The following is a 232962-nucleotide window of genomic DNA, read 5'->3' on the forward strand; positions in this document are numbered from 1 at the left end:
AGGAAACGAATAATCTCCTGATGGTCTGGGGAAAGATGCATAGTCACTTGTGTCCAATATTGTGGTTTATTGCTAGCCAAAGGTGTAGAATCAATACCCTTTAAGGGAATAGAAACCTCCAGAGGCTCTAAATCAAACCCACAACGCTTGGCAAAGGACCAATCCATGAGACTCAGAGCGGCGCCAGAATCCACATAAGCATCCACAGTAACAGATGATAAAGTACAAATCAATGTCACGGACAAAAGAAATTTAGACTGCAAGGTACCCATAGAAAAAGATTTATCAACCTTTTTATCAACCTTCTTTATGCGTTTAGAGCATGCTGATATAACATGAGCTGGATCTCCACAATAGAAGCACAACCCATTTTTGCGCCTGTAATTCTGTCGTTCGCCTCTAGACAATACACTATCGCATTGCATATGCTCAGGTGCCTTTTCAGAGGTCACCGCCAAATGATGCACAGGTTTCTGCTCAGAAGATACCGCCATATGGTGCACAGGTTTTTGCTCAAAAGATACCGCCATATGGTGCACAGATTTTTGCTCAGAAGATACCGCCATATGGTGCACAGATTTGCGCTCCCGTAAACGCCGATCAATCTGGATAGCCAATTTCATGGCATCATTCAGACCTGTAGGCACAGGGAACCCCACCATGACATCCTTCACGGCATCAGAGAGACCTTCTCTGAAATTAGCTGCTAGAGCGCACTCATTCCATTTAGTAAGCACCGACCATTTACGAAATTTCTGGCAGTATATCTCAGCTTCCTCTTGCCCTTGGGAAAGAGCTATCAAGGCTTTCTCAGCCAAAATCTCTAAATTAGGTTCTTCATAAAGCAACCCCAAAGCCAGAAAAAACGCATCTACATTTAATAACGCAGGATCCCCTGGCGACAATGCAAATGCCCAACTTTGTGGGTCACCCCGCAATAGAGAAATAACAATTTTAACCTGTTGCGCAGGATCACCAGCAGAGTGAGATTTCAGAGACAAAAACAATTTACAATTCTCTCTGAAGTTCAAAAAACGGGATCTGTCTCCGGTAAAAAATTCAGGCATAGGGATCTTAGGTTCAGACATTGGAGCACGTATAACAAAATCTTGTAAGTTCTGGACCTTTGTAGCCAGGTTATTCAGACCTGCAACCAAACTCTGTGGATCCATGATTCAAACAGGTGTAACCAAAGCCATTCAGAGATTAAGAGGAGAGGAAGCAAAAAAAAAAAAAGGCTGAAGACTGCAGTTTAAGCAAGGAGTACAAATAAGCACTAAGGTGCACTTTCCAAACACAGAAGGAAAAAAAACAAAAACCTTTTCATATCCTTTCCTGCTTTAGTGCATAGTTTTAACACATGCTGGCCGGCCAAACTGTTATGATTTTCCCAATGGCAGGGAAATCAAAAATAACAACGGACTAGCTCTCGGGTGATGGGAACTAAAGTGACCGTGACCTGAACCTGACACGACACTGGAAGTAGCCGGGGAGTGTTTCCTACGATGCCCTAGACACCACGCGCCAGCCGGAGATCTAACTACCCCTATCAGAGGAATATACAGGCCTGCCTTACCTCCAGAGATGAACCCCAAAAGGAGATAGCAGTCCCCCACAGATATTGACGGTGAGTCAAGAGGAAAAGACATACGTAGGATGAACAGCAGATTTAGCACAGTGAGGTCCGCTTACTAGATAGCAGAAGTACAGGAAAGAGTCACTTCACGGTCAACTTCAAAACACTACTCAAAAACACCATCCTGAAATTACTTTAAAAGTCCAGTGACAACTCATGCCACTGGAGTGGCAATTTCAGTCCACGAGAACTTCCAGCTACAGAGAGTCACATTGCAAATAGCTGGACAAAAATAGCATAACTAGAAACAAAATTCAACTTAGCTGAACAGGATCTTGAGGCAGGAGAATGCAACAGAATGCTACTGATACATTGTTGGCCGGCATCGGACCAGCAGCCAAGCAGCCTTAAATAGGAAACTCCCCTAATGGGTGTCAACAGGTGATCAAGGATAGAAGAAGGCAAATAAGTGGCACTACCATAAAACACCACCGGGGGAGCCCACAAACAGAATTCACAACAGTGATCACAGGCGGCACTGCTGTATGGGAGGGAGAGACACTGATCAAAGGCTGCATTGTATGAGAGGCAGAGACACAGTGATGACAGGTTGCACTGCTGTATAGGAGGCACTGGCAGAGACACTAACAGTGATCACAGGCTGCTCTGCTGTATGGCAGGCAGGGACACTAACAGTGACTACAGACTGCACTGGTGTATAGGAGGCAGAAACACAGTAATCACAGGCTGCATTGCTGTATAGGAGGCAGAGACACTAACAGTGATCACAGGCTGCAATGCTGTATGGGAGGCAGAGATACTAACCGTGATCACAGGCTGCACTACTGTATGGGAGGCAGAGACACTAACAGTGATCACAGGCTGCACTGCTGTATGGGAGGCAGAGACACTAACAGTGATCGCAGGCTGCACTGCTGTATGGGAGGCAGATACACTAACAGTGATCGCAGGCTGCACTGCTGTATGGGAGGCAGAGACACTAACAGTGATCACAAGCTGCGCTGCTGTATGGGAGGCAGAGACACTAACAGTGTTCACAGGCTGTACTTCTGTATGGGAGGCACAGACACTAACAGTGATCACAGGCTGCACTTCTGTATGGGAGGCAGAGACACTAACAGTGATCACAGGCTGCACTGCTGAATGGGAGGCAGATACACTAACAGTGATCACAGGCTGTATTGCTGTATAGGAGGCAGAGACACTAACAGTGATCACAGGCTGCACTTCTGTATGGGAGGCAGAGACACTAACAGTGATCACAGGCTGCACTTCTGTATTGGAGGCAGAGACACTAACAGTGATCACAGGCTGCACTGCTGTATGGGAGGCAGAGACACTAACAGTGATCACAGGCTGCACTGCTGTATGGGAGGCAGAGACACTAACAGTGATCACAGGCTGCACTGCTGTATGGGAGGCAGATACACTAACAGTGATCACTGGCTGTACTGCTGTATAGGAGGCAGAGACACTAACAGTGATCACAGGCTGCACTTCTGTATGGGAGGCAGAGACACTAACAGTGATCACAGGCTGCACTGCTGTATGGGAGGCGGATACACTAACAGTGATCACAGGCTGTACTGCTGTATAGGAGGCAGAGACACTAACAGTGATCACAGGCTGCACTTCTGTATGGGAGGCAGAGACACTAACAGTGATCACAGGCTGCACTGCTGTATGGGAGGCAGAGACACTAACAGTGATCACAGGCTGCACTGCTGTATGGGAGGCAGAGACACTAACAGTGATCACAGGCTGCACTGCTGTATGGGAGGCAGAGACACTAACAGTGATCACAGGCTGCACTTCTGTATGGGAGGCAGAGACACTAACAGTGATCACAGGCTGCACTTCTGTATGGGAGGCAGAGACACTAACAGTGATCACAGGCTGCACTTCTGTATGGGAGGCAGAGACACTAACAGTGATCACAGGCTGCACTGCTGTATGGGAGGCAGAGACACTAACAGTGATCACAGGCTGCACTGCTGTATGGGAGGCAGAGACACTAACAGTGATCACAGGCTGCACTTCTGTATGGGAGGCAGAGACACTAACAGTGATCACAGGCTGCACTGCTGTATGGGAGGCAGAGACACTAACAGTGACCACAGGCTCCACTGCTGTACGGGAGGCAGAGACACTAACAGTGATCACAGGCTGCACTGCTGTATGGGAGGCAGAGACACTAATAGTGAACACAGGCTGCATTGCTATGAGAGGTGCTTCTCCATACAATGATCACCACGCCCTCCCCCCCCCCCCCCCCCCCGAGGAAGCACTATCAGCGAAACGCGCGTCGGGGCCTCTGTCTGCATCTGTTTAATAGGTTGGTATCACTTCACACTTATTATGTGTCCCCCATTTCTGATCTCCTTTACTATATGCGTTGTCATACGTTCATGGGCTTAATCTGTGGCTGTGTTCTTTTCACTTGATTTATTATGGTTATTTGTGGCTCTCTGTTTTATACGTATGGATTTGATCTATTTACCCTGTATTGCACTTGCATATGAATACGAGCCTCCATGTAATGCCCAGTTTACTTGCTATAGCCCTAGTATGTGCTTTTGTATAGGAATTATTTGAACAAACATCTTTGGTACATCATTGTAGTAATTATGTTCTAACCATTGCCAGGCGTGGTTTCTAGGTGCCACTATCCCTGCTACTGTTTTTTATATATATAGGATGACTTTTGCTATGAATTATCTATTATTAAAATAATTTCATTTTATGAGATTTTGCTCTGAGATTCATTTCTTTCTTGCTTTGGGTAAATGGTCCCAGGAGGATTCTTTTTCTCTGCTATATTCAGATACAGTACATCCTTATTTGTCAGAACATTATAGGTGCTAAAAAAAATCTAAAGTAAAAGTTGCTTTGTTATAAGTTATTTTATAACAAGTTTAGTGACTAAAATAACAATAAAATCAATGAGAATAAACACATTTTTAAATGATTTATTAAAAAAGAAACCATAAAACCACAGACTATAACATTGACACATCTGGTTCCCCTGTAAAGGGGCTGTACTAAGAAGGTAAGCAATGCCCTTAACCGATGACTGACTGATCCCTGGTGGTGTAACCTGTTATGATCCTCAGTAGCTTAGGATCACAAATCTAACCAGCTAAGTAGAAGATAATAGGACGAGCTCTGGGGATGTGGTAACTGGACTGACCGCAAACCTGATCCTAACCGCACACACTATAGGTAGCCGTGGAACGTTTCCTGAAATCCTAGACGTCTCTTCACGGCCTGAGAAACTGACTACCCCTAAAGAGAAAGTAAAGACCTCACTTGCCTCAGAGAAATCCCCCAGAGATATAGAAGCCCCCCACAAATAATAACGGTGAGTTAAGAGGAAAAGACAAACGCAGAGATGAAACAGGTTAAGCAAATGAGACCCGCTAACGCTAGATAGCAGAAAATAGCAAGGGATCTGTGCGGTCAGTAAAAAACCCTATGCAAAAATATCCACGCAGAGAAAGCGAGAACCCCCACACCAACTAACGATGTGGGGGGAGCAACTCAGCACCCCAGAGCACCAGCAAGCATGGAAATCACATATTAGCAAGCTGGACAAAACTCATCATATACTAGGAAACATCTTGAACACAGATGAGCAAAAATAAGCAAACAGAACTTAGCTTCTCTTGGAGAGACTGATAATGGATGTAGACAGAAGCAATCAGAATAGCACTGAATACAACGACAACAGGCAAGGAATGAAGGACCAGGTGGATTAAATAGGAAACCTGACTAGCAGATGACGAGACAGCTGATCCTGCCAGAAACCTGCAAAATAACAAAAAGAGCCACCAGGAGGAGCCCAAAGAGAGAACTCACACAGTACCACTCACGACCACAGGAGGGAGCCCGGAAACAGAGTTCAAAACAGTAACCGATCCTGAGAACGGGATCTACAGAGCAGTGCGGCGCTCAGCTGTCTTTGGCGGTCCTATAGATGATGAATGGAGCAGAGCCCACTCTTGGGATCAGTGGTGGTCCCAGCGGTCAGACCACCAGAGATCAGTAGTGTATCACCTGCCCGTACATATGTACCAGTTTAATACAAGCCCTTTAACCATATCATCCATATAACACCATATAAAATGGCACAAATAAAAATGTCACAACTACGTTTTTTTTGCATGCTACCCATAAAATATGGCAATGAGGTGCCTGAAAAACTTTGAAAAAATTAATAATAAATCATGCCTGTTATTATTGTGGAAAACTGTACAGCTGCCCTCATCCTTCCTCGAGTCTATTCACACTTTGAACTTTTTTTAGATTCTTTGGTAAAAATGTAATTTTTAATAAAAAACATACAAAACGCAAAAAAAAAAAAAAAATGAAGCAAAAACTGAAAACATAATTGCATCATTATTGAAAGAAGTTCAGGCACACGGTTGGCACATTATAACACTGCGGCCCACCGAGTGGGTGACCTTATGCCCCAGTACTAATTTTATGACATGGCGCCACTCATGGTGGCATTACATAGGGCTGCAGCCAAACGTACCGCTACATGGCTCCTGAGAGTTACATGACACATTCAGCTCTGCTGCGTCTCTGTGTTATCCATTCTACAAGGTCATCACAAACCAGCGATCTCTATCAGGTCCACATCACATAATGACAAAGAATTATGTAAATCATCACCCGGCGCCATTTCCATATTAATTTGCGCTTTAGTCGTGGCACAGCCATTATCTTGTGTATTATATACTGGACCAGGCATTTATGGAGCAAGATTAACTCATCAAAGTCAATCGCATCGACAGAAGGTGATCCTGAGCGGCAGGTGGTGTAATGTGCATTGTAGGGGGTGTAAGGCAATTAATATGGGGGACGGCAGCGGGCGACCTCGTATTCATGAACCTGTAATTCCAGCATTGAAGATACAATCTTTCCATCCTTTATTGTATGTTACTGATCAGAGGCTTCCATGACCGGCACCATGAATGCAAATTCCCATTTCAAGGGTTTGTTCCATCATTCGGAATGTTGAATAGTTTCTATGTGAGGAAACATCTCCAAATGCTGGATGGTAAAACTTAGCAGAAATCTGTCGCCCGACGTTCCTGCTTAGAACCAATGGTGCCACCTGTTACACTGGAGGGTCAGCACCGCTCCCCAGCTCTGAGGTTCAATACATGTGTATTCTGACATCTTCTGTCATTGTCTTTTTATTCCATAGACGAGAGGAGGTTCCCCTGCTCCACGACTGTAATCTGCGGAATTTCCAGCCCCAACAAAGAATGAGAACAAGAATGTTCACTGGGTTCATAATGTTATCCAGGGGGGAATGTTCCACCTCAATGTGCCGAAAAGTATCTATAAATGTGTCATCATCCTGCACCCCAAGTGTTAGTGTCATCATCCTGCACCCCGAGTGTCAGCGTCATTATCCTGCACCCCAAGTGTCAGTGTCATCATCCTGCACCCCGAGTGTCAGTGTCATTATCCTGTACCCCGAGTGTCAGCGTCATTATCCTGTACCCCGAGTGTCAGTGTCATTATCCTGTACCCCCAGTGTCAGTGTCATTATCCTGTACCCCCAGTGTCAGTGTCATTATCCTGTACCCCGAGTGTCAGTGTCATTATCCTGTACCCCGAGTGTCAGCGTCATTATCCTGTACCCCGAGTGTCAGCGTCATTATCCTGTACCCCGAGTGTCAGTGTCATTATCCTGTACCCCCAGTGTCAGTGTCATTATCCTGTACCCCGAGTGTCAGTGTCATTATCCTGTACCCCCAGTGTCAGTGTCATTATCCTGTACCCCGAGTGTCAGTGTCATTATCCTGTACCCCCAGTGTCAGTGTCATTATCCTGTACCCCCAGTGTCAGTGTCATTATCCTGTACCCCGAGTGTCAGTGTCATTATCCTGTACCCCCAGTGTCAGTGTCATTATCCTGTACCCCGAGTGTCAGTGTCATTATCCTGTACCCCCAGTGTCAGTGTCATTATCCTGTACCCCGAGTGTCAGTGTCATTATCCTGTACCCCCAGTGTCAGTGTCATTATCCTGTACCCCGAGTGTCAGTGTCATTATCCTGTACCCCCAGTGTCAGTGTCATTATCCTGTACCCCGAGTGTCAGTGTCATTATCCTGTACCACAAGTGTCAGTGTCATCATCCTGCACCCCGAGTATCAGTGTCATTATCCTGTACCCCAAGTGTCAGCATCATTATCCTGCACCCCGAGTGTCAGTGTCATCATCCTGCACCCCGAGTGTCAGTGTCATTATCCTGTACCCCGAGTGTCAGTGTCATTATCCTGTACCCCAAGTGTCAGTGTCATCATCCTGCACCCTGAGTATCAGTGTCATTATCCTGTACCCCAAGTGTCAGCGTCATTATCCTGCACCCCGAGTGTCAGTGTCATCATCCTGCACCCCAAGTGTCAGTGTCATCATCCTGCACCCCGAGTATCAGTGTCATTATCCTGCACCCCAAGTGTCAGAGTCATTATCCTGCACCCCGAGTGTCAGTGTCATCATCCTGCACCCCAAGTGTCAGTGTCATCATCCTGCACCCCAAGTGTCAGTGTTATTATCCTGTACCCCAAGTGTCAGTGTCATCATCCTGCACCCCGAGTGTCAGCGTCATCATCCTGCACCCCAATTGTCAGTGTTATTATCCGGTACCCCGAGTGTCAGTGTCATCATCCTGCACCCCAAGTGTCAGTGTCATCATCCTGCACCCCAAGTGTCAGTGTCATCATCCTACACCCCAAGTGTCAGTGTCATCATCCTGTACCCCCAAGTGTCAGCGTCATCATCCTGCACCCCAAGTGTCAGTGTCATCATCCTGCACCCCAAGTGTCAGTGTCATCATCCTGCACCCCAATTATCAGTGTAATTATCCTGCACCCCATGTGTCAGTGTCATCATCCTGCACCCCATGTGTCAGTGTCATCATCCTGCACCCCATGTGTCAGTGTCATCATCCTGCACCCCAAGTGTCAGTGTCATCATCCTGCACCCCAATTATCAGGGTAATTATCCTGTACCCCGAGTGTCAGTGTCCTTATCCTGTACCCCAATTGTCAGTGTCATCATCCTGCACCCCGAGTGTCAGCGTCATCATCCTGCACCCCAAGTGTCAGTGTTATTATCCTGTACCCCAAGTGTCAGTGTCATCATCCTGCACCCCGAGTGTCAGCGTCATCATCCTGCACCCCAAGTGTCAGTGTTATTATCCTGTACCCCAAGTGTCAGTGTCATCATCCTGCACCCCGAGTGTCAGCGTCATCATCCTGCACCCCAATTGTCAGTGTTATTATCCTGTACCCGAGTGTCAGCGTCATTATCCTGTACCCCGAGTGTCAGCGTCATCATCCTGCACCCCAAGTGTCAGTGTTATTATCCGGTACCCCGAGTGTCAGTGTCATCATCCTGCACCCCAATTGTCAGTGTCATTATCCTGTACCCATATTATCAGTGTCATTATCCTGTACCCCGAGTGTCAGTGTAATTATCCTGCACCCCAATTATCAGTGTCGTTATCCTGTACCCGAGTGTCAGTGTCATTATCCTGTACCCCGAATATCAGTGTCATTATCCTGTACCCCGAGTGTCAGTGTCATTATCCTGTACCTGAGTGTCAGTGTCATTATCCTGTACCCCAATTGTCAGTGTCATCATCCTGCACCCCAATTGTCAGTGTTATCCTGCACCCCAATTATCAGTGTCATTATCCTGTACCCGAGTGTCAGTGTCATTATCCTGTACCCCCAGTGTCAGTGTCATTATCCTGTACCCCGAGTGTCAGTGTCATTATCCTGTACCCCGAGTGTCAGTGTCATTATCCTGTACCCCCAGTGTCAGTGTCATTATCCTGTACCCCCAGTGTCAGTGTCATTATCCTGTACCCCGAGTATCAGTGTCATTATCCTGTACCCCCAGTGTCAGTGTCATTATCCTGTACCCCCAGTGTCAGTGTCATTATCCTGTACCCCCAGTGTCAGTGTCATTATCCTGTACCCCCAGTGTCAGAGTCATTATCCTGTACCCCGAGTATCCACATGTAACTGTTAACAAGGATATATGTATATTTAGTGATGTTTTATCTGGAATCCGTTGTTACACTCGTCTTGGACAGTAGGTGGAGCACTGGGACAACAACCATTGAATATTCTCACTTTACACAACTTGGTACAGTTTTTGCCCTTTTTCTTCTGTCATTAGTAGATTACTAGATGTAATTTTGGGGGCAGGTATAAAGGGGGCCATAGTTTCCATATTTGCTCTATGGGATTTCTCTTGCAGGTTATCAGCCACGTCTCTCCTTACTCTTCTTTTCCTGATGTCCTGGACAAAATTAACAATACGTCTGATGAAGCAATTTGTCTTAATGTTGCCCTAATACACAGCCCTGATAGGACTGAAAAATAATATGACAGATTAAAGTGTATGGGGCCGATAACGTATTTCCATAGGTCCGTGTCTCCCCCAGAGAGCTGTAATTCTATAGATCCGTGTCTCCCCCAGAGAGCTGTATTCCGTGGTCCCCCTCGGTTGCACACATTAAGGCAGACATTATCATTTCCCTGTATTTGGTTACGTCCTCCGCCATCATGTCCTGCAGCAGAGTGACTGATTGTTCTGGGAGAAGCCTGTGCGATTCATTTAGAGCTTGTTTGCCCCATTGCTCATGCACCCAGTACCCATCATGGTGCCACATTCCGCATGTTTTCCTTACTTTTCTCATACATACCTACATATTTATTATCAGTGTCCACATAGCAGGGTATGGGCGCTGTATTTTGGATCCAGTGTGCACCGGTCCTTGCACTGGCCCATGGCATTGATGGGTAGATGTAACTGTAAGGACCCAGATTCAAGGTCATCATTTTTGGACGATTTTCGCCCTATATAACTGCACAGCCGCTAATCACCAACCTAGAAAGTTTGCATTGAGACGAGTTGATTCTTTCGTCTCTCCGTGACCTCGCTTATTATTCTCCACGATCCGCTCTCACAGATTTTCCGACTTTCTCCCCTCATTAGGATTGGAAAAGGAAAAATTAATGAAACACGGGGACCGCGGTGCATGGGGAGGCCCGGCTACCCTCCAGCTTTGATGTGCCTGCTCGCAGAACTCTGCATTAACAGGCCATGTTTGAAGATTCCCTCTCGAGATGCTAATTGCCCGAATCTTGCCCATTCATTGATTGGGCATCTAATTAGGGTTAGGAAAGACATTCATGAATCATGGCCCCGGATGTGCTGAATCCCCAGAGAGTAACAAACAGATCATTCAAGGCCCATAATAAATTAACAAGTTTTCTATTTTTGGTCACAATGGAATTAAAGAGAATCTGTCAATTGCCATAAATATATATATTTTTTCTCCAACATAATTGCTGCTGTTCTCCTGACGCCATCCATATTTTTCTTTTTCTTCTACTCCTTTCCATTTATGAGATATGGCCCCCTCTTCCATGTATAGAAAGCTTGTCTTTTAAGCCAAGGGGGTGCGGTCATTGATTCTTCTACGCCCAGTTGGCTAACAAGACTAGATTTACATGCAGGGAAGGGAGGGCCATATCTCAAGAATGGAGAGGAGCAGAAACTAAAGAAAAACATTGCCGGATTCAGGAGAACAGCGACATTTACACCAGGTAAAGCACATTACATGTTTATGGCAAGTGACAGGTGCACTTTTAAAAAAGGTTTGTAGCCTTACAGGGGAAATCCACTTTGGTCCTAGTGATTACATGTGCATGGCTCATCATAGAGCCATGAAAGTGTAAATGCCTTAAAAAGGAGCCAATCAGGTCCCCAAAAGCTGCCACCATTAACCTTTATATCCCTCTTCCTGTAATCGAATAATGTATATGATGTCTCAGACCAACGTGTATATATGCAAACAAGTTACAGTCAAATCGCCATACGCACTTTACATAGGACTAGTCCATCCTCATTTGATTTAAGCACACCCCCCTGGGCGCAATCAACATTGTCCCCCACGGTCCGCATCATTTCTGCCTTGCTGCAAACCTTGCGCATGTGTGCAATGCCCTCTTGAGCATTCGCAGTGATGCCGTGTTTACTCGTCCCCTTTGGTATGTTCATGAAGAAATGCTTAGGTAGGACAGTATGAGTTGTAATGTCCTGTGAAAAGTAACCCTTAAAATGTCTTCCACAAAAGTCTCGTCACCTGATGTCACCTAGTTTGTTTTTTTTTCAGCTGCTCCCTTGGTATTGTTTTTTTACAATACGCCATACGGTTCCAGTGATGTGGGCTTTTTTTTTTTACTTAGTGCTAATTTTTATAATTTTTTTGCAAAGGGGCAGTGCTCACGGCGTAATTATACAGAACAGTGTAAAGACACGCCCCCGAGGATCATGTGAGTCACACACCCTTGGTAAAAAAGACCATAAACCTTAACATTAAATATAAAGGTATTCATTTCTGGTTTTGGTCTTAGAGGATGGAGTGTTTTGAGGAGACGTCAATCTTTCGATGCAACCTTTATTGTATCGTATACAGACTGTAAAAGGACCATGCGTCTCGTATGTACAAGATCTCAATATCAATAATAAAATAGTTCTGTACAGAATACACAGATATTTACTGACAACACACACAAAAAAAAATGTTTTGGCTATAAAAATAATTTTTCACATTCATTTAATTATTTTTTTTTTAATTTCCAGGACTTGGGTAACTAACTGTGAGCACAAATATATGATTCTGTCCCCAGTATAATACAGTCCGTGAGCCGTGCTCCCCTGTGCTGCTCTTACGGGGGATTTTCTGTCAGATTTGCATGTAATACGAGGGAAGCAAACCTCTGTATGGAGACCCCATGTACCTCTTCGAGACCCGGAATAAAATCTGGCAATGATAGAGCCATGTTATTTTGGTGTAGTTCATCCCCAGCACCCGTCCTGCCAGGCTTGGACCGGGTCACAGGAGAATCCTCCGGTGGGCCAACACCCTGTTATATGAGCAGTACTTGGCACTATATACTCGAACCACTATGGCCAGACAAAGGCAGCATCTTCATTTCAATCTACCCAGTTCCTTGTTATATAAATTTGTGATTGAGGAAACGTGCAGCATCTGAAACAACGGATACTGGAAGCCTGTGCTAGCATTTCTTCTGCGGTGTTCCTATCAGTGTGTCAAGAGTGGGAGAAGAGGGCTGCATTGACAATCCAACACAATGGGCAGCACTTTGAACACATTTTATAAGTGGTCATAAACTTGTAAATGACTGATGAAAGAATAAAGTGACGTTAAAACCAAGCACACAGTTGTTTTTCTTGTGAAATTCTCAATAAGTTTGATGTGTCACATGACCCTCTTCCCATTGGAAAAAATAAAGTTGGATCCAAAATGGCCACCTTCAAAATGGCCGCCATGGTCACCACCCATCTTGAAACGTTTTCCCCTCCCGTATACTAAAGTGCCACAAACAGGGAGTTGATATCACCAACCATTCCTACTTTATTTAGGTGTATCCATATACATAGCCCACCCTGTAGTATTGCAGTGTATTGTGGAAGCTATCAAGTGATCACAGTTTTGAAGTGCCTTAGCTGGACCGATAAAAAAAGCATAAAAAATAAAATTATATATATATATATATATATATATATATATATATATATAAATCTGGGGGGAAAAAACATATTTGGTATTGCTGTGCATAAAACTTTATATATTTATCCCATTTCCTGAAGCAAAAAAAAGAATTGTAAAACTAGAGCTCGTACTACAAAATGCAGGCCCTGATAGATTTCAATCAGCTAAAAATAAAATATTTCTAGATCTTGGACAATGAAGAGGAAAAATCGAAAGTGAAGAGGAGCCAGCGAGACTCTGGTGCAGAAACCTGGAGCGGGCCCTGCGTGTACCGGGCCCTGCGTGTACCGGGCCCTGCGTGTACCGGGCCCTGCGTGTACCGGGCCCTGCGTGTATCGGGCCCTGCGTGTACCGGGCCCTGCGTGTACCGGGCCCTGCGTGTATCGGGCCCTGCGTGTATCGGGCCCTGCGTGTATAGGGCCCTGCGTGTACCGGGCCCTGCGTGTATCGGGCCCTGCGTGTATCGGGCCCTGCGTGTACCGGGCCCTGCGCGTATCGGGCCCTGCGCGTACCGGGCCCTGCGTGTATCGGGCCCTGCGTGTATCGGGCCCTGCGTGTACCGGGCCCTGCGTGTATCGGGCCCTGCGTGTACCGGGCCCTGCGTGTATAGGGCCCTGCGTGTATCGGGCCCTGCGTGTACCGGGCCCTGCGTGTATCGGGCCCTGCGTGTATCGGGCCCTGCGTGTACTGGGCCCTGCGTGTACCGGGCCCTGCGTGTTCCGGGCCCTGCGTGTATCGGGCCCTGCGTGTACTGGGCCCTGCGTGTATAGGGCCCTGCGTGTATAGGGCCCTGCGTGTATAGGGCCCTGCGTGTATAGGGCCCTGCGTGTACCGGGCCCTGCGTGTATAGGGCCCTGCGAGTACCGGGCCCTGCGTGTATCGGGCCCTGCGTGTACCGGGCCCTGCGTGTACCGGGCCCTGCGTGTACCGGGGAACGCTGAGCTCAGCACAAACCCAGTCAGGGCTATAACAGCAGCCATGTTGGTTGTCACCCCTCAGCTTTCTTAGAAGAAGATAGAATAGCATGAGTGAAAAGTATTTGCCACAACATGGCAGAAGAGAACGGCTCAGGGAGTTATATTTACTGAGGATTGTTAGATGGATATTTTTATTCCTTTCATTAGTTATTTGCTCTTTAGGGAAGGGAAATTGTGCCGCTATTAAAGACCACCCATGTAGTATTAGGGAATATGAATCAAGAAGTACTAAAAGCCTCATGTAGGCCTCATGTCTACACGCAAAGGTAAACAAGCAGCAGAGGTGTTGCCTATAGCAACCAATCAGATTTCAGCTTTCAGTTTTCCAGAGCAGGTTTAGAAATGAAAGCTAGATTCTGATTGGTTGCTATAGGCAACACTTGGTTTATACATGAGGCCTAGTCAGCTTCAGGCATCCAAAATAGAGTTAAGACAATTTTGTTATTTTTTTGTCCAGGGATTATAACACTATTGCAAATAAAACGGAAAAGATGAACTTAAACTTTAATGCTAATAAATGATTTAATAAATATTATTTTTTTAGCACTTTCACACATCTAAGAGGTGGATTTTGCATCATAGTTGAGTGCTGTACGACCTTCGCTATTTTATTCATAAAGGTGACATTTTATCAAATAAGGCTAGTTTCACATTTGTGTTTAAAAACGCAGCGTTTTTAACACAAACACATGTGAAAAAACGCATGTAAACGCGTGCAAACGCTGCGTTTTTTAGACGCATGCGTTTTTGCATGCAGAAAAAAAAATGCGGCATTTTGCTGCGTTTACATGCGTTTTTTCCTGCGTTTGCGTTTTTGAAACGCATGCTGAGAAGTGTGTGACAGCTGCCAATCATCAAAATCAACAAGAAAACCCACTATAAATAGACATAGCTAGGGTAAGGGTTAGGGGTAGGGTTAGGATCCCTAGGGTTGGGGTAGGGTTAGGGGTAGGGTTAGGATACCTAGGGTTAGGGGTAGGGTAAGGGGTAGGGTTAGGATACCTAGGGGTAGGGTTAGGGGTAGGGTTAGGGTTTGGATCCCTTTATCACCTTGATGGTGGGGGGTGGCTTATAAGTGTGTATTCTTGTTTTTTTTCTATAAAAACGCATGCGTTTTTAACGGAAACAAACGCATGCGTTTACATAGACAGCAATACTTTTTTTGCTGCAAAAAAACGCATGCTTTTTTTGCGGCAAAAAAACGCCTCTAGAAATTACTACATGTTGCATTTCTGCAACCAAACGCAAGCATGAAAAAACCGCATGCGTTGTCAAATGCAGCAAAACGCAGCGGCAAAAAACGCAAATGTGAAACCAGCCTAAAAAATATGTATTACTATCAAAAAACATGCGGCATTGGGGGAATCATGGTGATGCTTTCTTTTTATATATCACAGCTTGTCGGAAATCCAAACTTTCAAGCCATGTTCCTCCTCCATGCTTTACACTACAGCTCTGCTTGTTTTACATTGGCTGTGTGGCGGATGAGCCTTAATAATGGAGGATTTCTACAAGATGGTAAATAACAGCGATCTACCAGTGATGTTCCCTCCTCCTTTGTGTTAGGAGAGTTTGGGCAAGGGACAGACATCTGTATGCTGTACCCCATATTCTCCTGAGTACCCCCATGATGTTTACATCTGCTGTGGGTGATGGGTCTTATATTAATCTCAAATGGAGTAGGAAGGAATTCACCAAATCTGTATGTCCCTCTCCTATTGGTGCTAATTTATTGGGGTGATGTATGGGGCATACTTATCTGGATATAGGGCAAGTCTGGGTGGGTATGACGCCATTTTACACCCTGACGCTCATCACCTGCTTTTATACTAACACACAACACAAGGAAGATCCATCAAAGCCCAATGTGTATTACTACAGCATGAAAAGTAAGAATATTATATAGGGGGCTGAATGATGGAATGATATTAACACCGACATGTCACCTCTGACTGGGTGGGTTGGTTTGGGGGTAGAGAGTGGAGGTAAGTTTGACTATTTTACACCAAAAATTGTGTTGAGACGGAACGTATGCCGGTTCCTTGTAGACACAGTATCAGTTATAATTAGAGGGTCTTAGAGGGGGTTCACTTGGATTCATGGTTGAAGGTAGAGTTGACGTGGTCTCCACAATTGAAGGGGTGAATTCAGGTGCTACTTGAACTGGTCAGAAAAAAACTTGGAACCATTACTCTTGGATAACAGGAACTTCTGCCTCCCAAGTTGACCTCCTCCCGGGGTGTTGTCTCTTCTCTTCCATCCGTCCCTTGTTCACGTTATCTAGAAGCTCCAGCAGAAGGTTGCCCTTGCTACAGTTGAAAGGGTCAGGTCCTTCACATGGCGGCACATAGTCAAAATTCTCCGACTCTAGATACCTCTTACCCGGATGTTGGCGTTTTTCTACATCTTGGAAGTCACCCATCTCAGTATATTCATCATCATCCCAGCTTCTCTTACCGGGATGTTGGCGCTTGGTGTAGGCCAGGTTCCTCTTGCCTGGGTGTTGCCTCTTCGAGACATCATTGTTGTGAGCGAAAGAAGGAATAGAGTTATCTAGAAACTGATCACCTAATGTTGACCTCCTGCCTGGGTGCTGCCTCTTGGAAAGCTCCATATACCAGTCGCCCTCCTCTCTTTTGCCTGGGTGCTGTCTCTTCTCCACTTCTTCAAGAAGTCTTTTACCTGGATGTTGCCTCTTGGAGATCCATTCCAGCCCTGGAGAATCTGAGTCTGCAAAATTCAAAGCCAAACAGTATACATTAACGGCCAGATCCATTATTACAGTTGGGCTTTTTTTTGTCTTGTTTGTGGTATTTTTTGACTGTTTTTCACTTTTTAAAGTTTGTTTTATGCATTTACCTGGTTTTTATGTTTGCCAAAAATGTTATGTGCAAAGTTTGTAACATTTTAGTGATGTGATTTGTTGCACTAAATAAATTAAAGACAAAGAATATTTTTATTTTGTGCAAAATTAACCATCCTGCGTGCTCCATTTTGAAACAATTGGTGCAAAAAATGTCAACGAATACAGGACAAAAGAAGAAAAGTTTAAAAAAAAAAATGAAACCCACAAATGATGAATTGGATGCTTAGAGTTGTAATAAGTTGTGGCTAACACTATAGTAGTGAAGCTAATAATCATATGACATGGATAACGTTGAAGTAGCGCAACTGATAAGACTCCACCTTCTTGTGGATCCAGAAAAAGGAGGTTTGTCTATGGGAACTCCTTTAGTATCTCTATATACATTAATTTTCTTGAAGTCGACCTTATTGTGGTGGCAAGAGACATGGAAGAACATTGGCTGTCATAGTCTGTAGCCATGTGAGATAATTCTACAGAACATCTACTAAAGCCTGATCTCCTACCACTAGGTAATAAAAAGTCATTGTAAAAGCCACCACAATAGTAAGGTCTAAAATACCCTTAAATTAGACCCCTCCACCATAGTCATGGACAGACATGATAGGAAGGTCCATACCTGGAAAGGTCTACTGTGATTCATATACTATATGAAAAGGCCACCATTAGAATAGCCATGATGATCACATAGATAAGTCGTTCCCATGGACAATGCCACCAAAGTACCCAGCATACATAGTCCTACCCCAGGACAAGTAATGTCCCATGTGAAACCATTACCTCTGTCACTCTGCTCCTCTTCAATTCGACGGATAAGACTGCGGATTAGATTTCCCTGGGCTTTCTTTAGTGCGTTACTGATTTCAATATTGTCCTCAGATGCATCGTCTTCCTCATCGGGCAGAGGTTGTTCTTGAGCCACCACCAGATGGGACAAAGCTGCCCCTAAAAGCAGCAACCACCAAGTAAAGGACGACATCACTGCAATGCAGAAGAAAGATGAGTAAATTACATTTTGTTTTGTTCCCAAGAAGGTCTAAAATCATCCTTAGTGCTGCACATTAGTGCAAATAATTGTCACCGCTATATAGTGCTGGAATCTGCAGGTAGCGCCACAATCTACTAAAAAACAACGCCTTGTGTATAAAACAGAAAACAACAGGATAATTATTACGTATCAACACAATAATTTACTGCACAGCCCCGAACCTGTCTCCGCGGAGCAGCACGCTCTGTAATTTACGCTGTAAAGAGATCCCCCCCAAAAAAGCAGATTACAATAACTTTAGGAGAATGTTGTTAACCCTTTGGCGGAAAAAGAATTTTATAATCTTTCTTAGATTTGTATTTAATATACAGAGAATATTTAGTGGCCCAAGACACTTCCATGGACCCATAGTTTGACCGGTTATTCCAGTGTTGGAAGGGTGGGCAGCACCGTGTTTGGGTTTAGGAGGATGAAGGAGACAGGGGTCCGACTGTGCCCAAGAGCCCCTCTAAACCTGGAGATGCTCCTGCACATTAGTATATATCATTCCTAGCCATCAATACAAAACCAACACTCTAAATTAACGAGGGCTTCGGTCCTATGGTGTGATGTTGTCATGCACATTATTTATCTTGTACTGTTTGTACTCCAGAGCTGCATTCACAATTCTACAGGCTTCAGAGCTGAAATCTGTCAGTAATACCTTATAGTTGCACAGATATTATTCTGGTGATATGCAAACTACACTGTGTTCCAAATTATTATGCAAATAATATTTCCTCAAATTTTCTCTAAATTACCTATCTGAATTGCAGTCATTGTTATTTTCCAGTCATCTACTATTCTAGTATAATTGCAATGTTTTGGAACAAACTGCCTATGAAAACAGAATCTTTTTTTTTTTAAATAAACACTCAAAATGCATGTTCCAAATTATTATGCACAGCAGAGTTTTCAACCTTTTTTTTTATTTTGAACAAAAAAATGGTCAATTGTGAAGTTATAAGCATTATCAGTTTATTACAAAATGAAATCAAACAGTTTTCAAGTGAAAACTTTATTCTAGGTGATGTTACATTTGCACATAGGACCCCTTGTTCGAAAGAAGCTTCTGAACTCTCTCGTCCATTGAATTTGTCAGTTTTTGGATGGTTTCTGCTTCAATTGTTTTGCATGTGGACAGAATACCCTCCCAGAGCTGTTGCTTAGATGTGAACTGCCTCCCGCCATCATAGACACTCCTTTTGATGATGCTCCAGAGGTTCTCAATGGGGTTGAGGTCAGGGGAAGACCATAACTTTGTCCTCTTTTATGCCCATAGCAGCCAGAGATGCAGATGTGTTTTTTGCAGCAGGAGACGGTGCATTATCATGCATGAAAATGATCTTGCTGCGGAAAGCACGGTTCTTCCTCTTGAACCATGGCAGGAAGGGTTGTTTTAGAAACTCCACATAGATTATGGAGTTCATCTTTACCCCTTCAGGGATCATAAAGGGGCCGACAATCTCTCTCCCCTGGATTCCAGCCCAAAAAATTACTCCACCTCCTCCTTGTTGGCGCCTTAGCCGTGTTTTCATGGGGTGTCCATCAACCAGCCATCCTCCACTCCATCCATCTGGACCATCGAGCGTTGCACGGCACTCATCGGTGAACAAAACAGTTTGGAAGTCAGTCTTCATGTATCGTTTGGCCCACTGGAGCCGTTTCTGCTTGTGTGCAGTGGATAGAGGTGGTCGACAGGATGGCTTACGCACAGCTGCAAACCTCTGAAGGACCCTGCATCTTGTTGTTCTGGGGACTTTGGAGGCACCAGCAGCTTCAAAAACTTGTCTGCTGCTATGACAAGGCATTTTTGCAGCTGCTCTTTTAACCTTACGCAATTGCCTGTTGGAAAGGGTCCTCAATTTTTCCTTATCAGCACGTACACGAGTGTGCTGGGAATCAGCTACATACTTCTTGATTGTGCAATGATCACGATGAAGTGTCTTGGCAATGTTGATTGTAGTCATGCCTTGACCTAAATACTCCACAATTTGTTGCTTCTCAGCAGCCGACACATCCTTTTTCTTTCCCATTTTGGCAAAAAATATAGGCTGCTTAATAATGTGGAACAGCCTTCTTAAGTAGTCTTGCCTTTATTTGGACACACCTGCCAAACTAATTTGCACAGGTATCTGCAATTGCTTTCAGTGATATAAAGAGCCCTGACACACATTACCATCAATGAGTTTAAATGACAAACAAAAAAATTCTAACCTTATCACTCCTAAACTCTTTGTGCATAATAATTTGGAACACAGTGTATTAATGATCAGCTTTACACCAGTCTCTACAGTCTTCTGATTTACAAAAAGAACTACTCCCTTTATTATTAACACATCGGTATTTGTACGGCAAAACCAGGAGAGTCTCCAAAACACAGAGCAGGTGTCAATCTTTCAATTATAGTTTTTCTCTGTAAGTTTCATTTCTGATTTTAACATACAAACACTGATGCAAAAATACTGACCAAATACTGAGGTGTGAATAAGCCCTGAGGGAATGGTCTGCCCACAAACTTTGCTGCCTCCATTAAGTATCAGCAGGGTTGTGACTGCAGCCCCTCTAGTGTAGCACAATGAGCACGGCTGAGCGCTCGCCGGCCACGGAAACGTGTAGAAAAGGGAGAAGTGAGAGACTGCTATCGATTTCTTGTTAACCACTTCTTAGATCAATAGGTGTAGATAATATGTGGAATCATTCATCAGGTGTATCTCAGCATGTATCACCACGGATTATCTACTAATTGGACAATGTGCTTTAACGAGCGCAACGCAGAAGGCTCATAAGTCATCACTGCTTAGACAATGCAGCCGGTAACTGGCAGGGAAACATGGATCTCCCCAAGGCCTATCTAGACAGATAGATAGATAGATAGATAGATAGATAGATAGATAGATAGATAGATAGATAGATAGATAGATAGATAGATAATAGATAGATGATAGATAATACATAGATTGATACAGTAATAGATAGATAATAGATGATAGATAGATAGATGATTGATGATAGATTGATGATAGATGATAGATAGATAGATAGATAGATAGATAGATAGATAGATAGACAGATAGATAATAGATGATAGATGATAGATAGATAATAGATAGATGATAGATAATACATAGATTGATACAGTAATAGATAGATAATAGATGATAGATAGATAATAGACAGATAGATTGATGATAGATAGATAGGTAGATAATAGATGATAGATAGATGATAGACAGATAGATTGATGATAGATAGATAGATAGATAGATAGATGATAGATAGATAGATAATAGATAGATAGATAGATAGATAGATAATAGATAATAGATGATAGATAATAGATAGATGATAGATAATACATAGATTGATACAGTAATAAATAGATAATAGATGATAGATAGATAATAGACAGATAGATTGATGATAGATAGATAGGTAGATAATAGATGATAGATAATAGATGATAGATAATAGTTAGATAACAGACAGATAGATAGATATCGCTGGCTCCCTGAGCCCCTTCCATCAGTCCAGTATTTATCTTTCCAGCTCATGCATTTTACTGATGTAATTATAGTTTGGCCTTCTACCTTATTTTTTCCTGCTTTTTTCCTAAAATCTGACATTAAAAAAATGCAAAAATAAAAAGTTACACATTGTTCTATTATTTTTTGCACTTTTTTTATTTTATTACACTATTTTATAACATTGTAAGTGTAATTTAATAACTTTAGCCCTCACCCTAATTCTAGCCCTTACACTACAAGATTCTTCATTTCCTGATGAAGTCTACCCAGGCTGCTGATCACTGGATTAACAGATGAAAAGCTCATTCGTTGGGTGAAATAATCATTTGGTCTGCACAAAAGATCATCATTCTCGGCAGCACATTGTCCTGTGTAAGTAGGATTTCCGCTGCCGAGGACAATGGCAGCCTATGCGCACTGAACGATCTAGTAGTGAAACCGGTGTAAAGAAAATATTACATGACGGAGTCGACAAGCAAAGAGGTAGCTGATCAGCGGTCATGGCTGCCGGTCATTGGATGTACACGTACCTTTAGAAAAAGTGTAAAAACATTAAAGCAGCTGTTAGTAATGAATTACACAAGATTAAACTCTGCCTTCATTTGTTAGCTACTCAGATTGTCATTTCAGCTATATGTAGCAGATGTTACTATATTACATGTAGCAGAGCTGAGCTTGCCATGTAGCAGATGTTACTATATTACATGTAGCAGAGCTGAGCTTGTCATGTAGCAGATGTTACTATATTACATGTAGCAGAGCTGAGCTTGCCATGTAGCAGATGTTACTATATTACATGTAGCAGATCTGAGCTTGTCATGTAGCAGGTTACTATATTACATATAGCAGAGCTGAGCTTGTCATGTAGCAGATGTTACTATATTACATATAGCAGAGCTGAGCTTGTCATGTAGCAGATGTTAGTATATTACATGTAGCAGAGCTGAGCTTGTCATGTAGCAGGTTACTATATTACATATAGCAGAGCTGAGCTTGTCATATAGCAGATGTTACTATATTACATTTAGCAGAGCTGAGCTTGTCATGTAGCAGATGTTACTATATTACATGTAGCAGAGCTGAGCTTGTCATGTAGCAGATGTTACTATATTACATATAGCAGAGCTGAGCTTGTCATGTAGCAGATGTTACTATATTACATGTAGCAGAGCTGAGCTTGCCATGTAGCAGATGTTACTATATTACATGTAGCAGAGCTGAGCTTGCCATGTAGCAGATGTTACTATATTACATATAGCAGAGCTGAGCTTGTCATGTAGCAGATATTACTATATTACATGTAGCAGAGCTGAGCTTGCCATGTAGCAGATGTTACTATATTACATGTAGCAGAGCTGAGCTTGTCATGTAGCAGATGTTACTATATTACATGTAGCAGAGCTGAGCTTGCCATGTAGCAGATGTTACTATATTACATGTAGCAGAGCTGAGCTTGCCATGTAGCAGATGTTACTATATTACATGTAGCAGGGCTGAGCTTGTCATGTAGCAGATGTTACTATATTACATGTAGCAGGGCTGAGCTTGTCATGTAGCAGATGTTACTATATTACATTTAGCAGAGCTGAGCTTGTCATGTAGCAGATGTTACTATATTACATGTAGCAGAGCTGAGCTTGTCATGTAGCAGATGTTACTATATTACATATAGCAGAGCTGAGCTTGTCATGTAGCAGATGTTACTATATTACATGTAGCAGAGCTGAGCTTGCCATGTAGCAGATGTTACTATATTACATGTAGCAGAGCTGAGCTTGCCATGTAGCAGATGTTACTATATTACATATAGCAGAGCTGAGCTTGTCATGTAGCAGATATTACTATATTACATGTAGCAGAGCTGAGCTTGCCATGTAGCAGATGTTACTATATTACATGTAGCAGAGCTGAGCTTGTCATGTAGCAGATGTTACTATATTACATGTAGCAGAGCTGAGCTTGCCATGTAGCAGATGTTACTATATTACATGTAGCAGAGCTGAGCTTGCCATGTAGCAGATGTTACTATATTACATGTAGCAGGGCTGAGCTTGTCATGTAGCAGATGTTACTATATTACATGTAGCAGAGCTGAGCTTGCCATGTAGCAGATGTTACTATATTACATGTAGCAGAGCTGAGCTTGTCATGTAGCAGATGTTACTTGTTGTGAATTCTGTTCTTGGGCTCCCTCCGGTGGTTATAAGTGGTAGCGCTGCTGTCTTTGGATCGCAGCATTCATCAGGTGTGTCCACTTATTGCAATTCTGACTGGGCTATTTAGTCTTGCTTGACCCTTTAGTCTGTGCCAGTTGTCCATTGTTCCCTGGAGGATTCACTTCCCTGCCTGGTCTCTCTTGCTTTGCTGTTCATTTCAACAAAGATAAGTTCTGGCTTTGTTTATTGCAGTCCACATGCTGTGAGCCTGATTGTTCAAGTTCTTTTCCATGTTTTGTCTTGTCCAGCTTGGTCTGTATAAGGATTTGCTCAGCCAAGCTGGTATCTCTGGAGATGCAGATATACCCTCCATGTCTTTAGTTAGATGTGGAGATTTTGTATTTTCTGTGGTGGATATTTTCTAGTGTTTTTATACTGACCGCATAGTACTCTGTCCTATCCTTCCTATTTAGCTAGAAGTGGCCTCCTTTGCTAAATTCTGATTTCAGTCTGTGTATGTTATTTCCCTCTCCTCTCACAGTCAATATTTGTGGGGGGCTGTCTATCCTTTGGGGATTTTCTCTGAGGCAAGATAGTTTTCCCTTTTCTATCTCTAGGGGTATTTAGTCCTCCGGCTGTGTCGAGATGTCTAGGAAGTGTTAGGTACATTCCACGGCTACTTCTAGTTGCGGTGTTAAGTTCAGGGTCTGCGGTCAGTACAGGTACCACCTTCTCCAGAGTACGTCTCATGCTGCTCTTAGGCCACCCGATCATAACAGTTACTATATTACATGTAGCAGAGCTGAACTTGTCATGTAGCAGATGTTACTATATTACATGTAGCAGAGCTGAGCTTGTCATGTAGCAGATGTTACTACATTACATGTAGCAGATCTGAGCTTGTCATGTAGCAGGTTACTATATTACATATAGCAGGGCTGAGCTTGTCATATAGCAGATGTTACTATATTACATTTAGCAGAGCTGAGCTTGTCATGTAGCAGATGTTACTATATTACATGTAGCAGAGCTGAGCTTGTCATGTAGCAGATGTTACTATATTACATGTAGCAGAGCTGAGCTTGTCATGTAGCAGGTTACTATATTACATATAGCAGAGCTGAGCTTGTCATATAGCAGATGTTACTATATTACATTTAGCAGAGCTGAGCTTGTCATGTAGCAGATGTTACTATATTACATGTAGCAGGACTGAGCTTGTCATGTAGCAGATGTTACTATATTACATATAGCAGAGCTGAGCTTGTCATATAGCAGATGTTACTATATTACATATAGCAGAGCTGAGCTTGTCATGTAGCAGATGTTACTATATTACATATAGCAGAGCTGAGCTTGTCGTGTAGCAGATGTTACTATATTACGTGTAGCAGAGCTGAGCGTGTCGTGTAGCAGATGTTACTATATTACATGTAGCAGAGCTGAGCTTGTCATGTAGCAGGTTACTATATTACATGTAGCAGAGCTGAGCTTGTCATATAGCAGATGTTACTATATTACATGTAGCAGAGCTGAGCTTGTCATGTAGCAGAGCTGAGCTTGTCATTTAGCAGATGTTACTATATTACATATAGCAGAGCTGAGCTTGTCATGGAGCAGATGTTACTATATTACATGTAGCAGAGCTGAGCTTGTCATATAGCAGATGTTACTATATTACATGTAGCAGAGCTGAGCTTGTCATTTAGCAGATGTTACTATATTACATATAGCAGAGCTGAGCTTGTCATGTAGCAGACGTTACTATATTACATGTAGCAGAGCTGAGCTTGTCATGTAGCAGATGTTACTATATTACATATAGCAGAGCTGAGCTTGTCATATAGATGTTACTATATTACATGTAGCAGAGCTGAGCTGGTCATGTAGCAGATGTTACTATATTACATATAGCAGAGCTGAGCTTGCCATGTAGCAGATGTTACTATATTACATGTAGCAGAGCTGAGCTTGCCATGTAGCAGATGTTACTATATTACATGTAGCAGAGCTGAGCTTGTCATATAGCAGATGTTACTATATTACATGTAGCAGAGCTGAGCTTGTCATGTAGCAGATGTTACTATATTACATGTAGCAGAGCTGAGCTTGTCATGTAGCAGATGTTACTATATTACATGTAGCAGAGCTGAGCTTGTCATGGAGCAGATGTTACTATATTACATATAGCAGAGCTGAGCTTGTCATGTAGCAGATGTTACTATATTACATGTAGCAGAGCTGAGCTTGTCATGTAGCAGAGCTGAGCTTGTCATGTAGCAGAGCTGAGCTTGTCATTTAGCCGATGTTACTATATTACATATAGCAGGGCTGAGCTTGTCATGTAGCAGAGCTGAGCTTGTCATGGAGCAGATGTTACTATATTACATGTAGCAGAGCTGAGCTTGTCATGTAGCAGAGCTGAGCTTGTCATGTAGCAGAGCTGAGCTTGTCATTTAGCAGATGTTACTATATTACATATAGCAGAGCTGAGCTTGTCATGTAGCAGATGTTACTATATTACATATAGCAGAGCTGAGCTTGTCATGTAGCAGATGTTACTATATTACATGTAGCAGAGCTGAGCTTGTCATGTAGCAGATGTTACTATATTACATGTAGCAGAGCTGAGCTTGTCATGTAGCAGATGTTACTATATTACATGTAGCAGAGCTGAGCTTGCCATGTAGCAGATGTTACTATATTACATGTAGCAGAGCTGAGCTTGTCATGTAGCAGATGTTACTATATTACATGTAGCAGAGCTGAGCTTGCCATGTAGCAGATGTTACTATATTACGTGTAGCAGAGCTGAGCTTGTCATGTAGCAGATGTTACTATATTACATGTAGCAGAGCTGAGCTTGTCATGTAGCAGATGTTACTATATTACACGTAGCAGAGCTGAGCTTGTCATGTAGCAGATGTTACTATATTACATGTAGCAGAGCTGAGCTTGTCATGTAGCAGATGTTACTATATTACATGTAGCAGAGCTGAGCTTGTCATGTAGCAGATGTTACTATATTACATGTAGCAGAGCTGAGCTTGTCATGTAGCAGATGTTACTATATTACATGTAGCAGAGCTGAGCTGTCATGTAGCAGATGTTACTATATTACATGTAGCAGAGCTGAGCTTGTCATGTAGCAGAGCTGAGCTTGTCATGTAGCAGAGCTGAGCTTGTCATTTAGCCGATGTTACTATATTACATATAGCAGGGCTGAGCTTGTCATGTAGCAGAGCTGAGCTTGTCATGGAGCAGATGTTACTATATTACATGTAGCAGAGCTGAGCTTGTCATGTAGCAGAGCTGAGCTTGTCATGTAGCAGAGCTGAGCTTGTCATTTAGCAGATGTTACTATATTACATATAGCAGAGCTGAGCTTGTCATGTAGCAGATGTTACTATATTACATATAGCAGAGCTGAGCTTGTCATGTAGCAGATGTTACTATATTACATGTAGCAGAGCTGAGCTTGTCATGTAGCAGATGTTACTATATTACATGTAGCAGAGCTGAGCTTGTCATGTAGCAGATGTTACTATATTACATGTAGCAGAGCTGAGCTTGCCATGTAGCAGATGTTACTATATTACATGTAGCAGAGCTGAGCTTGTCATGTAGCAGATGTTACTATATTACATGTAGCAGAGCTGAGCTTGCCATGTAGCAGATGTTACTATATTACGTGTAGCAGAGCTGAGCTTGTCATGTAGCAGATGTTACTATATTACATGTAGCAGAGCTGAGCTTGTCATGTAGCAGATGTTACTATATTACACGTAGCAGAGCTGAGCTTGTCATGTAGCAGATGTTACTATATTACATGTAGCAGAGCTGAGCTTGTCATGTAGCAGATGTTACTATATTACATGTAGCAGAGCTGAGCTTGTCATGTAGCAGATGTTACTATATTACATGTAGCAGAGCTGAGCTTGTCATGTAGCAGATGTTACTATATTACATGTAGCAGAGCTGAGCTGTCATGTAGCAGATGTTACTATATTACATGTAGCAGAGCTGAGCTTGTCATGTAGCAGATGTTACTATATTACACATAGCAGAGCTGAGCTTGTCATGTAGCAGATGTTACTATATTACATGTAGCAGAGCTGAGCTTGTCATGTAGCAGATGTTAGTATATTACATGTAGCAGAGCTGAGCTTGTCATGTAGCAGATGTTACTATATTACATGTAGCAGAGCTGAGCTTGTCATGTAGCAGATGTTACTATATTACATGTAGCAGAGCTAAGCTGTCATGTAGCAGATGTTACTATATTACATGTAGCAGAGCTGAGCTTGTCATGTAGCAGATGTTACTATATTACGTGTAGCAGAGCTGAGCTTGTCATGTAGCAGATGTTACTATATTACACGTAGCAGAGCTGAGCTGTCATGTAGCAGATGTTACTATATTACATGTAGCAGAGCTGAGCTTGTCATGTAGCAGAGCTGAGCTTGTCATGTAGCAGAGCTGAGCTTGTCATTTAGCAGATGTTACTATATTACATATAGCAGAGCTGAGCTTGTCATTTAGCAGATGTTACTATATTACATATAGCAGAGCTGAGCTTGTCATGGAGCAGATGTTACTATATTACATGTAGCAGAGCTGAGCTTGTCATATAGCAGATGTTACTATATTACATGTAGCAGAGCTGAGCTTGTCATTTAGCAGATGTTACTATATTACATATAGCAGAGCTGAGCTTGTCATGTAGCAGATGTTACTATATTACATGTAGCAGAGCTGAGCTTGTCATTTAGCAGATGTTACTATATTACATATAGCAGAGCTGAGCTTGTCATGTAGCAGATGTTACTATATTACATATAGCAGAGCTGAGCTTGTCATATAGATGTTACTATATTACATGTAGCAGAGCTGAGCTGGTCATGTAGCAGATGTTACTATATTACATATAGCAGAGCTGAGCTTGCCATGTAGCAGATGTTACTATATTACATGTAGCAGAGCTGAGCTTGCCATGTAGCAGATGTTACTATATTACATGTAGCAGAGCTGAGCTTGTCATATAGCAGATGTTACTATATTACATGTAGCAGAGCTGAGCTTGTCATGTAGCAGATGTTACTATATTACATGTAGCAGAGCTGAGCTTGTCATGTAGCAGATGTTACTATATTACATGTAGCAGAGCTGAGCTGTCATGGAGCAGATGTTACTATATTACATATAGCAGAGCTGAGCTTGTCATGTAGCAGATGTTACTATATTACATGTAGCAGAGCTGAGCTTGTCATGTAGCAGAGCTGAGCTTGTCATGTAGCAGAGCTGAGCTTGTCATTTAGCCGATGTTACTATATTACATATAGCAGGGCTGAGCTTGTCATGTAGCAGAGCTGAGCTTGTCATGGAGCAGATGTTACTATATTACATGTAGCAGAGCTGAGCTTGTCATGTAGCAGAGCTGAGCTTGTCATGTAGCAGAGCTGAGCTTGTCATTTAGCAGATGTTACTATATTACATATAGCAGAGCTGAGCTTGTCATGTAGCAGATGTTACTATATTACATATAGCAGAGCTGAGCTTGTCATGTAGCAGATGTTACTATATTACATGTAGCAGAGCTGAGCTTGTCATGTAGCAGATGTTACTATATTACATGTAGCAGAGCTGAGCTTGTCATGTAGCAGATGTTACTATATTACATGTAGCAGAGCTGAGCTTGCCATGTAGCAGATGTTACTATATTACATGTAGCAGAGCTGAGCTTGTCATGTAGCAGATGTTACTATATTACATGTAGCAGAGCTGAGCTTGCCATGTAGCAGATGTTACTATATTACGTGTAGCAGAGCTGAGCTTGTCATGTAGCAGATGTTACTATATTACATGTAGCAGAGCTGAGCTTGTCATGTAGCAGATGTTACTATATTACACGTAGCAGAGCTGAGCTTGTCATGTAGCAGATGTTACTATATTACATGTAGCAGAGCTGAGCTTGTCATGTAGCAGATGTTACTATATTACATGTAGCAGAGCTGAGCTTGTCATGTAGCAGATGTTACTATATTACATGTAGCAGAGCTGAGCTTGTCATGTAGCAGATGTTACTATATTACATGTAGCAGAGCTGAGCTGTCATGTAGCAGATGTTACTATATTACATGTAGCAGAGCTGAGCTTGTCATGTAGCAGATGTTACTATATTACACATAGCAGAGCTGAGCTTGTCATGTAGCAGATGTTACTATATTACATGTAGCAGAGCTGAGCTTGTCATGTAGCAGATGTTAGTATATTACATGTAGCAGAGCTGAGCTTGTCATGTAGCAGATGTTACTATATTACATGTAGCAGAGCTGAGCTTGTCATGTAGCAGATGTTACTATATTACATGTAGCAGAGCTGAGCTGTCATGTAGCAGATGTTACTATATTACATGTAGCAGAGCTGAGCTTGTCATGTAGCAGATGTTACTATATTACGTGTAGCAGAGCTGAGCTTGTCATGTAGCAGATGTTACTATATTACACGTAGCAGAGCTGAGCTGTCATGTAGCAGATGTTACTATATTACATGTAGCAGAGCTGAGCTTGTCATGTAGCAGAGCTGAGCTTGTCATGTAGCAGAGCTGAGCTTGTCATTTAGCAGATGTTACTATATTACATATAGCAGAGCTGAGCTTGTCATTTAGCAGATGTTACTATATTACATATAGCAAAGCTGAGCTTGTCATGTAGCACATGTTACTATATTACATGTAGCAGAGCTGAGCTGTCATGTAGCAGATGTTACTATATTACATGTAGCAGAGCTGAGCTTGCCATGTAGCAGATGTTACTATATTACATGTAGCAGAGCTGAGCTTGTCATGTAGCAGATGTTACTATATTACATGTAGCAGAGCTGAGCTTGCCATGTAGCAGATGTTACTATATTACGTGTAGCAGAGCTGAGCTTGTCATGTAGCAGATGTTACTATATTACATGTAGCAGAGCTGAGCTTGTCATGTAGCAGATGTTACTATATTACACATAGCAGAGCTGAGCTTGTCATGTAGCAGATGTTACTATATTACATGTAGCAGAGCTGAGCTTGTCATGAAGCAGATGTTACTATATTACATGTAGCAGAGCTGAGCTTGTCATGTAGCAGATGTTACTATATTACATGTAGCAGAGCTGAGCTTGTCATGTAGCAGATGTTACTATATTACATGTAGCAGAGCTGAGCTTGTCATGTAGATGTTACTATATTACATGTAGCAGAGCTGAGCTTGTCATGTAGCAGATGTTACTATATTACACATAGCAGAGCTGAGCTTGTCATGTAGCAGATGTTACTATATTACATGTAGCAGAGCTGAGCTTGTCATGAAGCAGATGTTACTATATTACATGTAGCAGAGCTGAGCTTGTCATGTAGCAGATGTTACTATATTACATGTAGCAGAGCTGAGCTTGTCATGTAGCAGATGTTACTATATTACATGTAGCAGAGCTGAGCTTGTCATGTAGATGTTACTATATTACATGTAGCAGAGCTGAGCTTGTCATGTAGCAGATGTTACTATATTACACATAGCAGAGCTGAGCTTGTCATGTAGCAGATGTTACTATATTACATGTAGCAGAGCTGAGCTTGTCATGTAGCAGATGTTACTATATTACATGTAGCAGAGCTGAGCTTGCCATGTAGCAGATGTTACTATATTACGTGTAGCAGAGCTGAGCTTGTCATGTAGCAGATGTTACTATATTACATGTAGCAGAGCTGAGCTTGTCATGTAGCAGATGTTACTATATTACACATAGCAGAGCTGAGCTTGTCATGTAGCAGATGTTACTATATTACATGTAGCAGAGCTGAGCTTGTCATGAAGCAGATGTTACTATATTACATGTAGCAGAGCTGAGCTTGTCATGTAGCAGATGTTACTATATTACATGTAGCAGAGCTGAGCTTGTCATGTAGCAGATGTTACTATATTACATGTAGCAGAGCTGAGCTTGTCATGTAGATGTTACTATATTACATGTAGCAGAGCTGAGCTTGTCATGTAGCAGATGTTACTATATTACACATAGCAGAGCTGAGCTTGTCATGTAGCAGATGTTACTATATTACATGTAGCAGAGCTGAGCTTGTCATGAAGCAGATGTTACTATATTACATGTAGCAGAGCTGAGCTTGTCATGTAGCAGATGTTACTATATTACATGTAGCAGAGCTGAGCTTGTCATGTAGCAGATGTTACTATATTACATGTAGCAGAGCTGAGCTTGTCATGTAGATGTTACTATATTACATGTAGCAGAGCTGAGCTTGTCATGTAGCAGATGTTACTATATTACACATAGCAGAGCTGAGCTTGTCATGTAGCAGATGTTACTATATTACATGTAGCAGAGCTGAGCTTGCCATGTAGCAGATGTTACTATATTACATGTAGCAGAGCTGAGCTTGTCATGTAGCAGATGTTACTATATTACATGTAGCAGAGCTGAGCTTGTCATGTAGATGTTACTATATTACATGTAGGAGAGCTGAGCTTGTCATGTAGCAGATGTTACTATATTACACGTAGCAGAGCTGAGCTTGTCATGTAGCAGATGTTACTATATTACATGTAGCAGAGCTGAGCTTGTCATGTAGCAGATGTTACTATATTACATGTAGCAGAGCTGAGCTTGTCATATAGCAGATGTTACTATATTACATGTAGCAGAGCTGAGCTTGTCATGTAGCAGATGTTACTATATTACATGTAGCAGAGCTGAGCTTGTCATGTAGCAGATGTTACTATATTACATGTAGCAGAGCTGAGCTGTCATGTAGCAGAGCTGAGCTTGTTATGTAGCAGATGTTACTATATTACATGTAGCAGAGCTGAGCTTGTCATGTAGCAGATGTTACTATATTACACGTAGCAGAGCTGAGCTGTCATGTAGCAGATGTTACTATATTACATGTAGCAGAGCTGAGCTTGTTATGTAGCAGATGTCACTATATTACATGTAGCAGAGCTGAGCTTGTCATGTAGCAGATGTTACTATATTACATGTTATCCTCTTCTGTCACTTGTGCTGTTTTATAAGACTGCAGCTACAGGTGACCTCAGATAATAAGAAAATCTTCACACAAATCCCTGGATCTGCCAAGAAACATGCACTTGGCACCTTAATAGTCTGAGTTAACTCTGCTACATCAGATATTATCCACAGATCAAGGAATAAACAGTCTATCAATCCGTTACCATTTACTGAAGCCCTGCACAAAGTTTTTGCCAGTGCGCACACAGTGATTTTGGTGTGGAACTACAACCCCCAGCATATTCTGTTTATGACCTTGATCACCGAGGTGTTAGGAGATCTGCTCTCATGCCCAACCTCATAACACTAGACAGCAAGAGAAGGTGACGCTGCCCACTCCTCCTCTCCGAGGGAAGGCCTGCACCTCCGATCTGATATAGCAGAGCTGAATGTGTCATTTTGCAATATTAATTTGTGAATGTTATTTGTACTTTTCCTTAGGACTGAAAATAAAACTATTGCATTACTGAAAAGTGTACAATGATACACTCAGCTCTGCTACATCCCTGCAGAAAACATGTGACTGATCCCAAAATCTGCACCTCTGCCCCGGGGGCAATAACCATCTCCCCAGAGGTTGGTAGTATTCCTGGCTGAGCAGTGAAATGTGCCAGTACTGTGACTGACAGAGATGATGAGGAGTCCTAGGAGAGGAGGGGAGATGAGATCCAGCACCAGATTCCTACAGAAAATGCCCAGGTGAGTCCTGCCTGTCTGCACGGACCCCAAAATATAGGAGGACCCCAATAAGTGACCCCAGGATTTATACAGTGTACATGGGGGAGAAGAGCAAGAATGTCCTGCACCAGTGTGTGCAAAGTCATCACCATCTACTCTGCAAGGTTCTAGAGATCTATCTATCTATTATCTATCTATTATCTATCATCTATCTATTATCTACTATCTATGTCTATTATCTATCTATTATCTATCTATCTATTATCCATCATCTATCTATCATCTATCTATTATCTATCTAATATCTATTATCTATCATCTATCTATCATCTATCTACTATTATCTACTATCTATGTCTATTATCTATCTATCTATTATCTATCTAATATCTATTATCTATCTATTATCTATCATCTATTATCTATCTTTCTATTATCTATCATCTATCTATTATGTATCTATCTATCTATCTAATATCTATCATCTATCTATCTATCTATCTATCTATCTATCTATCTATCTATCTATCTATCATTTATCTATTATCTGTCATCTATTATCTATTATCTATCTATCATCTATCTATCTATCATCTATCTATTATCTATTATCCATCATCTCTCTATCATCTATCTATCATCTATTATCTATCTATTAATTATCTATTTATCTATCTATAAATATCTATGTATCCATTGTCTATAAATCTATCTAGCTACATTCCATGCTTTTATACTTGTATCTTTTTACTATCATTCTTACTATTTATCTGTCTGCCTGTTTCTTATCTATTTTTTTAAATATCTATTATCCATCAATCTATTCATGTCTGTATCTGCCTGCTATCTGCATATCTATCTATAACGATTTACTATTTACCTAATATCTATGTAATGAATAAATATCTATCTATACACTTCTTACTGAAGGAGAACTCTTCAAAAACGTTCCTACACTTGGGGAACCAAAATATCATTCCTACCTCAAAAAAGTAATACTTTTTATGTAATATTTTATATATTATGTAATTTTTGTCAAGTGAGAAAATTTGGATAATTGAACTACATTTCAGCAGATCTATCTATCTATCTATCTATGATCTATCTATTATCTATCTATCTATCTATCTATGATCTATCTATTATCTATCTATCTATCTATCTATCTATCTATCTATCTATCTATCCCTCTCTTTATCTTGCCCCTTTGCTCTTTGGCCATTTCTGAGCCTCAGTTATTCAGACTTTTTCTCCTCCAGGGCTATAGATCCCTATAGATCCCAGGCAGGCAGCAGGAGGGCAGGCAGCGGTGAGGCAGTTACCTGGCTGTGTGGCTCTGTCTTCTGGCTGGATGTCTCCTCCTGGCGGAGCAGCTTCTGGCTGGATCTGCTGTGAGCTCTGCAGCCTCCTGCAGCCTCTGCTCATTTATACCCCTCCTGGCCCAATTATGTTGATGGCTGTGATGTCATTGGGGTACGTCTTCGTCTTCTTGTTTTTTTTTCTCTTGTATTATACATATATGTTTGATGTCAGAAAAGATTTTAAAATAACTTTAACCTTTTCTGCTCCAGATGGGAAAACCGTGCGCACCATGAGAATGCAGACTGGACTGTGTAATGTGGAGATTATAGCTGTCCCGTCACCTACAAGCCTCCTCCATGTGTCCACTACACCTGCACTTTCCACAACCCCCCACTAATGTCAGGCTGTAACCCACCCGGCATCTGCTTTATATGTTTTTTGAAAACTCTTGGGCCTGTGCACACCTTGCGTTTTTGTCTCATTTTTTTCTGTGCAGATTTGTCACAAACACTGAAGGATTTCCGAGTATCAGCAAAGTGAATGACATTCCTGAAGTCTCGTGCTCGTTGCTTATTTTTTACTTGCGGATTTAAATGACAATTCATTCAGCTTTTTGCTGCAGGTTTCACAGATACTAATGAATGGGGGAAAGCTGCAACAACAAAAAACATACAAAAAAACATAAAAAAACGTGTATTTTACACTTTGTTTTTCTTGCCAAGAGATGCAAAAATGGTGCAGAAATTTGTACAGCAAATATTTATCATGTGCACAGACCCTTAGGAGATTCCCAGCTAATAGAGGGGGCTCCTCCATGGTTTTGTTTGTACAGAGCCCCTGATTTTCCATTTGTTAATCACAGTGTGAACGCTGCTGACTGGCATTATCAACTCCTTGGATATCTTTTTGTATCCCTTTCCTGTTTTATACAGTTGAACTACCTTTTCCCGTAGATCCATCCACAATTCTTTTGCTTTCCATATGACTCACAATCCAGAAACGTCAGTGGCTGGATGAAAGATGCAAGAGTCTGTCTGGATCCCAGAAACTCACTCAGCTGTTATGCACACACAGATAACATGCAAACAGGTCACAGGTGAGGATGTTACCTTCAGTAGCCATTCAGACCCATTTGTGTCAACAACGTCTGTGCATGTTATCAGGCCAAAATCACCAGGGGATGGGAACTTTTAATCAGGGTCATCTGGATGTTTCAGGTTGTCATTATGATTTAAAAAGAGAAAACACAATAGTCTGACAATAAATGGCTTCACCCAACCACTAACCATGAGTGGAGAAAAAGTTTTGGTGTTATCATTCATTGTTGTGAAATTGGATTTTGGGCTCCCCCGGTGGCCACTGGTGGAATTGAACTGGTGTGCATCATCCCCTCTGTTCACCTGTTTCCATCAGGATGTGGGAGTCGCTATTTAACCTTGCTCCTCTGTCACTTCCATGCCGGTCAACATTGTAATCAGAAGCCTTTCTGTGCATGTTCCTGCTGCTAGACAACTCCCAGCTAAGTTGGACTTCAGTCCTCGTTTGTTTTTGCATTTTGTTCCAGTTCACAGCTGTAGTTTCGTTTCTGTGTCTGGAAAGCTCTTGTGATCTGAAATTGCCACTCTGATGTTATGAGTTAATACTAGAGTCTTAAAGTAATTTCAGGATGGTATTTTGATAGGGTTTTCAGCTGACCATGAAAGTGCCCTTTCTGTCTTCCTGCTATCTAGTAAGCGGACCTCAATTTTGCTAAACCTATTTTCATACTACGTTTGTCATTTCATCTAAAATCACCGCCAATATATGTGGGGGCCTCTGTCTGCCTATCGGGGAAATTTCTCTAGAGGTGAGCCAGGACTATATTTTCCTCTGCCAGGATTAGTTAGTCCTCCGGCCGGCGCTGGGCGTCTAGGGATAAAAACGTAGGCAACGCTACCCGGCTACTGTTAGTTGTGCGGCAGGTTTAGTTCATGGTCAGTTTAGTTTCCATCCTTCCAAGAGCTAGTACTTATGTTTGCTGGGCTATGTTCTCTTGCCATTGAGAACCATAACAGTTTGACCAGCCAAAAAGGGTTAAATTAATTGACAGAGAAAGGAGAGAAAAGAGAAGTCTGCTGAAGATTTTTTTTTTTTTCCCTTCCCTTCAGTTCTGAGTGTGCTTGTAATTGAATCTCTTGCAAGTCTGCCTATATTGCAGCCTTTCTCTCTCTCTCTCTCCTTCTAATCCTGGAATGGCTCTGTGTTCACCTGTTTAAAATGGATATTCAGAGTTTAGCTGCAGGTTTGAATAATCTCACCACGAAAGTTCAAAATTTACAAGATTTTGTTGTTCATGTTCCTATATCTGAACCTAGAATTCCTTTGCCTGAATTTTTCTCGGGGAATAGATCTTGCTTTCAAAATTTCAAAAATAATTGCAAGTTGTTTTTGTCCCTGAAATCTCGCTCTGCTGGAGATCCTGCTCAGCAGGTCAGGATTGTGATTTCCTTGCTCCGGGGCGACCCTCAGGATTGGGCTTTTGCATTGGCTCCAGGGGATCCTGCGTTGTTCAATGTGGATGCGTTTTTTCTGGCCTTGGGGTTGCTTTATGAGGAACCTCAGTTAGAGCTTCAGGCGGAAAAGGCCTTGATGTCCCTATCTCAGAGGCAAGACGAAGCTGAAATATACTGCCAGAAATTCCATAAATGGGCTGTGCTTACTCAGTGGAATGAGTGCGCCCTGGCGGCGAATTTCAGAGAGGGTCTCTCTGATGCCATTAAGGATGTTATGGTGGGGTTCCCTGTGCCTGCGGGTCTGAATGAGTCCATGACAATGGCTATCCAGATCGATAGGCGTCTGCGGGAGCGCAAACCTGTGCACCATTTGGCGGTGTCTACTGAGAAGACGCCAGAGAATATGCAATGTGATAGAATTCTGTCCAGAAGTGAACGGCAGAATTTAAGACGAAAAAATGGGTTGTGCTTCTATTGTGGTGATTCAACTCATGTTATATCAGCATGCTCTAAGCGTACTAAGAAGCTTGATAAGTCTGTTTCAATTGGCACTTTACAGTCTAAGTTTATTCTATCTGTGACCCTGATTTGTTCTTTATCATCTATTACCGCGGATGCCTATGTCGACTCTGGCGCCGCTTTGAGTCTTATGGATTGGTCCTTTGCCAAACGCTGTGGGTATGATTTGGAGCCTCTTGAAACTCCTATACCCCTGAAGGGGATTGACTCCACCCCATTGGCTAGTAATAAACCACAATACTGGACACAAGTAACTATGCGGATTAATCCGGATCATCAGGAGATTATTCGCTTTCTTGTGCTGTATAACCTACATGATGTGTTGGTGCTTGGATTGCCATGGCTGCAATCTCATAACCCAGTCCTTGACTGGAAAGCTATGTCTGTGTTAAGCTGGGGATGTAAGGGGACGCATGGGGACGTACCTGTGGTTTCCATTTCATCATCTATTCCCTCTGAGATTCCTGAATTCTTGACTGAATATCGTGACGTTTTTGAAGAACCTAAGCTTGGTTCATTACCTCCGCACCGGGAGTGTGATTGTGCCATAGATTTGATTCCGGGTAGTAAATACCCTAAGGGTCGTTTATTTAATCTGTCTGTGCCTGAACATGCTGCTATGCGAGAATATATAAAGGAGTCCCTGGAAAAGGGACATATTCGTCCTTCGTCATCTCCCTTAGGAGCCGGTTTTTTCTTTGTGGCTAAGAAAGATGGCTCTTTGAGACCGTGTATTGATTATCGGCTTTTGAATAAAATCACGGTTAAATATCAATATCCGTTGCCACTGCTGACTGATTTGTTTGCTCGCATAAAGGGGGCCAAGTGGTTCTCTAAGATTGATCTCCGTGGGGCGTATAATTTGGTGCGAATTAAGCAGGGGGATGAGTGGAAGACCGCATTTAATACGCCCGAGGGCCACTTTGAGTATTTGGTGATGCCTTTTGGTCTTTCAAATGCCCCTTCAGTCTTTCAGTCCTTTATGCATGACATTTTCCGTGATTATTTGGATAAATTTATGATCGTGTATCTGGATGATATTCTGATTTTTTCGGATGACTGGGACTCTCATGTCCAGCAGGTCAGGAGGGTTTTTCAGGTTTTGCGGTCTAATTCTTTGTGTGTGAAGGGTTCTAAGTGCGTTTTTGGGGTTCAAAAGATTTCCTTTTTGGGATATATTTTTTCCCCCTCTTCCATCGAGATGGATCCTGTCAAGGTTCAGGCTATTTGTGATTGGACGCAACCCTCTTCTCTTAAGAGTCTTCAGAAATTGTTGGGCTTTGCTAACTTTTATCGTCGATTTATTGCTGGTTTTTCTGATGTTGTTAAACCATTGACTGATTTGACTAAGAAGGGTGCTGATGTTGCTGATTGGTCCCCTGCTGCTGTGGAGGCCTTTCGGGAGCTTAAGCGCCGCTTTTCTTCCGCCCCAGTGTTGCGTCAGCCTGATGTTGCTCTTCCTTTTCAGGTTGAGGTCGACGCTTCTGAAATTGGAGCTGGGGCAGTTTTGTCGCAGAGAAGTTCCGATTGCTCCGTGATGAGACCTTGTGCCTTTTTCTCGCGTAAATTTTCGCCCGCCGAGCGGAATTATGATGTTGGGAATCGGGAGCTTTTGGCCATGAAGTGGGCTTTTGAGGAGTGGCGTCATTGGCTTGAGGGGGCCAGACATCAGGTGGTGGTATTGACTGACCACAAAAATCTAATTTATCTTGAGTCCGCCAGACGCCTGAATCCTAGACAGGCGCGCTGGTCGTTGTTTTTCTCTCGGTTTAATTTTGTGGTGTCCTACCTGCCGGGTTCTAAGAATGTTAAGGCGGATGCCCTTTCTAGGAGTTTTGAGCCTGACTCCCCTGGTAACTCTGAACCTACAGGTATCCTTAAGGATGGAGTGATATTGTCTGCCGTTTCTCCAGACCTGCGGCGGGCCTTGCAGGAGTTTCAGGCGGATAGACCTGATCGTTGCCCACCTGGTAGACTGTTTGTTCCTGATGATTAGACCAGTAAAGTCATTTCTGAGGTTCATTCTTCTGCGTTGACAGGTCATCCTGGAATCTTTGGTACCAGGGATTTGGTGGCAAGGTCCTTCTGGTGGCCTTCCCTGTCTCGAGATGTGCGAGGCTTTGTGCAGTCTTGTGACGTTTGTGCTCGGGCCAAGCCTTGTTGTTCTCGGGCTAGTGGATTGTTGTTGTCCTTGCCTATCCCGAAGAGGCCCTGGACGCACATCTCGATGGATTTTATTTCGGATCTTCCTGTTTCTCAGAAGATGTCTGTCATCTGGGTGGTGTGTGACCGTTTCTCTAAGATGGTCCATTTGGTTCCCCTGCCTAAGTTGCCTTCCGTTGAGCCTCCTGCTCCGGTGTTGGTTGAGGGCGAGTTGGAGTACGTTGTGGAAAAAATCTTGGACTCCCGTGTTTCCAGACGGAAACTCCAGTATCTGGTCAAATGGAAGGGATACGGTCAGGAGGATAATTCTTGGGTGACTGCCTCTGATGTTCATGCCTCCGATCTGGTCCGTGCCTTTCATAGGGCTCATCCTGATCGCCCTGGTGGTTCTGGTGAGGGTTCGGTGCCCCCTCCTTGAGGGGGGGGTACTGTTGTGAAATTGGATTTTGGGCTCCCCCGGTGGCCACTGGTGGAATTGAACTGGTGTGCATCATCCCCTCTGTTCACCTGTTTCCATCAGGATGTGGGAGTCGCTATTTAACCTTGCTCCTCTGTCACTTCCATGCCGGTCAACATTGTAATCAGAAGCCTTTCTGTGCATGTTCCTGCTGCTAGACAACTCCCAGCTAAGTTGGACTTCAGTCCTCGTTTGTTTTTGCATTTTGTTCCAGTTCACAGCTGTAGTTTCGTTTCTGTGTCTGGAAAGCTCTTGTGATCTGAAATTGCCACTCTGATGTTATGAGTTAATACTAGAGTCTTAAAGTAATTTCAGGATGGTATTTTGATAGGGTTTTCAGCTGACCATGAAAGTGCCCTTTCTGTCTTCCTGCTATCTAGTAAGCGGACCTCAATTTTGCTAAACCTATTTTCATACTACGTTTGTCATTTCATCTAAAATCACCGCCAATATATGTGGGGGCCTCTGTCTGCCTTTCGGGGAAATTTCTCTAGAGGTGAGCCAGGACTATATTTTCCTCTGCCAGGATTAGTTAGTCCTCCAGCCGGCGCTGGGCGTCTAGGGATAAAAAACGTAGGCAACGCTACCCGGCTACTGTTAGTTGTGCAGCAGGTTTAGTTCATGGTCAGTTTAGTTTCCATCCTTCCAAGAGCTAGTACTTATGTTTGCTGGGCTATGTTCTCTTGCCATTGAGAACCATAACAATTCATATTCTCTGAAAAAAGGCCAAGAAAGCAAAAATTCTGCCGGGGTGTGTAAACTTTTGAGCAAAACTGTAAATCCCAATTCTTCTCTTTTCCAACACGTTTCATCAGGGGAGTAAAGAAGCAAAAGGAGACACATTAATAGGATGCAATTAGCACAGCAATGCGGCATGCAGGGGGCTGCAGTGCCGGTGTATCGGGGGGCTGCGGTGTCGGTGCATCAGGGGGCTGCAGTGCCGGTGTATCGGGGGGCTGCGGTGTCGGTGCATCAGGGGGCTGTCACTCAGGAGCGGAGCCCATGGGTTGTGGAGCTTCAGGACACACAGGAATAAAACTTCCTATTCACATTGATAATGATAAAACCCTACAAAAAGGCAAATATATTCCCCGCTCCAGACTGCTGACTGACTCCGTATAAACATTTGTTTGAGGCTCTTTAAGTTTCTTTTTGCTTTTGCACTTTCCACCTCCAGAGAAATTGAGTTACTGTTTATTATTTTATTACTGTATCATAAGAAAGATCCAGAAGAAAGTCATCATAGGTCGACGGTTTTATGCTGCAGTGAAGCCGATGATAATCCTGTACACTCTCATGTACTGATTTAAAGGGGTTTTCCATGAATAACTGTATTTACTCCAATGTCCTGTGCTGGGTTAAAATAATTTAAAAAATTCTATCACTCACCCTCCCCAGGTCCATCGCTGCCTCCAGTCTCTGTTTACTAGACAGGACGCTAACCTGATTTTTTTCAGACATCTACAAGTTTAAAGGGCACATAAGATCCAGATTAAAAACAACCTTAAACTGACGTGGCTGATGGGCACCCAGGAATCGGCCACTATGTGTGCTTAACACCTCACTTTTCTAAGTTTAGTGTACTTGGCATTAATGTTGTGCAAATTAATTGATATACTCCACATGTGCATATATATAAGCTCCCATATTAGCTGCTGAACTCTGGTTTGTACAGTATCTTGAAAAAGTTTTCACCCCCTTGGCTTTTTACCTATTTTGTTACATTACAATCTGCGTTTAAATATTTTTGTAATCTGATTTGTGTGTGATGCATCAGCACTGAAAAGTCTAAGCTGGTGAAGTGAGAAAAATGAGGCAAAAATTACATTTATGGGATCAAATAACTAAAAATTGGCATATGTAGTCAACCGTTTTACGATGAATCCCTGCAAAATTTCTGGTGCAAGCAATTCCCTCCATAAGTCCCATGCTTAGTGACAGGACGTCCCCCTGTGTGCAATCTAAGTGTCACCCGTCTGTCAGTATATACACTTTACCTTCTGTGAAAGGGCACAGAGGCTGCAGCATCATTCAACAAGAGGCTTCACTAATCAAACACCATGAAGACCAAGGAAATCTCCAAACAACACCACGAAGACCAAGGAGATCTGCAAACACCACCACGAAGGCCAAGGAAATCTGCAGACACCATGAAGACCAATGAGATCTCCAAACACCACCATGAGACCAATTAAATCTGCAGACACCATGAAGACCAAGGAGATCTCCAAACACCACCATGAAGACCAAGGAGATCTCCAAACACCACCACGAAGACCAAGGAGATCTGCAAACACCACCACGAAGACCAAGGAGATCTGCAAACACCACCACGAAGACCAAGGAGATCTCCAAACACCACCATGAAGACCAATGAGATCTCCAAACACCACCATGAAGACCAAGGAGATCTCCCAACACCACCATGAAGACCAAGGAGATCTCCCAACACCACCATGAAGACGAAGGAGATCTCCAAACACCACCACAAAGACCTAGGAGATCTTCAAACACCATGAAGACCAAGGAGATCTACAAACACCACCATGAAGACCAATGAGATCTCCCCACACAACCACGAAGACCAAGGAGATCTCCAAACACCATGAAGACCAAGGAAATCTGCAGACACCATGAAGACCAAGGAGATCTCCAAACACCACCGTGAAGACCAAGGAGATTTCCAAACACCACCATGAAGACTAAGGAGATCTCTAAACACCACCATGAAGATTAATGAGATCTCCAAACACCATGAAGACCAAGGAGATCTCCAAACACCATGAAGACAAAGAAGATCTCAAGACAAGTCAAGGATAAAGTTGTTGAGAAGTACAAGTCAGGGTTGGGTTATAAAAAATCTCCCAATCTCTGATGATCCCCCGGAGAACCTTCAAATTCATTATCATCACATGGAAAGAACATGGAACCACAACAAACCTGCCACGAGAGGGCAAGGAGGGCATTAATAAAAGAGACAGCACAGAGACCAAAGGTGACCCTGAAGGAGCTGCAGAGTTCCCAAGCAGAGACTGGAGCATCCATTCATATGTCCACAATAAGTCGTACACTCCATATAGAGGTGGCTTTTATGGAACAGTGGCCAGAAAAAAATGCCTTTACTTACAAAAATGGTAAGGCTTGTTTTGAGTTTGCCAGAAGACATGTGGGAGACTCCCAAATGTATGGCGGAAGGTGCTGTGGTCAGATGAGACCAAAATTTAGCTTTTTGGCCACCAAAGTAAATGCTATGTCTAGCACCAAACCAACGGCTCATCACCTCAAGAACACAATCCCTACAGTGACACATGGTGGTGGCAGCATCATGCTGTGAGGATGTTTTTTTGTCAGCAGGGACAGGAAAATGGTCCAAGTTGAGGGGAAGATGCAAGGTGCAAAATACAGGGATACAGAAAAAATGCTAAGGGGGTAAATACTTTTGCAATCCACTGTATATATTGCAGTCAAAATCACTTTTACCTGTTCACACTTCATTCTGTCAGGATGTTGTGGTCAGTCCTTGTTGTTTGCATTATATATATGGAGGTGGTGACGGCCTCTGTGTTTTACTGAGCCCCTCATGTCAGTCTAAGGTTGCTTTACATTAGTCCTGGATTCTACCTACCCTTTAAGTTTGTAGTTTTTTTTTACTTGGCCTAAAAATAGATAAAAATTAGGTTTGGTCCCATCAAAGCAAGTTATGCCTTGTCGTGGCTGGTGGGCGTACATGAATTGGCACTTAAAGGCATTATTGTCTTTTACATTACTTCAAATATTCAATGTTTGCCTAAATCTTGGCACTCCCAGTGTGCTGCTGTATTCTTTGCTTTATTTGCACATCACTGCTGTAGCAGAGCCGATCTCACTGACACAGGACAGTTGAAATGGTCAATATGCTTAATTTCCAGAGAGACACTTTTTTGCCTCCTGGACTCTCCATTCATTCAGAAAAATAGCTCAATTCCATCTTTCTCAGCACAGACTAGCAGCTCACTAAGGCTACGTTCACATTTGCGTTGTGCGACGCAAAGCACAACGCAAATGTGAACGCATGCACAACGCAGCGTTTTTTGACACATGCGTCCACTTTTGCATGGTTTTGGGCGCAGAAAAAACTGCAACTTGCTGCGTTCTCTGCTCCCTGACGCATGCGTCACAAAACGCAAATGCAACGCATGTCCATGCGCCCCCATGTTAAATATAGGGGTGCATGACGCATGCGGCGACGCTGCAGCGCCCGACGCTGCGGCGCCGAACGCAAATGTGAACGTAGCCTAAGAAACCACATTACAGCTATCAATTAAAGTCTATGGGGAAAGGAGAAAGCAGGATAGAGATGCAGAGAATTACATAAAGACTATGTTGCTGCTTTCTAGTAAGTTTGAACCAGAGCTGGATGCACAGCTACACTGCTCAGTATTGCTAAATAATGTCCTCCATGCCGCAGCTGCTTCTGAACATGTGCTACATAGAGTCATATCGGTGTGTGCAGTGTATCAGAGACATCACAGTATCTGGTCTCCAGCCACCAGCTCAGAGACAACTGAAAATCAGAGGAAGTCATATAATGACCAGGGATAGTGATGATTTCTGTCCTTTTTTTCCTGAGTTATCACAATCCACATCACAGCACGATCCTGTGGTCATTGTCAACATTCTATAAAAAAAATTTTTTTCTCATAAGACAATCTGACTCCGTTATTATTAAGTCTGTGATGACAAATCTATATCTCGATATTCCACTGAGTGTTTGGAATTGTTACATTGTTTAATAACTAAAATCACGACTAATGTTCCTTAGTGTAAAGTGTAGCTTGTTACAATGTGATTTCTTCCATAGTCATGTAGCAGTGCTTACTTTATTACATGCAGCAGAGCTGAGCTTGCCATGTAGCAGGGCTTACTTTAGTACATGCAGCAGAGCTGAGCTTGCCATGTAGCAGGGCTTACTTTAGTACATGCAGCAGAGCTGAGCTTGTCATGTAGCAGGGCTTACTTTATCACATGTAGCAGGGCTGAGCTTGTCATGTAGCAGGGCTTACTTTATTACATGTAGCAGAGCTGAGCTTGTCATGTAGCAGGGCTTACTTTAGTACATGCAGCAGAGCTTGTCATGTAGCAGGGCTTACTTTATTACATATAGCAGTGCTGAGCTTGTCATGTAGCAGGGCTTACTTTATTACATGTAGCAGAGCTGAGCTTGTCATGTAGCAGTGCTTACTTTATTACATGCAGCAGAGCTGAGCTTGTCATGTAGCAGGGCTTACTTTATTACATGTAGCAGAGCTGAGCTTGTCATGTAGCAGTGCTTACTTTATTACATGCAGCAGAGCTGAGCTTGTCATGTAGCAGAGCTTACTTTATTACATGTAGCAGAGCTGAGCTTGTCATGTAGCAGGGCTTACTTTAGTACATGCAGCAGAGCTAAGCTTGTCATGTAGCAGTGCTTACTTTATTACATGTAGCAGAGCTGAGCTTGTCATGTAGCAGTGCTTACTTTATTACATGCAGCAGAGCTGAGCTAGTCATGTAGCAGTGCTTACTTTATTACATGTAGCAGAGCTGAGCTTGTCATGTAGCAGTGCTTACTTTAGTACATGCAGCAGAGCTGAGCTTGTCATGTAGCAGTGCTTACTTTAGTACATGCAGCAGAGCTGAGCTTGTCATGTAGCAGTGCTTACTTTATTACATGCAGCAGAGCTGAGCTAGTCATGTAGCAGTGCTTACTTTAGTGCATGCAGCAGAGCTAAGCTTGTCATGTAGCAGGACTTACTTTATTACATGCAGCAGAGCTCAGCTTGTCATGTAGCAGGGCTTACTTTATTACATGTAGCAGAGCTGAGCTTGTCATGTAGCAGGGCTTACTTTATTACATGTAGCAGAGCTGAGCTTGTCATGTAGCAGGGCTTACTTTATTACATGCAGCAGAGCTGAGCTTGTCATGTAGCAGAGCTTACTTTATTACATGTAGCAGAGCTGAGCTTGTCATGTAGCAGAGCTTACTTTATTACATGCCGCAGAGCTCAGCTTGTCATGTAGCAGGGCTTACTTTATTACATGCAGCAGAGCTGAGCTAGTCATGTAGCAGTGCTTACTTTAGTGCATGCAGCAGAGCTAAGCTTGTCATGTAGCAGGACACTTCATTACATGCAGCAGAGCTCAGCTTGTCATGTAGCAGGGCTTACTTTATTACATGCAGCAGAGCTGAGCTTGTCATGTAGCAGGGCTTACTTTATTACATGTAGCAGAGCTGAGCTTGTCATGTAGCAGGGCTTACTTTATTACATGTAGCAGAGCTGAGCTTGTCATGTAGCAGGGCTTACTTTATTACATGCAGCAGAGCTGAGCTTGTCATGTAGCAGAGCTTACTTTATTACATGTAGCAGAGCTGAGCTTGTCATGTAGCAGAGCTTACTTTATTACATGCCGCAGAGCTCAGCTTGTCATGTAGCAGGGCTTACTTTATTACATGCAGCAGAGCTGAGCTAGTCATGTAGCAGTGCTTACTTTAGTGCATGCAGCAGAGCTAAGCTTGTCATGTAGCAGGACACTTCATTACATGCAGCAGAGCTCAGCTTGTCATGTAGCAGGGCTTACTTTATTACATGCAGCAGAGCTCAGCTTGTCATGTAGCAGGGCTTACTTTATTACATGTAGCAGAGCTGAGCTTGTCATGTAGCAGGGCTTACTTTATTACATGTAGCAGAGCTGAGCTTGTCATGTAGCAGGGCTTACTTTATTACATGCAGCAGAGCTGAGCTTGTCATGTAGCAGAGCTTACTTTATTACATGTAGCAGAGCTGAGCTTGTCATGTAGCAGAGCTTACTTTATTACATGCCGCAGAGCTCAGCTTGTCATGTAGCAGGGCTTACTTTATTACATGCAGCAGAGCTGAGCTAGTCATGTAGCAGTGCTTACTTTAGTGCATGCAGCAGAGCTAAGCTTGTCATGTAGCAGGACACTTCATTACATGCAGCAGAGCTCAGCTTGTCATGTAGCAGGGCTTACTTTATTACATGCAGCAGAGCTGAGCTTGTCATGTAGCAGGGCTTACTTTATTACATGCAGCAGAGCTGAGCTTGTCATGTAGCAGGGCTTACTTTATTACATGCAGCAAAGCTGAGTTTGTCATGTAGCAGACCTTTATTACATGCAGCAGAGCTGAGCTTGTCATGTAGCAGTGCTTACTTTAGTACATGCAGCAGAGCTGAGCTTGTCATGTAGCAGTGCTTACTTTAGTACATGCAGCAGAGCTGAGCTTGTCATGTAGCAGAGCTTACTTTATTACATGCAGCAGGGCTGAGCTTGCCATATGGTTGTACTTAGTTTATAAAGTGCAGCAGAGCTGAGCTTGTCATGTAGCAGTGCTTACTTTATTACATGTAGCAGAGCTGAGCTTGTCATGTAGCAGGGCTTACTTTATTACATGTAGCAGAGCTGAGCTTGTCATGTAGCAGGGCTTACTTTATTACATGCAGCAGAGCTGAGCTTGTCATGTAGCAGAGCTTACTTTATTACATGCCGCAGAGCTCAGCTTGTCATGTAGCAGGGCTTACTTTATTACTTGCAGCAGAGCTGAGCTTGCCATATGGTTGTACTTAGTTTATAAAGTGCAGCAGAGCTGAGGTTGCCATGTAGAAGCAGCAGAGCAGTGCCTAATTATTGTCATGTAGAAATCCAGCACTGCTCTACAGCTGGGCTCTGCTGCATACATTATGTACTACTCCACGTTGCTCTAGGTGCCATGCAGCGCGGTTGGTCGGTGCTGCTCATCCAAACCTGTGGGTATGAGAATCGAAGTAGCTGTCAGATAGTAGCCGGCCATACTAACTCCGCTCTGTCCCTAAGATTCTCCTTCTATTCCCTCTGTAAGTTCCAGCCAACTTTAAAACCCCTTTTTCCTCCCATCCCTCTGTTTACGCCTGCGGTCCATAACCTGGCATCGTTGAGCACATTTTTTCGGAAACTTTATTTTTCCAGCCTAGAGGTGCAACAGATCCTTTTTAGTTTTTGTTGAAATGTCTGCAAGTGACATTTCATCCAACTTTAAACTATTTGGCGCTGCAAGGGTTACATGAAAGCACGAAGCGACGCATCTGATTTTAGAAGATTTTAGGATAGGATGCTACAAGATTTATAGGCGACCCCATAATTCCCAAAGTATCAAGAGTTAATAAACCTGGTAAACAAAACCCTTCTGACCCCACGGGATTATGGAGCCTTTGTAAGATGTCGTACAATGAGCGAGACCCCGGCTGACATGTAGAATATGAACCATGGATATTAATATTCATATATTTGTCAACACACTCACAATGTATCAAGATACATTCCGTGTAAAGTGGCAGCGTGCCCAGGAGCGGAGGGCGCTGATGGCATCACGTGTGCCAATGATGTACGCATATTACCGAGGGTGGGACATGGCGGGTTATGTGTGGGTATTAAAGGGGAGCTCCACTTTATGTTTATCTGCTGCTTTGCCCATTAAATGTTGACAGTGGCTCATGAGATTGTACATGTCTGGGCCTATTCACACTGGCACATAATGGGTCCGCACCAATCTTACATGTATAACCTCTATACACAATAGTGGAAAGGTACAAAACCGTGCAAATAAATAAAACTGCAGTACGGCTGATAGCGACCATTGGAATACAGCTGCCATATACAGGTCCTTCTCAAAAAATTAGCATATAGTGTTAAATTTCATTATTTACCATAATGTAATGATTACAATTAAACTTTCATATATTATAGATTCATTATCCACCAACTGAAATTTGTCAGGTCTTTTATTGTTTTAATACTGATGATTTTGGCCTACAACTCCTGATAACCCAAAAAATCTGTCTCAATAAATTAGCATATCAAGAAAAGGTTCTCTAAATGACCTATTACCCTAATCTTCTGAATCAACTAATTAACTCTAAACACATGCAAAAGATACCTGAGGCTTTTAAAAACTCCCTGCCTGGTTCATTACTCAAAACCCCCATCATGGGTAAGACTAGCGACCTGACAGATGTCAAGAAGGCCATCATTGACACCCTCAAGCAAGAGGGTAAGACCCAGAAAGAAATTTCTCAACAAATAGGCTGTTCCCAGAGTGCTGTATCAAGGCACCTCAATGGTAAGTCTGTTGGAAGGAAACAATGTGGCAGAAAACGCTGTACAACGAGAAGAGGTGACCGGACCCTGAGGAAGATTGTGGAGAAGGACCGATTCCAGACCTTGGGGAACCTGAGGAAGCAGTGGACTGAGTCTGGTGTGGAAACATCCAGAGCCACCGTGCACAGGCGTGTGCAGGAAATGGGCTACAGGTGCCGCATTCCCCAGGTAAACAGCGGCAGAAGCGCCTGACCTGGGCTACAGAGAAGCAGCACTGGACTGTTGCTAAGTGGTCCCAAGTACTTTTTTCTGATGAAAGCAAATTTTGCATGTCATTCGGAAATCAAGGTGCCAGAGTCTGGAGGAAGACTGGGGAGAAGGAAATGCCAAAATGCCTGAAGTCCAGTGTCAAGTACCCACAGTCAGTGATGGTGTGGGGTGCCATGTCAGCTGCTGGTGTTGGTCCACTGTGTTTCATCAAGGGCAGGGTCAATGCAGCTAGCTATCAGGAGATTTTGGAGCACTTCATGCTTCCCTCGGCTGAAATGCTTTATGGAGATGAAGATTTCATTTTTCAGCACGACCTGGCACCTGCTCACAGTGCCAAAACCACTGGTAAATGGTTTACTGACCATGGTATTACTGTGCTCAATTGGCCTGCCAACTCTCCTGACATGAACCCCATAGAGAATCTGTGGGATATTGTGAAGAGAAAGTTGAGAGACGCAAGACCCAACACTCTGGATGAGCTTAAGGCCGCTATTGAAGCATCCTGGGCCTCCATAACATCTCAGCAGTGTCACAGGCTGATTGCCTCCATGCCACGCCGCATTGAAGCAGTCATTTCTGCCAAAGGATTCCCGACCAAGTATTGAGTGCATAACTGAACATTATTATTTGATGGTTTTTTTGTTTGTTATTAAAAAACACTTTTATTTGATAGGACGGGTGAAATATGCTAATTTATTGAGACAGGTTTTTTTGGTTTTCAGGAGTTGTAGGCCAAAATCATCAGTATTAAAACAATAAAAGACCTGACAAATTTCAGTTGGTGGATAATGAATCTATAATATATGAAAGTTTAATTGTAATCATTACATTATGGTAAATAATGAAATTTAACACTATATGCTAATTTTTTGAGAAGGACCTGTATAATGGAGAGATGAAATAATGGAGTAATGGAATGTGAGGACTGAACGTGTTCTACACACAGGTCAGCCATCAGCATCATCATCCTCTGGGTGCAGCAGCCTCATTAATCTCAATAGGGCTGTGCCGCTGTCCACGGTGCTGAACCGTCCGCTACAGTGACAGGCACATGATGATTATACTGTGGCCTCTGATTTCTAAGTTTATAGATGGTAAAAAAGTCTGTAGCTAAATGCGCACTGTCCTTCTAATAAACTTTGCCGAAATCAATACTACAAGTGAATATGAGAAACTTTGTAACATATCTTATGAGAGGAATCTGCTTCTTTCTCCAATTATAAGCCACTTCTCCTTCCTCTGCTCCTGAACGCACCATTTTCTCTGAATAACTGTTAAAATCTTTTTGTCAAAACAAAACTGAGTGCCAGAACAGTGAGGGATCTGATTACAGCTGTTTATGGAAGTCTATGGAGGGGAAGGGACAGCTGAGACACAATCAGACAGGTGATTCTTCTTTCTACTGTGTTCTATCTCACCCCTGCTCGGTACTTCTGTATAATGTCCTCTATGCTGCTGATTCTAGTAAGTGTTTTTATCATATTTACTAGATGGATTCACAGTTAAACTTCTCAGTACTCCTGTATAATATCCTCCATGCAGCTGATTCTAATGTGTTTATATCACCCCAGTGCTGGACTCACAGCCACATTGCTCAGTACTCCTGTATAATGTCCTCCATGCTGCTGATTATAGTAAGTGTTTTTATCATACCCAGTGCTGAGTTCACAGTTAAGATGCTCAGTGCTCTTGTATAATGCTCTCAATGCTGCTGATTCTAATTTGTTTATATCACCCCATTGCTGGCTTCACAGCTACACTGCTCAGTACTCCTGTATAATTACCTCAATGCTGCTTATTCTAATGTGTTTTTATCACCCCAGTGCTGGATTCACAGCCATACTGCTCAGTACTCCTGTGTAATGTCTTTCATATTACTGATTCTAGTAAGTATTTATATCTTCCCAGTGCTAGATTCACAGCTACACTGCTCAGTACTCCTGTATAATGTCCTCCATGCTTCTGCTTTCTAGTACTTGTTTTAGCACAACTCAGTGCTGAATTCACAGCCTCACTGCTTAGTTCCCCTTTATAATGTCCTTTGTTTCACTGCTGCTTCTAAACATGTGCTAGAGACAAGAGAGGAGGAATCCCTCATGTTTGTGTGTGCGGTGTATCACAACTGTATCACCACAGTAGATGGAGTCATTCGTGTGGCAGAAAAAGGGGCCTGATAATGAGAAGGGGGTACGACTTGCGACTGGGAGGTAGAAGGGGAAGAGTTAGGAAACACCTTGGACACTGCTACACACAGGCTTATGGGATGACAATGGAGATGACCAGTCCAGGGCTGCAACAACATGAGATATTAAAGGGTTTGCACCAAAATAATAAAATGTTCTCAAACGATGGGTAGGGGATAACCTATTGATTACTGGGGATCAGCAATCATGAGAATGGGTGCTGGAGCATGGGCACGATTGGGGCAGAAGTGCTGATGCTTGACCTCCACTGTATTCAGACAAGACCCTTTAGAGCCCCATTTTCAGGGTTCACCGGTGTTGGACCCTCAATGAGCAATACGTTGTTGCAAGTCTTCTAAGTTTTGGAATGTTGGGCTATAGCCCCACGGGAAGCCGATACAGAGGTCATATTGGTTGTCACTTAACTTTCCCTGGAAGTGATGTAAGAAGTGAGGTCTGTGCACATAATACATACAGTAATGGGGGTATATACTTGGATGGGAGCGCGGTCGCTCACAGGAGGCAGCAGTGGGAGTCTGCAGCGGGGTCTGGTGTGCGCCGTTCTCTCTCAGACAGGGAAATATTAGGATTTAATAACCTGCAGCGACACCGGAGGGACTCGACGGCAGAAGTTTCTGAAGTCAATTTGAGAATGAACATCGCTGGCATCTGATCTGTAATTCAAAGTGGCGGCCATCACTAATCATATTCAGCGCAGAGAGGAGTATTCCACCCCAGGTTTTGTATTCTGTAACTTTCCTCCGTGTAGTAATGAGGCTGCGGCTCCTCCTGGGTGAAGAGAATGCGAATCGCCGGCAATTTGTACGATTGTACATTGCAATATTGTCTGCGGTTCTGGAGGGCGGAGGAGATTGCACCGAAGATTTATATTGCCCAGAGGGATCCTCCGAGAATTTCTCATGCTGTGAATTATTATTCTCGCCTTTTTTATTTTTTTTTTAGAGTTTGTTATGTTGGGAAATTAACTGCACAGAGAATTGAGTCACTGAAGGGTTATAGAGAAATCCAGAAGAATAAGATCCACAAGACGGAAAACAATTATCTCTGCAGCCTGGAAGACAGTCTGCAGTTCAATATCTATATACCCATCCAACCATCCATCCATCTATTTATCTATCTGTAGGTCCATTTATCCATCCAACCATCTATCCATCCATTATCTATCTATCGATCTATCTAGCTATCATTGTGTGAAAAAGAGTTTGCCCCTTCCCGATTTCCTATTCATTTGCATGTTTGTCACACTTATATGTTTCAGATCACCAAACAAATGTAAATATTAGACAAAGAGAACACAGGGAATTAGAAAATGCTGTTTTTAAATGAAGGCTTTTATTATTAAGGGAAAAAGAAATCCAAACCTTCAGGGCCCTGTGTGAAAAAGTGATTGCCCCCTACCTTAAAACATAAATTAACTGTGGTTTATCACATCTTTGGGAAGCTGAGTTCACTTTCTATATCAACACCCAGGCCTGATTACTGCCACACCTGTTCTCAATCAAGAAATCACTTAAATAGGACCTGCCTGAAAAAAAGTGAAGTAGACTAAAAGGTCCTCAAAAGCTAGTCATCATAATACAATCCAAAAAAATTCTGTAACAAATGAGAAACAAAGTAATTGAGATCTATCAGTTTGGAAAAGGTTACAAAGCCATTTCTAAAGCTTTGGGACTCCAGCGAACCACAGTGAAAACCATTATCCACAAATGGCAAAAATATTGACCAGTGGTGATCCTTTCCAGGAGTGTCTGGATGACCAAAATTACTCCAAGAGCGCAGCGACAACTCATCCAAGAGGTCACAAAAGACCCCACAACAACATCCAAAGAACTGCACTGGTTCATGACTCCACCATAAGAGACTGTGCAATAATGGCCTGCATGGCAGAGTTCCAAGTAGAAAACCACTGCTGAGCAATAAGAACATAAAGGCTCGTTTTAGTTTATCCAGAAAACATCTTGATGATCCACAAGACTTTTGGTAGAACACTCTGTGGACTGACAAGACAAAAGTTGAACTTTTTGCCTCTGTGAGGCTTCAAGTTCTCATTCACGTGCATGCTCTGGACATATGGGGCTGCAGTTTCTCTTCCACGTGCATGCTCTGGACATATGGGGCTGCAGTTTCTCTTCCACGTGCATGCTCTGGACATATGAGGCTGCAGTTTCTCTTCCACGTGCATGCTCTGGACATATGAGGCTGCAGTTTCTCCTCCACGTGCATGCTCTGGACATATGAGGCTGCAGTTTCTCTTCCACGTGCATGCTCTGGACATATGAGGCTGCAGTTTCTCTTCCACGTGCATGCTCTGGACATATGGGGCTGCAGTTTCTCTTCCACATGCATGCTCTGGACATATGAGGCTGCAGTTTCTCCTCCACGTGCATGCTCTGGACATATGAGGCTGCAGTTTCTCTTCCACGTGCATGCTCTGGACATATGAGGCTGCAGTTTCTCTTCCACGTGCATGCTCTGGACATATGGGGCTGCAGTTTCTCTTCCATGTGCATGCTCTGGACATATAAGGCTGCAGTTTCTCATTCACGTGCATGCTCTGGACATATGTGGCTGCAGTTTCTCTTCCACGTGCATGCTCTGGACATATAAGGCTGCAGTTTCTCATTCACGTGCATGCTCTGGACATATGAGGCTGCAGTTTCTCTTCCACATGCATGCTCTGGACATATAAGGCTGCAGTTTCTCATTCACGTGCATGCTCTGGACATATGAGGCTGCAGTTTCTCATTCACGTGCATGCTCTGGACATATGAGGCTGCAGTTTCTCTTCCACGTGCATGCTCTGGACATATAAGGCTGCAGTTTCTCATTCACGTGCATGCTCTGGACATATGGGGCTGCAGTTTCTCTTCCACGTGCATGCTCTGGACATATGAGGCTGCAGTTTCTCTTCCACGTGCATGCTCTGGACATATGGGGCTGCAGTTTCTCTTCCATGTGCATGCTCTGGACATATAAGGCTGCAGTTTCTCATTCACGTGCATGCTCTGGACATATGAGGCTGCAGTTTCTCTTCCACGTGCATGCTCTGGACATATAAGGCTGCAGTTTCTCATTCACGTGCATGCTCTGGACATATAAGGCTGCAGTTTCTCTTCCACATGCATGCTCTGGACATATAAGGCTGCAGTTTCTCATTCACGTGCATGCTCTGGACATATGAGGCTGCAGTTTCTCTTCCACATGCATGCTCTGGACATATGAGGCTGCAGTTTCACATTCATGTGCATGCTCTCGACACATGAAGCTGCAGTTTCTCATTCACATGCATGTTCTGGACATACAGGGCTGCAGTTTCTCTTCCACGTGCATGCTCTCGTCATATGAGGCTGCAGTTTCTCATTCACGTGCATGTTCTGGACATACAGGGCTGAAGTTTCTCATTCATGTGCATGCCCTGGACATATGAGGCTGCAGTTTCTCATTCGCGTGCATGTTCTGGACATACAGGGCTGCAGTTTCTCATTCATGTGCATGCCCTGGACATACGAGGCTGCAGTTTCTCATTCACGTGCATGCCCTGGACATATCAGGCTGCAGTTTCTCAGTCACGTGCATCTTCTGGACATATGAGGCTGTAGAACCTCATTCACATTCTTGCTTGCTCCTTCCCAAGGGCAGATCTTCACTTGCACATAGGGAATTTGCTCCACAAAATAAATGCAGGTGTCACTTACACTTCGCTATCTCTGCTGGTTACCAGACAAGTGATCCTAATGGAAAAAGGCTCAGGCCCTAATTCGTTGCCGGCTGAAACCTTGTGGTGGAGATATTGGGAGAATTACCAGCAAGATTGAGACTAAACACATTTATAGATGAGGCCTGAGATGTGAGCGGAGACCGACGTGCTGGCACTAGTAATCAGCGGGTGCTGCAGAGCGGGACCTCCTCTGATGGAAAGGGCCTGTCCTCACTGACATTACAGGAGTGGTCACTGACCCCCACAAGAGCAGCACTCCTCTCCTGAAATACTCTGTGCTGCTGGGTCCTCCTGCTCCTTCCTACATGCAAGGATCATTTGTCTCCTGAAATACTCTGTGCTGCTGGGTCCTCCTGCTCCTTCCTACATGCAAGGATCATTTGTCTCCTGAAATACTCTGTGCTGCTGACAGACCCTGCTCCTTCCGCTATGTTACTATCAAGTCTGTTCTTACATATGATTGGCACACTCCTCTCCTGAAATCCTCTGTGCTGCTGACAGACCCCGCTCCTTCCACTATGTTACTATCAAGTCTGTTCTTACATATGATCGGCACACTCCTCTCCTGAAATCCTCTGTGCTGCTGACACACCCCACTCCTTCTACTATGTTACAATCAAGTCTGTTCTTACATATGATCGGCACACTACTCTCCTGAAATACTCGGTGCTGCTGGGTCCTCCTGCTCCTTCCACTATGTTACTATCAAGTCTGTTCTTACATATGATCGGCCCCCTCCTCTCCTGAAATACTCTGTGCTGCTGGGTCCTCCTGCTCCTTCCTACATGCAAGGATCATTTGTCTCCTGAATTACTCTGTGCTGCTGACAGACCCTGCTCCTTCCGCTATGTTACTATCAAGTCTGTTCTTACATATGATTGGCACACTCCTCTCCTGAAATCTTCTGTGCTGCTGACAGACCCCGCTCCTTCCACTATGTTACTATCAAGTCTGTTCTTACTTATGATCGGCACACTCCTCTCCTGAAATACTCGGTGCTGCTGGGTCCTCCTGCTCCTTCCACTATGTTACTATCAAGTCTGTTCTTACATATGATCGGCACCCTCCTCTCCTGAAATACTCGGTGCTGCTGAGTCCTCCTGCTCCTTCCTACATACAAGGATCACTGCTTTCCTGAAATACTCTGTGCTGCTGGATCCTTCTGATCCCTCTCTGCCCTACCCTCATTTCTTGGGGTTGCACATAGCCACACAAAGAAAAACAAATGCAAACAATAAGTTGTCAGATGCATCGTAGGTGTCAGTGTGTTAATTAGGAAATAATGAAGCCATATTTCTCAGTGATTAAGGACTTTAAGCTCCGACTTGTAATAACTGTATTTACATTTTCCTGCAGTTTCTGCCAATTATAAAAAGCCTCATGAATCTTTATTATCGTGAAACCCTAATCAGTTCATAGATTTCCTCAGATTAGGGACTAGTGCAAATCATTTATTTGTAGCGGCTCTTGCTGGAAACCAGTCTAAACAAGGCAGCATCAAATCCAAGGGTTACAAAGAACAATTCAGGAAAAACTCATCCAAAACTTTTAAAAGCTCTTCAAAACGGAAAGAAAAACTGTTCTAAAAAATTCATCCAAAAAAGAAGAGTATCCTGAAATGAAAACCTCCTAATTTTTTAACATCTCAGAAGCGGACGTCTGTTTTTGAGCAGAAGACTCTTCAATAATCGCTCCTTACTCTGGAGTTTTGTAAAACTGAACCTTTATTAGTGCTTTCAGTCATTTCCAGAGAGTTTTTATACATTTATATATTTTTTGCTTTATTCAAAGACCTATTATTTTATCACATTGTTTACAAAAAATTATATATATATATATATATATATATATATATATATATATATATATATATATATATATATATTCTCTCACTGGCAATTGGAGCTTTTTTTTTGTCTCTAACGTCCTGTAGTTTCAGGAAACAACACATGTACATAGCCACAATTAACAAACTCTCTGGTATTGATGCCATTGTGAAGGGAGAGACCTGTTGTTACTTCGTTTATTGTGAATGTTGGATTCTTTGTTATCAGCTGTATATAGAGATGTTTATTAGTCATTGTAATCCTGCCTCTGATGATAATGAGACTGCTGAAAACTCTTTGTGAAAGGACAGGAAGTATTAGTCTAAAAAAAAGCCCTGGTGCCCACTGTGAAATATGCATGGATACTAATTTGTTAAATTAAAAATAAAATACATTTAGCACAAAACCAGTAGGTCATTTGCTTCCCTTTAATGCCCAGTAGTGTGAGCCATGAAGCTTATTATTTGCAGACATTGTGTCCATCCATCATGTAACTTATACAGTTGGGGATATAAAGCAGTTTCAGAAAATCAATATTTACTTAGGAAGATACAATTTGATATTATTTACAAGTGGAGGAAGAGGAGAACTCAGGGGCTGGACATGGAGAAAATCTGCTGCATTGGAAGAAGGAAATCTGTCCTAATTCTTCATCCGAACTGTAGCCATTACCGGTTCACACAGTTTTTATGCAGAGTTTTTGGAGCAGAAACTGAGTGGAAACGCCAAGTGTTTGAGGAGGATTTGAAGAGTTTCCGCACAGTTTCTGTTCCCCAAAGAATATGAGATGAGGATATCAGAGGTTCAGCGCGGTGCAGAGTGATGGCGGAAAGAGCAGCTCTTGCCCTGGCAAACGGAGCGAGATGATGTATATTACTCCCAGTCATTTAAATTGGCAGTGGCACCATGTAATGCTGCCGAAGGCCGCCGGGGTCACACGGTTTCATCTGAGAGAATCGAGCCGCTTCTGCTAATCACACTCTGATCAGTGTCAGAAACAAAAATATCTCCATCTTCTTCATTGTGTCAGTCCGTGGATATCGGACTGCACTCAGATGTCATCCGAGTGCAGTCCGATGTTTTTCACTGATTGATTGACTTGCCTGTCTGTGAAGAGGAATTCCCAAGATAGTAAATTATTCCCTGCCCATAGTATAGGGGATAACTTACTGATCGTTGGGGGTCCGACCACTGGGACAACCAGCAATTAGGGCTGGGCAGTCATATCTTCCATGCTCAGTCACAGATACATTTATTGTCTATGGGACAATAAGGGTTTTTAGGATTTAAGGGGGTGTTCAAGATTTTAAAAAACATGGCGGCTATTTCCAAAAACAACACTATCACTATTCATTTTGCAGATCACAGCTGTAATACCAATCACAACCTGTAATCCGGGGTGGCGCTAGACGGTCATGTTTTCCTGATACTGGCATTATCATTAAGCATTAGGACCAGCAAGGTCTGAGTGTTGACCCTGAAGCAGACCCTATGCACCCACCCGTCACCTCACAGAGCTTCTTTCTCCCTGGACCCTTTGCTTCCTCTTTCTGCTCATGTACTATAGAGATTCTGCTAATTCCTCTGCTGCCCCCAACCCCACAAATAACAGCGGCTTCTCCCTCCAACCACCGCAGCCTGCACAGGAATAATGACATTAGCACTGGCAGCCAAAACCGGGGGTCACTCTGCCCCTCAACCCTTCACGCTTCCAGCTGTTTCTACAACACAATGTTCTTCCAATGTTCCTTCTTTAAAAATGCACATATATTAATCCGCGAGCGGAGTGTGAGGGACCAGGATCATCGGCGCAGAGCGGCAACTTGTAGCAAACATCAAATTCCACCATAATTATAGTAATCGCCCTGCGGTGCCAGCAGCGGGAAAGCCGAGGACAAGGGACGATTCCTCCATTAGGGCCAGATCCTAAAAAACGCATTTACTAAACGACGCGGCTCTGTACTGTCCGACCCACAGGCAACAACTGCGAGCAGCACATCGTCTCATGCACATCGTCAGAAAAACTCTGCTACAGTCACTGTTTTATGGTATTTTTATTCTATATTGTTTTACTTAAGAATAACTTAATGTTCTTCATCAATTCACAAGATTTATGTAAGGATTTATACAGTTATTCAGATTGTCGTTCTGCTATAATACATCCACTATCTTGTACATAGGGGCAGTATTATAGTAGTTATATTCTTGTACATAGGGGCAGTATTATAGTAGTTATATTCTTGTACATAGGGGGCAGTATTATAGTAGTTATATTCTTGTACATAGGGGCAGTATTATAGTAGTTATATTCTTGTACATAGGAGCAGTATTATAGTAGTTATATTCTTGTACATAGGGGCAGTATTATAGTAGTTATATTCTTGTACGTAGGTGCAGTATTATAGTAGTTATATTCTTGTATATAGGGAGCAGTATTATAGTAGTTATATTCTTGTACATAGGGGACAGTATTATAGTAGTTATATTCTTGTACGTAGGGGCAGTATTATAGTAGTTATATTCTTGTACATAGGGGCAGTATTATAGTAGTTATATTCTTGTACGTAGGTGCAGTATTATAGTAGTTATATTCTTGTACATAGGAGCAGTATTATAGTAGTTATATTCTTGTACATAGGGGCAGTATTATAGTATATTCTTGTACATAGGAGCAGTATTGTAGTAATATTCTTGTACATAGGAGCAGTATTATAGTAGTTATATTCTTGTACATAGGGGCAGTATTATAGTAGTTATATTCTTGTACATAGGAGCAGTATTATAGTAGTAATATTCTTGTACATAGGAGCAGTATTATAGTAGTTATATTCTTGTACATAGGGGCAGTATTATAGTAGTTATATTCTTGTACATAGGGGCAGTATTATAGTAGTAATATTCTTGTACATAGGAGCAGTATTATAGTAGTTATATTCTTGTACATAGGAGCAGTATTATAGTAGTTATATTCTTGTACATAGGAGCAGTATTATAGTAGTTATATTCTTGTACATAGGGGCAGTATTATAGTATATTCTTGTACATAGGAGCAGTATTGTAGTAATATTCTTGTACATAGGAGCAGTATTATAGTAGTTATATTCTTGTACATAGGGGCAGTATTATAGTAGTAATATTCTTGTACATAGGAGCAGTATTATAGTAGTAATATTCTTGTACATAGGAGCAGTATTATAGTAGTTATATTCTTGTACATAGGGGCAGTATTATAGTAGTTATATTCTTGTACATAGGGGCAGTATTATAGTAGTTATATTCTTGTACATAGGGGCAGTAATATAGTAGTTATATTCTTGTACATAGGAGCAGTATTATAGTAGTTATATTCTTGTACATTAGGGGCAGTATTATAGTAGTTATATTCTTGTACATTAGGGGCAGTATATAACTTCTTTTGCTGATATTCGGGATGCAACTACCTCTATTAGTTCATCATTGATAGGACATCCACATTTAGGGTATGTGCACACGTACTCCTGGCCACTGCGGATTTTTCCGCAGCAGTTTTGATAAATCTGCAGGGCAAAAACGCTGCGTTTTTTATGCAGATTTATCGCGGATTTACTGCGATTTTTCTGAGGTTTTCACTGCGGTTTTACAACTGTGGTTTTCCATAGGGGCAGCTGTAAAACCGCTGCGGAATCTGCAGAAAGAGGTGACATGCTGCGGAATGTAAACCACTGCGTTTCCGCAAGTTTTTTTCCGCAGCATGTGCACAGCGTTTTTGGTTTCCCATAGGTTTACATTGAACCGTAAAGGCATGGGAAACTGCAGCAAAATCCGCATCGTCTGCACATACCCTTAGAAGTGACTTTATTTGTTTATATGAATTTGGAAGATTAGATGGTAACCTCCTGTGAGAAGAAACCCTGATGAGTGACCTAAGATGAGTATTGTCCAGGCAGTCAATGAATGACTGAAAGAATCCCAAGGTTTTCGTCAAACTGAGTAAATGTCCACTGCGATCACTGGAGAGACGCGTCTTATATAAGGAGCCTCATTATCTTCACTTTAATGTCATTATCCAATAGTTTAATGGTGAAATCATAAGAACATTCGTCTCATCTCCCGAGAACAGCAACGCGAGGTGACACAGGAATTAATAGAGACAAGCTATGACCAAGAGCAAGAAACAAAGATGAAATGTTCTCACATACTGGAGATTACACATCTGATGAAACAATTCATCCTGCTCATTCCAGTATTCATTCATTAATCATTCATTTCATTCTATTGTGTATTTAATGGAGAATCTTCACCTCAATGTGTTTCATTCATTATTCCATAGTTGTAATAGCTCATTTATTAATTCAATGTACAAGAATATAACTACTATAATACTGCCCCTATGTACAAGAATATAACTACTATAATACTGCCCCCTATGTACAAGAATATAACTACTATAATACTGCCTCTATGTACAAGAATATAATTACTATAATACTGCCCCCTATGTACAAGAATATAACTACTATAATACTGCTCCTATGTACAAGAATATAACTACTATAATACTGCTCCTATGTACAAGAATATATCTACTATAATACTGTCCCCTATGTACAAGAATATAACTACTATAATACTGCTCCTATGTACAAGAATATAACTACTATAATACTGCTCCTATGTACAAGAATATAACTACTATAATACTGCTCCTATGTACAAGAATATAACTACTATAATACTGCCCCTATGTACAAGAATATAACTACTATAATACTGCCCCTATGTACAAGAATATAACTACTATAATACTGCTCCTATGTACAAGAATATAACTACTATAATACTGCCCCTATGTACAAGAATATAACTACTATAATACTGCTCCTATGTACAAGAATATAACTACTATAATACTGCTCCTATGTACAAGAATATAACTACTATAATACTGCCCCTATGTACAAGAATATAACTACTATAATACTGCCCCTATGTACAAGAATATAACTACTATAATACTGCTCCTATGTACAGGAATATAACTACTATAATACTGCCCCCTATGTACAAAAATATAACTTCTATAATACTGCTCCTCTGTACAAGAATATAACTACTATAATACTGCTCCTATGTACAAGAATATAACTACTATAATACTGCTCCTATGTACAAGAATATAACTACTATAATACTGCTCCTATGTACAAGAATATAACTACTATAATACTGCCCCCTATGTACAAGAATATAACTGCTATAATACTGCCCCTATGTACAAGAATATAACAACTATAATACTGCCCCTATGTACAAGAATATAACTACTATAATACTGCCCCTATGTACAAGAATATAACAACTATAATACTGCCCCTATGTACAAGAATATAACAACTATAATACTGCCCCTATGTACAAGAATATAACTACTATAATACTGCTCCTATGTACAAGAATATAACTACTATAATACTGCCCTCTATGTACAAGAATATAGCTACTATAATACTGCCCTCTATGTACAAGAATATAACTACTATAATACTGCCCCCTATATACAAGAATATAACTACTATAATACTGCTGTGAATTAATTCTAGCTCTGTGTCACAGACGAATGATTTTGCTCCATCACGTTGCTTTGTTCTGGGGACTCCAGGGTTAATACAATTTGGGTATGGCTTTTTATTTCTTGGCTTTTATTACAGAACACACATCGTCCAGATTCATCCAATTTATACCAAATAACAGTCTTATTATCATGGAGCCTCATGTTTCGTGTTGTGCCTTAACCAGCGCCGTGCCAGGAAGAGAGACTTCACATTAATATAAATTAGCGCGGGCCGCGGTTTGGGCGCTGGGTCCTTGATAGGGATTTGCTCAATTATAAATAGAATGTTTCTTTCTGTTTTTCTTCGTTCTTCCTAATAAAGGATATGTTCTTGTAAATTCCTGCGCAGGAGAAGAATATTAATGCTGCAATGAAGCAGAGTGCGGCGCAGGGAACTTATTATCTGGATGTATAGATCATCTCTGATCTGGGGACTGACACCTGACTGTACGATTATAATGCCCGGGATATGTATGGTGGATGGGAGCGGACACTGTCACACATACATCTCCGGGATTAGGCATCATGTGACATCTCACATACGTGACCCGTGTAATTGCCGATTGCTGCGGTGTCGATAATTGGTAATCAACCCAGACCTTGATGTTTATGTAGATACAAAGTTTCTAAGATGTAAGAAGTTCAAAATGTTGTATTTAAAGGGGAAGTGTCAGGAGCATGGCCTTCAGGGGAACACTGCAGGTGATCCTGTGACTTGTACTGTATATAGAGGTGTTATCAGTCATTGTACAGGAGGAGGAGGAGGAGAGCTGTGACATCACCTCCTGTGAATGGTGGATCCTGTGTTATCTACTGTATATAGAGGAGTTATCAGTCATTGTACAGGAGGAGGAGGTGAGCTGTGACATCACCTATTGTGAATGGTGGATTCTCTGTCATCTACTGTATATAGAGGTGTTATCAGTCATTGTACAGGAGGAGGAGGTGAGCTGTGACATCACCTATTGTGAATGGTGGATTCTGTGTTATCTACTGTATATAGAGGAGTTATCAGTCATTGTACAGGAGGAGGAGGTGAGCTGTGACATCACCTATTGTGAATGGTGGATTCTCTGTCATCTACTGTATATAGAGGTGTTATCAGTCATTGTACAGGAGGAGGAGGTGAGCTGTGATATCACCTATTGTGAATGGTGGATCCTGTGTTATCTACTGTATATAGAGGTGTTATCAGTCATTATACAGGAGGATGAGGTGAGCTGTGACATCACCTATTTTGAATGGTGGATCCTGTGTTATCTACTGTATATAGAGGTGTTATCAGTCATTGTACAGGAGGAGGAGGAGGTGAGCTGTGACATCATCTATTGTGAATGATGGATCCTGTGTTATCTACTGTATATAGAGGTGTTATCAGTCATTGTACAGGAGGAGGTGAGCTGTGACATCACCTATTGTGAATGGTGGATCCTGTGTTATCTACTGTATATAAAGGTGTTATCAGTCATTGTACAGGAGGAGGAGGTGAGCTGTGACATCACCTATTGTGAATGGTGGATCCTGTGTTATCTGCTGTATATAGAGGAGTTATCATTAATTGTACAGGAGGAGGTGAGCTGTGACATCACCTATTGTGAATGGTAGATCCTGTGTTATCTACTGTATATAGAGATGTTATCAGTCATTGTACAGGAGGAGGTGAGCTGTGACATCATCTATTGTGAATGGTGGATCCTGTGTTATCTACTGTATATAGAGGAGTTATCAGTCATTGTACAGGAGGAGGAGGTGAGCTGTGACATCACCTATTGTGAATGGTGGATTCTCTGTCATCTACTGTATATAGAGGTGTTATCAGTCATTGTACAGGAGGAGGAGGTGAGCTGTGATATCACCTATTGTGAATGGTGGATCCTGTGTTATCTACTGTATATAGAGGTGTTATCAGTCATTGTACAGGAGGATGAGGAGGTGAGCTGTGACATTATCTATTGTGAATGGTGGATCCTGTGTTATCTACTGTATATAGAGGAGTTATCAGTCATTGTACAGGAGGAGGAGGTGAGCTGTGACATCACCTATTGTGAATGGTGGATTCTCTGTCATCTACTGTATATAGAGGTGTTATCAGTCATTGTACAGGAGGAGGAGGTGAGCTGTGATATCACCTATTGTGAATGGTGGATCCTGTGTTATCTACTGTATATAGAGGTGTTATCAGTCATTATACAGGAGGATGAGGTGAGCTGTGACATCACCTATTTTGAATGGTGGATCCTGTGTTATCTACTGTATATAGAGGTGTTATCAGTCATTGTACAGGAGGAGGAGGAGGTGAGCTGTGACATCATCTATTGTGAATGATGGATCCTGTGTTATCTACTGTATATAGAGGTGTTATCAGTCATTGTACAGGAGGAGGTGAGCTGTGACATCACCTATTGTGAATGGTGGATCCTGTGTTATCTACTGTATATAAAGGTGTTATCAGTCATTGTACAGGAGGAGGAGGTGAGCTGTGACATCACCTATTGTGAATGGTGGATCCTGTGTTATCTACTGTATATAGAGGTATTTTCAGTCATTGTACAGGAGGAGGAGGAGGTGAGCTGTAACATCACACTTTGACTTTTTATGGGAGAGTGTTGAGGACATGCTCTGTGAGCTGATACATTTTCAAACTTTTTAACGTGATTTCCATTGGTCTGAAACAACTTTATCATCATGAGAAACTATTCTGTTTTTTTTTTACTCCAAAAAATGTATTTTGCAATTTTGGGAAATGCTTTGCAGGGTTCTATAATTGGTCCTCAGTGAAGTCTTTGCTGCTACAAAATGTAATTACAAACAAATCAATTCACACGTGAGAACTTATAATATTTGCAAAAGAGATGCAGAAGGCGCCGCTCCCCGTGTTTACCAAACTTACAGGTCGTTCTCCGTCGAGAAATCAGAAGGCTGAATTAGTGGCATTTACATGTTTGATCTCGTAGCCACGGGGGGTCTCTTCAAAATATTCACAAACTCCGGTTTCCAAAATAGGAGCCAAAAACCTTAATATTTATCTGGAAATGTGACTGGTAACATTGTGTGCTGTGATGAGGGGACACAGGCTACCTTGGAATGAAGTCGCCGCATTTCAAAGGTCCCTCTAATGCCCTAAATGACAGCGAGTCTAACTGTGCAGCAAAATATTAAGTTTCATCCTAAGACCACCGGATGTATCAGGCTCATAGCCCATCCAGGACTGTGATGTTCCACTCACTGATCACCCTCTCTGACAAAAAGTGTTGTCTAATATCTAATCTGTATCTTCTCCCTTTCAGTTTCATTCCATTGATTCTCGTGTTTCCATGTGTAAATGAGAATGATGATCCCTTTACAATGTGACGGCCCCTCAGATATTTGTAAACAGCTTTTAAGTCTCCTCTTATCCTTTCTTGCAGTGAAACATTCCCAGATCCTTTAACGGTTCTTCGTAGGACATACTTTGCAGTCTGCTCACCATCCTGGTCGCTCTTCTCTGAAATGGTCCAGTTTTTCAATGCCTTTTTTTGCAATGTGATGCCCAGAACTGGACCCAGTATACAGATGAGGCCTGACCAAGGAGGAGTAGAGGGGGAGAATTACTTCACATGATCTAGGCCGTATGCTTGCGGATTTGCAGACCCACTGTGCCACAGGACCGGACCTGCCCAGGAAGAAGTGTAGCTAAGCGGCTACCTGGTGTTCACTGGAGCTCCTGATGGTGGAGACAGACTGGGCTGCAGGCAGCCACCAGGTACAAGTCCTGGGCAGAGGTCCGTACTGCAGCTGCTGACCCCTGGGGTCAGGTTCGCTGACACCGATTAGGTTAGGGCTATGCTCAGACACACCGGTCTAGCACACTGGATCAGGGACTGGCCGTACACAGACTGGGAGACAATGTTCAGGCACTGGTGGTATTGGGACAAGGGGTCTTCGGGAACAGGACTGGCCACACTGGTAAGGGACACTGGCCGCAGCGGGACCAAGGATTCATGTTCAGGACACTGGCCGCAGCGGGACCAGGGATTCAGGTTCAGGACCCTGGCTGCATTGGGCCAAGGAGACCTTGGATTCAGGACTGGTCACTCCAGGACCAGGGGACAATATTCAGTCACTGGCCGCACTGGGATCAGGGCACAAGGTTCAAGACTCTGGTCACACCTGGACAAAGGAATCAGGTATAGGACACTGGCTGCACCAGAACCAGAGATTTAGGTTCAGGACACTGGCTGCACCAGGACCAGGGGACTTTGGGAACAAGACTGGCCACAAAAGGACCAGGGAATTCGGATTCCGGACTGGCCACTCCAGGACCAAGGGACAATGTTCATGCCCTGGCCGCACTGGAACCAGGGAACAAAATTCAGGACACTGGCTGCACCGAGACTAAGGATTCATGCACAGGACAATGGCCCCACTGGGACCAAGGATGTGGTTTCAGGACACTGGCTGCACCGGGAGCAAAATACCTCACAACTGCACTGGTAGAACACCAACTGCCTAATGACTCAAGTCGTTGCTTGGTGACTGCCTAAGGGAGAGGGAGTCTTTTATACAGGATGACTCCCAGCAATTGGCTGGAAATCATCTTGCAAGAGAACACACATTATATTAAAGCCTCTCAGCTAAAAGCGGAGGGCATATACTACATGTGCGCTGCCCCTTTAAATTGCACAGGAGCAACTGGAACAGAGCAGGAAGAGTATCAAGAACCACGCCATGGGGCCGGTGCGTTGAGTAAGCCGGCGTCCCTGCATGGAAGGAGAAGGGGACATCATGCAGGGACACCAGCCATTGCGCTACTGTATTCTTATCCAAGTACTTACATACATGCTGTTTAATAATTTGTTCAAAGATCTTTCCTGGTACAGAAGTAAGACTCACTGGCCTGTAGTTTCCTGGCTCCATCTAGGCATTAGCTCACCTATAGGTAAAAGTTGAGTTTTGATTTGGAGAAAGAAGATTGGGCATGCTGAATATCCTCATGTCCAATCCTTTTGTTCTTAGGCAGGTAACCCATCATCAGAGGAGCCTAACACTTTCATAGTCCCATTTCCCCATAGAAAACCCAATGGACTTACAAGTGTATGGGGGTCTAAAGAGGCAAAAAGGGGACTGGCAGAAGAAAATCAGAAGTAAGGACACAAAATGCTCAACCAGTACCCAAAAACATAAGGTACCAACAGGGGCCCCAAAATATTGTCTAGACCAGAACACTTTTTGATCAGGCCCATTATTTTTATTTTTTTTCTCCTAAACATACCATTTAATCCCGAAAAATCCCGGCACCCGCAGTTCGCAGCTCTTCAGGATAATTCACACAGTTTTGATTTGCTTTAATTAACTTTAAACCTCCAGATGCAAAACACCTTCCTGATTCTCGGGAGCGGTTCTCCCTCTCCACCAGACATTAGAGATTCAGAAGTGCATGAATAATTGGCATTTCCATACCTCCGCGTCACTGATAATTACAGACGGTTTTTTGCTTTTTCCCCACTGCACACACTCAAGATTTCTAATTTTCAACAGGCAAGATGAAAAAGAGGAAAAAAATCGACCTCCCTTACATCATTCCAGGGTAAACTGGAGGAGAAATGACAAGTCTTCTCCGAGCCCGACAGTGAGGAACGAGCCACTTGTAGCGAACGGAGAAATTACGGTTCTCATTAATCTGAGCAGCCTGTTCACAAGCGTCACTCGCTAAGTGGATATTTCATGGTCAGCGACGGAAATTGGTTATTCAGCCTCCAGTTAATTTGAGAGTCGGTCCCTGCAGCCATTTTAATTAGGAACAGTAACATTATATAAATAACTTGTTTTAGAATCAGCAAAAATCTCCAAAGAGGGCGAGGAAAATAATTACCAGCAGCACAATGTATACATAATGGTATCTAAGTAAGAACAACTTAAGCAGATTAATTACAGGTTATATACAAAATAATCATACATCCAGTATTATACCCCAGAGCTGCACTCACTATTCTGCTGGTGCAGTCACTGAGTACATACATTACATTACTGATCCTGAGTTACATCCTGTATTATACCCCAGAGCTGCACTCACTATTCTGCTGGTGCAGTCACTGTGTACATACATTACCTCCTGTATTATACTCCAAAGCTGCACTCACTATTCTGCTGGTGCAGTCACTGAGTACATACATTACATTACTGACCCTGAGTTACATCCTGTATTATACCCCAGAGCTGCACTCGCTATTCTGCTGGTGCAGTCACTGTGTACATACATTACATTACTGATCCTGAGTTACATCCTGTATTATACTCCAGAGCTGCACTCACTATTCTGCTGGTGCAGTCACTGTGTACATACATTACATTACTGATCCTGAGTTACATCCTGTATTATACCCCAGAGCTGCACTCACTATTCTGCTGGTGCAGTCACTGTGTGCATACATTACATTACTGATCCTGAGTTACCTCCTGTATTATACTCCAGAGCTGCACTCACTATTCTGCTGGTGTAGTCACTGTGTACATACATTACATTACTGATCCTGAGTTACATCCTGTATTATACTCCAGAGCTGCACTCACTATTCTGCTGGTGCAGTCACTGTGTGCATACATTACATTACTGACCCTGAGTTACATCCTGTATTATACCCCAGAGCTGCACTCGCTATTCTGCTGGTGCAGTCACTGTGTACATACATTACATTACTGATCCTGAGTTACCTCCTGTATTATACCCCAGAGCTGCACTCACTATTCTGCTGGTGCAGTCACTGTGTACATACATTACATTACTGATCCTGAGTTACCTCCTGTATTATACCCCAGAGCTGCACTCACTATTCTGCTGGTGCAGTCACTGTGTACATACATTACATTACTGATCCTGAGTTACATCCTGTATTATACTCCAGAGCTGCACTCACTATTCTGCTGGTGCAGTCACTGTGTACATACATTACATTACTGATCCTGAGTTACATCCTGTATTATACCCCAGAGCTGCACTCACTATTCTGCTGGTGCAGTCACTGTGTACATACATTACATTACTGATCCTGAGTTACATTCTGTATTATACCCCAGAGCTGCACTCACTATTCTGCTGGTGCAGTCACTGTGTACATACATTACATTACTGATCCTCAGTTACATCCTGTATTATACTCCAGAGCTGCACTCACTATTCTGCTGGTGCAGTCACTGTGTACATACATTACATTACTGATCCTGAGTTACATCCTGTATTATACTCCAGAGCAGCATTCTTCATTCACTTTCTTAGTGATTCTTCTATATTAGGGATCTCTATGGTTTTCTCCTCCTCTCTGTTTTCATGATCTTTGATCACTTTCTCATCCCCTGTTACTTCTGGAGATGGGAGCACCATTTATATTCACTTTCAGACAGATTATGTCCATGTGTCAGTGATGTCTGCAATAGGCGACACTGCTACTCATGAATTCTGGAGACCCATCTGGACCCCGGTGCTCCGGCCACCTGCCCCGACCAGCTCTCGGAATTCTGTGAACTTATTATGGTCACAAATTCATCAACTCCTGTGACAGAAATAGATTCAATATGTGACATTATCTCTGAGGAGTTTAGATTTTGAGTTCGCACTGTGATCTCTTCTTGCTTCGCACTTATGAAAAACATTGATCAAAAGATAAATGCGCGAACGTTCCGTGGAGCTGGAGGGAATACTCATTCACCCTTTCAGAGATTAAACTTAGGAAGAGTAAAAGGTAATTCTGCTGTACTCACATGTCCAGTTACAACCTGTATAATACTCTACCCCATCACAGCCAGAGCTGCGTTTATGAACCCATTTTACACAAGGATCTAAACAGAAAAATCATTGCTGCTGGACTGGCTGAAAAAACTTGTGAAGTAATACTGGATCAGAAGAGTAAAGAACAGGTAAATGAAGGTGCTTTTATTATTTACAGATCTTAATATTGGGAAAATTAAAAAATCCTGTCTGCAGTCACCACTAGGGGGAGCTCCCTGTATACAGAGATACATGATAAGATCCTGTCTGCAGTCACCACTAGGGGGAGCTCCCTGTATACAGAGATACATGATAAGATTCTGTCTGCAGCCACCACTAGGAGGAGCTCTCTGTATACAGAGATACATGATAAGATCCTGTCTGCAGCCACCACTAGGGGGAGCTCCCTGTATATAGAGATACATAAGATTCTGTCTGCAGCCATCACTAGGGGGAGCTCCCTATATACAGAGATATATGATAAGATCATGTCTGCAGCCACCACTAGGGGGAGCTCCCTGTATACAGAGATACATGATAAGAATCTGTCTGCAGCCACCACTAGGGGGAGCTCCCTGTATACAGAGATACATGATAAGATCCTGTCTGCAGCCACCACTAGGGGGAGCTCCCTGTATACAGAGATACATGATAAGATCCGGTCTGCAGCCACCACTAGGGGGAGCTCCCTGTATACAGAGATACATGATAAGATCCTGTCTGTAGCCACCAGTAGGGGAGCTCCCTGTATACAGAGATACATGATAAGATCCTGTCTGTAGTCACCACTAGGGGGAGCTCCCTGTATACAGAGATACATGATAAGATCCTGTCTGTAGCCACCACTAGGGGGAGCTCCCTGTATACAGAGATACATGATAAGATCCTGTCTGCAACCACCACTAGGGGGAGCTCCCTGTATACAGAGATACATGCTAAAGGTACCTTCACATTAAGCGACGCTGCAGCAACAGCGACAACGATGCCGATCGCTGCAGCGTCGCTGTTTGGTCGCTGGGGAGCTGTCACACAGACCGCTCTCCAGCGACCAACGATGCCAAGGTCCCCGGGTAACCAGGGTAAACATCGGGTTGCTAAGCTCAGGGCCGCGCTTAGTAACCCGATGTTTACCCTGGTTACCATCGTAAAAGTAAAAAAAACAAACAGTACATACTCACCTGCGCGTCCCCCGGCGTCCGCTTCCCTGCACTGTGTGAGCGCCGGCCCTAACAGCAGAGCGGTGACGTCACCGCTGTGCTTTTACTTTCACTTTAGGGCCGGCGCTCAGTCAGAGCAGGAAGCGGACGGCAGGGGACGCGCAGGTGAGTATGTACTGTTTGTTTTTTTTACTTTTACGCTGGTAACCAGGGTAAACATCGGGTTACTAAGCGCGGCCCTGCGCTTATAGTAACCCGATATTTACCCTGGTTACCAGCGTAAAACATCGCTGGTACCGTTGCTTTTGGTGTCAAACCTGACGATAAACGCCGGTCTGAAGACCAAATAAAGTTCTGAACTTTATTCAGCGACCAGCGATATCACAGCAGGATCCTGATCGCTGCTGCGTGTCAAACTAAACGATATCGCTAGCCAGGACGCTGCAACGTCACGGATCGCTAGCGATATCGTTTAGTGTGAAGGTACCTTTAGATCCAGTCTGCAGCCACCACTAGGGGGAGCTCCCTGTATACACAAATACATGACACGATCCTGTCTGCAGCCACCACTAGGGGGAGCTCCCTGTATACAGAGATACATGATAAGATCCTGTCTGCAGCCACCACTAGGGGGAGCTCCCTGTATACAGAGATACATGATAAGATCCTGTCTGCAGCCACCACTAGGGGGAGCTCCCTGTATACAGAGATACATGATAAGATCCTGTCTGCAGTCACCACTAGGGGGAGCTCCCTGTATACAGAGATACATGATAAGAATCTGTCTGCAGTCACCACTAGGGGGAGCTCCCTGTATACAGGGATACATGATAAGATCCTGTCTGCAGTCACCACTAGGGGGATCTCCCTGTATACAGAGATACATGATAAGATCCTGTCTGCAGCCACCACTAGGGGGAGCTCCCTGTATACAGAGATACATGATAAGATCCTGTCTGCGGTCACCACTAGGGGGAGCTCCCTGTATACAGATACATAATAAAATCCTGTCTGCAGCCACCACTAGGGGGAGCTCCCTGTACACAGAGATACATGATAAGATTCTGTCTGCAGTCACCACTAGGGGGAGCTCCCTGTATACAGAGATACATGATAATATCCAGTCTGCAGTCACCACTAGGGGGAGCTCCCTGTATACAGAGATACATGATAATATCCAGTCTGCAGCCACCACTAGGGGGAGATCCCTGTATACAGAGATACATGATAAGATCCTGTCTGCAGCCACCACTAGGGGGAGCTCCCTGTCTAGAGATACATGATAAGATCCTGTCTGCAGCCACCACTAGGGGGAGCTCCCTGTATACAGAGATATATGATAAGATCCTGTCTGCAGCCACCACTAGGGGGAGCTCCCTGTATACAGAGATACATGATAAGATCCTGTCTGCAGCCACCACTAGGGGGAGCTCCCTGTATACAGAGATACATGATAAGATCCTGTCTGCAGTCACCACTAGGGGGAGCTCCTTGTATCATTTATTATTACTAAAGTTCAAAGTATTATCATTATGCAGCAAAATTGTAGACTCCTCTATGAAAGGAAAATAAGCACAGTGCAGCATACAGTATCAATGCTATCATAGATACGATCTCTTTAAAAAGAGTTAAGTGTCCTGCTCTTGATTGAAGTGCTCTCTTTTTAATTCCCCAGTCTGGGTAGTTTTTGGAGACTCATCTCAGAGGAGCACCAAAACTTTATACCTTTTCATACTGAATATTGAACTGAATATGCTGAGCAGAAGTAATGATTTCACTGATTCCTTTGTGTCCTCCAACAATTTAATTGAAGATATATTTACATTGTACAATAAACATTGGAATACAAGTTCATGGAATGGAGAACTTCATTTCTACAGAGGTTTCCTTTAGTCTCCCACTTTGACTGCATTCACAGTTGTGGACCATTGCGAAGAAGCTACAAAGCATTATTAAATGTGACATGGGGATTTCCTTTAATAGACTACTGCTACATATTAGTACAGAAAGTACATTTGGAAGTTAAAAGTACATAAAATGTTAATATAATTCCATGTTTCTAGGTGAATATCGTTGAAAGGGTAGTAACTGCAGTCACCTATTCTGTTTTATACATGTTTCACAAATATCCTTCTGCAGCCACCACTAGGGGGAATCTCCCTGTATACAGAAATACATTATAAGATCCTGTCTGCAGTCACCACTAGGGGGAGCTCCCTGTATACAGAGATACATGATAAGATCCTGTCTGTAGCCACCACTAGGGGGAGCTCCCTGTATACAGAAATACATTATAAGATCCTGTCTGCAGTCACCACTAGGGGGAGCTCCCTATATACAGAGATACATGATAAGATCCTGTCTGCAGCCACCACTAGGGGGAGCTCCCTATATACAGAGATACATTATAAGATCCTGTCTGCAGTCACCACTAGGGGGAGCTCCCTGTATACAGAGATACATGATAAGATCCTGTCTGCAGCCACCACTAGGGGGAGCTCCCTGTATACAGAGATACATGATAAGATCCTGTCTGTAGCCACCACTAGGGGGAGCTCCCTGTATACAGAAATACATTATAAGATCCTGTCTGCAGTCACCACTAGGGGGAGCTCCCTATATACAGAGATACATGATAAGATCCTGTCTGCAGTCACCACTAGGGGGAGCTCCCTGTATACAGAGATACATGATAAGATCCTGTCTGCAGCCACCACTAGGGGGAGCTCCCTGTATACAGAGATACATGATAAGATTCTGTCTGCAGCCACCACTAGGGGGAGCTCCCTGTATACAGAGATACATGATAAGATCCTGTCTGCAGCCACAACTAGGGGGAGCTCCCTGTATACAGAGATACATGATAAGATCCTGTCTGCAGTCACCACTAGGGGGAGCTCCCTGTATACAGAGATACATGATAAGATCCTGTCTGTAGTCACCACTAGGGGGAGCTCCCTGTATACAGAGATACATGATAAGATCCTGTCTGCAGCCACCACTAGGGGGAGCTCCCTGTATACAGAGATACATGATAAGATCCTGTCTGCAGCCACCACTAGGGGGAGCTCCCTGTATACAGAGATACATGATAAGATCCCGTCTGCAGCCACCACTAGGGGGAGCTCCCTGTATACAGAGATACATGATAAGATCCCGTCTGCAGCCACCACTAGGGGGAGTTCCCTGTATACAGAGATACATGATAAGATCCTGTCTGCAGCCACCACTAGGGGGAGCTCCCTGTATACAGAGATACATGATAATATTCTGTCTGCAGCCACCACTAGGGGGAGCTCCCTATATACAGAGATACATGATAAGATCCTGTGTGCAGCCACCACTAGGGGGAGCTCCCTATACACAGAGATACATGATAAGATCCTATTTGCAGCCACCACTAGGGGGAGCTCCCTGTATACAGAGATACATAATAAGATCCTGTCTGCAGCCACCACTAGTGGGAGCTCCCTGTATACAGAGATACATAAGATCCTGTCTGCAGACACCACTAGGGGGCGCTCCCTGTATACAGAGATACATAAGATCCTGTCTGCAGTCACTACTAGGGGGAGCTCCCTGTATACAGAGATACATGATAATATTCTGTCTGTAGTCACCACTAGGGGGAGCTCCCTGTATACAGAGATACATGATAAGATCCTGTCTGCAGCCACCACTAGGGGGAGCTCCCTGTATACAGAGATACATGATAAGATCCTATCTGTAGCCACCACTAGGGGGAGCTCCCTGTATACAGAGATACATGATAAGATCCTGTCTGCAGTCACCACTAGGGGGAGCTCCATGTATACAGATATACATGATAAGATCCTGTCTGCAGTCACCACTAGGGGGAGCTCCCTGTAGACAGATACATGATAAGATCCTGTCTGTAGCCGCCACTAGGGGGAGCTCCCTGTATACAGAGATACATGATAAGATCCTGTCTGCAGTCACCACAAGGGGGAGCTCCCTGTATACAGAGATACATGATAAGATCCTGTCTGCAGCCACCACTAGGGGGAGCTCCCTGTATACAGAGATACATGATAAGATCCTGTCTGCAGACACCACTAGGGGGAGCTCCCTGTATATAGAGATACATGATAAGATCCTGTCTGCAGTCACCACTAGGGTGAGCTCCCTGTATACAGAGACACATGATAAGATTCTGTCTGCAGTCACCACTAGGGGGAGCTCCCTGTATACAGAGATACATGATAAGATCCTGTCTGCAGTCACCACTAGGGGGAGCTCCCTGTATACAGAGATACATGATAAGATCCTGTCTGCAGCCACCACTAGGGGGAGCTCCCTGTATACAGAGATACATGATGAGATTTTATCTGTTTGCAGCCTACTGATCAGTGAAATATTCTCCTTACATTTTCTATCCCTTTTTCCCACTCTCCAATACTTGTCTGACATGTGTGTTTGCTTTCCAGTTCTTGGATACATGATGCTGGTGTTACAGCTGGGGAGGTGTATCCATCGCTCCCTGTGGAGAGTATAGATCGGGTTGATGTGTGTCTTACCCTCCTCCTCTTCGCTCGGCCTGACAACAGACGTCACTATTAGTTCTTCCTCTAGTTTATCACACTTATGGTGGCAGCAGAGCTGACCCTGTGTTGTCTAAAAGTACCTTCACACTAAGCGACTTTACAGCGATAACGATAGCGATCCGTGACGTTGCAGCGTCCTGGATAGCGATCTCGTTGTGTGTGACACGCAGCAGCGATCTGGATCCTGCTGTGATATCGCTGGTCGGAGCTAGAAGTCCAGAACTTTATTTGGTCGTCAGATCGGCGTGTATCGTCGTGTTTGACAGCAAAAGCAACGATGCCAGCAATGTTTTACAATGGTAACCAGGGTAAATATCGGGTTACTAAGCGCAGGGCCGCGCTTAGTAACCCAATATTTACCCTGGTTACCATTGTAAAAGTAAAAAAAAAAACAGTACATACTCACCCTCTGATGTCGGTCACGTCCCCCAGCGTTCGCGCTGCTGCTCAGAGCTTCCTGCACTGAGTGTGTCAGTGCCGGCCGGAAAGCAGAGCACAGCGGTGACGTCACCGCTCTGCTGTTAGGGCCGGCGCTCACACAGTGCAGGAAGCGGACGCCGGGGGACGCGAAGGTGAGTATGTACTGTTGGTTTTTTTACATTTAACACTGGTAACCAGGGTAAACATCGGGTTACTAAGCGCGGCCCTGCGCTTAGCAACCCGATGTCTACCCTGGTTACCCGGGGACCTCGGCATCGTTGGTCGCTGGAGAGCGGTCTGTGTGACAGCTCTCCAGCGACCAAACAGCGACGCTGCAGCGATCGGCATTGTTGTCGATATCGCTGCAGCGTTGCTTAGTGTGAAGGTACCTTAAGAGATGTTAAGACAGACATGGATGTAAACAACAACACCCTGCCGACAAGTACAGGGGTTATAGACAGGATACAACTTCTGGTCATTAGTGCAGGAGACACATTGTGGCCATGTCATCCCTGATACATTTGGAGATAAAGTCATTAGTTGCAGTTTTTCATTTGCTTTCTCCTCTAAGATATAATGTAACAATGTTTCTCTGTTTATATTTGTATTGTTTCTTCTTAAAGGTTTGATACATTTCATATACAATGTAATGTCAGCTTTGCTCAGATTCTTTTCATTTCTTTTACCTGCAAACTTAAAGAGTAACTGAATTTTTTCTTAATTATTGATCAGCTTTTCTAAAGTCATAAAACTTTGTAATCTACTTCTTTACCTAATTTTGCAGAAATGACATCCTGAGAGTGCGGGATTATCTGCATTGTTTATTCCGTGCTAAGAGCTGAATTGATTTGCAGGTGTAGCTAAAATCCGTACTTAGAGCGACTTTCTCTCCATGCAGATAAAGTCCCTCTCTGAGTACGGATTTTAGCTACATCTGCAAATCAATGCAGCTTTTATGACGGAATGAACTAGGCAGACGAGGCCGCACTCTCAGGAGGTCATTTCTGCAAAATAAAGTGATGGAGTATATTGGAGTAATGGAGTATATTACAAAGTTTTATAACTTTACAAAAACTGATCAATAATTATTATTACTTAAATATAATTAAAGAAAAAAGTTGAGGTTCTGTTTAGTTAATCTTACCAAGTCAGGTACGGGTGAGATTACTGGTTATGATAGAACCAGAGGTGATCGTTGAGGAGGGTCCCAGCAGTGGATCCCAGACTGATCCTCTCCTATCCGCTTCCTAAATTGTTGAATCTTTTACACTAGGAGGTCTCATTGCAAAATCTACAGCCCAGACCCACATCGACCATTTGCCTTAATACGGGTTTAACCCCTTACAGCTACACCGCTGCTCTCAAGTATGTCCAGGGACATAAAAGATCACTTAAAACAATTGTAATTAAAAATACAAAACATAAAAAAAGAAATATAAACGTGACGTTACATCCCAGAGCATTGGCCGACGTCGTGCAATGGAAGGGTTAACCACGCGGTGCCCACATATCGCCCAGAGCAATATTCCGTCTCCTCATTACGGAGCTGCCTGCTCGCAATGGATTAATTTATTAGCAGTCGCAGGAGGGATATTAAGCAGCGGGGCGAGTGTTGGCATTTTATGATTTATTGAAATTAAGCAGAGAGTTTTCCCTCCTCTGCCTCCATTTACAGGGTAATGTGCCACAGCCCGATACTCATTTTTTTTCCCTTTTTTTTTCCGTATTGATACTTAATTATAAACTAGGAAATTGCTGAATTTGCCGCTGCGGTGTCATATTCCTTATGGTGTGAAGCCATTTTTTTCTTGTTAACCATTAGGAGAATTTTTGTAGTTCTATGAAGCCCAGAACGGGCAGGCGACTCCGCTGCAAAGTGCGCTGCAGAATATGGTGGGAGCCATTGAATGCTTATGGGGTGCTGTCCATTATGGCACTTCACCATGGGTAATTGAGTCTTTCTTTGAGGAGCTGCTTTGGTGGTCAATACAGACCAAGGGTGCGGCGAAATATCGCCGCATGCATCCATTGCAGAAAATCCGAAGCGTTCCATGGCACCTGTCTAAAAGTAAATATTCCAGCAACATGTTCTCCAAGGGACAAGAGTCTATCTTTGCAGTCTCCGACCTCTTAGGCTGATAGATGGGATCCTTGTGTGGCAACCATTGCCCCCATAAGACATCCATGTACCCTTATAGGACATATCGAAAAAATGGCCGGATGGTTTGACCCCTTTAAGTGCCAGGTAGTGACAGCAGAACAGAGGAAGATGACCTTATATATACCCTTTATTGCCACGGAACAGGACACTTACTGCCAGGAAAACACACGAAAGCGTCTGTGCCCCCCCAGACTGCTGGTTCATTAAGACATATGCTGCTCGACCTGCAGGCAGTAGGGGGGTCCGTGCTCCCAGCCGGTCCTGACTAATATTCTTCATGGAGCTCAGGACTCCTGGGATCAATAGACCAACGATATCTGATGTCAATGGCGGCCAGAAAAACAATGACGCAGAACGTGTTTTTTAAAACCACCAGAAACACAAATATGGAGGCCAGATCCAACCACAGCAAATAGGAGAAGGTGAGAAAGTATTCACGCCCATGATCATAGGAGCCTCATATTTTGCTGCTTTCTTAAAGATTATGTGAACACTTACAATTAATTTTACTCTTGTTCCAATTAATCTAATTAGTCTCAATTAAATTATTTCCTACTGTTTTGAGTATACAGCTCCTGTACAGAACAATGTGTTTCTATGATGGCAAAACACAAGCAAACAGTGTTTGCATTAAAGCTGTATACCTAAAACAGAGGCAGATCTGTAATCATGGCTACTTGTAGAGCTGCCTTTCATTTTAGATGCATTGGAGCAATAAAACCAATTAGTTGCTAAAGTATTCATACCCTTTAAAGCAGGGGCGGGAAAGTTCCGGCCCTTGGGCCATTTACGGCCCATGATGTCCTTTTCTCCAGCCTTTGGGCAGATTCTGCAGTGTTCGGGCCGGGGATGGCAGAGGATTGATGTGTTCAGGACAGGGATTGCAGAGCTCGGGACAGGGATCGCAGTGCTCGGGACAGGGATGGCAGAGCTCGGGACAGGGATCGCAGTGCTCGGGACAGGGATCGCAGTGCTCGGGACAGGGATCGCAGTGCTCGGGACAGGGATCGCAGTGCTAGGGACAGGGATCGCAGTGCTCGAGACAGGGATCGCAGTGCTCGGGACAGGGATCGCAGTGCTCGGGACAGGGATCGCAGTGCTCGGGACAGGGATCGCAGTGCTAGGGACAGGGATCGCAGAGCTCGGGACAGGGATCGCAGTGCTCGGGACAGGGATCGCAGTGCTAGGGACAGGGATCGCAGTGCTCGGGACAGGGATCGCAGTGCTCGGGACAGGGATAGCAGTGCTCGGGACAGGGATCGCAGTGCTCGGGACAGGGATCGCAGAGATCGGGACAGGGATCGCAGTGCTCGGGACAGGGATCGCACTGCTCGGGACAGGGATCGCAGTGCTAGGGACAGGGATCGCAGTGCTCGGGACAGGGATCGCAGTGCTCGGGACAGGGATAGCAGTGCTCGGGACAGGGATCGCAGTGCTCGGGACAGGGATCGCAGAGCTCGGGACAGGGATCGCACTGCTCGGGACAGGGATCGCACTGCTCGGGACAGGGATCGCACTGCTCGGGACAGGGATCGCACTGCTCGGGTCAGGGATCGCAGAGCTCAGGACAGGGATCGCAGAGCTCGGGACAGGGATCGCAGAGCTCGGGACAGAGATCGCAGAGCTCGGGACAGGGATCACAGAGCTCGGACAGGGATCGCACTGCTCGGGACAGGGATCGCACTGCTCGGGACAGGGATCGCAGAGCTCGGGACAGGGATTGCAGAGCTCGGGACAGGGATCGCACTGCTCGAGACAGGGATCGCAGTGCTCGGGACAGGGATCGCAGAGCTCGGGACAGGGATCGCACTGCTCAGAGACAGTGTTTTCCCTTCTTCGCACTCGCAGCGTTAACTACTGAACAATGTGATAGGTGCAATGTAGGAATACGTCCTGGTGCTGACCAGTGCCAGCATCAGGACTTAGTTTGTGAGAGTAGTGTCAGCGTGCGCTCCAGTCCCATCGATGATGATGACAACAGCAGCAGCCCCTCCTGTGATATACGAACCATTGCCCCCATAAGACATCCATGTACCCTTATAGGACATATCGAAAAAATGGCTAGATGGTTTGACCCCTTTAAGTGCCAGGTAGCGACAGCGGAACAGAGGAAGATGACCTTATATATACCCTTTATTGCCACGGAACAGGACACTTACTGCCAGGAAAACACATGAAAGCATCTGTGCCTCGTATATGCCCCCAGCCGCTCCTCTGATGTATATATGCCCTCGGCCTCTCTTTTGATGTATATTTGCCCCAGCGTCTCATGTAATGTATATGTCCTAGTCCATCACATCATGTATGCCCCCAGCCCCTCCAGTGATCTATATGCCACCAGCCCCTGTATATCCTGTATGATGTATACAGTAGTCCCAGTGTCTCCTATGTGATGTATACAGCAGTCTCAGTGTCTCCTAAGTGATGTATACGGCAGTCTCAATGTCTCCTATGTGATGTATACAGCAGTCTCAGTGTCTATTATGTGATGAACAAGGCAGTCTCAGTGTCTCTGATGTGATGTATACAGCAGTCTCAGTGTCTAGTATGTGATGTATATACCAGTCTCAGTGTCTCCTATGTGATGTATATGGCAGTCTTATTGTATCCTATGTGATGTATACACCAGTCTCAGTATCTCCTATGTGATGTACATGGCAGTCTTAGTGTCTCCTATGTGATGTATACAGCAGTCTCAGTGTCTCCTATGTGGTGTATATAGCAGATCTCCCACTGCTTGAGTTCTATAAATGTTACATCATCACTGATTAATTTCCCCCCTCTTTTGTAATGTATACGGCAGTCTCAGTGTCTCCTATGTGATGTATACGGCACGCTCAGTGTCTCCTATGTGATGTATACAGCAGTCTCAGTGTCTAGTATATGATGCAAAAGGCAGTCTCAGTGTCTGCTATGTGATGTATACAGCAGTCTCAGTGTCTCCTATGTGATGTATACAGCAGTCTCAGTGTCTCCTATGTGATGTATACGGCAGTCTCAGTGTCTCCTATGTGATTTATACAGCAGTCTCAGTGTCTCCTGTTGTGAATTCCGCTCTTGGGCTCCCTCCGGTGGTTGTAAGTGGCACTTTTGTGAGTTCTGCTCTTGGGCTCCCTCCGGTGGTTTTAAGTGGAACGGCTGCTCCTTGGATTTAGCAGTCAGCAGCTGCTTCCACTGATGGTCTATTCTGGCTCGGCTATTTAAGCCTGGCTCTATCCTTCAGCCAGTGATAGTTTTCAATGGTTCCTGGTTGGATTCACATCTCTACTTGGATTTCCCTGATGTTCTGACCAGTTCAGCAAAGATAAGTATTTGCTTTGTTCTTTTGCAGTCCACATTTTGTGGACTTTATTGTTCAGCACTTTCTATGTTTTTTCTAGTCCAGCTTGTCAGTATGGATTTATTCAGTTAAGCTGGAAGCTCTGGGAAGCAGATTTACCCTCCACACCTTTAGTCAGGTGTGGAGATTTTTGTAAACCCTGTGGTGGATTTTTCTAGTTTTTTAATACTGACCGCACAGTATTCTGTCCTATTCTATCTATCTAGCTAGAGTGGCCTCCTTTGCTTCATCCTGGTTTCATTCTGCGTATGTCATTTCCCTCTCCACTCACAGTCAATATTTGTGGGGGGCTGTCCTATCCTTTGGGGATTTTCTCTGAGGCAAGATAGCTTTCCTGTTTCTATCTTTAGGGGTAGTTAGTCCTCCGGCTGTGACGAGGTGTCTAGGGAGTGACAGGAACATCCCACGGCTACTTCTAGTGTTGTGATAAGCTCAGGAACTGCGGTCAGTGCAGGTACCACCTCCTCCAGAGCTCGACCTATGTTGCTCCTAAACCACCAGTTCATAACAGTACAACTGGCCAAAAATGAATTAAATGCATCTCAAAAGAAGGAAAAAAGTTCTGAGCCATTTTTTTTTCTGCAGTCTGTTTTGTCTTTTTTTTCCTCTTAATCTCTGGGTGGTTCAGGATTTTGGCGCTGGCATGGATGTTCAGGGTTTGTTTTCTCGTGTGGATCAACTTGCTGCAAAAGTACAGAGTATCCAAGATTATGTTGTCTAGACTCCGGCTTTAGAGCCTAGAATTCCTACTCCTGATTTGTTTTTTGGGGACAGATCTAAGTTTTTGAACTTTAAAAATAACTGCAAATTGATTTTTGCTTTGAAACCCCGTTCCTCTGGTGATCCCATTCAGCAGGTTAAAATTGTCATCTCTCTGCTGCGTGGTGACCCTCAGGACTGGGCATTCTCCCTTGAATCAGGGGATCCGGCATTGCTTAATGTAGACGCATTTTTTCAAGCGCTCGGATTATTGTATGACGAACCTAATTCTGTGGATCATGCAGAAAAAACTTTGTTGGCCCTGTGTCAGGGTCAGGAAGCGGCAGAATTATACTGCCAGAAATTTAGAAAATGGTCTGTGCTCACTAAATGGAATGAGGATGCCTTGGCTGCAATTTTCAGAAAGGGTCTTTCTGAAGCCCTTAAAGATGTTATGGTGGGGTTCCCCACGCCTGCTGGTTTGAGCGAATCTATGTCTCTAGCCATTCAGATTGATCGGCGCCTGCGCGAGCGCAAAGTTGTGCACCATATGGCGGTATCCTCTGAGCAGAGTCCTGAGCGTATGCAATGTGATAGGATTTTGACTAGAGCAGAACGGCAGGGATTCAGACGTCAGAATGGGCTGTGTTTTTACTGTGGTGATTCTGCTCATGTTATTTCTGATTGCCCTAAGCGTACTAAGAGGGTCGCTAGGTCTGTTACCATCAGTACTGTACAGCCTAAATTTCCCTTATCTGTGACCCTGATTTGCTCATTATCGTCCTTTTCTGTCATGATATTTGTGGATTCAGGCGCTGCCCTGAACTTAATGGACTTGGAATTCGCCAGGCACTGTGGTTTTTCCTTGCAGCCTTTGCAGAGCCCTATTCCTTTGAGGGGCATTGATGCTACACCGTTGGCCAAGAATAAACCTCAGTATTGGACTCAGCTGACCATGTGCATGGCTCCAGCACATCAGGAAGATTGCCGTTTTCTGGTGTTGCATAATTTGCATGATGTTGTTGTACTGGGTTTTCCATGGTTACAGGTACATAATCCGGTGCTGGATTGGAAATCTATGTCTGTGACTAGTTGGGGTTGTCAAGGGGTACATAGTGACGTTCCTTTGATGTCAATTTCCTCTTCCCCCTCTTCTGAAGTCCCTGAGTTTTTGTTGGATTTCCAGGATGTATTTGATGAGCCCAAGTCCAGTTCCCTTCCTCCACATAGGGACTGTGATTGTGCTATTAACTTGATTCCTGGCTGTAAGTTCCCTAAGGGCCGACTTTTCAATCTGTCTGTGCCAGAGCATGCCGCCATGCGGAATTATGTTAAGGAGTCTTTGGAGAAGGGGCATATTCGGCCGTCTTCGTCACCTTTGGGAGCGGGATTCATTTTTGTTGCCAAGAAGGATGGCTCCTTGAGACCCTGTATTGATTATCGCCTTCTTAATAAGATCACGGTCAAATTCCAATACCCTTTGCCTTTGCTTTCTGATTTGTTTGCTCGGATTAAGGGGGCTAGTTGGTTTACTAAGATTGACCTTCGAGGGGCATATAATCTTGTTCGTATTAAACAGGGTGACGAATGGAAAACTGCATTTAATACGCCCGAAGGCCATTTTGAATACCTTGTGATGCCATTCGGGCTCTCTAATGCCCCATCTGTGTTTCAGTCCTTCATGCATGATATTTTCCGCAATTACCTTGATAAATTCATGATTGTGTATTTGGATGATATTTTGATTTTTTCCGATGTTTGGGAGTCTCATGTGAAGCAGGTCAGGATGGTATTCCAGATCCTTCGTGATAATGCTCTATTTGTGAAGGGGTCTAAGTGCCTATTTGGAGTTCAGAAGGTCTCTTTTTTAGGATTTATTTTTTCTCCCTCGTCTATAGAAATGGATCCTGTTAAGGTCCAAGCCATTCATGACTGGATTCAACCCACATCTGTGAAGAGCCTTCAGAAATTTTTGGGCTTTGCTAATTTTTATCGCCGTTTCATTGCCAACTTCTCCAGTGTGGTTAAACCCCTGACTGATTTGACGAGGAAGGGCGCTGATGTAACGAATTGGTCCTCTGCGGCTGTTGAGGCCTTTCAGGAGCTTAAACGCCGATTCACTTCTGCCCCTGTGTTGCGTCAGCCGGATGTTTCTCTTCCTTTTCAGGTTGAGGTTGACGCTTCTGAGATTGGGGCAGGGGCCGTTTTGTCTCAAAGGAATTCTGATGGTTCTTTGATGAAACCATGTGCTTTTTTTTCCAGAAAGTTTTCACCTGCTGAGCGCAATTATGACGTCGGCAATCGGGAGTTGTTGGCTATGAAGTGGGCATTTGAGGAATGGCGACATTGGCTTGAGGGAGCTAAGCACCACGTTGTGGTCTTGACCGATCATAAGAATCTGATTTACCTCGAGTCGGCCAAGCGGCTGAACCCTAGACAGGCTCGATGGTCCTTGTTTTTCTCCCGTTTTGATTTTGTGGTCTCGTATCTTCCGGGATCTAAGAATGTTAAGGCTGATGCCCTTTCTAGGAGTTTTTTGCCTGATTCTCCTGGAGTCCTTGAGCCGGTTGGCATTCTTAAGGAAGGGGTGATTCTTTCTGCCATCTCCCCTGATTTACGGCGGGTGCTTCAGGAATTTCAGGCTGATAAACCTGACCGCTGTCCAGTGGGGAAGCTGTTTGTTCCTGATAGATGGACAAGTAAGGTAATTTCTGAGTTTCATTGTTCGGTGTTGGCTGGTCATCCTGGAATTTTTGGTACCAGAGATTTGGTTGGTAGGTCCTTTTGGTGGCCTTCCTTGTCGCGGGATGTGCGTTCTTTTGTGCAGTCCTGTGGGACCTGTGCTCGGGCCAAGCCTTGCTGTTCCCGCGCTAGTGGGTTGCTTTTACCTTTGCCGGTCCCTGAGAGGCCCTGGACGCATATTTCCATGGAATTTATTTCGGATCTTCCTGTTTTCCAGAAGATGTCTGTTATCTGGGTGGTTTGTGACCGGTTCTCTAAAATGGTCCATTTGGTACCTTTGCCTAAATTGCCTTCCTCTTCTGATTTGGTTCCGTTGTTTTTTCAGCATGTGGTTCGTTTGCATGGCATTCCGGAGAATATTGTATCCGACAGAGGTTCCCAGTTTGTTTCTAGGTATTGGCGGGCCTTTTGTGCTAGGATGGGCATTGATTTGTCTTTTTCTTCGGCGTTTCATCCTCAGACAAATGGCCAAACTGAGTGAACTAATCAGACCTTGGAAACCTATTTGAGATGCTTTGTGTCTGCTGATCAGGATGATTGGGTGGCTTTCTTGCCATTGGCCGAGTTTGCCCTTAATAATCGGGCTAGTTCGGCTACTTTGGTTTCGCCTTTCTTTTGTAATTTTGGTTTTCATCCTCGTTTTTCTTCAGGGCAGGTTGAGCCGTCTGATTGTCCTGGTGTGGATTCTGTGATGGACAGGTTGCAGCAGATTTGGACTCATGTGGTAGACAATTTGACGTTGTCTCAGGAAAAGGCTCAATGTTTTGCTATCCGCCGTCGGTGTGTTGGTCCCCGACTTCGGGTGGAGGATTTAGTCTGGTTATCTTCTCGTCATGTTCCTATGAAGGTTTCTTCCCCTAAGTTCAAGCCTCGGTTTATTGGTCCTTATAAGATTTCTGAGATTATCAATCCGGTATCTTTTCGTTTGGCCCTTCCAGCCTCTTTTGCCATCCATAATGTCTTCCATAGATCTTTATTGCGGAAATATGTGGTGCCCGTTGTTCCCTCTGTTGATCCTCCTGCCCCGGTGTTGGTTGAGGGGGAGTTGGAATATGAGGTTGAGAAAATTTTGGATTCTCTTTTTTCGAGGCGGAGGCTTCAGTATCTTGTCAAATGGAAGGGTTATGGCCAGGAGGATAATTATTGGGTTGATGCCTCCGATGTTCATGCCGCCGATTTGGTTCGTGCTTTTCACTTGGCTCGTCCTGATCGGCCTGGGGGCTCTGGTGAGGGTTCGGTGACCCCTCCTCAAGGGGGGGTACTGTTGTGAATTCCGCTCTTGGGCTCCCTCCGGTGGTTGTAAGTGGCACTTTTGTGAGTTCTGCTCTTGGGCTCCCTCCGGTGGTTTTAAGTGGAACGGCTGCTCCTTGGATTTAGCAGTCAGCAGCTGCTTCCACTGATCGTCTATTCTGGCTCGGCTATTTAAGCCTGGCTCTATCCTCCAGCTAGTGCCAGTTTTCAATGGTTCCTGGTTGGATTCACATCTCTGCTTGGATTTCCCTGATGTTCTGACCAGTTCAGCAAAGATAAGTCCTTGCTTTGTTCTTTTGCAGTCCACATTTTGTGGACTTTATCGTTCAGCACTTTCTGTGTTTTTTTCTAGTCCAGCTTGTCAGTATGGATTTATTCAGTTAAGCTGGAAGCTCTGGGAAGCAGATTTACCCTCCACACCTTTAGTCAGGTGTGGAGATTTTTGTAAACTCTGTGGTGGATTTTTCTAGTTTTTTAATACTGACCGCACAGTATTCTGTCCTATTCTATCTATCTAGTTAGACTGGCCTCCTTTGCTTCATCCTGGTTTCATTCTGCATTTGTCATTTCCCTCTCCACTCACAGTCAATATTTGTGGGGGGCTGTCTATCCTTTGGGAATTTTATCTGAGGCAAGATAGCTTTCCTGTTTCTATCTTTAGGGGTAGTTAGTCCTCCGGCTGTGACGAGGTGTCTAGGGAGTGACAGGAACATCCCACGGCTACTTCTAGTGTTGTGATAAGCTCAGGAACTGCGGTCAGTGCAGGTACCACCTCCTCCAGAGCTCGTCCCATGTTGCTCCTAAACCACCAGTTCATAACAGTCTCCTATGTGATTTATACAGCAGTCTCAGTGTCTCCTATGTGATTTATACAGCAGTCTCAGTGTCTCCTATGTGATTTATACAGCAGTCTCAGTGTCTCCTATGTGGTGTATACGGCAGATCTCCCACTGCTTGAGTTCTATAAATGTTACATCATCACTGATGAATTTCCCCCTGTGAGACCTGCAGTGTAATATACATCTGTGTTCAGAACTTACAGCTGTGAGTTCTTTTCAAAATTAATCGCAAAGAGTCTCCTGAGCTCCAGACTGACACAAATCTAGAAAAGCAGCTGCGAGTAGCAACATAATCTATACCACCTAACATCATTCACCAGACCTAACATCATCCATACCACCTTACATCATCCACACGACCTATCATCATCCATACCACCTAACATCACACGACCTAACATCATCATCAACACCATCTAACATCATTCACACCACCTAACATCATCCATACCGACTAACATTCACATGACCTAACATCATCACCATCCATATCACCTAGCATCATCTAGACGAACCAACATCACACCTCACCAAAGAGAAGCAGCTCCAGCCGTCACATTTGGGGGAAGTTCATTAAATATTTCAACAAATACAGCAGGATAAATTTAAGTTGATGATTTTGCCCCTGAAGGATGGAATAAATATCCAAATGGCCCCCAGCAGATAAAATCTTCTCCACTCCAGCTGTAAGGCTTCATTAAATCACAGAGGCGATGTCCACTACTGAAGTGATGGACTGTGCAGCAGAAAGTTATAAATCTTCCTACTTTCCTCCCTGACTGGCACAATTCCTCTGATCTTGGCATCTTGTGACATAATGTCTGGAGAACTGGCGCAGGGGGTAAGGGTACCTTCACACGAAGCGACGCTGCAGCGATAGCGACAACGATGTCGATCGCTGCAGCGTCGCTGTTTGGTCGCTGGAGAGCTGTCACACAGACCGCTCTCCAGCGATCAACTATGCCGAGGTCCCCTGGTAACCAGGGTAAACATCGGGTAACTAAGCGCAGGGCCGCGCTTAGTAACCCGATGTTTACCCTGGTTACCAGCGTAAAATCTAAAAAAAACAAACAGCACATACTTACATTCACGTCCCCCTGCGTCCACTTCCTGACTGACTGAGCGCCGTACAGTGAGAGCAGAGCGGTGACGTCACCGCTGTGCTGCTTTCACTTTCACTTTGCGGCGCTGAGTCAGAGGAGGAAGCAGACTGCAGGGGACGCAATGTGAGTATGTGCTGTTTGTTTTTTTTACATTTTACGCTAGTAACCAGGGTAAACATCCTGCGGCCCTGCGCTTAGTAACCCGATGTTTACCCTGGTTACCAGTGTAAAATATCGCTGGTATCGTTGCTTTTGCTTTCAAACACAACGATACACAGCGATCGGACGACCAAATAAAGTTCTGGACTTTATTCAGCGACCAGCGACATCACAGCAGGATCCAGATCGCTGCTGCGTGTCAAACGAAACGATATCGCTAGCGAGGACGCTGCAACGTCACGGATTGCTAGCGATATCGTTATAATGTCGTTTCGTGTGAAGGTACCTTAAGTGTGGAGCATCACTTTTATTTTAGGCTGTAAAGTCAATCTGTCCATAAGTGCTTGTCTACTATTGGACGACTCCTTTAACCCCTTCGCGACATGCGCCGTACTAGTACTGCGCTGCCGGCACTGCATTTGTGCCAGCAGCAGTACTAGTACGGCGCATCGATCACCGCGATCGCGCTGCTCCGGTGACCTGGAAGGAGTCCCCGGATCCAAGATGGCCGCGGGACTCCTTCCGGGTCATGAGATGACCTAGCTTGCGGCGCCTGCTGAGAGTTCCTAATAGCAGGCGCCGGCAAGCCTCTGGAACTCGCCTGTGCATGTGCTGTGCACACTGTCAGATCACCGATCTGTGATGTCCCCCCCTGGGACAAAGTAAAAAAGTAAAAAAAAAAATGTCCACATGTGTAAAAAAAAATAAAAAAAAAAATTCCTAAATAAAGAAAAAAAAAAAAAATATTCCCATAAATACATTTCTTTATCTAAATAAAAAAAAAATCACACAATAAAAGTACACATATTTAGTATCGCCGCGTCCGTAACGACCCCACCTATGAAACTATATCACTAGTTAACCCCTTCAGTGAACCCCGTAAAAAAAAAAAAAAAAAACCGAGGCAAAAAACAACGCTTTATTCTCATACCGCCAAACAAAAAGTGGAATAACACGCGATCAAAAAGACGGATATAAATAACCATGGTACCGCTGAAAACATCATCTTGTCCCGCAAAAAAAAAGCCACGATACAGCATCATCAGCAGAAAAATAAAAAAGTTATAGCTCTCAGAATAAAGCGATGCAAAAACAATTATTTTTTTATATAAAATTGTTTTTATTGTGTAAAAGCACCAAAACATAAAAAAATTACATAAATGAGATATCGCTGTAATCGTACTGACCTGAAGAATAAAACTGCTTTATCAATTTTACCACACGTGGAATGGTATAAACGCCCCCCTAAAAGAATTTCAGGAATTGCTGGTTTTTGTTCATTCCGCCTCCCAAAAATCGGATTAAAAAGCGATCAAAAAATGTCATGTGCCCGAAAATGGTACCAATAAAAACGTCAACTCGTCCTGCAAAAAACAAGATCTCACATGACTCTGTGGGACAAAATATGGATAAATTATAGCTCTCAAAATGTGGTAACGCAAAAACTATTTTTTGCAATAAAAAGCGTCTTTTAGTGTGTGATGGCTGCCAACCATAAAAATCCGCCAAAAAAACGCTATAAAAGTGAATCAAATCCCCCTTCATCACCCCCTTAGTTAGGGAAAAATAATAACATTTTAAAAAATATATTTCCATTTTCCCGTTAGGCTACTTTCACACTAGCGTCGGTACGGGGCCGTCGCGCTGCATTGGCCCGACATACCGACGCATACTGTGCAAGCGCCGCACAACGGGGGCAGCGGATGCTGTTTTTCCACGCATCCGCTGCCCCATTGTGAGGTGCGGGGAGGTGGGGGTGGAGTTCCAGCCGCGCATGCGCGGTCGGAAATGGTGGACCGTCGGCACAAAAAAAGTTACATGTAACGTTTTTTGCTGCCGGCGGTCCGCCACAACACGACGCAACCGTCGCACGACGGTTGCGACGTGTGTCAATACGTCGCTAATGTTAGTCTATGGGGAAAAAACGCATCCTGCAGATGACTTTGCAGGATGCGTTTTTTCGCCAAAATGACGCATTGCGACGTATGCAAAAAAACGCTAATGTGAAAGTAGTGCTAGGGTTAGGACTAGGGTTAGGGCTAGGGTTAGGGTTGGGGTTAGGGCTAGGGTTAGGCCTGGGGTTAGGGTTGGGGTTAGGGTTTCAGTTAGAATTGGGGAGTTTTCACTGTTTAGGCACATCAGGGGCTCTCCAAATGCGACATGGCGTCCGATCTCAATTCCAGCCAATTCTGCTTTGAAAAACTAAAACAGTGCTCCTTCCCTTCCGAGTTCTCCTGTGCGCCCAAACAGTGGTTCACCCCAACATATGGGGTATCAGCGTTCTCAGGACAAGTTGGACAACAACTTTTGGGGTCCAATTTGTCCTGTTACCCTTGGGAAAATAAAAACGTGGGGGCTAAAATATCAGTTTCGTGGAAAAAAAATGTTTTTTATTTTCACGGCTCTGCGTGATAAACTGTAGTGAAACACTTGTTGGTTCAAAGTTCTCACAACACATCTAGATAAGTTCCGTGGGGGGTCTAGTTTCCAATATGGTGTCACTTGTGGGGGGTTTCTACTGTTTAGGTACATCAGGGGCTCTGCAAATGCAACATGACACCTGCAGACCAATCCATCTAAGTCTGCAATTCAAACGGCGCTCCTTCCCTTCCGAGCTCTGCCGTGCGCCCAAACAGTGGTTCCCCCCCATATATGGGGTATCAGCGTACTCAGGACAAATTGGACAACAACTTTTGTTGTCCAATTTCTCCTGTTACCCTTGGGAAAATAAAAACGTGGGGGCTAAAATATCATTCGTGGAATAAAATATATTTTTTATTTTCACGGCTCTGCGTGATAAACTGTAGTGAAACACTTGTTGGTTCAAAGTTCTCACAACACATCTAGATAAGTTCCGTGGGGGGTCTAGTTTCCAATATGGGGTCACTTGTGGGGGGTTCCTACTGTTTAGGTACATCAGGGGCTCTGCAAATGCAACATGACACCTGCAGACCAATCCATCTAAGTCTGCATTTCAAACGGCGCTCCTTCCCTTCCGAGCACTGCCGTGCGCCCAAACAGTGGTTCCCCCCAATGTATGGGGTATCAGCGTACTCAGGACAAATTGGACAATAACTTTTGTTGTCCAATTTCTCCTGTCACCCTTGGGAAAAAAAAATTGCGGGCTAAAACATCATTTTGTGGAAAGAAAAAATGATTTTTTAATTTTCACAGCGCTACATTCTAAACTTTAGTGAAACAATTGGGGGTTAAAAGTGCTCACCACACATCTAGATAAGTTCCTTAGGGGGTCTTCTTTCCAAAATGGTGTCGCTTGTGGGGGTTTCCACTGTTTAGGCACGTCAGGGGCTCTCCAAACATGACATGGCTTCCGATCTCAATTCCAGCCAATTTTGCATTGAAAAGTCAAATGGCGCTCCTTCCCTTCCGAGCTCTCCCATGCGCCCAAACAGTGGTTTATCCCCATATATGAAGTATCAGCGTACTCAGGACAAATTGCACAACAACTTTTGGGGTCCAATTTATCCTGTTACCCTTGGGAAAATAAAAAATTTGGGGCAAAAAGATCATTTTTTGTGAAAATTAATATGAATTTTTTTTTACGGCTCTACATTAGAAACTTCTGTGAAGCACTTGGAGGTTCAAAGTGCTCACCACACATCTAGATAAGTTCCTTAGGGGGTCTACTTTCCAAAATGGTGTCACTTGTGGGGGTTTCCACTGTTTAGGCACGTCAGGGGCTCTCCAAACACGACATGGGTTCCGATCTCAATTCCAGCCAATTTTGCATTGAAAAGTCAAATGGCGCTCCTTCCCTTCCGAGCTCTGCCACGTGCCCAATCAATGGTTTACCCCAACATGTGGGGTATCGGCGTACTCAGGACAAATTGTACAACGACTTTTTTGGTCCAATTTCTCCTGTTACCCTTGGTAAAATAAAACAAATTGGATCTGAAGTAAAAATTTTGTGAAAAAAAAAGTTAAATGTTACATTTTTTTTAAACATTCCAAAAATTCCTGTGAAGCACCTGAAGGGTTAATAAACTTTTTAAATGTGGTTTTGAGCACCTTGAGGGGTGCAGTTTTTAGAGTGGTGTCACTTTTGGGCATTTTCTGTCATATAGACCCCTCAAAGTCACTTCAAGTGTGAGGTGGTCCGTAAAAAAAATGGTTTTGCAAATTTTGTTGCAAAAATGATAAATCGCTGGTCAACTTTTAACCCTTATAACTCCCTAACAAAAAAAAAATTATGTTTCCAAAATTGTGCTGATGTAAAGCAGACATGTGGGAAATGTTGTTTATTAACTATATTATGAGATATAACTCTCTAATTTAAGGGCATAAAAACTAAAAGTTTGAAAATTCCTAAATTTTCATAATTTTCGACAAATTTTTGTTTTTTCACAAATAAATGCAAGTCATATCGAAGAAGTTTTACCACTATCATGAAGTACAATATGTCACGAGAAAACAATGTCAGAATCACCAGGATCCGTTGAAGCTTTTTAGAGTTATGACCTCATAAAGTGACAGTGGTCAGAATTCTAAAAATTGGCCCTGTCACTTAGGTGAAAACAGACTTCGGGGTGAAGGGGTTAAAAAGTTTGTCCACTTTTGCAACTAATGAAAATATAGCAAATAAAAAAAAGAGGATTTTTTGCAGAAAATCCTTTCCTCTGGAAAAAAGAACAGATCGGTCAGCAACGGCAAAGTTTTTATTTTTTTTATTAATAATGAGATGTCAAAAGAAAAAATAATCTTTTTGCACCAGTTACAGTCGAGTGTCATCTGATCTTGTACTGACATGATGGAGCATCTGTGAGATTCTGCAAAAATCCATCCTGCGGTTGGGAGAAGTGTGAGCGCAGCGCGAGGAGACGTGACAGCCGCTGAAGGGCTCTCATGGAGGTGAAGTGGAATAAAGGGCTCTCAGGAGCGGCCGCCAACACCGAGACGCTGGTTTTGTTTCATTATGTGTGAGATGAAGAGGAGAAGAGAGACGTGGATACAAGGCGAAACATGACGTCCTACATCTCATCTTCTCTAAGAAGCTCCTTGTCTGAAACATTTGTGTCTCTCCGAGGAAGAAACAGGTTAAACCGCGAAGGAGAAGAAATGATTGACATGTCTGCAGCCGTCACTGAGAACTCCACATTCACACATAATTTACATCATGATTTATCCCATTTCATATTGTAAAAGTATAAATATATAATAGGAAAGAAACCAATAAAACAAGGTATAGGAGTTTACCTTAGACTATATGGATATGTGTAAAAATTTTCAGCTTCCAGTAAGATCCTGTCTGCAGCCACGACTAGGGGGAGCTCCCTGCATACAGAGATACATGATAAGATCCTGTCTGCAGCCACCACTAGGGGGAGCTCCCTGCATACAGAGATACATGATGAGACCCTGTCTGCAGCCACCACTAGGGGGAGCTCCCTGCATACAGAGATACATGATGAGACCCTGTCTGCAGTCACCACTAGGGGGAGCTCCCTGTATACAGAGATACATGATAAGGACCTGTCTGCAGCCACCACTAGGGGGAGCTCCCTGTATACAGAGATACATGATAAGGACCTGTCTGCAGCCACCACTAGGGGGAGCTCCCTGTATACAGAGATACATGATAAGGACCTGTCTGCAGCCACCACTAGGGGGAGCTCCCTGTATACAGAGATACATGATAAGGACCTGTCTGCAGCCACCACTAGGGGGAGCTCCCTGCATACAGAGATACATGATGAGATCCTGTCTGCAGCCACCACTAGGGGGAGCTCCCTGTATAGAGATACATGATGAGATCCTGTCTGCAGCCACCACTAGGGGGAGCTCCCTGTATACAGAGATACATGATAAGATCCTGTCTGCAGCCACCACTAGGGGGAGCTCCCTGCATACAGAGATACATGATGAGATCCTGTCTGCAGCCACCACTAGGGGGAGCTCCCTGTATACAGAGATACATGATGAGATCCTGTCTGCAGCCACCACAAGGGGGAGCTCCCTGTATACAGAGATACATGATAAGATCCTGTCTGCAGCCACCACTAGGGGGAGCTCCCTGCATACAGAGATACATGATGAGATCCTGTCTGCAGCCACCACTAGGGGGAGCTCCCTGTATACAGAGATACATGATGAGATCCTGTCTGCAGTCACCACTAGGGGGAGCTCCCTGTATACAGAGATACATGATAAGATCCTGTCTGCAGCCACCACTAGGGGGAGCTCCCTGCATACAGAGATACATGATGAGATCCTGTCTGCAGCCACCACTAGGGGGAGCTCCCTGTATACAGAGATACATGATGAGATCCTGTCTGCAGCCACCACTAGGGGGAGCTCCCTGCATACAGAGATACATGATGAGATCCTGCCTGCAGCCACCACTAGGGGGAGCTCACTGTATACAGAGATACATGATAAGATCCTGTCTGCAGCCACCACTAGGAGGAGCTCCTTGTATAGAGATACATGATAAGATCCTGTCTGCAGTCACCACTAGGGGGAGCTCACTGTATACAGAGATACATGATAAGATCCTGTCTGCAGTCACCACTAGGGGGAGCTCCCTGTATACAGAGATACATGATAAGATTGTCTGCAGCCACCACTAGGGGGAGCTCCCTGTATACAGAGATGCATGATAAGATCCTGTCTGCAGTCACCACTAGGGGGAGCTCACTGTATACAGAGATACATGATAAGATCCTGTCTGCAGCCACCACTAGGGGGAGCTCCCTGTATACAGAGATACATGATAAGATCCTGTCTGCAGTCACCACTAGGGGGATCTCCCTGTATACAGAGATACATGATAAGATCCTGTCTGCAGCCACCACTAGGGGGAGCTCCCTGTAAACAGAGATACATGATAAGATCCTGTCTGCAGCCACCACTAGGGGGAGCTCCCTGTATACAGAGATACATGATAAGATCCTGTCTGCAGCCACCACTAGGGGGAGCTCCCTGTATACAAAGATACATGATAATATCCTGTCTGCAGCCTCCACTAGGGGGAGCTCCCTGTATACAGAGATACATGGTAAGATCCTGTCTGCAGCCACCACTAGGGGGAGCTCCCTGTATACAGAGATACATGATAAGATCCTGTCTGCAGCCACCACTAGGGGGAGCTCCCTGTATACAGCGATACATAAGATCCTGTCTGCAGCCACCACTAGGGGGAGCTCCCTGTATATAGAAATACATAAGATCCTGTCTGCTGCCACCACTAGGGGGAGCTCCCTGTATGCAGAGATACATGATAAGATCCTGTCTGCAGCCACCACTAGGGGGAGCTCCCTGTATACAGAGATACATGATAAGATCCTGTCTGCAGCCACCACTAGGGGGAGCTCCCTGTATACAGAGATACATGATAAGATCCTGTCTGCAGCCACCACTAGGGGGAGCTCCCTGTATACAGAGATACATGATAAGATCTTGTCTGCAGCCACCACTAGGGGGAGCTCCCTGTATACAGAGATACATGATAAGATCCTGTCTGCAGCCACCACTAGGGGGAGCTCCCTGTATACAGAGATACATGATAAGATCCTGTCTGCAGTCACCACTAGGGGGAGCTCCCTGTATACAGAGATACATGATAAGATCCTGTCTGCAGCCACCACTAGGGGGAGCTCCCTGTATACAGAGATACATGATAAGATCCTGTCTGCAGTCACCACTAGGGGGAGCTCCCTGTATACAGAGATACATGATAAGATCCTGTCTGCAGCCACCACTAGGGGGAGCTCCCTGTATACAGAGATACATGATAAGATCATGTGTGCAGCCACCACTAGGGGGAGCTCCCTGTATACAGAGATACATGATAAGATCATGTGTGCAGCCACCACTAGGGGGAGCTCCCTGTATACAGATACATGACGATTCTGGCTGTACCCACCCCCCATAGTGCATTCACTTCTATACTATTTCCTTTTCCCACTGTCATTAGATGTGAGCAGGGAATCGCCATCAGTTGTGTCACCTCCATTTTCTGTGCCCTTGTGCTGCCCCCTGCAGTCGCAGAGGTGCGATGCAGTGATGATACAATATACAGATGCACTACGCAGGATTTCATGTTCGGTATCGGGGGCTCATTGTCTCTCGGTGTAAGAGGAAACTTTTGCTGCAGACTGAAGTTAATTGCAAAGATTTCTAGTCAGGAGACATCATGATGAATCTGACTGATCAATAAGACAAGCCAGACGATCAATGCCAGAGACAGAATATGAGGGGACGCCCGGCAGATATCACACGTTTCATCAACCCCTTGTATGCTGGAAACATCGGAAACCAATATGTGGGATATAACCCCAGATGTAGCATCTCCACAACAGGCTCATCCTGAGCTTCCAGGTCCATGAACAGAACTCCAGAAATAAGAAACACGAAAAATAGAGCAGAAGACAGAAGAGGACGAGGATCACTAATAATACAAGATGCAGCGGAGATAAAACCTCTTAGCAAATTTTGTTGGAGACATTTATTGTTGTCAGGAAATAGACAAACAACAAATAACACAAAGTATTTACAAATAGTGAGTCCATAGTGCAAAAAGCTGCATAATATAATACAGGATGTAACTCAGGATCAGTAATGTATGTACACAGTGACTGCACCAGCAGAATAGTGAGTGCAGCTCTGGAGTATAATACAGGATGTAACTCAGGATCAGTAACGTAATGTATGTACACAGTGACTGCACCAGCAGAATAGTGAGTGCAGCTCTGGGGTATAATACAGGATGTAACTCAGGATCAGTAATGTAATGTATGTACACAGTGACTGCACCAGCAGAATAGTGAGTGCAGCTCTGGAGTATAATACAGGATGTAACTCAGGATCAGTAATGTATGTATGTACACAGTGACTGCACCAGCAGAATAGTGAGTGCAGCTCTGGGGTATAATACAGGATGTAACTCAGGATCAGTAATGTAATGTATGTACACAGTGAGTGCACCAGCAGAATAGTGAGTGCAGCTCTGGGGTATAATACAGGATGTAACTCAGGATCAGTAGTATAATGTATGTACACAGTGACTGCACCAGCAGAATAGTGAGTACAGCTCTGGGGTATAATACAGGATGTAACTCAGGATCAGTAGTATAATGTATGTACACAGTGACTGCACCAGCAGAGTAGTGAGTGCAGCTCTGGGGTACAATACAGGATGTAACTCAGGATCAGTAATGTAATGTATGTACACAGTGATTGCACCAGCAGAATAGTGAGTGCAGCTCTGGGGTATAATACAGGATGTAACTCAGGATCAGTAATGTAATGTATGTACACAGTGACTGCACCAGCAGAATAGTGAGTGCAGCTCTGGGGTATAATACAGGATGTAACTCAGGATCAGTAATGTAATGTATGTACACAGTGACTGCACCAGCAGAATAGTGAGTGCAGCTCTGGAGTACAATACAGGATGTAACTCAGGATCAGTAATGTAATGTATGTACACAGTGATTGCACCAGCAGAATAGTGAGTGCAGCTCTGGGGTATAATACAGGATGTAACTCAGGATCAGTAATGTATGTACACAGTGACTGCATCAGCAGAATAGTGAGTGCATCTCTGGGGTATAATACAGGATGTAACTCACGATCAGTAATGTAATGTATGTACACAGCGACTGCACCAGCAAAATAGTGAGTGCAGCTCTGGAGTATAATACAGGATGTAACTCAGGATCAGTAATGTATGTACACAGTGACTGCACCAGCAGAATAGTGAGTGCAGCTCTGGGGTATAATACAGGATGTAACTCAGGATCAGTAATGTATGTATACAGTGACTGCACCAGCAGAATAGTGAGTGCAGCTCTGGGGTATAATACAGGATGTAACTCAGGATCAGTAATGTAATGTATGTACAAAGTGACTGCACCAGCAGAATAGTGAGTGCAGCTCTGGAGTATAATACAGGATGTAACTCAGGATCTGTAATGTAATGCATGTACACAGTGACTGCACCAGCAGAATAGTGAACGCATCTCTGGAGTATAATACAGGATGTAACTCAGGATCAGTAATGTATGTACTGTCATGAATCCCAATGGCTAGGGATAGCACAGGACAAGCAAAGTACAAATATATTACGGACGAGCTCTAGGGTGATGGAACCTGGGCTGACCGCTGCCCTACGCCTGACAAACGCAACTAGAGATAGCCAGGGAGCGTGCCTACGTTGGTTCTAGACGCCACGCACCAGCCTAAGAGCTAACTAGCACTGCAGAGAAAATAAAGACCTCACTTGCCTCCAGCGAAATGAACCCCAAAAGATATAGTTGCCCCCCCACATGTATTGACGGTGAAATGAGAGGAAGGCACACACATAGAGATGATATATATAGTTTTAGCAAATTGAGGCCCGCTGTAAACTAGAAAGCAGAACGATACAAAAGGGGTCTGAGCGGTCAGCAAAAAACCCTAATCAAAAAAACCATCCTGAGATTACAAGAACCCATGTGCCAACTCATGGCACATGGGGAGAACCTCAGTCCACTAGAGCTACCAGCTAGCATAGAGACATAATAAGCAAGCTGGACAAAAAACCAAACAACTGAAAATCAGCACTTAGCTTATCCTGAAAGATCTGGGAGCAGGTAGGCAGGAACCAAACAGAGCACATCTGAATACATTGATAGCCGGCAAGGGAAATGACAGAAAGGCCAGGTAAAATAGGAAACACCCAGCCACTGATGGACAGGTGGAAACCAAAGGCCGCAACCCACCAAAGTCACCCAGTACCAGCAGTAACCACCAGAGGGAGCCCACAAACAGAATCCACAACAATGTACAAAGTGACTGCACCAGCAGAATAGTGAGTGCAGCTCTGGGGTATAATACAGGAAGTAACTCAGGATCAGTAATGTAATGTATGTACACAGTGACTGCACCAGCAGAATAGTGAGTGAAGCTCTGGAGTATAATACAGGATTTAATCAGGATCAGTAATGTAATGTATGTACACAGTGACTGCAACAGCAGAATAGTGAGTGCAGCTCTGGGGTATAATACAGGAAGTTATTCAGGATCAGTAATGTAATGTATGTACACAGTGACTGCACCAGCAGAATAGTGAGTGCAGCTCTGTGGTATTATACAGGAAGTAACTCAGGATCGGTGATGTAATGTATGTACACAGTGACAGCACCAGCAGAATAGTGAGAGCAGCTCTGGAGTATAATACAGGATGTAACTCAGGATCAGTAATGTAATGTATGTACACAGTGGCTTCACTAGCAGAAAAGTGAGTGCAGCTCTGGGGTATAATACAGGATGTAACTCAGGATCAGTAATGTATGTACACAGTGACTTCACTTGCAGAATAGTGAGTGCAGCTCTGAGGTATACTAGAGGATGTAACTCAGGATCAGTAATGTAATGTATGTACACAGTGACTGCACCAGCAGAATAGAGAGTGCAGCTCTGGGGTATAATACAGGAAGTAACTCAGGATCAGTAATGTAATGTATGTACACAGTGACTGCACCAGCAGAATAGTGAGTGAAGCTCTGGAGTATAATACAGGATTTAATCAGGATCAGTAATGTAATGTATGTACACAGTGACTGCACCAGCAGAATAGTGAGTGCAGCTCTGGAGTATAATACAGGAAGTAATTCAGGATCAGTAATGTAATGTATGTACACAGTGACTGCACCAGCAGAATAGTGAGTGCAGCTCTGGAGTATAATACAGAAAGTAACTCAGGATCAGTGATGGTAATGTATGTACACAGTGACTGCACCAGCAGAATAGTGAGTGCAGCTCTGTGGTATTATACAGGAAGTAACTCAGGATCAGTAATGTAATGTATGTACACTGTGACTGCACCAGCAGAATAGTGAGTGCAGCTCTGGGGTATAATACAGGATGTAACTCAGGATCAGTAATGTATGTACACAGTGACTTCACTTGCAGAATAGTGAGTGCAGCTCTGGGGTATACTACAGGATGTAACTCAGGATCAGTAATGTATGTATACAGTGACTGCACCAGCAGAATAGTGAGTGCAGCTCTGGAGTATAATACAGGATGTAACTCAGGATCTGTAATGTAATGTATGTACACAGTGACTGCACCAGCAGAATAGTGAACGCATCTCTGGAGTATAATACAGGATGTAACTCAGGATCAGTAATGTATGTACACAGTGACTTCACTTGCAGAATAGTGAGTGCAGCTCTGGGGTATACTACAGGATGTAACTCAGGATCAGTAATGTATGTACACAGTGACTTCACTTGCAGAATAGTGAGTGCAGCTCTGGGGTATACTACAGGATGTAACTCAGGATCAGTAATGTAATGTATGTACACTGTGACTGCACCAGCAGAATAGTGAGTGCAGCTCTGGGGTATAATACAGGATGTAACTCAGGATCAGTAATGTATGTACACAGTGACTTCACTTGCAGAATAGTGAGTGCAGCTCTGGGGTATACTACAGGATGTAACTCAGGATCAGTAATGTAATGTATGTACACAGTGACTGCACCAGCAGAATAGTGAGTGCAGCTCTCGGGTATGATACAGGATCTAATCCAAGTTTAGTAGTTTAGTACCAGATCAGTATGTGGGTTATATGTTCAGTAAAGTATTGTTGAGAAATCCAAGCAGATACTGATCCATCATGTAATAGCATTAGATGTCTGTTTGGCTCCAATTTTTTTCTGCAGCTGGACAACGACCCCCAAGATCCAGTCATTAAGGAGGTGGAGTTTTGGAAGTGATGATCCGGCTCCACAGATCCCTGATCTCACATCATCCTATCTCTCTGGGATCATATGAAGAGACAGAAGGATCTGCTCAAGCCTCATACACAGAAGATCTGAGGTCAGCTCGCCAAGATGTTTGGAACAACCTCCTGCAGAAGAAGTGATGGAGGTGAGGAGTGGTCACCAAATACTGATGATCAAGGCAACTGTCAGTCATCAGATACTGGTGATGGAGGGGACGGGCGGTCACCAGATACTGATAATGGAGGCAACGAGCGATCACCAGATACTGATGATGGAGGAGACGGGCAGTCATCAGATACTGAAGATGGAGGAGACGGGCAGTCATCATTTACTGATGATGGAAGAGACGGGCAGTCATCAGATACTGATGATGGAGGGGATGGGTGGTCACCAGATACTGATGATGAAGGCGACGCTTGATCTCCAGATACTGATGGAGGAGATGAGCAGTCACCAGATACTGATGATGGAGGAGACGAGCGATCACCAGATACTGATGATGGAGGAGATGAGCGGTCACCAGATACTGATGATGGAGGTGACGGGCGGTCACCAGATACTGATGATGGATGTGACGGGCGGTCACCAGATACTGATGATGGAGGTGACGGGCGGTCACCAGATACTGATGATGGAGGTGACGGACAGTCACCAGATACTGATGATGGAGGTGATGGGCGATCACCAGATACTGATGATGGAGGAGACGAGCGGTCACCAGATACTGATGATGTAGGGGATGGGCGGTCACCAGATACTGATGATGGAGGAGATGAGCAGTCACGAGATACTGATGATGGATGCGACAGGCGGTCACCAGATACTGATGATGGAGGTGACGGGCGGTCACCAGATACTGATGATGGAGGTGACGTGTGGTCACCAGATACTGATAATGGAGGCGACGGGTGGTCACCAGAAACTGATGATGGAGACGATGGGCGGTCACCAGATACTGATAACGGAGGCGACGGGTGGTCACCAGATACTGATAATGGAGGCGATGGGTGGTCACCAGATACTGATGATGGAAGAGACGGGTGGTCACCAGATACTGATGATGGAGGCGATGGGCGGTCACCAGATACTGATGGGCTTCAAATTTCTCTTTTCTTCATTCACTTTGCATTTTGTTAATTGATACAAGTAAACAATTATCTCTTTGTATGAAGCTTCTTCCCTGCAGCTTTCCCCACACTTGTATGTTTCCTTTGCACAGCTCGGCACGTATTGGCGGTATATATTATGGTACAATGTGCAGCTTGATACTTGGCGCAGATACTGCTGAACACATAACTGCGGTGACTCCGTGGATTTCGGCACAGGCCCCCGGCACATTCTGGGATTCTCCTGCCTGCGACGTCCATCTACGCGGTAATTAGGTGCAGGATCGGGGAGAGGTGCGTGGTTTCCCGCTCATTAGACTGAGGCCACATCCTCATTACATGTCCCAGCGACAGACAGAGATGAAGTCGCAGATGATTGTTTTAAAGGGAACCTGTCACCACGTTTTTGGAAGATGGGATAAAAATAGCGTTAAATAGGGGCAGAGGTGGGCGTTACATTAGTGTGTGTGTTATGCGTTTATTACCCACCTAAGTTGCCGAAATAACTTTGCAAAGTCTCCGTTTTCGCCTGTCAATCAGGCTGGTCAGGTCACATGGGCGTGGTGTCTTCACCCAGATTTGGCGTAGTTTTCCGTTGGTGGCGTAGTGGTGTGCGCATGCCCAAAGTCCGGAATCCTCTTCCAGGGGATTTAAAATAGCGCGGTGTTCGTTATTGCATTGGTGATCGGTGGGCGCGGCCATCTTCCTTTGGCCGCGCGTGCGCAGAAGCGGCGCTCTGCTGGCCGCGGCTTCAGGAAAATGGCCGCGGGATGCCGCGCGTGCGCAGATGGATATCGCGGCGGCCATTTTCCTGAAGCCGCGGCCAGCAGAGCGCCGCTTCTGCGCACGCGCGGCCAAAGAAAGATGGCCGCGCCCACCGATCACCAATGCAATAACGAACACCGCGCTATTTTAAATCCCCTGGAAGAGGATTCCGGACTTTGGGCATGCGCACACCACTACGCCACCAACGGAAAACTACGCCAAATCTGGGGGAAGACAACGCCCATGCGACCTGACCAGCCTGATTGACAGGCGAAAACGGAGACTTTGCAAAGTTATTTCGGCAACTTAGGTGGGTAATAAACGCATAACACACACACTAATGTAACGCCCACCTCTGCCCCTATTTAACGCTATTTTTATCCCATCTTCCAAAAACGTGGTGACAGGTTCCCTTTAATAAGGACGTCACTCGGTTGCGCTCTTGGATCAGGGGCGGCTGACCCCACGGCGGAGGCCTGGGGCAGATCAAACCTTATTAAGTTCCCGCATGGATCCTGAAATCTTTCGTCCGCGACGTAACGATCGTCAGGATACAGGAATTAATTCTAATTCTGAAATCATTGAGGAAAATGTCCACAGCTGTTCTGTCGTCAGAGGAGCCGGCGCTGAGATACTGAGCTGAGATGTACAGCGACATCTTACCCGCAGACACTGTGAGAACGTATCCTTTTAGCAGAAACATTGCAACAATGTATCGAAGCTTATAATCTGTCATTTTATTGGCTGAGCTGTGTAGCAATTTCTGTGTGTGATACTTTCTGTTTAGCTGTTGCATCTAATCATTTGAGGGGTGATATTCTCTGCTGCGTCATGTATCTAATCCTAAGATGTGTGATACTGTCTCCTGAACTGGTGTAACTAATCCCATCACATGTGACACTAAGGAGCTGCTGTATCTCAGCCCATCCTGTTTGATACATCCACATGGTGAGTATTTCCAGTAATCCACATGCTGGATACTCAGAAACATTTGAGAACTTATTTCGAGTCTGATCTCTTCCGGTCTCTCAGTTTTCTGCACGCGTTTCGGAGAGGTCATGCAGATACGTTCGTGCTGTGTAGACCCCGGAGTCCCCCGTGGCCTCTCCTGTCTGAAGCCATCGCTCCGGCTGCAGTCAGACATTACGAAAACGTTGGTTTCGCATCTTTTGGGAAGTGCGAGGATAAAGTGAGACATTAATGTAACGCTGAGTCATTGTGACATGCGGTGACAGGGACTGGGGGAAATCGCTGGGAGAGAGGTGGTAAATGGAGGAATGACAGGAGGCCCCGGACTTAAGTGTCAGATGCATGAAGACGGCAGTGCCTGAGATGGAGATATTCTCTGCTGTAATATATCGTTTAGAGGAGTCACATCTGAGCCCCCAGCGCCATGTTCAACAGATCTCCCGAGAGGGAAGAACAAGGAGATCCCGGGGTCCAAACTAAACGAGGACGCAGCGGAGGCGGCTGCACGTGGGGTTATAAGACGTAAGCAGAACGATGGACACGAAGGAAGGAGGAAAGTTACAATACAGCTCCGGAGGCGCAAAGGCAGAAGGGGGCACCGACAAACCAGGAGGCTTAGATACCGCAAATCTGTGCCCCAGATAAAGAACGCTGCGCTGTGCCTGAGCTCATGGGAGCCATCTGTGGTCGAAGCAAATCTTCTGCTTTGTGTGAACCGAGTCGAAACGCAATTTGTTTGAATCCAATGAATTTACTAAAATTTGACACAAATTTGAATTACATTGACCAGATTCACTCATCTCCACAGCTGTACTGACAGCCGCTCCGCAACTCCTGCTCTACTGACAGCCGCTCCACCACTCCTGCCCCGATGACAGCCGCTCCACCACTCCTGCCCCGATGACAGCCGTTCCACCACTCCTGCCCCGACGACAGCCGCTCCACCACTCCTGCCCCGACGACAGCCGCTCCACCACTCCTGCCCCGACGACAGCCGCTCCACCACTCCTGCCCCGACGACAGCCGCTCCACCACTCCTGCCCCGACGACAGCCGCTCCACCACTCCTGCCCCGACGACAGCCGCTCCACCACTCCTGCCCCGACGACAGCCGCTCCACCACTCCTGCCCCGACGACAGCCGCTCCACCACTCCTGCCCCGACGACAGCCGCTCCACCACTCCTGCCCCGACGACAGCCGCTCCACCACTCCTGCCCCGACGACAGCCGCTCCACCACTCCTGCCCCGACGACAGCCGCTCCACCACTCCTGCCCCGACGACAGCCGCTCCACCACTCCTGCCCCGACGACAGCCGCTCCACCACTCCTGCCCCGACGACAGCCGCTCCACCACTCCTGCCCGACGACAGCCGCTCCACCACTCCTGCTCCGACGACAGCCGCTCCACCACTCCTGCTCCGACGACAGCCGCTCCACCACTCCTGCTCCGACGACAGCCGTTCCACCACTCCTGCCCCGACGACAGCCGCTCCACCACTCCTGCCCCGACGACAGCCGTTCCACGACTCCTGCTCCGATGACAGTCATTCCACGACTCCTGCCCCGATGAGAGCCGTTCCACCACTCCTGCTCCGATGACAGCCGTTCCACCACACCTGCCCCGATGACAGCCGCTCCACCACACCTGCCCCGATGACAGCCGCTCCACCACTTCTGCTATTGGATGACAACCTCCCCACTTATTGTGCTATTAGATGGCAGTCATTCCAGTTCTTCTCCATCAGATATCAGCCTCTCTGCTCATTTTGATAGATACATAGGTAGAAAAGAGACATACAGCAGTTTAATCAAGTTCTCCCATTCTTTTTTTTTTTTTATAATTCTTTATTTAAAGACTCACAACGAAATCCAGGTTAACATAATAATTGGAATCAGACAAGTAGACGAATACAAACATTACAATTTAACTCCCAACCAAGGAAATCGTCCACGAGTCCTTAACATCCGGGGACCCAGAAGTAAAGGTCAATGGTCCGATCCGAAGGGTCTTCCATTTTTTTACTTTTAACAGACAGTATAACAAAGAAAAGAGGAAGAAGAAAAATAAAAAATAATAAAAAAAATGGGAAAATGGAAGAAAGGGAGGGGAAAAAAAAGTGAGGGGGTAAGGGGAAGGAGTGCCCACCCGGCCAAGCCCACCACTCTGCCTGTAGTTTTCAGTTAACTACAGAGGGGGGTTCGCCTCCAACATTAGATCACAATACTCACTAGAACTTCGAAAATCCATCCATCCAAGCCAAGTAGCCCAAAACTTTGCATACGAGTCATATATGGATGAGGTGAGGTCCTCCATATACATAATTTCATTGACTTTTACAATCCACTGAGATACGGTGGGAGGAGCGGGACTCTTCCATCTCTCCGGGATGCAAGCCCTCGCTGCCATGATCAAAAATTTCAACAAAGAAGATTTATAGATCTGGAGGGGGATTTCATTATGCTGGAGTAGTATCAGAGCCGCAGTCAACTTTTCGGAACAGCTCGTAACCCAAAAAAATAATTTCCCACATCCTTGTCCATAAAGATTGCAATACATCACATTGTCAGAAAATATGAAAATTCCAGCAACTGGGGTCAGTCTCCAGAAATATGGTGTGTAGTCTCGAGGGCACTCTGGACCACCTGGACAGAATCTTACAGCCAGCCTCCTGGAACCTAGAGCTAATTGAGGCACAGTGTTTAAGGGAAAAAATTTGAGTTCTTGGATCTTCCATAAAAGAAATATTTAAACCTCTCTCCCACTGCGCTAGTAAAGAAGGGGGCGACCGGCTTCGGGGGGTCCATCAACATAGAGTAGGTTTTAGCTAAGGTGTGTTTGATTGGGCCCGGGCTCTTACATAAAAGCTCAAATTGGGTTTTGGGTTGTCTAAATGAACTTTTAGGGGGAAGGCTGCTGAAAAAAAGTGGGCGAGTTGCAAACACCTCCAATTGCCTAGGGGTATTGGATCTTTTTTAGCGGTAAGGTCACTAAGAAAAGATCCAAGAGGCTCCCTCACCCCAGTTTTCTACTCTATCCATCCCGGAGTCCATCCACAGATGAAAAATGGGGTCCAAGCGGCTAGGGACAAATTTAGGATGACAACACCGGAGTAAGAGGAGAAGCATCTGGGATTAAGTGTAAATGGACCAGTGCTGTATTGCAGTATTTATAGTCGGATGGGATTTAATTTGCTCTGGGGCCGAAAGTAAAACCCATGGAAGGGTCTTCAATGGGGTCGAGCAAAAACTTTGTTCTATTTGAACCCAGGCCTTATTGTATCAGTTTCTGCACCAGTCTATCATTCTAGCTAGGTGGCCTGCCAAATGATACATTTTTAGGTCTGCAAGCCCCACTCTCCCCAACCTCTTGGGTCTGCAGAGAACCTCCTTCTTTAGTCTAGCAGGCTTTCTTCCCCATATAGACGAGACCAAAAAAAAAAAAAAGTGAGCAGGGATATTGATGGGAAGAGTCTGTAGAATATATAGGACCCTTGGTAATATGTTCATCTTAAAAATTTGGCATCTGCCAACCCAGGTGAATTATATCTAGGACCACCTATCACAGTCTGCTTGAATGGATGTTAAAAAGGCCAGGGAAGTTCCATCGATATAAAGAATTGATGTCACTTGTAAAGCGCCATGGAATAAATGGCGCTATAACAATAAATAATAATAAATAATAATAATGTCTGCATGAAAATGAGGGGGGACAGAGGGAATCCCTGTCGTGTACCATTATAAATATAGAATGAAAGTGCATTGTTCACCCGGACCTTGGCGGAAGGGACTGAATATAGAGACAGGATCCACTGGAGCATCCTTGTTCCCATACCCAGGTGAATGAGGGTCTCTTCCACGAAAACCCAATTGACCCCACCAAATGCCTTCTCGGCGTCGTTAAGTCCTGCCATTCCTGATCGCTACATAGTTAATGACCCACAATGCCATTAGATGTGAGACAAGCGTCTTTTATAAAAGCCGATTTAGCTTCTGCCATCACTACCTCTTGTGATCGGGTATTCCACAGTCTGACGGCTCTAACTGTAAAGAATCCTTTCTTATGTACCAGAATCGCCTTTCCTCCACACATGAGTGACCCCTGGCCCTTTTTTAGGTCTTTGGAAGGGATAAGTCATGTGCCGTCCTCTGTATTGACCACACATTTATACATGAGATCTCCTCTATTTCTAAGCTGAACAAGCCCAACTTTTCCAACCTCACGATCTCTTTTTGGGCAGAAATAATAAAAGTCGAGTCAAATCTAAACTTTGCAGAACTACAAGTCCACAATGATAACATGAAGCTACAATCAGACAGATCCATCACGTTCCCGCGCAGCTGCCATAATTCAGGATCTGGGTAAATATTATATTTCCACCCACAAACACTTGGGCGCTGCTGTGAGACGTCTGGATTCTCTCCGGAGATCTCTGGGTTTGGCGGCATTACTTTATTACTTCTAGCAGACATGACAGGATGATTAATACAATGCGAACCTATGTGCGGACATCACGGCTTCCCTCTCCGGCACGTGGTGCACATACGTAATAATATATAATGTGCAAATAGCAACAAAAACATCCAACATAGCTTCACAATTCTGCACTGATTCTTTACAGATCTGGAAACCATCAGCAAGCTGCTGCTGATGAGAATATTTCTGCCTACTGTTTTTATAATGATTATTTCTCCATTTTGTACTTTAAGTCACTTTTAAGGCATAGATACAAAGTTTATGTGTCACTTTTTTAATGATGAGCTGGGATATTGTAAGTCCCGGGAACATCACCGAACATGTTTGTTGATGGTTTCCATAAGTGTAATGAGAACTAATTATACAGTTAATAAAGATACAAATTTGGTTGTAAATTTTTTAACCCTATTCCAATATGTATTAATCTGCGGAAACCATTAGCAAGCAGGATTAAAACTTTTCTACACCGAGAACATCCTGGATTACTGACATATACGTAACACATATACAAACTATATATATATATATCTCAATCTGAAAAAAAATCTGCGTGTGGCAGAAATGGTGGCTGCTGACACTTATGTATATTGGAGCATGCAGAAAAAAAAACAAAAAACGCAGAATTAAGTAGCGAGACTAATTCCGGGCTGCGCTCTTCGCGGTTTCGCCTTCGTATCCAGCGACAGGAGCTAATTACAGCCCCGGGAGGTGATGAGACGAGTAATAAATAGATTTCATTACGGCTTCATGGAAATAAATGGCATTTTATACGGATTAGGATTCCAGACAGCGGCGTCCTATTAACCCGTTAACCTCTGCTGGACACTTTCTGTCTTAGTGGTCACTTGTTTTTTGGCGAAACTCTATAGCACACATCAAGGCGGATTGTCACTAACTCATCAGGACCAAAAGTAACAGAAGGAACAAAGAAAGAAAAGAAGTGGACACACAATATTCCAGACCAGGAGGAGCCACGAGGTCTGCAGCTATATGTTATACAGGACGTGTGCAAAATCAGAATATCCAAATGCATCTGCAACTGGCGGCACAGCTCTCAGATATAGTGCTATACAGTGCTCCATTCCCAGCCTGACTAATAAAAGCGCTGCCGGCTGCAAACACACAGACTGAGTGGGCGCTGTCTGCACATTACTGAAATTCTATCATTCTCAGAAATGATTTTTTCCCTGTACAGCATTATCTGCACAGACCAAACCCTGCAAGTATAAAGATTACTATAATACTGCCACAAGGAGAAGAATATAACTACCATAAGGCCGGGGACACACTTAACGTATAAAAAAACGGTCCGTTTTTCACGGCCGAGAATCGCACAAATGTTTCCAAAACAGTGATCCGTATGGCATCCGTATGCCGAGATTTTCTCGCAGGCTTGCAAAACCGACATCTAATGGATTTATGTGCTCAAATGTTCGGTAAAAAATATATACAGTATATATATATATATATATATATATATATATATATATATATATATATATATATATATATATATATATCATTGAGACACATATATATATTCTGTATTTAGATTTCATTCAGCGCGATATCTGTGAAAAGCCGGTAATTCAATTGCCGGCTTCTCATTTCTCCTGCACAAACCCGACAGGATATGACACATGATTACATACAGTAAACCATCTCATATCCCCCTTTTTTTTTTGCATATTCCACACTACTAATGTTAGTAGTGTGTATGTGCAAAATTTCAGTGCTGTAGCTGCTAAAATAAAGGGTTAAATGGCAAAAAAATTGGCGTGGGCTCCCGCGCAATTTTCTCCGCCAGAGTGGTAAAGCCAGTGACTGAGGGCAGATATTAATAGCCAGGAGAGGGTCCATGGTTATTGGCCCCCCCTGGCTACAAACATGTGCCCCCAGCCACCCCAGAAAAGGCACATCTGGAAGATGCGCCTATTCTGGCACTTGGCCACTCTCTTCCCACTCCCTGTAGCGGTGGGATATGGGGTAATGAAGGGTTAATGCCACCTTGCTATTGTAAGGTGACATTAAGCCAGATTAATAATGGAGAGGCGTCAATTATGTCACCTATCCATTATTAATCCAATTGTTTGAAAGGGTTAAAAAACACACACACGATTAAAAAGTATTTTAATGAAATAAACACAGCGGTTGTTTTAATATTTTATTGCTCTCTCAATCCATTTGCAGACCCTCGCTTGGCAAAACAATAAACGCACAAGATACATACCTTCTGCTGACCAGTCACGTCCCACGAGGTAATCCATCTGAAGGGGTTAAAATAATTTATAAGCAGGAGCCCTCATATGACCTGGAGCGTGGGAAAAAGTTCCCAGGCTGCAGTTCATGAGAACATCCAGCAGGGGCGCATCACCGCGACTGAAGGAAATGTAGGTCAATGACCTACATTTCCTTCATTCGCCGGGGAATTACCAGCACGAGCACAGCTGCATTTGCAGGGCTCCTGCTTGTAAATAATTTTAACCCCTTCAGATGGATTACCTCGTGGGACGTGACGGGTCAGCAGAAGGTATGTATCTTGTGCGTTTATTATTTTGCCAAGCGAGGGTCTGCAAATGGATTGAGAGAGCAATAAAATATTAAAACAACCGCTGTGTTTATTTCACTAAAATAATTTTTAATAATGTGTGTGTTTTTTAACCCTTTCAGACAATGGATAGGTGTCATCATTGACGCCTTTCCATTATTAATCTGGCTTAATGTCACCTTACAATAGCAAGGTGGCATTAACCCTTCATTACCCCATATCCCACTGCTACACGGGAGTGGGAAGAGAGTGGCCAAGTGCCAGAATAGGCGCATCTTCCAGATGTGCCTTTTCTGGGGTGGCTGGGGGCAGATGTTTTTAGCCACCGGGGGGGCCAATAACCATGGACCCTCTCCTGGCTATTAATATCTGCCCTCAGTCACTGGCTTTACCATTCTGGCGGAGAAAATTGCGCGGGAGCCCACGCCAATTTTTTCCGCCATTTAACCCTTTATTTGCGCAGCTACAGTGCTGAAATTTTGCACATACACACTACTAACATTAGTAGTGTGGAATATGCAAAAAAAGGGGGATATGAGATGGTTTACTGTTGTGAATTTGGATTCTGGGCTCCCCCGGTGGCTACTGGTGGAATTGAACTGGTGTTTTCATCTTCTCTGTTCACCTGTTCCCATCAAGATTGGGAGTCGCTATATAACCCTGCTTCTCTGTTAGTTGCTTGCCGGTCAACAATGTTATCAGAAGCCTCTCTGTGCTTGTTCCTGCTCCTAGACAACTACTAGATAAGTTGGACTCTTGTCCATGTTTGTTTTTGCATTTTTGTTCCAGTTCACAGCTGTAGTTTTGTTACTGTGTCTGGAAAGCTCTTGTGAACAGGAATTGCCACTCTGGTGTTATGAGTTAAGGCCAGAGTCTTAAAGTAATTTCTGGATGGTGTTTTGATAGGGTTTTCAGCTGACCATGAAAGTGTCCTTTCTGTCTTCTGCTATTTAGTAAGTGGACCTCAAATTTGCTAAACCTATTTTCATACTACGTTTGTTATTTCATCTTAATTCACCGCCAATACTTGTGGGGGGCCTCTGTCTCCTTTCGGGGTATTTCTCTAGAGGTGAGCTAGGACTAATATTTTCCTCTGCTAGCATTATTTAGTCCTCCGGCTGGTGCTGGGCATCTAGAATCAACGTAGGCATGCTACCCGGCCACTGCTAGTTGTGCGGTAGGTTTAGTTCATGGTCAGCTCAGTTCCCATCTTCCAAGAGCTAGTTCCTATATATGCTGATGCTATGTTCTCTTGCCATTGAGATCATGACAGTTTGACCGGCCAACTAAAGGGTTAAAATCCTTGGCTGAGAAAGGAGAGAAATAAGAAGTCTGCTGAGAGTTTTTTTTTTTTTTTTTTTTTCTCTTGAGTGTGCTCTTAATTGACCTCTTACCAGTCTGTCTATGCTGCAGCCTTTTTTTTTCCTTTCTCTTCTTCTAATCTTTGAATGGCTCTGTGTCCACCTGTTTGTAATGGATCTTCAGAGCGTAACTGCAGGTTTGAATAATCTCGCTACGAAGGTACAAAATTTGCAAGATTTTGTTTTTCATGCACCTGTATCTGAGCCGAGAATTCCTTTGCCGGAATTTTTCTCGGGGAATAGATCTGGGTTTCAGAATTTTCGAAATAATTGCAAATTATTTTTGTCCCTGAAATCTCGCTCTGCCGGAGACCCTGCACAGCAGGTCAGGATTGTGATTTCCTTGCTCCGGGGCGACCCTCAAGACTGGGCTTTTGCATTGACACCAGGGGATCCTGCGTTGCTCAATGTGGATGCGTTTTTTCTGGCCTTGGGGTTGCTTTATGACGAACCTCATTTAGAGCTTCAGGCAGAAAAAACTTTGATGTCCCTTTCTCAGGGGCAAGATGAAGCTGAAATTTACTGCCAAAGATTCCGTAAATGGTCTGTGCTTACTCAGTGGAATGAGTGCGCCCTGGCGGCGACTTTCAGAGAGGGTCTCTCTGATGCCATTAAGGATGTTATGGTGGGGTTCCCTGTGCCTGCGGGTCTGAATGAGTCCATGACAATGGCTATTCAGATCGATAGGCGTTTGCGGGAGCGCAAACCAGTGCACCATCTGGCGGTGTCCACTGAGAAGACGCCAGAGAGTATGCAGTGTGATAGAATTCTGTCCAGAAGCGAGCGGCAGAATTTTAGACGGAAAAACGGGTTGTGTTTCTATTGTGGTGATTCTACTCATGTTATATCAGCGTGCTCTAAGCGCACTAAAAAGCTAGATAAGGCTACTTTCAGACATAGCGCATTTTTGAGCGCTATTTTGCGGGCGCTTTTCAAAAATGCGCAATGTCATTTTCGTCTGCCGGCAAAGTGAATGAGAAATTCACTTTGCCGTTCAGACACACCGCAAAAAAACGCGGCGCTTTTGTCTGCAAACACGCCGGCGTAAAAAGAATTGACATGTCAATTCTTTACGCAGCGGCGTGTCTGCGTATCCCCCTAGGGCCCCATATTACCGTGCACACACAGCGCCTTTGTCCTGGGTGTCGGCGTCTTTGTACGGAGGGGTTGACACCCAGGACCGGACGTGACGTCGGACAGGAAGAGGGAAGCCCCCGCCCCCCAGTGAAGCAGCATGGAGTGTGTGTGTGTGTGTGTGTGTGTGTGTGTGTGTGTGTGTGTGTGTGTGTGTGTGTGTGTGTGTGTGTGTGTGTGTGTGTGTGTGTGTAGCGACGCTGCAGCGATAGCGACAACGATGCCGATCGCTGCAGCGTCGCTGTTTGATCGCTGGAGAGCTGTCACACAGACCGCTCTCCAGCGACCAAGGATGCCGAGGCCCCCGGGTAACCAGGGTAAACATCGGGTTGCTAAGCGCAGGGCCGCGCTTAGTAACCCGATGTTTACCCTGGTTACCAGCGTAAAAGTAAAAAAAACAAACAGTACATGCTCACCTGCGCGTCCCCCAGCGTCTGCTTCCTGACACTGACTGAGCTCCGGCCCTAACAGCACAGCGGTGACGTCACCGCTCTGCTTTCACTTTCACTTTAGGGCCGGCGCTCAGTCACTTTGATACGTGGCACTTTGATACGTGGCACGTGGCACTGAAATATGTGGCACTGAAATATGTGGCACGTGGCACTTTGATACGTGGCACGTGTCACTTAAATACGTGGCACGTGGCACTTTGATACGTGGCACTTTGATACGTGGCACGTGTCACTTAAATACGTGGCACGTGGCACTTTGATACGTGGCACTTTGATACGTGGCACTTTGATACGTGGCACGTGTCACTTAAATACGTGGCACGTGGCACTTTGATACGTGGCACGTGGCACTTTGATACGTGGCACGTGGCACTTTGATACGTGGCACTTTGATACGTGGCACGTGGCACTTTGATACGTGGCACGTGGCACTTTGATACGTGGCACGTGGCACTTTGATACGTGGCACTTTGATACGTGGCACTTTGATACGTGGCACGTGTCACTTAAATACGTGGCACGTGGCACTTTGATACGTGGCACTTTGATACGTGGCACGTGTCACTTAAATACGTGGCACGTGGCACTTTGATACGTGGCACGTGGCACTTTGATACGTGGCACGTGTCACTTAAATACGTGGCACGTGGCACTTTGATACGTGGCACTTTGATACGTGGCACGTGTCACTTAAATACGTGGCACGTGGCACTTTGATACGTGGCACGTGGCACTTTGATACGTGGCACTTTGATACGTGGCACTTTGATACGTGGCACGTGTCACTTAAATACGTGGCACGTGGCACTTTGATACGTGGCACTTTGATACGTGGCACGTGTCACTTAAATACGTGGCATGTGGCACTTTGATACGTGGCACGTGGCACTTTGATACGTGGCACTGAAATATGTGGCACGTGGCACTTTGATACGTGGCACGTGGCACTTTGATACGTGGCACGTGGCACTTTGATACGTGGCACTGAAATACGTGGCACTGAAATACGTGATACGTGGCACTTAAATACGTGGCATGTGGCACTTAAATACGTGGCACGTGGCACTTAAATACGTGGCACGTGGCACTGAAATACGTGGCACTTAAATACGTGGCACTTAAATACGTGGCACTTAGGCTATGTTCACATTTGCGTTGTGCGCCGCATGCGTCCTTTTTTTGATTGATTTTGGACGCAGCAAAAATGCAACTTGCTGCGTCCTCTGCGGCCGGATGCGTGCGCTGCAGTGACGCATGCGGCCGGCGCAAAACGCAAGTGCGACGCATGTCCATGCGCCCCCATGTTAAATATAGGGGCGCATGACGCATGCGGCGCCCGACGCTGCGGCGCAGACCGCAAATGTGAACGTAGACTTAAATAGCTGGATAGAGCTGGATCCGCGGGCTGTGATCTGGCCTACGCTCAGCACTCTGCGGAGCGCTGTCATTCAAAACACGTCCACTCATTTTGGTGTTTAGTCCCAAAATGGAGGATGGAAGAAGAAAAGGGTTGGACAAGGAAATGACATCATTTCTTTTTTTTTTCCCCCACTGCAGTTAAAGCTTTATTTGTGTCAAACACAGACAATCTGCAGAGAAAACTGCATAAAAAACCGCACTAAAAACCGCATCAAAAACGCACCAAAAACGCACCTGCGTTTTCTGCCAAGAGCTGCGGTTTTTGTCCTGAAAAAAAAGGATTGAAATCAGGATCGTGTGAACATATCCTTACCGTACAGGGTTACGAGGGGGGGCGTCTGACTGACGCCTGCCCTAGTAACCTGGGGTTAGTGACAGTGGGGTTAGTAAACCCCAGCTGATGTCTGTTCCGCTTGCTGAGGCGTCTTTGGCTCAAGGCCATTGCAGCTGGCAGAATCGACATGATGTTAACTCCAGTGTGTATTGTATTCTGAGTCATAAAGACAGGAAATGACCTCAATTACTTTTTTTTTTTCCCCTTTTTTTTTTTTTTCAAACAAACTTTATTTTCAGTACACAATGCTGAAAAAAACGCAGCTGCAAAAAACGCAGCAAAAAACGCTGTGTGTGAAAGCAGCTGCGTTTTTTGCCTGCGTAAAAAAACGCAGGTAAAGCAGCAGCAAAATACGCGCGCGTAAAAATACGCAGCAAATATGCTGTGTGTGAAAGTAGCCTTAATCTGTTTCCGTTTGCACTTTACAGTCTAAGTTTATTCTATCTGTGACCCTGATTTGCTCTTTGTCATCTATTACCACGGACGCCTATGTCGACTCTGGCGCCGCTTTGAGTCTTATGGATTGGTCCTTTGCCAAACGCTGTGGGTATGATTTAGAGCCTTTGGAGACTCCTATTCCTCTGAAGGGGATTGACTCCACCCCATTGGCTAATAATAAACCACAATACTGGACACAAGTAACTATGCGTATTAATCCAGATCACCAGGAGATTATTCGCTTTCTGGTGCTGTATAATCTACATGATGTGTTGGTGCTTGGATTGCCATGGCTGCAATCTCACAACCCAGTCCTCGACTGGAGAGCTATGTCTGTGTTGAGCTGGGGATGTAAGGGGGTTCATGGGGATGTACCTGTGGTTTCCATTTCATCATCTATTCCCTCTGAAATTCCTGAGTTCCTGTCTGACTATCGTGACGTCTTTGAAGAACCCAAGCTTGGTTCATTACCTCCGCACCGAGAGTGCGATTGTGCCATAGATTTAATCCCAGGTAGTAAATACCCTAAGGGTCGTTTATTTAATCTGTCTGTGCCTGAACATGCTGCTATGCGAGAATATATAAAGGAGTCCTTGGAAAAGGGACATATTCGTCCATCGTCATCTCCCTTAGGAGCCGGTTTTTTCTTCGTGTCAAAAAAAGACGGCTCTTTGAGACCATGTATTGATTATCGGCTTTTGAATAAAATCACTGTTAAATATCAATACCCATTGCCGTTGCTGACTGATTTGTTTGCTCGCATAAAGGGGGCCAAGTGGTTCTCTAAGATTGACCTTCGTGGGGCGTATAATTTGGTGCGAATCAGGCAGGGGGATGAGTGGAAAACCGCATTTAATACGTCCGAGGGCCACTTTGAGTATTTGGTGATGCCTTTTGGTCTTTCAAATGCTCCGTCGGTTTTCCAGTCCTTTATGCATGATATTTTTCGCGATTATTTGGATAAATTTATGATTGTGTATCTGGATGATATTCTGATTTTTTCGGATGACTGGGACTCTCATGTCCAGCAAGTTAGGAGGGTTTTTCAGGTTTTGCGGTCTAATTCTTTGTGTGTGAAGGGTTCTAAGTGTGTTTTTGGGGTACAGAGGATTTCCTTTTTGGGATATATTTTTTCTCCCTCTTCCATTGAAATGGATCCTGTCAAGGTTCAGGCTATTGGTGATTGGACGCAACCCTCTTCTCTTAAGAGTCTTCAGAAATTTTTGGGCTTTGCTAACTTTTATCGTCGATTTATTGCTGGTTTTTCGGATATTGTTAAGCCATTGACCGATTTGACTAAGAAGGGTGCTGATGTTGCTGATTGGTCCCCTGATGCTGTGGAGGCCTTTCGGGAGCTTAAGCGCCGTTTTTCCTCTGCCCCTGTGTTGCGTCAGCCTGATGTTGCTCTTCCTTTTCAGGTTGAGGTCGACGCTTCTGAGATCGGAGCTGGGGCAGTGTTGTCGCAGAAAAGTCCCGACTGCTCCGTGATGAGGCCTTGTGCCTTCTTTTCCCGTAAATTTTCGCCCGCTGAGCGGAATTATGATGTTGGGAATCGGGAGCTTTTGGCCATGAAGTGGGCTTTTGAGGAGTGGCGCCATTGGCTTGAGGGGGCCAGACATCAGGTGGTGGTATTGACTGACCACAAAAATTTGATTTATCTTGAGACCGCCAGGCGCCTGAATCCTAGACAGGCGCGCTGGTCATTATTTTTCTCTCGGTTTAATTTTGTGGTGTCATACCTACCGGGTTCTAAGAATGTTAAGGCGGATGCCCTTTCTAGGAGTTTTGAACCTGACTCGCCTGGTAACTCTGAGCCCACAGGTATCCTTAAGGATGGAGTGGTATTGTCAGCCGTTTCTCCAGACCTGCGGCGGGCCTTGCAGGAGTTTCAGGCGGATAGACCGGATCGTTGCCCACCTGATAAACTGTTTGTTCCTGATGATTGGACCAGTAGAGTCATCTCTGAGGTTCATTCTTCTGCGTTGGCAGGTCATCCTGGAATTTTTGGTACCAGGGATTTGGTGGCAAGGTCCTTCTGGTGGCCTTCCCTGTCACGAGATGTGCGAGGCTTTGTGCAGTCTTGTGACGTTTGTGCTCGGGCCAAGCCTTGTTGTTCTCGGGCTAGTGGATTATTGTTGCCCTTGCCTATTCCTAAGAAGCCTTGGACACACATCTCGATGGATTTTATTTCAGATCTGCCTGTTTCTCAGAAGATGTCTGTCATCTGGGTGGTGTGTGACCGTTTCTCTAAGATGGTCCATTTGGTTCCCCTGCCCAAGTTGCCTTCTTCTTCCGAGTTGGTTCCTCTGTTTTTTCAAAATGTTGTTCGTTTGCATGGTATTCCTGAGAATATCATTTCTGACAGAGGAACCCAATTTGTGTCTAGATTTTGGCGGGCATTCTGTGCTAGGATGGGCATAGATTTGTCTTTTTCGTCCGCTTTCCATCCTCAGACTAATGGCCAGACCGAGCGGACTAATCAGACCCTGGAGACATATCTGAGGTGTTTTGTGTCTGCTGACCAGGATGATTGGGTTGCTTTTTTGCCATTGGCGGAGTTCGCTCTCAATAATCGGGCCAGCTCTGCCACTTTGGTGTCCCCGTTTTTCTGTAATTCGGGGTTTCATCCTCGATTTTCCTCTGGTCAGGTGGAATCTTCGGATTGTCCTGGAGTGGATGCTGTGGTGGAGAGATTGCATCAGATCTGGGGGCAGGTGGTGGACAATCTGAGGTTGTCCCAGGAGAAGACTCAGCTTTTTGCCAACCGCCACCGTCGTGTTGGTCCTCGGCTTTGTGTTGGGGATTTGGTGTGGTTGTCTTCTCGTTTTGTCCCTATGAGGGTCTCTTCTCCTAAGTTTAAGCCTCGGTTCATCGGCCCGTATAAGATATTGGAGATTCTTAATCCTGTTTCCTTCCGTTTGGACCTCCCTGCATCCTTTTCTATTCATAATGTTTTTCATCGGTCATTATTGCGCAGGTATGAGGTACCGGTTGTGCCTTCCGTTGAGCCTCCTGCTCCGGTGTTGGTTGAGGGTGAGTTGGAGTACGTTGTGGAGAAAATCTTAGACTCCCGTGTTTCCAGACGGAGACTCCAGTATCTGGTCAAGTGGAAGGGATACGGCCAGGAGGATAATTCTTGGGTGAATGCATCTGATGTTCATGCCTCTGATCTGGTTCGTGCCTTTCATAGGGCCCATCCTGATCGCCCTGGTGGTTCTGGTGAGGGTTCGGTGCCCCCTCCTTGAGGGGGGGGTACTGTTGTGAATTTGGATTCTGGGCTCCCCCGGTGGCTACTGGTGGAATTGAACTGGTGTTTTCATCTTCTCTGTTCACCTGTTCCCATCAAGATGTGGGAGTCGCTATATAGCCTTGCTTCTCTGTTAGTTGCTTGCCGGTCAACAATGTTATCAGAAGCCTCTCTGTGCTTGTTCCTGCTCCTAGACAACTACTAGATAAGTTGGACTCTTGTCCATGTTTGTTTTTGCATTTTTGTTCCAGTTCACAGCTGTAGTTTTGTTACTGTGTCTGGAAAGCTCTTGTGAACAGGAATTGCCACTCTGGTGTTATGAGTTAAGGCCAGAGTCTTAAAGTAATTTCTGGATGGTGTTTTGATAGGGTTTTCAGCTGACCATGAAAGTGTCCTTTCTGTCTTCTGCTATTTAGTAAGTGGACCTCAAATTTGCTAAACCTATTTTCATACTACGTTTGTTATTTCATCTTAATTCACCGCCAATACTTGTGGGGGGCCTCTGTCTCCTTTCGGGGTATTTCTCTAGAGGTGAGCTAGGACTAATATTTTCCTCTGCTAGCATTATTTAGTCCTCCGGCTGGTGCTGGGCATCTAGAATCAACGTAGGCATGCTACCCGGCCACTGCTAGTTGTGCGGTAGGTTTAGTTCATGGTCAGCTCAGTTCCCATCTTCCAAGAGCTAGTTCCTATATATGCTGATGCTATGTTCTCTTGCCATTGAGATCATGACAGTTTACTGTATGTAATCATGTCTCGTATCCTGTCGGGTTTGTGAAGGAGAAATGCAAAGCCGGCAATTGAATTACTGGCTTTTCTATAGAACACCGCTGCGTATTTCTCGCAATGCACACGCATGGTCCGTGTGTAATCCGATTTTTTCTCGCACCCATAGACTTGCATTGGCGAGTCTCGGCCGAGATACGCTGACAATCGCAGCATGCTGCGAGTTCCCTCGGATCCGAAATACGGTGGAGAAAATATCGGATGATGGGAGCTGCACCATAGATTAACATTGGGCCGAGTGCTATGCGATTTTTTATCGCATAGCACTCGTCCGTATTACGGTCTAGTGTGACCCCGGCCTAATACTGCCCCTATGTACAAGAATATAACTACTATAATACTGCCCCTGTGTACAAGAATATAACTACTATAATACTGCCCCTATGTACAGGAATATAACTACTATAATACTGCTCCCTATGTACAAGAATATAACTATTATAATACTGCCCCTATCTACAAGAATATAACTACTATAATACTGCCCCCTATGTACAAGAATATAACTACTATAATACTGCTCCTATGTACAAGAATATAACTACTATATTACTGCTCCCTATGTACAGGAATATAACTATTATAATACTGCTCCTATGTACAAGATTATCACTACTATAATACTGCTCCTATGTACAAGAATATAACTACTATAATACTGCCCCTATATACAAGAATATAACTACTATAATACTGTTCCTATGTACAAGAATATAACTACTATAATACTGCTCCTATGTACAAGAATATAACTACTATAATACTGCCCCTATGTACAAGAGTATAACTACTATAATACTGCTCTTATGTACAAGAATATAACTACTATAATACTGCTCCTATGTACAAGATTATCACTACTATAATACTGCCCCTATATACAAGAATATAACTACTATAATACTGCCCCTATATACAAGAATATAACTACTATAATACTGCTCCTATGTACAAGAATATAACTACCATAATACTGCCCCCTATGTACAAGAATATAACTACTATAATACTGCCCCTATGTACAAGAATATAACTACTATAATACTGCTCCTATGTACAACAATATAACTACTATAATACTGCCCCTATGTACAAGAATATAACTACTATAATAGTGCCCCCTATGTACAAGAATATAACTACTATAATACTGCTCCTATGTACAAGAATATAACTACTATAATACTGCTCCCTATGTACAAGAATATAACTATTATAATACTGCCCCTATGTACAAGAATATAACTACTATAATACTGCTCCTATGTACAAGAATATAACTACTATAATACTGCTATGTACAAGAATATAACTACTATAATACTGTCCCTATGTACAAGAATATAACTACTATAATACTGCTCCTATATACAAGAATATAAATACTATAATACTGCCCCTATGGACAAGAATATAGCTACTATAATACTGCTCCTATATACAAGAATATAAATACTATAATACTGCCCCTATGGACAAGAATATAGCTACTATAATACTGCCCCCTATGTACAAGAATATAACTACTATAATACTGCTCCTATGTACAAGAATATAACTACTATAATACTGCCCCTATGTACAAGAATATAATTACTATAATACTGCTCCTATGTACAAGAATATAACTACTATAATACTGCTCCTATATACAAGAATATAACTACTATAATACTGCCCCCTATGTACAAGAATATAACTACTATAATACTGCTATGTACAAGAATATAACTTCTATAATACTGCCCTATGTACAAGTACGGTATATTACTTCTATGATGAGATGTAGCAGTAGCTCTGGGGTCCTGCCCCGGGATGTGCATCTATAATGCGAGTCCTCAGAATGACTATTATTATGGCCCCCATTGCTGTTATTAATAATGGGGTCAGTCATTCAGTAGAAGTCGCTTTTATTCCAGTAGCTTCTTCTTTTGAAGTTTTCGTCTTTCGTCCAGTCTGTGCGTTTCCTTCGCTCATCATTTCTGTGTTGTGGTGGAGGTCACCAGAGGCGGCATCTTCTCAGCTGCTAATGGTCCCTTTTATTGGCCACTCATCCCATTGTCCAGCCTGGGACGAAGCTTCCAGATTGATTTTCTGCATTGAATAAGTGCAAAGTCTTTGTTTCCTTGTGCGCTGATGATCCGCCCCGCACATCTGAGTCCCCGTCATCTGCTAATGTCTTGCTTTACGTACAAAGGTAATTAATGGAAACATAATGCTCATACAGAAGAAAGTTATGACTCCTTCCTCTTTCTCGTCATGTCCTCTGGATCACAACTCAGCAGGTTATTAATGTAGTAGTCACTTTTTAAAGGTTAAAGCTACATATAATGTTCGGAGAATGTGTAAATCTCCTGCTATTCTTATACATTGCTCCCGTCACATCCAAAACTGAGCTCTAAATCCCTTGTATCTGCCAGCAGCTGCCACTAGGGGGAGTGTTGTGAACTCTGTTTTTGGGCTCCCTCTTGTGGTCACAAGTGGTACTGTGTGAGTGTTGTCTTTGGGCTCCCTCTGGTGGCTCTTTTGTCATTCTGCAGGTCTGAGGTTGGATCAGCTGTCTCGTTATCTGTTAGCTGGTTCCTATTTAGTTCACCTGGACTCTCAGTGGTTGCCTGCTGTCGTTGTATTCAGTGCTATTCTGTTTGCTCCTGTCTACATCCGTTATCAGTCTCTCCAAGAGAAGCTAAGTTTTGTTTGCTTATTTTTGCTCATCTGTGTTCAAGATGTGTCCTAGTATATGATGTGTTTGGTCCAGCTTGCTAATATGTGATTTCCCTGCTTGCTGGTGCTCTGGGGTGCTGAGTTGCTCCCCCCACATCGTTAGTTGGTGTGGGGGTTCTCGCATTCTCTGCGTGGATATTTTTGCATAGGGTTTTTTACTGACCGCACAGATCCCTTGCTATTTTCTGCTATCTAGCGTTAGCGGGCCTCATTTGCTTAACCTGTTTCATCTCTGCGTTTGTCTTTTCCTCTTAACTCACCGTTATTATTTGTGGGGGGCTTCTATATCTTTGGGGTATTTCTCTGAGGCAAGTGAGGTCTTTACTTTCTCTTTAGGGGTAGTCAGTTTCTCAGGCCGTGAAGAGACGTCTAGGATTTCAGGAAACGCCTGGAGCCTTTGGAATTCCCTATTCCACTGAGGGGAATTGATGCTACACCATTGGCTGAGAATAAGCCTCAGTATTGGACTCAAGTGACCATGTGCATGACTCCTGTACACCAGGAGGTGATTCGCTTTCTTGTGCTGCATAATCTGCATGATGTGGTCGTTTTGGGTCTGCCATGGCTGCAGGCCCATAATCCAGTTCTGGATTGGAAAGCTATGTCTGTTTCAAGTTGGGGTTGCCAGGGAATTCATGGCGATACTCCTTTGGTGTCAATTGCTTCTTCCACTCCTTCTGAGGTCCGAGTTTTTTTCGGACTACCAGGATGTATTTGATGAGCCCAGATCCGGTGCCCTGCCTCCTCACAGGGATTGTGATTGTGCTATAAATTTGATTCCTGGTAGTAAGTTCCCTAAGGGACGACTTTTTAATTTGTCTGTACCAGAACATGCCACAATGCGGAGTTATATAAAGGAGTCTTTAGAGAAGGGACATATATTAGCCCGTCCTCCTCCCCTCTTGGTGCAGGATTCTTTTTTGTGGCTAAGAAAGATGGTTCTCGGAGACCTTGTATAGATTATCGTCTTCTAAATAAAATCATGGTCAAATTTCAGTATCCTTTGCCATTATTTTCTGATCTGTTTGCTCGGATTAAGGGGTCCAGTTGGTTCACCAAGATAGATCTTCGTGGTGCGTATAACCTTGTGCGTATTAAGCAGGGGGATGAATGGAAAACAGCATTTAATACGCCCGAAGGCCATTTTGAGTACTTGGTGATGCCTTTTGGACTCTCTAATGCTCCTTCTGTGTTTCAGTCCTTTATGCATGACATCTTCCGCGAATATCTGGATAAGTTTATGATTGTGTATCTGGATGATATTCTGGTTTTTTCGGATGATTGGGAGTCTCATGTTAAGCAGGTCAGGATGGTCTTTCAGGTCCTGCGTGCTAATGCCTTATTTGTGAAGGGCTCAAAATGTCTCTTCGGAGTACAGAAGGTTTCCTTTTTGGGTTTTATTTTTTCTCCTTCTACTATTGAGATGGACCCAGTCAAGGTCCAGGCTATTCATGACTGGACTCAGCCTACATCTGTTAAGAGTCTTCAGAAGTTCTTGGGTTTTGCTAATTTTTACCGTCGCTTCATTGCTAATTTTTCTGGCGTGGTTAAACCCTTGACGGATTTGACCAAGAAGGGTTCTGATGTGACTAATTAGTCTCCTGCGGCCGTGGAAGCCTTTCGGGAGCTGAAGCACCGGTTTTCTTCGGCTCCAGTTTTGTGTCAGCCTGACGTCTCTCTTCCTTTTTAGGTCGAGGTTGATGCTTCTGAGATTGGAGCAGGGGCTGTTTTGTCGCAGAGAAGCTCTGATTGCTCTGTGATGAAGCCTTGTGCTTTCTTTTCAAGAAAGTTTTCGCCTGCCGAGCGGAATTATGATGTTGGTAATCGGGAGTTGTTGGCTATGAAGTGGGCATTTGAGGAGTGGCGGCATTGGCTCGAGGGAGCTAAGCATCGTGTGGTGGTCTTGACTGATCACAAAAATCTGATTTATCTCGAGTCTGCCAAGCGGCTGAATCCTAGACAGGCTCGTTGGTCGTTGTTTTTCTCCCGTTTCGATTTCGTGGTCTCGTACCTGCCTGGTTCGAAGAACGTGAAGGCTGATGCTCTTTCTAGGAGTTTTGTGCCTGACTCTCCGGGAGTTTCAGAGCCGGCTGGTATCCTCAGAGAGGGAGTGATATTGTCTGCCATTTCCCCAGATTTACGACGAGTGCTGCAGAAATTTCAGGCGGATAGACCTGACCGTTGCCCACCAGAGAGACTGTTTGTCCCAGATAGATGGACCAGCAGAGTTATTTCCGAGGTTCATTCTTCAGTGTTGGCGGGGCATCCTGGGATTTTTGGTACCAGGGATTTGGTGGCTAGGTCCTTCTGGTGGCCTTCCTTGTCGCGGGATGTGGGTTCCTTTGTGCAGTCCTGTGGGATTTGTGCTCGGGCTAAGCCTTGCTGTTCTCGTGCCAGCGGTTTGCTTTTGCCTTTGCCTGTCCCAAAGAGGCCTTGGACGCATATTTCCATGGACTTTATTTCGGATCTTCCAGTCTCTCAGAAGATGTCTGTCATCTGGGTGGTGTGTGATCGTTTTTCCAAAATGGTCCATTTGGTGCCCTTGCCTAAGTTTCCTTCCTCCTCCGATTTGGTTCCTCTATTTTTTCAGAATGTGGTTCGCTTGCACGGCATCCCTGAAAATATTGTGTCTGACAGAGGATCCCAGTTTGTGTCCAGATTTTGGCGGATCTTTTGTGCTAAGATGGGCATTGATTTGTCTTTTTCGTCGGCCTTCCATCCTCAGACGAATGGCCAAACCGAGCGAACTAATCAGACCATGGAAACTTATTTAAGATGTTTTGTTTCTGCTGATCAGGATGATTGGGTGACTTTTTTGCCATTGGCCGAGTTTGCCCTTAATAATCGGGCTAGTTCTGCTACTTTGGTTTCGCCTTTTTTCTGCAATTCTGGTTTTCATCCTCGTTTTTCCTCGGGTCAGTTTGAGCCTTCTGACTGTCCTGGAGTGGATCTTGTGGTGGATAGGTTGCAGCAGATTTGGGATCATGTGGTGGACAATTTGAACTTGTCACAGGAGAAGGCTCAGCGCTTTGCCAACCGCCGTCGCGGTGTGGGTCCCCGACTTCGTGTTGGGGATTTGGTATGGCTGTCTTCTCGGTATGTTCCTATGAAGGTTTCCTCTCCTAAATTCAAGCCTCGCTTCATCGGTCCTTATAAGGTTTTGGAAATCCTTAACCCGGTGTCATTTCGTTTGGACCTCCCGGCGTCGTTTGCCATTCATAACGTGTTCCATAGGTCTTTGTTGCGGAGGTATGTGGTACCTGTGGTGCCTTCTGTTGAGCCCCCTGCCCCGGTGCTGGTTGAGGGCGAATTGGAGTACGTGGTGGAGAAGATCTTGGACTCTCGTATTTCGAGATGGAGGCTTCAGTATTTGGTTAAGTGGAAGGGCTATGGTCAGGAGGATAATTCCTGGGTTGTCGCCTCTGATGTCCATGCGGCCGATTTGGTTCATTGTTGTGAACTATACTTCTTGGCTCCCTCTTGTGGTCATTAGTGATTTGGCACTTGGATTGTCTTTTACCAGGTTGGTACTCACCTGCTTCGTTAGGCCTGGGGTGTTGCTATTTAAACTTCCTGGATTCTCAGTCCAGTGCCTGGCACCGTTGTAATCAGTTCATTTCTGTTTGCTCCTGTCTTCAGGTCCTGGTTCTTTGCAAGATAAGCTAAGTCCTGCTTTCTTATTTTTTGATCATTTGTATTGTTTATATTTTTGTCCAGCTTGTACAAAATGCGATTCCTGTTTTCGCTGGAAGCTCTAGGGTGCTGATATTCTCCCCCCACACCGTTAGTCGGTTTGGGGGTTCTTGGATATTCAGCGTGGATATTTTGCAGGGTTTTTGCTGACCATATAAGTCATCTTACTATATTCTGCTATTAGTCAGTGGGCCTCTCTTTGCTAAAATCTAGTTCATTCTTACGTTTGTCTTTTCTTCTTACCTCACCGTTATTATTTGTTGGGGGCTTGTATTACTTTGGGGTCTTTTCTCTGGAGGCAAGAAAGGTCTTATTTTCCCTTATAGGGTTAGTTAGTTCTCCGGCTGGCGTGAGACGTCTAGGATCAACGTAGGCACGTTCCCCGGCTACTGTTAGTGTTTGTGCTAGGATCAGGTATATGGTCAGCCTAGTTACCACGTCCCTATGAGCTGGTATTTATGTTTGCAGACTTTGCTGTAATCTCTGAGATCCTTTGCCATTGGGATCATAACAGTATGCCAGGCCTATGAATAGTTAATGCATTGCAGAAGTGGGATTAAAAGAAAAGGAGTTCTGAGTTTTGTTTTTTTTTCCTCCTTTTTCTTCCTTCCCCTTTTTCTCAGAGTGGCTGTAAGCTTTGCTGCAGACATGAATGTTCAGACCTTGATTACTAGTGTGGATCAGCTTGCTGCACGAGTGCAGAGCATTCAGGATTTTGTTGTTAGCAGTCCTATGTCTGAGCCTAAGATTCCTATTCCTGAGCTGTTCTCTGGAGATCGATTTAAATTTAGGAATTTTAGGAATAATTGTAAATTGTTTCTATCTTTGAAACCTCGTTCGTCTGGAGATTCAGCTCAGCAAGTTAAAATTGTTATCTCCTTTTTGCGTGGCGACCCTCAGGATTGGGCTTTTTCGTTAGTGCCAGGAGATCCGGCATTGGCGGATGTTGATGCGTTTTTTCTGGCGCTCGGATTGCTTTATGAGGAGCCTAATCTTGAAATTCAGGCAGAAAAAGCTCTACTTGCTATCTCTCAGGGCCAGGATGAAGCCGAAGTGTATTGCCAAAAATTTCGGAAATGGTCCGTGCTTACTCAATGGAATGAATGTGCTCTGGCCGCAAATTTCAGAAATGGTCTTTCTGAAGCCATTAAGAATGTGATGGTGGGTTTCACAATTCCTACAAGTCTGAATGATTCTATGGCGCTGGCTATTCAGATTGATCGGCGTTTGCGGGAGCGCACATCCGCTAATCCTCTGGCGGTGTTGTCTGAACAGACACCTGTTTCAATGCAATGTGATAGAATCCTGACTAGAACCGAATGACAAAATCATAGACGACAGAATGGGTTGTGTTTTTACTGTGGTGATTCTACACATGTTATATCAGCATGCTCTAAACGCCTAACCAAGGTTGTCAGTCCTGTCTCCATTGGTAATTTGCAACCTAAATTTATTTTGTCTGTGACTTTGAGTTGTTCATTGTCTTCCTACCTGTTATGGCGTTTGTGGATTCAGGTGCTGCCCTGAGTCTTATGGACTTGTCGTTTGCCAAGCGCTGTGGTTTTGTCCTGGAGCCTTTAAAAGTTCCTATTCCTCTCACAGGAATTGATGCTACGCCACTGGCGGAAAATAAACCGCAGTATTGGACACAAGTGACCATGTGCATGACTCCTGAACATCGGGAGGTGATTCGTTTTCTTGTTCTGCATAAAATGAATGATTTGGTCGTTTTAGGTCTGCCATGGTTACAGACCCATAATCCTGTTTTGGATTGGAAGGCTATGTCGGTGTCGAGTTGGGGTTGTCAGGGAATTCATTGCGATTCTCCGCCGGTGTCTATTGCTACTTCTACTCCTTCAGAGGTTCCTGAGTATTTGTGTGACTATCAGGATGTATTCAGTGAGTCCAGGTCCAGTGCTCTTCCTCCTCATAGGGACTGTGACTGCGCAATAGATTTGATTCCTGGCAGTAAATTTCCTAAGGGACGATTATTTAATTTGTCTGTACCCGAGCATGCCGCAATGCGCTCTTATGTCAAGGAGTCTTTGGAGAAGGGGCATATTCGTCCATCCTCTTCCCCTCTTGGTGCGGGATTCTTTTTTGTGGCCAAGAAGGACGGGTCTTTGAGACCTTGTATAGACTATCGGCTTCTGAATAAAATCACTGTTAAGTTTCAGTATCCTTTGCCACTATTGTCAGACTTGTTTGCTCGGATTAAGGGTGCCAAGTGGTTCACCAAGATAGATCTTCGTGGTGCGTACAACCTTGTGCGCATTAGGCAGGGAGATGAATGGAAAACTGCATTCAATACGCCCGAAGGTCATTTTGAATACTTGGTGATGCCCTTTGGGCTCTCTAATGCTCCTTCAGTGTTTCAGTCCTTTATGCATGATATCTTCCGGAAGTATCTGGATAAATTTGTGATTGTTTATCTGGATGATATTCTGGTTTTCTCTGATGATTGGGATTCTCATGTAAAGCATGTCAGGATGGTGTTTCAGGTTTTGCGTGATAATGCTTTGTTTGTGAAGGGCTCAAAGTGTCTCATTGGAGTGCAGAAGGTTTCCTTTTTGGGTTTTATTTTCTCCCCTTCTGCTGTGGAGATGGACCCAGTCAAGGTCCGAGCTATTCATGATTGGACTCAGCCCACGTCTGTTAAGAGTCTTCAGAAGTTCTTGGGGTTTGCTAATTTCTACCGTCGCTTTATCGCTAACTTTTCTAGCGTTGTTAAGCCTTTGACGGATATGACCAAGAAAGGTTCTGATGTGACTAGTTGGGCCCCTGCAGCCGTGGAGGCCTTCCAGGAGCTAAAGCGCCGGTTTATTCGGCGCCTGTTTTGTGCCAGCCTGATGTCTCACTTCCCTTTCAGGTTGAAGTGGATGCTTCTGAGATCGGTGCTGGGGCTGTTTTGTCGCAGAGAGGCTCTGGTTGCTCTGTGATGAGACCATGTGCTTTTTTCTCTAGGAAGTTTTCGCCTGCTGAGCGGAACTATGATGTTGGTAATCGGGAGTTGTTGGCCATGAAGTGGGCATTTGAGGAGTGGCGTCATTGGCTCGAGGGTGCTAAGCATCGTGTGGTGGTCTTGACTGATCACAAAAATCTGATGTATCTCGAGTCTGCTAAGCGCCTGAATCCTAGACAGGCTCGTTGGTCATTGTTTTTCTCTCGTTTTGACTTTGTGGTCTCGTACCTGCCTGGTTCGAAGAATGTTAAGGCTGATGCTCTTTCTAGGAGCTTTGTGCCTGACTCTCCTGGAGTCTCGGAGCCAGCTGGTATTCTTAAAGAGGGAGTAATCGTGTCGGCCATTTCTCCTGATTTGCGACGTGTGTTGCAGAGATTTCAGGCTGGTAGACCTGACTCTTGTCCACCCGACAGACTGTTTGTTCCTGATAAATGGACCAGCAAAGTCATTTTCGAGGTTCATTCCTCGGTGTTGGCAGGGCATCCGGGAATTTTTGGTACCCGAGATTTGGTGGCTAGGTCCTTTTGGTGGCCTTCCTTGTCACGGGATGTGCGGTCATTTGTGCAGTCCTGTGGGACTTGTACTCGGGCTAAGCCTTGTTGTTCTCGTGCTAGCGGGTTGCTTCTGCCCTTGCCCGTCCCGAAGAGGCCTTGGACACACATTTCCATGGATTTCATTTCTGATCTTCCGGTGTCTCAAGGAATGTCTGTCATCTGGGTGGTGTGTGATCGTTTTTCCAAGATGGTCCATTTGGTACCCTTGCCTAAGTTGCCTTCCTCTTCTGATCTGGTTCCTTTGTTTTTTCAGAATGTGGTTCGTTTGCACGGCATTCCGGAGAATATCGTGTCCGACAGAGGATCCCAGTTTGTGTCCAGATTCTGGCGATCTTTTTGTGCTAAAATGGGCATTGATTTGTCGTTTTCATCTGCCTTCCATCCTCAGACTAATGGTCAAACGGAGCGAACTAATCAGACATTGGAGGCTTATTTGAGATGTTTTGTTTCTGCGGACCAGGATGATTGGGTGACCTTCTTGCCATTGGCGGAGTTTGCCCTTAATAATCGGGCTAGTTCCGCTACTTTGGTTTCGCCATTCTTCTGCAACTCTGGTTTTCATCCTCGTTTCTCCTCGGGTCATGTTGAGTCTTCTGACTGTCCTGGGGTGGATTCCGTGGTGAATAGGTTGCAGCGGATTTGGAATCTTGTGGTGGACAACTTGAAGTTGTCACAGGAGAAGGCTCAGCGTTTTGCCAACCGCCGCCGCGGTGTGGGCCCCCGACTTCGTGTTGGGGATTTGGTTTGGTTGTCTTCTCGGTATGTCCCTCTGAAGGTTTCCTCTCCTAAGTTTAAGCCTCGCTTTATTGGTCCTTATAAAATTTTGGAAGTTCTTAACCCGGTTTCTTTTCGTTTGGATCTTCCGGTGTCGTTTGCATCCACAACGTGTTCCATAGGTCTTTGTTGCGGCGGTACGTTGTGCCTGTGGTTCCTGCTGTTGAGCCTCCTGCTCCGGTGTTGGTTGAGGGCGAGTTGGAGTACGTGGTAGAGAAGATCTTGGATTCTCGTCTCTCTAGACGGAGGCTTCAGTATTTGGTCAAATGGAAGGGCTATGGTCAGGAGGATAATTCCTGGGTGGCCGCCTCTGATGTTCATGCGGCCGATTTGGTTCGTGCCTTCCACGCTGCTCATCCTGGTCGCCCTGGTGGTCTTGGTGAGGGGTTCGGTGACCCCTCCTTAAAGGGGGGGTACTGTTGTGAACTATACTTCTTGGCTCCCTCTTGTGGTCACTAGTGATTTGGCACTTGGATTGTCTTTTACCAGGTTGGTACTCACCTGCTTCGTTAGGCCTGGGGTGTTGCTATTTAAACTTCCTGGATTCTCAGTCCAGTGCCTGGCATCGTTGTAATCAGTTCATTTCTGTTTGCTCCTGTCTTCAGGTCCTGGTTCTTTGCAAGATAAGCTAAGTCCTGCTTTCTTATTTTTTGATCATTTGTATTGTTTATATTTTTGTCCAGCTTGTACAAAATGTGATTCCTGTTTTCGCTGGAAGCTCTAGGGGGCTGATATTCTCCCCCCACACCGTTAGTCGGTTTGGGGGTTCTTGGATATTCAGCGTGGATATTTTGCAGGGTTTTTGCTGACCATATAAGTCATCTTACTATATTCTGCTATTAGTCAGTGGGCCTCTCTTTGTTAAAATCTAGTTCATTCTTACGTTTGTCTTTTCTTCTTACCTCACTGTTATTATTTGTTGGGGGCTTGTATTACTTTGGGGTCTTTTCTCTGGAGGCAAGAAAGGTCTTATTTTCCCTTATAGGGTTAGTTAGTTCTCCGGCTGGCGCGAGACGTCTAGGATCAACGTAGGCACGTTCCCCGGCTACTGTTAGTGTTTGTGCTAGGATCAGGTATATGGTCAGCCTAGTTACCACGTCCCTATGAGCTGGTATTTATGTTTGCAGACTTTGCTGTAATCTGAGATCCTTTGCCATTGGGATCATAACAGTTCATGCCTTCCATGTGGCTCATCCTGATCGCCCTGGGGGTTTTGATGAGGGTTCGGTGACCCCTCCTCAAGGGGGGGGGGGTACTGTTGTGAACTCTGTTTTTGGGCTCCCTCTTGTGGTCACAAGTGGTACTGTGTGAGTGTTGTCTTTGGGCTCCCTCTGGTGGCTCTTTTGTCATTCTGCAGGTCTGAGGTTGGATCAGCTGTCTCGTTATCTGTTAGCTGGTTCCTATTTAGTTCACCTGGACTCTCAGTGGTTGCCTGCTGTCGTTGTATTCAGTGCTATTCTGTTTGCTCCTGTCTACATCCGTTATCAGTCTCTCCAAGAGAAGCTAAGTTTTGTTTGCTTATTTTTGCTCATCTGTGTTCAAGATGTGTCCTAGTATATGATGTGTTTGGTCCAGCTTGCTAATATGTGATTTCCCTGCTTGCTGGTGCTCTGGGGTGCTGAGTTGCTCCCCCCACATCGTTAGTTGGTGTGGGGGTTCTCGCATTCTCTGCGTGGATATTTTTGCATAGGGTTTTTTACTGACCGCACAGATCCCTTGCTATTTTCTGCTATCTAGCGTTAGCGGGCCTCATTTGCTTAACCTGTTTCATCTCTGCGTTTGTCTTTTCCTCTTAACTCACCGTTATTATTTGTGGGGGGCTTCTATATCTTTGGGGTATTTCTCTGAGGCAAGTGAGGTCTTTACTTTCTCTTTAGGGGTAGTCAGTTTCTCAGGCCGTGAAGAGACGTCTAGGATTTCAGGAAACGTTCCACGGCTACCTTTAGTGTGTTTGGTTAGAATCAGGTTTGCGGTTAGTCCAGTTACCACATCCCCAGAGCTTGTCCTATTATCTCTGACTTAGCTGGTTAGATTTGTGATCCTAAGCCACTGGGATCATAACAGGGGAGCTCAGGAGACTAGATCTTCAATGTATGCACAGGTAACTCCATAGCTCCCTCTAGTGGTAGCTGCAGGCAGACAGAATTCTTTCATTTACCTCCGGAATTTGCAACTGTCTATGAGGGCTATAGAGAGCTATTAAAGGGAATGTCCACATTATATGTTATCAGTACAGGAGTGTTTGCAGTGTGGATAAAGGCCATCTGGGTTTTCTCTGCAGAAAACCACTAGTCTGCAAATGCTGTTGAAGGGGGCACATGAATTCTGCTCTGATGGATTTGATAAGGCTGCATTTGATCAGTGGAGGCTGATTGGCTGCAGTGGTCAAGAGCCCCGACAGAGGACACAGAGCTCAAAGCGAAGGATCAGTTTAGGTACAGGAGGCAAGTATACTTGAGTTTTATTTCATGCAGCACTTTGCAGCCACTCATAGGGAGATGTTCAATAGTGGGGAATCACTTTAAAGTATGTCCTTTCCTTTAAAATAATAGAAGATGATGATGCACATACCGCAAAGGTCACCCATGTGGCTACTTGTTATGATCCGGTGACCTTGGAGCCGCATGAAACTTTCTCTGGAGTAGGTGGAAACTATACTGACCGCAGATCCTGAACTAACACCGCAACTAGAAGTAGCCGTGGGGTGTGCCTAACAAACCCTAGACACCTCGACACAGCCGGAGGATTAAATACCCCTATAGATGGAAATAGGAATACTACCTTGCCTCAGAGCAGAACCCCAAAGGATAGGCAGCCCCCCACGAATATTGACTGTGAGTAGGAGAAGAATAGACACACGCAGGCAGAAAACAAGATTTAGCAAAAGAGGCCACTCTAGCTAAATAGGAAAGGATAGGACAGAATACTAGGCGGTCAGTATTAAAACCCTTAAAAAAAATATCCACAGCAGATAATACAAAAAAATCCACAATCTAACTAAAGATGTGGAATGAATATCTGCAACCCCAGAGAATCCAACAAGACTGAGAAAATACTGACACAATCTAAGCTGGACAAGAAAACACAAAAGAATAGCACTGAATCATGAAGCACACAGCATGTATGCCACAGAAACAAAACCAGACACTTATCTTTGCTGATTTGGCAGAAAGGCAGGAGGAACCAGGAAGAGGTCCAACACCTCCCAACAACAATTGACAAATGGCAAGGACTAATGAATCCTGCACACCTAAATACCCCAGTCAGAACTGCAATCAGCAGAAACACCTGACCAGGACTGCAACTCAGGGACAACTGCATTACCACCTACCACCACCGGAGGGAACCCAAAAGCAGAATTCACAACAGCTACTATTGGGTTTTAAAGAAGAGGAAGCCAAGTTCATCATTTTTGTTACTGCACGGTGAAAAAGATGAGATGAATTAGCAAGAAAAGGATGGAAAAGATTAATGGAAGACTAAATGTACCAAAGTTATATCCTCCGGATTTTTTAATTAGTGGTCCAATGTAATACAACAATAAAACATTGTTTTTTAACTTACATGTTACAATTTCAAAGAAGAGAATAAACAGCAGCAATAAAGGCCCCCCGTAATTAATACTTGGGTGCACACCCTGTGGATTTGTTGATGGCCTCCAGACGTTTCTTGTAGCCATCTATAGGCTTCTAGCACTTCTCGCTGGTATCTTCTCCCACTTTTCCTTTGCAGTTTGTTCAAGATCTTGAATGTTTGCAGGGTTCTTTTTCCCAATGGCAGATTTCAGCTCACCCCAAAGATTTCCAATAGGATTGAGGTTAGGACTCATTGATGGAAATGTTAAAACAGTCCATTTTTTCGACCCGTGATCTTCGACTCAAACCCTTCTTACAATGGGTAGGACATTTAGCTCTAAAATCTCTTGATAATTCTCAAAATTTCCTGATTCCTGTGATATGGTCAAGGCCGCTGTTACCAGATGCAGCAAAGCAACCCCACAGCATTATGGATCCTCCACCATGCTTAACTGTTGGTATGGTGTTCATTAAAAGCTTCATTGTGCCGTCTGTAAACAAACTTGCTTTGCATTGCCAAAAAGCTATTTTTTTTTACATCTGTCTGCAGAACATTTTCCCGTAAGGATTGGGGTTTGTCAAGGGACTCTTTGGCAAAGATTAGTAACTCCTTTTTATGTCTTTTCTTCAGCAATGGTTTCTTTCTTGGCCTTCGTCCATAAAGCGCTGCTTGGTTTAGTGTGTGCTGTTGGGTACTTGTTGAACCCATGACTGCAGACTGTTGCAGGTTGGCCTTAAGAACTTTGGATGTTCAACGTGTTTTTTTCCACCATTCGCACCATCCTTCGAAGATCTCTCTTGTCAATTTTCCTCTTTCCCCAAGGTCCAGGGAGGTTCTTGATGGTTTCTTGCTTGGCAAACTTCCTAATAACATTGTGCACTGTTGAAACTGGGATACCAAGGTGTTTGGAGAAGGCCTTATACCCATTGGAAGTCTTATGTTTGCTAATAATAGCAGTTCTGATGTCCTCAGTTTCCTTGTCTTCACCATTGTGACAAAGGAACAGGGACGACCATGTGGCTTTTTAAAACACCGAAGTCATCATTCATTGGCTAATTCATGACTTTCTCGTTTGTGATTTACCACAAGCGAGTAAAAATGTGTTTCCATACTAATTTAATGTAAAGGGGCCAAACCAGAGTCACAGCAGATTTAGGTTTTTCTATTTATCCCTCCCATTGTTTTATGTCTTAAATTATTGTTAAATTATTGTAAATGATTATTTGCCCTTTTAGATTTAACGCCAGTGCTCTATGCAAAAAAACCCTCTTTCACTCGATTCATTTATTTCAGGAGATATTCCGCATTATGTACTTACACTTCATGGTGCCAATAATGAGGACAGGACGGTATCTTGGGTGCCAAAGCCAAGGATTGGGGATTGCTATGGGGTCCCCTCTTTTCTATGTACATGTTGACACAAAGTATAACAAATGGTAAGAGTTACTGTTTATAAACATGCATACATCAGAACTGTTACAATGCATTCTGTTTATAAACAGTAACTGATACAATGTTGCATTCTCCATTAGTTGTGACAAACAAGAGACCATTTAACTCCAATGAAACCACTTTACTCGTCCGGGGAACTCAGGTGGATCCGGACTACAAATAACCATTATGACAAGTATGTGACCTGGTTATGATAATACCGTGCAGGGTCGGAGCTTTGTTACAGGAGCGGAGGCTGATACTTCATTACTGATGCCATTATCTTTTATTTGGAGTCTCAGGACGATTTATTAGTGTGAATCAGTGTTAGTCGCCAGAGCTCCGAAACGGACCCCCAGCACTTGCAGGAGATGACGAGGCAGCAGTGTCACGGGTCGGGGTCCTGGAGTAGCAGGTGATATCGCCACATAAGGATGTCACGTTTTTCACCCCCATTTCTTGTTTTTCTGCACGCACCCAGCTCAGCCGGACGCCAGCACAACCACCGCGGTTTACTGATTGCCAACAGAGCAGCTGAATGAGTCCGTGAGATACGGTGGGCTCCGCTCATTATTATCACACCCCCCTCCCGACACAACATAAGTCTGAGCTCAGGCCGGGCACGCAGGACGCTTTGTATAATCGGCTCCAAGTCAATCCAATCAATTGTCTCAAACATGGAAGAAAAAAACCACAATGAGCCATCCGATTGCTGAGGATGGACAGACAGACAGGAGGATTGTAGATAACTGATAGAAAGGATCCCACCTCACTCCTAGAGAGACCCTAAACATTGGGGACTCTAGGAAACTGACCAGCACCTACAACCAGCCATGTATGTGAGATACTTCCTGCTCAGCTGGTGTATCTAACTGTATCCATGTGTGATACTGTGTGCTGAGCCAGGGTATCCAAGTTTACTAATATGTGATACTGTGTATCTAAGCACATCTTCTATGATGCTGTCAGCTGAGCTGTTGTATATAATCCTATCAGAGCTTTTTGGTAAATCACATCATTCTACTTTACCGAAAACAGAATGAGGCCTACAAAGAAAGGAACACAGCACCTACAGTCAAATATGGTGGAGGTTCAAAGAGGTTTTGGGATGGTTTTGCTGCCACTGGCACTGGGCGCCTTGACTATGTGCAAGGCATCATGAAATTTGAAGATTACCAAAGGATTTTGGGTGGCAATGTAGAGCCCAGTGTCAGAAAGCTGGACCTGGGTCATAGGTCATGGGTATTTCATCAGGACAATGACCCCAAACATACTTCAAGAAGCCCCCAGAAATGGATGGAAACAAAAAAACTGGAGAGTTCTGAAGTGTCAGTAATGAGTCCGAATCTAAAGCCCATTGATCATCGGTGGAGAGCTCTTACAATTGCTGTTGGGAGAAGGTGACTTCACATAGGAGAGACCTGGAGCAGCTTGTAAGAAGAAGAGTCCAAGATTCCAGCTGAGAGGTGTAAGAAGCTTGTGATGGTGTAGGAAGCGATTGATTGCAGTTATTTATTCCAAAAGGGCAACCAAATATTAAGTTGAGATATAATAGAAATCCAGAATAAGAGGACCTGGCTCTTTTACAAGTAACACGGGCCCCAGGGCTCACAGACCTATAGAAGTAAATGGAGCTGTGACGCATGCACCCAAACACTCCCATAGAAGTAACACGGGCCCCAGGGCTCACAGACCTATAGTAGTAAATGGAGCTGTGACGCATGCACCCAAACACTCCCATAGAAATAACATGGGCCCCACGGCTCACAGACCTATAGAAGTAAATGGAGCTGTGACGCATGCACCCAAACACTCCCATAGCAGTAACACGGGCCCCAGGGCTCACAGACCTATAGAAGTAAATGGAGCTGTGACGCATGCACCCAAACACTCCCATAGAAGTAACACGGGCCCCAGGGCTCACAGACCTATAGAAGTAAATGGAGCTGTGACGCATGCAACCAACCATTCCCATAGAAATAACACGGGCCCCAGGGCTCACAGACCTATAGAAGTAAATGGAGCTGAGACGCATGCACCCAACCACTCCCATAGAAATAACACGGGCCCCACGACTCACAGACCTATAGAAGTAAATGGAGCGGAGATGCATGCACCCAACCACTCCCATAGAAATAACACGGGCCCCACGGCTCACAGACCTATAGAAGTAAATGGAGCTGTGACGCATGCACCCAACCACTCCCATAGAAGTAACACGGGCCCCAGGGCTCACAGACCTATAGAAGTAAATGGAGCTGTGACGCATGCACCCAACCACTCCCATAGAAATAACAAGGGCCCCACGACTCACAGACCTATAGAAGTAAATGGAGCTGTGACGCATGCAACCAACCATTCCCATAGAAATAACACGGGCCCCACGACTCACAGACCTATAGAAGTAAATGGAGCTGTGACGCATGCAACCAACCATTCCCATAGAAATAACACGGGCCCCAGGGCTCACAGACCTATAGAAGTAAATGGAGCTGAGACGCATGCACCCAACCACTCCCATAGAAATAACACAGGCCCCATGACTCACAGACCTATAGAAGTAAATGGAGCTGTGACGCATGCACCCAAACACTCCCATAGAAGTAACACGGGCCCCAGGGCTCACAGACCTATAGAAGTAAATGGAGCTGTGACACATGCAACCAACCATTCCCATAGAAATAACATGAGCCCCACGACTCACAGACCTATAGAAGTAAATGGAGCTGTGACGCATGCACCCAACCACTCCCATAGAAGTAACACGGGCCCCAGGGCTCACAGACCTATAGAAGTAAATGGAGCTGTGACGCATGCAACCAACCATTCCCATAGAAATAACATGGGCCCCAGGGCTCACAGACCTATAGAAGTAAATGGAGCTGTGACGCATGCAACCAACCATTCCCATAGAAATAACACGGGCCCCAGGGCTCACAGACCTATAGAAGTAAATGGAGCTGTGAAGCATGCACCCAAACACTCCCATAGAAGTAACACGGGCCCCAGGGCTCACAGACCTATAGAAGTAAATGGAGCTGTGACGCATGCACCCAACCACTCCCATAGAAGTAACACGGGCCCCAGGGCTCACAGACCTATAGAAGTAAATGGAGCTGTGACGCATGCACCCAAACACTCCCATAGAAGTAACACGGGCCCCAGGGCTCACAGACCTATAGAAGTAAATGGAGCTGTGACGCATGCAACCAACCATTCCCATAGAAATAACATGGGCCCCATGACTCACAGACCTATAGAAGTAAATGGAGCTGTGACGCATGCAACCAACCATTCCCATAGAAATAACATGGGCCCCATGACTCACAGACCTATAGAAGTAAATGGAGCTGTGACGCATGCACCCAACCACTCCCATAGAAATAACACGGGCCCCACGACTCACAGACCTATAGAAGTAAATGGAGCTGTGACGCATGCAACCAACCATTCCCATAGAAATAACATGGGCCCCACGACTCACAGACCTATAGAAGTAAATTGAGCTGAGACGCATGCACCCAACCACTCCCATAGAAATAACACGGGCCCCACGACTCACAGACCTATAGAAGTAAATGGAGCGGAGATGCATGCACCCAACCACTCCCATAGAAATAACACGGGCCCCACGGCTCACAGACCTATAGAAGTAAATGGAGCTGTGACGCATGCACCCAACCACTCCCATAGAAATAACAAGGGCCCCACGACTCACAGACCTATAGAAGTAAATGGAGCTGTGACGCATGCAACCAACCATTCCCATAGAAATAACACGGGCCCCACGACTCACAGACCTATAGAAGTAAATGGAGCGGAGATGCATGCACCCAACCACTCCCATAGAAATAACACGGGCCCCACGGCTCACAGACCTATAGAAGTAAATGGAGCTGTGACGCATGCACCCAAACACTCCCACAGAAATAACACGGGCCCCAGGGCTCACAGACCTATAGAAGTAAATGGAGCTGTGACGCATGCACCCAAACACTCCCACAGAAATAACATGGGCCCCATGACTCACAGACCTATAGAAGTAAATGGAGCTGTGACGCATGCACCCAACCACTCCCACAGAAATAACAAGGGCCCCACGACTCACAGACCTATAGAAGTAAATGGAGCTGAGACGCATGCACCCAACCACTCCCATAGAAATAACATGGGCCCCACGGCTCACAGACCTATAGAAGTAAATGGAGCTGTGACGCATGCACCCAACCACTCCCATAGAAATAACAAGGGCCCCACGACTCACAGACCTATAGAAGTAAATGGAGCTGAGACGCATGCACCCAACCACTCCCATAGAAATAACAAGGGCCCCACGACTCACAGACCTATAGAAGTAAATGGAGCTGAGACGCATGCACCCAACCACTCCCATAGAAATAACATGGGCCCCACGACTCACAGACCTATAGAAGTAAATGGAGCGGAGATGCATGCACCCAACCACTCCCATAGAAATAACACGGGCCCCACGACTCACAGACCTATAGAAGTAAATGGAGCTGTGACGCATGCACCCAACCACTCCCATAGAGAACACCTTAAAGCTTTATTTCCATAAAACCAGACCCTTTTTAATCAGAAGCTTCTATGCAGGGTCAGACCGGACCTCCAGCCTCCCTACCGCCGGTTCCAACCATTGCAGGCCTGGGCGCTCCGCTCCGTCTTCTGCACACGATATATTCCACTCCTGGGTCACTGTATTATTGACGCCATCAATCAGGTCAGAGCCCGAGATATTCAATAATGTGAAAAGGTTAAAGCGCCGGATGTCTCCCTAGACGCTGTGTATGCACGGACTGACGTGAGGGTCTCCTAATTGTTTTGTTTAAAGTCACTGGGGCGGCCGTCCTGTGACTGACAGATGACTTTGCCCTTTAATAGACTAATAGATTCATAGAGTCCCAGACTGCACTGACGATACTCCGACCACAGAAAGTCGCCGCAGGCAGCGGACTGACGTTACCGAATCAGCAAAGGGAAACATGTTCGATGATGTGACGCTCAGAGGAGTGAGGCTGTTCATAAAGACGCAGCATTAAGATCATAAGTAAAAAGGATTGTGGGTGCCCCACCGAGCACCTGGGGCGCAGAGTCCCCCCCCCCCCCGTCACCCACTGTGCCCAAGAGAACCCACTCGCCCACTGTGCCCCAGAGCACCCACTGTTCTACAATTGGGCACAAGCTGAAAGGTTTTTCTTGATCCCATTAGCTGTTTTATTGATGGTGCATTGCAGTCAGTACTGTTCTATAGCAGTCCTGCGGATGGCATCGTTCTATAGCAGCCCTGCGGTTGGCATCGTTCTATAGCAGCCCTGCGGTTGGCATCGTTCTATAGCAGCCCTGCGGTTGGCACCGTTCTATAGCAGTCCTGCGGTTGGCACCGTTCTATAGCAGTCCTGCGGTTGGCATCGTTCTATAGCAGCCCTGCGGTTGGCATCATTCTATAGCAGTCCTGCGGTTGGCACCGTTCTATAGCAGTCCTGCGGTTGGCATCGTTCTATAGCAGCCCTGCGGTTGGCATCGTTCTATAGCAGCCCTGCGGTTGGCATCATTCTATAGCAGTCCTGCGGTTGGCATCGTTCTATAGCAGTCCTGCGGTTGGCACCGTTCTATAGCAGTCCTGCGGTTGGCACCGTTCTATAGCAGTCCTGCGGTTGGCGCCATTCTATAGCAGCCCTGCGGTTGGCACCATTATATAGCAGTCCTGCGGTTGGCACCGTTCTATAGCAGTCCTGCGGTTGGCATCGTTCTATAGCAGCCCTGCGGTTGGCATCGTTCTATAGCAGTCCTGCGGTTGGCACCGTTCTATAGCAGTCCTGCGGTTGGCACCGTTCTATAGCAGTCCTGCGGTTGGCACCGTTCTATAACAGTCCTGCGGTTGGCATCGTTCTATAGCAGCCCTGCGGTTGGCATCGTTCTATAGCAGTCCTGCGGTTGGCATCATTCTATAGCAGTCCTGCGGTTGGCATCGTTCTATAGCAGCCCTGCGGTTGGCATCGTTCTATAGCAGCCCTGCGGTTGGTGCCATTCTATAGCAGTCCTGCGGTTGGCGCCATTCTATAGCAGTCCTGCGGTTGGCGCCATTCTATAGCAGTCCTGCGGTTGGCATCGTTCTATAGCAGCCCTGCGGTTGGCATAATTCTATAGGAGCCCTGCGGAGATATTTCTACCAGAAACTTACAGCTGTGACTGTAGAAATTATCTCTCTTTGAATAAATTGTATTTTTTCTGAGAAATCCGGTGTGAAACCAATATGCAAAAGAGCATCAAGTGCATTGGGGTGTGACAAAGCATGTCCAGCTCCCGCCCCTCACTCCTTATTGGCCACATGATACCTGCCTCCTGTGTTTGATTGACAGGTCAGTCTGGCGCCTGCATGAGAACTTGGCGAGTAGCAGATTAGTGCATTGGTTGGACTGAGCTGTCAGTCAAACATAGGAGGCGGGGCCGGAGAGCTGGAATAGCTTTAACACGCCCCAGTGCACTTTCCGTTCCTTTGCATTAAAAAAAATTTAAGACACCAGATTTCTCAACAACGGCATCAATTTTGCAAACATGATTGCAGCTGTACAGCCATCGCAACGCTCCCCTGGGAATTTGAGCTCCCAGTTTGGCATCTTGTCCTAAGTCATGTGACTCATTAAAGGGTCAATATTACCTTTTAGGTTTGTTACATCCAATAGTTGTCAGTAGTTTTCCTGCCTTCTTATTGTCTGACAGAGGAAATTATGGGACATTTAACTGATTATTAGGAAAAGATTCCACCATCAAGTCCAACAATGGCGCCACTCGCGCGGCATCGTGTAATTTGGATTCACAGGAACGGAATAATCAATAAATAACTATAAATCTCCATTCGTGGGGACTTTCTATTCTGGAGGACGAGCATTTTCGCCATCTTCCAGTTTATTGTGATTTTATTATGGAACATTTGCAGATTGCCGGAACGCAGAGTGAATGCTGATGCAATTGTGCCCCCTCCTGGTAATATACGGGAATTACACTTAGCTGGTGTGTTCATTAAAATAAAGAAAAATGTCACAGAATGTGGTACACCAGTATGAGTAACAATGCTAATGTGAGGAGGGTGGGGAGGGGTTATTGCATTTTTTTTATTTTATTTATTTATTTATTTTTTAACATAAAAACAGTTATTCCAACCACAGTAAAAAAAAAAAAGTACAAAAGTGACCAAACAGCAGCACAGAGGATTTCACCACCTGATAAAAGCTCACAGCGCCATCTGGTGGTTTCGCATATAACTTAGTAACTGTCCATGAAATAAGAAAAGTTCTAATACACTGGAAAGTTTAACTTTTTTGTTCTACAATTATAAAATGAAAAAGTTAAGAACCTTTCCAGTGTAATAGAACTTTCTTCTTGTGAATATATCACTCGTTACACAGATGCCCCGTTCCTTTGACCCCTGGTTCCCTGTTGCTAGGGGATGCGGGGCGCTCTTGATGGTTGCTAGTCCGGGTCGGTACCACGGTCGTGCTGCTGATCCAAACTGCGTTCTCCCATGCTGTATCAGAGGGTCGCAAGGGGTCCGAAGCCCCTCAAGCTGCGCAGATTCAGAGCATTTGCAAGTTTTAAAGCAGAGAGCTTGTAAGCGCTGCACTCCTTACCTAGGAAACAGGCCACCTCTGAGACTAGGGAGGTGGCCAGTAACCAAGCAACTAGTAACAATATATCACAGAAGTGAGTACACCCCTCATATTTATGTAAAGATTTTATTATCTTTTCATGGGAAAACACTGAAGATCTGACCCTGATACAATGTACAGTGGTCTGGGCCCCCGTGCTGCGGCTCAGTGTCAGCGATCTTCTTATATCCTTATATAAATTTGCTCCCAGGTCTGCTGCCCAAGTGAAAAAAAATAAATAAATACACAATTAGTATCACTGCATTTATAACATCCTGGATTTTTTTGTGCACAAAACACAGTTTAAAAAAAAAAAAAGCAGATTTGCTGTTTATCTTGCCTCCTACACAAATCAAATTAAAAAAGCAATTAAAAAGTTGTGGGTATCCCCCAAAAGTGATAGTTTTTAATGATACAATGTATCTTTTCAGGTAACAAGTTAACAATGAGAACCTGAGTACCATATTTCTGCCAGCAGGTGGCGCCGTGATAATGAAGAGAAGCAGCAGCGCAATCTAAGAAAAATAATATAATATAAATAATAAAGAGCGACAACATCCCAGTCATCATCGTCCAAGCACAGATGGAGCATCGGAGGAGACTTTGAAAACCTTCCAAGAATTACTAATTCTCAAATAAATCCATCTTCTTAACACCATATATAGCTAAGTTCATATCCCAGCCTCTGTAGTGTATATATCATACGAGGGTATGTATTTTTACTGACACCCCTCCTATGAGCCCCTTCAGCCTGCCCATGTTCATATGTTAATTTGCTGTTTTGCATATTTAGATTGCCATAATTGGAATGAATATGCAGCTCCAATAAGATCTGTCACCAACATCTATCCCACTTGCTGATGGTTTCCAACTACCGGTAAGTGATTGTTTTCACTACACTGCAGCACTTAGGAGAGTAGCAGTTAATGAAGCTCAGGATCCCGGACTTCACCTTTTGCTGTTGATCCAGGGTGGAGCGTGTTGCTGTTGCCTTTCCTATGACTCATGGGACTCTCCGGATATCGGCGATACCTTTAATAACGGAGTCTTTGTATTATTTATTACTGAGCAAATTAATGGTTCTGAATGGAATAAGCCCGGCTCCTATTAATCATGGATAATGACATAGTGCGCGCTGAGCTCTGCTGCAATCTGCCCGCACGTCCGGCTCCAGTACATTCTGAATACAATGTATTGTTACCACTGATTCCACCATTCACCACCAGGTTACCAGGGACTGAATCCAACATTTACCACTAGAACACAAAAAGGAACAAAATTATGTTCACTAGGCTACCAAGGACCAAATCCAGCATTTACCCCTAGCTCACCAGGGATGGTATTCAGCATTCACCATTAGGTCACCAGGGACTAAATCTACCAGCATGCACCACTAGGTCACCAGGGACTAAATCTACCAGCATGCACCACTAGGTCACCAGGGACTAAATCTACCAGCATGCACCACTAGGTCACCAGGGACTACATCTACCAGCATGCACCATTAGGTCACCAGGGACTAAATCTACCAGCATGCACCACTAGGTCACCAGGGACTAAATCTACCAGCATGCACCACTAGGTCACCAGGGACTACATCTACCAGCATGCACCATTAGGTCACCAGGGACTAAATCTACCAGCATGCACCACTAGGTCACCAGGGACTACATCTACCAGCATGCACCACTAGGTCACCAGGGACTACATCTACCAGCATGCACCATTAGGTCACCAGGGACTACATCTACCAGCATGCACCATTAGGTCACCAGGGACTACACCTACCAGCATGCACCACTAGGTCACCAGGGACTAAATCTACCAGCATGCACCACTAGGTCACCAGGGACTACACCTACCAGCATGTAACACTAGGTCACCAGGGACTACACCTACCAGCATGTAACACTAGGTCACCAGGGACCGATTCCTGTAGTTACTAAGAATCGTCAATGTGTGAATATATCCGAAATATTCAGTTCTCCTGAGCGGAACATCAGCAAAGTAGAAGAAACCTAATGTCACCTTGTATCTGTCAGTGTCACAGTCCTGGTGGACGGAGACCACAGGGAAAATCTGGGTTTGTGAGATGAGTGGGGGATGTGACAAGGGCTCATGTTGTACGGTGATTTCCTTCCTGGAAACTTTCACCTAAGTTACATTTTCCAGAGATTCCACCGACTATTATTAGAAGCTGCTATTAAATTGTGGGCAGATCTCTGGGATTCCAGGCAGTGATGACACACGGTGACCTCCTCCTCGGCTCTGCCGTGCGATGTCCTTCTAATGGAATAATCACGGAGTAATTATACGCTTCCTCTTACGTGCGCTGCAAACTGAACCGAACGCAGAAATCTCCATCCGATGATTTGGTCAGGATTCGGTTCCGAGATCCGTTTTTGTGCCAGGTCCGCAGCCACCGTGTGACGCAGGGTCTATGTGCCCGCTGCCCCCTCTGGTTACGCCCTCGGCTTTCTTCTTCTTGTAGTTCTCTCTGTATCATTGTTCCATTATGAAGACACCGGTGTGATACATTATTAATGGCGCTTTCTTTTTATAGCGGTGACACGTTCCACTTCCGTCCACGAAAATGAACGGGGGATGAATATAGTCTACGCCTCCGGCCGCCCACCTCACCCTCTCTGCCTAAGGTGGGCTTTCCAGGTGCATTCAGTAATTGCATCTACAGTCGTGACCTAAAGTGTTGGCACTCTTGAAATGGATTCCGAAACTGAAGTATTTTTCCCAGAAATTACTACAATTCCCCATGTTTTGTTATACACATTTTTATTTCCTTTTTGTGTATTGGAACCCAAAAGAGAAAAAAAAGAAAAAAAAAAAAAAAGGAAGAAGCAAATTGGACATAATTTTACACAAAACCCCAAAAATGGGCCGGACAAAATTGTTGGCAACTTTCCGAATTGAGTGCAAACAACTTTGTTTCCAGCAAGTGATGCTCCTTCACACTCACCTGTGGCAAGTAACAGGTGTGGGCAATATGAAAAATCACACATGATAAACCAGATAAAAGCAGAGAAGTTGCCTCAATCTTTGCACTGTGTGAGCCACACTAAGCATGGAGAACACAAAGGAGTAGAGAACTGTCTGAGGACACGAGAACCAAAATAGTTGAACAATATCCACAATCTCAAGGTTACAAGTCTGTCTCCAGAGATCTTGATGTTCCTTCGTCCACGGTGTGCAATATAATCAAGAAGTTTACAGCCCATGGCACTGTGGCGAATCTCCCTGGACGTGAACGGCAGAGAAAAACTGATGAAAGGATGTAATGCAGGATAGTCCGGATGGTGGAATCCGAGCTGTCCTACAGGCTCAGGGTCAGCGTGAAGTATCCGTCCACATGTGAATTAGATGTAACGCTATGGGAGGAGACCAGGAGGACCCCACTGCTGATAGACATAAAAAGCCATTTTGAGGGTTTTGTGTGAAATTATGTACAATTTGCCCTTTTTGATTTTTTTATGTTGTTCCAATACAAAGGAAAGAAACCCGTGTATAACAAAACATGGGGAGTTGTTAGGCTATGTGCACACGTTGCAGATTTGGGTGCAGAATTTTCTGCACAAAATCTGCATCTCCTGGCAGAATCCGCAGCTGTGCTTTTGATGCGTTTTTTTGCGCGGTTTTGATGCGTTTCTTGCACGGTTTTGACGCAGTTTTTACCACTGCGGATTTCTATTAGTGGAGGGGTGCAGAAACGCTGCAGAAATGCACAAAAGAAGTGACATGCACTTCTTTGAAATCTGCAGCGTTTCTGCGCGGATTTTTCTGCACAGCTTTTTTTTTTTTTTTTTTTTTTACATTGATTTACATTGTACTGTAAATCAGTGCAGATCTGCAGCAGAAAAAAAAAACACTGCAGATCTGCACTAAATCTGCATCGTGTGCACACAGCCTAATAATTTTCTGGGAGAAATACTTCATTTTCTGGAACAATTTCATGGGCGCCAACACTTTTGGTCACGACTGTCTAGATACATCCATATTCTATTCTGAGTGATACATGGTGTACACGGTGCAGACAGATGACGGCGGTGCTGCCGGTGACAGGCACGTGGTGCAGCGCTCGGCCATTGTCAGCTGTGGGGCTGAATCTGCAACTTCTGTCACCGAACAAAGCTTCTCCTTGTGTTCTGGAATGTGCGGAATATGTGAGGTGGGGGCAGAGATGGCCGATAATTGCCATACAGAGCGAGGGGCCGGCGGGCACAATGAGCAGATCATGGGGGCAGAGATGGCCGATCACTGCCATACAGAGCGAGGGGCCGGCGGGCACAATGAGCAGATCGTGGGGGTAGATCGTGGGGGCAGAGATGGCCGATCATTGCCATACAGAGCGAGGGGCCGGCGGGCACAATGAGCAGATCGTGGGGGCAGAGATGGCCGATCATTACCATACAGAGCGAGGGGCCGGCGGGCACAATGAGCTGATCGTGGGGGCAGAGATGGCCGATCACTGCCATACAGAGCGAGGGGCCGGCGGGCACAATGAGTAGATCGTGGGGGCAGAGATGGCCGATCATTGCCATACAGAGCGAGGGGCCGGCGGGCACAATGAGCAGATCGTGGGGGCAGAGATGGCCGATCATTGCCATACAGAGCGAGGGGCCGGCGGGCACAATGAGTAGATCGTGGGGGCAGAGATGGCTGATCATTGCCATACAGAGCGAGGGGCCGGCGGGCACAATGAGCAGATCGTGGGGGCAGAGATGGCCGATCATTGCCATACAGAGCGAGGGGCCGGCGGGCACAATGAGTAGATCGTGGGGGCAGAGATGGCTGATCATTGCCATACAGAGCGAGGGGCCGGCGGGCACAATGAGCAGATCGTGGGGGCAGAGATGGCCGATCATTGCCATACAGAGCGAGGGGCCGGCGGGCACAATGAGCAGATCGTGGGGGCAGAGATGGCCGATCATTGCCATACAGAGCGAGGGGCCGGCGGGCACAATGAGTAGATCGTGGGGGCAGAGATGGCCGATCATTGCCATACAGAGCAAGGGGCCGGCGGGCACAATGAGCAGATCGTGGGGGCAGAGATGGCCGATCACTGCCATACAGAGCGAGGGGCCGGCGGGCACAATGAGCAGATCGTGGGGGCAGAGATGGCCGATCATTGCCATACAGAGCAAGAGGCCGGCGGGCACAATGAGCAGATCATGGGGGCAGAGATGGCCGATCACTGCCATACAGAGCGAGGGGCCGGCGGGCACAATGAGCAGATCATGGGGGCAGAGATGGCCGATCATTGCCATACAGAGCGAGGGGCCAGCGGGCACAATGAGCAGATCGTGGGGGCTTCATAGGTGATTGACAGGTCTGTTCCTATGGGAATCGTGCAGCCGCCTCTAACTCACGCTGCGTGTGATTTAGGCACCTAACAGGTTCCCTTTAAAGTGTAACTGTCCCTTTAGGAGAACACAGATTGTCTGTCGGCCTCTCACTCCACCTTCTCCATAGAACTTTATGAGCACTAACTGTCATCTATCTCAGTAATAGGAACGTCTGTCTTCGCAGAATATAGATTTTACCCATCGGTGATCAGTCCGGGAGGAGAAGGAAGCAGATGCGTCTGATAAGATCCATCACAAAGCTGCTTATTTTTATGCGTACTAAGGAGTTCTGAAATAAAAATTAGAACAACGGGTACTCTTTACATTTGCACTTAACTTTTTTCTTGCAACCTTCCAATAATATATACATTATAATATAGGGTGTGGTGCCAGGAGTGGGATACAGGGGCAGTGTATGCAGAAATGCAGGTGGAACACCCCTCATATACAGTAATATACTGCAGCGCCCCTTCATACTGGTGCATTGTCCTGGTAACTGCAGCATTGCACCCATTGTATAATGCACTGGTGACTGCTGATGTGTTCTGCATTTCTGACAGTAGATTGGGGCTCAGCAATGGGCGTCTGGATTGGCTGATATTTGTAGTCCTACTTGATGCTGACTAATCAGGAATTAGCAAAATGTTTCTTTCTGGGAAAGAGAATCTGAAGTCAAGAAGGGAGAGAGGTACAGCATACTGCAGCCCCTCCTGGCCATTGCACTGCTCTGGCAGTTCTTAGCACTGTCCAACAGGTGGCGCAGTGCATTCCATCCAAACCAGTCAGTCACTGATCACCTGGTGGATGGTGATCTGCAGAGATGCCCCTGACTGTGACAGAGGCCCACCCTGACCATGCCCAAGGCCCACCCTGACTATTATTAGAAAGCTGCTATTAAATTGTCCGCAGATCTCTGGGAGGAGACGCCGGATTCCAGGCAGTGATGGCACACGGTGACCTCCTCCTCGGCTCTGCTATGTCCATTTATCTAAAGTCTTAATTGCTGAGTAATTATATTATACTACACAGGTCTGCATCCGATCATCTGCACTGGCTTCAGTTCTGTGTCTAAGACCCTTGTTCACATTCTGTAATGGGAGTGCGGAGCAAGGAGCGAGATGCCAGAACCTGGATGAAATGATGACACTAAGTCACCAGGGACTAGATCACCAAGGATCAGGATCACCTGCTCCAATGTTTAGTAAGTAGTCACAAGAGAGTTTATTTTACTACATACATCACCAGGGACAATGGTCATACACCACTACATCACCAGGGACAATGGTCATACACCACTACATCACCAGGGACAATGGTCATACACCACTACATCACCAGGGACAATGGTCATACACCACTACATCACCAGGGACAATGGTCATACACCACTACATCACCAGGGACAATGGTCATACACCACTACATCACCAGGGACAATGGTCATACACCACTACATCACCAGGGACAATGGTCATACACCACTACATCACCAGGGACAATGGTCATACACCACTACATCACCAGGGACAATGGTCATACACCACTACATCACCAGGGACAATGGTCATACACCACTACATCACCAGGGACAATGGTCATACACCACTACATCACCAGGGACAATGGTCATACACCACTACATCACCAGGGACAATGGTCATACACCAAACATCACCAGGGACAATGGTCATACACCACTACATCACCAGGGACAATGGTCATACACCACTACATCACCAGGGACAATGGTCATACACCACTACATCACTAGTGACAATGGTCATACACCACTACATCACCAGGGACAATGGTCAAACACCACTACATCACCAGGGACAATGGTCATACACCACTACATCACTAGTGACAATGGTCATACACCACTACATCACCAGGGACAATGGTCATACACCACTACATCACCAGGGACAATGGTCATACACCACTACATCACCAGGGACAATGGTCATACACCACTACATCACCAGGGACAATGGTCATACACCACTACATCACCAGGGACAATGGTCATACACCACTACATCACCAGGGACAATGGTCATACACCACTACATCACCAGGGATAATGGTCATACACCACAACATCACTAGTGACAATGGTCATACACCACTACATCACCAGGGACAATGGCCAGACACCACTACACCACCAGGGACAATGGTCACACACCACTAGTGACAATAGTCATACATCACCAGTTATAATAGCCATACGCCACTACATCACCAGTGACAATAGCCATACACCACTACACCACCAGTGACAATAGCCATACACCACTACACCACCAGTGACAATAGCCATACACCACTACATCACTAGTGACAATAGTCATAATAATAATCTTTATTTTTATATAGCGCTAACATATTCCACAGCGCTTTACAGTTTTGCACACATTATCATACACCACCAGTGACAATAGTCATACACCACTACATCACCAGTGACAGTAGTCATACACCACCAGGGACAATGGTCACACACCACTAGTGACAATAGTCATACATCACCAGTTATAATAGTCATACACCACTACACCACCAGTGACAATAGCCATACACCACTACACCACCAGTGACAATAGCCATACACCACTACATCACCAGTGACAATAGCCATACACCACTACATCACCAGTGACAATAATCATACACCACTACACCACCAGTGACAATAGCCATACACCACTACATCACCAGTGACAATAGCCATACACCACTACACCACCAGTGACAATAGCCATACACCACTACATCACCAGTGACAATAGCCATACACCACCAGTTATAATAGCCATACACCACTACATCACCAGTGACAATAGTCATACACCACTACACCACCAGGGACAATAGTCATACACCACTACTTCACCAGTCACAGTAGTCATACACCACCAGGGACAATGGTCACACACCACTAGTGACAATAGCCATACACCACCAGGGACAATAGTCATACACCACTACACCACCAGTGACAATAGCCATACACCACTACATCACCAGTGACAATAGCCATACACCACTACACCACCAGTGACAATAGCCATACACCACTACATCACCAGTGACAATAGCCATACACCACTACATCACCAGTGACAATAATCATACACCACTACACCACCAGTGACAATAGCCATACACCACTACACCACCAGTGACAATAGCCATACACCACTACATCACCAGTGACAATAGCCATACACCACTACATCACCAGTGACAATAGCCATACACCACCAGTTATAATAGCCATACACCACTACATCACCAGTGACAATAGTCATACACCACTACACCACCAGGGACAATAGTCATACACCACTACTTCACCAGTCACAGTAGTCATACACCACCAGGGACAATGGTCACACACCACTAGTGACAATAGCCATACACCACCAGGGACAATAGTCATACACCACTACACCACCAGTGACAATAGCCATACACCACTACATCACCAGTGACAATAGCCATACACCACCAGTGACAATAGCCATACACCACTACATCACCATTGACAATAGTCATACACCACTACACCACCAGGGACAATAGTCATACACCACTACTTCACCAGATGCAATACTCATACATCAGTAGATCACCAGGGACAATACTTACGCCACTAGATCACCAGTGTCAATTCTCATACCCCACTACATCACAAGGAAACAATCTCAGTATATAACAGAGTAGATATACAGTGATACACAGCCCTGGGAAAGAGAAGGATGTAAAATTATGCTGTTTGCTGGAGGACAATCTGTCGTGTACAGAATTTATTTCTTGTTCTGTGGTTACATGGAAAGAGGAACTAAACAGCTTCATTGGAATCAAATGATTTCTGCTGGTGTTAGGAAAAAAAAAAAAAAAAACTATATACAAAGTACCAATAAATCTGATGGAATATTTTTGGTTAGCCGCTGTGTGTGACACGTTTTTAAAGGGGAAGAATTTTCACACTAAAAATCTCTTGGTTATGCTGTAGAGTTCAGCTGAAAGATTGTAATACAGCTCTGCTAAGTCTGGGGATCTGTATTCCAGACCTCATAAGATCATAAAATGATGACATAGTTAAGCTATAAACTATCACTTCTCTTTACATGGGTATGCCCCTTTAATTTAAAACTCTTGCTACTTGCAGTACTCATTTCCACCACTACCCAAAGTTACCTAGATTTTATATTCACATCAATACAACAGCGCCCCCAGCATGGCAATAGCACAAACAAGGAAAGAGATTTACAGCAAATCATTGTAGCATAAAAAGTTCTGACACTTCACAATTTACTTTGTGCTTCTGTTTTTCACCATTTCTCAATTTTTGCTGCCAGAGAATAAAATCATTCAGAGGCTGACAACATGAAATCTTCTCACAACTGTTGGCTTCGTTACAATGTGTTAGCCGAGGTAGGACCGATGAGCCTGGAGTCCAGGAAGGAGAGAATTTTGCTTAACTTAGGGTTTGGCTGCAATGGGAATAAAAATGCCAACGTGTGCAAGGTGTGGGCACAGGACGAGGGGGGGGGGGGGGGGGGTTTGTGAGGACCAGTACCGGTGGGAGGCGAGGACCAGGTCAGGTGGTGTGGTGTGTGTCAGGACCAGTATAGGTGCTAGGGGGGCGGTGGCCGAGGACCAGGAAGGGTGGGGTGTCAGGACCAGGATAGGTGCTAGGGGGGTGGTGGCCGAGGACCAGGATGGGTGGGGTGTCAGGACCAGTATAGGTGCTAGGGGGGTGGTGGCCGAGGACCAGAGCGGGTGGGGTGTCAGGACCAGTATAGGTGTTAGGGGGGTGGTGGCCGAGGACCAGGACGGGTGGTGGGGAGGGAATGGTCAGGACGAGAACAGGTGGTGGTGGGGGTCAGGACCAGGATGGCTAAGGGGAAAGCGAGATGTAAACGGGCTCAGAAAAAAATGTGTGGGCCCAGGACAAGTCAGCATGGTCAATTATTTCTTTTTAACCCTTTCCAGCCCCATAAATAATTCAGCTGGTAACATTTTTGCTGGATTCAGACAATACATAACTTTTCTTTCATATTATTACAGATCACTTATCTCTAATCATGCGCAGTAAATCGTCCATGGTGTACACGGTGCAGACAGATGACGGCGGTGCTGCCGGTGACAGGCACGTGGTGCGGCGCTCGGCCATTGTCAGCTGTGGGGCTGAATCTGCAACTTCTGTCACCGAACAAAGCTTCTCCTTGTGTTCTGGAATGTGCGGAATATGTGAGGTGGGGCACAGATGGCCGATCATTGCCATACAGAGCGAGGGGCCGGCGGGCACAATGAGCAGATCGTGGGGGCAGAGATGGCCAATCATTGCCATACAGAGCGAGGGGCCGGCGGGCACAATGAGCAGATCGTGGGGGCACAGATGGCCGATCATTGCCATACAGAGCGAGGGGCCGGCGGGCACAATGAGCAGATCGTGGGGGCACAGATGGCCGATCATTGCCATACAGAGCGAGGGGCCGGCGGGCACAATGAGCAGATCGTGGGGGCACAGATGGCCGATCATTGCCATACAGAGCGAGGGGCCGGCGGGCACAATGAGCAGATCGTGGGGGCACAGATGGCCGATCATTGCCATACAGAGCGAGGGGCCGGCGGGCACAATGAGCAGATCGTGGGGGCAGAGATGGCCGATCATTGCCATACAGAGCGAGGGGCCGGCGGGCACAATGAGCAGATCGTGGGGGCAGAGATGGCCGATCATTGCCATACAGAGCGAGGGGCCGGCGGGCACAATGAGCAGATCGTGGGGGCAGAGATGGCCGATCACTGCCATACAGAGCGAGGGGCCGGCGGGCACAATGAGCAGATCGTGGGGGCAGAGATGGCTGATCACTGCCATACAGAGCGAGGGGCCGGCGGGCACAATGAGCAGATCGTGGGGGCAGAGATGGCCGATCATTGCCATACAGAGCGAGGGGCCGGCGGGCACAATGAGCAGATCGTGGGGGCAGAGATGGCTGATCACTGCCATACAGAGCGAGGGGCCGGCGGGCACAATGAGCAGATCGTGGGGGCAGAGATGGCCGATCATTGCCATACAGAGCGAGGGGCCGGCGGGCACAATGAGCAGATCGTGGGGGCAGAGATGGCCGATCACTGCCATACAGAGCGAGGGGCCGGCGGGCACAATGAGCAGATCGTGGGGGCAGAGATGGCTGATCACTGCCATACAGAGCGAGGGGCCGGCGGGCACAATGAGCAGATCGTGGGGGCAGAGATGGCCGATCATTGCCATACAGAGCGAGGGGCCGGCGGGCACAATGAGCAGATCGTGGGGGCTTCATAGGTGATTGACAGGTCTGTTCCTATGGGAATCATGCAGCTGCCTCTAACTCACGCTGCGTGTGATTTAGGCACCGAACAGGTTCCCTTTAAAGTGTAACTGTCCCTTTAGGAGAACACAGATTGGCGGGCCCAATCAGCAGATCGTGGGGGCAGAGATGGCCGATCACTGCCATGCAGAGCGAGGGGCCGGCGGGCACAATGAGCAGATTGTGGGGGTAGATCGTGGGGGCAGAGATGGCCGATCACTGCCATACAGAGCGAGGGGCCGGCGGGCACAATGAGCAGATTGTGGGGGTAGATCGTGGGGGCAGAGATGGCCGATCACTGCCATACAGAGCGAGGGGCCGGCGGGCACAATCAGCAGATCGTGGGGGCAGCAGGTCTGACATTATATACAGATAGTGGCTCTTGTCTCCCCCTTATGTGCCCAGAGAGGAGCTTAAAAAATTCTTACGGAATATATAAGATTACAGCACAGTTATAGATAGTGACTTACCGCTGACGTCCTTTCTGATGGAATCATTCGCTTTTCCATCTGGCACAGACCGACATGACAACTTCTTCCATCCAGGACTCGGCTGCAGAGATTACAACAAAGACACATTTTCAGCACTGCCCCTAAAAGGACTATTCTCAACCTGCACAAACTCCTTATCTTGCAGATACCCCAATACTGAGCCGCTGCTGCCATATGTGTCCCTATCACTGCACCTGCTGTGTGGGTCTCTGTGCCATCTAAATTGTAAAGCAACCCTTTATAGAATAGTATAGAATCTGCCTATGGTGGGTACATTATACTATATAGAGTCTGCCTATGGGGAGTGTATTATACTATAGAATCTGCCTATTGTGGGTACATTATAGTATAATGCACTCCCCATACGCAGACTATATAGTATAATGCACTCCCCATACGCAGACTATATAGTATAATGCACTCCCCATACGCAGACTATATAGTATAATGCACTCCCCATACGCAGACTATATAGTATAATGCACTCCCCATACGCAGACTATATAGTATAATGCACCCCCCATACGCAGACTATATAGTATAATGCACTCCCCATACGCAGACTATATAGTATAATGCACTCCCTATACGCAGACTATATAGTACTAGATGGTGGCCCGATTCTAACGCATCGGGTATTCTAGAACATGTATGTCCACGTAGTATATTGCACAGCCCACGTAGTATATTGCCCAGCCCACGTAGTATACAGCACAGAGCCACATAGTATATTGCCCAGCGCCACGTAGTATATTGCCCAGCGCCACGTAGTATATTGCCCAGCCTACGTAGTATATTGCCCAGCCCACGTAGTATACAGCAGAGCCACGTAGTATATTGCCCAGCGCCACGTAGTATACAGCACAGAGCCACGTAGTATATTGCACAGCCCATGTAGTATATTGCTCAGCTACGTAGTATATTGCCCAGCCACGTATGACACAGGTTAAAAAAATAAACATATACCACCTTCCGCATGCGCGTTGTAGCTGTCGCCTGTGTGGGGTGCAGGCGGCAGCTTCCGGTCCCAGGGTGTGATGACGTCGCGGTCACGTGACCGTGTCGCGGTCACATGACCGTGACGTCACGGCAGGTCCTTGTTGTGCTGGACCTGTGATGACGTCGCGGTCACATGACCGTGTAGTGGTCACATGACCGTGACGTCACGGCAGGTCCTTTCCGCGCAGGAACTTATGATGACGTCGCGGTCACATGACCGTGACGTCATGGCAGGTCCTTCTGCCAGACCATCCTTGCCACCGGAACGTGCCGCTTGCATCGCGAGGAGCGGGAAAGGCGGCGTAGGTGAGTATATAATCATTTTTTATTTTTTATTATTTTTAACATTAGATGTTTTTACTATTGAGGCTGCATAGGCTGCGTCAATAGTAAAAAACTTGGTCACACAGGGTTAATAGCAGCGGTAACGGAGTGCGTTACCCGCGGCATAACGTGGTTCGTTACCGCCGGCATTAACCCTGTGTGAGCGGTGACCGGAGGTGTGTATGCGGGCGCCGGGCCATTTTCTTCCGGACTGTGCGTGTCGCTGATTGGTCGTGGCAATGGTCGTGGGCGTTTTGCCACGACCAATCAGCGACTTGGATTCCATGACAGACAGAGGCCGAGACCAATGAATATCCATGACAGACAGAATGACGGAAGTGACCCTTAGACAATTATATAGTAGATAATGCACTCCCCATACGCAGACTATATAGTATAATGCACTCCCCATACGCAGACTATATAGTATAATGCACTCCCCATACAAAGACTATATAGTATAATGCACTCCCCATACAAAGACTATATAGTATAATGCACTCCCCATACGCAGACTATATAGTATAATGCACTCCCCATACGCAGACTATATAGTATAATGCACTCCCCATACGCAGACTATATAGTATAATGCACTCCCCATACGCAGACTATATAGTATAATGCATCCCCATATGCAGACTATATAGTATAATGCTCCTCTCCTCTTTCCCCCACTGCTCCGAGCTCCTGTGGTCCACACGTGCGGGCGCTAGTCATCGTGCCCGTTAGTGTCTGCGTCAGGGACGTCAAACGCTGAGAGCTGTATCAGCATCTAGCCGATACAGTTGAACCTTCGATGACCCCCAACTGCTGGCCCTCCCTCCTGCTCAGGGGTCCCATGGCTGCTGGGTGGCAGTGCAGTGACATTCTCCCAGCTCTGCCGCAGAGTGTAACTGTATGGGCATGCTGTGCACGACAAGAGCTACAGTAGCATAGCTCCGTGTGAGCCCCCTCAGAGCCCAGGGGCGACCGCCCCCTCTGCCACCCTGATAACTACGCTACTGATTCGGGGGCAACAGGAAACTTAGTATATTTTTATTCTTCCTCACTACAAGATGCAGGGCCGGTTTTAGACAAAGTGGGGCCCTCGGCAACAGTTCAAATGCTGACATATTCCACCATCGCACATTTTGGTTGCATTTACATGCGCTGAGTTCAGGCCGTTAAATGAGCATGATCAACAATATTGAAGTCTTTCAACACTTGTTTCCCGACCACTTTACACCGGCTGAGGAAGAATGATGGGCACGGAACGGTCACTAGTAGATGAGTCTCTCCCCATACAGCATCATGTTATCAGCTGCATCTCTGCAGTTTACACTGGCGATGTGCTGCAGAGAACAAGGATGAATAGGCAGCATTTTACTTGTTTAGTATAATACACCCCCATGGTCCTCCACATAGTATAATGTGCACAGGGCCGGCGTCAGCACCTGGCGCACCTGGGCAAGTGCCGGGGCCCTGGCGAGACAAGGGGGCCCACTCACGCTGTCTGGGATACAGCCAGGGCCGGCGTTAGGGGCCCCCCAGCCACTACAGCAGAAGCTCCACTGATAATCATAATCAGTGAAGCTTCCGGTGTAGAGACTGGTTGAGGACCTGTAGTGACATCACGATCATGTGACCTGCCATGTGACCGTGATGTCACCACAGGCCGTGTATTCATAGGCCAGTGCACCGTCCTCCTGTCCTCCTGCACGGAGCTTCTGAGGGGAGGGAGAGCTAAGACCTGGGCCGGCACCTACATACCTGAGCTGTGATGTGAGGTACCATAAGTCGTGCAGCACCCTGTGTGTGCTGCTCCTGTGATGATGGCTCCTGTCAGCAACTCCTGCTCTTGTCGGCAGTCCCAGCAGAGCAGAGGGCAGGGAGGTGTCTGCTGGGACAGTGCTGCTGGGAGCAGGAGGAGCTGCAGCTGATACTGTGCAACATCTCATTCCCTCCAGCATAAAGCAGTGTATGTGAGGTCAGGTGTGTATAGTGTGTGGTATGTGTAGTGTGTGCTGTCTGTGAGCTATGTGTATGTGTTTATATGAATCACATGTATCAAATGAGCATTTGTTGTGCAGCATGTGTGTGCCATGTATGTATGTGTCGTGTGTGTCATGTATGTATGTATGTATGTATGTATGTATGTATGTATGTGTCGTGTGTGCTATGTATGTATGTATGTATGTATGTATGTATGTATGTATGTGTCGTGTGTGCCATGTATGTATGTGTCGTGTGTGCCATGTATGTATGTGTCGTGTGCCAAGTATGTATGTGTCGTGTGTGCCAAGTATGTATGTGTCGTGTGCCAAGTATGTATGTGTCGTGTGTGCCATGTATGTACCGTATGTGTCGTGTGTGCCATGTATGTATGTGTCGTGTGTGCCAAGTATGTATGTGTCGTGTGTGCCATGTATGTATGTGTCGTGTGTGCCATGTATGTACCGTATGTGTCGTGTGTGCCATGTATGTATGTGTCGTGTGTGCCATGTATGTATGTGTCGTGTGTGCCATGTATGTATGTGTCGTGTGTGCCATGTATGTATGTGTCGTGTGTGTCATGTATGTATGTGTCGTGTGTGCCAAGTATGTATGTGTCGTGTGTGCCAAGTATGTATGTGTCGTGTGTGCCAAGTATGTATGTGTCGTGTGTGCCAAGTATGTATGTGTCGTGTGTGCCAAGTATGTATGTGTCGTGTGTGCCAAGTATGTATGTGTCGTGTGTGCCATGTATGTATGTGTCGTGTGTGCCATGTATGTATGTATGTATGTATGTATGTATGTATGTATGTATGTATGTATGTATGTGTCGTGTGTGCCAAGTATGTATGTATGTATGTATGTATGTATGTATGTATGTATGTAGGTGCCAAGTATGTATGTGTCGTGTGTGCCAAGTATGTATGTATGCCATGTATGTATGTATGTATGTATGTATGTATGTATGTATGTATGTATGTATGTGTCGTGTGTGCCAAGTATGTATGTGTCGTGTGTGCCATGTATGTATGTATGTATGTATGTATGTATGTATGTATGTATGTATGTATGTATGTATGTATGTATGTGTCGTGTGTGCCATGTATGTATGTATGTATGTATGTATGTATGTATGTATGTATGTATGTATGTATGTATGTATGTATGTATGTGTCGTGTGTGCCAAGTATGTATGTGTCGTGTGTGCCATGTATGTACCGTATGTGTCGTGTGTGCCATGTATGTACCGTATGTGTCGTGTGTGCCATGTATGTATGTGTCGTGTGTGCCATGTATGTATGTGTCGTGTGTGCCATGTATGTATGTGTCGTGTGTGCCATGTATGTATGTGTCGTGTGTGCCATGTATGTATGTGTCGAGTGTGCCATGTATGTATGTGTCGAGTGTGCCATGTATGTATGTGTCGTGTGTGCCAAGTATGTATGTGTCGTGTGTGCCAAGTATGTATGTGTCGTGTGTGCCATGTATGTATGTGTCGTGTGTGCCATGTACTGTATGTACGTGTGCACCGTGTATATGTACTGTATGTATGTGTGTGCCATGTACTGTATGTATGTGTGCACCGTGTATATGTACTGTATGTATGTGTGTGCCATGTACTGTATGTATGTGTGCCGTGTATATGTACTGTATGTATGTGTGTGCCATGTACTGTATGTATGTGTGTGCGCCGTGTATATGTACTGTATGTACGTGTGTGTGCCGTGTATATGTACTGTATGTATGTGTGTGCCATGTACTGTATGTGTGTGTGCGCCGTGTATATGTACTGTATGTATGTGTCATGTACATGTACTGTATGTATGTATGTACCATGTACGTGTGTGTTCCATGTACATGTACTGTATGTATGTGTGTGCGCCGTGTATATGTACTGTATGTATGTGTGTGTCATGTATGTGTGTGCCATGTACATGTACTGTATGTATGTGTGCCATGTACTGTATGTACGTGTGTGCCGTGTATATGTACTGTATGTATGTGTGTGCCATGTACTGTATGTATGTGTGTGCACCGTGTATATGTACTGTATGTATGTGTGTGCCATGTACATGTACTGTATGTATGTGTGCCATGTACTGTATGTACGTGTGTGTGCCGTGTATATGTACTGTATGTATGTGTGTGCGCAGTGTATATGTACTGTATGTATGTGTGTGCGCAGTGTATATGTACTGTATGTATGTGTGTGCCATGTACTGTATGTATGTGTGTGCCATGTACTGTATGTATGTGTGTGCGCAGTGTATATGTACTGTATGTATGTGTGTGCCATGTACGTGTGTGTCATGTATGTGTGTGCCATGTACATGTACTGTATATATACATTTTTGCACATGTCACTTATTGGGGTCAGTCATCAGCACTACAAATCGACAGTGAATTCAGAACAATGGGACAACGAATACTGATGTGTTGTGATGCTGCAGCCGGCAACCCATTTTGCCCTTTTACAAATGTTCGTTCTACATTAATACTTTCTAATGTTTACTTTAAGGCTGTGTGCACACATTCAGGATTTTTTGCTTTTTTTCCCGCGTTTTTTTCTCTATAAAAACGCAAAAAAACGCATACATTAAGCATCCTATTAGAATGCAATCTGCAATTTTTGTGCACATGCTGCGTTTTTTTTCCATGGCGAAATTGCATTCTGGAAAAAAACGCAGCATGTTCATTCTTTGTGCGGAATCGCAGGGATTCCGCACACACAAGAAAGCATTGATCCGCTTACTTTCCGCATGTGGCTATGCCCACCATGCGGGAAGTAAATGGATCATGTGCGGTTGGTACCCAGGGTGGAGGAGAGGAGACTTTCCTCCACGGACTGGGCACCATATAATTGTTAGAAAAAAAAGAATTAAAATAAAAAATCGTGATATTCTCACCTTCCGGCGTCCCCGACAGCCTTCCCGCACCTCGCGATGCTTCTATTCCCAATAATGCATTGCGAGAATGGCCTGTGATGACGTCGGTCCCGCGAGACCGCTACATCATATGGGGTCATTGCCGCAATGCATTACTGGGACCGGAGCATCACGAGGAGCAGGAAGGCTGCCGGGGACGCCGGAAGGTGAGAATATCACGAGTTTTTTTAATTATTATTTTTAACATTAGATCTTTTTACTATTGATGCTGCATAGGCAGCATCAATAGTAAAAAGTTGGTCACACTTGTCAAACACAATGTTTGACAATTGTGACCAACTTGTCAATCAGTTTTCCAAGAGATGCTACAGATTGCCTGGAAAACGGTAGCATTCCGCAAGCTAATTACGCTTGTAAAACGCTAGTGTTTAGCGGGAAGACGCATGCCAATTCCGCATGTGATATACCCGCAGCAGGAGTTGCGGAATTGCCGTGGAAATTTCCACAGCAATTCTGCAACATGTGCACATAGCCTAAAAAGTTTTCCACAAAAATTGGCATATAAGGGGTTGACTTCTATAAAGCCCCTCTGCTGTATGGTATTGTAGAATTTACACTAGCTGTCACTCATGTAAGAAGTGGATTCTGATTGGACTATACCGTATAGTTCTCTGCTGTATCTGTGATTCATGAATTGTGGTATGTGTTAAAGGGGGGCCCTCAAAAACCTGGAGCCGCCCCTGAGTGTGCACCACAGTCCTCCATACAGTATAATGTGCACCACAGTCCTCCATACAGTATAATGTGCACCACAGTCCTCCACACAGTATAATGTGCACCACAGTCCTCCACACAGTATAATGTGCACCACAGTCCTCCATACAGTATAATGTGCACCACAGTCCTCCATACAGTATGGAGTGGAAATGGTGTTCAGAGCTCGTTACCTGACCAGTAGGAGGGAGTTAAGGGCCCAATCCTTTGCTTGGGGGGGCTCATCTGTCTTGGGCCCCCACATCCCTTTCCGACCCTGAAGAAACTTGTCAGTCAGAAACCTTTTTGCCGCCACTATGTAATGTAGATTGACCCTTCACTGCCTCCAGCGGTGGCTGTTGGTACAGCAGATGTCTCTTGCTTTTATACCCAGCGCTGTCCCCGCCCACTCCTAGCTGATTTGCCTGAGGAGGGCGTGTTTAACGTTCATATCGGGTGTGGCTTGTGCTGTTAGGAACGCCCAGTAGCTACAGACCACGCCTGTGCGTCATGACGCAAAACGCCGGCTGAGGGGGGGCGGCCGTGACTTCTCCCGGCAGGAGCCGCTGCTGGTGCCGCTCCGCGCTCAGTGTCATCCCGGCGGGTGCAGCTGCTGTGTGGAGCCGCCGCTGCCGGTCACCTCACCAGCTCCAGGTAATGTGTGCGCACCTGCGGGGGGAGGCGGGATGTCCGGGCAACCTGAGGCGCTCCCCAGCTGTGTGGAACTACAAATCCCAGCATGCCTGCTGTTCTGGGGCTGAGGGGGCGTTCTGGGGCTTGTCGTTCTCCAGCACTGGTAGTATTCTGTCCTGTGTGACCTCCTGTGATCTCTGATCCTATTGTGAGGACCCTTCTTGTACAGGACCTGCTGAGGTCAGAGCGCTGACAAGTGTGAACACAGCCTGAACAAATCCTTCACTGCTGGTACCTGGGAGCTCAGGGCGATCACTGTGGGGGTCCTCGTGTAGGACTGGGGGATGGGATATAGTGAAGACCCCTCAATCCTGCAGAGAGGTAGAATCACAGTGCAGCACTCCTGCAGGACTAGGGGGTGGGATACAGTAAGGACCCCCTATCCTGCTGGGGGGACATATAACCACGGTGCACCCCTCCTGCAGGACTAGGTGGCAGGATACAGTAAGGACCCCCGATACTGCCGGGTGATTGTTTAACCACAGTGCACCCCTCTATCCTTCAGGGGGAATGTATGACCACTGTGCACCCCTCATGAAGACCTGGGGTATGGGATACAGGAAGGACCCCTCTCCCTTATTCTGCAGGGGGGACATATATCCACAGTGCACCCCTCCTGCAGGAACAAGATGTAGTAAGGACCCCCTATCCCACTGGGGGAGTATAACCACATTGCACCTTGCTGCAGAAGTGGGGTATGGGATATAGGAAGGACCCCCCCCTTATCCTGCAAGGGGGGGGCATATATCCACAGTGCACCCCTCCTGCAGGACTAGGGGGTGGGATACAGTAAGGACCCCCCCTATTCCGCAGGGTGATTGTATAACCACAGTGTACCCTTCCTACAGAACTGGGGGAGGTGATTCAATAAGGACCCCTTTCCTGTCGGGGGGACATATAACCATGGTGCACCCCCTCCTGCAGGACTGGTGGAGGGGATACAATAAGGACCCCCTATCCTGCTGGGGGGACATATAACCACGGTGCACCCCTCCTGCAGGTCTAGGTGGCAGGATACAGTAAGGGCCCCCTATCCTCCCGAGGGGGATATATACCATGGTGCAGGTCTAGGTTGTGGGATACAGTAAGGACCCCCTATTCTGCAGGGGGAACATATATACCATAGTGCACCTCTTGCAGGCGCAGACCCTGGCAGCAGATATGAACTGTCGCTGGGCACAGGGCAGCAGATCCGTGCACGCCTGGCAGGGAGCGGCAGGTGGTTATCCCATAATCCTCGTCCTTCCGTCTGGCGGGGAGGCCGCACTTCTCCTTTTACCAGTGCTCCCCAACCTGTAGTTCTCCAGCTGTTGCAAAACTACATATCTCAGCAGCTTTGTGCCAAGGACTGCTGGGACTTGTAGCTCTGCATCTTCTTGCTGAATAACTGCAAGCTGTTGGTGTTTTAGTTTTTGGCTATGTGCACACGGTGCGGATTCGGCTTAGGAATTTCTGGTGCGGATTCTGTCTCTCCTGGCAGAAAACGCACCTGCGGCTTTTTGTGCGGTTCTGCAGCGTTTTTTTGTGCGTTTTTGCTGCGGTTTTTCTTGCGGATTTGCTGCGTTTTTTACCCCTGCGGTTTTCTATAATGGAATGGGTACAAAAACGCTGCAGATTCACAAAAAAAAAGTGACGTGCTATTTCTTTTAAACCGCAGCGTTTCCGCAGCTGATTTTCTGCAAAGTGTGCACAGCATTCTTTTTCTCATTGATTTACATTGTACTGTAAATCAATTGCGGCTCTGCAGCGTTACTGCACTGCAAAAAACGCTGCGGATCTGCAGAGAATCCGCAACGTGTGCACATACCCTTCTAAAAGCCAGGGAGCCTTAGCTGCAGGCTTGTAGGGCATGCTGAGAGTTGTAGTTTTTCAAAAGTTAGGGAGCCTCAGCTACAGGCTGGTGGGCATGCTGGGTGTGGCAGGTTGAAGGGACATGTTGTAATAGACCATAGTCTTGTACCGTGAGTGAACGAGGGGTTACTCTTCATGCCCCCCAGTCTGGCTCTATACTGATGTAATGGGTGTCTCCGCTGCAGTCAACTGTAGGTCCCGTCTGATACCCCTGACGTGGTGCAGCACCCTGAGCTGCGCCCGTTTTTCACCCGTCTCGGTTTTGTAGGTTTTCTTTCTTCCGCCTCCTCGCACCAGATCTGCATAGATGACAAATGGAGATCTGGGCCGGTGCCAGGCTCCGTATCTTAGAGACACGTGTGCTGCTCCTCATGGGGCTGGGAGCTGCGCTGTGGATACGTGGGCACGTGCAGGTTTTCTTTCCCTCATTGTTTACAGCGGGGGATTGAAAAAAATGGGGGACACACTGAAGACCGCGAACAGGGAGGATAACCTCTGCAACTACAGACGTGGCTTCTTAAAAGAATTGTCCATGGGTAAAGTTTCTGATGATTACTAGTCTGGAGTGGTTGTCATTAGCAACCAAGTAGATCCCTGTACCAGATCCGAGAGGTCACCAGTGGTGCTATAGGGGGGCAGTAGAGATCTGCGGTGACCTCTGCCCCCTCTGCTATGAATAAAACATGAGGGTTGTAGTTGGGGGGGGGGGGGGGGGGGATCTGATGCAAGTTTTGCATCTGGCTTTGAACGCAGCAGAACAGGAGTGGGTGTTCGGCATAGCGGGAGCCTATAGACGCTGCATTGCCTGTAGTTCTTAGTGGCAGTATAGATTTGCAGAGTAGGGACAAAATCATAAACTTTGACTTCAAGCTAATGACTTGGTCTACTCTGATACATTGTAACAAAGTCCAGCTGATAAAATCAGGATCTGGATGGTTTCCAATCAGTCAGCAAGCGGAGATCTTGGATATGATGAGTTATATGAGAAAGTTGCAAAACTGTTCCTGATTGAGCAGAGCATAATCTCCGCTTCTCTTGTTAGGTGGTCCGTCCTTCTCTGGTCTAGTGGCGGGGTGAGAGGGTAGATCCCGCGGCTCGGGGTCTTCTGGATACTGGTACATGCTCGGCCTCGGGGGGTCTCTTTGCATCGTGGACTCGTCTCCTTCCCTAAGTACGTTGCATAATTACTAATACCCATCTGTGAGGCTTTTTCAGCCGTGAGGATTTGCAGCAGGAAGAGACACTGGGAAGTGGATTTGTATAAATGGGGTTTACATTTATGCAGAATTGTGGCCTAAAAGTAGAATTTTCCCACACGACATGAAATACCGGTCTGTGCTCTGTATTCCTCCTGCTGATTTTGGGATTTTATTGATTTTTTTTTTTTATTCTAGAGTCTAAACACCTTCCAGACGTTCTACTCACAGCTGAGGGTTTGCTGCAGTTGTTTCACGTCTAGACTATCCTCTATGACCTAAAACTCATTAGCAATGAATCTCCCTCCTGATTGTTACAATGTATCAGTCTGTGGTTTGTCTGCTCTAGACACATCTGTAACAGCTGGAAGAAGCCGGAGATCTGTGCAGGTTTTCAGTCTCGGGATGTAAATAAGAAGGGTCCTGTTCACTGACGGCAATCGGAGGTCTTGCAAAGGGGAAAGTGAAGCAACAAGTCTACAAGAACGTTGCAAAACTCTTTATTATAGGATCTACCAAAAATGCTTGCTCTGACTCTCGTGTTCCATCTTGAAGACAGATTCATTTACTTCTATAGTAATTCCCCCCCCCCAAAATATATATATATATACATACATACATACATACATACATACATACATACATACATACATACATACATATATATCTGAGCAGGCGTGAGCCCATAAAGTGAATGGAGAGGCCCGGGCTCCTCTGTTCACATCAGGGCATGGCAGAGCCCTGCACCTACGGAGCCCGGGCCCCTCCTGCACTGCCATGAGCAGAGGCTGCGCAGTATCTGGATCTCCATTGACTTCTATAGGGGCTCTGATATATTTTTGAGCTCTGTAGAAGTGAATGGAGAGCTGCCCATGTGCCACATCTGTCAGACATGTCTGAGATGAGAATGCCCCCTTAGGAGGGGCATTGTAAAGGGTAATGCCCCTTAGATTGCTGACCCATGATGCTTTGCACTGACTGCCCCTCATTAGGAACTTTTATTCCACCACCACACCCCATTTATAGGGTCATAAAGTGGCCGAAACCTCTCTGAAATGCGTACAACCTGGTCCTCGCCACCGCTGCCCCGATCTCTCCCTGCGCTTGCTGCAGTGAGGTTGGATGGGTTTGCCGCAGGGTCGGCCCCCGATCACCCCGATTCTGGCTACGTGCGGTCACCTTGCCTCGCTGGGGGTCACGGCTCCTCCAGGCCCCCAGGCTGCTGCTTGCTCTTAACTGCATTTTCCCAGCATTGCCTGTCTTCCAGCGTGAAGGACGCTCGCTCTGTTCTATTTTTATACATCTCCTGTCTTGCAGCGAGAGCCATTAAATCCGCATTCACAGACAGAGCAGGGAGCAGATAAAGGCAGATTTACGGTTACTCTATACAGAAAATCCATTTACCACCTCAAAAGGCCCTTTTACGTTTTTTGCAAATCCATGGTGGTACCTGAGTCACCCTTGATTTGTAGGCGTCTGCGGGGGAGAAGATTCCCACTGTATCTGACATTACAGCTCAGCAGCTGTCACCCTGCTTTCCTAGAAGCCTGGAAAGCGATGATCCCTGGTATAGAACTATGACTCAAGACTGACCTCTCGGTCAAAAGCTGTGGCCAACCCCCTGGGAGCTGAAATGGCCGGCATATTGGTTGAGAGCCCTTTAAATAAGGACCCCAGTACAGCCCTGGGCTACACTGCAGCTTTGCTTTCGCCGCAGTCATCTTCCAAGAAGTCCACGTCTTTTGGGTAATGGCGGCAATTCTGCCCAGACAACGCGGTCACATGTCTGACTTCCTGTGGACAAGAATGGGTCATATACCCCTTAAAGGAAAATAAAACCTGAAAATTAGCCCTTTTGGATGTAATTTCCCCTTCAAAATGTTCCCTGCTGCGCTGTCTCCTGTGACTGAGCAGTGCTGGATGTGCGCCGGTCTGCTGAATTCAGACGTCTGCGAAACACGGTCTCTGCACAGACTGCCCCAAAGTGAGCAGCCTCATCTAGGGCTGCTGTAGGAGACGGTCCGTTCACAAGACGTCTGAATTCGGCCTTAGATTCGGTTCATGTTTTGTAAACCCTACCCCGCGGTCTAGAGCCCCCTCTTCCCGGCTTCCACCACTTCCCCATTTCCATTTGCCAGGTTTCCAGCTGACGTTTCCATTTTACCAGTCGTCTAATAGTCCTCGGCTGGCAGCTCGCCCGCCCGGCATTGATTTAAGTTTATATCTGTTCCTCTGGTCCTGGAAGATAACAAATTGCTGTGTAAACAGGATTATTATAAAACCCAAATATAGTTCTGCTCCTACTGCAGTGACACAAGGTCTGATGGGAAGCGTCCATAGCGCATCGTGCTGCATCATTACGGCCTATGTGGCTGCCGGCACTGCGTCTGTCACCATTGTGGCTGCAGCTTGTTCTGGGGGTGCAGGGGTGGTGCTAACATGGCTGCAGCTTGTTCTGGGGGTGCAGGGGTGGTGCTAGCGTGACCGCAGCTTGTTCTGGGGGTGCAGGAGTGGTGCTAATGTGACCGCAGCTTGTTCTGGGGGTGCAGGGGAGGTGCTAACATGGCTGCAGCTTGTTCTGGGGGTGCAGGGGTGGTGCTAACGTGGCTGCAGCTTGTTCTGGGGGTGCAGGGGTGGTGCTAATGTGGCCGCAGCTTTTTCTGGGGGTGCAGGGGTGGTGCTAATGTGGCCGCAGCTTGTTCTGGGGGTGCAGGGGTGGTGCTAATGTGGCCGCAGCTTTTTCTGGGGGTGCAGGGGTGGTGCTAATGTGGCCGCAGCTTGTTCTGGGGGTGCAAGGGTGGTGCTAATGTGGCTGAAGCTTGTTCTGGGGGTGCAGGGGTGGTGCTAATGTGGCCATATTGGTTACCATCCCAACACACTGAAGGAAGTAATGCTGCTTCTCCTACACACCCAAAAAAGCACAGACCACATTGCTGCCACCCCCTACACCTCTGAAAGAAGAGGCCGCCTAACTCTCCAATGTGGCTGCTGTTTCTTTGAGTGGGTGGGTTTGGCAGCACCAATGTGGCCGCTGCTTTCCATGTAGGGTGTATTTCCGAGGCACCTGTCAGTTACAGGAGACTGGTATAACTGATTCTGATGCATCCCTTTCCCCTGTATACAGACTTGGCATTTGGGGGACACTCCATAATGGTGGTCACCCATCTTTCCCAGATACAGAATGACACTAGCTGAGAACTGCCCATTTGCTCCTTTTAAATGGAGACTTGTTTTTCCCATAAGGCCTTGTGTTGCGTCTAGCTGACATCTGGGCGGCCTCTGACCCTCCATCATTCTATTAGTCGGGGCAGAACCGCTCCCCGGGGTCTCCTTCCTTTTAATGTTCCATAAACTCATCCATAAGCAAATCAAGGCAGCAAAAATTATACAGAGAGACTCATTGCCAGAGAGAGTAAAAATAATCCCAAAATATTCTACATAAATAGAAAGAAACTAAAAAATGACAGTGTTGGCCCCCTTAAAAATAGTCTAAGGGAAATGGTGGATGAGGAAAAAGCCAATCTGCTAAATGACTTTTTTTCATCAGTATTTACACAAGAAAATCCCATGGCGACAATATGATCGGTGATAACAAAAATTCCCCATTAAGTGTCACCTGCTTAACCCAGCAGGAAGTACAGCGGCGTCTAAAAATCACTAAAATTGACAAATCTCCGGGCCCGGATGGGATACACCCCCGAGTACTGCAGGAACTAAGTACAGTCATTGATAGACCATTATTTTTAATCTTTAAAGAGTCCATAATAACAGGGTCTGTACCACAGGACTGGCGTATAGCAAATGTGGGGCCAATATTCAAAAAGGGGCAAAAACTGAACTCGGTAATTATAGGCCAGTAAGCTTAACCTCTACTGTGGGTAAGATCCTGGAGGGCATTCTAAGGGATGCTATACTGGAGTATCTGACGAGGAATAACCTCATGATCCAGTATCAGCACGGGTTTACTAGGGACCGTTCATGTCAGACTAATTTGATCAGCTTCTATGAAGAGGTAAGTTCCGGACTGGACCAAGGGAACCCAGTGGATGTAGTATATATGGACTTTTCCAAAGCTTTTGATACGGTGCCACACAAAAGGTTGTTACATAAAATGAGAATAATGGGGATAGGAGAAAATATGTGTAAGTGGGTTGAGAGCTGGCTCAGGGATAGGAAACAAAGGGTGGTTATTAATGGAGCACACTCGGACTGGGTCGCGGTTAGCAGTGGGGTACCACAGGGGTCAGTATTGGGCCCTCTTCTTTTTAACATATTTATTAATGACCTTGTAGGGGGCATTCAGAGTAGAATTTCAATATTTGCAGATGACACTAAACTCTGCAGGGTAATCAATACAGGGGAGGACAATTTTATATTACAGGATGATTTATGTAAAGTAGAAGCTTGGGCTGATAAATGGCAAATGAGCTTTAATGGGGATAAATGTAAGGTCATGCACTTGGGTAGAAGTAATAAGATGTATAACGATGTGCTTTGGGCAAAACCGTCAATGACTGGGTGGATGACAAACTCATATTCAGTGGCCAGTGTCAGGCAGCTGCTACAAAGGCAAATAAAATAATGGGATGCATTAAAAGAGGCATAGATGCTCATGAGGAGAACATAATTTTACCTCTATACAAGTCACTAGTGCGACCACACTTAGAATCACCACACTTAGAATCACTCTGTGGTTGTCACTTTTGCAAAATCAGTTTAACCAACTCCAGTTCTTCTAGTTTTTCCAGGCTGCTCTCCCCTTAAACCTGCAGGCTATCCAGGGTGAGCAGGTGTAATAATGGGGGCGCAGCGTACCGTCCGCTACTACGTAGCACTGGCTGTGATTTCATCAAACATTGATCAGTACAAAGTGATCGTTACCGCGCCGCAGGGATAAGAAACCAGAAAGTTCCCATTTCTAAGACGAGCTGTGAGGACAGCCGGTCCGACGTGGGATCTGCAGTCCCCGCCAAGCACATGTCCCTCCATTTGCTGTACATGGCAGCGCTGGGGAGCAGCGATGATTATGGGACCTGCCAGGAGCAGACGGCTCCGGGGAAGAGCGTGGGATCCGGCGTCGGCACACGGCGTACGTCCTGTGTCCTGATCTATGTCCAAAGCTGCCAGGGACCCCCACCCGCCCCACCATAGTCACCGCGGGGTTAAGTTTAATGATCTTCTGTCCCTTTCTAATTTATGTAATGGAGCAGATGTTTGATGGTGACGGACAGGTATGAAGTCAGATAAAGCTTGTACATAATGGGTTAACCTTGCCAGGTGGCCATGGAGGGACATAGTGAGAGGTGTTTGCTGCAGTGGTGCTGTGTAGTTTAATTCCTCAGTTTAAGATCTCTGCTTGCTGCTAAAGGAAACATTCCCAATTACATTCATAGTCTAAAGCTTACTTCTCACAGCTGTGGGGCTGCTACAGTTGCATCCAGTCTCACCAGTCCTCTGCGTCCTAACCTGTCTGGCCTGGTAATGCTGATAGATCATGCCCACTATCAGGAGCTGAGAGGTTTCTAGTATTGAGTAACATTTGGACCGGAGACACTGTAACAAACCTTCAGCTGTGAGAAATATGAGGTCAGGTTGGGTATCAGTTTGAGTTGAGGAAAAAAAAAAGCTTTTCAGGACCCTGGTTCTGCAGCCACGACGGTGGTCCACAACTGCTAGACCAGAGTCATGTGAGGCTTTTTTTTTTCCCCCTGCTGGGACGTGGAAGCTTTGTCGGGCTCTGCCGTGGCGGGCGCGGACTAAGGCCGTGGCGGCTGGACCAGGGTCCTGTAATGTCTTTTGCTGAACTCTACCTCTAAATGTAAACTGAAGTGACTTGATTCACTGACAGCAAGAAAGTTATTGAGATATGAGGAAACCTAAAAAGTTTCAGCACTTTGTTGCCAACCACACTTTGAGTGCTTTCTGGTCTGTGCTGCGTGGTGTCGGGCGTGGCGGACTGTTCTTGGTGGCAGCGGTCACGCCGCCCTCTCCTCCGATCTGTCACTTACATTTGCACTCTGTTGTCATATTTTTTTTTTTTTTATTTTTTTTTTAATATTCCTACTAAACCCCTTTTTAATCTCTTGCCTTTTTAACCCCGTGTTTGCTGATCCTTCACACCCGGCAGATCCTGATCCGCTTCCTGTACTGATCCCTGCTCGCCGCCCGGGTTATTTCTGGTTCCCTTCTTTTTCTGCGTTAATGCGGACGTCTTCACTGACCTCGCGGCAGATGAGCAGCTCTCACCGCCGACCGGAGGGCGTCCGACCTCAGCGATTCATCCATCCGGTTTTAACTTTATTACATGTTTAGTTTTTTTTTTTCTTTTCTTTTTGCTATTTCTTTTGGCGCAGCACCCGGTGCTGGAATAACCGGTCCAGCCGGTTCTCACTAAATCATCGCTTGTCTTTCTATTCCCTAATCTGACCGGCCAACCTGGGACGGAGCAGTTTAACCTTTGCCAGTCGGGGCGGACAGGTGGAGTTGGCTTTATTTCCCGGAGTTTTGCAGGAAGACTTGTGATTGCGTTCCTCCGGTGAGACAGGTGGCGATTGCTTGAAGGGATATTGCGGAAGGCAGCAGCAGACAGTGCATTACTTGGTGCACCCCAAGCCCCCCAAGCCCTCGCTCTATGTGCTGGCCTTCCTGCTGACCTTGCAGAGCTGCAGTGTAAAGCATGGTGGATGTAGAACAGGAGCCCGAGGACGTAAAGGCTTTAGACTTTTTATAGACATTGTTTAGGAGGTAGACATCTTCTGTCATGACTGAATTTGTATCCTTCCAGACTTCTATACACTGTAACAAACCTCCAGCTGCGACTTGGTATCTGGCAATGTTCATTCCGAGCAGCGTGAGCCTCACAGCTGAGGGTTTGTTACACTTGTATCCAGTCCAGACCGTCCTTTGTGAGCTGAACAGCCTGTTCTCCAGAGTGATACAATGTAACAGACCCTCAGCTGTGTGATGCGTATAGTGTGGGTGTTTTTTTTTCATGCCTGGGGAAATGTTTCCATTCACTGACACTCAGCAGAGATCTTGAAAATGCTAATAATCGTATTTGTGATTGTATCAGTTGTTGCCATAAGAAAATATTTATCTCTGTGTTGGCCACATGACAGGTACCGGGCTTACTAGTCGTCCTGGGACTTGTAGTGCCCAGCTTCTCCTGCACCTGCCGGCTGGGGCTGATGGTGTTATTCCCGGGGGGCTGTTTTGTTTTTCTGGCAGCGGTCTCCCCGGACTCGTTGCTGCCTCCTGGTGAAGCTCCGCAGCGTCTCCTCTGCCTCCACATTCCTCCAGTCCTTCTCCTGCTGCAGGGGAGGGTGACGCTGGAGCTGCCATCCCACTCAACTGGCATTAAACCCTTTTTTTTTCCTGTTCTTTCCAATTGACTGTTTTCTTTCTTTTCTACACCTCGGCTGGTAAATCCTCGTGTGCGCTGCCTCCGCCGCGGCGTCACCGTGTAACTGCAGTTGCTATTATTAGGATTCCTCCTGCTGCCACGCGGTAATCGCCAATGTCTGCCACCATGATGGTGCCCGTAGGTGTCACCCAGGCTCTTAGCGGGCAGCCTTTTACTTTAGTTATTGCATTCATGAAACAGGCAGCACAGTATGAACAGGAGAGATGCCATTCAGGCAGATGTATTTTTTTACTTTCATTGTGGATTTCTTTAATAGGGGTTTGTCCAGGACTTGGATATTGACGGCCGCTCTGGCCCCAGGTCTGAGATTGGCCACGACCTGCTGTCCGGACTGGGACCTGCTGATCAGTGGTTGTCGGGGGTCGGACCCCAATTGTGACCTGATATTGATCCTTTAGAGGACTCCTCTCTATCTATGGCCTGGGGACCCCCAACAATCCTCCATTGTCGTACAACCCCTTTTGGAGGCGTCCGGGATTACACAAATGTCGCCATTCTGTGTGATGTCCAGGGATTGATGCTGACTGCAGAGTATGAGCGTTGCCGTCTGGGGGAGACGAGGGGGGATTTTTTTTTTTTTTTTTTCAAGGCCCCCATTTATATTTTCCCCTTTCAGTGGTGGCTCCCGGCCAGTTTGGGGTTAACCATTGCCGGAATGATCCGCACGTAATAAAGGGTATAAATATAACATAAAATATGCATGTGAGCGCGGCCCGGAGCGGTGAGCCAGATCTGTCCTGTGCTATTAGCTGCCTGCACCGCGCCGGCAATGTGCCCTTGGATTAGGCCGCGCTCGGCTCTGCCGTTATCGCTGCTCCAATATTTGCTCGTCTCTGACTAATCCTTCATGAGAACGGCAATTATTAATGGATTTCATAAAATGGACACATATTGTCCCAGCGCCTGCAGGATAACCTGTCCTCCGATAGTCCTGCCTGGTCACAGGTGGATCCATGTGTGTCCCGTTAGGAGACGGCTGGGTGGCATGGAGCGTCATACCAGAAGTGTTGTCATAGGAATGTGTATGTTAAGTTAATCATTTGTGATTCTTGCCCATAGTGACAGCTCCAGACATCGGGGGGCTTCTTCTCATGGGAGGCTACAGGCCGAGGACGCCGTACTAATGTCCAGCCGCGGTCACCGGCCACATGTGAGTAAAAGACGCAAAGTGCAGTCAAGGATGGGGTAGGGTGAAAAGGAGGACCCCTCCTGGATAGATTGAAGTTTTACCTACTGTCGGGGGTCCGCACCCCTCTTTCATGTGTACCCACATTTTGTTTCCGTTTTTTGCAGACTTGGGAGCAGATATAACGTACCAGACCTCCCAGGAGCGCTGACTCTTATGACTTCCCATCGCCCGTCCCCGCGGGTCTTGGGGGCCTACTCCATCCATTTCAAGTTAAAGTAACTTCCTCGGAGGACGCCACACGAGCACCGAAGATTTGGGGGGTGGAGGGAATGGTTGTTTTCTGATGGAGACCCCCGGCAGCGAGAGCCTCTGCGATGACGCAGACCTCGGGGGTAACGATTGCAAGAGGCTGGTGGACGGCGAGCAGAAGGCCCCCAAGGGCTCGCACTTCGACAACATCAACGTGATCGGCCAGGGCCTGAAGCACTTGTTTCAGCACCAGAGGCGCCGCTCGTCCGTCTCGCCCCATGACGTGTCACAAGCCCAGCCGGACCCGGAACCAGAACCGGATCAGTCCCTGCTACAGGAGTCTGATGGAACGGCTCAGCCCACCGCCCTGAATCGTGTCCTGCAGCAGATCCGGGCTCCCCCAAAAGTCAGAAGAGGAAGCAGCCTGCAGCAGAACCGCAAAGGCAAGACCCGGGGGAGTCCGCAGATCGGCCGGCGCTCTGCTCAGGATATCATGGCCGTCCTCACCTATCCAGGACGCCCACGCTCCTCGTCCACCACTGACGCCTACATGGCCACTGCCGCCCTGGAGATGTGCAGCGCCTCCTACCTGTCCGGAGAGGAGTCGGCTGAGAAGGTAAGAGGCCTTGGATTATTAGCAGGGTCTTTCCAGGAGGGTCTTCAGTGTAATTGTCTCTGACGTCTCACACTTTAAGGGGTTGTCCTTCAGATAGAAAATAAATGTATAGTCGCTGGGGATTCTGCCTGCTGAGACCGCACCCATCACGAGAATGGGAGGCCATTGTGAGTATGTGCGACCACCCAACTATAGACTGTCAATAGAGGTGGTCGCACATGCTCACAATGGCTCTGTTCACTTGGGGAACTGTCCTCATCAACAGTGAGGGTCCAATAGATCAGACGCCCCAGTAATCATACATTTATCACCTACTGACGTTTTGTGGGCCAACACCCCTCTTTAAAAGTGTGATTATAGCCGCAACCCAAAAAATGTTGCTGCCATTAGGGGGCAGTCAGGAGCACATCCTATCCAGGTCAATAAAGGACTTAAGTGCTGATAGTTCGCCCCCTAGCGGAGGGAGTAATGCAATTGCCTTTAATTGTTCTGGGGTTTTCTGACATATCGTCCCTTTAAATTTCACATGCGAGTCACTTATTTAAAGAGTTTGTCCAAGACGGATAAAAGCAGGAAATGTTGTAAAAAAAAAATGTATTTTCCTCCGCTCAGGTTCGGCCGATTTAGTTATTCACTTGTGCTGATACATGCATCAGACCACTGCAGCCAATCACTGGTCTCAGCGGTGGCGCCTGCACATACAGCACATGACTGCTGAGGTCAGTGATTAGCTGCAGTGGTCTCATGCATACACAGCATATCATATATGGGGACTGCTGTAGTTCAGGCGCTGGAATGGCGGGGCAATTTTTTACATTTATTTATTTATTTATTTTTTTATGTGCTGGACAGCCCCTTTAATATTCCTATCTCATACTTTTGAGTTCCTTTCTCCTTTAAGAACTTGTGAAAGTAATCCGAGCTACGATTGATGCCAAGGACATCAGATAACGGCGGAGCCTCTGCTGTTTGCCTGGAGGGCGGCGTATAATCTGGGTATACATGTGCCACTTTCTTCACTTTTTGCACTTCCGGTAATCCGGGCCGTAACTCCAACACCCCCTGTACCTTCTATTGCTGAGTGTTGGAATATTGGGGGATATGGCCGACTTATCAGTCAGGGGTTAATGGAGATCTGATAAGGGTCCGTACAAAGTTCAGGGCGGCTCGGTGCCTGGTAGTGCCAGCGCCGGGCTCCACGTCCGGCCACCAGAGCGCTGCCTTCAGGTCCTCTGATCTGGTTACACCCCGTCACCCCATTATCAGTGCAGCAGAGAGTGACGGGGCGTCCTATAATAAATACATTATATAATCTGTATGGCTGTGCCAGTCTGGCCGCTTGGTGGCAGGTTGCTGTGGTAACTCGTTATGGTTGTGACGCCGGCAGGGTGTGACGCGTTTCGCCATATTTGGCTCAGTCTAAGCCGATCGATATTTTCAGTGTTACTTTGGGACAAGGCACCAGTGTAACCTCTCCATATGGCGCTGTCATGTCGCAGTTTGGCCACCAGGTGTCGCCCACGCTGCATTGCCAATTTCTTGGCGCCTCTCCCTGCTCCCTCCCGAAAAGTAAAGAAACGGGATTTCTAGTTTTTACCTCCACAGACAGCAAAATAGTGAAAATCGGCTGTAAGTTTAACACTGACTTCTGTGACCCCACTAATCCAGAGAACGAGGACCCGTTAGCTTTTTGTCCTGCAGTGGCGCCCCCTTCCTCTCTTCCGTTTTCTGAGTTGCAGACTATATGGAGCCCCAAAGTTAGTGATTGCATATCCTAAAATTGTATCTTATAGCCCAGTCACATCTGGAGCTCCATTTAGATCTAGCACAGTCTTGCCATATTTCATGGATCTGACCCATCTATCTGACCCATCTATCTGGGCGCTGCGGACAAATATGGACCCGGCCTTACTCTGTGCAGAATCCAGAGTGCAGCTCTGGAGAAGTTGGTATAATTGGCACTAATAAACTCCTTTATTTTACTCTTCGTCCATCTGAGGTTTGTTTTTTCCTGCTGGGATTGGGCAGGGATTGCTATGTATGCGAGTGTCTCAGACTGTACTACAACCCTCATCGGAGCTGCTCCATCCTCCAATGATTCCTCAGCCTGGGTGTCTTCTGGTTACACGGCGTCTGCTCGGCTCCCCCTGGCACGGTGCCCGTTGGTGCCCACAGAGGTGTCATACAACGCCGGCCTAATCCAAATGTTTGTGTTTCCCTGAAACCCCAGACGATTCACCGGAGATTTGTCAGGACGCGGTCGGCGCAGGGAGTGACGTTAATTGTAAACTTACACCAATTACTGTTAACCCATTGCCTGCCGGAGAAGTCCTGCGTCGGTTTAGACCCTGGCGTGGGTGATATGGGCGGTCTGCGCAGCGCTGTCCTGTTGTGCCCCTCATGTGGCGATTTGTAAAGTCGGATTTATTTATTCCTCTGGCTGTTCGGGTGAAGGCCGGAGTCACATCTGCGTTGTTGGCAAAGAAACAGAAAATTAAAATGGCAGACCGATCGCACGACCGATACAAATGGTGCCAGACCAACCCCGCGCCGTCCTGTCACTACTGGAAAGAATAGCGCTGCACGTTGGGTTTTTCTTCCAGTATTTGCCAGGATTGTGGACCCGGCCTTACAGGTGACAATGAACTCGTAATTCACTGACAGCAAGCAGAGAGATTGAAATGTTGAGACTCTGACACAGTCTTAAAATGTAACTTTTTCACAACTTTTATCCTTATGGTTATTGCCAGGACCATGTGGCCTGAGGCCGGGGACATGATGGCGAAGGCTGCGATTCTGATGGGGATAAGCCTTACGCTGAAGTCTTTGATCAGTGACCGGCGGCAGAAGATCCATCGCATCGGCGAACGTTTGTGTCCAGCGCAGTCGGTCGACGCCATCGAAAATCCTTCTCTCCTGTCGCACGATGCTGGCAGCGTATACCGAGATGCCCTCTGCCGCCGGGCAAAGGGAGGAGGCAGCGGCGATGACCTGATCTGCCCAAAACATTAATCTGCTCCAGATGTCCGTCTCGGAAGAAAATGAAGCCAAATCATTTAATTCCCGTTATCCCGGCTGATTAAACGGGGCGTCTCTTAATACCCAAGACATGCCAAGAATCCTGGCTATTTGCTGCCTCCTGCCTGAATGTCTGAGCAGCCAGTGCCCGATCCACTCTGCCCATGTAAACACCCCATCATAATGGCTCCCAGGGCATCTTAAAGACATGGCCGCTGCCTCGCAGAAACGCCACCACCCCGGTCGGGTATATGTCAGCGAATGGTACGAAGCTGCAGTACCATATGCTGCCTGTGAACAGGGGTGGCGCTGTTGCTGCCATTACAGAATCCGCAGCGTTTCCAGCAGAATCTATGGGTGGGTTCCTAAAATGTCCTGGACTGCACAGCTGAGGGTTTGTAACACTTGTACCCAGTCTCCACAATGATGCATCAGCACAAATCTCTTATACATTATAACAAACCCTCAGCTGTGAAGTGTCAGGTTATGGATAATTTCAGGAAATCTTCGTGTCCCAATGACAGTCTACCGTCATGAGCTGCAGGTCGCCCGTCCGTCCCCGGGATCTCGCCAGGTGGACGGAGACGTCGCCGAGGGAATTCAGGCCAGAAAAATCTATAAGGCCACCTTTGTTGATCCGTGCCGTGACGTCGGGGGTTAATGATTTTTCTTCCCTGGATCGTTCGTTGGGTCTGTGTTCATTCCGTTTGCCTGGAGTTAGTAGTCCAATAGTCCAGAATCTCTGATAATCCGGCACACGCTTGAATGCTGTGGCTTTTTCTAGGGTAAAACTCTGTTCTCCAGCTGTTGTAGAACTACAGCTTCCAGCATGCCCGGTTGAACTGAACAAAACAAGTGGTAGGTGGTTGAGGCATGATGGGTGTTGTAGTCTTACCAGATCATGGTAGGAGTTACTGGAGAACCACAATGTCCAGCATGCTTTTTGACATGTAACTCTATCTGTTGCAGAACTACAACTCCCAGCTTGCAGCTTCCCGGCTGTTGAAAAAAGACTATAGGGACATCCTGGGAATCATAGGTTTGCAACAGCTTGAGTCGCATGTTAGACTGTTGGGCATGCTGGGAGTTGTAGTTTTGCAACCTCACTGTCCCCACCTGTAGGGCATCAGCTCTTGCAAAGCTACGACTCCTATCCTACTCTGACAACCTGCTGCTGTGGGGGCAGCTGGGAGTTGTAGTTCTACAGTAGATGCAGGTTGGATCCTGCTGGGAGTTGTAGTTCTGCAGCAGCTGCAGGTTGGAGGCTGCTGGGAGTTGTAGTTCTGCAGCAGCTGCAGGTTGGAGGCTGCTGGGAGTTGTAGTTCTGCAGCAGGTTGGAGGCTGCTGGGAGTTGTAGTTCTGAGTACATCGCTGCTGTATTGTAATGTCCAGAGGTGAATCCCGGGGCAGAGGCAGAACAATGGTCTTTATTTAATGCTGCCGCTCCCCTGCGCTCCGACCGGTTCCACATCGCACTTAACCCCTTGTGCCCTGAGCCGCCGTATAAGAAGTGCGAGACGTTTCTCATTTTCTGAGTTTCACCTTGGACACGTCACTCCGAGGTCATCGTTAGATCGGCTCGTCACCGCCGGCGAAAGATGGTGAATCCGGCACCAAAATCCAGCAAAAAGCTGCTCCTGTAACGGGGAGAAGAGTGCAGAAAAGCCGAAAACTGCCTCCTCCATCCCCCACACCTAAACATGGCGCTCGTTCAGATTTGGCGTCTTTCTATTTTTCTTTGAGTTGCGCCATTTTTCTGTTGCATTGTACAATCCAATCCTGAGCGTCTCCGACTGTTGTAAACTACAACTCCCAGCATACCCTTATTACCCTGGATTCTGGGATTTGTAGTCTCCAGCAGTTTAAAAAATATAAAAAGCCACAGTCTGTTGTTCCCTGTTATCAGCCACTACAGGCAGGGAAGACTGAGGTTCTGGGATAAGTGAGTGCACCCTGCAGCTGATGAAATTGAGGCAATGGCGGGGTCAGGTGTCTGGCGGAGGAGGCGGATAGTGTCAGGGGGACGGTCTTCAGGGTCCATCTGTCTGGGACCCTCGCACAGCTGACTCACAGGAAACGCAGGGAGCAGCGGCCGCCCCTCCCTCCTCGCCTGTCACTGGCAGCGGACGGACAGCAGGAACAATGAGGCTCCCTGAACTTCAGGCGGCTGCTCTGCCTGCGTCTCCTCCGTCCTGAGCTGATTGTGGGGTACCCTCTGCCCTCGCCCCGACTCTCCTGCCCCCACTTTCTTCTGGAGAATGCTCCTTTAATTGCCGGCGGCCACCGCTCCCTCCTGTTCCTTTGTGTGAAGGGTCTCACCATGGTCCAGCGGTTCAGCCTGCGGCGGCAGCTGTCTAAGGTGGGTCCGAGGCTCGGTGCCCGCGGGCACGCTCTCTGCACTACGGCGGGGTGACACTTTTTGTTTTACTTAGTTTTCTTTTGCATTGTTTGACAATTCCTTTTTTTTTTTTTTTTTTTTTTTTTTTTTTTTAATTTTGCATTCATGGTCAGGTACTATGTCTGGCTGTGCCCTCTGCACTGATGTCGGGGGCTGCACTGATGCCAGGTGGTTGGTATTAGACGTATATTCTCTCCTTCTCCTGATGATTTCTAATATTGGCTCCGTTGCCCCATCTCCCCTCGTGCACACATCTCCTTATTATTACTTGTATTGTTCAGGGAGCTAGGAAAGACCCCCGTACTGGCAGCCCCCCGATTTTGCCCAGGCTGCGTATTTGGTTCAGGTTTTCTTATATCTGCAGCACAATCTGCTCTGCTTATGTGAGGATTCTGCTGCAGATTTGCTTCAAATTTTACCCTTTTCATTGCAAAAATGCCGCTCTGATTCTGCACAAAGACGTGACCGGCTGCTACTGTACAAACCTGCAGCAAAAGAAGCATGGGTGCTCATAGACTCAGGATCTGAAAAAGCTGGGTGATAACTCTCTCTGCGAGCTTTCACCGCAGCCATATTGGTTGTCATCCAGCAACAGATATTGCTAAGAATTGAAACTTAGGAGATTTTCAGTGTTGTGAGCTTTCAGGCGACCGGGCATTGCAGCGTCGGTGGAGTTCCTGCGTCGTCAGATGCCAGGAATGTGCCCGGCCCAGTTCCTTCTGGAGACGAGGATATTATCTGATCTCTGAGATGAGGAGCTGTCATCTGAGCGCAGGTTCGGGGCTCGTCCGGCTTCTGGTCCCGTGCTGGCGGTTTGGGGCTCGTCCGGCTTCTGGTCCCGTGCTGGCGGTTTGGGGCTCGTCCGGCTTCTGGTCCCTTGCTGGCGGTTCGGGTCTTGTCCGGCTTATTGTCCCGTGCTGGCGGTTAGGGGCTCGTCCGGCTTCTGGTCCCGTGCTGGCGGTTTGGGGCTCGTCCGGCTTCTGGTCCCGTGCTGGCGGTTTGGGGCTCGTCCGGCTTCTGGTCCCTTGCTGGCGGTTCGGGTCTTGTCCGGCTTATTGTCCCGTGCTGGCGGTTAGGGGCTCGTCCGGCTTCTGGTCCTGTGCTGGCGGTTCGTGGCTCGTCCGGCTTCTCGTATTAAAAGATTATCACCTTTTTGTAGATTCCTTCCTGCAGTTGTGGCTTTCTGACTCTTCTTCTTGGGGTTTTTCTTGCTTTATTGCTTTTCTCTTCGTGCTGACCTGATGTCGTGTTTTGTAGACCCTTATCTGGTGTGGGAAAAGCTGGGAGACCACCAGTATGGCTGACTGCAGAATGGGACATCTATCTGGTTTATCAGGAAGTGTAAAGTTGGAGATTTTTACCTTTTGTGACACGGAAAAGCTGGGTGACAACCCCAGGGCAGCTGTCATGGCTGCTGTATTACTGATCACTTTGCTTTCCCCTAGTCCAAAGAGAAGCAAAATGCTAATAGAGCTGTAATATGGGGGTGCGGGAGTCTGTTTTCTTTCTCAGCCTCATTTTACCCCGGTGAAATCCGCGTCCTGCTGTAATTAAAACAGAAAGCGATCAGGAAGCCATCAGCGGGATAATGACATTTTCATTAAGAAACTGAGCCGCTGTAATGAGCCGTCAGTAAGCCGGTACTTGGCACCGCTCTGCGCCTGGTGAGATGCTGACCATCGAGGACTGCGGCTCTGCACCTTTTACTAAAACTGCAGCCGGCGCTGCATGGAAACCATCAGCAAGCAGGCTGTTATTTGATCTTATATTTTATTCTTCTGGCTCGTTTGCATGCTCGGGGCAGGTCGGCCCGTTACCAGAATTACCTGATACTCATTAGTGCAGGAAAATGAGAAATGCAGATTTTTATTTATTTTATTTTATTTTTTTGCTGTAGGTGATGATCAGCAGCTAGAAACACAAGGTGGCTGCTGATCGCCATCACTCGATGATCACTGACAGGGCAGGCTTCAGGTGATCGGGCAGACTTGCTCCGCACTGTACATCACTTCTTCAGGGCAGCAGTTTGTGCTCCAGAGCTGCTCCTCTACATCTGGATGCAGAAAGTTGCACTTAAACCGAGTCTCTGCCGCCTAATTCCCTCTCTCTGCTCAGAATATTGCATGACAAGACGGGGCTCCTACCCTAAAAAACGACCACCTTCACCAATACCAAAATATAGCTTGAAATAGAGTTTGAGGAAATATCGGGTCATCCTTCCGGGAACCTAATGGGTCATTAGAGCAGATCTCCTGGAGTCCTGGCTCTTTCAGGGTATGTGCACACGATCAGGAATTTTCGTGTTTTTGTGTGTGCGTTTTTTCATGATAAAAACGCATACATATGCATCCTATCATTTAGAATGCATTCCGCAATTTTTGTGCACATGATGCGTTTTTTTTCCGCAAAAAAACACATTGCGTGAAAAGAAGCATCATGTTCATTATTTTTGCTGTTTTTTTTTTGTGGATTACCCATTATTTTGGAGTGTCAGGGAAAAAAATGCAAAAAATCCGCATAAAATCTGCAAAAAAAGCGTCAAATCTGCGCAAACAAAACGCATGCAGAATTCTTGCGGAAAACCTCAGGTTTATCTCAGGAAAATTCTGCATGCATTCCGGACGTGTGCACATACCCTTAAGAATGATTTCTGCTCCGGCTGCAATGTGACCTCTCCAGAGGTGAAGTCCTAAAACTAATGTTCCGGTATTTTTGGATGAAAGCTCCCAGGAGTGAATAAAGCTGCTCACGTGACGGGTGATGACGCTCGCTGAGCGTTCTTGGCTCCGCTCTGTGCTCATCAGTGATTGATATTTTTATCTCCCCTTCCCTTACATATGTCTGCTTTCTATATATCTTGGATAAGAACAGATTCTGACATCGCACAGTTTAATACAACCCCCGGGGCCGTAGATTACAAGTGGCAAACATTGACCTGTCGGCCATTCTTCCTGCAGATTGACCCTTTTCAGGGCACAAAACTGCTTGTAACACATGGGAGTTCTGAAATCTGCAGGTTCCCTCGGGAGACGTTCACACCTCGCCAGGTTGGGTGCAGATTTTCCTTGCAGAAACCGGCAAAATACAGGTCCTTCTCAAAAAATTAGCATATAGTGTTAAATTTCATTATTTACCATAATGTAATGATTACAATTAAACTTTCATATATTATAGATTCATTATCCACCAACTGAAATTTGTCAGGTCTTTTATTGTTTTAATACTGATGATTTTGGCCTACAACTCCTGAAAACCCAAAAAACCTGTCTCAATAAATTAGCATATCAAGAAAAGGTTCTCTAAAGTCTAAACAACCTATTACCCTAATCTTCTGAATCAACTAATTAACTCTAAACACATGCAAAAGATACCTGAGGCTTTTAAAAACTCCCTGCCTGGTTCATTACTCAAAACCCCCATCATGGGTAAGACTAGCGACCTGACAGATGTCAAGAAGGCCATCATTGACACCCTCAAGCAAGAGGGTAAGACCCAGAAAGAAATTTCTCAACAAATAGGCTGTTCCCAGAGTGCTGTATCAAGGCACCTCAATGGTAAGTCTGTTGGAAGGAAACAATGTGGCAGAAAACGCTGTACAACGAGAAGAGGTGACCGGACCCTGAGGAAGATTGTGGAGAAGGACCGATTCCAGACCTTGGGGAACCTGAGGAAGCAGTGGACTGAGTCTGGTGTGGAAACATCCAGAGCCACCGTGCACAGGCGTGTGCAGGAAATGGGCTACAGGTGCCGCATTCCCCAGGTAAACAGCGGCAGAAGCGCCTGACCTGGGCTACAGAGAAGCAGCACTGGACTGTTGCTAAGTGGTCCCAAGTACTTTTTTCTGATGAAAGCAAATTTTGCATGTCATTCGGAAATCAAGGTGCCAGAGTCTGGAGGAAGACTGGGGAGAAGGAAATGCCAAAATGCCTGAAGTCCAGTGTCAAGTACCCACAGTCAGTGATGGTGTGGGGTGCCATGTCAGCTGCTGGTGTTGGTCCACTGTGTTTCATCAAGGGCAGGGTCAATGCAGCTAGCTATCAGGAGATTTTGGAGCACTTCATGCTTCCATCGGCTGAAATGCTTTATGGAGATGAAGATTTCATTTTTCAGCACGACCTGGCACCTGCTCACAGTGCCAAAACCACTGGTAAATGGTTTACTGACCATGGTATTACTGTGCTCAATTGGCCTGCCAACTCTCCTGACCTGAACCCCATAGAGAATCTGTGGGATATTGTGAAGAGAAAGTTGAGACGCAAGACCCAACACTCTGAATGAGCTTAAGGCCGCTATTGAAGCATCCTGGGCCTCCATAACATCTCAGCAGTGTCACAGGCTGATTGCCTCCATGCCACGCCGCATTGAAGCAGTCATTTCTGCCAAAGGATTCCCCACCAAGTATTGAGTGCATAACTGAACATTATTATTTGATGGTTTTTTTGTTTGTTATTAAAAAACACTTTTATTTGATTGGACGGGTGAAATATGCTAATTTATTGAGACAGGTTTTTTGGGTTTTCAGGAGTTGTAGGCCAAAATCATCAGTATTAAAACAATAAAAGACCTGACAAATTTCAGTTGGTGGATAATGAATCTATAATATATGAAAGTTTAATTGTAATCATTACATTATGGTAAATAATGAAATTTAACACTATATGCTAATTTTTTGAGAAGGACCTGTATATGAAATTTTAGCAAATCTCATCTACATCAACATCTCATCTATCTCGCTGAACGTTTCCAGATTTTAGAATCTGCGGCAAGTCGATATTTGTGCAGCTTTCAGACCTTGCAAGAAAGGAAAAACCTGCTGCGAATCCACCGCAAAATCTGTGACCCGTGTGTAATAATCTGCCGCGAATACGCAGTGTGTGAAGTAGGAATATGTCTCTATCATGACCCCTGGAATAGGAGTGTGGCCCCTGTGCCCCTCCGCTGCCCCTGTGCCCCGCTCCTGGGGGAAATGCAATTTTACACTTGCAATTTAGCCAAATTGCACAACCGCACGTCTGAACTTTCCCTCTGTATTACACAAGGGTCTCGCCCCACCGTGGCCTTCAGCCTAGTGAACGCCGTTCACACCATGAATGTCTGCTCCGGAGATTTTCTGTGATGTATTAGCAATATTTATGCGTTTTTGGAGTCCTAGCTCCTTTTTATCCTCTCTATAAGACTCCGTACATCTGCACCCAGACTGTCTGGATATAAGCCCCCCATTGTCCACATCACAAGGGGATGATGGCGGGGGGATACAGTATATACAGGGGTTGGGTTGTAACTTGTGTGTATAGGAGAAGAGCTGCTGCCTGGGGGTCCGACAGTCTCATCGCCTTCTCTCCATTGAAGAGCATGGACCCTCGTTGTGGGTGACGGTGTGTGAGGAGACCGCAGGGGCAGTGATTGGGATGGGAGTCGCCCATTAGGGGCTTCCTGCTGCTTGTGCATCCACCCCAATATGCACTCACTTAAAGGGGTCTGTCCCGGAGCGACCCTGCAGTCAGGTGGTCTTACACATTATACAGTCCGTCCTGGGTTCCTTTTTGTATGTTTCGCCGTCTCCCCGCACAGCGGTCACGTGTGTCTGCAGCTCCAGATAATAATGGCTGTTCCCCCCCCTAATCAGCTGCCCCCGCCGGCTCGACTCTGCTTAATCTGTGTGACCAGCTCCTTCCTGTAGAGTGAGAACGGAGCAAAGTTAATCAGTGAAAGGCTGGGGGTGTGTGGAGGGTGGTCCCATCAATATCGTCACTTCCCAGCATCCTTTGCTTCACTTGTATCTAGTCTGTCCTTATAGTTGTTTGCTACAATGTGTCAGCGCCTCAAATCGGAGGGTTCTCTAGACCGGATGCAATGGTATCAAAGCATCTGATGTATTGGAAGGTGCCAATGCCGACAGCAAGCAGAGATCTTGAACACCTGAGTAGGGGCATACATTGAATGGCGCCATTGGAGACCACAAGCTGCAGGCGCCATCGTGCACGGGCCGCGTCCTCCATGGGTGCAGTCTTAGCACAGGATGGATGCAGATGCCTGCTCGGCCAGTGTCTGTGCCCGCGGCGGCAGAGTAGGAGGAATTGTTGCAACTGATCGGAGTTCAGATGCCGCCACGGATCAGAGACCACCGCCAATATCAGGGGGCACTGATGACCCGACCTCCTCGCCGCTGTCTCTGCAGCTCTATCCCTATGCAGGCTGACATCCTTATGGCTTATTACTGGCCTCGCACCCAAGACCTCACTGCTACAGGGAGACTCTACTGACCATTGAGCTGAATTTGAAAGACCCCCAACCTGCTGCATATAAAGAAAAAAAATCCATCTGTCCATAGTCATAGACTATACAATACAGTTTGTCACTCTCCTGCACTATAGGTGCTGGCACTGACAATATTTTCACACTTTAGCAACCTTGAAATATAGGAGTAAAGAGTTTCACTATTCTCCAAAGGAAGCGTGCGCCCACTCACCAACTGTTCAAGCTTCTTGTGTCTTCAATAGGTGGCGCTAGAGCTGATTTTGTGGTCACAGCGCCCCCAGTGGTCAGTGCCAGAAGCAAGGTATCACTGCCCATAGTTATCTACCAGAAAACCATCCGTCCTCCCCAGTCAGTCTTTGGCAGCGTAATGTTTCTTTACCCACCCGGCGACGTCTGTATCCTGATCGCTCAGGCCGATGCCCTCTTGGCTGTTTTGGCCTAGTTTTAGAGTTTCAGCCTTATATCGATATCCCCTGCACTCAGGTTTCAGGAGATCTGCGGCTTTATGGCGCCAACTCAATCTGACACCCCAGATCATATGAAGGGATCGAGGAGGGAGAGCGACGCTGCAGCCAGGTGCGGGTGCGGCCGGCGGTGCCTTCCACTTGTGATTTCTTTATTACGCAGCTTTCTGATGAGTGGAGGAATGGAGCGCGGATGGAGAGGCTTCATGGAGCCTGCACCACATCAGAAAAAAATGGTGCAATATGTCCCGCACCCCTCTGGTAGGATTTATCTTAATAAAATGCAGATGACTGATATAATCGAACCATTAGCGGAGCCTTTAAGTTTAAAGGCAAATGCGACCCTAGCCTCCCTCCGACACCCCTCCAAGTGACTGCAGAAAAATAGCCCAATGCTGGATTAGAAGTAAGAGGTCTGGCGCCAGAGCAATGGGCTGCTGGTGGATTGATGGCACTGGTGCAACGGGCTGATTGCTGGCGGATTGATGGCACCGGTGCAACGGGCTGCTGGCGGATTGGTGGCGCCGGGTGCAACTGGGCACTGGGGCAATGATGGCGCCACTGCAATGGGCTGCTGGCGGATTGATAGCACTGGTGCAATGGGCTTCTGGCGGATTGGTGGCGCCAGGACATTGATGGCGCAGGTGGATTGATAAAACAGCTGGTCAGTGCAGTGGTTTGGGGTTATATAGGACCTATTCTGGAATCTGCTTTCTTTTCTGCATGGGGAAAACTGCTGGGAGCCCATTTCTGACTTATAAAGGTTGTCCCTTTTTGCGGCCCCTATTACGTCACATACTGTAATAATGTATAAACCCAGAACCCCCTGCTGCTCTCGGCACAGACGTGTCCTTCCTCTCGTCCGCCGCCTCCATTGCTCTAGTAACCGGTGACAGTCATTGTCTGCAGATAATTTATGAAGACCGAGACACTCCAGAATCTTATACATTGGCTGAGACCCAAACTAAATACCAGCCTTAACAGAAGCAAACAGACGACCAGGCCTGATCCCAACCCTGGCCGAAGGGGGAGCCTGGCGGGAACGGGTGAAATATGGCGATGTTCGCTGGGATAGAAGCCGTACATTGCAGGAATATTGCTTACAGGACAATTCCGGGAGACCCCAGAGATCATGATGTCGTGACCTGGCCTTATATCACCGGAGACAGTGCTGCTCTCCTGCTGCTGCCATGCTACTCATCTGTCTGTTAATGATGGGAGTTGTAGTATTACAGCTGCCAGTGGATGGCAAACACTGGGCTAAAATATACAATAGGCTGAAGGGATATTCCAAAAATAAATCACGTTATCCCCTACACCAAGAGAAGATAACAATGTGCGATCCCAAAACAAGGCGCTACAGGCCCGTCCTACGTCCGGCCTCGCCCCATTCATTGTTTAGGGGGCCCACACAAGCGCGGCACTCGGCAGTCCCACCAAGGTGTACACCTGCTGTATTCAGGATGGGCCTGCAGCCCCCTCTTCTTGGCAACGGTGGGGGTCTCGGTCAGCAAACTATCCCCCATCGTATGTGGGAATCTTCCAAAGTTTGCCCAATTTCTTTATCAATACCTAAATGTAAGATAAGAGCGGGGACGGTTCGAGAAGACGCCTGGGTGACTGACTACATGACCGCTCCACGCCTGCTGATAATGGCTGCCACAACGTGGCAACCTCCCGTAATAGCAGGAAAACCCTGCGGACGTCACGGTCAGCGCAGGCGAGGTTGGGTCCATTCTGGGAGGCCGATGGGTTAAAGGTCTCCGTCCCGTGTATCTGGCCTCCATCGCAGTTTCTCCCGAGGATCCTGTAAGTAGCGATTACCGTTTTTATCTCCAGTTTATCTAAGCAATAAAGATAGTGCTCGTTTTACGAGAGTCTCATTGGGGTCAAAATCCTCCTCGCATCACTGAAATCCGGAGAGGAAGCGCTCAGGTATCGAGAGGACGCACAGTACATAACTGAGCCCAGACTTTGAGACATTTTATGGCCCCAATTATTTTATGGTTCTGTTGTTTTTTCCAATGTTGTTTTTATTAAACAAAATAATGGAAGGAAACGTGAACCTTTATAGGATGGACACGTGCACGCGACATATTCTGCCGAAGTTCCTGCATCGTACGCGTCTCATCACACGGAAAACACACAAAAAATGCAATCATTAGACTGAGGGAGAAATCCTGCGAGAAAAAATAAATAACGTGTGCACGAGGCAAAATAATCTCGTAGGGTATGTGCTGTGTGAACATGACCTATAAGTCCGATACTACTAATATTACAGCCTTTATATTGCACAGGGCGCGTCCTGTGTGTGCTGCACCCCATGGGGCGCGTCCTGTCTGTGCTGCACCGCGCGGGGCGCGTCCTGTCTGTGCTGCACCGCGCGGGGCGCGTCCTGTCTGTGCTGCACCGCGCGGGGCGCGTCCTGTCTGTGCTGCACCGCGCGGGGCGCGTCCTGTCTGTGCTGCACCGCGCGGGGCGCGTCCTGTCTGTGCTGCACCGCGCGGGGCGCGTCCTCCTGGAGGTTCGCCGGTATCCGCAGAGACATAGATTGCATTCATCAGTGAATGGAGAGTAAAGGTCCCGTCCCCTCTCATCGTCCCCTCACATCGAGTGCATTGACCTGAGGACCGCGTTGCTTGTGGCCCGTCCTCCGGAGGGCGGCCGTCTTTGCAGCGCTGCCTCTGATCCCATATGACCGGTCAGTTATCAGCGATTGTGCTCAGTGCGTTCTAGGACGAGGTAGCAGAGCCGAGCGCCTGCAGCAGCATGCACGAGTCCACCGTGGCCGCCCTACTCACCGCTGGGATTGAAACATCCACTGAAAACGTATGTGACCTTGTGTGCGAACCCACGACTGTCTGTGATTCTGGCCAGGGAGCAGCTCCTGCCGAGAACGCCGCCTCCCCTCATGTCCTGGGATTGTAGATGAATGGGGGTGTTGTCACCAAGAATCATACATGGCCGTCTATAAGGGTCTTCCTCCCAGGAGCGTAACTATAGTGGGTGCAGTGCAGCCCCAGGGGCCATATAAGAACACCGCCACTATTTAAACACTCGTGATGCCGGGGGTCTCGGTTGAATCTTACAGGCCCCATTGCAACATTTTCAAGTTACGCCACTCTCTTCCACCACAAACTTTTTTTTCTTTTTTTCCGTCTTTTTCTTAAAAGACTTAAGGGGAAAAAAACCCCAATGTGTGTTGTCCAGCTTTCCTATGACCCTGAATGGCAAATCTGCCTGGTAAGTAGGAGGTATCACTACGCAATATGGAATTCAGCCATCGGAAAAAGCTGGATGACGTCCTACCCTGCTGTACAGGCAAACATTAAAGGGTCTCCAGCTGTGGAAAAACATGCCTGTTATTGGTGGTCTGTCCTCGGGGACCCTCCGTGATCTCAGTAACCGGGCGCTGCAGCTCTTTCCTGTGTGCAGCGGAGATGTATTGCTAAAATGCTTGGACTGGAGGCCGAGCACCTCGCCACCTTGTTTCCATACAAAGCCTCATTTTATGAAGCGCTGTGGGTCCCACCAGTCGGACCTCCGCAGATCAGCGTGATATCCCCTATTCTTAGGATAGGGAAATAACTTGATTTTTGGCAATCTCCCTCTAAACAGAACCTGTCTGAGAAAGCAGAGAATGAGGCAGCCTGCAAAAATTGCATTGATACCTAACTTTCATGGTATGTTGCACCATTGCAGCAAAATTCATCTTTTTATCTGTCTGCAGAGTGCACTGGGGGGGGGGGGGTGTGTCTTTGCACTTCCAGTCCTCTGCGCACCTTCACCTCTCGCCATCCTCTACTGCTTCGTGTCATCTGAATCTTGCACACGTGCTGCTCTACTTTCATCCAGAGCAGTATTTGTTGCGCAGGTCCACACATGCGCATTCGCAGGCCTGAAGAAGAGCGGCGCATGTGCAAGATTTCAGCTGGGGTCAGAGGTGACTGCATGCAGCAGAGAAGTGGCGAGGAGCCACGGACTGCGGGAGCAGCAATGCTACCCTGGCGCACGTTACGGATGGAGATGACAATTGCTATCCTCGCACACCGCTCTTGTGTGACCTTGCATACTGAGAATTTTTCTGACCGTTTCCCTTTAATAGTTGCCACCCAGCTTTCCTAGACCCAGATAGGACCTGACTTGTGCAGTGAAAGAACAACTCCCGAATGTAGGATCGGAGGCGGCTGTGGGATGAGATTTTGCTTATGAATCTACTTTAAATATTTCCTCGTGTGCCGTCCCCAAGTAAAGCACTGATTACGCCAGAGCCGACCTCGCCAGTGCCACTTGTCATGGCGGCCGGGCCCCGGCGTCACCTACGTATTTATGTACAAGATGAAATGACATGTGACTTCCTGCACGGACCTCCCAGGGAGGCACAAGACCCCCCAGCTCTGCACACAGGGCCCCCAACTCATAAGGGGGATTACAGTAAAAGCGTATCACTGAGAGGCTGTCACTTGCTACCCAGCGGGGGTCTGACCACAAAGACCCCCCAGCATTCAAAATGACAGTGGGACGCAGATCCAAGGCTGCCCCCATCCTCTCACTTCGCCAGGACCACCATAGCATATCCTAGGAGTTTGCATTTGCTTGTTCCTTAAAGGGGAAGTTCCACTTGATGCCGCCTTGGTTCCTTCCCTTGGATTTTAGGGCCTCGATTACAACACTGCATAGATCACATTGAACTGTATGGATGGCGCAGACGTGCGGGCCGCTCATTAAAGGGACGTAGGACGCAAAATGTGTGCAGACTGTTCTAACAAGCCTCAGCTGGCGTTTTTTTGTTTTTTTAATTCACTTTTTTCAAGATCTATGTAACAAGTTCTTGAAGAATCAGCGCACAAAGATAAGAAACTTTTCTCCGAAACCATTTGTCTGGAGTCTCGGCACTGATGGAGTTAAGTAATGAAGTCATCTGATGCTTTGCAGGTTTTGCAATATCCGTATATATTTATATCGCCGTACATATATATATTTATGCCGCTGGGTGCGCAGAGCGGTTTCCTGCCGCAGACCTCATCGCTTCCTCTACCGGGCGGGCGAGCTGGTGCCGAGGTGACAGGAAGGGCACGAGATGCCGCAGTTTACTCCTTTATGCCCTGCGCTATGTACACACGGTTGGCATATGCTTCTCGAGAGTTCAACATGGTAGAAGGGAATTGCTTAAATAGCACTGCCCAAATGTATTTCTGTTAGTGGAAATGTGCAAGGATCCATATCCACCGTCCTGGGCGTCCAGCTGCAGAATGCCGCCATTTCTAACAATGGTTAGTTATTTCAATTGGAAAACAATATGCAAATCTCCTTTGCAGCCAGTTTAATCCTAGTGTAGATTAGTCCAGTATTTAAATGGTTAAATCAGGCGATCTTCTTTTTTTTTTTTTTTCTCCCCTTCTTCCTCCCATGAAAGGTTATATCCACTCTCTGTCCAGTAATGTACACAGGACCCTGCGGAGGAATGTACAGTTTGGGGCACACAATAGCTCTGCACAGCCATCTGGTGGCGAGAATCAGGAACTGCATCATTTAAAGTTTTGGGGATTTTTTTTTCCCAAGCAAAAGTGTATTTCCCTATATAGAGGGCAATATGTGGGGTAATGTTCAGTATTTCACTTGTATATAGAGTTTTAGTTTGTGCCTCATATTTTATCAGTAGGCCGATAACATCTGGAAACTTAACCCCAGTTTTGGACTTTGCCCTCTAGTTGTGGATGGATCTATTACACAGCTGCCGATGACCGTACCTGATGCATTTGGCCGCAGGTGTCTCCTGTGTCTCCAGCATTGTGTCCCTCGGACAGTTATAGCCAGACAGAATTCCTGAAGCCCATAGTAATCCTGCTCTATCACCTGCAGTCCCCATCCCCCACCCTGTCATGCAGGTGAAGCTCAAGAGCTCTCCAGTACCAGACCAAAAGAAAGAACATCCCCCACCTGCACCATTACCCCTGCCGCCACAGCCTGCTACAGATGGGTGCCCATGCACCATTACCCCTGCCGCCACAGCCTGCTACAGATGGGTGCCCATGCACCATTAACCCCTGCCGCCACAGCCTGCTACAGATGGGTGCCCATGCACCATTACCCCTGCCGCCACAGCCTGCTACAGATGGGTGCCCATGCACCATTAACCCCTGCCGCCACAGCCAGCTACAGATGGGTGCCCATGCACCATTAACCCCTGCCGCCACAGCCTGCTACAGATGGGTGCCCATGCACCATTAACCCCTGCCGCCACAGCCAGCTACAGATGGGTGCCCATGCACCATTAACCCCTGCCGCCACAGCCAGCTACAGATGGGTGCCCATGCACCATTAACCCCTGCCGCCACAGCCAGCTACAGATGGGTGCCCATGCACCATTAACCCCTGCCGCCACAGCCAGCTACAGATGGGTGCCCATGCACCATTAACCCCTGCCGCCACAGCCAGCTACAGATGGGTGCCCATGCACCATTAACCCCTGCCGCCACAGCCTGCTACAGATGGGTGCCCATGCACCATTAACCCCTGCCGCCACAGCCTGCTACAGATGGGTGCCCATGCAACCTGTTAGCACCCTGGTATAGCTAACCACAGAGCAATCTGTGCTGCCCCCGCACAAAAAAATACATATAGGATTGGGGAGTGGAGCTTGAAGACCCTTTAAAAGAAGCCTTTTTAAAACATTCTGTAGAGGCATTCATAACCTATGCATGGAGCAAACCCTTTACCATATGTACCTTTGGGGCACTTGGGCATTACCTTTGCACTTTCACCCTTTCTTTCCATCGTTGCCCCCTCCCAATTCCAATTATTTTTGCAGATTTTTAGGATAGTTGCTTATATTGCAATTCTTCTAATAAAGCATGTAGCTGCTGCAGATAACCACGGGATCAGGCAATTTACGCTGCGGCTTTTCTCTGCAGGGTGTGAATGAGGTTTTGCCCAGGGGGTGACTCTAGGCTGCGCCCTCCTATACAGCACTGGGGAAACCACATGTACCAGACTAACCTGTCTGGTCTGCGTGTGATCAGTGTCTGCTCCTGGTACAATGTGGGTGCATTCAGGGGGCACAATGGTGTCTGGTGGGGGCTCGGGTATATTCGGACGGCGTGTTCCTAATTCGTCCGCGCCCGGTTCCTGTCTGCGAAGAGGAAACTATCATCAGTGAAGTGTCTGCAAACAGATCGGGGGTGGAAAGGTCCACAAATGCCATCGCCTGCATCTGTGCTACGTGGCACCGACTCCCCATGCAGGGCCCAGCCTCTTCATACGTGTCCATGCCGTCCTCATGGGCCCCGGGCTTCTGTCATTGTCAGACCTCATTCTCCAAACTGAGAGGAAGATAAACAATGGGGTCAAAAGATGGCGGACCGGTGTTCTGCAAAAACTGCGCACTTGCTTTCTCCGTATTTAACGATCTGTAAAAGTGCGGACATCTGCGGCCACCCACATACCACAATGGTGACACATCAGCCGCTGTCGCAGGTAGTGATTGGAGGCAGAAGTCGCTTGTGTTGGATGAACTGACCGCTGCAGCCAATCGCCAGCCATTTACTTGCCATGCATCGGCTGAGGTCAGTTAAATGGTGGATGTGATGTTATCGCTGCAGGACCGGGACCACCAGAGCGGCGGTGTTTAATCTGTATTTTATTTGTAACATTGGTTTCTTAACATCCCGGTCAACCCCTTTAAGGGTGCGTGCACACGGCCATATTAATGGCCTCCGGTACAGATGTAAGCAAAGGATTTCTCCCCTGCAGGAATCGCAGCAGTCAGCGGCTTGGATCCTCACTCGGCAGTGGAGACCGGCTGCACAGAGGACTGGACCGGATGCCGGACCAGGGCAGCATGAACTGATCTTCTCATTCCTGCGCCTTATTACAGGCTGTTCCTGTAGCTGCAGTGTAAAGTATGGTGGACGGAGATTCCTGTGTTAAGGCTCCTCACCTAGCTGTGGTTCATAGTCTTCATCTTGTAATAGAAATCTGAACAAGCAGCGCTGCAGTGTAAAGCATAGGCGAGGGTTCGGGAAACAGTCCAAGCCTCATAAGACAGGAGGGGGATAAAGCCACGAATATGTGCATAGAAAATGGCTTCTAGGGGAGAGCTTGGATACAATATTGTGGGATGCTTGGCGCCATATTGTTGCCCTGTGGTTAGTGTTTCCCTATGGAGGATGGTTTATACAGGGATGACTTCTCAGATTATTAGGTGTCACAGTGAATCTGGTCCGACCCGTCCGCTCTGTGCCCGCCGCTGCGTCACCATTCCTCACAATGAATCATGCCGGGATACGAGCATTTGTAACATGGGATTCACAGCCTATTATAAATAGGCCAGAAATTACAGGGCGCCGATTATACGGTGGCACGCCGCTCGTGAGCCATGACGACATCACCTGGAAATGTCCTTCCCTTGTGTCACTGCGCTGCTTCCTAATTAACATCTGGAAAAGATGGCTGACACCAATATGGCCGCCGTACATCCAAGGGCCCTGAATGCCACGGCTTCTCTGTTTAATAATTGCAGCAATGCAGTTTTACAGTGTATATCGCAACTTTATTTATTTTCCTCAGTTTTGTGCCGTCATGTATGACCGTGATGTAAGGCTGCAAATTCAGTCACGCAAACGTCGCCGTGTAGCCCCCCTAAATATCACGAAAACCGCATCACAAGCTGTGGTAACATGGAGCGTTTCTTTTTTTAAAGCCTCAAATAATGAAAAGATGTCAGTCACCACCGACTCCTTCCCCTCAATTACGTGTAGGAGCCATAATAACGCAATGTGCCGCGTCCTCCAGGGAATCCGCGTGTGATCAGCGCGGGGGGCGAGCGTTGATTACTTTCCTCACACTCCTCCTTTATTTGTGTCTCCGGGGGTCTCGCACGCCTCAGATTTATCATGTATTCGCCGCCTCCTCCTCACCGTGCGTTTCACTGCACGATACCATCATGACTATAAGTAAAATGTGAATTTTGGGTGTTGTGCGCCTCCATCTTGTCTCACTATATTACAGACATGGCGCAGTCTCTGTCCTGCAGATGTGGCGGTTGTAGCACAAGTCGGCCATTATTCTTTTTTCTCACTTTACACTTCTGAGATTTTTTTTTTCCCCCCCTCAGGTATTTTTCCTCTTTTTTTAGGTAAGGCGGCTCTGTGCTGTATTGTAGCCCCGTCTTTGTACATTTCCAGGAAATGTCAGTGATTTATACACTTTTTGCTCGCGGCTTCGTCTCTGTGTTACATCCGGATTTCCATGACTGCCCCCATGTAAGCGATAGTTGTAATGTTTCCTACTCTACAGTGACCTGACAAGTGTAAATCCTGTCAGGTACTTGGGATTATAGCCGCCATTTCATACTACAGTGAACAAGAAACCAAGAGGGGTAACAAAAGAAAACTCCGCCATATTATTTCCCCAAGAAGCGGTGCATGCGTTTTATTTTTTTTCTATTTGTACTTTTCTCAGTGTTTGGGGTGAATCGAGTGGTTGTCACCTCCCTTCCTTCCCCCCCACATTAAAGGGGATGATTAGTTTTTTTCTGTCTGTGTGACGTGGTCTTCTATGTCAGGGCTATGTGACATGTTTTTGCTTTTGGTCAGATTTTTTTTTTTTCCTCATGTCCATGCGCTTCGTCCCGAATCCTGGGAGGCATTATTAACTTGTCAGTAAAGTTAGCCTGCGGGCCATCGGCATCCATCTCTGTCTGCAGCGCCCGCCTTCAGACATGTCATCTGTGAGATTTACAGGCATGTGCCCAGCCGAGAACACGCATCTCATTAACCTTCCATTTTACACTTTCGCTGCTTAGTTCTAGGTTATTTCTTAAAATGAGTCATCACAGAAAGTACCGGACACCATTTTAGAAGCTTGTTCTCCTTGAGGACTTTGGCCCCTTTATGGCCTTGTATTTATATTGGGCAACCTTCCTGTAAATGTTGTCCCATTCTACAAAATAGCTGTGAGTGAGAGGACCGACTACAAGTAATATGGTTTCAACTCACAAAATGGCTGTTTGGACCATCTAAGCCTCGAAGTATAAGGTAAGACATAACAACCAATCACAGGCTGTGTTTCATTTTTTAAATGCTGCTTCTAATATGAAAGCTGACCTGTGATTGGTTGCTATGGACAATGAGGCCTGCTCTGAGGTGGCTTTGTTGCCAGGGCCTATAACGGCGCCATATTTCAAGTTATAACAGTAATAGCCACGCTGACAGATTTTTTTTATTTTTTTTTCATGTAATTTTCTGTTTATTTTGACCTATTCAGCTGTCAGAGCGTCTGCACCTGCCACATCCTGTGCAGTGATTTATGGCGGCTGACTATGAGGCTGTGGTGATTTGATGTGTACATTAGATTAGACTACAATGGGATCGTGCTCATGTGCTGAGGTAAACAATCGCTGCCTGTGAGCGCTGAAGCCGACCTGCCAGGGAGCGGTGTACGCGGAGGGTTCAGGTGGGGGAGCGGTGTACGCGGAGGGTTCAGGTGGGGGAGCGGTGTACGCGGAGGGTTCAGGCGGGGGAGCGGTGTACGCGGACGGTTCAGGCGGGGGAGCGGTGTACGCGGACGGTTCAGGCGGGGGAGCGGTGTACGCGGGCGGTTCAGGCGGGGGAGCGGTGTACGCGGCGGGGGAGCGGTGTACGCGGACGGTTCAAGCACATTTTGGGGGTCTGGGCAAGAGAGCCGTAGACATTTGGGGGGTCTGGGTGGGGGAGCTGTGGGGGTTTCTGGATGGGGCAGCCGTGGACATTGGGGGGGTTGTTCTGGGCGGGGGAGCTGTGGACATTTTGGGGTTTCTGGGCGGGGGAGCTGTGGACATTTGAGGGGGTTTCTGGGTGGGGGGACCTGTGGACATTTGGGGGCTCTGTCTTCTCCCCGGCTGGAGCTCACGTCTTGCCGCCGTGTCTGTGCAGGTACCAGTGTTGCACCTTCTCTCTCGGGGTAGGTGTCCCGATACCAGGATGTTTGCCCGGGGCAGTGAGCCGTGCTGTTTGCTGGGGTAGTAGTCACTTCCGCCTCTAGTATCAGCTGTGATCAGCACCTCCCTCTGAGCTGCTGTTTTCATGCCATAAACATGAGCTGTGCACTGATCACCATGATGTCATGAGAGAAGAAGTTTCTTTTAACCCTTCCTCCTCAGGGCGAACATTGTTAACCCTTCCGGCCCCTCTCGTCCCTTTCAGCTCCCAGAATTAGACTAATGACGAGGAAGCTTATCTGACATGGTTGGATAAATGTTGCTGCTTCAATATAGCGGTTAGGATCTATAGGGTAAGGATCCGCAGCAAAATCTGTCAGTGGATTTGCAAGAATGAGTCCCATAAAACCGAATTATGCTGGTTTCTGAAGTGGGTGTGTGGATTTCTGCAAACTGAGAATATGCCCTGATGATCTGGGCGCTGTGGGTGGTTTGGCCCTTTAGGGCATGGCAGCTGGTCACTGCAGCTGCTGCAGAACATGAGGTTTGTAGCCATCATTCATCTTTTGTGATCCGGGGTGCTACTTTCCAACAGCTGAGGTTTTTAATATTGTCTTAAATGTGAGGCTGCAAAGGATCCCGGAGGCGGATTTTTTATTTTTCTGGCCATAATTCATAAAAAAAAAAAAGCTTTGTACAAGATGGAGAGCAGGTTGGCAGATGCACAAGAATGCACTGGCTGTGCCCACATCAGGGCCCCCACATGAACATAAACCCTTTATTCAGGAGAATGGGGTCGGAACGCTCTGGACTCCGACCCACTACTGGCAAAGCTGTGTCCGCCAATACTTTATATAAAGTATCTGCAACCTGTGACTCCCCAGCCGGGGTGACACTACCACTCCCAGCGTGCCATGTCGTGAGAACCGCAGCCCCATAAACAGGATTTTTGTGGCCGGCAGCAGGATTGTGTTGGTTTACACTAACCGCATTGTTCCCGTGCATTATATAACCCTATATCAAGAAGACATTGTTTCCACATTTTGCATAACGGGATTATACCCCGGAATTAATCCGCTATCACACGGGAACGTTCATGGACCGGATTATGGCCACGAGATGGTTGGGGCTGCGTGGTACACGAAGGGACGCTGAGCTGCCGTTGTATCCCCAACGGGCGGCGTTTGGTTTTATGAAGTTTTAATGGAACTTGGGGTTTCAATTTTGCACCATTTATAAGATTTCTGCTTGTTGTCAGTGAATAGGAACAACAATGTTGACATCCAGAGGTAAAGACTGTTACAAATCGGTATACGGTTGTGATACAACTGATCCTAGTCCGGACAATAGAGTTCGGGCTGATACTTATTACCTGCACTGATACATTGTAGCAAAACCATCAAGGCTGGATATAGATGGGCACTTCTGGTCTACACTGGATACGATTGTAACAAATCCTCTGCTGTGAGTACAGGAGTGCATTTACAGGCTTTTACCATGACATGAATGCAAAGTACATCGGTTTTGCTATAATTTTAAGAAAACTGCTTTATTTTTCACCAATCTTTGCAATTGTGATTTGATTTGACCCGACCTTGTGACTACACCCCTAAGGTGCTTTTACATTCGCCAAATGGCTCGGTCTTTTAGTTCTGCCAATTCCAACTTGGCAAAACTATTTTGCATACGTTTTTGGATTTGCAATGTGCTAGGGGGGAAAAAAGCGTCACTTTGTAGTGAAACAGCGTCATGTGAAAACACCCCTAGAATATACTGCACGTGTAATGGTTGTGTGACTGCTTTTCGCCGCACGGGTGTGAACTGCGCGACAAAGATCATGTGTGATTTCACCACAAACTTTTTTTCATCTGTGCTGCAAAACAGAAGCACGCCATAGTAAGACCGCCTGTGGTTTGTGCCACCTGGCAAGAATGGTGGCACCTCCATTACGTGAGCATTTACGTATCGTGTCTTGGTTTTCTGTTTACCTCTAGGACTGTAACGATTTTCGCTTTTGGTCGCCCCTTTTTACTGACCGCTGGCAGAGCTCTTAACCGTGATCAGAAAATTAATCTAGTGCTGTGTCCTGACGTCCCAGTGGCCTAAAGTGGCAGGATAGTCGCCGACCACAGATATATTGGCGATTATTGCTAGCGGTCAGGAGTGTGGAGATATATAAAGCTGCCTCACATTTCGGGTGCGGTACCCCAAAGCGGGGGCACAGGTCACACTTTATGGGACTTTTGGCGTGTTCCGTATAAGAAGTAATGCAGATGTTTATAGCCGAGCAATATTGTCCTCTCTTCACACCCCAGATTTGTGCAGTTTTCATCCATGTTTCCTATGGAGGTAAAATCTTTCTCCTGTGATAGTGAAACTCCCTGTGATCTCTGGGAAGTAAAGGGTTAGCTCACCTCCTGGCTGCTGGCGGTCCCGCCTCGTGGGGAGGGCGCAGCAGCTCATCCCTGTGATTGACAGTTTCAGGTGGTGAGATACCTCTGTGCTCACAAGCAGCTGAGCGCTGGAGTATGCAGCAGGCGGCAGGCACCAGATATGCACTGGGACAAAATACTGAGGCTGCACAAGCAGGAGGTGAGCAGCGGGCAGTGCCAGCGGTGGGGGGCACTGTGCTGAGGGAACAAGGGGTCCGGGTACTGTGTTGCAGGTAGCATGCGAGGATTCGGCAGCGGAACCCCAGTCAGTGATGGTTGTGCCGGGAGTGCGCACAGTTGTGGCATCTGTTGTGCCCCAGGGACTGTGATTGTCTTATGCCCTGGAGACAGTAGTAGTGTGGTACCATTGTGTGAATAGGTCATGAGCTCAGGTCACTTGGATCAGCACTTGATTCAGGGTAGAAATTATCAGTTGCCCAGACCCAAGGATGGTAGTGTACCCCCACTGTACCCAGCTTAGATCAGTATGTTGCCATAGGGCAGTGTACCACTGATTATGATGATGTCTTGGTGATGCCGACCCGTGTGCTTCAATGGTGTCATTGTGATAATGATTGGCATGCGCCCACCGTGCCAATAGGTGCTGGTGAATGTACTGTGATTGTGTCGCCCGGGCACAATTGCTGCACATCAATCAGGGTCTCCCTGGCACAATCGCTGCCCACTGGTTGGCGTCGGACACAATCGCTGCCCACTGGTCAGCGTCTTCCAGGACACAATCGCTGCCTACTGGTCGGCGTCGGACCCAATTGCTGCCCACTGGTCGGCGTCTTCCGGGACCCAATTGCTGCCCACTGGTCGGCGTCTTCCGGGACCCAATTGCTGCCCACTGGTCGGCGTCTTCCGGGACCCAATTGCTGCCCACTGTTCGGCGTCTTCCGGGACCCAATTGCTGCCCACTGGTCGGCGTCTTCCGGGACCCAATTGCTGCCCACTGGTCGGCGTCTTCCGGGACCCAATTGCTGCCCACTGGTCGGCGTCTTCCGGGACCCAATCATGGCTACTGTGCCTAGGCAACGCTGATCAGTGTGATGCCTTTGTACAAGGATGACGCTGATCAGCGTGCCGGGGTGGGGGCACGGGTGGTGCTGGACATTGATTTACATGGTGTCTTCCCCAGTGGGCGCAGGTGCCATCTTTCATCATTGATTGCTGTTCTCATTCCTAGAGAGAGGGGATAAGAAGCATCAGAGCTAAGTGAGAGTTCCTTCACCCCACCTCCTCTATATACAATTGGGGGGCTTCAATGAACACCCCCCTGACCACTAAGAATGGCCCATTGTTCACTGGGGCCTGGCACCTCTAATCCATCCTGCAGCCTCCTGACCACTGACTGCCCCCAGATTTACAGGATTACACCAGGGTGGAGAGCAGAAAATCCCACCCTGTGCTAATACAATTACTGAGATGTCTCCTGAGGAGGACGCACGCTTAACCCCGTGTCTCCCGGAGAAGGCTCTCGGCTATGGGATCTCCCATGCTGCCCTGGTGACGAGCGGATGCCACTTTAAATACATAATTTCACTTTAATTAGTGTTTTTTTTAATTTCATGTAATGGAAGCGCCCTATGTAGAGTCTAACTAGTGGAGATCTAACGATACTAGCTCGGCTTTGATAGAATGTTGCTGGGATTTGTAGTTCTTTGCCACCCATTTATCTGCTTTTAAAGCTGCCATGTTGGAAATAATTTTTGACATTGTTTTGTCTCTCACAGCTCGATCGGCTAGAAGGAGGTCTCACACAGGTGTCCAGTATGGTGTCCTCGGGGGCGGACGGCATGTTGGCCACAGACACAGTTGACGGGACCCCTGACCCACAGCGGACCAAGGCGGCTATTCTACAGCTGCAGCAGAAGATCCTGAAACTAACGGAACAGATCAAGATCGAGCAGACGGCCCGAGACGACAATGTGGCCGAGTACCTGAAGCTGGCGAACAATGCGGACAGACAGCAGAGTGCACGGATCAAACAGGTGAGACCCTCACAATGTAATGGAAACACCAGATCATCGGGGTCTGGAAAATATAATCCAGCATCACAATATCGGGGGGCCGTCTCGCCGATCCTATTATCATATTGCAGAAGAACTTATTGCAGAAGAACATATTGCAGAAGAAGCCGATCCTATTATCATATTGCAGAAGAACTGCAGGGCCACCACCATGTCGCTGATAATACCAGTGTGGGAGAGGGGTCTTCAGGCACATCTGTCATGGGGGTCGAAGTGCAGCGGCTACCTGAGGGTCTGTTACAGTGTGTCAGTGCAGGTGCCCTTATATTTTCAGCATTATGTCAGACAGGGCCGCCTTTCCTGACTTTCCTTTTCTTCCTCAGGTGTTTGAGAAGAAGAACCAGAAGTCATCCCAGAACATCCTCCAGCTGCAGAAGAAGCTGGAGCACTATCATCGCAAGCTGCGCGAGGTGGAGCAGAATGGAATCGCACGCCAACCCAAGGATGTCTTAAGAGATATGCACCAGGGTCTGAAGGACGTCGGGGCCCGAGTGACTGGGTTCAGTGGAGGGGTGGTGGGCAGCGTTAAAGGTGGGCTGTCCAGTTTCTCCCAGGCCACTCACTCGGCCGCAGGGGCAGTGGTGTCCAAGCCGCGGGAAATCGCCTCCTTGCTACGGAACCGTTTTGGCAGCAGTGACAACATTTCATCTCTGGACGATACCACCGGCCTAGGGGAGGATGGGGGGCCCCACGGGAAGAACCTTGCACCTATGAACATGTTTCAGGCTAGTCCCAAGTATGGAAGCGAGGAGGACTGCTCCAGCGCCACCTCAGGCTCACTGGGCGCCAACAGTACCAGCGGGGGTCCCGGCGGGGGCGGAGGGGGCAGCTCACGAACAAACACCTTGGATATGCAAGGACTGATGGGATTTGAGATGATGATTCAGGAGATCCAGGAAATACGGGAAACCCAAAACCAACTGGAGGAGTCTCTAGAAGGACTCAGGACTCAGTATCAAAGCGACTACTCCTTCATCCTCCAGTCCCTGCAGGAGGAGCGGTACAGGTGAGTGCCGGCAGGACGATGAGGGCGTGTGATGGTCCTGGTGGAAGCAGCGGCACAGAGTGTTTCAGCACAGGGGTGAACTGATCTTGTGGGGGAGGGTACAGACTGAGGGTCTCATTGTGGAAGGGGCAAGGTGTGTAGCAGCACAGAGTATTTCAGAAGTGTGCTGATCTTATTAAGCAAGGTCTTCAACAGCACAGAGTATTTCAGCAGACTCGGGTACAGATCTTGGAGAGGGCTATAGACCGAGTGTAACAGCGCAAAGTATTTAAGGAGAGTAATGTCGTCCTACGAGTAAGAGTGGAAGGAGCCGAGGTGATCCGCAGCACAGAGTATTTTAGGAGATGAGTTTGCTGCTCTTGTATGAGGTCACAGACTCTGAGTCACATAGCAGAAGAAGCAGGTCCCCAGCAGCACAGAGGATTTCAGGTGATTAGGATACTGTCCAGTCACATAGGTGAATATCAGCAGGTGACGTTACTGCCGCGGATTCCCATGTCTGTGTATATGTACGTTATATATACGGCGGCGCTGGTTAGTCAGCGATGTGTAACTCAGTCAGGAAGCCATAAAGGCTGCACCGTCAGATTAATCCAATCATTAACGTTGTGTAATGTCTTGAGGGTTTTTATACTTTTTTTTTTATTTTCTTTCCTCCCAGCACATGATGTTCAGTGTAATCTTGTTCCCATGTTTGTACTAATTAATAAAAACCTAATCTACGGCTGAGAGATCTTACACAACGTCCCCCACCATTAGGGCAGCACAGGCCACCGCTGACAATTATCTGTGTCCTACTTAAAGGGATCACTTATTAGACTCCGATTTGTGTCTGGACTCCCCCCTTTTAAACTGTTATTAATTTTATCCTTTTTATATATAGCAATAATATGTATAGTGCGTGATTGGAGCGCCACCTGGTGGAGACTGATAGGAATGACGGATAACAAAACAGAATGTCCTGACCTGACATATCCTATTCGTTAACCTCTTCATGCCTTTTGCCATTTTTCTTTTTTCCCCCCATCCACGAGTTGTACTTTTCAATGACACCATTGATTTTTTTTTACCATATAGTAGACTGGAAAAAGGGAAAAAAAATTCCAAGTGTGTTGAAATTGCAAAAAGTACAATTTCCCAATTGTTTAAGATTTTTTATTTACCATGTTCACGATGTGATAAAACTGACCGGGCAATAGGATTCCCTAGGTCAGTACGAATACGCAGATACCAAACAGGGTTTTATTTTTGAATTTAAGTGATTAAAATAATTCAGAAATTTTATAAGGAAAAAATAAAATCTGTGTGTATGTATGTATATATGTATGTATGAATGTATGTATGTATATATGTATATATATTACACACACTGTATGTGTTATGTGTATTTTTTTTTTTTTCTTTTACAGCGTTTACAAATTGGAATTTATATTTTGATAGGGCTTTTACAAACGCACCAATGCCACATGTTTAGTTTTTTTTCTTTGTTTTAATGGTGCAAAAGGGGGGATTTTAAAGTTTGTGGGGCTTTTTTTTGTGTGTGTGTGTGTGTGTGTGTGTATATATATATATATATATATATATATATATATATATATATATATATATATATATATATATATATATATACTGATTTCAATATGGGATGCACAACAAATCCACATGTGAACTGACTCTTAAGTTTGGGCTGGGTTCTTAGCCTATAGGGAAAATCGTGATCTCCTATGAACGCCACAGGCTGGCTTTCACAGGAGGATTGTAATGACGGGCACAGGGGTTTTCAGCAGACCCCCTGATGTTATGACAACCCAACAGTGCCCCAAAATCATGTTGCAGGAGCTCCGTTAGGAGTGTGGAGTGACATGCGGGATATAACATGTTAACAGCCCCCTTCGCTCCACTCCATCCACGGCTGTTAGAAGCAGATGATGGCTGAATAACAGCCATCATCTGCTGGGAGAGATTCGGGCTCGGCATGTGAGTCCACATCAAAGGCAGGGACACAACATGACACAAGTTGACGTCGTGAAGGAGTTAGCAAGCCTATTTGTATGTCTTGCCAGTTTTGCAAAATTGCAATAATTGACTGTTAAATTTTTGGATCAGATCTCTCATCCTTTTTTTTTTTTTTTCCCTTTATTGCAGATGTGAGCGGCTGGAGGAGCAGCTGAATGACCTGACTGAGCTGCACCAGAACGAGATCCTCAACCTGAAGCAGGAATTGGCCAGCATGGAAGAGAAAATCGCTTACCAGTCTTACGAGAGGGCGCGAGACATCCAGGTGAGGGATCAGGGGAGCCGTTATCAGGCATTAGACAGCTTATACCTGGTCTTGGGGATCTGACTGCTGTGATCCGGGTCTGCAGTACGGCTGTGTTCACACACTGACCACTGCACTACCGTCCATATAGTCCATATAGTTCAGTCTCTATGGAACTACCACACTGACGGGAACGTGTGATGCGTTACCGTTCAGCCGTATATCCATGTAGTCCATGGCTGCTGGATGAGAGCTCTACGCCTCCTGATTTGTACACACGGTGTGATATGACCCACGAGATGTAGCATCAGACCTCCTAATCCGAAGAGGCTGCCAGTGGTCAGGAGGAGGCTCGTCGGACTCGTCTGTCGATCACTGACTATCGGCATGTTTGCTGGACCAGAATCTATGAATCGATTCACTCATCACATGTTTGGAAAATAATCTGGATTACTGCAGAAAATCTGCAAGAATTAGTAGCCCGCTCTGTATTTTCATACATGCCGCAAGGAGAAACAGAGGATTATTCCCATCGAATGGGACTAATCCTCACACGGGTCTGCAGCACGTCGCCCTGCAAATCCACGGCAGAAATGCGAGAGTCAGCCGTTCTGCTGTGGATCTTCTAGTAAATCTGTGCAAATCCAACACGTGTGATCACAGCCGAGGGTTTGCTGCAGATGTATGCTGACAATCCAATGTAACAGACCGATACATTGTAGCAAACCACCTGCTGAGACAATTGTGCAGCTCACGATCAACAGCTCAACGGTATCAAATCAGTTAGCAATTAGGTCTCTGGTTATGTTTCTATTCAGTGACAGGAAGCAGGAACATGCCGCAGAATCGAATATTTGCGATTATTTATGTCTCATGATATTTGCTGACATTTTTTGTAACAAATTCATCAAAATGAACACTGTCCATGAATTCTGCGCAAAACTTAAAATTCCCTTTTTTATTTCTGTCTTTAGTCTGTTCTGTGAATTCATAGCCTAAAAGTCTCCTGTTGTCTAAAAATGTTTCAAAAATTGCACCAAAGTTTGTTGTACGTAAAATCACTGCAGGGGCGACTGGAGTATAAGGCATGCTGGGAGTTGTAGTTTTGCTGGTTGGCTGTTGGTTTTCTACATCTGAGCTGACATTGTATTTTTTGTCCTCTAGGAGGCGCTAGAAGCTTGTCAGACCAGGATCTCCAAGATGGAGCTGCAGCAACAGCAGCAGCAGGTGGTCCAGCTGGAGGGACTGGAGAACGCGACGGCTCGTAACCTTCTGGGCAAACTCATCAACATCCTGCTGGCCCTCATGGCTGTGGTTCTGGTGTTTGTGTCCACTGTGGCCAACTGCGTGGTCCCGTTACTGAAGACCCGTGGCCGGACGTTGGGGACGCTGCTCCTGGTCCTACTGGCCGCGCTCCTATACAAACACTCGGATTCATTCTCTGGGTACCTGGAGAGACTGCTGTCACCGCCGAGATAACCAGACTCACTAACACCCCCAACATTGGGAGTTAGATGGTACAGTCTTTACTTAGGTACATTGGGAGAGCCCACCTGGCCTGTGCCTGTGGGGGTCATACCGATTCTGATCACAGGGATAGTCCTTGAATTGAGGCCATTTTGAGTTGGATAACTGCCAATTCACGCTGCCCCCTCCTCCTCACGCCTTAAAATCCAGGAGGGTCACATCGGGCATTCTGCAACACTCCAATATGAGTTATGTTTGCCCTTTGGGACTTGCAGTTTCTGGATCGGACTGGGGGGCAGTCGGACGTGAGAGTTTACTGTTTACATTGTGAGAGAATTTTGGACTTTTTACATATTTTTACTTTTTTTTTGGAGGGGAGAGGGGTCTCCTCTACGACTGAAGGACGAGTGCTGCAATATGTTTTGTGCTCTGCTACTCCAGCACCTGCACCCCCCCGTCACCCAGGTCGGTGCCCCCAGGGGCGCTTCTGAATGCAGCAAGACGTGGACGCTGTGCGTGGCAATAAGGCAACGCCCGTCTGCTTCTGCCACCCTCCTGACCTGGGCACCATCAACTCGCCCAAGTGCCTTATTGCATCCATCTCTCGGGGAGGGGGGAAACTCTTTTGCAACTAAAATTTTGAGGTCAATAGGTGGCAAAATAGGTGTTCGAGGGGCTGGGGGGTCCAAACTGCCTTTTCACTGAATCCATGGACTTCATTCTTCTCTGATTCGATTAACCCTTTCCTGGCTGGAGCAGGCATTACAAACGCCCACGGTGACACATTCCTGGAGATGGCAGGCGACCGCGACTCCGTGAGGAGAGGGGCGACCGAGGAGAAGATAGGGGGGGAAGTCGCCACGTCAGCCCCTTTGCTGCTCAGGATGTTTCTGGTGACATCTGCCTTCCTCACCCCCTGTATAAACACGTGAGCGCAGTATTTCTGGTCGTTAGGTCCTTCTTTAATATTTTACGGTAGCATTGACGCTGTTTGCCAGTGGGGCGACCCGCCGCACTATTCGAGCCCCTCTGGTAGAGAAAGGTGCACATCGATCATTTGGCCGCACTTTTTTTTTTTTTCTGAGATGCTCGTGCTGCTGTGAGCCACTAGGGGCAGTAGTGGGTCTGTGGGTGTGACTGGACGCAGCGTGCGCTCGGTACAGTGTTCCCTTCCTGCTGTGTGTACGGAGGTTTGTTATATCCTGTTTAATATTTTAATTATTATTTGGAGTGGGAGCGTGGAATAAAAGTTATGTTTTTGAAGAACAGTTTTGTCGTTTTTGTTTGTAAATGTCACGTCAGACAAGAGGTGATGGCAGCCGAGGGAAATCCGGGAACGACCGGTGATGTCTTCTGATTGGCTTCTGACCACCGCCATGATGACTGCTTCATGCCGCGACTCAACTCTACAGACGATATTAGCTCATTGTCTCCAGCGGCCACTACACCTATTTATCACAGACTAGCCGTGCCCCAGACAGGTATAAAACCCCACATTGAGACCTACGCGGTAGTCGTGCCCCACATTTTATCCCCATACAAACACTGATCAGACCCGGACCTGTAATATACCCCCATATAGGCCTCACAAAGCCGTAATGGCTCCTTCTGTCCTCCCTACACAATGGTGGCTCACTTTCTGCCCCACACAGCTGAAATGTTCCCTATTGTGCCTCAGTGCAGTAGTTGTGTCCCGTGGTGCCCCCCGCACTGTAGTAGATCCTCCTCGATACCCTAGCACATAGTAGTAGACTCCCTTGATACCCTAGCACACAGTAGTAGACCCCTTGATATCCTAGCACACAGTAGTTGGTGGTTTTGAGGACCAGAGTTGGAACACTGCGCACACAGTAGTAGACTCCTTGGCACCCTAGGGCTGTTGTCACACTATCAGTATTTGGTCAGTATTTTACATCAGTATTTGTAGCCAAAACCAGGAGTGGGTGATAAATACAGAAGTGGAGCATATGTTTCTATTATACTTTTCCTCTAATTGTTCCACTCCTGGTTTTGGCTATAAATACTGATGTAAAATACTGACCAAATACTGCTAGTGTGACAACAGCCTTACACACAGTAGTAAACTCTAGTCATCAGCAAATATACTCGTTACTTGAGATTTCTAAATCTCCGAACACTAAAAAATACTCCGAGGACACCCGAGCGTGCTCGGGAAATCTCGAGTAACGAGTATATTTGCTCATCACTAGTAGACTCCCTTGACACCCTAGCACACAGTAGCAGACCCCTTGATACCCTAGTACAGTGTTTCTCAACTCCGGTCCTCAAGACCCACCAACAGGTCATGTTTTCAGGATTTCCTTAGTATTGCATAGGTGATGGAATAAATGCTTGAGCAGGTGATTAAATTATCACCTGTGCAAAACTAAGTATATCCTGAAAACTTGACCTGTTGGTGGGTCTTGAGGACTGGAGTTGAGAAACACTGCCCTAGCACACAGTAGTAGACCCCCTTGATACCCTAGCACACAGTAGTAGACCCCCTTGACACCCTAGCACATAGAGATCCTCTGTTTACTGCCTGGAAGCCAATGGAAATGGCTTTCTGTCTGCTGGTCGAGAAAGGAGTGGAGACTACTATAAAGCAGCTAAGTCTCCCTCTACAGGAGGAGTAAACAGATTATATTGTGAGCGGCCAGAGGCCCACTTCAGCAGTAGAGATTAGCAGCGGCACCAAGTGGGACACATTACTGGTGAATGAATGTGGTTGTTTCTGCATCATGTACATAGAAACCTACATGGTTGGGACCGTCCACAACATTTCAGCAACCAACCTGCTGTGTGTGAACGTGGCCTTCTGGCAGGCGAGAGATGTGCAGCTGATAGAAAGCAGGGCATGAACCGCACAAGGTGTAATATGTGTCACAGACAGGAGATGGCGCTGTGCACACAACATTGGCTCTCACAGAAAAGGCCACTTCAGGCCTTCACCTTTGTTGTTACTTTTCTTGCATTTCTTTTTTTGTTAGATTTCCTAGCTGCCTAAATGGAAGGATTACAGTGACTGACTGCCGATCAGGGTTATATCGTCGCTCCATTTAACATATGACCGGTGTTGCTTTGATGTCATTGACCCCAGGTGATACGGCCATTGGTACCCGGGGCATTGCCCGCATGAGGCCACAGGTTGGCGCTGCAGTGCTGCCATCTTTACCGCAGCCGGTCCTGCTGCCAATAGAGTGACTTCATCTCTTATCAAACCTCCCAGCTTCGCTCCCCGTTTCCCCCGGATCTGTAAACCCAGGCGGCCGCTTATCTACAGGAAACACAACCTGCACAGACACAGAATTACAGCTCGCGCTTCTCGAAGGGAAATGGTGACCCCTTCTTATACCCTGGCCCTTCCTCAGACCACCCCTGCGCCCTCTAACAATATCCTCCAGCACAGCTCCTGTAAGCCGGTGCCGGACTAGCAGATGTCCTGGATGATCAGAAAACTGCAATACAGGACGCAGCCAAATGCAAATCTGGAGCAGAATTTTCTGCAAATTTTGCAGCCGAAGCAACGTGTCCTCTCCCTTCGATTGGAAGCTTCTGGGGCGCTGTTCACTTTGTGCCAAGGAAGATGATGGCGCCTGAACGGGTGGTCTCCATCACGGGGACGTGCGATCGGACCGAGGTTATCTGGAGTTGCAGTGGGTTGACGGTGGCAGGGGAGGCCCAGGAAGGGTCATCTGTGCACTCCTGATGGATGCGGCTCCATAGACTCCACCAGCACCACCACCCTCCCCCAGCTTCGATAAAGGGTCGGGGGGCGCCTGTGATTAGGGGTCATCAGTAGGCTCCAGATATTATATTTTATGTCTGTAGGTCTCCATCATCCTAAATCCAGCTCATGTCTTCTAGCGGTGACATTAAGGTCCTAGGGTATGGGGACCCTGCGCTTTGGTGGTGCATTGGTTATAAGACCCTCACCATGACGCAGTGCCCCCCATGGCTTCCATTCCTTTCATGCCTGAATATCCAGAGCGATGATTCAGTCACAGATCCAGATCTGTAAATCCTGGGCCCACCACAGTGACTCACGATGGCAGCTCTGAGACTGGAGGGTCCGCCGGGGGTCACTAAGCCTCAAACTACCAGGTCAATGCTGCAGGAGGGCACAGGCCAGGGACGCAGCGGCTCGTATGCGGCCTATCACCCTGGATTCGGTGCGGAACTATGGCAAACAACTTTGGGGTCATGGCGCCGCTTATCTCCACTGCAAGAAATGCAAAGGGGGGGGTGAAATCATATTTTTAACGAACAAAAGATCCTGGACCCAAATGCAAAAATATCTGCTGTGGTGTCACTTTTTGTGGCACACGGACCCCACCGGATCCAGCGCTCGTGCACCGGCCACAGATTTACACGGGCTGCGATAACGCCGTGGTTTCCTTATAGTAAGGGTTAATTCTGCTTATCACAGCGTGATGGAAAGCGACTCCTCACACTCTGTATACGACTATAATGAGCACCCCCATGAACAGAGACCCCAAACCTGCAGGTGATAATAGAGCGGTGAACGTATTTAGGGGTCTGTTGGGGCTGTATTCTGCAGAGGAGACCCCAATTATCAGTATCTTTCCCTGGAGGAGGAAAAAGGATGTAAAATACAGAATAAACAAATTGTCACTTAGTCTCTTCCAGCTTTACTGGGGTCCTACATCCCCCCACTCATATAGGATGTGGCATCAGCGGCGATAATGACTCACATCCTCCCGTGCAGACGCCATCCTCCGGGACGTCAGAGGTGTAGAAACGGCCGACTACTGACACACAGAACCGGGCCCCTCCGAGCCAAACACCCTGCACACGGGGAACAGGCCACAAACGGGAGAAGCCCAGGTTATAGCAGCTGTACATAAATAATTATATACAGGAGATGCCCAGGTTATACCAGCTGTACATATATACCATGATATACAGGAGATGCCCAGGTTATACCGGCTGTACATATATAATTATATACAGAGGATACCCAGGTTATACCGGCTGTACATATATAATTATATACAGGAGATACCCAGGTTATACCAGCTGTACATATATAATTATATACAGGAGATACCCAGGTTACACCAGCTGTACATATATAATTATATACAGGAGATGTCCAGGTTATACCGGCTGTACATATATAATTATATACAGGAGATGCCCAGGTTATACCGCTGTACATATATAATTACAGTATATACAGGAGATGCCCAGGTTATACCAGCTGTACATATATAATTATATACAGGAGATGCCCAGGTTATAGCAGCTGTACATAAATAATTATATACAGGAGATGCCCAGGTTATAGCAGCTGTACATAAATAATTATATACAGGAGATGCCCAGGTTATACCGGCTGTACATATATAATTATATACAGAAGGTGCCCAGGTTATACCGGCTGTACATATATAATTATATACAGGAGATGCCCAGGATATACCAGCTGTCCATCTATAATTATATACAGGAGATACCTAGGTTATACCAGCTGTACATATATAATTATATACAGGAGATGCCCAGGTTATACCGGCTGTACATATATAATTATATACAGAGGATACCCAGGTTATACCGGCTGTACATATATAATTATATACAGGAGATGCCCAGGTTATACCAATTGTACATATATAATTATATACAGAAGGTGCCCAGGTTATACCGGCTGTACATATATAATTATATACAGAGGATACCTAGGTTATACTGGCTGTATATATATAATTATATACAGGAGATGCCCAGGATATACCAGCTGTCCATCTATAATTATATACAGGAGATGCCCAGGTTATACCAGCTGTACATATATAATTATATACAGGAGATGCCCAGGTTATACCGGCTGTACATATATAATTATATACAGAGGATACCCAGGTTATAGCAGCTGTACATAAATAATTATATACAGGAGATGCCCAGGTTATACCGGCTGTACATATATAATTATATACAGAAGGTGCCCAGGTTATACCGGCTGTACATATATAATTATATACAGAGGATACCTAGGTTATACCGGCTGTACATATATAATTATATACAGGAGATGCCCAGGATATACCAGCTGTCCATCTATAATTATATACAGGAGATACCTAGGTTATACCAGCTGTACATATATAATTATATACAGGAGATGCCCAGGTTATACCGGCTGTACATATATAATTATATACAGAGGATACCCAGGTTATACCGGCTGTACATATATAATTATATACAGGAGATGCCCAGGTTATACCAATTGTACATATATAATTATATACAGAAGGTGCCCAGGTTATACCGGCTGTACATATATAATTATATACAGAGGATACCTAGGTTATACCGGCTGTACATATATAATTATATACAGGAGATGCCCAGGATATACCAGCTGTCCATCTATAATTATATACAGGAGATACCTAGGTTATACCAGCTGTACATATATAATTATATACAGGAGATGCCCAGGTTATACCGGCTGTACATATATAATTATATACAGAGGATACCCAGGTTATACCGGCTGTACATATATATTTATATACAGGAGATGCCCAGGTTATACCAGCTGTACATATATAATTATATACAGGAGATGCCCAGGTTATACCGGCTGTACATATATAATTATATACAGGAGATGCCCAGGTTATAGCGGCTGTACATATATAATTATATACAGGAGATACCCAGGTTATACCGGCTGTACATATATAATTATATACAGGAGATACCCCAGGTTATACCGGCTGTACATGTATAATTATATACAGGAGATGCCCAGGTTATACCGGCTGTACATATATAATTATATACAGGAGATGCCCAGGTTATAGCAGCTGTACATAAGTAATTATATACAGGAGATGCCCAGGTTATACCGGCTGTACATATATAATTATATACAGGAGATGCCCAGGTTATACCGGCTGTACATATATAATTATATACAGGAGATGCCCAGGTTATACCGGCTGTACATATATAATTATATACAGCAGATACCCCAGGTTATACCGGCTGTACATGTATAATTATATACAGGAGATGCCCAGGTTATAGCAGCTGTACATAAATAATTATATACAGGAGATGCCCAGGTTATACCGGCTGTACATATATAATTATATACAGGAGATGCCCAGGTTATACCAGCTGTACACATATAATTATATACAGGAGATGTCCAGGTTATACCGGCTGTGTATATATAATTATATACAGGAGATGCCCAGGTTATACCGGCTGTACATATATAATTATATACAGGAGATGCCCAGGTTATAGCAGCTGTACATAAATAATTATATACAGGAGATGCCCAGGTTATACCGGCTGTACATGTATAATTATATACAGGAGATGCCCAGGTTATACCGGCTGTACATATATAATTATATACAGGAGATGCCCAGGTTATACCAGCTGTACATATATAATTATATACAGGAGATGCCCAGGTTATACCGGCTGTACATATATAATTATATACAGGAGATGCCCAGGTTATACCGGCTGTACATATATCATTATATACAGGAGATGCCCAGGTTATACCGGCTGTACATATATAATTATATACAGGAGATGCCCAGGTTATACCGGCTGTACATATATGATTATATACAGGAGATTCTCATGTTATACCGCTGTACTGTATAGTGAGTGACACAAACAGAAAAGCTGACCAGCACACCCCAACTAGTGTGAACAGGTGCCAGCTAACATGACAATTCTAGTAAATATAAAGTCCAAAAAAAGTAAAACAGGAATGTGGCACTCACCCTGATGAACTGCTCAATCAATGTCCTTTATTTGTCATGCGGTAATACACATACCATTAGGAGAGGCGGCTGGGATCGGGTAGTGGTGCGGGGAGTGAGGAGGGTCCTGGACCCGTGGAAGCGCATCGGCGCGAAACGGCTGTCGTCCTCCTCCTCACTCCCCGCACCACTACCCGATCCCAGCCGCCTCTCCTAATGGTATGTGTATTACCGCATGACAAATAAAGGACATTGATTGAGCAGTTCATCAGGGTGAGTGCCACATTCCTGTTTTACTTCTTTTGGACATTGTCTATTTTTTCTATGTTGAGCACCCCCGGGCATTACTGCAGGAACGCCCGCCACACGAGCCCATTGAGGATCCAGTGCAGTTCCATTACAAATTGTGCAATACAGCTTGGTGCCGTTCACACATCTGGAATTTTGCTGCTTAGTAAATATAAAGCTGCACCGTCGATGCGTGCCTTACAGTTGGGCCCCTGTCCGCATTGACGTTGTAGTTGGGCTCCTATACATTGGCCAATTTCTGTGCTAAGTTCCTTCTTTTTACTGTACAGCGAGTGATCCCAGCCCCAGTGTATGTCGGTGACTTCCATGTATACAATGAGCGTCTCCCCAGGGATCCTGCAGCATTATTCCCTGTGTGTTGTGAGGCTGCGGCCCCCCGCAGTCCCCGCTTTCCTGTATGTACATTGTAGCCATATCCTCTTCCTTATGGTGGTCCCGACTCTTTTTTTGTCTGGTTCCTGCCTTTAAACCTGTGTTTCCTTCGGCCACTTCCTTGTTTTATAATAAATAATGAAAATAATATTGTGGCATACATTTTACACACTTACAATATGCATATTGATGGAGCCAAATAAACACCAATGCTGGTGCTGCAAGTGTGTATGCTAGGACTAAATCAAGGGACAACTGAAAACAGAAATCCTAATATTCCACAGAGAACACAGTTGATATTTCCCATAAAATTATATCTTTATTAAATATATTAAAAGAAACCACAGTATACAGGAACAGTGTACAAGGAGCCAATGGGGCTAATAGGAAACACCAATGTCAGAATGCACAAACGCATTGGGCCATGAGGTAAAACCACCACAGTAATCAAATACTTCAATAATACATAAATAAATAAATACTATAGGAGCACATCATTATAAATTAGCCATCCTGAAAGAAAACATAATGAAATTATGCCTAGTGCATTTACATACAACAATTTAAGCCATTAATGGCAACCAGGATGCAGCCCATAATGAACTAATATTGCCAGGAGGAGTTACCTGATGTGCGTCCACGGTGGGGAGCCCTCACGCCCACCCCTTGTTTTATAATAGCAGCAGATCCCTCTGGACGGACGCTTATATTTGTGGAATTACAAGTCCCAGCAGTACAGTCAGGGGCGCAGCTATAGGGGGTGTAAGGTCCATTGCGCCTCTACCAATTAGAAGACACAAGTATTGTTAGTGGCCACAGCAGATGGGGGGCGCTGGTGGATATTCGCATTTGGAGCTCATTTGCAACAAGTCAGCGCACAGATCACAACTGTCCATAGCACCGCTGCTGGAGTACGTGGTAATTACCCCCGATCACTATCACGTGCGCTGGAGTACGTGGTAATTACCCCCGATCACTATCACGTGCGCTGGAGTACGTGGTAATTACCCCCGATCACTATCACGTGCGCTGGAGTACGTGGTAATTACCCCCGATCACTATCAGGTGTGCTGGTGTACGTGGTAATTACCCCCGATCACTATCACGTGCGCTGGAGTACGTGGTAATTACCCCCGATCACTATCACGTGCGCTGGAGTACGTGGTAATTACCCCCGATCACTATCACGTGCGCTGGAGTACGTGGTAATTACCCCCGATCACTATCACGTGCGCTGGAGTACGTGATAATTACCCCCGATCACTATCACGTGCGCTGGAGTACGTGGTAATTACCCCCGATCACTATCACGTGCGCTGGAGTACGTGGTAATTACCCCCGATCACTATCACGTGTGCTGGAGTACGTGGTAATTACCCCGATCACTATCACGTGCGCTGGAGTACGTGGTAATTACCCCCGATCACTATCACGTGCACTGGAGTACGTGGTAATTACCCCCGATCACTATCACGTGCGCTGGAGTACGTGGTAATTACCCCCGATCACTATCACGTGCGCTGGAGTACGTGGTAATTACCCCCGATCACTATCACGTGTGCTGGAGTATGTGGTAATTACCTGATCACTATCACGTGCGCTGGAGTACGTGGTAATTACCCCCGATCACTATCAGGTGTGCTGGAGTACGTGGTAATTACCCCCGATCACTATCACGTGTGCTGGAGTACGTGGTAATTACCCCCGATCACTATCAGGTGTGCTGGAGTACGTGGTAATTACCCCCGATCACTATCACGTGCGCTGGAGTACGTGGTAATTACCCCCGATCACTATCACGTGCGCTGGAGTACGTGGTAATTACCCCCGATCACTATCACGTGCGCTGGAGTACCTGGTAATTACCCCCGATCACTATCACGTGTGCTGGAGTACGTGGTAATTACCCCCGATCACTATCTCGTGTGCTGGAGTACGTGGTAATTACCCCCGATCACTATCACGTGCGCTGGAGTACGTGGTAATTACCCCCGATCACTATCACGTGCGCTGGAGTACGTGGTAATTACCCCCGATCACTATCACGTGTGCTGGAGTACGTGGTAATTACCCCCGATCACTATCACGTGCGCTGGAGTACGTGGTAATTACCCCCGATCACTATCTCGTGTGCTGGAGTACGTGGTAATTACCCCCGATCACTATCACGTGCGCTGGAGTACGTGGTAATTACCCCCGATCACTATCACATGTGCTGGAGTACGTGGTAATTACCCCCGATCACTATCACGTGTGCTGGAGTACGTGGTAATTACCCCCGATCACTATCACGTGCGCTGGAGTACGTGGTAATTACCCCTGATCACTATCACGTGCGCTGGAGTACGTGGTAATTACCCCTGATCACTATCACATGCACTGGAGTACGTGGTAATTACCCCGATCACTATCACGTGTGCTGGAGTACGTGGTAATTACCCCCGATCACTATCATGTGCTGGGGAAAATGTGAAGTTTTGCAAAAATAATTGCATCCCTAAACTTAAAAATGTCTGTCTGATACATCCTTAAAGGGAACCTGTCATCACATACATATACCCTAATAGAACACGCCGGTGCAACTCAGGAAAAAAACAAGCTAATCGATCTCAGCTCCAGGGCCGGACCGTGCTCCCTTCCCCTATGGCTGTCACTGTGGGCCATGCAGGGTTTTACAAGTTGCCCGGAGAACTCCGATGATATCATCGCCCCAGGCCTTGTAAGGAAGACGCTGACATCCACGTGTGTCGGAGTATTCAGAACGCTTTGTGTCCAGTACCGAGTACCTCGGAGTTTGTGTCACCAACCAGATCTCTCAGCTGCAATCATCTCTGCTGTTTATTTCTACAATCTGCATTTTACTTCCTGACTCAGACCTATAACTAACCCTTCATCTGCTGTAAGCATAACAAACTCTTCTCTGGACCTGTACACACTACAAATGCTGCTGCATCAGTGTGCATCTTCTTTACAAACAAACTCACCTGCTCATCTCTGCTGCCAGCTTCTATCCATTTTCAGTCTGATTAACCCTTCATCTGCTGTAAGTATAACAAACTCTTCTCTGGACCTGTACACACTATAAATACAACTGCATCAGTTTGCATCTTCTTTACAAACAAGCTCACCTGCTCATCTCTGCTGCCAGCTTCTATCCATTTTCAGCCTGATTAACCCTTCATCTGCTGTAAGTATAACAAACTCTTCTCTGGACCTGTACACACTATAAATACAACTGCATCAGTTTGCATCTTCTTTACAAACAAGCTCACCTGCTCATATCTGCTGCCAGCTTCTATCCATTTTCAGTCTGATTAACCCTTCATCTGCTGTAAGTATAACAAACTCTTCTCTGGACCTGTACACACTATAAATACAACTGCATCAGTTTGCATCTTCTTTACAAACAAGCTCACCTGCTCATCTCTGCTGCCAGCTTCTATCCATTTTCAGCCTGATTAACCCTTCATCTGCTGTAAGTATAACAAACTCTTCTCCGGACCTGTACACCCTACAAATACTGCTGGATCAGTGTGCATCTTCTTTACAAACAAGCTCGCCTGCTCATCTCTGCTGCCAGCTTCTATCCATTTTCAGTCTGATTAACCATTCATCTGCTGTAAGTATAACAAACTCTTCTCTTGACCTGTACACCCTACAAATACTGCTGTATCAGTGTGCATCTTCTTTACAAACTCATCTGCTCATCTCTGCTGCCAGCTTCTATCCATTTTCAGCCTGATTAACCCTTCATCTGCTGTAAGTATAACAAACTCTTCTCTGGACCTGTACACCCTACAAATACTGCTGTATCAGTTTGCATCTTCTTTACAAACATGCTCGCCTGCTCATCTCTGCTGCCAGCTTCTATCCATTTTCAACCTGATTAACCATTCATCTGCTGTAAGTATAACAAACTCTTCTCTTGACCTGTACACCCTACAAATACTGCTGCATCAGTGTGCATCTTCTTTACAAACTCACCTGCTCATCTCTGCCGCCAGCTTCTATCCATTTTCAGCCTGATTAACCCTTCATCTGCAGTAAGTATAACAAACTCTTCTCTGGACCTGTACACCCTACAAATACTGCTGCATCTGTGTGCATCTTCTTTACAAACAAGCTCGCCTGCTCATCTCTGCTGCCAGCTTCAATCCATTTTCAGTCTGATTAATGTAGACAATCCTCTGCTGTGGACTCCAGACTGATACATTTTACCTGAACTGATACATTGTAACAAACTATCAGCACTGAACAGAGACTTGCGCTGCTTATGTCCTTAGCTCATGGAGGCTTCTCAAGACAACATATAATTGTAACAAACCCTCAGCTGAGAGATATCTTAATCCCATGTAGGGGTAAACAATGTTCACATTCACTGACAGCAAGCACAGACCTTATAAATGGTGAAATATTAAAACACAAGGTGTAAAATTACATGATTCGGCTTATATACATGTGTTTGATTCATGTTGAGGTTGATCTCTCGCTATTGTTTTTTTTTCGTAGTTTTCTTTTTCACTTTACAAGTTATTATTGGACTTTTAATGTCATTAACACAACAATAGTAATTATTGACTGGAGAAACCTTTCAATCTATTTGTATATGGTTTAATATTATTACTTATATTACGTTTTTATTATTAATATTGTTAGCAAACTTTTAATATTTCAAATGTGTTATACCCCAGATGACCACTAGAGGTGCTGTTCACCTGACTATATAGATGGTCATCCAAAACTGTATAGATGAGCAAATAACTACTAATGAAAATAATTGTAATTACATATTAATGACACCTAATCACACACTATCAGACCATCTCCTGAGTAAATATCCTGAGACAAAGAGGTTATGGCTGATACCGAGGTTAACTTTTCACCCAAGACCAAAAAACATGGAGGAATTCCTCATCCCAGACCGGACGGGAAGTCTCCAAACAACAGGAATTGGTGTTCCTCAGTCAGCATGTTAACGCTGCAGGCTTCCTTCCTGCTGTTTCTTAGGGTCTTTACAGAGTCACAAATTCTCTTTCATCAATATTCTGCCCCCGTCCATATCCCAGACCTTACACATTAGTTTCCATTATAAATCTGGTGTAAAACAATGACGGGAATTCTGCAAAGAAAACATTTCAAGATGCTTCGATTAGAGAAAGTGTCACCTAGAATGTCCCATACGACTGCGATACAGAAATACTGCTCCTGCAAGAATATAACTACTATAATACTGCTCCTATGTACAAGACTATAACTACTATAATACTGTCCCTATGTACAAGAATATAACTACTATAATACTGCCCCCTATATACAAGAATATAACTACTATAATACTGCCCCTATGTACAAGAATATAACTACTATAATACTGCCCCCTATATACAAGAATATAACTACTATAATACTGCCCCTATGTACAAGAATATAACTACTATAATACTGCCCCATGTACAAAAATATAACTACTATAATACTGCCCCTAGGTACAAGAATATAACTACTATAATACTGCTCCTATGTACAAGAATATAACTACTATAATACTGCCCCTATGTACAAGAATATAACTACTATAATACTACCCTCTATGTACAAGAATATAACTACTATAATACTGCCCCTATGTACAAGAATATAACTGCTATAATACTGCTCCTATGTACAAGAATATAACTACTATAATACTGCTCCTATGTACAAGAATATAACTACTATAATATTGCTCCTATGTACAAGAATATAACTACTATAATACTGCCCCTATGTATAAGAATATAACTACTATACTACTGTCTCCTATGTACAAGAATATAACTACTATAATACTGCTCCTATGTACAAAAATATAACTACTATAATACTGCCCCTATGTATAAGAATATAACTACTATACTACTGTCTCCTATGTACAAGAATATAACTACTATAATACTGCCCCTATGTATAAGAATATAACTACTATACTACTGTCTCCTATGTACAAGAATATAACTACTATAATACTGCTCCTATGTACAAAAATATAACTACTATAATACTGCCCCTATGTATAAGAATATAACTACTATACTACTGTCTCCTATGTACAAGAATATAACTACTATAGTACTGCTCCTATGTACAAGAATATAACTACTATAATACTGCCCCTATGTACAAGAATATAACTACTATAATACTGCCCCTAAGTACAAGAATATAACTACTATAATACTGCTCCTATGTACAAGAATATAACTACTATAATACTGCTCCTATGTACAAGAGTATAACTACTATAATACTGCCCTTATGTACAAGAATATAACTACTATAATACTGCCCCTATGTACAAGAATATAACTACTATAATACTGCTCCTATGTACAAGAATATAACTACTATAATACTGCCCCTATGTATAAGAATATAACTACTATACTACTGTCTCCTATGTACAATATAACTACTATAATACTGCTCCTATGTACAAAAATATAACTACTATAATACTGCCCCTATGTACAAGAATATAACTACTATAATACTGTCTCCTATGTACAAGAATATAACTACTATAATACTGCTCATATGTACAAGAATATAACTACTATAATACTGCCCCTATGTATAAGAATATAACTACTATACTACTGTCTCCTATGTACAAGAATATAACTACTATAATACTGCTCCTATGTACAAAAATATAACTACTATAATACTGCCCCTATGTACAAGAATATAACTACTATAATACTGCTCCTATGTACAAGAATATAACTGCTATAATACTGCTCATATGTACAAGAATATAACTACTATAATACTGCTCCTATGTACAAGAATATAACTACTATAACACTGCCCCTATGTACAAGAATATAACTACTATAATACTGCTCCTATGTACAAGAATATAACTACTATAATACTGCTCCCTATGTACAAGAATATAACTACTATAATACTGCCCCTATGTATAAGAATAGAACTACTATAATACTGTCTCCTATGTACAAGAATATAACTACTATAATACTGCTCCTATATACAAGAATATAACTACTATAATACTGCCCCTATGTACAAGAATATAACTACTATAATACTGCCCCTTATGTACAAGAATATAACCACTATAATACTGCCCCTATGTACAAGAATATAACTACCATAATACTGCCCCTATGTACAAGAATATAACCACTATAATACTGCCCCTATGTACAAGAATATAACTACTATAATACTGCCCCTATGTACAAGAATATAACTACTATAATACTGCTCCTATGTACAAGAATATAACTACTATAATACTGCCCCTATGTACAAGAATATAACCACTATAATACTGCCCCTATGTACAAGAATATAACTACCATAATACTGCCCCTATGTACAAGAATATAACCACTATAATACTGCCCCTATGTACAAGAATATAACTACTATAATACTGCTCCTATGTACAAGAATATAACTACTATAATACTGCCCCTATATACAAGAATATAACTACTATAATACTACCCCTATGTACAAGAATATAACCACTATAATACTGCCCCTATGTACAAGAATATAACTACTATAATACTGTCTCCTATGTACAAGAATATAACTACTATAATACTGCCCCTATATACAAGAATATAACTACTATAATACTGCCCCTATGTACAAGAATATAACCACTATAATACTGCCCCTATGTACAAGAATATAACTACCATAATACTGCCCCTATGTACAAGAATATAACCACTATAATACTGCCCCTATGTACAAGAATATAACTACTATAATACTGCTCCTATGTACAAGAATATAACTACTATAATACTGCCCTTATGTACAAGAATATAACTACCATAATACTGCCCCTATGTACAAGAATATAACCATTATAATACTGCCCCTATGTACAAGAATATAACTACTATAATACTGCCCCTATGTACAAGAATATAACTACTATAATACTGCCCCTATGTACAAGAATATAACTACTATAATACTGCTCCTATGTACAAGAATATAACCACTATAATACTGCCCCTATGTACAAGAATATAACCACTATAATACTGCCCCTATGTACAAGAATATAACTACTATAATATTGCTCCTATGTACAAGAATATAACTACTATAATACTGCCCCTATGTATAAGAATATAACTACTATACTACTGTCTCCTATGTACAAGAATATAACTACTATAATACTGCTCCTATGTACAAAAATATAACTACTATAATACTGCCCCTATGTATAAGAATATAACTACTATACTACTGTCTCCTATGTACAAGAATATAACTACTATAATACTGCTCCTATGTACAAGAATATAACTACTATAATATTGCTCCTATGTACAAGAATATAACTACTATAATATTGCTCCTATGTACAAGAATATAACTACTATAATACTGCCCCTATGTATAAGAATATAACTACTATACTACTGTCTCCTATGTACAAGAATATAACTACTATAATACTGCTCCTATGTACAAAAATATAACTACTATAATACTGCCCCTATGTATAAGAATATAACTACTATACTACTGTCTCCTATGTACAAGAATATAACTACTATAATACTGCTCCTATGTACAAGAATATAACTACTATAATACTGCCCCTATGTACAAGAATATAACTACTATAATACTGCCCCTAAGTACAAGAATATAACTACTATAATACTGCTCCTATGTACAAGAATATAACTACTATAATACTGCTCCTATGTACAAGAATATAACTACTATAATACTGCTCCTATGTACAAGAATATAACTACTATAATACTGCCCCTATGTATAATATAACTACTATACTACTGTCTCCTATGTACAAGAATATAACTACTATAATACTGCTCCTATGTACAAAAATATAACTACTATAATACTGCCCCTATGTACAAGAATATAACTACTATAATACTGTCTCCTATGTACAAGAATATAACTACTATAATACTGCTCATATGTACAAGAATATAACTACTATAATACTGCCCCTATGTATAAGAATATAACTACTATACTACTGTCTCCTATGTACAAGAATATAACTACTATAATACTGCTCCTATATACAAGAATATAACTACTATAATACTGCCCCTATGTACAAGAATATAACTACTATAATACTGCCCCTATGTACAAGAATATAACTACTATAATACTGCTCCTATGTACAAGAATATAACTACTATAATACTGCCCCTATGTACAAGAATATAACCACTATAATACTGCCCCTATGTACAAGAATATAACTACCATAATACTGCCCCTATGTACAAGAATATAACCACTATAATACTGCCCCTATGTACAAGAATATAACTACTATAATACTGCTCCTATGTACAAGAATATAACTACTATAATACTGCCCCTATATACAAGAATATAACTACTATAATACTACCCCTATGTACAAGAATATAACCACTATAATACTGCCCCTATGTACAAGAATATAACTACTATAATACTGTCTCCTATGTACAAGAATATAACTACTATAATACTGCCCCTATATACAAGAATATAACTACTATAATACTGCCCCTATGTACAAGAATATAACCACTATAATACTGCCCCTATGTACAAGAATATAACTACCATAATACTGCCCCTATGTACAAGAATATAACCACTATAATACTGCCCCTATGTACAAGAATATAACTACTATAATACTGCTCCTATGTACAAGAATATAACTACTATAATACTGCCCTTATGTACAAGAATATAACTACCATAATACTGCCCCTATGTACAAGAATATAACCATTATAATACTGCCCCTATGTACAAGAATATAACTACTATAATACTGCCCCAATGTACAAGAATATAACTACTATAATACTGCCCCTATGTACAAGAATATAACTACTATAATACTGCTCCTATGTACAAGAATATAACCACTATAATACTGCCCCTATGTACAAGAATATAACCACTATAATACTGCCCCTATGTACAAGAATATAACTACTATAATACTGCCCCTATGTACAAGAATATAACTACTATAATACTGCCCCTATGTACAAGAATATAACTACTATAATACTGCCCCTATGTACAAGAATATAACCACTATAATACTGCCCCTATGTACAAGAATATAACTACCATAATACTGCCCCTATGTACAAGAATATAACCACTATAATACTGCCCCTATGTACAAGAATATAACTACTATAATACTGCTCCTATGTACAAGAATATAACTACTATAATACTGCTCCTATGTACAAGAATATAACTACTATAATACTGCTCCTATGTACAAGAATATAACTACTATAATACTGCTCCTATGTACAAGAATATAACCACTATAATACTGCCCCTATGTACAAGAATATAACTACTATAATACTGCTCCTATGTACAAGAATATAACTACTATAATACTGCTCCTATGTACAAGAATATAACTACTATAATACTGCTCCTATGTACAAGAATATAACTACTATAATACTGCCCCTATGTACAAGAATATAACTACTATAATACTGCTCCTATGTACAAGAATATAACTACTATAATACTGCTCCTATGTACAAGAATATAACTACTATAATACTGCTCCTATGTACAAGAATATAACTACTATAATACTGCCCCCTAAATACAAGAATATAACTGCAACAATCTGTTATTTCTCAGCTCTTCTGAATCTTTCGGTAATTTGTAGGTGTCAGCGCTGTGCCCGGGTAGGTTGGCAGGTTCCATATACTAGTAATCACACATCAGGATTGACACCGATTCCTGCTCATACCCCCTGGCAGCTGGTGACACGCTCAGACGTGGCGCGGTACGCACTGTGACACATTTACTTGTGTTGACACCTTCAGGACTGATAATCTTATTTTTGGGACTGTTCTGTAATCCGCCAGGTGTGGATCCTTCACAGCTGCCATCCCCCCTCCCATCTTTAATCCGCAGCATGTACGGCGGAGTGGGGCGAGTGCGTCGCCCCTTTAATTCTACCCACCCTTGAGTCTTTGCTTATCTGCTCTTTCTGAATTGTATCTGCTTCTGGGAAAGCTGGGTGACTACAAATATGCTCATTGTTATAGCCCCCTTTGCAGCCATTGGGGGCGCTGTGGCCCGTCTTTATACTCAGTAACAGCCTTTGATTGGATCGGCAGATAATTTTAGATGATTTATTTTTATCTCAGAGTCAAGGCCGGGGCCCGGGGACTGTGTCAGATCTCCAGTAACGCCGACGAGATTTAACCCCTTCAGCCCAAGCACGGATTATTACGTACCGTGAAAAGTATTTCTGCCGCCTCAGCTTTTCTGCCTCAAATCACGTTACTCAATCCACAAAGCGGGAATCCTCACTTGATCTCAATGAGCTGTTCATCCTGAGCTTCCTGGTTCATGAATTTAATGCTAGGAGGACAGTAGAGACTGACACAAAAAAACACAACATTTTTTTGGGAAAAGGAACCGGGGGTAATTCTCTACATCCAAGAGGCAGAAGAACTCACAATCCAGTGACCCCGATGGGGGCTGCTGAGGATGCCCGGCCCAGGGATTGACCCAATGACCCCACTGCCGCAGGGTATATGCTATATAACGACAGTATCCATTTTCGGAGGTTTCCAGCTCGCGGCACACCAAGGAATTTGATTTTTTAAGCCAATCCCAGGACATGTGCCAGTTCTGCGTCTTGTGACATTGGCGGGTATATGATGAGATCACCCAAGAAGCGATGCCAGGAATGTGGTGGACGGCACCGACCACCGCTGTGAAGGATACATTGTATCGTATATATGGCAACTGCTACTTATAATGCCCACTGCGTTGTAGTTTGCTCATAGTGCCCCCGTGTGGCACAGTACCATAGAGAACAAGCACAGATACAACCTTGGTCGGTAGGACCGGCTCTTCTTATGGAGACCATCTGAATATGGCAATGCTCCATGGGAAAATATGCAAATGAGCTCTCTTCAGGAAGGAAAGAATAATATCTCTCTAGCGCCACCTACTGGAGGGAGGTCAGATGTAGAATTACACCTCTAGGGTTCACTTTATTTTTAATGCTCCCCCAATTTTTTGCTCCACAGCCACATTCCTCCCCTGGGGGGCGCCGTTCGCAGACCCTACACTAAGGCACGAACGCCCACATAAAAATGTATAATAATAATAATAATAACAGCCCACCTGCACCCGCCGGCTGGAGACTTTCTATTCATTCCCATGGACGTTCCCATTAGATTCCCCATTTCAGCAGCTGATTTAAAAAAAATATATATTTTTTTTATTAGTTTTGGATTTTTTGTCTTTTTAGTTTCTTCATCGATGAAACTTTCCAGAAATGCTATTTCACCATCCTGATCATGGAGCATCGGAATTACACCCTGGTAACTGGGTCAAAAGCACAAACTGGAATTAAAGGGGACAATTTCCCAGAATCTGTGATGTTTGTGCTGGGATTTGTAGTACAGAGGTAATAATTACACCTGGGCCCAGGAACCTGAGGGGCCACATAAATGCCCACAAGATAACACCAGTGCTATAAGTGGCAGATTTTGCATTGATTTACCAAAGCTGCAGCACTGCCGAAGCCGACGGACACAGACCACTCCTGCTGAGACTTGTAGTTCTACAGCCAATAGGCACAGGTCATTTACAATGAATTATGCTGAGACTTGTAGTTCTACAGCCAATAGGCACAGGCCGTGTATACTCAATTGTGCTGAGTTCTACAGCCAATACCAGACTACATACAAGCCACTGTGCTGAGACTTGTAGTTCTACAGCCAATACCAGACTACATACAAGCCACTGTGCTGAGACTTGTAGTTCTACAGCCAATACACAGACTACATACAAGCCACTGTGCTGAGACTTGTAGTTCTACAGCCAATACACAGACTACATACAAGCCACTGTGCTGAGACTTGTAGTTCTACAGCCAATACACAGACTACATACAAGCCACTGTGCTGAGACTTGTAGTTCTACAGCCAATACACAGACTATATACAAGTTAGTGTGCTGAGACTTGTAGTTCTACAGCCAATACACAGACTATATACAAGTCACTATGCTGAGACTTGTAGTTCTAGAGCCAATACCAGACTACATGCAAGTCACTATGCTGAGACTTGTAGTTCTAGAGCCAATACCAGACTACATACAAGTCACTATGCTGAGACTTGTAGTTCTACAGCCAATACACAGACAACATACAAGCCACTGTGCTGAGACTTGTAGTTCTACAGCCAATACACAGACTACATACAAGCCACTGTGCTGAGACTTGTAGTTCTACAGCCAATACACAGACTATATACAAGTTAGTGTGTTGAGACTTGTAGTTCTACAGCCAATACACAGACTATATACAAGTCACTATGCTGAGACTTGTAGTTCTAGAGCCAATACCAGACTACATACAAGTCACTATGCTGAGACTTGTAGTTCTACAGCCAATACACAGACAACATACAAGCCACTATGCTGAGACTTGTAGTTCTACAGCCAATACACAGACTACATACAAGCCACTGTGCTGAGACTTGTAGTTCTACAGCCAATACACAGACTATATACAAGTTAGTGTGTTGAGACTTGTAGTTCTACAGCCAATACACAGACTATATACAAGTCACTATGCTGAGACTTGTAGTTCTAGAGCCAATGCCAGACTACATACAAGTCACTATGCTGAGACTTGTAGTTCTACAGCCAATACACAGACTACATACAAGCCACTGTGCTGAGACTTGTAGTTCTACAGCCAATACACAGACTATATACAAGTTAGTGTGTTGAGACTTGTAGTTCTACAGCCAATACACAGACTATATACAAGTCACTATGCTGAGACTTGTAGTTCTAGAGCCAATACCAGACTACATGCAAGTCACTATGCTGAGACTTGTAGTTCTACAGCCAATACCAGACTACATACAAGTCACTATGCTGAGACTTGTAGTTCTACAGCCAATACACAGACTACATACAAGCCACTGTGCTGAGACTTGTAGTTCTACAGCCAATACACAGACTATATACAAGTTAGTGTGTTGAGACTTGTAGTTCTACAGCCAATACACAGACTATATACAAGTCACTATGCTGAGACTTGTAGTTCTAGAGCCAATACCAGACTACATACAAGTCACTATGCTGAGACTTGTAGTTCTACAGCCAATACACAGACAACATACAAGCCACTATGCTGAGACTTGTAGTTCTACAGCCAATACACAGACTACATACAAGCCACTGTGCTGAGACTTGTAGTTCTACAGCCAATACACAGACTATATACAAGTTAGTGTGTTGAGACTTGTAGTTCTACAGCCAATACACAGACTATATACAAGTCACTATGCTGAGACTTGTAGTTCTAGAGCCAATACACAGACAACATACAAGCCACTATGCTGAGACTTGTAGTTCTAGAGCCAATACCAGACTACATACAAGTCACTATGCTGAGACTTGTAGTTCTACAGCCAATACACAGACAACATACAAGTCACTGTGCTGAGGCTTGTAGTTATTATTATTTATTGTTATAGCGCCATTTATTCCATGGCGCTTTACAAGTGAGGAGGGGTATACATAATAAAAACAAGTACAATAATCTTGAACAATACAAGTCATAACTGGTACAGGAGGAGTGAGGACCCTGCCCGCGAGGGCTCACAATCTACAAGGGATGGGTGAGGATACAGTAGGTGAGGATAGAGCTGGTCATGCAGCGGTTTGGTTGATCGGTGGTTACTGCAGGTTGTAGGCTTATACAGCCAATACACAGACTACATACAAGCCACTATGCTGAGACTTGTAGTTCTACCGCCAATACACAGACTATATACAAGCCAGTGTGCTGAGACTTGTAGTTCTACAGTCAATACACAGACTACATACAAGCCACTATGCTGAGACTTGTAGTTCTACCGCCAATACGCAGACTATATACAAGCGATTATGCTGAGACTTGTAGTTCTACAGCCAATAGACATACTACACACAAGTCAGTATGCTGAGACTTGTAGCTCTACAGCCAATAAGCACAGACCACTTACATTCCTATCCTGAGACTTGTAGTGCACCAACCAGTAGGAATAGCCTGCTGATAAGCCCTTATGTTGGGACTTGTAGTTCTACAATTGAAAGCTGTGAGCTTGCTCTGCCTGAGATGCACAATGCATTTAATGACTTCCATATTCTGCCTGGTACAATTAGAATCTGCCAGCAGACGCTGCCCAGTGCCACACACCATACCACCCTGTGCCACTCCCTTATCCAACTGGTTTCTAGGAAAGGGTAAAGCCGGACACCAGGGGGAGATTTGTGCCGGAGAGACCCTAAATCTCCACATCCACCCCAGTCCCCCCTCTCCCCGCCCCCGCCTTACATTACTCATTGTTCTGACTTATTTAGGGTGACA

General features: G+C 45.5%; 2 protein-coding genes across 7 annotated transcripts; one reads left to right on the top strand and one right to left on the bottom strand.

Annotated features, from left to right (window-relative positions):
- Positions 1–16041: 16041 nt before the first annotated feature.
- TRH (thyrotropin releasing hormone) lies at positions 16042–164005 on the bottom strand. Of its 3 annotated transcripts, XM_077276708.1 has the most exons (4): positions 163824–163974; positions 156674–156755; positions 17834–18034; positions 16042–16920 (listed from the first exon to the last, which is right to left on the bottom strand). In XM_077276708.1, the coding sequence occupies exons 3-4, from the start codon at positions 18030–18032 to the stop codon at positions 16379–16381; spliced, it is 741 nt and encodes a 246-aa protein (XP_077132823.1). In that variant the 5' UTR covers positions 18033–18034; positions 156674–156755; positions 163824–163974; the 3' UTR covers positions 16042–16378. The 3 variants fall into 3 exon arrangements, with proteins under 3 accessions (XP_077132823.1, XP_077132821.1, XP_077132822.1); XM_077276706.1 differs by lacking the exon at positions 156674–156755 and having other exon boundaries at positions 163824–164005; XM_077276707.1 differs by lacking the exons at positions 156674–156755; positions 163824–163974 and adding an exon at positions 34830–34907.
- A 145-nt stretch (positions 164006–164150) lies between these two features.
- TMCC1 (transmembrane and coiled-coil domain family 1) lies at positions 164151–210306 on the top strand. Of its 4 annotated transcripts, none has more exons than XM_077276709.1 (7): positions 164151–164283; positions 175852–175942; positions 176086–176786; positions 204011–204268; positions 204631–205313; positions 207459–207594; positions 208738–210306. In XM_077276709.1, exons 3-7 carry the CDS (start codon positions 176265–176267, stop codon positions 209050–209052), a joined length of 1914 nt encoding a protein of 637 aa, XP_077132824.1. In that variant the 5' UTR covers positions 164151–164283; positions 175852–175942; positions 176086–176264; the 3' UTR covers positions 209053–210306. The 4 variants fall into 4 exon arrangements, with proteins under 4 accessions (XP_077132824.1, XP_077132826.1, XP_077132828.1 ...); XM_077276711.1 differs by lacking the exon at positions 164151–164283 and adding an exon at positions 173883–173904; XM_077276713.1 differs by lacking the exons at positions 164151–164283; positions 175852–175942; positions 176086–176786 and adding an exon at positions 182017–182163.
- The last annotated feature ends 22656 nt before the right edge of the window (positions 210307–232962 follow it).

The sequence above is a fragment of the Ranitomeya variabilis genome, chromosome 8, assembly GCF_051348905.1.
Source record: "Ranitomeya variabilis isolate aRanVar5 chromosome 8, aRanVar5.hap1, whole genome shotgun sequence".
Lineage (NCBI taxonomy): Eukaryota > Metazoa > Chordata > Amphibia > Anura > Dendrobatidae > Ranitomeya > Ranitomeya variabilis.

What these genes read in the sequence shown, in the direction of transcription:
- TRH (XM_077276706.1), bottom strand. Translation starts at nt 163,875, where the DNA reads ATGAGCCCCCCCAAGCAAAGGATTGGGCCCTTAACTCCCTCCTACTGG. An exon ending in AACTCCCTCCTACTGGTCAG is followed by an intron (nt 18,035 to 163,823) that starts GTAACGAGCTCT and finishes TCTGCATTGCAG; the next exon opens with TGATGTCGTCCTTTACTTGG. An exon ending in AGAGGAGCAGAGTGACAGAG is followed by an intron (nt 16,921 to 17,833) that starts GTAATGGTTTCA and finishes TGAATTTTGCAG; the next exon opens with ACTCAGATTCTCCAGGGCTG.
- TMCC1 (XM_077276709.1), top strand. Translation starts at nt 176,265, where the DNA reads ATGGAGACCCCCGGCAGCGAGAGCCTCTGCGATGACGCAGACCTCGGG. An exon ending in AGAGTGCACGGATCAAACAG is followed by an intron (nt 204,269 to 204,630) that starts GTGAGACCCTCA and finishes TTTCTTCCTCAG; the next exon opens with GTGTTTGAGAAGAAGAACCA. An exon ending in CTGCAGGAGGAGCGGTACAG is followed by an intron (nt 205,314 to 207,458) that starts GTGAGTGCCGGC and finishes CCTTTATTGCAG; the next exon opens with ATGTGAGCGGCTGGAGGAGC.